The sequence below is a fragment of the Symsagittifera roscoffensis genome, chromosome 5 (assembly GCF_963678635.1).
Source record: "Symsagittifera roscoffensis chromosome 5, txSymRosc1.1, whole genome shotgun sequence".
Taxonomy (NCBI): domain Eukaryota; kingdom Metazoa; phylum Xenacoelomorpha; order Acoela; family Convolutidae; genus Symsagittifera; species Symsagittifera roscoffensis.
In genome coordinates this window covers 54,393,506-54,681,863 of record NC_087066.1, presented here as the reverse complement: position 1 = coordinate 54,681,863, position 288,358 = coordinate 54,393,506, and the positions used below count along the sequence as shown (strand labels likewise).

The 288,358-nt window shown below is 37.6% G+C and overlaps 9 protein-coding genes and 1 long non-coding RNA gene across 12 annotated transcripts; 7 read left to right on the top strand and 3 right to left on the bottom strand.

The window, feature by feature from the left end:
- Nucleotides 1-2,409: 2,409 nt before the first annotated feature.
- LOC134846974 (uncharacterized) lies at nucleotides 2,410-3,896 on the bottom strand. The gene is made up of 3 exons (XR_010162839.1): nucleotides 3,783-3,896; nucleotides 3,139-3,431; nucleotides 2,410-2,678 (listed from the first exon to the last, which is right to left on the bottom strand). It is a non-coding gene; the product is annotated as an uncharacterized LOC134846974 (long non-coding RNA).
- Nucleotides 3,897-18,597: 14,701 nt separating this feature from the next.
- LOC134846283 (bestrophin homolog 24-like) lies at nucleotides 18,598-41,781 on the top strand. 2 transcript variants are annotated; one of them, XM_063863571.1, is made up of 8 exons: nucleotides 18,598-18,780; nucleotides 27,494-27,709; nucleotides 28,800-29,127; nucleotides 34,973-35,190; nucleotides 35,567-35,644; nucleotides 36,330-36,563; nucleotides 37,319-37,473; nucleotides 40,686-41,780. In XM_063863571.1, exons 2-8 carry the CDS (start codon nucleotides 27,518-27,520, stop codon nucleotides 40,957-40,959), a joined length of 1,479 nt encoding a protein of 492 aa, XP_063719641.1. In that variant the 5' UTR covers nucleotides 18,598-18,780; nucleotides 27,494-27,517; the 3' UTR covers nucleotides 40,960-41,780. The 2 variants fall into 2 exon arrangements, with proteins under 2 accessions (XP_063719641.1, XP_063719642.1); XM_063863572.1 differs by lacking the exon at nucleotides 27,494-27,709 and having other exon boundaries at nucleotides 40,686-41,781.
- A 9,397-nt stretch (nucleotides 41,782-51,178) lies between these two features.
- LOC134846795 (uncharacterized) lies at nucleotides 51,179-52,817 on the bottom strand. Its single transcript, XM_063864186.1, has 4 exons — nucleotides 52,656-52,817; nucleotides 52,282-52,537; nucleotides 51,724-51,987; nucleotides 51,179-51,576 (listed from the first exon to the last, which is right to left on the bottom strand). Exons 1-4 carry the CDS (start codon nucleotides 52,815-52,817, stop codon nucleotides 51,179-51,181), a joined length of 1,080 nt encoding a protein of 359 aa, XP_063720256.1.
- A 970-nt stretch (nucleotides 52,818-53,787) lies between these two features.
- Nucleotides 53,788-205,314, top strand: LOC134846007 (vacuolar protein sorting-associated protein 29-like). Its single transcript, XM_063863170.1, has 3 exons — nucleotides 53,788-53,811; nucleotides 203,389-203,629; nucleotides 204,394-205,314. Exons 2-3 carry the CDS (start codon nucleotides 203,399-203,401, stop codon nucleotides 204,712-204,714), a joined length of 552 nt encoding a protein of 183 aa, XP_063719240.1. The 5' UTR covers nucleotides 53,788-53,811; nucleotides 203,389-203,398; the 3' UTR covers nucleotides 204,715-205,314.
- On the top strand, nucleotides 65,774-66,082 carry LOC134846794 (uncharacterized). Its single transcript, XM_063864185.1, has one exon. It carries the CDS (start codon nucleotides 65,774-65,776, stop codon nucleotides 66,080-66,082), a length of 309 nt encoding a protein of 102 aa, XP_063720255.1.
- LOC134845569 (cobalamin trafficking protein CblD-like) lies at nucleotides 115,564-119,049 on the top strand. Its single transcript, XM_063862516.1, has one exon. It carries the CDS (start codon nucleotides 117,830-117,832, stop codon nucleotides 118,928-118,930), a length of 1,101 nt encoding a protein of 366 aa, XP_063718586.1. The 5' UTR covers nucleotides 115,564-117,829; the 3' UTR covers nucleotides 118,931-119,049.
- LOC134846184 (tyrosine-protein phosphatase non-receptor type 13-like) lies at nucleotides 165,060-167,310 on the bottom strand. 2 transcript variants are annotated; one of them, XM_063863434.1, is made up of 2 exons: nucleotides 166,371-167,310; nucleotides 165,060-165,956 (listed from the first exon to the last, which is right to left on the bottom strand). In XM_063863434.1, exons 1-2 carry the CDS (start codon nucleotides 166,973-166,975, stop codon nucleotides 165,068-165,070), a joined length of 1,494 nt encoding a protein of 497 aa, XP_063719504.1. In that variant the 5' UTR covers nucleotides 166,976-167,310; the 3' UTR covers nucleotides 165,060-165,067. The 2 variants fall into 2 exon arrangements, with proteins under 2 accessions (XP_063719504.1, XP_063719505.1); XM_063863435.1 differs by having other exon boundaries at nucleotides 165,060-165,953.
- Nucleotides 174,989-202,099, top strand: LOC134846005 (putative carboxymethylenebutenolidase). The gene is made up of 5 exons (XM_063863169.1): nucleotides 174,989-174,992; nucleotides 193,324-193,499; nucleotides 194,839-194,980; nucleotides 195,204-195,407; nucleotides 201,515-202,099. Exons 2-5 carry the CDS (start codon nucleotides 193,333-193,335, stop codon nucleotides 201,743-201,745), a joined length of 744 nt encoding a protein of 247 aa, XP_063719239.1. The 5' UTR covers nucleotides 174,989-174,992; nucleotides 193,324-193,332; the 3' UTR covers nucleotides 201,746-202,099.
- A 13,665-nt stretch (nucleotides 205,315-218,979) lies between the features above and the next one.
- On the top strand, nucleotides 218,980-227,431 carry LOC134846793 (uncharacterized). The gene is made up of 4 exons (XM_063864184.1): nucleotides 218,980-219,302; nucleotides 222,420-222,612; nucleotides 225,309-225,602; nucleotides 227,238-227,431. The coding sequence occupies exons 1-4, from the start codon at nucleotides 219,099-219,101 to the stop codon at nucleotides 227,429-227,431; spliced, it is 885 nt and encodes a 294-aa protein (XP_063720254.1). The 5' UTR covers nucleotides 218,980-219,098.
- A 59,853-nt stretch (nucleotides 227,432-287,284) lies between these two features.
- On the top strand, nucleotides 287,285-287,854 carry LOC134846792 (chromobox protein homolog 1-like). Its single transcript, XM_063864183.1, has one exon. The coding sequence runs from the start codon at nucleotides 287,285-287,287 to the stop codon at nucleotides 287,852-287,854; it is 570 nt and encodes a 189-aa protein (XP_063720253.1).
- Nucleotides 287,855-288,358: the final 504 nt, after the last annotated feature.

Sequence of the window (288,358 nt, the reverse complement as noted above, 5' to 3'; positions counted from 1 at the left end):
CTAACCCTGTCAAATCTTTTCATCGTCGTTAAATAATATACTGAATTGACCAAAACAGCTAATCATTTATTTTTTTATATTCGATAAAAACTTTATGTAAATCCATATAAATCCACACATACAGAAGTTATCTGAAACCTCTGTGATAAATATTTTACTGTGTATGACTATTTTTTCCACAATCAGAAGTTCCGTTTTTTGTGTTTATGAAACAAAAAAATTACTAGTCAATAATCGTAGCGTGATTTTTGTGACAGACTAAAATAAATCTTACTAATATAAAAGCATTGAACGTTTCAAGTTTGAATTTGCTGAAAAAGAATAGTCATTTCTGTTCAATCTTGACTACTTTATGGACAAAAACTACAAACTTTTGAATGCAAACATTTTTTTTCAAAAAAAGTGTGTTTGAGCATGTGCATTTTGCGACTAGAAAGAAAAATTACTAGCAAAAAAATGCTTTTTACAATTTTCATTTCTTCGATTTGAAAATTTTTAATACATTGTTTGTCTGGACAATCAGTACATGGGTACATGGAATTGCATGACAAGCATCTTTCGTGTTTGGAGGTCAACCCAGAATACTAGCTTAAATAATAAAACTTAAAGATTAATTTTCCACAGTTAGATTCAAAGTGTGTAGCAACTCCGAGTTTGTAACGAAAAATCTAATAGACACGTGCGGTCAATTTTGAGCCCCGTACCCATCGGAGGCTGTTTTTCTAGATAGAAATTTGATCTCGATTATCTAGCATAGTTTTCTCGTATTTTCTGTGCAGAAAAGATCTATTTATTTTAGTTTAGAAATAAACAGTTTCCGGAAAAAAATAACCAGAAATCAGTCCACTGCTCAAACACAACGAGATAAACATGCTTCGAGTATACACTATAACAGTAGCAATACAATGCAAACTACACTGTTATAACAACACTGTTATTTTGCTAAAAGTATCAATCTCCATGAAGGGCTGTAGCATAGTGGTTAGCACAACCGCAACCGCCTAAAGGTCAGGCTTTCGAGCCCCACCAGGAGACTTTTTTTAAAGCTAGAACTAGCCTAGATTTAGCTAATTTCTGATCAGAATTAAGATGAGAAAAAAAGAATTTAAAGAAAATCCCTGCTTTATTTAAACATTTGAAAAAAAAATCCTGACCAGTTAAATCCCTGATTTATTTAAACATTTCAAAAAGAGTTTCAGGTCAGAAATAAATAATTTTCTCGGTACGGGTTGAATTTCTTCTTCCTCTTTGTCACTTTCTGAAATTTTTACCTAACTTGATTGTTCACGATTTCTAGGCCGAATGACTCAATCTGCGGAAATTTGAAAAACATCACCGTTTTCCCGCCCGTACCGAGAAAATTATTGGATACTGTTGCTTAGTGAATTCTGGGAGGCTTATCATCAATTCTTTTATCAGTGCTTAAACTCACCGTGAGGATGTCATTCCCTATTAAAGTATAATTTGATCATATTCTTTGTGTAATTGTGGCATTACCTATCCGTGGCCTTTGGTATTATGCCCTGAAAACGAATTTAGACCTTATTTTACAATCGGATTCCGACTGTGATTAGGTAATTAGTTTGAGGTGAGAAATGACCCACACAGGTTATATCAAAACTAGTTCTGTTCACCCAAATATTAAGCAACCCTTGTTGTACACTTTTTCTCCTTTTTTGTGAAGTACCTATCTTCTACACTTAATTGCAGTTACACTTAGCTGAAAGTTAATTGTTTTTATTTCTTTTCAACTATAAATAAGTTATGAATAGGCATTGTGAGCTATAATTCAATCAAATTCAGAATATGAAAGTAGTACTAGTATATTAAATGGCAACAAATGAGTTTCGAGAAATTGACAGTCTGGAAGTAAGAATATGTGAGGTGTGTGTACACGGAGACGCGTCCACTGTCCATATCATTCTTAAGTAGTCCCACGCTTTCATTTACGGATGTTCGACGATACTTTACTTTAGGGCATGAACAGATTGATTTCGAAGTCTGTTTGTGTCCTGCGGAACACATCTTGCCAGTTGTTTGTTCACCGCTCTGCTGAGAATAATTCACGCTTCTTTTTTGGCTGTACTACTTGTGTCTTTGACTTTTGATCTGTTTGCAGGATGTTGGCTGATGTTGTTTTTTGAAACATGTGTCATCATCAGATGCGTTTCACCATTTTGGAATCCTGACACTCGGTCAAGTGTAACACACCTTCATTTCATGACCAATTCTTTTCTATTCTGCTCTCAGGTGTGTCAGTGAAATGCATTAGATGATCATTAGATGATCGCACAGGCGTGAGCCACTGCCCGACTTGAGTTGTGGGGGAGCAAGGGATGAGGGATATGAGCTACAGGTTGATCTCGGCCCCACTGCTGGTCACATCCCCCTCCCCCTCCCCCTCCCCCTCTTCGTCCTCGTCCGAGCAGAAGTGCATGTATGTGAGAGTGACAGTGGGGCCCTGCTGGATGCCCCCTTCGTGTTCCTGCTCCTGTTCAAACTGCCTCCCCTGCTCCTCGGTCCCCCTTTTACCCCAGCTGTGAGAACTGTTTGAGGGGCAGTGGGGGCTTGTGCATTTGGCTGTATAAATGAGGGGGGTGATGTTTGTCTTCTGGAGCATGCACTTAAGGCCACAATGTCCCCCACTGGCTGCTGATGTTGCATGCGTCTCTGAGAACCTGCAGTACAATAAAACAAACTACAGTGATCAGCTTCAAAGATTTACTAAAAGTTTATAAGCAATATACTCAAGTTTATACAGATTATATACAGATTATCTACAGATTATATACAGGTTTGATCGAGAAAAAAAATCGATTATTTTGGCATAAAATTCATTTAATTTTGGTGGAAAAATAGATTCTATCTGCATAGAATCGACGATCGTTCGCAAATTGGTTTTAGATAAATAGACTCTATACTCCAATTGATATGTAGATTTTTCTGTGTATAATCAATTTTTACGCATTTTTGTCACTGCGGGATCTTCTACGACAGTTCCGCAGCCAACGTGAATACAAAAAATCAAAGACGTCGCTGAAGTCGCGATTGGAACGACGAGCCGGTGCAAGCAGTGTGGAGCAGTTGTGTTTTTGTGGGAGTCTCAGTATTCGAAATGGAATCAGTCCAGGTACTGACCCGAAGTGTTGTTTGCATACTGATGGTGGAGTTGATTAGGAGGAGGATGAGCAGGAGGATGGGGGAGTCCGGAAGTGGGGTGGCTGTTCAAGTGGGGACACTTCCATTCGCCACCAGCCCCCTGTCCCCCCTGATTGGCAACTGCTGCTGTTGTTGTTATTAGGTGGTGGGGGTCTAAGGGAGTGGGGGTGGGGGTTCTGACTCTGACTCTGACTCTGACTCTGACTCTGACTCTGACTCTGATTGGTGGGATGGTTGCCTGATGTCTATAGGGGATTTTGTTGCTGTTATGGCTGAAAGTAAAACTTACTATAAAATCATTCGATTAGCCCTGAAGAATATATGCACAGTTTCACCTTTCATCGAATACAAATCAATGAACACCTAATTGATGTCACAAAACTAGTTCAGTTGCAATCGAAAAAGAAACAATTACGCGGACGTGGAAGTCAAATTGCTGGGACACATAATTGGACTATCACTTGTTTTTAGAAGCTGAAAAGGGGCAAAGAAAACTTTTCGGTTTCTACAAAAAAAAAACAAGCTTTTATATTGAAATGTGTGCAGAATAGGCTCAGATAGTTCAGTGAAACAATCAGACTCTGTAATTAATCTTGTTGACATGGTTGATTGACTATATGTACCTGTTTGGATTGTGTGAACGTGTGTGAGGGTGAGTGTCTGGACCTGGACTGTGCTGGCTCTCTTCTGCTTCCGGGGATATGTGTTTCTTCTGCTACCCTCTTTGATCTCCTCCCTCTCCTCCCCCTGCCCTCGCCCCTCCTTTGCAGCTGCTGCCCCGGTTAGAATTGCTGCTGCTTCTACTCAATCTGCAGGGAAGCGTCCCCCCGCCATCCCCACATCCACCCCCAGAAACACCTCCCGCATGTGTATTTATTAGGGTTCTCTGTTTCGGCAGCTGCTGCTGTTGTCTGAGATGTGAGAGGGAACATTGGGATCCAAACTCCGCCTGGAACAGAGACACTCTCAACAAACCATGACTATCTCAACATTTGAGTCTGGTGTGCAGCCAGTCTGAGCAATTTGAACCAGAATCTGTTTTAACAGAAATATCAATTGAAACTCACAGATGTACGCCATTTCTGAGCGCTTTTGTTTTGTGTTTTGAATGGGTGCTTTCATACCTTCTCCCTTCTTCTTTTCCCTCCCACCCCTGATTAGTGGGTGGTATGTATCTTTATTGTTGTTTTTTGATGATTGAGATTTGTGTCACTTTATTTTGTGTTTTGAATGGCTGCTTTCATCCCTTCTCCCTTCTTTTTTCCCTCCCACCCTTAATTAGCGGGTGGTATGTACCTTGAATGTTTTTTGTGGTGATTGAAATTTGTGTCACTTTTATTTTGTGTTTTGAATGGCTGCTTTCATCCCTTCCCCCTGTTCTTTTTTCTACCACCACTGATTAGCGGGTGGTATGTACCTTGAATGTTTTTTTTGTGGTGATTGAAATTTGTGTCACTTTTGTTTTGTGTTTTGAATGGCTGCTTTCATCCCTTCCCCCTGTTCTTTTTTCTACCACCACTGATTAGCGGGTGGTATGTACCTTGAATGTTTTTTGTGGTGATTGAAATTTGTGTCACTTTTATTTTGTGTTTTGAATGGCTGCTTTCATCCCTTCCCCCTGTTCTTTTTTCTACCACCACTGATTAGCGGGTGGTATGTACCTTGAATGTTTTTTTGTGGTGATTGAAATTTGTGTCACTTTTATTTTGTGTTTTGAATGGCTGCTTTCATCCCTTCACCCTGTTCTTTTTTCTACCACCACTGATTAGCGGGTGGTATGTACCTTGAATGTTTTTTTTGTGGTGATTGAAATTTGTGTCACTTTTATTTTGTGTTTTGAATGGCTGCTTTCATCCCTTCCCCCTGTTCTTTTTTCTACCACCACTGATTAGCGGGTGGTATGTACCTTGAATGTTTTTTTGTGGTGATTGAAATTTGTGTCACTTTTATTTTGTGTTTTGAATGGCTGCTTTCATCCCTTCCCCCTGTTCTTTTTCTACCACCACTGATTAGCGGGTGGTATGTACCTTGAATGTTTTTTTGTGGTGATTGAAATTTGTGTCACTTTTGTTTTAGGTTTTAAATGGCTGCTTTCATCCCTTCCCACTGTTCTTTTTTCTACCATCACTGATTAGTGGGTGGTATGTACCTTGAATGTTTTTCTTTGATGATTGGAATTTGTCTCAATATATTTTGTGTTTTGAATGGCTTCTTTCATCCCTTCTGCCCTCTTTTTTCCCTCCCACCCTTGATTAGCGGATGGTATGTACCTTAAATGTTTTTTTTTTGTGTTTATTGAAAATTGTGTCACTATACTTTGTGTTTTGAATGGCTGCTTTCATCCCTTCTCCCCTCTTTTTTCCCTCTCACCCTTGATTAGCGGCTGGTAAGTACCTTGAATGTTTTTTTTTGATGATTGAAACTTGTGTCAGTTTTATTCTGAGTTTTGAAGGGCTGCTTTCATCCCTTCTCTCCTCTTCTTTTTCCTACCACCCCTGATTAGAGGGTGGTGAGTACCTTGAATGTTTTTCTTTGATGATTAAAACTTGTGTCACTTTTATTTTGTGTTTTGAATAGCTGCATTCATCCCTTTTCCTCTCTTCTTTTTCCTCATACCCCTAATTAGCAGATGTTATGTACATTGAATGTTTTTCTCTGATGATTGAAACTTGTGTCACTTTTAAATTGTGTTTTGAATGGCTGCTTTCATCCTTTCTCCTCTCTTCTTTTTCCTACCACCCCTGATTACTGGGTGGTATGAAACTTGAATGTTTTTCTGTGATGATTGAAACTTGTTTCACTTTCATTTTGTGTTTTGAATGGGTGCTTTCATACCTTCTCCCTTCTTCTTTTCCCTCCCACCCCTGATTAGTGGGTGGTATGTATCTTTATTGTTGTTTTTTGATGATTGAGATTTGTGTCACTTTATTTTGTGTTTTGAATGGCTTCTTTCATCCCTTCTGCCCTCTTTTTTCCCTCCCACCCTTGATTAGCGGATGGTATGTACCTTAAATGTTTTTTTTTTGTGGTCATTGAAAATTGTGTCACTATACTTTGTGTTTTGAATGGCTGCTTTCATCCCTTCTCCCCTCTTTTTTCCCTCTCACCCTTGATTAGCGGCTGGTAAGTACCTTGAATGTTTTTTTTTGATGATTGAAACTTGTGTCAGTTTTATTCTGAGTTTTGAAGGGCTGCTTTCATCCCTTCTCTCCTCTTCTTTTTCCTACCACCCCTGATTAGAGGGTGGTGAGTACCTTGAATGTTTTTCTTTGATGATTAAAACTTGTGTCACTTTTATTTTGTGTTTTGAATAGCTGCATTCATCCCTTTTCCTCTCTTCTTTTTCCTCATACCCCTAATTAGCAGATGTTATGTACATTGAATGTTTTTCTCTGATGATTGAAACTTGTGTCACTTTTAAATTGTGTTTTGAATGGCTGCTTTCATCCTTTCTCCTCTCTTCTTTTTCCTACCACCCCTGATTACTGGGTGGTATGAAACTTGAATGTTTTTCTGTGATGATTGAAACTTGTTTCACTTTCATTTTGTGTTTTGAATGGCTGCTTTCATACCTTCTCCCTTCTTCTTTTCCCTCCCACCCCTGATTAGTGGGTGGTATGTATCTTTATTGTTGTTTTTTGATGATTGAGATTTGTGTCACTTTTATTTTGTGTTTTGAATGGCTGCTTTCATCCCTTCCCCCTGTTCTTTTTTCTACCACCACTGATTAGCGGGTGGTATGTACCTTGAATGTTTTTTTTTGTGGTGATTGAAATTTGTGTCACTTTTGTTTTGTGTTTTGAATGGCTGCTTTCATCCCTTCCCCCTGTTCTTTTTTCTACCACCACTGATTAGCGGGTGGTATGTACCTTGAATGTTTTTTTGTGGTGATTGAAATTTGTGTCACTTTTATTTTGTGCTTTGAATGGCTGCTTTCATCCCTTCCCCCTGTTCTTTTTTCTACCACCACTGATTAGCGGGTGGTATGTACCTTGAATGTTTTTTTGTGGTGATTGAAATTTGTGTCACTTTTATTTTGTGTTTTGAATGGCTGCTTTCATCCCTTCACCCTGTTCTTTTTTCTACCACCACTGATTAGCGGGTGGTATGTACCTTGAATGTTTTTTTGTGGTGATTGAAATTTGTGTCACTTTTATTTTGTGTTTTGAATGGCTGCTTTCATCCCTTCCCCCTGTTCTTTTTTCTACCACCACTGATTAGCGGGTGGTATGTACCTTGAATGTTTTTTTGTGGTGATTGAAATTTGTGTCACTTTTATTTTGTGTTTTGAATGGCTGCTTTCATCCCTTCCCCCTGTTCTTTTTCTACCACCACTGATTAGCGGGTGGTATGTACCTTGAATGTTTTTTTGTGGTGATTGAAATTTGTGTCACTTTTGTTTTAGGTTTTAAATGGCTGCTTTCATCCCTTCCCACTGTTCTTTTTTCTACCATCACTGATTAGTGGGTGGTATGTACCTTGAATGTTTTTCTTTGATGATTGGAATTTGTCTCAATATATTTTGTGTTTTGAATGGCTTCTTTCATCCCTTCTGCCCTCTTTTTTCCCTCCCACCCTTGATTAGCGGATGGTATGTACCTTAAATGTTTTTTTTTTGTGGTGATTGAAAATTGTGTCACTATACTTTGTGTTTTGAATGGCTGCTTTCATCCCTTCTCCCCTCTTTTTTCCCTCTCACCCTTGATTAGCGGCTGGTAAGTACCTTGAATGTTTTTTTTTGATGATTGAAACTTGTGTCAGTTTTATTCTGAGTTTTGAAGGGCTGCTTTCATCCCTTCTCTCCTCTTCTTTTTCCTACCACCCCTGATTAGAGGGTGGTGAGTACCTTGAATGTTTTCTTTGATGATTAAAACTTGTGTCACTTTTATTTTGTGTTTTGAATAGCTGCATTCATCCCTTTTCCTCTCTTCTTTTTCCTCATACCCCTAATTAGCAGATGTTATGTACATTGAATGTTTTTCTCTGATGATTGAAACTTGTGTCACTTTTAAATTGTGTTTTGAATGGCTGCTTTCATCCTTTCTCCTCTCTTCTTTTTCCTACCACCCCTGATTACTGGGTGGTATGAAACTTGAATGTTTTTCTGTGATGATTGAAACTTGTTTCACTTTCATTTTGTGTTTTGAATGGCTGCTTTCATCCCTTCTCCCCTCTTTTTTCCCTCTCACCCTTGATTAGCGGCTGGTAAGTACCTTGAATGTTTTTTTTTGATGATTGAAACTTGTGTCAGTTTTATTCTGAGTTTTGAAGGGCTGCTTTCATCCCTTCTCCCCTCTTCTTTTTTCTCCCACGACTGATTAGTGGGTGGTATGTACCTTGAAGAATGTTTTTTCTTTGATGATAGAAGAATGTGACATTTTTATTTTGTGTTTTGAATGGCTGCTTTCAGCCTTTCTCCTCTCTTTTTTTTCCTCTTACCCCTGATTAGCAGATGGTATGTACATTGAATGTTTTTCTCTGATGATTGAAACTTGTGTCACTTTTAATTTGTGTTTTGAATGGCTGCTTTCATCCTTTCTCCTCTCTTCTTTTTCCTACCACCCCTGATTACTGGGTGGTATGTAACTTGAATGTTTTTCTTTGATGATTGAAATTTGTGTCACTTTATTTTGTGTTTTGAATGGCTGCTTTCATCCCTTCTCCCCTCTTTTTTCCCTCTCACCCTTGATTAGCGGCTGGTAAGTACCTTGAATGTTTTTTTTTGATGATTGAAACTTGTGTCAGTTGTATTCTGAGTTTTGAAGGGCTGCTTTCAGCCCTTCTCTCCTCTTCTTTTTCCTACCACCCCTGATTAGAGCGTGGTGAGTACCTTGAATGTTTTTCTTTGATGATTAAAACTTGTGTCACTTTTATTTTGTGTTTTGAATAGCTGCATTCATCCCTTCTCCTCTCTTCTTTTCCCTCATACCCCTAATTAGCAGATGTTATGTACATTGAATGTTTTTCTCTGATGATTGAAACTTGTGTCACTTTTAATTTGTGTTTTGAATGGCTGCTTTCATCCTTTCTCCTCTCTTCTTTTTCCTACCACCCCTGATTACTGGGTGGTATGAAACTTGAATGTTTTTCTGTGATGATTGAAACTTGTTTCACTTTCATTTTGTGTTTTGAATGGCTTCTTTCATCCCTTCTCCCCTCTTCTTTTTTCTCCCACGACTGATTAGTGGGTGGTATGTACCTTGAAAAATGTTTTTTCTTTGATGATAGAAGAATGTGACATTTTTATTTTGTGTTTTGAATGGCTGCTTTCAGCCTTTCTCCTCTCTTTTTTTTCCTCTTACCCCTGATTAGCAGATGGTATGTACATTGAATGTTTTTCTCTGATGATTGAAACTTGTGTCACTTTTAATTTGTGTTTTGAATGGCTGCTTTCATCCTTTCTCCTCTCTTCTTTTTCCTACCACCCCTGATGACTGGGTGGTATGTAACTTGAATGTTTTTCTTTGATGATTGAAATTTGTGTCACTTTATTTTGTGTTTTGAATGGCTGCTCTCATCCCTTCTCCCCTCTTTTTTCCCTCTCACCCTTGATCAGCGGCTGGTAAGTACCTTGAATGTTTTTTTTTGATGATTGAAACTTGTGTCAGTTTTATTCTGAGTTTTGAAGGGCTGCTTTCATCCCTTCTCTCCTCTTCTTTTTCCTACCAGCCCTGATTAGAGGGTGGTGAGTACCTTGAATGTTTTTCTTTGATGATTAAATTTTGGGTCACTTTTATTTTGTGTTTTGAATAGCTGCATTCATCCCTTTTCCTCTCTTCTTTTTCCTCATACCCCTAATTAGCAGATGTTATGTACATTGAATGTTTTTCTCTGATGGTTGAAACTTGTGTCACTTTTAATTTGTGTTTTGAATGGCTGCTTTCATCCTTTCTCCTCTCTTCTTTTTCCTACCACCCCTGATTACTGGGTGGTATGAAACTTGAATGTTTTTCTGTGATGATTGAAACTTGTTTCACTTTCATTTTGTGTTTTGAATGGCTTCTTTCATCCCTTCTCCCCTCTTCTTTTTTCTCCCACGACTGATTAGTGGGTGGTATGTACCTTGAAGAATGTTTTTTCTTTGATGATAGAAGAATGTGACATTTTTATTTTGTGTTTTGAATGGCTGCTTTCATCCTTTCTCCTCTCTTTTTTTTCCTCTTACCACTGATTAGCAGATGGTATGTACATTGAATGTTTTTCTCTGATGATTGAAACTTGTGTCACTTTTAATTTGTGTTTTGAATGGCTGCTTTCATCCTTTCTCCTCTCTTCTTTTTCCTACCACCCCTGATTACTGGGTGGTATGTAACTTGAATGTTTTTCTGTGATGATTGAAACTTGTTTCACTTTCATTTTGTGTTTTGAATGGCTTCTTTCATCCCTTCTCCCCTCTTCTTTTTTCTCCCACGACTGATTAGTGGGTGGTATGTACCTTGAATGTTTTTCTTTGAAGATAGAAAATGTGACATTTTTGTTTTGTGTTTTGAATGGCTGCTTTCATCCTTTCTCCTCTCTTCTTTTTCCTCTTACCCCTGATTAGCAGATGGTATGTACATTGAATGTTGCCTCTGATGATTGAAACTTGTGTCACTTTTATTTTGTGTTTTGAATGGCTGCTTTCATCCTTTCTCTTCTCTTCTTTTTCTCCCCACTCCTGATTACTGGGTGGTATGTACCTTGAATGTTTTTCTGTGATGATTGAAACTTGTGTCACTTTCATTTTGTTTTTTGAATGGCTTCTTTCATCCCTTCTCCCCTCTTCTTTTTTCTCCCACCCCTGATTAGAGGGTGGTAAGTACCTTGATAGTTTTTCTTTGATGATTGAAACTTGTGTCAGTTTTATTTTGTGTTTTGAAGGGCTGCTTTCATTCCTTCTCCCCTCTTCTTTTTTCTCCTACCCCTGATTAGTTGGTGGTATGTACCTTGAAATATGTTTTCATGATTGAAATTTGTGTCACTTTATTTTGTGTTGTGAATGGCTGCTTTCATCCCTCCTCATTCTTTTCCCTCCCACCCCCGATTAGTGGGTGGTATGTACCTTGAAATATTTTTTGATGATTGAAATTTGTGTCGTTTTATTTTGTGTTTTGAATGGCTGCTTTCATCCCTCCTCCCTTCTCCTTTTCGCTCCCACCCCTGATTAGCCGTTGGTATGTACCCTGAAATTTTTTTTGATGGTTGAAACTTGTGTCACTTTATTTTGTGTTTTGAATGGCTGCTTTCATCCCTTCTCCCCTCTTTTTTCCCTCCCACCCTTGATTAGCGGCTGGTAAGTACCTTGAATGTTTTTTGATGATTGAAACTTGTGTCAGCTTTATTCTGAGTTTTGAAGGGCTGCTTTCATCCCTTCTCTCCTCTTCTTTTTCCTCCCACCCCTGATTTGAGGGTGGTGAGTACCTTGAATGTTTTTCTTTGATGATTAAAACTTGTGTCACTTTTATTTTGTGTTTTGAATAGCTGCTTTCATCCCGTCTCCTCTCTTCTTTTTCCTCATACCCCTGAGTAGCGGATGGTATGTACATTGAATGTTTTTCTCTGATGATTGAAACTTGTGTCACTTTCATTTTGTTTTTTGAATGGCTTCTTTCATCCCTTCTCCCCTCTTCTTTTTTCTCCCACCCCTGATTAGAGGGTGGTAAGTACCTTGATAGTTTTTCTTTGATGATTGAAACTTGTGTAAGTTTTATTTTGTGTTTTGAAGGGCTGCTTTCATTCCTTCTCCCCTCTTCTTTTTTCTCCTACCCCTGATTAGTTGGTGGTATGTACCTTGAAACTTTTTTTGATGATTGAAATTTGTGTCACTTTATTTTGTGTTGTGATTGGCTGCTTTCATCCCTCCTCCCTTCTTCTTTTCCCTCCCACCCCTGATTAGTGGGTGGTATGTACCTTGAAATATTTTTTGATGATTGAAATTTGTGTCACTTTATTTTGTGTTTTGAATGGCTGCTTTCATCCCTCCTCGCTTCTCCTTTTCCCTCCAACCCCTTTTTAGTGGGTGGTATGTACCCTGAAATATTTTTCGATGATTGAAATTTGTGTCACTTTATTTTGTGTTTTGAATGGCTGCTTTCATCCCTTCTCTCCTCTTCTTTTTCCTCCCACCCCTGATTAGAGGGTGGTGAGTACCTTGAATGTTTTTCTTTGATGATTAAAACTTGTGTCATTTTTATTTTGTGTTTTGAATAGCTGCTTTCATCCCTTCTCCTCTCTTCTTTTTCCTCATACCCCTGATTAGCGGATGGCATGTACATTGAATGTTTTTCTCTGATGATTGAAACTTGTTTCACTTTTATCTTGTGTTTTCAATGGCTGCTTTCATCCTTTCTCCCCTCTTCTTTTTCACTCCACCCCTGATTACTGGGTGGTATGTACCTTGAATGTTTTTCTGTGATGATTGAAACTTGTGTCACTTTCACTTTGTGCTTTGAAGGGCTGCTTTTATCCCTTCTCTCCTCTTCTTTTTCCTCCCACCCCTGATTAGAGGGTGGTGAGTACCTTGAATGTTTTTCTTTGATTATTAAAACTTGTGTCACTTTTATTTTGTGTTTTGAATAGCTGCTTTCATCCCTTCTACCCTCTTCTTTTTCCTCTCACCCCTGATTAGTGGGTGGTATGAACGTTGAACGTTTTTCTCTGATGATTGAAACTTGTGTCATTTTTATTTTGTGTTTTGAATGGCTGCTTTCAACCTTTCTCGCCTCTTCTTTTTCTCCCACCCCTGGTTACTGGGTGGTATGTACCTTGAATGCTTTTCTTTGATGCTTGAAACTTGTGTCACCTTTATTTTGTGTTTTAAATAGCTGCTTTCATCCCTTATCTCTTCTTCTTTTTCCTCCCACCCCTGATTACTGGGTGGTATGTACCTCTAAAGATCTTCTTTGAAGATTGAAAATTGTTTCATTTTTATTTTGTGTTTTGAATGGCTGCTTTTATCCCTTCTCGCCTCTTCTTTTTCCTCCCACCCATGATTAGAGGGTGGTATTTACTTTGAATGTTTTTCACTGATGATTAAAATTTGTGTCAGTTTTTTGTGTTTTGAATGGCTGTTTTCAGTCTTTCTCGCCTCTTTTTTTTTCTCCAACCCCTGATTACTAGGTGGTATGTACCTTGAATGTTTTCATTGATGATTGAAACTTGTGTCACCTTTTTTTGTGTATTGAATGGCTACTTTCATCCCTTTTCCCCTTCTTCTTTTTCCTCCCACCCCTGATTTGTGGGTGGTATGAACATCGAAGGTTTTTCTCTGATGATTGAAACTTGTGTCACTTTTATTTTGTCTTTTGACTGGCTGGTTTCATCCCATTTCCCCTCTTTTTTTTCTTCCCACCCCTGATTAGCGGGTGGTATGTACATTGAATGTTTTTCTCTGATGATTGAAACTTGTGTCATTTTTTTGTTGTCTTTTGAATGGCTGCTTTCATCCTTTCTCCCCTCTTCTTCTTCCTCCCACCCCTGATTAGTGGTCGGTATGAACCTTGAACGTTTTTCTCTGATGATTGAAACTTATGTCACTTTTTTTGTGCTTTGACTGGCTGGTTTGATCCTTTCTCCCCTCTGCTTTTTCTCCCACCCCTGATTACTGGGTGGTATGTACCTTGAGTGTTTTTCTTCGATGATTGAAACTTGTGTCACTTTTATTTTGTCTTTTGACTGGCTGGTTTCATCCCATTTCCACTCTTTTTTTTCTTCCCACCCCTGATTAGAGGGTGGTATTTACTTTGAATGTTTTTCACTGATGATTAAAATTTGTGTCAGTTTTTTGTGTTTTGAATGGCTGTTTTCAGTCTTTCTCGCCTCTTTTTTTTTCTCCAACCCCTGATTACTAGGTGGTATGTACCTTGAATGTTTTCATTGATGATTGAAACTTGTGTCACCTTTTTTTGTGTATTGAATGGCTACTTTCATCCCTTTTCCCCTTCTTCTTTTTCCTCCCACCCCTGATTTGTGGGTGGTATGAACATCGAAGGTTTTTCTCTGATGATTGAAAGTTTTGTCATTTTTCTTTTGTTTTCTGAATGGCCGCTTTCATCCCTTCTCCCCTCTCCTTTTTCCTCCAACCCCTGATTAGTGGTCGGTATGAACCTTGAACGTTTTTCTCTGATGATTGAAACTTATGTCACTTTTTTTGTGCTTTGACTGGCTGGTTTGATCCTTTCTCCCCTCTGCTTTTTCTCCCACCCCTGATTACTGGGTGGTATGTACCTTGAATGCTTTCTTCGATGATTGAAACTTGTGTCACTTTTATTTTGTCTTTTGACTGGCTGGTTTCATCCCATTTCCCCTCTTTTTTTTCTTCCCACCCCTGATTAGCGGGTGGTATGTACATTGAATGTTTTTCTCTGATGATTGAAACTTGTGTCATTTTTTTGTTGTCTTTTGAATGGCTGCTTTCATCCTTTCTCCCCTCTTCTTCTTCCTCCCACCGCTGTTTACTGGGTGGTATGTACATTGATTGTTTTTGATGATTGAAACTTTTGTCACTTTTATTTTGTATTTTGAATGGCTGCTTTCATCCTTTCTCCCCTCTTCTTCTTCCTCCCACCCCTGATTACTGGGTGGTATGTACCTTGAATGTTTTTTTTGATGATTTTTTTAATGATTGAAACTTGTGTCATTTTTTTGTGTTTTGAATGGCTACTTTCATCCCATTTCCCCTCTTCTTTTTCTTCCCACCCCTGATTAGCGGGTGGTATGTACATTGAATGTTTTTCTCTGATGAATGAAACTTGTGTCATTTTTTTTGTTGTATTTTGAATGGCTGCTTTCATCCTTTCTCCCCTCTTCTTCTTCCTCCCACCCCTGGTTACTGGGTGGTATGTACATTGATTGTTTTTTTTTGATGATTGAAACTTGTGTCACTTTTATTTTGTCTTTTGACTGGCTGGTTTCATCCCATTTCCCCTCTTTTTTTTCTTCCCAACCCTGATTAGCGGGTGGTATGTACATTGAATGTTTTTCTCTGATGATTGAAACTTGTGTCATTTTTTTGTTGTCTTTTGAATGGCTGCTTTCATCCTTTCTCCCCTCTTCTTCTTCCTCCCACCCCTGGTGGTATGTACATTGATTGTTTTTTTTTTTGATGATTGAAACTTTTGTCACTTTTATTTTGTATTTTGAATGGCTGCTTTCATCCTTTCTCCCCTCTTCTTCTTCCTCCGACCCCTGATTACTGGGTGGTATGTACCTTGAATGTTTTTTTTTTGATGATTTTTTTGATGATTGAAACTTGTGTCATTATTTTTTGTGTTTTGAATGGCTACTTTCATCCCATTTCCCCTCTTCTTTTTCTTCCCACCCCTGATTAGCGGGTGGTATGTACATTGAAGGTTTTGCTCTGATGATTGAAACTTGTGTCACTTTTATTTTGTCTTTTGACTGGCTGGTTTCATCCCATTTCCCCTCTTTTTTTTCTTCCCACCCCTGATTAGCGGGTGGTATGTACATTGAATGTTTTTCTCTGATGATTGAAACTTGTGTCAATTTTTTGTTGTCTTTTGAATGGCTGCTTTCATCCTTTCTCCCCTCTTCTTCTTCCTCCCACCCCTGGTTACTGGGTGGTATGTACATTGATTGTTTTTTTTTGATGATTGAAACTTTTGTCACTTTTATTTTGTATTTTGAATGGCTGCTTTCATCCTTTTTCCCCTCTTCTTCTTCCTCCCACCCCTGATTACTGGGTGGTATGTACCTTGAATGTGTTTTTTTGATGATTTTTTTGATGATTGAAACTTGTGTCATTTTTTTTGTGTTTTGAATGGCTACTTTCATCCCATTTCCCCTCTTCTTTTTCTTCCCACCCCTGATTAGCGGGTGGTATGTACATTGAATGTTTTTCTCTGATGATTGAAACTTGTGTCATTTTTTTGTTGTATTTTGAATGGCTGCTTTCATCCTTTCTCCCCTCTTCTTCTTCCTCCCACCCCTGGTTACTGGGTGGTATGTACATTGATTGTTTTTTTTTGATGATTGAAACTTTTGTCACTTTTATTTTGTGTCTTGAATGGCTGATTCATCCTTTCTCCCCTCTTCTTTTCCCTCCCACCCCTGACAAATGGGTGGTATGTACTTTGATTTTTTTTTTGATGATTGAAACTTTTGTCACTTTTATTTTGTATTTTGAATGGCTGCTTTCATCCTTTCTCCCCTCTTCTTCTTCCTCCCACCCCTGATTACTGGGTGGTATGTACCTTGAATGTTTTTTTTGATGGTTTTTTTGATGATTGAAACTTTTGTCACATTTATTTTGTGTCTTGATTGGCTGCTTCCATCCTTTCACCCCTCTTCTTTTTCCTCCCACCCCTGATTACTGGGTGGTATGTACCTTGAATGTTTTTCTCTGATGATTGAAACTTGTGTCATTTTTAGTTTATGTTTTGAATGGCTGCTTTAATCCTTTCTCCCCTCTTCTTTTTCCTCCCACCCCTGATTACTGGGTGGTATATACCTTGAATGTTTTTCTTTCATGATTGAAACTTGTGTCACTTTTGTCTCAAATATGTGAAACTTTTTCAAGGCCTGTGTGGACCAGCTGAACAGATTTTGCTTTTTCGGTGTTGTTGAAACTGTAAATCTAATTTCAGTATTAATTATCTATTTATGTCGTCTGTATAAACTCAAGACCAGTTTTCTTTTCGCCATCTTAAAAAGCATCAATATTATGGTTTTTAAAGAATGTGGACAAAACTTATAATCATATTAAAAAATAAAAAGTTGTTTGCAAAATAGCTTCAATTCATACCACATTTACCACATTTACAACCAAATGAAATCTCATCGCGAGTTAAGTGTACCTCAAGTGGCCTGTTGTGGGGGTGTACCTATTGTGGGGGTCTGTTGTGTACCTGTTGTTGGGGTCTGTTGCAGGTGAAGTTAGTGTACTTGAGGTCATCCATCACAGTGTGCACAGGAGACACACGCAGGGGACTGAACACACCCCCTCCCCCGTCCACGTCTAAGTCACCTGTTGTGCCCCCTTCCATATCACTGCTCTCGTCCCTACTCCTCTCTCCTGCCCTATTTGGAGTGCGCAGCTGATGATGATGATGTTCGTGGATGGGACAAGTAGTGTTTCTGATTGCCGAGTCTACCCGGGTCGAGATCCCGCTCAAAAACCGCTCAAGATTTGAGCGGTTTGAGCGGTTTTCCAGCAAGATTTGAGCGGTTTGAGCGGTTTGAGCGGTTTGGGCGGTTTGGGCGGTTTTTTTTTGGAAAAACCGCTCAAACCGCTCAAATCTTGCTTAAAAAACCGCTCAAAAACCGCTCATTTCTTGCGGTGATTTTTGAACGGTTTTTCAAGCAAGATTTGAGCGGTTTTTGAGCGGTTTTTGAGCAGAAAGGCATCACCAGCCGGCCTTGATCATCGCCCCTCGGAGGAGGTCCCACGCCACTATTGCCCCCTCCCGGAGCAACGGTTGCACCCCTTGCAGGAGCCCCCGTTGATGACGGAACACCTGATCCCCATGCTAACGGAACTAACGGCTGGTAATTGTCATTACTCCCTGATGCGGCTAATCGGTTCATGTTTCTATGGGGTCCCGGTACTTGTGGCAGAATCTGAGACTCCAACGCGTGGAATGGGGGAGGGGACTGCTTTGCAGATGTTGACGATGACGCCCCTGATCCTCCCATTCCCACTCCACCTCCTCCCGCAAGGGGATACCCTGGCAAGTGATGCATCTGAGTGCTGTGAGGCATTGTGGGTCCCAACTTATTTGTGGTTCTCAGTTGGTATTGGTAAGGTCGGGGTTCCTGGTGATACTGCATCGGAGAAGCGCCTTGTTCTATTCGACAAAAAGCATTTTGCTGGCTACTAGTATGATTTGCACGTGGAATGTTGCCTGCAATCAATTTGCCGCTCCTGAAGAGTCCATCTTTGGCTCAATTGGCACTACTTTGGACGTTGGAGATCCCCGACGTCAGTGGCTCCTGATGATGTTGACGTGGATGGTGGTAGTGGGGGTGATTGGGGTTTGCGTAGTGAGTTGACAGAAATATAAGTGGGAAGTTTCCCATTAAGTCTCAGATGTCTCCCCTTGTTTTCCCCTTTAAGACTGGCAGGAGAGTTTGAACTCAGCAGGGCACTGTTCAGTCTCTAAAACAAAACGTAAGACTGACACCGTTATCAAAAACAAATATACTTTGTAACGGATCTAAATATATTTTCAGGATCAACCGTATAATCTGCCTCAGCAACTCTTTTTTAATTTTCAACTTTTGGATAATATCAGCATAAATGCAGACAAATTACGTCAACAAACAATCATTCAGATTATATTACCATAAATGCTGACTGCGAAAATGAAAGCAAACCGAATATGGTCACTTAAGTAAAATAACTCCACAAAAGCAAAAAGCAAGCATGACAAAACAAGATTATGCCAATTAACCAACTTTTGGAATGTGGTTAATATCAAATATCAGACTATAAAAGAGAAGTGAAAAAGTACCAATTCATTCGCTCGTCAATTTTTTCGCTCGTCTTCTAAGCTAAAAGCAATAGTCAAAACTTGCTCAGCACTCTGTTTCTCTTATACGAGCTTTCTAAATCATTAATTCTCAGCTCCTCCCAACCCTCTGGCTAATGTGGACTTATTGGACCGACATCAATAAATCTCATCGGTGAATAAAAGACTTTAGCTGAAGAAAAAAATCCAACCTCATAAAAGACCTGTTTTTCATGTTTTGTCAACCATAGTTTTAATTTGATGATTTTATTTGTGCCTATAAATTTATATACTAGAAATAAAATAGATAATGGATCAAAGATTATTGTTCCGACTTTCCTAACGAAAGTAACGAAATATTTGTGCTAGGAGTGTGTTTTTTTTCTTCATACAAATTTCTACTTTTTAAATAGCCATTTTGACAGAATTTTTTATATCATTTAAAAGGTATTGTTGTCATGAGTTTAAATTTGATAAGATATGCTACCTGTGATAATTTTTTGTGAAGCTATTGCGATTTTTTGTCTGGAAAGTAGCGCCCTCTCCGCCTTGGTCTGAAAACTCGCGCTGTCTCCACCTCGGTCTAGAAAATCGCGCCGTATCCACCTCAGTCGCGAGGAAAATAATATTGGTCGCGCCGTCTCCACCTCGGTCTGGAAAGTCGCGCCATCTCCGCATTGGTCTGGAAAGTCGCGCCGTCTCCGCCTTGGTCTGAAAAGTCGCGCCATCTCCGCTTCGGTCTGCAAAGACGTGCTGTGTCCACCTCGGTCGCGAAAGTCTTGAAAGTGCACATTTTGGTCGCGCTGGCCAAGCCGTTCGCGCCGTTGCCTTTGGAGTCGCGCCATTTCCTGAGTCGCGCCGTATCCACCATGGTCGCGAAAGTCGCGCCGTCTCCACCTCGGTCGAGAAAGCCCTGAAAAACTTTTTTAAAGTCGCGCCGTCTCCATGTTGGTCTGGAAAGTCGCGCCGTCTCCATCTTGTTCTGGAAAGTCTGGAAATAGCTAGGTTTGGTCGCGCCGGTCACGCCATTTCCTGAGCCGCAGGGTCGCGCCATATCCGCCTCGGTCGCGAAAGTCGCGCCTTAATTTTTCGGTTGCGAAAGTCTGGAAATGGTAACTCTTGGTCGCGAGAGTCTGGACATACCAAATATGAGTCGCGATGTTTTGGTCGCGCCACCTCCGCTTCGGTCGCGATAGTCGCGATGGATCATCATGGTCGCAAAAGTCTGGAAATGCTATGTTTTGGTCACCAAAGTCTGGACATGCCTAATTTGGTCTGGAAAGTCTGGACATGCCAAAATTTTGTCGCGACAATCTGGACATGAGTCTGGGACCTCGACCCGGGTAAAGAATGCCAATTTGGCCAATTTGGGACAATTAACGCGCGATCTATTTTGCGCTATTAACGAGTGAGCGTAAATTAAAACCGTTTTAAAAATTGTTCCGAATTGGTTGAAGAAACCTCCTATTTGTCATAATTGATTTGCGTCACAAGGAACGAAATCTAATTTTTTGATTGATAAAAAAATCTCAATATCTCAATTTTGTTTAAAAAAGTTATTTAAATTGTGTTTCTTTATATTTGTTTTTTTTTCACGTTATTACTGCTCCATATAGACCTTAAAAGGCAGTCGGAACATTCAGGGCTTCGCCCTGATACGAGCAGTCTTGTTTATCTATTGAATACGAATAGGAAAGTCTTAGCAATAGATAAAAAAACCCATATTTCGATTAGCCACGATTTGGTCGATCGTATGAGTTCAGTCCCGCTAGCCAAAATAAGAGACTAACTGACAAAACTAATTTTTGAAAGAACAAAAAAGAAGGATGAAATGAGATAAAATCGACTTAGTTCGATTTTTAGAAAGGTTTCAAAACCGTAACAGGGCTCAATATGATAAATACGTGAATATGAAGAGTTCGATTAGATGCAAATTTAGGAATCCATGCAACCAAGCAAAAGATAACGTGCCAAAACTTTTCATGACGATGTAGAAAGGCTATTTAAAATGTTTCCTGTCAAGATATTGGTCGATTAACAAAAAAGAACCTTTATTCGATCGAAATGACCAATAGAAAACCTGGTGAACTTCTTCTGTGGCTCTTGTAACTTCTGCAAATCTTGACCTGTGTTTCAAGGATTAGTGACTGATTTTAAATTGTTATCGGCTTTGATGTAATGTGCCAAATTCTGTTCCGAATGATAAAAATCTCTGTTCATGTGTAGCCGCCAACAGTTTCAAGCCAAACTGACCATAGATAGGTTCCATGCTACATAGTTCAGAAGGCAATCACGTCGAAATACTGCTAATGCCTTTGATCTATATAAAAATAACAAATCATCTGTACTGAAAAGATCGTCAGGAAAAGCTTTCGGTTAGATCGCTCGCAATTGTCAAGAGCAAAGATGAACAAGACTGCTATATGGAGAATTTGGGTCTTATGCGTTAAACGGACAAAAATTAGGAAAGTAGTCAGAATTTTTATTTCAAATTGAAAACACGTAATCAGCATACAGTTACTTCAGTTATTTCATATTATACAAGCCAATCAGGATTAATCTCAGTATCAACCGAAATGAGATTTAAATTCATTAATTCTTTTTGAAATTATATCTTTATTGGCATGATAAGGGCAGTCTTTCACACTATATCACTTCAAGTTTTGTGTCTCTTCATAGTCATTCCATATTTCCTTCTCCTATTCTGTTTTTCATTGAAGTTCACCCTGGGCTCCCTGTTGGGTTCTCCCGAGTTCGATTCCCCATTTTTTGATCCACTCCTACTGCTTTGTAGCCCGTCCAACCTATCCATGATGGCCTGAGTTCGCCTCTCCATCATCGCATCTATCTTCGTGTCAAGAGTCCCAAGAGTGTGCTCTTGTTGAATTCTCAACTTCTCCATGTCGTCTCTCAATCGTAAGTCTCTTTGCTCATCTTCCCTCGTCATTCGCGACAAGTTCTTCGCCAGGTGTTCATCCGTTCTCTCCCCCAAGCGTTTTTGCTTCTACTATCTTCTTTTCTGTTGCGGTCGATCCCTTCTCGCAGATTTTCTCTCTAGACGTGGACTGCCTTTTCTAGTTCACTCATTTTTAAGGACATATGTTCATTTTGTTCTCCTATGCTGCCCAATATGTTGGTCAAGGCTTCTTCAATTGATGCTCCGTTTTCCACTAATGGCGTCACAAGTGGCGGTGTCACCTTGTCGATCCCAGGTAGCTTGGTGCTGGTCAAGATTCGGGCTTTGATTCTCTGCCTCGACGTCTTTTCATTATCAACCTCTGGATCCGCCGGTGCGTTGCGTAGCTCTGTGTTTCTATTCTCCCCACTTCGCATTTCCGAGTTCGTCATGTTGACAAAGTCTCCTGACTGGCCTGATCCGTTTGTGGTCTTGCTTATTGTCCTCACTGCACCAAATTGTTCCATAGTGCCAGTCCCTCCATCAGTGTATGCGTCTTTCTCCTGAGTCGAACTATTGACGCTGACTTGAGATCCAAAGTCATCTTGCTCGTCATCGTCTTCTTCCTCTTCCTGGGTTTCTGCTTCATCGCCTGTGCCCGTTCCCATGGTAAATGGAATGAAGTTTCTGAAAGTTTTCTTCACTTTTTCTGAAAACGATGAGGACATTGCCGATTTCTCCGTCACGCCAACCATCATGGTGTTGTCTGTGGGTGATCTTGTAGTTGCCACAATTTCGGTAGAGACGTCGGACAGCTCCGACATCTCTTCTCGGTCCAGTGTCCCGGTGGAAGGAGCAAAATCTTGGCCTTGTTCTACCGGAGTAGATTCACTCGCCAATTTTCTGTTTCCTCTGCCATTCGGTCCATGTCTCTCCTGGTTCTTATCCATGGCCTGGTCCGGATGGACCTCTACTTCTAACATTGCCTTTTGTCCTTCTGAGGACTTTTGACTCCTGGTTTCAACCATTCTGCCTAAAACTTTCTTCCCTTTGTCGGTTCGGGTTCATGTGATCCTCTCCACAAAAGGGTCGTTCATTGCTTTTCTCTGTTTCTCTGGTATGAATTTCCTGGAGCTATCATTTAGTTTAGGTATCCTTGACTTGCTTAGAATCATTTTCAATTTATCACTTCTTACTGCCTATACATTCAATTTGATTGCTAGTGTCCTTTTAGTCTGGCTACTGATAACAATAACACAACACAATAAATTCCAAAAGTTTCACTTAAAAAATGACCGCGAATCTTTGTATGTTATCACAACACAGGGTGTATACAACTTATTCACAAAAATGGATTAATAGTTGTAAGATGTGAACCTAGCACAGTATTATGATATCAATTTAAGTAAAAGATTGTGTTCTCACTGCCCATCAAGGACAGAATTTATTGATTTAAAATCAAAATGAAGAAAAATCACAATATTTTCAATAAAAAACGTATGTGTTTGTACTTTAGCCAGTCGCAATGTAATAGTCGAACTTGTTTCTAAAGAAAAAGTTTTCCCTGCTTGGTGCTACACCAAACAGACAAAACTTGAAGGCTGTAATTTTCTCAAGTGGGCGTCTATGGCACCCACCGAGTCCTGTGTTACCTATCTGCCTTTGGACTGCCCAAGCTGGACCTACTAAAATCCTCAGGGCAATCACTTTTCCCAAAAACGGTTTGCATTTCAATCCACACAAGTCAGTGACAAACTATTGTTCAATTTAAACTTAGTGTCGCGAATATCCGAGGTTAGACCTGTTTTGTTTTGGTCTGGTTTTTTATAAAAGGCAAGTTAACAGTGCAGACACTGGCTACTAGCCTGTCTCTTAAAAAACTAATACTTTTTACTATTTTCTTTTCTTTTGTCTACTTAAGTCCTGACAATTAGTACCCCTCCGGATTGGCAAAAATAGTACCCCTCCGGATTGGCAGAAACAAGACCCCTCCGGATTGGCAAAAATAGTACCCCCTCCGGATTGGCAAAAACAAGACCCCTCCGGATTGGTAAAAATAAGACCCTCCGAATTGGCAAAATTTGGACCCTTCCGGATTGGGAAGAATAGGACCCCTCCGGATTGGCAAAAATAAGACCCTTCCGGGTTGGCAAAAATAGGACCCTTCCGGATTGGCAAAATAAGACTCCTCTGGATTGGCAAAATAGAGACCATTACGGATTGGGAAAAACAAGACCCCTCCGGATTGGCAAACTTGGGACCCTTCCGGATTGGGACCCCTCCGGGTTTATAAAAATAGCTTTTCAGAGATTTTCAAAATTTTCACCCGATACCCTTCCGGATACGTTCTTCGATGCTATTATGCTGTTAGAACTAATTAGGAAGGGTGTATTCTCTTTCCCAAGACCCTTCCGGATTGAAGTTAAGCCTCTTATTTGACAATTCACCCTAACTGAGAACTGTCTTATCACTAGCTTAGTTTCGACTCGACTATGGTTTTCTGGTTCCCTTAGCCTTCCCTTTTTATTTAGAACAGCGTAAAATTGCCTTATTCTACCGTTACTACCCTTTGGATGGGGTGTATGGGCTTTCCAAAATTTTTTTTATAAATTGTGAAGGGTCTACCTTCCCCGAATTAGTGAATTTGCTAAAAACAATCTTAAAAAATTTTTACACTAATTTTTTTGAAAACTTGATACTTCTATGAATAAGCTCACCTAATTTTTGATCTAATGTTACCAAGATCAACTGGATCTGTGAGTAGTTTCAAAGTTTTTAACCAAAACGTCTTCTTTCTTAAGTCAAAAAATTTTATCTCTTATAGGTTCCGCATAACTTTTTTCACAATTCTGTTCTTTTCGACCTGAAAACTATTTATCCGAGCTCAGAAGGCCTATACTTTTCTTGTTCAAATCAAAAAACATGATCTTAAACGTTCTAGCTAAAAAAAAATTGTCAAAAACAATGCTATTTGGACCCCTCCGGATTGATGAATCCACAAAATAAACACGTTAAGTTCGATTTCTCTGTAACCCGGAAGGTTATCGGCAAACGGGTTTTAAAACTTGTCGATTCACTAGTGAACATTGTCTGGACAACAATTTTTACTGTCCTAACTCAAAAATTTCAAAAAATAATCTTATTTTGTAGCGTTCGTTTCGTTTCTTCAAAAATCAAGAAAATTCGGTTTTTGGTAGCCAATTAGTTCCAACCTTTTCCGAACTAAACTTCGCCGGTTCTACCTATTATACTAGTACAGTTACAATGTAACTCACTAATTTAGTGCTTTTTTCCGTTTCAAAAAAAATCGATATCGCTTTTTTGACCCTAAAAACCGGTCCGCTTACTGTGTTTTTCACTGAAAAACGTTATTGGAGTAATAATATAGACTGTATAAATAATAATACTAGTAATACTATACCCCTCCGGGTTTGTTTAAAATCCGAATTAGGGTGCTTAACTCGAAATTCGCAGTTCGGTGAAGGGTCACTACAGTGCAGTCACTGTCGAGCCCCCCACAGAGTAATATCTTACTTTTTGTACCCAAAGGGATACAGAACTCTAAACGATACCCCATAGTCGATCGTTGTTGTCCTTGAGCCCCTTCTTGTTGCTCCTTGAACTGCTTGCCGGATCAGTCTTCTTCTCTAATCTCGAGACCCTTTCGGATTGAGTGCAAATTAGCATTAACGTGCTTAAATACTAAAATAACCCTACAGTACAAGCAACACAAAATTTGATCGTACAGATCCTGACTGATATAAATGCCTATAACAACAATATATCTTACAACAACAAACGAGAGGGTCGGATCACATCTCGTCTGGGGTGATGATTTTTACTGATTTTATTCTTTTTTACTGTTTCTTTGTTTTTTTTTCGGTTATTTATTTGTTTTTTGTTTTTTCTTGGGTACTATACTACTGTTTGTTTGATTTCTTGTATATCTTTAAGCGTTTTTGGTCACGCACTTTTCAGGAAAGGACGAGACCGCGAATCCCTCCAGCCTTCCTGTTCCGTGAATTTTCGGTCTTAACTAGGTTAAAAAGCTATTCACGGGAATCCCGTGGTGCGTTTCCCCATTCCAAACTACCCTTCCGCCCCGACGGTTAGGGCCTTATTAAGGGCGTTATTATGAGCATCCGCTCGGCGCGGAGTGTTCGTTAACGGTTCTGCCGGTCATCATGTTAAAGAAAATAACACCCAGGAGCGCCATAAAAACATCTATGCAACATTCGCCCGGAAGTACATATCGACGGAAAATAAATCTAAGCTATGAAACGACTGGCCAGCTTCTAAACAAAGCTCTACATGCTTTTCACCGTCTCTGCCAAAGCCATTTCTTTTGGTGGTTTTTCTAACATCGGGTGGACAAAAGCGTTACTGTTTTCCGGCTTCGACCAGAACGCTCAAATTAACTTATTTATATAAAAAAAATAGTGAGCTCATGGCTGGGTCTCAGTATCCCCAGTAAAAACAGGGCTACTACGATTTCGTATTTTGTTACTGCTTTTGTTCAGTAGATAAAAGTCATCATCTCCATCGAAGATGGATCAACCCTTTCCCTCACTCCTAGCTTCTCATTATCTGAAAATGAATCGGGATGTTAATTTAATTCAATTCAGGGCATGACCAGGAATCTAAAAATTAATAAGTTTGAGTCTTGGGCCCGAGACCCCTCCGGATTCTGGAATCCTGGGAAATAGCACTATTATTTCTTTACAGAAGGCTGGACACGCCGTCCCAACACCCTTCCTTGTTCTTGTGAATTGCTCGGTAACGATTGTAGCTGCACAATCTTTATAACTCAGAGCGGTTTCTGACAATTTCCAGTCACAACTTTAATCTGTTGTTAATTTCTCGTAGTTGATTTCACTGCAACTATTGTTCTGTTTCGCCGTTTCAGTGTGTGCGAAATAATAAAAAGTTAAGTGTCGTTCTCGTCCAAATCGAAATTTGAAAAATTAGCATGTCAATTAAAACCCTTCCCGATCTGTCTAATCGTTCAAATAACGTCGCTAATCTGTTAAAACCATCAATCTTCCAGGTTAAATGTTATTTTTCTGTTCGATAAAAATTCGAATGCGAAACTGCATTTTCGTACCTTCTGGTCGAATGTCACATTTTCTGATATTTTTTAAGCTGTGTAAGAGGCTTCTTTTGATGTAATATTCTCATCAATTTTTCTGCGGTAGTTCCAGCGTAATTCATGATTATCTATAAAAAGCGAAAATCACCCATTTTTGGGTGAAAAGTTTGGCCGCAATTTTTGTAAAACAAAGTGCACCATTTCAGTTTTGGTGAAAGAAGAATCGCTCAACTATAGCAAAGGTGAATACAAACTTTCAGACTTAGTAGGAGTTTTTTGTTGTTTCCAGAAATTGTGGATGAACTTCCTTTTCCCCAAAAAACGCGGATGTAGATTTCAACCTAAATCAGAAAATGTTTAAAAAACGCGCCACAGGAAACTGCCGTCCCTGCCAGCAGTATTAGTAGAACAGACTTCTGGGATTGGCCACGGGAATGAACCCTCACTGATCAATTGAGATGAGTTTCCTGTTGGGTTGCATTGTTTGCAGAGGCACAGGATTCGCCATGTACATGGCACAAGTTCATTGTATCACATTTCTGCAAAGTTCCAATAAAGCCGAGTTAGATTGTGTTTGAGGTTTGCATAGTCATCAAATTCATTTTTTGAGAGAAAATATTGTACAGCAGTGCTGATCTGATCGCTTCCAGAAGTAATCGTCACTTTTGTACAGCCTGTGTACGATTTTTTTTTAACCAAAGCTTCCATCATTTGTTCAAGTTATAATCCGCCCCTGTGAGGACTTGAAGTCTGTTTCTGAAGTGCCATGAAGAGTAGTTTCAATGCAACTGTTCTCTGTAGTGTTTCCTGTTTCGTTATTGATTTTTCGTACCTTCAGCAAATTTTAATTTCTGAATCTGAATTTTCATTGTTTTAAGCGTTTGAATTTGAGATGATTTTCAGATATGTGATGAGCTAACTACAAAAATGCCAGTTTCATACTCTTACGAAGTCAGTAATAACAAGTTCTTCGGTCTGCTGCGAATTATTTTCAGATGGAAAGGGAGCGTATGGAGAGTTCTTTCTTTCGAGCTTTTTATTTACTTTGTTCTGTATGCTGCAGTCAGACTGGTTAAGGAACTTGTATTGACCGATAAACAAGTAGACTGGTTCGACGAGGTAAGATGTAACTTGAACTTAGTTTCGCCTATCGGCTCAAGAAATTTTTTTTATTTCTCGTGTTATACAAAAATTTTTGGTTAAGCTTAATTTTGTGTTTGGTATTATAAGTGTCAATGAACGTATTGAATACTTTTATGTAGGTCGTGTTGTTGTTTTTTCCGTCTTTAGATATGCGAGAGCTAGTGCCTAGTAATCAGGGACTAGGCTTTTTCTCGAAAACAATTTTTTTAAGACATCTTAGACCTTTTTTAAAACTTGGCCTAGAGATAACGCGGATGCCTATTTTACCCTATGGTATTTATGAAAATGGTATATTTATGGTATTTACGTCTATGGTATTTATGAAAATGAAAAAAAATGTCGGGAAAAGTTGAATTGTCGGATTTTCGTTTGTGTGTTTCTGTTTTGTCGGCTTAGTTGCCACATCGGGGAATTTTGATGTGCTTTCCTCAATTTTTCATCGTAGAGGCAAGTATTTTTTATATAATACCTTGTCGTTAATTGTCCTTGGTTTTCCTTTTTTTCGCTTAACTGTTTTCTTCGGCCTATTTTTATCGGCTTAGTTACCTAGTTTTTATCGGTTTTTACCTTATTTTTATTCGGCTTAGTCTCGCTTCAAAGGCGAAAAATGATTGATGTTTTCGGAAAATTCAGATAGTTTGTTGCAAAGATTTCTAAGCTGTAAAACTTGAAATGCTGAACATTTTTTTCATGACAATTTCTTGTGGCATTTTTTGTTTGCGGCTCAATGGGCGTCTACCGAATAGTCGGTTAAAATTAAATGCTTATTCAATACTGGTTGTTGTGTTGTTCGACAGTTTTTCTGAAATTGTTTTTATTTTTCCTCAATTTTTTTCGAATTTTGTAATTTCTACAATGAATTTACATGGAAATTGTGAAATTTGTTTTTTGTTTGCAGTCAATTTGTTACGCCTGAACAATGGCGTATATTTTCGGATCGCATTTGATGGGAAGCTTTGCTTCGCCACTGAAGAATTTGTTAAATGCGTGTAATTTTTGATATTATAAAACGTTTTCAACTGCCAGTTGGCTATGTTTTGTTAAATGAGTATAATGGTTATTTTAGTTCTGTGTCATTTTGAAGTCAAATATGGACACCATCCCGCTGGCTTTCCTGTTGGGTTTCTTCGTCAGCCAAGTATACTCAAGGTGGAATCAAATCTTCGACTCAATCCCGTGGCCGTTCTCGCTGATTGATTGGATGTGCATCACTCTTCAACTACCTAGAGATGAGCCAGATGGAAGAGAGAAACAAAGCAGGAACCAGGACGTGAAAATTGTGGTCCAAACGTGTTCGAGATATGTACATCTGAGCTTGGCAATGGTGTTACGAGACATCTGTTACCAATTCAGATCACTCATGAAAGAACGAAAACTTACCTTCGTAGATATGGGTGAGTTGAACAAATATCGGATTGAATTTGATAATTGTTACAGTTGGCAAAGGTTATCGAAAGAGAGGTGTTCTTTACCGGTTAATAGTTTGTCTAACACAAGCGCTGAATGGTTTTGACTAGAAATTCGACCATCTCCCCTTTGCTATTATTTTTTAACGTGCATGTTTTGCATATCAACCCTAAAACTTTTCTAAAACCGCTTTTTGCGCACATACCTACTAAAATTCAGGGAAAAATTGTGCGCCTAAAATATATTTTTTGGTCAAAGCTGTCCAAAAAGTGCCTAAAAACGCTTTTTTTGGTCTGTTTTTTTTTCTCGAAAAGTCGCCTGTGAAGCTAAAAATTTGGTCTTTTTAGTGCTTTGGGAGAGCTTGGAAAATCAATTTGGTTGGCCTAAACAAAAAGCAAGCTAAATTTTTAAACATTTATAAATAATGCACCCCCGCCCCCAGTAAAATCCTAGGTTTTAACCCTGGTTTTAACAATTTTATTTCGGGAGACAATTTCGACCCAATCCAGTAATTGTGATCATTTGTTGGCACTTGTGCTGCATATCATTTGCAATCAAATTGCAACTGTTGTCTGTTTTTTGATGGCGTTTGTTTGCAGATTGACAAGATACCGTAGCGCAGATGCAAATACGCGTGACTCTAAGTTTCCTTGTCTGTGGTTCGATTCCGGCACTTGAAATTTCAAAATTGTTTTTCTAATTTTTCTTTACTTTCCATGATTTTTTGAAAACATTTCGAGTTGTTTTTACCATTTTATCTGCTGTTTGCAAATTACAACTTTGTCTCTGCGTCAAAAAAGTGTTATGATGGTTTTGATCTTGTCATGTCGGGTTTGTAAGAGTTTTCCTTGAATTTTTTTGTTCTTTAGCATAAAGTTTCCTCCGTATTAAGAGGTTAAACTTGTGAAATATCAGCGTAGTAGCCTCATATTGCGCATTTGAGGGGCGAAAATTTTTGAGGAGTCGATGAAAATTGTTCCGACTCTTATATAGGTCCTGATCTTTTCTTCTTTCGTAAAATAATCTAATAACTGCAGAAAAAGCACTCATGAATGCCCTTAGGTATATGTAAATTTTTGAGCTGAATACAAGTTCATTTGCTCTTTCAATACGAAAGAGGGAATGGCGGGAAAAAGTGTGATCAGTTTTTGGTTTCGAAAATGGAATTAAGTTTTTAGATTTTCCAGCGTAATAAAAACTTAACCTAACACTCCAGTTTTCTTAAATTGAATCAATTTTATCAAAGTTCCAATCATAAACCGTTCTTGAAATTCAAAAAGCTTTTCAGTCATATGTTTTTTTCTTTGAAATTGGAAAGTTGAAGTTTTTTCAAAAAAACAAGTCAGTTTTTTTTTGTTTTTCTGCATTCATTGGCTCTTTTCCAACTGTCTGTTGGCTATGTTTTTAATTCGTTTTTGCATCGGGTCCCTAAAGTTTTGGGTACCTATATGTATCATGCTTTGCCGTTTTTTCTCTTGGCGGCAATGCGTTGCTTTTTTTTTCTCTGGCATACGAGCAAAAAAATTTGAGATTAAAAGAGAACAAACTTTGATTTTTTCGGAGGCGAGGTTTCCATTCAAGTTTTATTGATGAAGTTTTTATCCAATCTCTTTAAATACTGTTTTGATTGCGGCGTATTTTATAGTGTGATTTCATCCGCAGTACTGATAAATATAATAAAGTGCTCTTGTGCGAACTTAAATTTGGAATTCAGGAAGTTCTAATAAAGCCGTACGCAATAGCTTGACCATTTAAAAAATTCATTTTTGCAAGTTGAGTTAGTCATAATATTTTTTGTGCTTTAAGATTCTTCGACTTTCAACGTTCTTTGGATCTATATAACCTTTTTTAATACCTGGGCTGTATACTCGAAGGTTCTTAGAGTTCTCAGCAAGATGTCACGGGATAAAGATGCTTTCGGGACGAAGAAATTTTTGGTTTTCAACTGAGCAATTGAGCGAATATTTTCTTCGCAGTTTTGACATTTCCTCTGCAATTATTTAAGATAAAGGGCTGAAGTTTTGACACAGTCAGGACATGAATTGAAGAAAACTAGTCAAATGTTGCTTAGAAAGCATTTAGAGTATGTCATTGCTTCTATGGAAACAATACAATAGAAAAGCTGTTTCTAAAATTCGGGAAAGATAACAATCAAGATTTATGTTGCTTTGAGAATTTTCTGTTGCGTGGGCAGCAGTGGTTACGATATTGAAGCGTCTGAATTGCCAGCAGAAGGTTTGCTCGATTCTGGCGTCGACAAATTTTAGATCTTTCTTTGGCTCTTGTCTCAACTCCTCCTCCTCCCCCCCCTTACTTTTCAAGTTTTGCTTTTCAGTTGTCTAACGTGTTATTATGGCTGAAAGCGTGATGTTACGATGTAAAGTAAGTTTGTTCACCATGCAAAATTTCTTTACATGGTCACATTCTTCTTTACATCTTTACATTCTTCACATTAGCTTTCCAAAGAACGCTTTCGAGTCCATAAATACAAATTCTTTGTATTGTTTTCAAAAATGTTTAAAGAACTAAAGCACTTCTTAAACTAGTTGTTATTTATGACCAATTAACGCTCCCGAAGCAATATTTTTGAGAGTTGGTCCAACCAGGTCATTTTGAACAATTTCAAGCCTGTGTAAAAATTTCAACACCTTATTTAAAGTATTTGCCCAGAAATGTCCCGTGACTATATAAGTTTTCTACCTGTAGTTTCCTACATTCGACTTATTCAATTTTCTGCCAATTGTGTCAAGTTCATATATTTAAACCGGCTAACTTAAGGGGTCTAGGACTAAATCCCCCAGGATAAAATCCCCCAGGATAAAATCCCACCGGATATAATCCCCCAGGACTAAATCCCCCGTAGGACCAAATCCCCCTAGGACAAAATCCCCCAGTTTCTAGTCTAAAATCCCCCACATTCGAATTCAACAAAACAGCGACACTAAAACTTGAATTAAAAGATGAAAGATAATTAACAGAAAAGAAGTAGATAGATTAAAGACTAAAAACTAAAAGGACAAGTTAACAGCTATGGCTTTAAGATAATCCAACTCCTTGTAGTTAGCGGCAGAGCATACAATTCTCTTTATCCTCCCAAAATTATCCTCTTTCCTTGTATGGACTTTCTTGCCGAGCTGCATTTGAGCAAAACTGAACGATTGCAGTGATTGCTGCCTCTGAATTGCCTCAATGAACTTCCAAATGTCAGGATTTGACATTTGGAGCATAGATTCGAATCCACGGTGGAATCCTTCAAGGGCATTGTTTGTTCTGGGGAGGTCGTCAATGGTCCTGAAGTAAACGTTCCACATATCCATGTCGAATCGCGATTTCCGTCTCGTCGAGTTTCGCATTTCTTTGCCAACAAAGGTGTCCTCAAAATAATTCTTGATGTCGTCAGGAATGTGGCAAGTTACTAGTATTTGCTTATACCAGGCTTCTACATGTAAGGGTGGGGCAAACGCAAGAGCAGCTAAAAGACGTATAGCTAGGTTAAAGTCTTTGTCCTCGCGATACTGAACTGCATAACCAAATTCGAGTATCTTTCTGTAAATGGCTTGCGAGAAGTGAAAGAAACAACCTTTGATTTCTTTGTCTGGAAAGTTGTCACCCACAGAATTAATGCAAGCCATTTCAAAGTCCATCATGATTGAACTGGGGGGGACGATATCTGCTTTCAAGTTTGACCAGAAAGCGTTGTACGTTTCTTGTCGTTTATCGGGGAGCAGGGCATAGATACACGGAAAAGTTGTTCCATCTACGAAGCAGCGGACAGTGTATACTTGGTAGAAGTTATCAGGGCAGCTTTTAAAGGTTCCATCGATGAACCAGTTTCCATACGAGTTTAAGATTTCGATATTTTTGTTGGTTGCGAACACCAAATAACGTTTACCTGTTCCCGGAACTGTCGAATCTTCCAGAAGAAAATCGAATTCTGTTGGGATCGGTGGCTGGCTACGGTTTTCATGTCGGATTCTTCTTATCCTTCGTTTGAGGCGAGGCACCACCGGCATCTTCGATGAGCATTCTGGTGTGGCTTTCGCCAGGGCATTTGACAGCACCTTTTGTGTCGAAGAGTCGGTGCAAGCCGCTGCGTCCGCTTTGATTTGCTCGTTAAGTGTATACGTTTCCATTAAGGCGTAGTCTGGGCCGTGTGTGTGTTCATGTGGCGACTATTTGAGGAATTCGCCCTTTGAAGTCCATATGCTTGCCTTACATTGTTTCTTTGATCGCCGCAACTCGCACTCCCACTGAATAGAATTGACTAACTCTCTTTTCTTATAGTAAGCGTAGTTATTGTGAAGCGCTTTCTGGCCCCCTTTGTTGCTTAACACAAATTTGACTTTATTATTTTGCATTGTAATTGTTTTGAATGAGTCGGTAGTTAACAAAATGCACGTGTTTTACAAACTAAACAAAATTTTGCGTCAAGAAGCAAACGTTTAATTGCTAATGGGGGGATTAAATTGCGACCACGCAAATTGGTATCACACCTGTTTCACTAATCGTTTTGCTGGGACTATATCGGGTGTTAATTTGTTTATCAGCCAACATAAATTAACGTTAAATTAAGTTCAAAATCATGTTCAAAATTTCGGACCCCCCAAAATCAACATTCCTTGATCCTAGAGGTCTGAAATTTTGACACAATAAAGAAGATGGTTTTCTAGGAATCGGGGACTTCCTTTCACACCATCCCGCACCCCCACCTTAGTGGAAGCGCGGGATTTTTTACCCCTAGGGGTAAATTTAACAGACCTTTACATTGATTGCACAAAATGTCATATTTGGGATTCGAACTCACGCTGAAGGAATCAACATTGTTTTCCATTCACTTGTCGTACTGACTGTGCCACGTGGCTTATTAATTTTTGCAATCGAAGCTCATTCTTATAGGAAGTCAACTGAATGCTGGAATCTTAAAGTTGCTAAAAAGTCACGTCAAAATGGCGATGCATGTATAAATGGAAGTCAGTTCAAAATGGAATCAATAGAAACATGAAATTATATAATGTGTACAGTTTGATTTCCATTATAGTGAATAAAATATGGGGGATTTTGTCCTAGAGGGATTCGTTCCTATGGGGGATTTAGTCCTGTGGGATTATATCCGGTGGGATTTTATCCTGGGGGATTTAGTCCGCGAGCGTAACTTAAGGTGTATATCATCAGGAAATTGTCTTACGGTCCACTTAAATGGTCCAGTTTATTGAGCGAAGTTTTTATTAGTAAAAAGTTACTTTTTGCTATCTTTGTTCTTCAGAAATTGAATTTAGTTTATATTAATTCCACTCTTATGCTTTTGTTATTAAGTTTATTCGAATGTCTTTGAGTTTAGGGCAGCATCCTGCAATCCAAATGGATTCGTTCGCTGTCCTCTCCGAGTTAGCTTAAAAAAGTTTAAATTATATTTGGTTAATATGCCGTTTTGTAACAACGAGAAATTAATTCTTCTTCTACAAATCATCATAGAACTACGATCCTAAAATGAAATCCAGGCACTATATTTTGTTTTCAGCAGATCCCTTAAAATCATTTCCGAGTTAGCTCTCTTAGCTACTAAGTCTCTTTGGTATATAAAACAAGGACTTATTACATGTATGCATCAAAATTAGCCAAAAAGAAAAAATTAACGTTAGGTCTGGCAAGTGACTGAGTACAGTACACAGTGTTTACAGCTATTTTCAGCGGTACTATTTACTTTTTTCATCAGATTGATAGGAAACATTCTCCGATAAATTGTTCGTATGAAACAATTCAGATGTAATTTAATGAGGGCTTTCTGTCTTTTTTGCAACGAAACTAAGCTTTTGGACATATTTTTGTTGTTAGGTCTGGCAAGTGACTTTGAGATGCGACAGCTGTACAGTACACAGGAGTTGATGCCACATGAGTTGGAGAAGCTCAAGTGGCCGAAGGGGAAAAATGAGGAAAAGAGGACAGCGAGCTGGAACTGGTGGCTGCCTTGTGCATGGGCCACCAGACTCATCAGGGACGCCTACGACAGGGGCTTCGTCGACAACAAAGAGAACATGGCACTAGTTTACCAGGTTAATTGCAGTCCCAATTAAACATTACAGCGCTGATCTCGCATAAATATCCATGCGTTAATAATTCCTTTTTTGGTACCGCGACAACTCGCAACAGAAGACAAGCCGCAACAAATTACAACTTGCAAAATTTAGGAAAGCGACAACTAGAAAAGTTTGAAAGATAATTTATAAGTTAAGAAATTTTGTTTAAGGTAGCCAGTGTGCAGCGAGTATATTGCGAGTTGTCTTTTAATGCGAGTTGTCTTTTGTTGCGATTTGTGGCATTACGCCTTTTCCATCGGCTAATCATTCATTGTGTTAGTAGCTACTGTTTGATCGGCAAATTATTAGCAGAGATGTTTTAATTAATTTGTGTGTGTGTGTGTGTTTGCAGAAGATACACGACTACAAGGCACTCCTGGGAGGTCTGATTGCCTATGATAGTATCCCGGTGCCATTGCCATACACGCAGGTCAGTGCTGTTGTACGAAGAGATTTTCGAATTGATTTGACGTTGTTTGTCCTCCGAAAGAAAGCTTGCGAAATAGCCTGTTTTTCATGTCCCATTTATTGTTTATCGATTTCCGGGTATGAGTGTTTTGAAATGCTTGTGAACTTTATTTTCAAACCTGGACGTCACCGACAATTTGTTTTAAATAATGATGTCTATGACAAATGAAGTTATTAATGCTTTGGATATCTTTATCGAAAGTAGATTACTAAATATATACTGACGAGACGAGAAAAATTTGGCAGAAGGATTGAAGCGAATATTCATAGAAACCGGTTGTAGATCAAGTACCACAAAATGAATTGACTACAATGATTTCAGAGAACAAATTTAAAAAATATATTTCAAGAAATAATCCCACTTGATTTAGACCCAATTGTCTTGCCATAGAGACAATTTCTTCTATTTTCGAACCCGAATCGCGACTGAAATGGCTTCAATTTGATACCACGATGTACGAGATTTCTTTGAGTTGACTGTAAAAAATCACTTTTCGTTAAGGGGGTGGTCGGAGCAATAAGTATTCATAAAAAAAGTAAGGAACAGCGTTTGATGATCAGTTTGTCAAATAAGTGATTTTTTTTTTACAGATTGTGCGATCGTTTCTTGAACTAATTGAAAGTTTAATTGTGAGTGAATGATTTAGGTAGTGTCTATCGGAGTGTACACGTATTTCTTCCTGGCCCTGTTCGCCTATCAGAATGTGACGAGTGTGAGTTCGGACAGTGGTTATGACAGGTACTTTGTGCCCTCCACTCTCCTCCTCCAGTTCCTCATCTACTACGGGTGGTTCAAAGTGGCAGAAGTGCTTCTCACTCCTTACGGCAGGGATCTGGACTACAACTACGACATGGTTGGATACTTCGCACTTCATTTAGAGGTAACCTATACTTAAAAATACATGCGCTCTGATGATAATGATAAATTTATTGATAAGATGATAATGATAACTGAAGCGAGGTTGTTTTTAACCCAGGTAAAGGCCGCAGTAGATCTCTCTCTCTCTCTCTCTCTCTCTCTCTCTCTCTCTCTCTCTCTCTCTGTAGAAGTTTAAGAAGTTTTTGTTTTAATTTCCCAGTTTTCAGCAGAAGATCTCTGTGATGATATCAAAGTCGCTGCAGGCCTCTGACAATTTTTCGAGAAGGCCGCTTTAGGCCTCTACCCGAGTCTTTCGAGTTACTTCACGATGAAACCAGATAAACTACACTATGACGGTGAAAATCGAGTATTTGATGTGATGGAACAATCTGCAGAAGAAAGTTATTCCGGACCACCTTCGAATTCCAGATGAGGGTGCAAAACAATGATAATGATGATGATGATGATGATGTATCAGCAGACCTTGAGGACCGATAGTGCAGTGGTTACGTCTCCGCTGTTCAATCCGAATGTCGCTGGTTCTAGGGTCACCATGATCTGTGCTCGTTGCTTTAGGTTGGGCAACATTCTCCTGCCCAGAAAAAAAGCGTGTAATTCTTAAATCCGCCTCAAAAGCGGCGACCAGCTCGTTTGTTGGTCTTTTCTCTTTTAGATAATATTTGCCCGAGAAGATCTAACGTGGGAGAATGCGTTTAACTGTTTATTCTATACTATGATGACTAATGTATGTTTGCATTTGTGCGTTGTGTGTTTTAGCAGTCTAGAGCTCACGTGGAGTACTCGTACGACATGGAGACCTTTCTGAGAGAGGATCCTCACAGCATCACTCGACTGGCCAGGGTGCCCAGGGAAGACTTGTTCGTCACACACATCGAGAGCCACATGTTCGGCTCACTAGTCGACGGAATAGTGTAAGTTTATTAAGTGCTAATGAACTAAATGGGGCTCTTTACAACTCCCATCCCCCTCACATTCGAACTCCATTTTTGAAAAACTAATTTCAGGTTCTCATAATGTAATAAAATTTGCATGGTGAACAAACTAACTATAGTGAACACGTTTGTTCTCCATACCTTACTTCGTAACATCACGCGTTGAGCCGTAATAGCACGTAAGACAATTGAAAAAATAGAAAATGTGAAATGTGGGGGGAAAGTGGAAAAGAGCCCTAAGTGGTTTATCAGATATTAGGTCTTTGTTATTTTCCGTTAAAAATTGTTCACGCTCAAAGTTAATTTTCCGCGATTTGACACTTGATTTTTTTCAAGTTCAACTCGAATTCATTTGTTAAAATAGAGGCAGATCATGCTCTCCAACAGCAGAATGCACATGGCGAGTTTTAGTTTTAAAATAATGGACTTTTTTAAATTTCTCAGCGGACTAAAAATGCATCCTGGCCCAGTGTTTATCATAAAAGATCTGAAACGTGATATATTTCTCCAAAATTCGGAAGTGTATATCTCGTAAATTTTCTCAAGAATGATTTGACTCATTTCACGTACGAATATTAGTCACGATTTTTTGCGTGGTGGATAATTGGTATTTCCTTAGAAAATTGTTTTCAATTTGGTCTTGTCGAAGACTCACACTGCCCCCTGTTGGTAGAAGGGGCATGATTCCAGTAACTGAGTCCGCCAGAGTTTCTCTTGTCGTCGTCCGTTTTCGTGAAACTTGAAGCCTTCAAACGGGGTAATGCTTTAAAAGCATGCAGTGCTATGGTTTGAAATTACTCATTTATTCGGTATCAGTGAACCTCTTCCGAGGGAAAGTAGTGAATGAACACTCTTAGGCTAAAAGCCTGTGATCAGTTTTAATAGCTTGCTCAATTTATGATCTTGTAATATATTATTCAGTCCGAGGAAGTTAACCACTTCAACGGGACTGGGCGATAAGTGAGAGTGAAATCAATGGTGTTGTATGTAAGTTACAAGAGAATAGGTGGTTAGTGTCATTGGGAGCGTTAAAGCACTTGGGACGTTTGTCTGGTGTTTTTGTGTCTAATCGGTTAAGGTAAGACTTATTAAACAGAGGAAATAGCCAGAGCGAAATTGTGCCAAGCTGCAGCGGGCCTTGCGGTCAAGTTTCAGTGAAGAAGTGGATATTGGGGTGTTGCATAATTTGCAAGTTCTGAGTTGGAGACCTGTTTGATGTGGGTAGACACTGATCGTGTGTGTAGGACTTTTTGCACGCACTCTATGTACTTTTTTCATAATTGGTTTCGATCGGTTGGAATCAAATCAGGGGTGCGGCGTTGAACTGTCTGTTGGTTTAACTTCTGAGGGGGATGCTTCAATGATTTTTCGCTTGATTTACTTATTCAACTCGCAGCTGAAGAATTATTGCAAGGAGATGAGTTTCATCATTGGGTTATTGGGAGTATTTGCCATTCTGTGCGTGAAGTTTGTTTTTATTCTGGTACAACCAGTACTTATGGCGGAATTTTGCACAGGCTGTAATTTCTGGTTAGAAGTGTTACCTGTCATCTGGAGTTCGGAAGTTCCAAATGGGACAAAGTGTTATTTTCTCCTATTATAAGTCACGCGGAGTTGTTTTGAGACTGTTAAATGAGGCTGCTAAGTGTTAGGGGTCTGAGAATCGGGGTGAGATTGAGGAAAAAAACGTTTGCAAAGGAAATTTTTGTTATAATGTTCATGGTTTGTAATTACAGGGGCGATGATACAGTGAAGACTAAAATTTCGTTGGTGATGTTTGCGGAAAGAGCGAAGGAAATGACTCCGCTTTCTCGGTCTATGCGAATTATTTTAGTGTAATTTCCGAGGTATTGGCTGTTTCTGTTGCAATTGAGCTTGTTTCTTTTTTGCAGAGCGGCATTGTGAATTTTGTTAGTAGCAAGTTAGAGGGCAAGCTCTTTTGCCTGTTCTCCGTAGCCGATGCGTTTAATGAGTTTTATTGGGGTTCAATGGATTGAATCCGGGGTCGAGTTATTCTGAGACTCACGGTTTTTGTTTCTGGGCTCATAGGGGCCCGGTAAATACTCGATGTTTTAAGCGACGAGGTTAGATACAAATTGCTGGGATTGGGAATGGAGTTGTTTAAACTGTGGCTAGTAGAAGTGTTTCTGGAAGAAGTGCTGGGTGTAGGTGATCCGTGGTTAGCCATGGGGTAGTCTAGAGTTGGGACTGAACTTTGAGTGTATATATACAGGTAATAGTTTCAGGTGGTAACAGTTTACATAGTAGAAGAATTTTTGGTGATGGTAGATGGATTGCAGTCCACTACATTTAAATGGATCCAGCACCAGCATTGGTACCATACACTTTCTTGCCTGCATTATTATATGGTTCTATTTAAATGTGTGTCCCTGGTTGCCACGAAGTATAACGAGTGCTCAAGCGAGTTCTAATTACACTCTTCTCAAAAACAGTATTTTGCTGTGCACTGCCCATTTTGGAAGGCGGGGAGGGGTGGTGGGGGGATATGGGGGGTTGTGTTGTTGCGTGTAGTACAGGTTTTAGAGTTCCGATTCTTGCAAGTGTCCTCGTTAGAACCCTTTTACACCACACTTAATGGTTCTGAATGGAAATTTTCATTTCATTTTTACATTTTTTTTTCGGTCTGATTTCGAATCAGTATTTAAAGCAGTTAAGCATGACACTGATAGATCTTCAGTATGATTTTTTTCCTCTTTCCAACTATTCAACTTCCAAAATTTGCACAATGAGAATAGAGCGATTTTTTAAAATAGTCCCTCAAAATGTATGTGATAGCGTATAAATTATTTTCAGAAGTATTGTTCATTCAAACGTAAGTGTGCTTGAGCTTTTGAGCTGGAGCTATTCTTTACGGGTATATTTATGGATCATTTTACAAGTAAGGGTTGTTCCGACCGGTTGATATGGTTTGGGCCAAGTAATTTTAACTCAAAGTCAGCATCGGCAAAGAAATCAAGAGCTTCGAGTGACATATCACATCGAGACGCTCGCAGTCATTGGTAGAATGGTTTTTGTTTTAAAATTGATGTGAGTATTGCGTAATGTAAGCAAAGTTTTTCGTTTTCCCGATACTATTTTTGCGACGTCAAGTTTGGTCGGAACAATCTGTGCTAATTACACAGCAACAGCAAATTGTTGCTCTTTTTTTCTGTGATTATTCAATTTTTCAGAGATATTCCCGGCTTCATCATGGACACCTCGGTCACCCTATGGAAGCTGCCCAAGTCGGTGTGGAATAACAACCTGACTTCGAACAGACAGAAAAACCAGGGAAGCAACAAGGGTCAACCAGGCCCCAGTGGCAGTGGCAGTCATGCTATTAAAGATAATGCAAGTGACCCACAAATAGTCTACATTAAGAACACACACGCTAACTCGGGAGCTCTCGACGGGAGAGGAGACGATGATCACGCGACTGTTAACATTGCACAAGAGTCTATTTGATTTTTCTGTCTACTTCATATCATGTTTATTAGCTCTTTTTCTCTTTCGCTTTTTGAAGCTCGGGTTCGCTGTTATACGGTTAATGCCGAATTGTTGGCAATATCTTTTTCGGTCAACAAATATGAAAGAAGTTAGTTAACCTAAGACTGCTCATTTCGACGTCGGGTTTCATTTTCTCACTGATTTTCACACGTAAAAATTGTCTACAAAAAACGTACTTGCCTAAAATGATATTGTTTTTGACCTATTGCTCACGGTCATCTATATTGCCAACAATTTGGCTTTAAATATAAAAAAAAGTTAAATGCCGCCAACTGAGGAGTGCTTGCTTTCAAGGTAAATTACTCATACCAGTAGACAGAATGCGCAAAAATAGTGTTAGCCAATCAAAAATGAGTAATTAGGAATCTGAAAGAAATAAGCTGCAAAATCATTCAGTTTCAGACGATATGAGGTATATTTTTTGATTGGGAATTTTCGCGCATTGTGTTGTTTGAGAATAAAACCCCGTGTTCCATTTGCTAGTTTGTTAATTAATTGATTGAAATATTTTATCTGCTAGGAAAGTGTTCAACGTTTAGCCAGAGAGCCAGTTAACTAAGGTTTTAATTATTCCTTTTAATGTTTCGGATTCGTTGCCTTCTGGTTCAGGCTTCAAAATGGCTGGAACTGGCTATTAAATTTATTGCCAAGTTCCACGGACCCAAGCTGGAAAACACTTATTTGTTCTGCCATTTTTCTCGGATATGTTTGTCCAAAAATTCGACTCAGGGTTTCCGACTGAGTGCCAGACTCTTCAATCGTGCCGATATTAAATCAAAAATGATTAGACCAAAAAGTTGTATATATAAATAATTTTATATATTTCACGCTCTTTATGTGAGCTTATTATGAGTAATGACTGTTGTGAAGACTCTTATACAGGTCTTGGATTTTTTTTTTGGGAAAAAGTCTTAAAATGCTCTAATAACTACAGATGTGCATTCATTCATAGTAATGCATTTATGAATGCACTTGGGTACATATACAATTTTTGAGTTCAATTGTCATTTATGTGCTGAAAGTTACGTAAATAGTACTCTCCAAATACGAACATAGAAATGGCGCAAAAATCATGAACGATTTCTAGTTTCCATAGTGGAATTTAATTTTTTGACTTCCAGCGGAATAAAAACTTACCTATTGATCCAATTTTCTCAAGTTGGGCTAATGTAATCAAAAAAGCGCCAATCATAAATCATTCTAGTTATTCCAACAGCTTATAGGGCATCAAATTTTATCTTTGAAATTCGAAAGTTGAGATTTTTTAAAAGTCAGTGTTTTTTTATCTGTTTACTTGCGTTTAGTACTTTAGTTGGCTATGTTTATAAATATATTTACATACATAATGTTTAGATGACTCTGCTTTTATTTGTGTTTATGGTTATATAATATAAAAAGTTATGAATATTTATATAATATAAAAATATGTGTAATATGTATGTATGTATATATAAAGATATAGCGTGCGCTCTGCCGGTGTTGTTTCGGCAGAGCGCACTCGGGACCTCAAATCCAACACCGGCAGAGTGCACAAGCTCCAGCGTAAATTTGGACAACCTATCTGTACAAAAAATTTTGTGGGAGCTTAACAACGAGTTTTATTGTGAGAATCAATCCATTTATCAAATTTTTTGATTCTTGAAAAAGAGTAACTCTTAACATTTTTAATTATACGTGCGCTCTTTAACTATACGTTGTTTTTTTTTTCAACCGTACTCTCGAATTTCAAAATAAAACAAAGACATGCACAGACTGATAAGTTGGCTCTCAAACAGGTTCTGATGCTTCTGTTCATCATCAGAGATAATTTTTTTTGCATTAAAAAGTTGCGACTGTTTTTTTGTCATTGGCAAAAAAGTAGTTATTTTTTTTTCAAAACAGATTTTTTTTTGGCGCACAAAAGGATTTGGGGTGGGGGAATTATTTGAAATCAATTTTTTCTGCTTTCAATTGGTCTAGTTCTGGGCTTTGAATATAATGCCTGTGCGCCAAGCAATTTCTCCATGAAAAAAAAAAATTTTCCTGTTACAAGCTAAAAATGACCCTGATTATAGTTTCAAAGTTTTGAAAATCTTCAACAACATTTTAGAACACACATATTCTACTAGCTGGTTGTGAAAATAAAAACAGGATTCGGAGCGTTGGCTGACCTTATGGTACTTTCGAAGTAAAATTAAATAATTTTTTATTTAGTCATGCTCGTTGAATAATGAAAAAAAAAGCAAACGGCAGAGCGCACTTATAATTTTTTTTGGCGAAAACACTGAAAGGAAATCATGTTTTTTCTTGACGGTAATCCAGGCTAGGTTGCTTAAGTCAAATACAGATGTTTAACTATTGTGAAAAATTAATCCAACAGGGTTTTCATAGGTCATTTTGGCAGAGCGATTTTACAACTATTTTTTTTGGCAGAGCGCACTTATGAATACTTTTTAATTTCTGTAATAAAAGACAACAAACGTTTTTTTGACGAAGTGAAACGTAACTAAAGTGTACCAATTAAAAGATTACAGTCCCAAGGTGCGCAAGTTTTTGACTTCTGTCAGAAAAATGAGACATGTAAAAATTTTTGGCAGAGCCACATACAGCTAAGTTTTGACAGAGGGCACTAAAAGTAACAGCCAGATTTTGAAGGTCTTCCTATGGAGTCTGGTTTTTTCTACTTTAAATTGCTCTAATAAGGACTAGTATCATGTTTTGGCATCATTTGTAGCTCTGTATATCAAGATCCAGTGCTTCAAATGACACACAAAATGGAAAATTTCATTTTTTTTTTTGCGAATTTGAGGATCTCTTACTACTTTTTTCAAATGTGAATATTTGATAATATCGAAAAATCGAATCTTATCGAAAATTCTTCAGCTTATCTCGAATAATCTTCGAGTTAAAAGTTTTCAATATTTTCTAAAAAAAATTGTTTTTTTTTTCTTACGAGTAGGAGGGTCTAACGAACTTTCTTAAAATATTTTTTCTCCATACTCGCTTCAACCTGCTATAGTAAAAACATTGCAAAGTAATCTCAAGTGGTCTTTGAGTTTTAGCTCCTCAAAAGTTGCAAAAAGTTTTAAAAAAAAACTAAAGGCGTCCATTTTGCTAGTTTTCAGGACTTATATTTTTTTTCCCTAATTTTTGATTTTTCTTGAAACTGTGTCACTTAAGAGTCATTTTTTTGGGTACCATCTGTTATCGCAGTCTTTAAGATATGTAGAATTTGTGATTCTACCTAAACTTATATAGCCGGGAAATGCAGATTTACAATTGAATTAAAATCTGATTACATCGATATAAGCAAGGTTGGAAATATTTAAAGGGAGTCTGATCCAAATTGTTCGCAAAAGGTGCAAAAGACTAAAAAAGATTTTGGGAAACATTCGGAAGTGGGTTGTTTTTACTAGATAATTTACTAGATACTTTATCGAGGAAAACGATCATATGTATCGGAGTTCATGTCCAAAAAAAATCAAATTGCACCGGAAAAAAGAAAAAATCAAATTGCACCGGAAAAGAGGGGTCTATACATAAAGTACTTTTCCTGAACTATACATAAATAAAATTTACATACCGGCTTTGAGGACTCGTCGCTTTGAGGAATACGCTTGATAAGTTCACTCATGAAGACCTGTAAAAGAATTTAATTAAATTACAAAGAACAATGTTATATACGTTTATAAACAGTCTTTGTCGCAGGTACTTAAAAGCCAACACCTCGCCTGTCGTATCTCGGATTTTTCTCGCTAATGTCTGAAATGAATGTCTGATGAATTAGGTTGAGCTAAAATTTACCTTGAAGTTAAAACGCAAGAGGACAATGTAGCAACTGCACAAACCCCGACGTCAAGTGAATCCGTCAGTTCCAAGAATTCCTTTTGACAGCGTTCTAAGATTTGACAGCGTTCTATATCGATGAGTTTGGAAAAGCAAGAGATCCAGATTATGTCGAGAATACACTCAAAATGTCTCACACTCAATGTACACTCAATGTCAATACACTCAATGTCGAGAATACACTCAAAATGTCTCACACTCAATGTACACTCAATGTCAATACACTCAATGTCTCACAGAATACACTCAAAATTAGATGCGAGGAAGTTTGTTTGTCTCCAGATCCAGATTATGTCGAGAATACACTCAAAATGTCTCACACTCAATGTACACTCAATGTCAATACACTCAATGTCGAGAATACACTCAAAATGTCTCACACTCAATGTACACTCAATGTCAATACACTCAATGTCTCACAGAATACACTCAAAATTAGATGCGAGGAAGTTGTGTTCCGTACCCTCATGAAAGTCTGAAATGAAATGAAATGAACTTAAATCAATTAAATCAGGCGGGAAACAATTTACTATGAACTTAAATTAGGCTGAATTAGTCATTTCACAGGCGGGAAACAATTGAATTGCCTTCTTTCCATAAATACAGTAGGGAAAAAGAAACCCGCGCCTTAACCCCCTAATTGGAAACTTTTTGTTACTAGACTGTACGCATCCACGCTGGGATATAACAAAACAACTTGTTGAATGTAGTCCCTCCATCGAACTTTCAGAAATTCGAACGATTCCGCCGCATTGTTGTGATAAACTTATTAAATAGTTGTCGCGAGAAAGTTGAGCATGACAGGCTCAATTCGAAATTTTGAAAAATTAAATTTTCTCCCAAAATTGCGTGTTGAGTGTATCTTGCGTGTTGCGTGTAGCGTGTTGAGTGAATCTTCTTGCCAATGAAGAGTCGTATCGTGTCTCTTTACCACGTTAAGACGTCTTGTTACTCTCATGTTTTCTATCGACAGTTTTTGTGAACACATTTGTCGATATTGAAGGACAAAAGACTTTGGCCTGACCAAGTCTACATTGCCTAATAATTCGGCACGGTGAACAGTAGGCCTAATGACCTCAAAAATTTTTAATCTGATTCAAAATGTGATTTATGGAGAAAGTGAAACTTGCTTGATATATATACCCCAGAGCTCAACCGGAACGAGTACGCTAGTAAAATTTAAAAATTTCACTTTTTGAGGGCCAATTTTGAGCATCAGAAAATCAATAAAATCAATTTTTTGACATGAAGACGTTAATTTTTTGTCATAGTTGACAAAACTTCATAATAAGCCTCAGTCTTGTTCTAAGCGTTAAAAAAAAATTGGGTCAAAATTTTTGTTTTTTTTGTTGAGATTTCAGGTAAGGAAAGTACCAATTTTTGAAAAAACGATGTTTTAGACCAAGTATGGGCTGATAACTTTTTTTTTGATATGAGTTTTGGCTTAAAAAAACAATTCAAGTAGTAGTCAAAAGCACAGGCCACAAAATGAAAAAAACTAGAAGGTTTAAAAATCTATAAAAACTGAAAAAAATTCAAATAACTGGAGTAAAAATATAGCCAATTTTAAGGCTAATTTACAAGCATTTGAAAAGACTTAAAATCTCTTTTTCGACGTGATGGCGAAATTTCTATGAAAAGTTTATAGGTAATCATAGTTGATCCTACTTAATAGCAAGCTTTTAAAAGAAAAATTTTGACGATTTTCTTTTTCGTTATTGAGATATGGCTCCATGGAGGTGCACTTTTTTGAAAAAACGCAGTTTTTTAAGAGTTTTTCCTCTATAACTTTTTTTTTACTCGCTAAATATCCCTAAATTGTCCTTTAAAAAGTTGCTTTAGCTATATTACAATTAAAAAATATGTTTTCAATGTCTGAAAAAGACCGAAACTATCCAAAAAACCCATTTTAAAAAAAAATATATTCCATTTTTTGGTCACTTTTTCACCCTCTGATGGTGACAAAAAACGATTTTTCGATAAGAAGAAGACTTTTTTTCGAAACGTTTTACGAGAAACAACTTTGGTCCTACTTGCGACTCATCTTTTAGAGGAAGTTTGAGGTCAATTTTTTTTTTGGTTGTCGAGATCTGGCTCCATGGAGTTGCACTTTTTTGAAAAACGCAGTTTTTTACAAGTTCTTCCTCTATAACTTTTTTTTCACTCGCTAAATATACCTAAATGTTTCTTTAAAAAATTGCCTTAGCTATAATACATTTGAAAAAAATAATTTCGATGTCTGAAAAAGACCGAAACTATCCAAAAAACCCATTTTCTAAAAAAATAATAATCCATTTTTTTTTTTCATTTTTTCACCCTCTGATGGTGACTGTAACATTCGCCCGGAAGATACATATCGACGGATAACAAAACTAAGTCTTAAGACGACTGGCTAGCGTCTAAACAGAGCTTTGCATGTTTTTCACCGTCTCTACCAAGCCAGTACTTTTCGGTGGTCTTTTCCAACATCGGGTCGACAAAAACGCTACTGCTCTCCGGCTTCGACCAGAACGCTCAAATTAACTTAGTTACATGCAAAATTAGTGAGCTCATGGCTGGGTCTCAGTATCCCCAGACCACGAGGTCACTCCTAAAAACAGGGCTACTACTTATTATACTACTATTGTTTTTGTTCAGTAGATAAAAATCATCATCTCCATCGAAGATGGATCAACCCTTTCCCCCCCAACTCTTAGCACCTCATCCTTGCCAAAACTGATCCAAATATCAATTAAATTCAAGTCAGGACATGACAGGATGCTAAAATTCAATACAAGTTCATAAAAGTTCCCGTCCCGAGACCCTTCCGGATTCTTGAATCCGGCGAATCAAGCTCCTTAACCTCAAGTTCACGCTAACTCGGAGGGCTGGTTTTTACCCTTCACCGTTGTTCGCAACGGCCTTGCAACTATTGTAACAGCACAATAGTTGCAACTCGGAACGTCCTCTGCTGTTCTGTCGTTCGTTGTTGTTTTTTAGTCTCGATTTTCGTACTGTTCGCAATCGCAGATAAAAGTTGTTCTGTTTCTTTTTGCTATTTTAGCTAAAATGGCCGTTTCTGACGTTTCTCAGAAATATGACGTCATAATTCGATTTTTTAAAATTTAGAATTCCAGAATCTTCTAGCCTTCACCGTTTGGCCAATCGTTCAAATAACGTCCCTATCCGTTCCAAATCGCCAATTCGGAAGGCTTGCTGCTAAAATCCCGAATTTTGCAGAGACTGCATTTTGGCCATTCTGGTCGAATGTCACATACTCCCCGGACAGTCCGGTCAATGTCCTCATTGAATCGCGCAATGTTCATAAAATGGTTACAGTGCCCTCGAACAGAATTTACAAATTGCACGGAATTACTTTTATCCACGTCATATCAACTCACTGCAGAATATAAATGGCATCATACTACATCACTATAGCCTTCAAATTCTTTCATCAATCTGCACATTGAGAATATAACCTAAGATAAAACATGTTTTCTGACTTCCAGTGTCTATGTCCCGATTAAAACTTTTTCTCTTAGATTTAAAAAGTGTTGGCTTGCAGGACAGTCCTGCCAACCAACAAGCTAAAATTATCCTACTATGCTCCTTCCCTTCGGAAATCTTGCTTGTTTATTGTCCTGAATATTAAAACTAAGAAACTTTGTGGTTAGAAAGAACAATGCACCCATCTCCCTCTTCAAGAGGTCACTCAAGTCTTTCATATCACCACAAAGTGATCAGTTTTCTTAAGTGATTAAAAACAATCATGCAGGCTGGAATATTTAAATATACTCTTTTCTTAAGCCTTTCTAAATAAATAATAAGTGTCTCTAAAGCCACTTCCGCTAAAATCAAAATGCAAATTTATAAATGCAACAATTTCAGAACTCAACAAAATGTTTCAGTTTTCAATTACAACTTGGTTGCTTGGTTTCTCACTTGAGTTTTTCACACACATAAAACAATTCTGAGTTTTATTTTTCTTCATCATTTCTTTGTTCTCTTCTTTTTTCGTCGTTTAGAAGTTCTAAAACTTCTAAATTCTTCTAATTTTCTTTTTTCTTGCCTCTTGTTTTCTCGACCATTCATCAATGTTCCATTTCCTCCTCCTGCGATGCTGACTCCGCGCTTTCGGTTTCCGTGTCTTGTAGCACGTCGTTGACTATCCTGACGCTGTTGGAAGCCGTCCTCCAACACTTCTGCTCTTCTACCCTCTGTTTACAACAAGGTAGGGGATCCACGTTGGATTCTCTGTTTCTACAGAAGCTGTTGTGGAGACACAACGTCACGTTTCTCTCCAGATCTTCTTTCAGCATCTCTGCCTTCTCATTTCCACTACGCTCACTCGTTCTGGAAATTCTTTTCACAGCGGTGGTCACTGCATTCCGATGAGTCACGAAAGCTCGCTTGAAAGCTCCTGCCCCAATGTCCAGCTGATATTCACTGTACACTCTGCCATGTTTCGACATATGCTTTTTCGCATACTCGTACAACCATGCAGTCATGTTAGCTCTGAACCAAGGCATCAATCGTTTTCTCGCCCATATCTTCTTCACTTCCATTGGAATGTTTAGAACTTTGCACATTGTCTCAAAAAGATCTAAATCTTTTAGACAATCTAATTTCTGCAATTGTTCTCTCGTCGGTTATGGCTATATCGATTCACTTGATGTTTATTTCCCACATAGAATGATTTTCAATGGCTATATCGATTCACCTGATGTTTATTTGCCACATAGAACGATTTTCAATGGCTATATCGATTCACCTGATGTTTATTTGCCACATAGAATGATTGTCAGTGGCTATACTGATTTACCTGATGTTTATTTGCCACATAGAATGATTTTCAATGGCTATATCGATTCACTTGATGTTTATTTGCCACATAGAATAATTTTCAATGGCTATATCGATTCACCTGATGTTTATTTGCCACATAGAATAATTTTCAGTGGCTATATCGATTCACCTGATGTTTATTTGCCACATGGAATGATTTTCAATGGCTATATCGATTCACCTGATGTTTATTTGCCACATAGAATGATTTTCAGTGGCTATATCGATTCACCTGATGTTTATTTGCCACATAGAATGATTTTCAATGGCTATATCGATTCACCTGATGTTTATTTGCCACATAAAATGATTTTCAGTGGCTATATCGATTCACCTGATGTTTATTTGCCACATAGAATGATTTTCAGTGGCTATATCGACACCTGATGTTTATTCGCCTCATAGAATGATTTTCAGTGGCTATACTGATTCACCTGATGTTTATTTGCCACATAGAATGATTTTCAATGGCTATATCGATTCACCTGATGTTTATTTGCCACATAGAATAATTTTCAGTGGCTATATCGATTCACCTGATGTTTATTTGCCACATAGAATGATTTTCAATGGCTATATCGATTCACCTGATGTTTATTTGCCACATAGAATGATTTTCAGTGGCTATATCGATTCACCTGATGTTTATTTGCCACATAGAATGATTTTCAATGGCTATATCGATTCACCTGATGTTTATTTGCCACATAAAATGTCTTTCAGTGGCTATACTGATTCACCTGATGTTTATTTGCCACATAGAATGATTTTCAATGGCTATATCGATTCACCTGATGTTTATTTGCGACATAGAATAATTTTCAATGGCTATATCGATTCACCTGATGTTTATTTGCCACATAGAATGATTTTCAGTGGCTATATCGACACCTGATGTTTATTCGCCACATAGAATGATTTTCAGTGGCTATACTGATTCACCTGATGTTTATTTGCCACATAGAATGATTTTCAATGGCTATATCGATTCACCTGATGTTTATTTGCCACATAGAATGATTTTCAGTGGCTATATCGATTCACCTGATGTTTATTTGCCACATAGAATGATTTTCAATAGCTATATGGATTCACCTGATGTTTATTTGCCACATAGAATGATTTTCAGTGGCTATATCGATTCACCTGATGTTTATTTGCCACATAGAATAATTTTCAATGGCTATATCGATTCACCTGATGTTTATTTGCCACATAGAATGATTTTCAGTGGCTATATCGATTCACCTGATGTTTATTTGCCACATAGAATGATTTTCAATGGCTATATCGATTCACCTGATGTTTATTTGCCACATTTTCAATGGTGACTGAAACGATATATATTTTAAACACAACATTACGACATTGAAGCGGGTTTGTCAAATGATTAAGTTTCGAAGAAAATGCATGATATTTTGTTTTAAAAAAAGGTATTTCAGCACCCGGAATATTCTTGAATTCCACCAGGGAGCCAATTCAAAATCAAAGCAAAACATCAAATAAACAGTACTTACTATGTGATGGTTTAACAATTTTTTTGAGCTCCGTTCCCAGTTGCCGTGCCTGCTGCTTGTTCTGTTGCTGTTCTGATTGTTGTGTTGCTGTTCGGAATGACTGGGCGTGTTGTGTTGTTGGCGTGTTGTGTTGCTGTTCGGAATGACTGCTGCTTGTTCTGTTGATGTTGGATGTTGATGTCTCGGAATGACTGGGCGTGTTGTGTCCACCTGTTGTGTTGATGTTGGATGTTGATGTCTCGGAATGACTGGGCGTGTTGTGTCCACCTGTTCTGTTGATGTTGGATGTTGATGTCTCGGAATGACTGGGCGTGTTGTGTCCACCTGTTGTGTTGTGTTGTTGTGTTGCTGTTGTGTTGTGTTGTTGTGTTTGTGTTGCTGTTGTGTTGTGTTGTTGAGAGAGTGCGGCCTGAAACCATAGAAAAATATCAGGGCGGGAAGAAACGGGTTTTTACTGAACTTAAAACCAAAAAAACGTATTAAATCAATTAACATGGGCGATTCAAGAATCACAACAAGCGACGGAGGAAGACGATACATGTTTATTTGAGCTTACTCAATTGCAAACGGAGTTCGTCGGATGCCTTCCGTTCAGCGGCCAGTTCTCTACGCAACTCCTCCATCTGACTTCGCAGATCCTCCACTTCTGTCCGTCCATCAGTCTGAACACCCAAGTTTCGGGTCCTGGCTGACTGTAGGTTGGGTTCGACGATGGAACGGCTAGAAGTTGCGAGGTCTGGTTCGTCTGAAGGTTGCGCGAGGTCTGGCTCGTCTGAAGGTTGCTCGAGGTCTGGTTCATCTGAAGGTTGAACTACGTCATCTAAAAGGCACATGCTTAAAAACTGGTCTACAATATATATAATATATATACAAATCGAGGCTAAAATAATGTATAATGTACTAAAAAAGATTTTGGGAAACATTCGGAAGTGGGTTGTTTTTACTAGATAATTTACTAGATACTTTATCGAGGAAAACGATCATATGTATCGGAGTTCATGTCCAAAAAAAATCAAATTGCACCGGAAAAAAGAAAAAATCAAATTGCACCGGAAAAGAGGGGTCTATACATAAAGTACTTTTCCTGAACTATACATAAATAAAATTTACATACCGGCTTTGAGGACTCGTCCCTTCCAGCATTCTGAGTTTGCCCAGTAGTGAAAGGAGTCGCCTCCTTCCACACTTGCCGCAAACGTCCGCCCATTGAACAGTCTTTGAGTCTGGGGGGCAGTGGTCTGGTCGTTTTGATCTGGGATGTACAGTGTTGCAACATCCACGTAGTTGCTGGTGCCGATGTACGTACTGTCGGACGACCAGTACCACTCCAAGAGGACGGAGATATCGTTTGACTTTCTGCTCGAAGTCGCCTAAACGAACATTAAATTATAAAAGTTTTCACACAACATGATTGGAGGAACCTAATTCCGCATTAATTTTTTTTACAATGAATAATACTTTTCCAATAAAGTACAGCGAGTAACTTACTGATGGTTCAATTAGCAGACAGCAATTCGAAATTTCGAAGGGGGGCTTCTGATTTGCTTTTCGTGTCGGCAGAGAGACGCGCTGACCGGCAGTGACGTAGAATACGCCCGTACTGCTACGGTCCAGCGAGCTCCCGTGGACTAGCTTGATAAGTTCACTCATGAAGACCTGTAAAAGAATTTAATTAAATTACAAAGAACAATGTTATATACGTTTATAAACAGTCTTTGTCGCAGGTACTTAAAAGCCAACACCTCGCCTGTCGTATCTCGGATTTTTCTCGCTAATGTCTGAAATGAATGTCTGATGAATTAGGTTGAGCTAAAATTTACCTTGAAGTTAAAACGCAAGAGGACAATGTAGCAACTGCACAAACCCCGACGTCAAGTGAATCCGTCAGTTCCAAGAATTCCTTTTGACAGCGTTCTAAGATTTGACAGCGTTCTATATCGATGAGTTTGGAAAAGCAAGAGATCCAGATTATGTCGAGAATACACTCAAAATGTCTCACACTCAATGTACACTCAATGTCAATACACTCAATGTCGAGAATACACTCAAAATGTCTCACACTCAATGTACACTCAATGTCAATACACTCAATGTCTCACAGAATACACTCAAAATTAGATGCGAGGAAGTTTGTTTGTCTCCAGATCCAGATTATGTCGAGAATACACTCAAAATGTCTCACACTCAATGTACACTCAATGTCAATACACTCAATGTCGAGAATACACTCAAAATGTCTCACACTCAATGTACACTCAATGTCAATACACTCAATGTCTCACAGAATACACTCAAAATTAGATGCGAGGAAGTTGTGTTCCGTACCCTCATGAAAGTCTGAAATGAAATGAAATGAAATGAACTTAAATCAATTAAATCAGGCGGGAAACAATTTACTATGAACTTAAATTAGGCTGAATTAGTCATTTCACAGGCGGGAAACAATTGAATTGCCTTCTTTCCATAAATACAGTAGGGAAAAAGAAACCCGCGCCTTAACCCCCTAATTGGAAACTTTTTGTTACTAGACTGTACGCATCCACGCTGGGATATAACAAAACAACTTGTTGAATGTAGTCCCTCCATCGAACTTTCAGAAATTCGAACGATTCCGCCGCATTGTTGTGATAAACTTATTAAATAGTTGTCGCGAGAAAGTTGAGCATGACAGGCTCAATTCGAAATTTTGAAAAATTAAATTTTCTCCCAAAATTGCGTGTTGAGTGTATCTTGCGTGTTGCGTGTAGCGTGTTGAGTGAATCTTCTTGCCAATGAAGAGTCGTATCGTGTCTCTTTACCACGTTAAGACGTCTTGTTACTCTCATGTTTTCTATCGACAGTTTTTGTGAACACATTTGTCGATATTGATGGACAAAAGACTTTGGCCTGACCAAGTCTACATTGCCTAATAATTCGGCACGGTGAACAGTAGGCCTAATGACCTCAAAAATTTTTAATCTGATTCAAAATGTGATTTATGGAGAAAGTGAAACTTGCTTGATATATATACCCCAGAGCTCAACCGGAACGAGTACGCTAGTAAAATTTAAAAATTTCACTTTTTGAGGGCCAATTTTGAGCATCAGAAAATCAATAAAATCAATTTTTTGACATGAAGACGTTAATTTTTTGTCATAGTTGACAAAACTTCATAATAAGCCTCAGTCTTGTTCTAAGCGTTAAAAAAAGAATTGGGTCAAAATTTTTGTTTTTTTTGTTGAGATTTCAGGTAAGGAAAGTACCAATTTTTGAAAAAACGATGTTTTAGACCAAGTATGGGCTGATAACTTTTTTTTGATATGAGTTTTGGCTTAAAAAAACAATTCAAGTAGTAGCCAAAAGCACAGGCCACAAAATGAAAAAAACTAGAAGGTTTAAAAATCTATAAAAACTGAAAAAAATTCAAATAACTGGAGTAAAAATATAGCCAATTTTAAGGCTAATTTACAAGCATTTGAAAAGACTTAAAATCTCTTTTTCGACGTGATGGCGAAATTTCTATGAAAAGTTTATAGGTAATCATAGTTGATCCTACTTAATAGCAAGCTTTTAAAAGAAATTTTGACGATTTTCTTTTTCGTTATTGAGATATGGCTCCATGGAGGTGCACTTTTTTGAAAAAACGCAGTTTTTTAAGAGTTTTTCCTCTATAACTTTTTTTTTACTCGCTAAATATCCCTAAATTGTCCTTTAAAAAGTTGCTTTAGCTATATTACAATTAAAAAATATGTTTTCAATGTCTGAAAAAGACCGAAACTATCCAAAAAACCCATTTTAAAAAAAAATATATTCCATTTTTTGGTCATTTTTTCACCCTCTGATGGTGACAAAAAACGATTTTTCGATAAGAAGAAGACTTTTTTTCGAAACGTTTTACGAGAAACAACTTTGGTCCTACTTGCGACTCATCTTTTAGAGGAAGTTTGAGGTCAATTTTTTTTTTGGTTGTCGAGATCTGGCTCCATGGAGTTGCACTTTTTTGAAAAAACGCAGTTTTTTACAAGTTCTTCCTCTATAACTTTTTTTTCACTCGCTAAATATACCTAAATGTTTCTTTAAAAAATTGCCTTAGCTATAATACATTTGAAAAAAATAATTTCGATGTCTGAAAAAGACCGAAACTATCCAAAAAACCCATTTTCTAAAAAAATAATAATCCATTTTTTTTTTCATTTTTTCACCCTCTGATGGTGACTGTAACATTCGCCCGGAAGATACATATCGACGGATAACAAAACTAAGTCTTAAGACGACTGGCTAGCGTCTAAACAGAGCTTTGCATGTTTTTCACCGTCTCTACCAAGCCAGTACTTTTCGGTGGTCTTTTCCAACATCGGGTCGACAAAAACGCTACTGCTCTCCGGCTTCGACCAGAACGCTCAAATTAACTTAGTTACATGCAAAATTAGTGAGCTCATGGCTGGGTCTCAGTATCCCCAGACCACGAGGTCACTCCTAAAAACAGGGCTACTACTTATTATACTACTATTGTTTTTGTTCAGTAGATAAAAATCATCATCTCCATCGAAGATGGATCAACCCTTTCCCCCCCAACTCTTAGCACCTCATCCTTGCCAAAACTGATCCAAATATCAATTAAATTCAAGTCAGGACATGACAGGATGCTAAAATTCAATACAAGTTCATAAAAGTTCCCGTCCCGAGACCCTTCCGGATTCTTGAATCCGGCGAATCAAGCTCCTTAACCTCAAGTTCACGCTAACTCGGAGGGCTGGTTTTTACCCTTCACCGTTGTTCGCAACGGCCTTGCAACTATTGTAACAGCACAATAGTTGCAACTCGGAACGTCCTCTGCTGTTCTGTCGTTCGTTGTTGTTTTTTAGTCTCGATTTTCGTACTGTTCGCAATCGCAGATAAAAGTTGTTCTGTTTCTTTTTGCTATTTTAGCTAAAATGGCCGTTTCTGACGTTTCTCAGAAAAATGACGTCATAATTCGAATTTTTAAAATTTAGAATTCCAGAATCTTCTAGCCTTCACCGTTTGGCCAATCGTTCAAATAACGTCCCTATCCGTTCCAAATCGCCAATTCGGAAGGCTTGCTGCTAAAATCCCGAATTTTGCAGAGACTGCATTTTGGCCATTCTGGTCGAATGTCACATACTCCCCGGACAGTCCGGTCAATGTCCTCATTGAATCGCGCAATGTTCATAAAATGGTTACAGTGCCCTCGAACAGAATTTACAAATTGCACGGAATTACTTTTATCCACGTCATATCAACTCACTGCAGAATATAAATGGCATCATACTACATCACTATAGCCTTCAAATTCTTTCATCAATCTGCACATTGAGAATATAACCTCAGATAAAACATGTTTTCTGACTTCCAGTGTCTATGTCCCGATTAAAACTTTTTCTCTTAGATTTAAAAAGTGTTGGCTTGCAGGACAGTCCTGCCAACCAACAAGCTAAAATTATCCTACTATGCTCCTTCCCTTCGGAAATCTTGCTTGTTTATTGTCCTGAATATTAAAACTAAGAAACTTTGTGGTTAGAAAGAACAATGCACCAACCTCCCTCTTCAAGAGGTCACTCAAGTCTTTCATATCACCACAAAGTGATCAGTTTTCTTAAGTGATTAAAAACAATCATGCAGGCTGGAATATTTAAATATACTCTTTTCTTAAGCCTTTCTAAATAAATAATAAGTGTCTCTAAAGCCACTTCCGCTAAAATCAAAATGCAAATTTATAAATGCAACAATTTCAGAACTCAACAAAATGTTTCAGTTTTCAATTACAACTTGGTTGCTTGGTTTCTCACTTGAGTTTTTCACACACATAAAACAATTCTGAGTTTTAATTTTCTTCATCATTTCTTTGTTCTCTTCTTTTTTCGTCGTTTAGAAGTTCTAAAACTTCTAAATTCTTCTAATTTTCTTTTTTCTTGCCTCTTGTTTTCTCGACCATTCATCAATGTTCCATTTCCTCCTCCTGCGATGCTGACTCCGCGCTTTCGGTTTCCGTGTCTTGTAGCACGTCGTTGACTATCCTGACGCTGTTGGAAGCCGTCCTCCAACACTTCTGCTCTTCTACCCTCTGTTTACAACAAGGTAGGGGATCCACGTTGGATTCTCTGTTTCTACAGAAGCTGTTGTGGAGACACAACGTCACGTTTCTCTCCAGATCTTCTTTCAGCATCTCTGCCTTCTCATTTCCACTACGCTCACTCGTTCTGGAAATTCTTTTCACAGCGGTGGTCACTGCATTCCGATGAGTCACGAAAGCTCGCTTGAAAGCTCCTGCCCCAATGTCCAGCTGATATTCACTGTACACTCTGCCATGTTTCGACATATGCTTTTTCGCATACTCGTACAACCATGCAGTCATGTTAGCTCTGAACCAAGGCATCAATCGTTTTCTCGCCCATATCTTCTTCACTTCCATTGGAATGTTTAGAACTTTGCACATTGTCTCAAAAAGATCTAAATCTTTTAGACAATCTAATTTCTGCAATTGTTCTCTCGTCGGTTATGGCTATATCGATTCACTTGATGTTTATTTCCCACATAGAATGATTTTCAATGGCTATATCGATTCACCTGATGTTTATTTGCCACATAGAACGATTTTCAATGGCTATATCGATTCACCTGATGTTTATTTGCCACATAGAATGATTGTCAGTGGCTATACTGATTTACCTGATGTTTATTTGCCACATAGAATGATTTTCAATGGCTATATCGATTCACTTGATGTTTATTTGCCACATAGAATAATTTTCAATGGCTATATCGATTCACCTGATGTTTATTTGCCACATAGAATAATTTTCAGTGGCTATATCGATTCACCTGATGTTTATTTGCCACATGGAATGATTTTCAATGGCTATATCGATTCACCTGATGTTTATTTGCCACATAGAATGATTTTCAGTGGCTATATCGATTCACCTGATGTTTATTTGCCACATAGAATGATTGTCAGTGGCTATACTGATTTACCTGATGTTTATTTGCCACATAGAATGATTTTCAATGGCTATATCGATTCACTTGATGTTTATTTGCCACATAGAATAATTTTCAATGGCTATATCGATTCACCTGATGTTTATTTGCCACATAGAATAATTTTCAGTGGCTATATCGATTCACCTGATGTTTATTTGCCACATGGAATGATTTTCAATGGCTATATCGATTCACCTGATGTTTATTTGCCACATAGAATGATTTTCAGTGGCTATATCGATTCACCTGATGTTTATTTGCCACATAGAATGATTTTCAATGGCTATATCGATTCACCTGATGTTTATTTGCCACATAAAATGATTTTCAGTGGCTATATCGATTCACCTGATGTTTATTTCCCACATAGAATGATTTTCAATGGCTATATCGATTCACCTGATGTTTATTTGCCACATAGAACGATTTTCAATGGCTATATCGATTCACCTGATGTTTATTTGCCACATAGAATGATTGTCAGTGGCTATACTGATTTACCTGATGTTTATTTGCCACATAGAATGATTTTCAATGGCTATATCGATTCACTTGATGTTTATTTGCCACATAGAATAATTTTCAATGGCTATATCGATTCACCTGATGTTTATTTGCCACATAGAATAATTTTCAGTGGCTATATCGATTCACCTGATGTTTATTTGCCACATGGAATGATTTTCAATGGCTATATCGATTCACCTGATGTTTATTTGCCACATAGAATGATTTTCAGTGGCTATATCGATTCACCTGATGTTTATTTGCCACATAGAATGATTTTCAATGGCTATATCGATTCACCTGATGTTTATTTGCCACATAAAATGATTTTCAGTGGCTATATCGATTCACCTGATGTTTATTCGCCACATAGAATGATTTTCAGTGGCTATACTGATTCACCTGATGTTTATTTGCCACATAGAATGATTTTCAATGGCTATATCGATTCACCTGATGTTTATTTGCCACATAGAATAATTTTCAGTGGCTATATCGATTCACCTGATGTTTATTTGCCACATAGAATGATTTTCAATGGCTATATCGATTCACCTGATGTTTATTTGCCACATAGAATGATTTTCAGTGGCTATATCGATTCACCTGATGTTTATTTGCCACATAGAATGATTTTCAATGGCTATATCGATTCACCTGATGTTTATTTGCCACATAAAATGTCTTTCAGTGGCTATACTGATTCACCTGATGTTTATTTGCCACATAGAATGATTTTCAATGGCTATATCGATTCACCTGATGTTTATTTGCGACATAGAATAATTTTCAATGGCTATATCGATTCACCTGATGTTTATTTGCCACATAGAATGATTTTCAGTGGCTATCAGACTGGTGCATGTCGGAATCAATGACCCCTCGGGACAATAAGTTCTTGTTGAGATCGTGATAAGGGTAATAATATGAGTCTAACCGCTTTCGTTCGCGCGATTGCTGATCTTCCAAGGCCCGTTGCAGGCGGTACGACTGTACCTTTCTCCCAGTAACAAGGTAATGTATGCAATCCAGTAAACACGAAGAAAGGGTGCAGGCACCTTCAATTGTAACCGGATCGTGCGTAGTAATACTAGCGCTATCGCAGTCTTGGGTGGCGATAGGCGTTTTCCCGGCAACGAAGACAGGGACGCGAGGTTTATGCGTACGGTTTCCCTTTGCTTTCTTCAACGGCGTCATAATCGTCCGGCATATTCTTTCGCGGGCCTTGGCTGATAAGTGCCGCATGGGAACCTCGTCGGATAGGATCATCCGGGCTTCAGTACATTTGATACACTCGAAGCAGACGTTTTGGCAGACATCGCGGAGGTCCCCCTCTATGAAATACTTCGAACGTGCTTTTCGATGTACTTCACGGCAGTTTCCCCGGTGTTCTAAGGTCGACCTGTGTAAGTTGCGTAACACTGGATAGACGTTAACATCGTGTAGAACGATCTTTCCGGCACAGCGTATGGTCAATAAGGGCAAACTTCTTCGCCTTGATACAGAACGCGGTCCTCTTATTCCGTTCAAGGCCGGTTAGTATCTTTCGCCGTTCGCTTGGGCTGGCTCGGAGATATTGGTAGATTTTGGTATATGTTTCAAAATCCATGATAGCGATGATAAATTGAATGATATGCAATAAGATAAATTGAGAGTTTAGAACGTAACTTAATAATTGATTAGTAAATAATGAAGTGGTTAAGTTAAGATTGAACTAAACTTGTATTTGCTTAAGTTCTATGGAATTAATCCCCCTCATTAGTGGAAATAGAAAATGCAACAGCTCACGGAAACTCCCCCCAACTCGGGAACTACCCGGGCGAACTTTATGAAATTTAGTGGAGTGATACTAAAGATAATTTGACCCGGGCATGCAAAGAGCCGGACCCGCCCGACCCCCCGGGGCCGAGTAATAACGGTTCCCGGAAGTGCAAATGGCCCCACCGGAAATCCTTAACTACTGGTCCGATTGAGCTCATTTTTATATATGTGGTAGCCCTGGGCGAGGGAAGCTTAAGTTTGAAGTTTCCCCAAGGTCACCTCGGCCCGATTTACGCCCTAAACAACCAAACCCCCACCCAACTTCCGGAGGGTATTTCTCGACCCCCCAGTGACCCTAGAGAGCTGAAACTTACAGGGATGGTAGGTAGTGACATGGTCTATCGTATGTTAGGACGATGACCCGATTGGGCCAAGGGCACGGGCTATTAGCACTTGGGAAAATCACCCCTTGGAGGTGTTAATAGGCAATTTGCGAAAAATAATGCGCGAGGGCATATCGATTTTAAGGTACTTATGCGTAGTATGACCCACCCCGGTAAAAAGGATCCCTGTAAGTCTTAGTTCCCAGTTGACCTTTCCGGTGCTAATTGACCTTTTCCGGGAAAAGTGATAATGGACCTTAAAAACGGGATAACTTGGGAAGTATTGGTCAGATATGGATGAAACTTGGTAGGTAGGACTCCCATGTGACCTCGAACCGATTATGGGGAATTTGACCCCGGGTGACCCCGGGGTGACCTTTATTTGACCTTTTGGATTTTTAGCTCCAAAACCCTTAAATTTAGCACCGGAAAATAGCCCAAATTGTATGGTTTGTAATCAGCAAGGTTAATGAAGCTATGCCATTGATCTTGGGTGGTGATTGGCATGTATGGGAATTTAGTTAGGCATTTCCCTGAATTCGATGGAATATCTTGGCTTAATGTATAGCGGTATATTGTTGGAATTATTACGAGTTAGCTAAACAAACATTGGGTTCAATTTGAATTGGTGAATGAACTATAAATAGGAATGCGTCAATGGCACAGAAAAGTAGTCACATATTATTTTGGCAATTTAGACAAGGGAATAGGGAATTAATTAACTTAAATATTAGCAATGTACAGGATATTCCATTGGCTTCTGGGGGATGTTTTATTGGCTCAATTGGACCCCAGTTAAGGGAACGGCTTACCCTGAAGGTCGATTAAGTTGAAATTTGAATAGGCTACGTATGGGAATTTTTGGATTACGATAATTAGGAAATTAAGTTCACTGGGATTTTATCCTAGTCATGGGAAAAGGGAAAAGATACGGGATAATTAAATAAAGTCCTTGGGTATTTTGATATGTAAACATAACTCGGATTAAGTTGAAGTTGCAGTTGTTATTCGAACTTGGTATTTAAGTTAATGTGATCACGTTGAGTTTATGAACTGGAATGCTGCGTGGGAGGTACTTAGGCGTATGTTAAGACTTATAAGGGGATGGCATCTCTAACTAAAACTAAGGGTAAATAGACTTAAGGTACGGACGTTCCGGTCGACCTTTGCGAAAGGAGAACGAAAGTTAGCGAAAACGGATTCAGCTGGTTGGAAAAAGTTACAAAATACCTTGAAGGAACAACTTCGTGAAAGTTGTTAATTTATCGGGTTGGGTGATTTTTCCAAGTACTTTCGGGAAGAAAGTGAAGTTCAGAGAGGTAACTCTGAAAAGTTAATAGAAAGGAAATATTGATAACTGTTGGAAGCAGTTGGTTAATTGGTAACAGTCGCAGACCCTTTTTCTTAACTGAACGATTAATTTATATTTGAGCCAATTATAGGCCATTCTGTAGTTGGTTATATTTATCTCCTAATTCATTCTTACTATCGAAATTGTTATTGCGATCGATTATTGAATGACGAGTGAGATACAGTCGAGAGAGCACAACAAAGGGGCGAGCAACATAGTACGATACAGAACGGCTAACCACCAAATCGACCCTTTTGGGATTGTAAACATCACTGGTACTTGATTGCCCCACCGACCCAGTGATTAAAGGGAAACATATTGCGGCGACGCGAAATAGAGTGAAAGGTCGACCTATAGATACTTGTGAATTTCCCCACGTTTACAAGATATCTCAAATGGTCTTCAAAGTCGACTTCTTTTGATTCTGAGCAATTTTCTGAAGCGTTTCGTGGCCTTAATATTAATATTCAGCTTTGGTTTTTATTTCTGTGTGGGCAATTAATTGGATAGCATGGACATTGATTTTAACGTCACTTGGAGCAAAAGTTGATAAGTTATAGTGCTTCAAAATGGCTTTAAAAATAAGAAGAGGTCGATTGTGGTGCAATTAAAGACCTATAACTTTTTTCCAATTTTTGAATTTTGTTGAAACTAAGTCATCCTATAGAACTGCTATTGAGTACTGCTTGGAATCATAATCGTATGGGTATCTGTAGAGGTCATCGAGTTAGAGGATCTCAAAAATTGCCAAAAAGAAATTTTTTTTCGATTTCAACAATTTTTGGGGGTCAGTTTTGGCTCAACTGTTGCGATTCAGCTTTTTTCATTAATACTGAGTGTTAATAATGGTTGCTCAGTATGGACACAATTTTTTGAGTAGTTTGAAGTAAATGTCGATTTGTTTTTGTCCTGTAGACGATAGACTATCATCGCTGCACCACCTTACCCCTTCCCCCCTCGTGACTGTTATCGTCCCCTCGCTCTCTTGGTTTTCTGAAATTTAAAGCGCCCTCGTTTCCTTCGATTTCGTTGCAATGACACTTATTGTCTAGCAAGGTAGTATTTAATGCACTGTTGCGTTTCTTGTTCTATGCAATTTCATAGTGTTGCACAGCAATAGCGCTTAATTGTCCCATCTGCTGTTCTATTGCTCGGATATATCTGAGGGCATCTACGGTTTTCGCCCAGTGCGAGTTGACTGCCTTGCAAAATCTGTTAGCGTCGAGGGCAGCAATGCCATATTGCACTCTGTTTGTTGGTTAGTAACTTTTCATTCTCGATACTGGTACTTTTGTAATTTCCTTTAATCTTGGATCCAATGGTGCCAAAAGCCAGTAGGAAATATCGATCTGAAATATCGATCTGAGGTTCAGGTACTTGCCATTGATGTCAAAGTCGACCTTCATGATTGCCAGGTACTGCTCTCCGTCTAACTTGAAGTTTTTATGACTCGAGCACCTTGCGTTGAATCAAGTTAACTCCCTTCTTCTGGCCTTCACCAGTTTATGATGACTTGAGCGGTCAAGACTTGAGATATATGTAAAAGCGAGGTTTTAAGCATTAATTATATATTATTACAGCTATCGTTGTTGCTGGTAGCTGGACTAATCGATTAGTGATTGTTTTATACTTGATCAGTATGAACAATTTGGTGGTATTTACAGTATTATATAATAATCAAACAGCAAAGATTCCATTAGGAACAATCCATAATTAAATAAGGATAACTATTTCTCTTGGCTAATGTTTGATATTACAGTTCAATGACATCATGATATTCTAAGATCATGACATAACTACTCTTTAAAAAAGTTTTCCGGTTATTGATTTTTCACTGGTCGAACAAACCACTGATCAGTTAGTCTAAGACAATGTCGCTGAAAATGGCATGGCTGCTTCGGTTTTTAGACAATCTTCTCTGTCTCTGGATGTTAGAATAACTGCTATCAACCCTTGAGTGGGTTTCTTTTTTCTTTTTCTTCAGTAGTCGCCTCCTTCGCTTTAATTAGAATATCCGTATTCATGTTTTTGTCTTCTTCCGCATGAATTCGTATCGCTCTGATGGCGATCCCACACTCCTGTTACCATATGATGACTAGAGCGGTCAAGACTTGAGATATATGTAAAAGCGAGGTTTTAATCATTAATTATATATTATTACAGCTATCGTTGCTGCTGGTAGCTGGACTAATCGATTAGTCCAGCTACCGTACCGTACCTATACCGACACCGTACCGTGATGCCGCTCAATCTGAAACGGAAACACCTAAAAAATCTTCATGGAAACCTCCATGGCGCTGATAACAGTTTGATGATCATGATTTGATTTTTTACCTCGATTTTCTCGTCCGAACAAAGTAAATCCGAGACACAAAGTTTTGGTTCTTATGTTGCATATTCTTATTCTTAATCGTTAAAACTTACCCCCTGTAAGGCAACATCGATCTTTACCAGCAAGGACCAACCGAAGATAAGCACAAATCCCTGGAATGACCACAGTTTCTCCTGGATTCTGAAGCGTGTAACTGGGACGAGGCCAATCAATTGGGAAACGACCCATCCAGAAGAATATGAATAGTTGCCCCACAGACTCTAGCCGCAGGAAATCCGTTTGTTCTATTAAGCCATCGAACAGAATATACAAAATTTTTGGTGCTTGCCTAAGTCCTGTAAGGGGACATCGTTATTAGTTTAGTGCTCCGAGCTAACTCGAGGGGCACATAATTGAATCCTTTCGCGGCCAGAGTGTAACATAGTGCTACTCGCCTATGTTAGTCATTCTTAACTAATTAACAGTGCTACTCTCCTACATTAGTCATTCTTAACTAATTACCATAATTGGAGCATATTAAATATTCATTTGCTATTCCAAATGTCAATGTGAAAGTGTTAAATTATATTTGTTTAATGTAAACAATAAACTGATGATTAGTTCAGGAAGATTGAGAGAGCCATTATAATCAGGAGCTCGCGAAAAGGAGACAATTTAACTAGTAACACATACTCTTAATTGAACAGAAAAACCAGTTCCTTAGAAGGTAGAAACTGACATCACAAAGCGCATCCCTGAGTTGAAGATTCACTAGCTTAGACCGCACATCCAACATACATACTTCAACACTCTAGAATACAAAGCATTCCTCAATCAACCAAACGATTATAGCCAGTAAAGGTATATAACATGGCGACTATGAGTGGGATGATGTTACCAACCTTTCAAGACAAGCTGAAGCTGATTGCAAAGTGAGAGTGAAAACAAGACGACATCCAACACAAGACGACTTCCATACGCCACAAGCTGAAACAAGATCACGGCAGTAATTGGCTCAAACAGCAGAAAAGCGGGGCAAAAACAGAAACTGACTACAGCCAGTGAGAGACGACAGCAAGGGACAAAAGGAAACTTTAACTGTTTTGTGTTGATGACAACTACTATACTTCTCCAGGAAAGTTGATACAGTGTACAAAAACAGTTAGTTGAAACTTAAAACTCTCGGTGCTTAAAGTAAAATTGATAACAAGGATACAATCAAAGAAGGGGTAGATTTGGTAAAGGAAAAAAGAACGGACAGCAGAGAAATGATGGATAATACGGAAACCAAGGTTTCTCCGGGTTTCAAAATATGCAGTACCCCCCACAAATGTTCCAGTTCCCCCAACAGATCCCTGGAATGCAATCGAACCCCTATTTCCAACAACACCAGAACTACCCCCAAACACAACAGAACGCTCAATTTTATCCGAACCAGATGTACCCTCAGGGCCAACAAACCCAACAGCAACAAGCGATAGCTACGCCACCACAACAGAATCCCCAGTTTGCCCAACAAGTTGCACAACCAATGATGCAGCAGGCGCACACCCAAATACAGCAGCAGTTCGCACTGGATCAAAATTCTGTGATCACTGCGGGAAGTTTGGCCATACCATAAGCCAATGTTGGCACAAACTCAAGCCACAGGGACAGCAGCAACAGAATTTGCCGTTCCAAATGGAACCAAAAAAACTAATTCAGCCACAAAGTCAGTCAGTCAATTCATCTAAATCACAAAAATCACGTAAATCGCGAAAATCACGCAAATCAAATATTCAAGACGTACAAGACGATGAAATTATTGATCTATACGCAGTCATCCCAACCGAAGGAACAGTGCTAACTTATATGAAAATAAGATTAGCGCTAAGCCTTCAAAAAAAGTACTGATTGACACAAGAGCATGTGCAAACGTTATTTCGAAACAAACATTCGATGAAATTAAAAACGAAAAAACACTATTCGCACCCTATAAAACGGCAAAATCAAGCCTCAAGCAAGTGCGAATGGCAGGAGGCCAACTGGTGTCAATTGAAACTGAAGTAACCATTGAATTTCATATGGCAGATATGAACTTTACGGAAACGTTCCTAGTGCTGAATTCAGCGAATTCAACGATCCTGGGAAACCCTTTCTTTAAAAAACACCATATAAATGTCTGCTCAAAATACAATCTACTTCACTTTCCAGATTTGACACTTCAAATCAACGAAATTAAACCCGCCAATGCACCTAGACGCACCAACCGAGTGAAAAAATGTCCTCTTGTTCTCACCAAGAAACAAATAATTGCACCTCATCAAACAGTCATAATCGAGTGCCAATTATAAGATATCCCGACTGACATGGAAAAAACGACAGGAATCGTAGTCCCATCACAGGAACTCGAAGAAAAATGCGAATTAGCAGTAACCTCATCAATACATGAAGTTAACAAACAAAATATCGTCTATGTCACGGCATTTAACATGACAGAACATAACTTAACGTTGCCTTTTAAAACCGAAATCGGAAAATTTTCGATACTCACGCTAACCGAATACGAAAATTTAATACAGATCGAGCCGCAAACTTTGGCATTAGCGAAAATTAACCAGCCGGATAATGTCGAACTCGGAATTAACAAAATAATTTCGCAAAAAACAAGCCCTTCCTTAGGATCAGAACAAAAACCACCACCTGAATACGAGAAATTTTGGTTCCCGACGCCCGAAACGTGCCCTAACCCGGAATCACTTCCCAGTATCCAAATGGAAATTTACGACCAAATCCTTTACTTTCAAGGTCTTGAGATAATTGAACCAAATAATAACATTCAGGACCGGATGACCTTTTTGAGTAACTTTCAGTGGGAGAATTCAGTGTTGACAAATTACCAAAGGTCAGAAGTAGAACATTTGCTGATCAAATATGCGGATATATTTGCCAAACACAGATTTGACGTGGGTTATAATTCCGACCTAAAGATCAAGTTGACACCCGAACATCAACGCCCACTGTACACTCAAGGACCACCTACGCCCATCCAACTAAGGAATGAACTGACGATTGAATTAGCTCTGATGCACTACTTCGGACTTATAACAACACTGTCACATTCTAAATACAGTAGTCCGTTGTTTGCCCATAGAAAGCAATCTGGAAAATTGCGGATGTTGATTGACCTCCGGCGTATCAATCATTCAATCAAAACGGACTATATAAATAGCAATTTTCTAATATCAAACATGATCGATGCATCAAACCACTTTGCCGGAAAGAGTTTGTTTACTAAATTGGACTGCTCACAAGCATACCATTGTGTGCAAATGGCAGATGACCTTTCGGTCCAACTTTTGGCATTTAACTTCGGGTCGCGGACGTACGCCTATAAATGCCTAGCCCAAGGTCTAAGTAAATCTGTCACGGGATTCAGTTCATTCATCCGTCACTACCTCGATCCATGCCTAGCAGCTGATCTGTGTACTCAATTCATGGATGATATAGGAAGTGCGGTGAATAGTTATCAGGAACTAATTCCCACACTAAAGAAAATATTTGAGTGCATCCGAAAATCAGGTCTAAAACTTTCACCTAAGAAATGCGAAATAGGAACACAAAGAATGAAATTCCTAGGAAGTGTAGTAACAACACAAGGAGTTACGCCAGAGGAAGCAAAAAATTCCGCATTTCTAAGCAAAATAAAAATGCCAAGAACAGTGAAACAAGTAAAAAGACTCATCGGGTTTGTGCAGTTTTTTAGGAACTACATGCCGAGTCTTGGTGAAAAACTAATACCATTCTATAAGCTGCTGAAAAAGCAGATCGACTTCGAAATAACTGAAGATCACCATAAAAACCTTGAAACTCTCAAAGCAGACTTAATACAAGCGACCACGTTGACACTCAGACTACCCAAGCCAGGACTGCAGTATGTCATACTCTGCGATGCCAGCTACCACGGGACTGGATTCGTATTAATGGTCGAGGACTACGTCCAAAACGAGAAAAACGAAGAAATCAAGACGTACGCGCCCGTTTCATTTGGTTCCCGGCTATTCAATACAGCACAGCTGAAATTTTCAATCTACTACAAAGAATTCCTAGCCTTGTATTTCGCACTTGATCATTTCTCGCACTACATCTGGGGATCAGTCAAACCAGTGATCGTATTAACAGATAATAGAAGTCTGACGCAATTCTTTCAGGCAAAAACCATACCGCCATCAGTGTGGAATTTCCTGGACCGAGTACTGTCTTTCAACATCTTAATCGCCCACATCCCAGGAACAGCAAACTACGCAGCAGACTTCTTGTCCAGGATGCAAACGGACCCATCGGCATCTCTCTCACTAAAACTGACAGACAAAATACCAGTCAGAGAAATTTATGTTGACACAACAGCAAGAGTACCCGATGCATCGCTTAACCTGGTTCAATCTATCAATGAGGCATTTTCTGAACCAGAACAGGTCGATGAAGCTCTAGTAGCAAACCTGCAAAGATTAGGACTTTACCAAGCATACCTCGAAAAACAAGCAACACGTGATAGTCAAGGAACAATAGAGCCTAAGGCACTCGTAATGTTGAAGAGGCCCATTTTGAATGCGATAGAGTACCCAGATCCAGCAGAGAACCTCATTGAACTAGACTCCAAAAATGAGCCCATTGACAGAAAAAAGGAACAACAACAAGACACCGACATCGAAGACGTAAAGAAGTGGATAAGAACAGGCGAAATACCAGATCTTACGTATGCAAATAGCCGACTAAAGAAGTATGCAAAGCAATTTAATAGACTTGTCATTGAAGACGAAGTCCTCCTCCGCAATTTCTACGACGATACGGGTAAAATCAAACACACAGTTCTGTGTAACAAAACACACGTGGAATGAAACTATATACAGAGTCCATAATTCAATGACAGGAGGACATATTGGCATGACACGAACCACAGAGGAATTCCGAAGGAGATTCTATTTTCCAGGATTCTCGGAGTTTCTGGTCAACACAGTCAAAAACTCTTTAACGTGCCCGCAGCTTAAAAATGCTTCGAGTAAACATCAAACACCACCACTTCAACCACTTTCCTCGTTACAATCATACCCTGGTGACATGATGCAAATCGATATAGTCGGACCGCTAAAGTCATCGGTGTACAAGTTTGTTCTAACTGGAATCGACGTTTTTTCAAAATACCTGTTCGCAGCACCAATGACGAACGCCAGCGCTGACACGGTGGCAAGAGAACTAACGAAGATGTTCTTCATGCATAGTTATGTGCCAAAAAGGATACTGTCGGACCTGGGGAGTGTATTTACGTCTAAGTTAATCCACGAACTCACAGGCCTTCTAAGCATCAAAATTGGCCATGCAACGCTGAAACACCCACAAACCATCGGACTGGTGGAAAGATCCCATGAGGCACTGAAAATGATCCTCAAACTTAATACTGACGCCCAATGGACTGATTGGCACCGTTATGTACCCCTTGGGACTTTCATACACAATACGTCATACTACTCGTCAATCGGATGTTGTCCGAGCACCATCTTTCACGGGAGAGAGCCTACCAAACCGCTTGATCTCAGATTTTCGACCAAAGCATTGGAAATTGCTACGGCTAATGCCGACTTTGTAACCGCGTTACAAGACGCGATGCTCGAAAAGTTCAAGGAGACTAAAGACAACATCGTGTCATCATATCACAGATACCGGGGATACTACGACCAGAAAGCACTAGCCCAACCGCTAGTACTTCACTCGTTCTGTCTCCTCCTCAACCCTCTTCTAACAAACCAGTCTGATACCCGGAATAAGTCACTCCAAGTGTGGCTCCCCTTGTATAGAGTGGAAAAGGTTCTAACTAACAGCAATTACATAGTAAGGAAAGTCGGAACCAACCACACACAGTGTGTCCACAGAATTCGCCTCCGATCGATTCGACCCCAGCATCAACTAGAAGACATTGACCCAATCGATGAGGCTCAATTCGTGGTAGATCCGTCACTAAGCAAGTACCGCAGTGAGCCAGGACTATTTGATGACTACCTACCTAGACTGCTTGACGACGTTCAACCGCAACACGACAGCAAAATCCAACAAGCAACTCCGACTACCATCCGCTTATCAATACCAATAGGAGGACCACTGGCACCAGCGCCACCCCCTGCAGTAATTATGGCACCACTGCCACCGGCACCACCGCCTCCAGTATCACTTCCAGTACCGCCACTAGTAGTGCTACCTCCACCACCGCCACCAGCACCACCACGTGAGCCACCATTGCCAATAGTGCCACCACGACCGCCATCTCCACCTGACACCGAACTGGATCCAATCAATCCACCAGGGCTTGAGCAACAGGACACACCCCTCGGAGAAGATCACATGGACAGAGCAGGAGCGGCAGAAACAGGTGGAATTGCACAAGGACGCGACGAAACTGCCGAGGAACAACTCGTACAAGAACCACCGCGAACGAAACGCAAAGCAGCAGCCATAGCACGTGACAGGATTTATGGACAAACTCGATTCAGCAACGACGTACGATACCACCCAATACCACCTCGGGAGAAGCACCCTCGCAAATATGGTCTGCGAACAGTAGATGGACACGAAGTCGCTCCGGTTACCTTTAGCCCAAGATCTACACGGAAAGAAAACCAGGCAAAAATACGACAACAAGCAGCTGAAGCAAATGAATTATTCCCTCCAAGGGAACAAAAGAAGAGCATCATAAAAAGCAGCCTTAAACGCACAAAACAGGCAACGAGGCCAAACGATGGAGATGGCAGCAGCAAAGACACGCTGAATTCTATTCAAGAAGCAAATGTCATATTTGGCACAGGAGACCTGATGAATTTCCCAGGCTCCATCGCTCATTGTGTCTCTAGTGACTTCCAGATGAGCAAGGGAATAGCACAGCAAATTCGCGACGCCTACCCAGCACTACAGCCCACGTTGAAGTCGATCGAAACACCACAAGTTGGGGCCTCAGTTTCAATGCTTATTCCTTCTCAAAACAAATCAATATTCAATCTAGTGACAAACCGCAATATTTCAAAAAACCGTCCTATTATGACCTCACACGCAGCCTCCGCTGCATGAAGAAACAGCTAATCGAGCAAGGGATAAAACAAATTGCACTTCCCAAGATAGGATGTGGACTGGATAAACTGCAAGATTATTCAGTTTTTAACATAATTTTCGACGTTTTCCGAAAAACAGACATCAAAGTCTTCATATACGTTTAACAAAATAATAACAACCAGGCGGATGTGTAAATAGCCACACACACTACAGTATTGTCAAAGAAAAAAAACGATGATAACGTGTCTATTTCCGAAAGCAGTTATAAAATATCAAAACTGATTTTGATGTAAACTCCTCACATCCTGCACACACACAATTCTGAAATGACACTATGAGACCAACGATCCCAAAAGTAACATCCAGGCACAATGAAAACAACTCAATCAACAATTGTAACGCAACAAAATAGTTCTTCGAAAAAAAATGAAAAATGAATTTAAAAAAAAAATTGAAGTACAACTTTCGCATGTCAAAACTACGCCTGAAAATATTCCAAACTTTTAATGATGATTGGCTACTGTTCTTCCAACCCCTCAGAGCATTTACTTCGCACATTGTTAACTTAATCTCAAAAAAGTCGTCACGCGAGTATTCAATTTTACTTTAAATGCACATTAACAATCAATTTTAACCAAAGTACTCTCACGTTTACTGACCAATTTATGAAACATCATGATGACATTATAAGTTAAGCACTGCCAAAAATGGTAACAAAAACAATTAAGAACACTCTTCTACGTCTGACAAGTTACTGTTCAACATCACATAACAATTTCATAACGGATTCTGTTTCTTTGAATAACTTTCCTCTCTTCCGGGAAGGTTGAATGCACGTTTGGCTTTCTTTGATGGGCCGGAAGGCCTGCCTCGCTTTGAAATTCCAGCACTCGAAGACGCTTCATCAGCTGCTGTACCAACATCGATCTACAACGAATTCAAATACTCGAGATGTTCAAAGACGTTCGTGTTTGACTTCTTGAGGGTCCTCAATTCAGTTAACATCTTCTCCAAGCCAAACTTGGTAATCAGACTCTTCCAAGTCCCTCTCCTCAGCCCCTGTCCGTAACAACTCAAAACGGTATTGATCCGTGCGCTGTCATCCAAGTCCAGGGCCTCCCAGCCAGTTACAATCGCGGGAGAGTCACAAGTTAACACAGCGTGGCTACAACAGGCAGGTTGGCACAGAAAATGGTTTTTCGATGGGATATAAAACCAAACATGTGGAATATTGTTATTTTGAGGCCCAGTCTCTATGTAATGCATGAAATACCAGGGATCACGCATCAATCACTCGAATTTGGCAGAAAAATGACCACGCCGGCAAATCAGAAATAATTTCGAACCCAGCGGCGTATACGAAATACTGTCTCCTCCTCCCACCTTAATATGTCCGTCGGTCCACCAGCAACCATTACTCCCAATGGCGTCCTGTTTGACGACGATAAGATTTTTAGGGGCAGTAAATGGCATTAAATCCCTGAGAGTTAAACTACATGCGGCAGAATCTGTATTTAAATCTGTGGCAATGCAATGAAGATCCTGATACTTCCTGGAACTCCCATCCTCCAGAGGAAAGCAATCAATTCGTGTTGAGATTTCAGAGTTCTCTCTAATACCAGCAACGCACTCAAGGAAATGTTCATCCACTTCGCAGAGCTTTGAATCGGCAACTGCAACGGGATTGTTACCTCATCCACTTTCCGAAAAAAACATTTTCCAATCCTTCCGAATTGGCCACGATCTTCAGCTGGTCCCAGGACGTGACACCATTCGCACGAAGAAAAGGTACTTTTTTCCAACCCAGTTCGACAAGCCGCTCTCTCCGATGAACACTCAAAAACTTTATAATTTTTTCCTTCAAAGGAACACTCCGCTTTCGTGTCAACATCTTCAAAACAAATCAATCTGAAAAAGTACAAAATTGAATTAACAGTAAACGGTAAAGTAACTGCAAGAAAACTAAACAAAGTTAATAGGCACGTGTTAACAAATTTAAAATTCAAAACATTTTACCCAAAAGATTTAACATAACGGCTAATTTTAACTCTACAACTGTACTAATTCAAGTAGACCAGTTCAATCTAGTTCAAGTAAACAAGTTCAATCTACTCATCTAGTAGATAAAGCACAACGCTAGCCACAAAGCATAGCAAACACCATAGCAGAAGACTCAACGAAACTGCAATTTTGGCAACAAAACACCGATGTGTTGCCAAATGCAACTGAAAAACACATCACAAACTGAAAAAAAAGAGGTTGTTCACTGTCTTACTCAACTCAAGAACGTTTTACCTGTCGAAACTCAATTTAAAAAGAACTTTAGCCCAATTCATTCAGCTGCTGAATTTTACGAAATTCAAGTTAATTTAGTTTAAATGTTTATCATGGATAATACCAAAACACTTCGCGATACCATTGTCTATTCTGACTCAACAGAAACAAAAAACATGAGAAATAGAAGATAAATTAAAATTGAAGACTATGTACAAAATCCAGATTAAAAGTTAAATGAAGTTTAAAGAGTTTTGAGTTATTCCAATTGTCGCGCACGTACACCGTACAATTCTGAAACTACATCCGCGATGTATATGTATTCCTCTAGTTCAGTCTCCAGCTGACTCAGCGTATCAGCCGGCAGAATCGGAGCAACAGCTCGAATCAGCGACTCATTCAAGTCAGCGAAGAAGGAGGGCACATACACCACCCCGCGGACTGCCAGGCATACATAAAACAAATCCCGGCCTAGATATGTGGCAAGCATATCCTCCAAATGCTCCTCAAAAATTCTAATTTCATCTAAGACCACGTGCAATTCATTTTGAGAAACATTGTCAGGCAGATTGTCGGCCCAAAACCCCATTATGCTGGCAAATCGCAACAGCAAGACGTTTTCGAGTTGCATTATTTCTTCAGTAGCTTGAATTTAATGATTAAATAGAAAAACTGAACCTGAATGACAATTCGTTTCAAACAACAAAGGTCACCGAAAATTTTCACTAACTTAAATGCCAACTCGACTGAAACTTGAAACCTGCTCTTTGAACATCCTGTTTAACCGATACAAAAGTAAATGCCACGATGCCCACAGAGTGAAATAAGCATTCAAATCAAAATTGACAAAATCGAAACTTGACAACCAACGAACAAACTTCCCGTCTACACTAACAGAAACCTTGCTCATGAATAGCGAACAATTCAAACATCTATTGCAGTCAATCATAAACTCAGATCTACTTTCTGCAATCCCATATAATATTGACCTAATCGGTTTTAGCGAGATCAACGTGAATCACATATGCGGAGAAGTGTACTGTTTTTTCTAGTGAAGATCCAACAGTTCTGATCATAATCGCATATTTGTTGGGTAGTGATCTGCGCATGATAGTTACCTGCCGTTTCAATACGACCGCAGAACTCACGGAAACAATTTTCACCTTGCAGACAAGCGCCTACTTCGATCTCGACGACATCAACTACTCTGTAATTTTCGAACTACCACAGTAGCCTTTTTCACAAATCTCTGAACTACAATCGAACGTCTGGTGCGGACACCACGACACCAATTACTCAACCATCTACGAGACCCCATAGACAAAGGTCACATTGCCAAAACTAACTAGGAGCATTACTCTATACCACGAAGGGACAATGCAATTATTGCTACTCTTCCTACAAATAGGCAGTACTTTGGCATCCTACGACGATGTTTTTTCATCTGGGATAATCTTCCACAAGGAGAGTAAGATCATACTGGCAGAGAAGTTTGTAAATGTCCAGTTCCTTATCCCTTTTCCAAAGTACAATTTCACGCTGAAGACAGCAATGAGGAAGTACCTCGTCAAACTTTCGGAGAAATGGCGAACACCCTCTATAGGGTGCCCTCTAGATTTTTCCACGAACTTTAATTCAAAGACAGACCCATTCAATCTCGACTGGCTACTGGACATGATCGAGGATAAGGCTGAAGCAGCAAAGCAAGAAGCTCAGACCATTAGAACGGACACGTCCCGCTTCCTCAACAAAAACCAGCCAGATTCCACACGTACCCGCCAGGGAGCTCCACTAATTGCAGCAGCGGCCATCGCCGGAATTGGCCTATTTGGCTCTGGAGTAATGATGGGCAATTCAGGAGGATGCGGAATTATGGGAATTTTTGGATCATGCCAGGACCAGGCCCAAGCCAATGCAAAGAACATCGAGACTTTGGAACAGTACTCAATGGCACTCACTGACTATGTGTCTGAAATTAAATCATCAAGCAATGAGAAGTTCTTTATGATTTCCATTGAGTTGTCTGAAATCAGAGCGATTCAACAACAAACCATAGAAAATCAAAATAGGAACTGGAAAATAATCGAAGAACAGTTTGCTACAATTCAAGGAAATTTCCACATTCTGCGAGACTGCACACGAACGCTATTCTCGAATCAGCAAATAAATTTCAACTTTGATACGGCAGCATCACTACTAAACGTAGTCTATGCAGATATAGCAAGCTATAAAAAACTGCCCTCTATGCCCCTAAGACAAATGTATTAAATTCGATACCAACTCTGCTGGATCAACGATTACCGATGTCTCTAGTACCTCGAGAATCACTGTGGGCGGTCATAGACGCTGTATATAAAAGTCAAAAAAAAGAACACCACCGTTTGACCCTTGCAATACCGCCAAGCGATATCCACTCATATTATGACGCGAAACTGCTTCGCGATGTCACGACAATTGAGGAAGGACTTCTGCTCAATCTGGCAATACCATATGCATCGAGTCAAACAGCTTTCCAGATATACCGGGCACAGGTGATACCTATGCCACAAGCCGATCCAACCGAAGCCATAAAATTTGAAAGATCCTATTTGGCCATATCGGAGGACTCCATGGAAACAACAGTTCTGACAGAAGAGCAGTACGCTAATTGCCTTGGAACCTCGACGTACCGGATCTGTCACCAGACAATGGAGACACACTTGGGACAATCATCATGCCTGGCAACGCTATATTTCCACTCCACGACAGCGCTGACGGTTTGCGAGACTGAAAAGATCCTCCTCCCAACGCCGGAGAAAGCGACCAGCCTTGGATATGGAATTTGGTTAATTACCTCAGCCAGTGCTGCGTTCTCCTTGCGGGAGTACAGTCTTGACGAACTGAATACTCCCAAACGAGAAGACCACCCCGGCTGTAATATCTGCTTAATAACATTGGACTGTGGGACACAGTTAATAAGCAAAGACATAAAGATCAGACCGGATTTAGATAGCTGCGACAAAATCCCTGCCAAACGAATCAGCGTATCCCTACCGGACCCTTTAGCACACTTGATTACAGAACTGCCAGACTTATCAGACCTACCATACTACGAATCCAAAACTGACGCCGGAGTAAAATTACTCAGATGTTAAAGCGAAACTCATAGACAGTCCACACCTGACAAAAGTCGATCAGCTGAACGAGATAGCAAAACCCATAGCACACAATATGCGATTGCTCAAACCTAGCCTTGTGGACAAAATGGAACAGTATGTACCATTACGGCTTTCCCTTACATTGACAGCAATAGTCTTTTTGGGGAATCTTGTCCTGCATGCACTCATCATGTACCTATATCATCGGTTTGCAATCTTCAGAAGACTGACTCCAAAATTCGTTAAGTCCAATGCCGGCAACATACAGCTCAAACCGGTTCTGTCAGTAGCAGCAGCGCATCGAAATGAATTTGTGGAACACGGATCAAAGATTCGTGAAAAGTATATGGTCCTGACCCAAGGAGAATTGGAAGCCTGTCAGACACCGAAAGCCTTATCCATACGGACATCAGTTTGCTCGTCAATGGGGGTAGTAAACGGGAACTTCGAACAAAATACAAGTCCGAACACAGAAAGAGAGGAGAGCTTAAGCCAAATTTGACCAGTTACTGGTATTCATTGAACTCACATTCATACATCACCCATGAGATTGACTACGTGGCTTCCATTAACTGTTGTTTGAAAGTATAATATTGCTACTAAAAGATTTAAATACCACTTAAAATTATGTGTATTAGGGACAACCATTTGCGTATATTTGAGTTCCACTCTAATCTAGTTGCGAATATCGCCTATTTAGTCTAGTTAAATTTATACTTAAAATTATAAAGTGCTCGTGCAACTCTCACTTGACATACAAATGCAGTAAATTAATCAAAATGCTCAGTTAAGTTAATGATTCATTTATCCATCGATCTTTGCCCTCCTCCATAATTAGCCGCCAGGGAAGAATCAACAAGTGTGTAAGTGTAACATAGTGCTACTCGCCTATGTTAGTCATTCTTAACTAATTAACAGTGCTACTCGCCTACATTAGTCATCCTTAACTAATTACCATAATTGGAGCATATTAAATATTCAATTGCTATTCCAAATGTCAATGTGAAAGTGTTAAATTATATTTGTTTAATGTAAACAATAAACTGATGATTAGTTCAGGAAGATTGAGAGAGTCATTATAATCAGGAGCTCGCGAAAAGGAGACAATTCAACTAGTAACACATACTCTTAATTGAACAGAAAAACCAGTTCCTTAGAAGGTAGAAACTGACATCACAAAGCGCATCACAAAGCACAAAGATTCACTAGCCTAGACCGCACATCCAACATACATACTTCAACACTCTAGAATACAAAGCATTCCGCAATCAACAAAACGATTATAGCCAGTAAAGGTATAAAACACAGAGCAAAGGGATTTTTCATCACGCGTCTGAACGGCATGTCCAATTTAAAAATCTCTTTTTTAAAGCTAACGGCTCTGTATAATTTGTTTTTTTTTCCGCGACCGACAGTATAGAATTCGACCAATTTCGCTAACTTCCACTTTGAATTTCATTTGGCGGCAATTCTACTAACACGAGCCCGAAATCTGAGCCCATTATTTGCCTTACACGGGTTATTACCGTCAATAGATGTAATATGCCAACTATGATCCATTTCAGTAGCACCCATTGCAGCTAGATTTTTCCGACGTTAGAATTTGGCGACAATCCATTCTCGACAACTTTAAACTGAAAATCACACCTAGATTACCGTAAAATTCAAATTTTAAAGTATAATTTACTAAGCGGTCATTGCTGGTTGATTGCTTAGTATTTTTTATCCTTAGTTATAATTCTCACCTTAGATCGTCAATTTGTCTTGACAAAAGTTAGAGTAGAAACAATAGTTAGAAAAGGTATGATTTTAATAGCTGGTTAAATTCAAAGCACAGGATTATAAGATTATATAAACTAATCGAACAGCTTAAAGAAATATACCTATGAGGGGAGGTTGAGTTAATGTTATTTTGTTCATCAATATTTTATCTTCTTACTAAGGTCGATGATTGTTTAGTATTCTTGGATCACCCTTGATTGTGTCCACTTCTGATTGGTCGTCTGTATTGTCCTTGCTGTAGTCTTATGGTCCGGGTTTCCTCAGTTATGCGTATCTCGATTTATAATTTTATCGAATTTTAAACGAGAATTTTTTCTCTATTTTATTTGGAAAAAAGGCTAGTTTTATGTTATTGTTAAAGTGGAAAAGAAAAATTATTTATTTTGAAAAAGAAGTTAAGAGATCTGACTTGCTGCTGACTGAGAAAAATGAAACACTGAAGTTTTGAGGCCAGTCCTTTTGCTTGTAGGCATAAACCGGCGGCTGATTCAATCGTTAATTATTCAGGTTTCACCTGCTCCTTTATTCTCCCTTTCTTATAAGGGAATTTTCAACTAGTTTTTATTTGTTTTTTTTTTCAAATCAAATATCTTTAAATTATTAATCTTCTTTGATTAAAACCGCAGCCTTCAGTTTTGTCTGATTAAAAATTCATATTACTCTCTTTGATGCATCATATTGCAGGTGCATCTCTGCTTAATCAAAGCAAGGAGAATTTAGACAAGTATTTAAAAAGTTTTGGACAAGTATTTTGTCCAAAAATTGGGCAAGTATTTAAAAAGTAGTGGATTTTTAAAACAAGTTTTTATAGTCCTAATAAGATTAAATCAGTCAAAATCTGATTTAGTGAAAAGAGGCTTTAGTTCAAGTGGAATGCTCCAATTTAGAATTGGGTCGTTAAATAAACAATTAAGACAATGGTCTTTTGTCCGTGTAGTATTTTTAATTTCGTCTAGAGCTTCCTTCCTGCTTCTAGCTCCACATTTTACGCTCTGAGGATCGCTATCTTCATCTGTGAAGCCTCGAGTTTTTGTTGTAACTTGACGATTTTTTTTCTTGATTTTATTCTTAATTCGCAGCCTGCTCATCCCGTCTGTAAGCTCTTCAATAGCGTCTTGCTCTTTCTGCTTGGGTCTTACATAGTTTGGGAAGGCAGTTATTCCCTCAAATGGGACGGTAACTTGCGTTCCCCCTGCTTTCAGGATCTAGCCTTGCTCTTCTCTCATTCAGTTTCCAGAAGTTGGTTTCCTCGTTTATCACCTTTTCTTGTTGGGCTATAAACTCGACAGGCATCATCGCCTTTTCCTATTGTCGTCGAGTTGACGACTTCAGTAAAGGATGAAGTTTCCATCTGTTGTAGTTTTGTTTTATTGAATACTTCAAACTCGTTATAAATCTAGGGTTTTCAGTATCCAGTTTTACTTCTCTGTTCTTCTGCAGTTCCATCTTTGATTTAGACTGGGGAAATTCCTAGGGTTCTTGTTACCCGTCGTCAATTGACAAGGGTTGTACTACAGATTTTAGTTGTTCTTCCTGAGAGGCAATTTTCTTTTGAACTCCTCGGGTGCTGGGTCAGCATTTCGGCAGTTCCAATTCAAAATTGGTTCATATTCCATTTTGCTTAACATCAATATAAAATAAGAAAATATTCAAAATCCTGAATTACATTCGGATACTAAGGCTTATTATCAAATTTGAATAATGAAGGACATATATTAAAAAGTAAAATTTTATCTATAAAAGGTGGAAAATATAATCTTGTGGTTTCACACAAACCCACCACGGAAAACAAATCAAGAAAGACGATCATGGTGTTTATTAACCACAGGAATAAAGCATTTTACAACACTGAATTAAGCTCAGATATTAAACTTATGTAGTTAAAGCAAAAATGGAAATTTGGGCATTAATTAACCCCTAATCTTAAATGTATGTCCACCTGGTTGTCATAACCAGCAATTTTTGTTTCATTTTTTGGTAAGAAATAGAAAAGATTTAAATTAGAATCAAATCAAGATGAAATATCGAAAAGGAAAATTAAAAAGTCAAATTGCAAACTGTATAACATTCAAAAAGATGAGTGGATTAGTTTCTCTTCGGTTTTAATCCCCTGCACCAATCCATGTTCACAGTTTTAGTAAAGAAATGTTCATCTGATTTTAGGGATGTAAAATTTCATGTAAACAATCATAATAATGATGCCGTTCAATTATCAAAGTGTTGCTTCGGAAATTTGTTTTATTTAAGGGTTTAAATGCCTGCGTGTTGTGTATTTTAAACTACCGAATTGATTTTCTGGCCGAATTGTGAGGAGCTAATCATAAGAGTCTCAAAGGCTGCATACAGCCACCAACAATCATTTGCGTTGTTGAAAGAATACGGTACCATATTTTTTAAAAGGCTACATGAAGCCAACAACAAATGCTGGCATAGATCTGCGGCGAATCGGGTAGAAGAACATTGTTCGCCCATTTTATGATAAAGAATATTGGTGAAAATTTTACTCAATGTGTTGAGAAGAAAGGAGGTGATATTTCCCTTTTTGATGAATTTCTCCTTGTTTGCATTTTGTAACTTGAAAACTACAAAGATAATAATTAATGTCATCGGTCCCTACTTGGGCCCTAAGAGGAATCCGATGGTGCCAATTAACTTCGCAGAAATAAGTTTGATACAATTTTACATTGGCTAGTTCTTTCATCAAAGGTTTCACTCGATTAATTCTCGTTATTGTATGTCAGCAGCACCACTGGGACCAAATGAACCTACAACAACAGCAGCAGTTCATGCAGGGATCCCCCTCGTCACAACACTCCCACATGCGAGCATCCAAATTCTCGAACCAGTGGGAAAACAGATACAAATTGAACGCACTCAAGATCATCTACGACAATTCCTACTGCCAAATGCACGAGAGATTAGCGAGACCGTCAGACTGCGGGGTCCATTGAGCATGGTTAGATCAAATCTGAAGAAGAAAAAATTTTGCGATTAAGGTCGAAAGCATTGGGCCATACTACGAGCAAAAAACTCGATAATATGATATGCATATGATATGAAAACGCACAAGCGGTAAATTTGAACAAATACTATTTAATAAGTTTATCACAACAATTAGGCTATTTGGTATTACGAGCATGATAGTCGAATTCCTGTTTTGGATTCCCACATGGACGTTTTCTTGGAGGGTATGAGATTCGACAGTGTCAATGAGCAGCAGCAGCACCACTAGGACCAAATGAACCTACAACAGCAGCAGCTGTTCATGCAGGGATCCCCTCGTCACAACACTACCACATGCGAGCATCCAAATTCTCGAACCAGTGGGAAACCAGATACAAAGTGAACGCACTCAAGATCATCTACGACAGATTCCTACTGCCAAATGCTTGAGAGATTAGCGAGACCGTCAGACTGCGGGGTCGATTGAGCATGGTTAGATCAAATCTGAAGCAGAAAAAATTTTGCGATTAAGGTCCAAAGCATTGGGCCATATTACGAGCAAAAACCTCAATAATATAATATGTATATGATATGAAAACGCGCAAGCGGTAAATTTGAACAAATACTATTTAATAAGTTTATCACAACAGTTAGACTATTTGGTATTACGAGCATGATAGTCGAATTCCTGTTTCGGATTCCCACATGGACGTTTTCTTCGAGGGTATGAGATTCGACAGTGTCAATGAGCAGCAGCAGCACCACTGGGACCAAATGAACCTACAACAACAGCAGCAGTTCATGCAGGGATCCCCCTCGTCACAACACTCCCACATGCGAGCATCCAAATTCTCGAACCAGTGGGAAAACAGATACAAAGTGAACGCACTCAAGATCATCTACGACAGATTCCTACTGCCAAATGCTCAAGAGATTATCGAGACCGTCAGACTGCGGGGTCGATTGAGCATAGTTAGATCAAATCTGAAGAAGAAAAAATTTTGCGATTAAGGTCGAAAGCATTGGGCCATTTTACGAGCAAAAACCTCAATAATATAATATGTATATGATATGAAAACGCACAAGCGTTAAATTTGAACAAATACTATTTAATACGCTTATCACAAAAATTAGGCTATTTGGTATTACGAGCATGATAGTCGAATTCCTGTTTTGGATTCCCACCTGGACGTTTTCTTGGAGGGTATGAGATTCGACAGTGTCAATGAGCAGCAGCAGCACCACTAGGACCAAATGAACCTACAACAGCAGCAGCAGTTCATGCAGGGATCCCCTCGTCACAACACTACAACATGCGAGCATCAAAATTCTCGAACCAGTGGGAATCCAGATACAAAGTGAATGCACTCAAGATCATCTGCGACAGATTCCTACTGCCAAATGCTCAAGAGATTATCGAGACCGTCAGACTGCGGGGTCGATTGAGCATAGTTAGATCAAATCTGAAGAAGAAAAAATTTTGCGATTAAGGTCGAAAGCATTGGGCCATATTACGAGCAAAAAACTCGATAATATGATATGCGTATGATATGAAAACGCACAAGCGGTAAATTTGAACAAATACTATTTAATAAGTTTATCACAACAATTAGGCTATTTGGTATTACGAGCATGATAGTCGAATTCCTGTTTTGGATTCCCACATGGACGTTTTCTTGGAGGGTATGAGATTCGACAGTGTCAATGAGCAGCATCAGCGCCACTAGGACCAAATGAACCTACAACAGCAGCAGCAGTTCATGCAGGGATCCCCTCGTCACAACACTACCACATGCGAGCATCCAAATTCTCGAACCAGTGGGAAACCAGATACAAAGTGAACGCACTCAAGATCATCTACGACAGATTCCTACTGCCAAATGCACAAGAGCTTAGCGAGACCGTCAGACTGCGGGGTTGATTGAGCATGGTTAGATCAAATGTGAAGAAGAAAAAATTTTGCGATTAAGGTCGAAAGCATGGGGCCATATTACGAGCAAAAACCTCAATAATATAATATGTATATGATATGAAAACGCACAAGCGGTAAATTTGAACAAATACTATTTAATAAGTTTATCACAACAGTTAGACTATTTGGTATTACGAGCATGATAGTCGAATTCCTGTTTTGGATTCCCACATGGACGTTTTCTTGGAGGGTATGAGATTCGACAGTGTCAATGAGCAGAGGGTAATTTTACATTCCCTCAGTGTAATACTGAATTTTCAGTAATGAAACCGCCTGAAAGTGAAATAATTATAGACTCGTAAAACTTTATTGTTTTAAGCTCCTGGCCTTTTGCATTTTTTTGCAAATTTCTTGAATTCGAAAAACTTTTTTGTCTCAGCCATTTGGTTCTGATCCTTCTATCTTTATTTGATTTTAAGGACGGTCCAAAATGTTTGGCGTACTTGACTGTTTTTCGATCTCGGTTAGGAACTTAATCCGTGTCCACGCATTTTTGGCATATTCTCTTGAATTTCATACAGAACCGTTTTTCATTGTAGTATATTTAGTATTGCATATCTTTTTTATACACACGAATGTTTTTCTTTTTGAAAGTTTTTCTTCAGTAAGCTTTATGCTTTTCGCGATTGCTTGAACAGAAAACACGGAAGCACGCAAAAAAACTTGATTAATGACATACAATAAAAAAATAAGGAACACTCGTATTGTGATTTTTCAGTAAGAATAATTTAAATCTACTGCTCACTAAACAAAAAGTTAGAAAAACTGCACAAACCGGTAAGGGTTATACAAGCTTTAATAAAAAAGAATTACAATAATAGTTGTTCAGAAAAAAAAGACTCTATTTTGCTTCTATTAGTTCAAACGTTTGGCCTTATTGACCTTTGCTTATAATTACTTTTGATTCTCTGGATTTTTTGAGTACGACAGGTATTGATTTTTCTTCATACTTACAATCTGTACTGTAAGCTTTGATAACTTTTTGTTTCAAAGAATTATCAATTCTAAACACTGTTCCTACTTTGAAAACTACGCCTGCTGGAGAAATTGGAAATAACGCGGGATGATTTTGGTGCAATGATTATATTTTTATCAAGAAATACATTTTAATAAAAACTTATATATGGATTACTTTTGCTTCTTATAATACTGATAGGTACTGTTATCTGGTTATTTTTTAAATTCTAATTTAAAATTTTGAAAATTTTATTGGTTTGACGTTTTGAAAAATTAAATCCATTCCTAAAATATTTAGATCTCATCCGTCCTTGGCTGAAATCCATGCTTCAATTTTCACCGGATAATCAGTGTTAGTACCAAAAAATGAGTCAAAAATAGCATAACCTATCAGTTTAAGTTTTTCTCCATTCACAGCAACTGTGTTTGATCTAGTTGTATTCAGCTGTAGAGGCTGTATTTTACAATATTGTTCATAACTGTCGAAATTAATTAGCGAACATGTTGCTCCAGTGTCTAGTAAAAACTGGGTTTCCAGACCGTTGTTTTTATTTTGTCTCCGACGGGATGTTGATATAAGTTAATATACAATTGTATTTTTGGTTCAGACGGAGACTGATCTAGTTTAAATTAACAAGTTCACACTCATTATCGGTATAGTCTCCTGGAATGTCATCATCACTGAAGTTGTGGATCTGGTAAGGTGAATGATAATCGTTATTTTCGTTGAAGGTTTTTTACTGTTCGACCTGTCACGTGATTGAGAACTTTCATTGAAGTTTGACAAATGCCTGAATTCTTGTTGGGGATTTATGTCATTGAAATTGTTGTCTACTCTTGACCTACTCTTGCTATAGTTATGGTAACTTCTGTTTGAATTCTCTCTTAATTGAAGCGAGTCATAATTTTGCTCCTGTTGATCGTTATATTTAAAGCAATATCTTATCGTATGGCCTGACATGCAAAATCAGTTGCAAAACATTGGGTTGTTTCGTTTGTTTCTATGCTCATGTGGATTATAAGCTGCGTTTATTTTATGATCCTTCATTTAGTCCTGTTAACTCTTTAAGTTGATCCTTTATTCCCTCTATTTTCAATTTATTATTTATGCTACTGGATGCTGTTCCGATAAACTCACTACTCATTGCAAAACTAAGTCTTTTGTAGCAATATGATCTTTTAATTGTTGCCCAGTTGCGGGTGGATTTTCAATTAGGATTTGATGCGCCTTTTGTTTTAAGCCTGGCGGGCTTAAGCCGCGTACAAAGAATTCCATTTTCTTTGCTGTTCTTTGATCATCATTAAAAGTTGGATTAGGCCATCCACGGTCTACTGCGGTGCTTAATCTATGTATGTAGCTTTTAATAAATTCATCAGGTTGTCTTTTCATGTTTTCTGCTTCTGTTCGTCTTCTATACTTATCCTTATCATCATTGAATCTATCTATGAATTGATCTCTTATCTCGTTCCAAGGTAAATGTGCTGCTAATCCCTGATACCATTGAGCGGCTGGACCTCTGAATATTGAACCAAATAAGGCTCTTTGTCTGTTATCATATGCGTCCTGGTCGTCACCTGCGTCTGCTGGTCTAGTGCCTACAAAAAATGCTATCTTTTTCTCTACTATATCAAGAAAATCTTTGGTATCTTCATTTGGATCTAAGCCGGTAAACTTTTCGAGAGCTAAATCTGGCTATGCTACTACGTTTGCCATTTTTGTTTAATTCGCTTAAATTTTTGTTAACAATATACAAAGGTTTGGATGTGTTGTGTACTGATCATTTTTAAGGACTGAAATGATTGTATTTAAGTTACTGTGAGATTTGCTGGGTTCAATGAATACAAATTTTTATAAGATAGATCAATTGTGTTATGGGGCTGTTTAAGCTTTTCTAAGATAGAAGTTATCTCTGGGGTATTGCTGCGGGAGAGACTAGTTAATTCGTGAATATCATTGTGTGGGTGTTTGGACAAAATTGTGATTTGAGCCTTTTGGATATTGGTGATATACCAAATAATTTTTGTGGATTTTTTTTTTCAATTTTAGTTTTAAATAAATGCTGTTGTATTTACTGGATAAAAGTTGGTCATAATATTCTACACCATTTTTGAGACATAAATATTTATCTAGGTGATGATAAACAATATAAGGAATATTTAAATTTTTCTAATGAAAATGATTAAAATTCAAGTAGTTTTGTGCTTGGGTATATGATGATATCAAAAAGCAATCGGGAGTGAAGCATTTAATCGTTCTTGCGGTATATAAATTATTTTGTTTGGTATTTTTATTTGCTGAAGAATTGTGTCAATTTCTGGAGTATATCGTCGAAAAAAGACGTATAATTCGCGTTTATTGTCGTTAGGGTGTTTTGCTAGTATACTATTATGATCTTTTTCAGTGTTAGTGATATACCATATGATGTTAGAGACTTTGTTTCCTAATTTGAGTTTAAAATTTATTGTGCTGATGTCCATTTTAAAATGTGTTGACATTAATTTTTACCGTGTTTGTTTTCTTTTTCTTAAGCTAAGTTGTACTATTTGATTATTATGTTTTAGAGTAATGAAAACCTCGTAGGATTTGTTGATTTTTAACAAAGATTATTAATAATGATTTAAGAAAAAAATTTCTTTGGAAAACATTTTTAAAAAATTTTTCAAGTTTTTCAAGTTTTTGTTCGCTGAAATCTTAGGTGAAACCTGAAACTTAGGTCAAGTGAAGTTTTATTGATGACTTTGTTATGATTAACAATATAATCATATGCTTTTTAGGTTATTACTGGATTAGAACTTCAATTTTTTTGTTAAAATTTTTTAAAAAAAGTTTTGACTGAAACTTTAATCTGAAACCTGAAACTATGGTAGCTGAAATGGAGTTTTTTATATTAAAGTTGTCTAAAAGCTATAGTATACTTTGTTTATGCTTAAACATGCAAAAATTTATCAGGCTAAAACTTGATCGCTAATAAAAAATGGATGTAAGTGGATGTAAATTTATTTTCGTTCCTCAGAGACCTATTTTTGATCTAAACACTAAAATACAAATAACTTGGGAACAAAACTTATAATAGAAAAAATGGTATTTGGGCTAGTAGGTGAACAGGTTTTAGCTCTCAAGCAAAGTTACAACTTATTGGCTCGGCTAAACTCCAAAGGGATGTAAATTTATTTCTGTTCCTCAGAGACCTCTTTTTGATATAAACACAAAAACACAAATAACTTGGATTAAAACTTATAATAGAAAAAATGGTATTTGCGCTAGTAGGTGAACATGTCCCCAGCCCTCAAGCAAAGTTACACTTTGATCGAACGGCTGAATGTCCATTTTAAAATGTGTTGACATTAATTTTTACCGTGTTTGTTTTCTTTTTCTTAAGCTAAGTTGTACTATTTGATTATTATGTTTTGGAGTAATGAAAACCTCGTAGGATTTGTTGATTTTTAACAAAGATTATTAATAATGATTTAAGAAAAAAATTTCTTTGGAAAACATTTTTGAAAAATTTTTCAAGTTTTTCAAGTTTTTGTTCGCTGAAATTTTAGGTGAAACCTGAAACTTAGGTCAAGTGAAGTTTTATTGATGACTTTGTTATGATTAACAATATAATCATATGCTTTTTAGGTTATTACTGGATTAGAACTTCAATTTTTTTGTTAAAATTTTTTAAAAAAGTTTTGACTGAAACTTTAATCTGAAACCTGAAACTATGGTAGCTGAAATGGAGTTTTTTATATTAAAGTTGTCTAAAAGCTATAGTATACTTTGTTTATGCTTAAACATGCAAAAATTTATCAGGCTAAAACTTGATCGCTAATAAAAAATGGATGTAAGTGGATGTAAATTTATTTTCGTTCCTCAGAGACCTATTTTTGATCTAAACACAAAAATACAAATAACTTGGGAACAAAACTTATAATAGAAAAAATGGTATTTGGGCTAGTAGGTGAACAGGTTTTAGCTCTCAAGCAAAGTTACAACTTATTGGCTCGGCTAAACTCCAAAGGGATGTAAATTTATTTTTGTTCCTTAGAGACCTCTTTTTGATATAAACACAAAAACACAAATAACTTGGGATTAAAACTTATAATAGAAAAAATGGTATTTGCGCTAGTAGGTGAACATGTCCCCAGCCCTCAAGCAAAGTTACACTTTGATCGAACGGCTGAATGTCCATTTTAAAATGTGTTGACATTAATTTTTACCGTGTTTGTTTTCTTTTTCTTAAGCTAAGTTGTACTATTTGATTATTATGTTTTAGAGTAATGAAAACCTCGTAGGATTTGTTGATTTTTAACAAAGATTATTAATAATGATTTAAGAAAAAAATTTCTTTGGAAAACATTTTTAAAAAATTTTTCAAGTTTTTCAAGTTTTTGTTCGCTGAAATCTTAGGTGAAACCTGAAACTTAGGTCAAGTGAAGTTTTATTGATGACTTTGTTATGATTAACAATATAATCATATGCTTTTTAGGTTATTACTGGATTAGAACTTCAATTTTTTTGTTAAAATTTTTAAAAAAAAGTTTTGACTGAAACTTTAATCTGAAACCTGAAACTATGGTAGCTGAAATGGAGTTTTTTATATTAAAGTTGTCTAAAAGCTATAGTATACTTTGTTTATGCTTAAACATGCAAAAATTTATCAGGCTAAAACTTGATCGCTAATAAAAAATAGATGTAAGTGGATGTAAATTTATTTTCGTTCCTCAGAGACCTATTTTTGATCTAAACACAAAAATACAAATAACTTGGGAACAAAACTTATAATAGAAAAAATGGTATTTGGGCTAGTAGGTGAACAGGTTTTAGCACTCAAGCAAAGTTACAACTTATTGGCTCGGCTAAACTCCAAAGGGATGTAAATTTATTTTTGTTCCTCAGAGACCTCTTTTTGATATAAACACAAAAACACAAATAACTTGGGATTAAAACTTATAATAGAAAAAATGGTATTTGCGCTAGTAGGTGAACATGTCCCCAGCCCTCAAGCAAAGTTACACTTTGATCGAACGGCTAAACTCCAAAGGGATGTAAATTTATTTTTGTTCCTCAGAGACCTATTTTGATATAAACACAAAAATACAAATAACTTGGGAACAAAACTTATAATAGAAAAAATGGTATTTGGGCTAGTAGGTGAACAGGTTTTAGCTCTCAAGCAAAGTTACAACTTATTGGCTCGGCTAAACTCCAAAGGGATGTAAATTTATTTTTGTTCCTCAGAGACCTCTTTTTGATATAAACACAAAAACACAAATAACTTGGGATTAAAACTTATAATAGAAAAAATGGTATTTGCGCTAGTAGGTGAACATGTCCCCAGCCCTCAAGCAAAGTTACACTTTGATCGAACGGCTTAACTCCAAAGGGATGTAAATTTATTTTTGTTCCTCAGAGACCTATTTTTGATATAAACACAAAAATACAAATAACTTGGGAACAAAACTTATAATAGAAAAATGGTATTTGGGCTAGTAGGTGAACAGGTTTTAGCTCTCAAGCAAAGTTACAACTTATTGGCTCGGCTAAACTCCAAAGGGATGTAAATTTATTCTTGTTCCTCAGAGACCTCTTTTTGATATAAACACAAAAACACAAATAACTTGGGATTAAAACTTATAATAGAAAAAATGGTATTTGCGCTAGTAGGTGAACATGTCCCCAGCCCTCAAGCAAGGTTACACTCTGATCGAACGGCTGAATGTCCATTTTAAAATGTGTTGACATTAATTTTTACCGTGTTTGTTTTCTTTTTTTAAGCTAAGTTGTACTATTTGATTATTATGTTTTAGAGTAATGAAAACCTCGTAGGATTTGTTGATTTTTAACAAAGATTATTAATAATGATTTAAGAAAAAAATTTCTTTGGAAAACATTTTTAAAAAATTTTTCAAGTTTTTCAAGTTTTTGTTCGCTGAAATCTTAGGTGAAACCTGAAACTTCGGTCAAGTGAAGTTTTATTGATGACTTTGTTATGATTAACAATATAATCATATGCTTTTTAGGTTATTACTGGATTAGAACTTCAATTTTTTTGTTAAAATTTTTTAAAAAAAGTTTTGACTGAAACTTTAATCTGAAACCTGAAACTATGGTAGCTGAAATGGAGTTTTTTATATTAAAGTTGTCTAAAAGCTATAGTATACTTTGTTTATGCTTAAACATGCAAAAATTTATCAGGCTAAAACTTGATCGCTAATAAAAAATGGATGTAAGTGGATGTAAATTTATTTTCGTTCCTCAGAGACCTATTTTTGATCTAAACACAAAAATACAAATAACTTGGGAACAAAACTTATAATAGAAAAAATGGTATTTGGGCTAGTAGGTGAACAGGTTTTAGCTCTCAAGCAAAGTTAACACTTATTGGCTCGGCTAAACTCCAAAGGGATGTAAATTTATTTTTGTTCCTCAGAGACCTCTTTTTGATATAAACACAAAAACACAAATAACTTGGGATTAAAACTTATAATAGAAAAAATGGTATTTGCGCTAGTAGGTGAACATGTCCCCAGCCCTCAAGCAAAGTTACACTTTGATCGAACGGCTAAACTCCAAAGGGATGTAAATTTATTTTTGTTCCTCAGAGACCTATTTTGATATAAACACAAAAATACAAATAACTTGGGAACAAAACTTATAATAGAAAAAATGGTATTTGGGCTAGTAGGTGAACAGGTTTTAGCTCTCAAGCAAAGTTACAACTTATTGGCTCGGCTAAACTCCAAAGGGATGTAAATTTATTTTTGTTCCTCAGAGACCTCTTTTTGATATAAACACAAAAACACAAATAACTTGGGATTAAAACTTATAATAGAAAAAATGGTATTTGCGCTAGTAGGTGAACATGTCCCCAGCCCTCAAGCAAAGTTACACTTTGATCGAACGGCTTAACTCCAAAGGGATGTAAATTTATTTTTGTTCCTCAGAGACCTATTTTTGATATAAACACAAAAATACAAATAACTTGGGAACAAAACTTATAATAGAAAAAATGGTATTTGGGCTAGTAGGTGAACAGGTTTTAGCTCTCAAGCAAAGTTACAACTTATTGGCTCGGCTAAACTCCAAAGGGATGTAAATTTATTTTTGTTCCTCAGAGACCTCTTTTTGATATAAACACAAAAACACAAATAACTTGGGATTAAAACTTATAATAGAAAAAATGGTATTTGCGCTAGTAGGTGAACATGTCCCCAGCCCTCAAGCAAAGTTACACTTTGATCGAACGGCTGAATGTCCATTTTAAAATGTGTTGACATTAATTTTTACCGTGTTTGTTTTCTTTTTCTTAAGCTAAGTTGTACTATTTGATTATTATGTTTTAGAGTAATGAAAACCTCGTAGGATTTGTTGATTTTTAACAAAGATTATTAATAATGATTTAAGAAAAAAATTTCTTTGGAAAACATTTTTAAAAATTTTTTCAAGTTTTTCAAGTTTTTGTTCGCTGAAATCTTAGGTGAAACCTGAAACTTAGGTCAAGTGAAGTTTTATTGATGACTTTGTTATGATTAACAATATAATCATATGCTTTTTAGGTTATTACTGGATTAGAACTTCAATTTTTTTGTTAAAATTTTTTTAAAAAGTTTTGACTGAAACTTTAATCTGAAACCTGAAACTATGGTAGCTGAAATGGAGTTTTTTATATTAAAGTTGTCTAAAAGCTATAGTATACTTTGTTTATGCTTAAACATGCAAAAATTTATCAGGCTAAAACTTGATCGCTAATAAAAAATGGATGTAAGTGGATGTAAATTTATTTTCGTTCCTCAGAGACCTATTTTTGATCTAAACACAAAAATACAAATAACTTGGGAACAAAACTTATGATAGAAAAAATGGTATTTGGGCTAGTAGGTGAACAGGTTTTAGCTCTCAAGCAAAGTTACAACTTATTGGCTCGGCTAAACTCCAAAGGGATGTAAATTTATTTTTGTTCCTCAGAGACCTCTTTTTGATATAAACACAAAAACACAAATAACTTGGGATTAAAACTTATAATAGAAAAAATGGTATTTGCGCTAGTAGGTGAACATGTCCCCAGCCCTCAAGCAAAGTTACACTTTGATCGAACGGCTGAATGTCCATTTTAAAATGTGTTGACATTAATTTTTACCGTGTTTGTTTTCTTTTTCTTAAGCTAAGTTGTACTATTTGATTATTATGTTTTAGAGTAATGAAAACCTCGTAGGATTTGTTGATTTTTAACAAAGATTATTAATAATGATTTAAGAAAAAAATTTCTTTGGAAAACATTTTTAAAAAATTTTTCAAGTTTTTCAAGTTTTTGTTCGCTGAAATCTTAGGTGAAACCTGAAACTTAGGTCAAGTGAAGTTTTATTGATGACTTTGTTATGATTAACAATATAATCATATGCTTTTTAGGTTATTACTGGATTAGAACTTCAATTTTTTTGTTAAAATTTTTTAAAAAAAGTTTTGACTGAAACTTTAATCTGAAACCTGAAACTATGGTAGCTGAAATGGAGTTTTTTATATTAAAGTTGTCTAAAAGCTATAGTATACTTTGTTTATGCTTAAACATGCAAAAATTTATCAGGCTAAAACTTGATCGCTAATAAAAAATGGATGTAAGTGGATGTAAATTTATTTTCGTTCCTCAGAGACCTATTTTTGATCTAAACACAAAAATACAAATAACTTGGGAACAAAACTTAAAATAGAAAAAATGGTATTTGGGCTAGTAGGTGAACAGGTTTTAGCTCTCAAGCAAAGTTACAACTTATTGGCTCGGCTAAACTCCAAAGGGATGTAAATTTATTTTTGTTCCTCAGAGAACTCTTTTTGATATAAACACAAAAACACAAATAACTTGGGATTAAAACTTATAATAGAAAAAATGGTATTTGCGCTAGTAGGTGAACATGTCCCCAGCCCTCAAGCAAAGTTACACTTTGATCGAACGGCTAAACTCCAAAGGGATGTAAATTTATTTTTGTTCCTCAGAGACCTATTTTTGATATAAACACAAAAATACAAATAACTTGGGAACAAAACTTATAATAGAAAAAATGGTATTCGGGCTAGTAGATGAACCTGTCCTCAGCCCTCAAGCAAAGTTACAACTTGATCGCACGGATAAACTCCGATGGAATGTAAATTTTTGATGGGATATGTTTTGACAAAAACGAATCTTTTGATATCTTAAACCTAGTTTATCAATGTAAAGTAGATGTGTCAGTGTTTTAGCTTTAGTTTTTGTTGTGAAACCTAATATTTTTGTGCTTAAACTACAACGTGGTGTTTGTTGTTAGGTGAATAACGTTTAAGATTGGTTTTAGTGCGTATTCTTAATGTTTATTAGGTGTATATTCAACTTGTGTCATAAAAAATCAATGATTTTTAAAAAAAAAACACCCAAATCCGGTCCCTTCTTCTTAGTTTTTGTTATTTTCCCCCTTAATTTCAGTAATTGGTAGCTTTACTGATGGATTATATAGGTTTAAATTAGCTTAAGTTGGGTAAAAATAAAATGAGCTTAAGGAAAATTGAGGATAAGCCTCGATAAATGATGAAGGATTAGAATAAATAGCAACAAGCGTGAATGGTTGGATTTATTGTGATGAAGAATTCAATTTATCATACAATTTAGGGTACTCTTAGATCGCACATATGACCACTTAACCCCCTCGAAAAAAGGAATGAAGTTATTTAATAATTTTTTGAGCACTTTAGTTTAATACAGGATTTCGTTAATTTTAGTGATGATAACTTCAAACTTAAGTTTCGGCAAGTATTTAGTGGATTACGGGTTAGCTGTTTCGAGTTTGTTGGAAAAGGAATTTTTTAAGGAGTAGTTCTTGCTGCGGTCGCACCAGTTTTACTAAGCGGTCATTGCTGATTGATTGCTTAGTATTTTTTATCCCAAGTTATAAGTCTCACCTTAGATCGTCAATTTGTCTTGACAAAAGTTAGAGTAGAAACAATAGTTAGAAAAGGTATGATTTAATTAGCTGGTTAAATACAAAGCACAGGGTTATAAGTTTATATAAACGAATCGAACAGTTTAAAGAAATTTACCTATGAGGGGAGATTGAGTTATTCTTATTTTGTTCGTCAATATTTTATCTTCTTACTAAGGTCGATGATGGTTTAGTATTCTTGGGTCACCCTTGATTTTGTCTACTTCTGCACTTTTGGTTGGTCGTCTGTATTGTCCTTGCTGTAGTCCTTTTAGTCCTTATGGTCCGGGTTTCCTCAGTTATGCGTATCTCGATTTATAAGCTTATCGAATTTTGAACGAGAATTTTTTCTCTATTTTATTTGGAAAAAAAGGCTAGTTTTTTGTTATTGTTAATTAAAGTGGAAAAGAAAAATTACTTATTTTGAAAAAGAAGTTGTTAAGAGATCTGAGTTGCTGCTGACTAAGCAAAATGAAACACTGAAGATTTGAGGCCAGTCCTTTGGCTTGTAAGCATACACCGGCGGCTGGTTCAATCTTTAATTATTCAGGTTTCACCTGCTCCTTTATTCTCCCTTTCTTACAAGGGAATTTTCAACTAGTTTTTTTCAACTAGTTTCAACTAGAGAACCTCGTTAAAACTTAGAAATTGGAACATGCCACATGAATTTAAATATGTAAACAGAAAAGATATTTTGTTTTCACTATGTTTAATTATCAAGTTTATCAAGTAAAACCTACAAACATTAAGGACACACAAGCACAATTATTTTGTTACAGTGGCGTCACCATCTTCATGTGATTTACATCTTATTAGTGAGCCACACTTTTCTACATGTACAAAAAACATCAGCATGGGAATCTGATGTTCAATCGATACAAAGTGACGAGGAAATGATGCCAAATCGCATCCTATTCAACGAGCAAACGAAGATACTTTTAGCCGAAAAGTTTATTAACGTACAATTTCTTGTTCCCTTCCCGAAATACAACCTAACGATTCTTGACGACTATACTATCCTGTCGAAGAAACTCAACAGCTACTGGACTCAGCCATCTCTCTTTTGCGATTTAGATTTCTCGACCGGTTTCAACTCGAACGATAGCTTCTTCATCGTGGATTGGTTATTGAACCAAGTGAAGCAAGAAACGAACAAGGCGAAACTCGAAGTTGAACTACACGCGGAAACGAAAGAATTTCTGAACCCGGACCAGCTGCCACAAAACAGACAACGCAGAGGAGCACCAATTGCTGCACTTGCAGTTGCTTCTATTGGCCTGTTTGGAATCGAAATTCTTGTTGGAAATTCAGAATCTGGCTTACGCGGAATTTTCGGATCCTGTCAGGAAAAAGCAAAAGAAAACGCAGAAAACATAATGCGGCTAGCTGATATTTCCGAGGCAGTAGCAACCGATCTACATCGTCTGAGATCAAACACGAACGAAAAACTTTTTTTCCTATCAAAAAAGAACTCGCCGAACTGAAGGAATTGATTTCAATACAGAACAACAACTGGAAACTTATAGACGAACAACTGGACACATTCGCCAACAACATCCACATTCTTCGCAACTGTGACCAGCTACTGATTTCCAGACAGCAAATCAACTTCAACTACAATTCATTTTCATCCTTGCTTTCACTTGCGTACGCAAATATCAAGACATACAAAGCAGCTTTGTATGCATTTCGGATGAACTTGATGACAGCTGTTTAAACGCTTTGAAGAAACACTTTCCGATGTCCTTAGTTCCGAAAGATAGCCTGAAGAAAATCTTAAGGGTGGTAGCACAAGAGCAAGTACTGTCTGCTGACCGACTTTCTCTTGCTATTCCGATAAGCGAAGTCTTTAGCTATTATGAAGCGGAATTGCTAAGTGATACATTAACCATCAAGAAAGGTCTACTAATGACGCTTTCAATACCTCTTGCGAGCAGACAGACAGCTGTTACGGTATATAAAGCAGATGCAATTCCGATGCTGGAACCAGAGTCTGCTCTCAAATTGAAAATTGAAGCGGAATACCTAGCAGTATCGGAGGATCAGATGGAAACTGCAGCTATTAGCCAAGGACAACTAGACAAGTGTATAGGATCCAGCAAATACCAAATATTTCATGAGAATACGGCAAGGGAAATAGAACCTTCTTCGTGTTTAGCAAACTTATTCTTCAAAGGCACATTGGATGCGTTGAAGGTTTGCGACACCGAAAAAATGTTCCTTCCGATGAAAGAACATGCCAAAAGTTTGGGATTTGGTGTGTGGCTGATTACCTCAGCTCACGATGGATACAGCTCGATGGAAACGAGTACCTTGTCCTCGTCCGATTCTACAATGCGAAAGTTCAAAGGCTGTAGAATTTGCCTTATTTCGCTGGAATGCGGCAGACAGATCATGGGACCAAACATCAAGATACGAAGTGAATTGAGCAGTTGTGAGCATATTCCTGCGGTCAAAGTGAACGTTAAACTTCCTGGCCCTTTGGCTCACTTGATTGGGACACTGTCCTCGGTTGAGAAAATGCCGACGTACAATCAACAAGTGGATGCGAGCATGGATACGCTTAGGAATGTAAGAGAAAAACTCACAAGAATAGCCACAACCGCAAATAACGAAGCCTTAGAAGATATAGCGAAACCAATAGCAACATAGATGAAAACTTTGAAACCGAGCTTGGCGAGACACATCGATAACCTGGACACACTGAAACAATCGATTATAATTAGCCTGATTTCGTTTTTACTTTCAATGATGCTTCATATCTTATTTTTCTGGGTGTATCATAAATACAGTGGAGTGAGACGACTTGTACCACAATTTTTGAAAGCAGAAAACCAGAAAACAAAGATACCGATGAAGCCAGTTGTGCGACTGGGCACGGCGGGACACACAAACTTGACAATGAACGCTGGAAAGCACAGCGATGATAAGAAAATAGTGTTTGACGAAGTAACACTATGTAATATCCTGAGCTTCAGCAAAGAATTAAGAAGACAGATTCAGAGAGAAGATGACACCAGCAGTGTCAAGAGTGCCATCACTTGCTAGTGTACACACCTTGCACATTTGCTAAACAAACAGAACAATATAGCGAACAAAACGTTTGAAGAAGACTAGGTGTAAGCAACGGGGACTTGGACTGTCGGGGTTGTGCTAGGCCGTGCACCTTGAACATTCAGAACACTTTGAAACAAACATAATTGAATAAAACTACATCGAACAAGACAAACCCCCCAATAATCGATCTATGACAAGCTTTGAAGAAACTAAATTAATTCGGGTGCTGGGTCGGCATTTCTACAGTTTCAATTCAATATTGAGTCATATTCCATTATGCTAAACATCACTATAAAATGAGTAAAATGTTCAAAATCCCGAATTACATGCGGATACTAAGGCTTATTATCAAAATTGAATGATGAAGGACATTTATAAAAGTGTAAAGTTTTATATATATAAAAAGTAAAAGTCTTATCTTGTGGTTTCACACAAACCCCTATGAAAAAATGAAGAAAGACGATCATGGTGTTTATTAACCACAGGAAAGAAAATCATAAAGCATTTTAAAACACTGAGTTAAGCCCAGATATTAAACTTATCTAGTAAAAGCACATATGGAAATTTGGGCATTAGTTAACCCTTAATCTTAAATGTATGTCCACCTGGGGTCATCCACAGGCTCACCATGGGGTCCCCTCTTATAGGTAAAAAGGACTAGAAAAAATCGGAGGGGGGGGGGGTAAATAGTATATAATATAGCATTAATAAAAAGAGTTTTGTGTTTATTTTTATTTGAAAAGATAAATATGTTGTGAGTGGATTTTTGAACTCTTGATGCCCTACCAAATGGAAGAGTGTAAAGGAATCGTAAATGGACATCTTTTTGTGGTGAAGGATTAGTTCCAGGGGTTGGAGAAGATATAAGGGATTTGACATAAGGGACAAATATTTGCTGTACGAGGGAGGCATCTTGTGCAAATTGGGATACCTTGATGGCAATCGGTAAGGTGTCGATAGCTTGCCATACTCTGTTTCTGGTTATTTCCCCAATTTGCCCTTTTAACCATACTTTCGCATAAACTACAAAGGGAATACTGGAGAAATGATCAGGTATAATTTGGGACCTGGCAAATGGGGCATAAAATTCGTCCATATTTTGAAAAATGAGCCAGAATTTGCTCATGGCAGTCTATACAAATGAAGTATGGTGGATGGTGTGGCTGGTTATTATGTTGTTTCTTGAATTTGGATTTTTGTAAGTAGCAAATCGGGCATTCAAGAGTGGGTTGTGTAATGGTCTTTTGAAAGTAATGTAAAATTGGCTGTGAAAAATAAAGAAAGTTTTGGAAATAAAAATATCAAACTTGGAAAATTTTACGTATAAAAGCTGGTAAGGTTATCTGAAGCATAATTTTTTGAGGAAAGATTAGTTCATAATTTGGTTAGAGGTTAGAAAATTGATGTTGATAACATCGTCGTTGCTGACGAACGCGTTTATGATAACATTATAAAATCTACTACTGCCTTTGACAGTTAATTTTTTTTCGTCGTGGAAGCCAGTACCGTATCGTTTGCAGAAATTATCCAATTGTTGTTATACAAAATCAATGTCCATTACCAAGCAGAACATTTTGTAACTTCCTAAACAAACAGCATAATTGTTAAGTCATTTTTGATTGCCTGTACAGGTGTTACCTTCGTCAATTTTTCCTAGATTTAGGACGTGAACATCCCGTCGGCATGTTGGGCATGAGAATTTGTCAAAAATCAATTTAATTTTAGATTTTAGAGTCATATAGCATTCATTCGAAATAAAATGAAAGGGTTGTGGATATTCTCTTCCAAGAAGTTTTCCTAATTGAATGGATGTTTTTAATTCCAGATAAACAGGGCATTCGTTTGCCATTGTATCAAAGAAATTTATGCTCAAAACTAATCAAAAGCAAGGGCAGATGTTTTTGGTTTTATCAATGCAATTATTGCATACAGTAACATAAGGGTTTTTCACATGTTCACCCTTTCTGGATAACACTGATTGGTTGCAGGTATTGCAGACTTCAGATTCTATCATATTAGTTACATGAGTAATCTGCCTGCAAATGGGACAAGGAGTTTTTGCGAATGGTGCACCAGCTCTTAGCTTGAATTTATTATAACAATTAACGCAAACTGTCACATAGCGCTTCACGCCTATGTTAGTTACTCATTATTAATTACCATAATTGGTGCGAATTAGACTTAAATATCAATGCCATTATATGTCAATGACAAAGTGTTAAACTCATATTTACTTAATGCAAACAATCAATGAGAAAGTAATTGAATCATTAATTGAGAGAGAGCCATTACAGTAAAACAGCTCAAAAATAGTAATTAAAAGATTAATCCTCACTCTTATAAATCAAACAGCTTAGACTCAGCTGAGAAGGAGGTAGACATCACGAAGCACATCCCTGAGTCGAAGATATAGAGCCTAGACCGCGCATCCTTTTATTACTCTAACACAATTCATCATTTCTAATCATTAATTATCATAGCAAGACACGAAATATAACATGGCGACTATGAGTGGGATGATGTTACCAACCTTTCAAGACAAGCTGAAGCTGATTGCAAATTAAGAGTGAAAACAAGACGACATCCAACACAAGACGACTCCAAAAGCCACAAAGCTGAAAAGAAGATCACGGCAGTAACTTGCTCAAACAGAAAAAAAGAGGGGCAAAAACAAAAACTGACTTCAGCCAGTGAGAGACGACAGCAAGGGGCAAAAGGAAACTTCAACTGTTTTGTGTTGATGACAACTACTACACTTCTCCAGGAAAGTGATACAGTGTACAAAAACAGTTAGTTGAAACTTAAAACTCTCGGTGCTTAAAGTAAAATTGATGAGTGCTCATTTGAAACTAGTCATTTGAAATCATCCATGAGAACCGCCTGAAAACCTATCCAGTGCTTAAATCCTAACCAAATTTCAAAAAAAATAGTGGAATAATATTAAAGCCGCAAGACAAGTTAACTTAAAAAGTAGATAGTTTAAAATATAGAAACAAGAGTTAATTAACCCCTACTCGTAACTAATCATAGTACGAACTACTCTATATATTTTCTCAAAGACGATAATTGCGTCATTAAATTTTAAGTACCCACTAGGCATTAATTGTTTCCACTATATAATAGCAACTGATTCATCTGAAATCAATTTTGAATCAGACTTGACAATCATATAACTGTGATAAGATGGCGCACGCTCAAATCTCAGTCGAACCATTTGGCGGAAGTGATAACGAAGATTTCGCCCAATTCGAACAGCTCTTCCAAGGATACGTTGGAGTTGCGGGAATCGCAAATGCTCAGCAAGCGAATTTTCTACAGTTGCACCTGCGAGATAGCGCTCTGCGATTCTACCAAACACTGCCAGCACTAACAAGAGCCGACGTACCTCTTAGTCTAGCGGCACTACGCGACCATTTTAGCAACCCTCAATTGCAAGAGGTCCACGTGCTAAAACTTGAACAATCAAAGTTTGATATCAAGCGAGACTCACCAGAGAATTTCCTGGTAAACCTCACAAAAAAGGCACAACGAGCCTACCCGACACCGGATCTACCTGCCGTAGCCCCACTCGATGCGGCACTAGTAGGCGCAGCAGCTGATGCAGACGCAGCGCGTTTCCATGGAGAGACGGCGCAACGTCAAGAACGACTTGACGCAGAAAATGATCATAGGAACAACCAAATTAAACGTCTTTTTATAAAAGGCATGCCCAACTGGCTCCGTTCGAAGATGATGGAACAACCAGCTGCGACAACAGTACAAGAACTTTGCAACCTTGCACGCAAACAAATGACAATTAGAGACGTCTGTCGTAATGAGGATTACCCAGAAGATAGTTTCAATGAAATTGGAGATACAGTTTCTCACAACCTAATCAGTGCGTTGTAAAAACTAACAACAGCCCAGGAACAAATTGAGAAACAACTCAACGAAGTCCGTATTGAGCTATCGGATCAGAGAAAAATGATCCAGTCACGGCCACAAGGTGACAACGGAAAAACCCAGCAGAGCTCTCAACTGAATAGCCAAAACACTGGTGGGAATAATAATCAAACTCAACAACAACAAAATCACGGAAATAATGCACAAAGCCAAGGGACTGGACAAAGCCCAAACCAGAACAATACATCTAATCAATGGAATGGATATCAAGGGAATGGACAACAAGGATACAATCAAAGAAGGGGTAGATTTGGTAAAGAAAAAAAGAACGGACAGCAGAGAATTGATGGGGGATACGGAAACCAAGGTTTCCCTGGATTCCAAAATTTGCAGTACCTCCCACAAATGTTCCAGTTTCCCCCACAGATACCTGGAATTCAACCGAACCCACAGTTCCAACAAAGCCAGAACTATCCTCATACACAACAGAATGTCCAATTCTCTCCGAACCAGATGTACCCTCAACAACACCAACAGCAACAAGCGATAGCCACGCAGCCACAACAGAACAAGCCGTTTGCCCAACAAGCCTCACAACCAATGATGCAGCAGGTGCACACGCAAAATCCTAGTACATCAGCAGTACGCACTGGATCAAAGTTCTGTGACCACTGCGGGAAGTTTGGCCATATTATCAGCCAATGTTGGTACAAACCCCAGCCACAGGGACAGCAGCAACAGAATATCCCGTTCCAAATGGAACCAAAAAACTAATTCAGCCACAAAGTCAGTCAGTCAATTCATCTAAATCACAAAAATCACGTAAATTGCGAAAATCACGCAAATCAAATATTCAAGATGTACAAGACGATGAAATTATTGATCTGTACGCAGTCATCCCAACCGAAGGAACAGTGCTAACTTATATGAAAATAAGATTAGCGCCAAGCCTCCAAAGAAGAGTTCTGATTGACACAGGAGCATGTGCAAACGTAATTTCGAAACAAACATTCGATGAAATTAAAAACGAAAAAACACTATTCGCACCCTATAAAACGGCAAAATCAAGCCTCCAGCAAGTGCGAATGGCAGGAGGCCAACTGGTGTCAATTGAAACTGAAGTAACCATTGAATTCTGTATGGCAGGTATGAACTTTACGGAAACGTTCCTAGTGCTGAGTTCAGCGAATTCAACGATCCTGGGAAACCCTTTCTTTAAAAAACACCATATACATGTCTGCTCAAAATACAATCTACTTCACTTTCCAGACTTGACACTCCAAATCAACGAAATTAAACCCGTCAATGCACCTAGACGCACTAACCGAGTGAAAAAATTCCCTCTTGTTCTCACTAAGAAACAAATGATTGCACCTCATCAAACAATCATAATCGAATGCCAATTGCAAGATATTCTGACTGACATGGAAAAAACGACGGGAATCGTAGTTCCATCACAAGAACTAGAAGAAAAGTGCGAATTGGCAGTAACCTCATCGATAAATGAAGTTACCAAAAACAATACCGTTTACATCACAGCATTTAATATGACGGAACATAACTTAACGTTGCCCTTAAAATTTTCGATACTCACGCTAACCGAGTACGAAAATTTAATACAGATCGAGCCGCAAACTTTGGCATTAGCGAAAATGAACCAGCCGGATAATGTCGAACTCGGAATCAGTGAAACAATTTCGCAAAAAACAAGCCCTTCAATAGGCTCAGAACAAAAACCACCACCCGAATACGAGAAATTTTGGTTCCCGACGCCCGAAACGTGCCCTAACCCAGAATCACTTCCCAGTATTCAAAGGGAAATTTATGACCAAATCCTCTACTTTCAAGGTCTTGAGAAAATTGAACCAAATAATAACATTCAAGACCGGTTGACCTTTTTGAGTAACTTTCAGTGGGAGAATTCAGTGTTGACAAATGACCAAAGATCAGAAGTAGAACATTTGCTCATCGAATATGCGGATATATTTGCCAAACACAGATTTGACGTGGGTTATAATTCCGACCTAAAGATCAAGTTGACACCCGAACATCAACGCCCACTGTACACTCAAGGACCACCTACGCCCATCCAACTAAGGAATGAACTGACGGTTGAGCTAGCTCTGATGCACTACTTTGGACTCATAACAACACTGTCACATTCTAAATACAGTAGTCCGTTATTTGCACATAGAAAGCCATCTGGAAAATTGCGGATGTTGATTGACCTCCGGCGCATCAATCATTCAATCAAAACGGACTATATAAATAGCAATTTTCCAATATCAAACATGACCGATGCATCAAACCACTTTGCCGGAAAGAGTTTGTTTACTAAATTGGACTGCTCACAAGCATACCATTGTGTGCAAATGGCAGATGACCTTTCGGTCCAACTTTTGGCATTTAATTTCGGGTCGCGGACGTACGCCTACAAATGCCTAGCCCAAGGTCTAAGTAAATCTGTCACGGGATTCAGTTCATTCATCCGTCACTACCTCGATCCATGCCTAGCAGCCGGTTTGTGCACACAATTCATGGATGATATAGGAAGTGCGGTGAATAATTATGAGGAACTAATACCCACGTTAAAGAAAATATTCGAATGCATCCGAAAATCAGGCTTAAAACTTTCACCTAAGAAATGCGAAATAGGAACACAAAGAATGAAATTCCTAGGAAATGTAGTAACGCCACAAGGAGTTACGCCAGAGGAAACAAAAATTTCCGCATTTCTAAGCAAAATAAAAATGCCAAGAACAGTGAAACAAGTAAAAAGACTCATCGGGTTTGTGCAGTTTTTTAGGAACTACATGCCGAGTCTTGGTGAAAAACTAATACCATTCTATAAGCTGCTGAAGAAGCAGATCGACTTTGAAATAACTGAACATCACCATAAAAACTTTGAAACTCTCAAAGCAGACTTAATACAAGCGACCACGTTGACACTCAGACTACCCAAGCCAGGACTGCAGTATGTCATACTTTGCGATGCCAGCTACCACGGGACTGGTTTCGTATTAATGGTCGAGGACTACGTCAAAAACGAGAAAAACGAAGAAATCAAGACGTGCGCACCCGTTTCATTTGGTTCTCGGCTATTCAATACAGCACAGCTGAAATTTTCAATCTACTACAAAGAATTTCTAGCCTTGTATTTCGCACTTGATCACTTCTCGCACTACATCTGGGGATCAGTCAAACCAGTGATTGTATTAACAGATAATAGAAGTCTGACGCAATTCTTTCAGGCAAAAACCATACCGCCATCTGTGTGGAATTTCCTGGACCGAGTCCTGTCTTTCAACATCATAATCGCGCACATCCCAGGAACTGCAAACTACGCAGCAGACTTCTTGTCCAGGATGCAAACGGACCCGTCGGCGTCTCTCACACTAAAACTGACAGACAAAATACCAGTCAGGGAAATTTATGTTGACACAACACCAAGAGTACCCGATGCATCGCTTAACCTGGTTCAAGCTATCGATGAGGCATTTTCTGAAACAGAACAGGTCGATGAGGCTCTAGTAGCAAACCTGTAAAGATTAGGACTTTACCAAGCATATCTCGACAAACAAACAACATGTGATAGTCAAGGAACAATAGAGCCTAAGGCGCTTGTAATGTTGAAGAGACCCACGATGAATGCGATAGAGTATCCAGATCCAGCAGAGAACCACATTGAACTAGACTCCAAAAATGAGCCAATTGACAGGAAAAAGGAACAACAACAAGATACTGACATTGAAGAAGTAAAAAAGTGGATAAGAACAGGCGAAATACCAGATCTTACGTATGCAAATAGCAGACTAAAGAAGTATGCAAAGCAATTCAATCGACTTGTCATCGAAGACGAAGTCCTTCTCCGCAACTTCTACGACGATACTGGTAAAATAAAACATAAACAGTACTGTGTACCAAAACACATGTGGAACGAAACCCTATACAGAGTCCATAACTCGATGACAGGAGGACATATTGGCATGACACGAACCACAGAGGAATTCAGAAGGAGATTCTATTTTCCCGGATTCTCGGAGTTTCTGTTCAACACAGTCAAAAACTGTTTAACGTGCCCGCAGCTTAAAAATGCTTCGAGTAAACATCAAACACCACCACTTCAACCACTTTCCTTGTTACAATCATACCCTGGTGACATGATGCAGCTCGATATAGTCGGACCGCTAAAGTCACCGGTGTACAAGTTTGTTCTAACTGGAATCGACGTTTTTTCAAAATACCTGTTCGCAGCACCAATGACGAACGCAAGCGCTGATACGGTGGCAAGAGAACTAACGAAGATGTTCTTCATGCACAGCTATGTGCCAAAAAGGATACTGTCGGACCTGGGAAGTGTATTTACCTCTAAGTTAATCCACGAACTCACAGGCCTTCTAAACATCAAAATTGGACACGCAACGCTTAAACACCCACAAACCATCGGACTGGTGGAAAGATCCCATGGGGCACTGAAGAGGATCCTCAAACTTAATACTGACGCCCAATGGACCGATTGGCACCGCTATGTACCACTTGGGACCTTCATACACAATACGTCATACTACTCGTCCATCGGATGTTGTCCGAGCACCATTTTTCACGGGAGAGAGCCTACCAAACCGCTTGATCTCAGATTTTCGACCAAAGCATTGGAAATTGCTACGGCTAATGCCGAATTTGTAACCGCGTTACAAGACGCGATGCTCGAAAAATTCAAAGAGACTAAAGACAACATCGTGTCATCATATCACAGATACCGGTGATACTACGACCAGAAAGCACTAGCCCAACCGCTAGTACTTCACTCGTTCTGTCTCCTCCTCAACCCTCTTCTAACAAATCAGTCTGATACCCGGAATAAGTCACTCCAAGTGTGGCTCCCCTTGTATAGAGTGGAAAAAGTTCTAACTAACAGCAATTACATAGTACGGAAAGTCGGAACCAACCACACACAGTGTGTCCACAGAATCCGACTCCGATCGATTCGACCACAGCATCAACCAGAAGACATTGACCCAATCGATGAGGCTCAATTCGTGGTAGATCCGTCACTAAGCAAGTACCGCAGTGAGCCAGGATTATTTGATGACTATCTACCTAGACTACTTGACGACGTTCAACCGCAACAAGACAGCGAAATCCAACAAGCAACTCCGACTACCATCCGCTTATCAATACCAATAGGAGGACCACTGGCAACGGCACCACCCCCTGCAGTAGTTATGGCACCACTGCCACCGGCACCACCGCCTCCAGTAGCACTTCCAGTACCGCCACTATTAGTGCTGCCCCCACCACCACCACCACCACGTGAGCAACCAGTGCAAATAGTGCCACCACGACCGCCATCTCCACCTGACATCGAACTGGATCCAATCAATCCACCAGGGCCTGAACAACAGGACGTACACCTCGGAGAAGATAGCATGGACGGAGCGGGAGCGACAGAAACAGGTGCAATTGCGCAAGGACGCGACGAAACTACCGAGGAACAACACGTACAAGAACCACTGCGAACGAGACGCAAAGCAGCAGCCATAGCACGTGACAGGATTTATGGACAAACTCGATTCAGCAACGACGTACGATACCACCCAATACCACCTCAGGAGAAGCACCCTCGCAAATATGGTCTGAGAACAGTAGATGGACACGAAGTCGCTCCGGTTACCTTTAGCCCAAAAGCTACACGGAAAGAAAACCAGGCAAAAATAAGACAACAAGCAGCTGAAGCAAATGAAACATTCCCTCCAAGAGAACAAAAGAAGATCATCTTAAAAAGTAGCCTTAAACGCGCTAAACAGGCAACGAGGCCGAATGATGGAGCTGGCAGCAGCAAAGACTCTATTCAAGAACCAAATATCATATTTGGTACCGGTGATCTGTTGTATTTCCCAGGCTCTATCGCACATTGTGTCTCGAGTGACTTTCAGATGAGCAAGGGCATAGCACAGCAAATTCGCGATGCCTACCCAGCACTACAACCTACGCTGAAGTCGATTGAAACACCACAAATCGGAGCCTCAGTTTCAATGCACATTCCTTCTCAAAACAAATCAATATTCAATCTAGTGACTAAATCTCAATTTTTCAAAAAACCATCCTATTATGATCTTACACGCAGCCTCCGCTGCATGAAGAAACAGCTAATCGAACAAGGAATCAAACAAATCGCACTTCCCAAGATAGGATGTGGACTCGATAAATTACAAGAACATTCAGTTTTTAACATCATCTACGACATCTTCCGAAAAAGTGACATCAAAGTCTTCATATATGTTTAAACAGCTTTGCGGCACTGTCCATGACCATCAAATGACCAATGAGGCACAGGCAAGAAGTTGGCTCACTAGGAGATCTCAACTTCACGAGATATGAAAAAATCCACCTGTTGCCCATGTTTAAGCATTACCTATAAAAAATTTGGACGTCCCCCAAAAATGAGGAGAACTAACCATGCCATTTTTTGAGCCCAATGACCATCAAATGACCAGTGAGGAACAGGCAAGAAGTCGGCTCACTAGGAGATCTCAACTTCACGAGATATGAAAAAATCCACCTGTTGCCCATGTTTAAGCATTACCTATAAAAAATTTGGACGTCCCTCAAAAATGAGGAGAACTAACCATGCCATTTTTTAAGCCCAATGACCATCAAATGACCAATGAGGAACAGGCAAGAAGTCGGCTCACTAGGAGATCTCAACTTCACGAGATATGAAAAAATCCACCTGTTGCCCATGTTTAAGCATTACCTATAAAAAATTTGGACATCCCCCAAAAATGAGGAGAACTAACCATGCCATTTTTTGAGCCCAATGACCATCAAATGACCAATGAGGAACAGGCAAGAAGTCGGCTCACTAGGAGATCTCAACTTGACGAGATATGAAAAAATCCACCTGTTGCCCATGTTTAAGCATTACCTATAAAAAATTTGGACGTCCCCCAAAAACGAGGAGAACTAACCATACCATTTTTTGAGCCTAATGAATATCAAATGCCCAATAAGGAAAAAACAGGAAGTCAGATCACTAGGAGATCCCAACTTATTGAGATCTGGAAAAAACACTTCATCAGATCTCACCTAAAGCTCTTGAAAAAAAAAACTGATGATGATAAATTGAGAACATGAAATTACATTTCGTATTCGACCAGAAATAAACAAGTTATGCATTATTTCTTCCTCTTCTCTAAATCGCTGAAAAGAGGACCCTCAGCGTACTTAACTTCCCTCTTCTTATCTAATGGAATTCTGTCGCAGATCAATTTCCACATCTTCTCAAATCTCTGGCGAGGGACACGCAAGCCGATTGATAAAAGAGATGAGCACCCCGAAATATTCTTGATGGTAATGACACAATGCAGCCACCCATAGGGAAGATACACGGTATCACCAACGTGCTGAACACAACAGAGCACCGACTCCTTGTGAACGATCAACCGTTGCATCAACTCCGTGCAATCGATCACATCTTCCAGCTTCCGGCCAACATAACTGGGTTTGGTAAAAACCCAAACCTTCTCGCCGGCGCCATACAGCGTGATCAGGCTATCCAGGTTTTCTTCAAAATCACTGTGAAACCGGGTGAAATTTTCACCCTCAGTGACAATCAGAAACCCGTAGGCTTGATCCGAAATTTGCGAGTCCTTTGGCGCCCAACAATTCAAAAACTTAGGCCTCTTCGCTACATCTTTGGGCTGAAGACCCATCCACATCTTGGCTCCCTGCGGGCCATCATCGCGAGTAGCTAACAAGTCAAATGTCCGTAGTGCACGGTCTGCATACACAAGGCCATTTACAAAGCGCTAACAAAAAAAATATATATATATATATATATATTTATGTATACAAGCCTCCCAATTACTGTATTTGCACATGAAACCAGACACTATGCACTCACCCGTCGATTTTTGTCTGTATACTCCACAGCCACGAAGTCACGTAGAAGGGCAGGCTCCTCACGATTGAGACCATCATAAGAGGCCAAATTCATCACCTGCGGCAGGCTCTTCGTAAACTCAGCGACGGAATGCAGCTCTGAAAGACTGTCTACCGCAACAGATCGGGTCTTCCGCTTGGATGCGGACGAACTTGAAGGCTCAACATTGCGTTTCATTTCTCAACTGAAAAATTTCTCAGTCATCAAAAACGCGAAGAAACAGAAGAAGCCAGACTCAGCTCCTAACATTGCGAAAAAAAAAATAATAATAATAAAAATGCATATAATTCACGAAAGCGATGACAACAGTTAAGCGATACGTGACATACTTTACCCAAACTCCGAAAATTTAAAACGAAAAAAAACCACATGAGCACAATCATCACTGATCTTATGAAACAAAAAACTGTGAAAAAGTACGAGTATGAATTAAATGTAATCAGCTAAACAACTAAAAGTAAAATTAAAAGTTCAAAGTTTCTAAAACAAAGTCCAGTAAACAACGTCTACTTCCGTTTTAAAATTGCTGCCCCAACTCCCACCAAGAACAGTAGAGCCGTCACCACGCTCATCACAACGAACATCAGGGAGCCGCCCTCTTGCACTTCTTCCGTCAACGGAGGGCACAGCGGAGAACGCTCAGACCAGCTCTCACTGGCCCCAAACTGAACATAGCTGCCATTCGGACAGCAGTACAACATAAACCTGCCCCAAGGCACAGAGAAACACATGCTCAACTGAAAAATATTATACAATTGTACATCCATTCAAAATGAACAACTGGTTACCTGTAGTACTAACTCAAGGAAAAACAGAAATGTGAAAGCTAAAACACACAGAACGAAATTAATATCTTATCGCGGATTTCAGGCCTTTTACATTCGAAAAAACGAGAGTTGCTTCTGGCACTTCCTTATGGCCTTTTACTTCCGAAAAATGAGAGTTGCTCTGGCACTTGCTTATGGCCTTTTACTTTCGAAAAAGTGAGAGTTGCTTCTGGCATTTGCTTATGGCCTTTTACATTCGAAAAAGTGAGAGTTGCTCCTGGCACTTGCTTATGGCCTTTTATAGACAGCAGCTCAACTGCTTCAAGAAAACTTGCGAGACAATATGAAGAATAAATTGAAAACGAGAAATATATACAACAACGATAATACAAACTACAGGAAGCTTCAAGTTTTGAGTTTAAATACTCTCGTCTTTGTTCCCACAAAGAGACTTTTCATGCTCCTCCCCGGGACACCACAGCCTGACGTCAGCATATTTTGCGGTGAAGGAGATCTCAATCACCGAAATTGCCTCCGTCAGCTGCACCATGACCACGGGGCCGTCCAACTCTGACACATAGGCCCTCAGCTTGGGCAGCAGTAATCCCTGACAAATGATCCCCCGAGGTGGTACCGAAATCCAACCAAATTTGTCGGTCCGAACGGCAACATTGTGGACGCTACAGTGACCCGCCGTATCAGCCAGACTCGCCACCACCAACAGTTGACTCACTGGGGACATTCGCCACTTTAGAACGGGTACATATGGAATGTCAATTACTCGGATGAACATTCTGGGATTAAATTAATAGTCAGTGATTTAACTAAAATTGACTGTAATACGGAATACAACTTGAGCGTGAGCCAAATTAAGTGCAGTGACAAGATAAAATTGGCAAAAGTCAACAATTTGTCGACCTCTTGATGATCATTTGCTGAGTCCGTATCATACCCATTAAATAAACCAACACAACCTGAATACGAACTCAATGATTGGAAGTAAATGCCACCGAAATATCAAAATCACCAAACTTGGCTAAACAACAAACATACTGTTTATACCGTAGAAATAAATACCACAACGCCCACCCAAAACACGAAGCCACAGTTTTAACCAGGAACATTACTCTAAACCACGAAGGGACAATGCTACTATTGCTTCTCGTCCTACAAATAGGCCGTACTTTGGCATCCTACGACGATGTTCTTTCATCTGGGATAATCTTCCACAAAGAAAGTAAGATCATCCTGGCAGAAAAGTTTGTAAATGTCCAGTTCCTAATTCCTTTCCCAAAGTACAATTTCACGATGAAGACAACAATGAGGAATTACCTCAACAAACTTTCGGAGAAATGGCGAACACCCTCTATAGAGTGCCCTCTGGATTTTTCCACGAACTTCAATTCAACTACAGACCCATTCAACCTTGACTGGCTCCTGGACATGATCGAGGATAAGGCTGCAGCAGCAAAGCAAGAAGCCCAAGCCATTAGAACTGACACTTCCCGCTTCCTCAACAAAAACCCACTAGACTCAACACGTACCCGCAGGGGAGCTCCACTAATTGCGGCAGCGGCCATCGCCGGAATTGGTCTGTTTGGCTCTGGTATAATGATGGGAAATTCAGGAGGATGTGGACTTATGGAAATTTTCGGATCGTGCCAGGACCAGGCTCAAGCAAATGCCAAAAACATTGAGAGCTTGGAACAATACTCAATGGCACTTACGGACTATGTGTCAGAAATCGAAACATCGAGCAACGAAAAGTTCTTTGCGATTTCGATTGAGTTGTCTGAAATCCGAGCAATTCAACAACAAACCATCGAAAATCAAAACCGACATTGGAAAATACTCGAAGAACAGTTTGCAACAATTCAAGGCAATTTCCATATCTTGCGGGACTGCACACAAACATTGTTCTCGAACCAACAGATAAATTTCAACTTCGACACAGCAGCATCACTACTAAACGTTGTCTACGCAGATATAACAAGCTATAAAGCCGCACTTTATGCCTTTAAGACAAATGTCTTAAACTCGATACCAACTCTGCTGGACCAACGACTACCGATGTCTCTGGTACCGCGAGAATCCCTGTTGGCGATCATAGACGCAGTATACAAAAGCCAAAAGGAGGAGAACCACCGATTGACACTTGCGATACCGCCAAGCGATATCCACTCATATTATGACGCGAAACTGCTTCGCGATGTCACAACAATTGAGGAAGGACTTCTGCTCAACTTGGCAATACCGTACGCATCGAGTCAAACAGCCTTCCAGATCTACCGGGCCCATGTGATACCTATGCCACAAGGTGACCCAACCGAAGCCATCAAATGGGTTACTGAAGGATCATATCTGGCAATCTCAGAGGACTCTATGGAAACAACAGTTCTGACAGAAAAACAGTACGCCAATTGTTTGGGAAGCTCAACATACCGGATCTGCCATCAAGCTATGGAGACACATCTTGGCCAGTCGTCATGCCTAGCCACACTATATTTCCACTCAATCATGACGGCATTGCAAGTGTGCGAAACGGAAAAGATACTTCTCCCTACGCCGGAGAAAGCTACGAATTTGGGCTACGGGATTTGGCTCATCACATCAGCCAGTGCGTCATTTTCCCTACGAGAGTACAGCCTTGAAGAGCTGAACACCCCCAAACGGGAAGATCATGCAGGCTGTAATATTTGTCTGATAACATTAGACTGTGGGACTCAGTTGATCAGCAAATACATAAAAATTAGGCCGGACCTCGCTAGCTGTGACAAAATTCCAGCAAAACGGATTACCGTGAACTTGCCGGACCCCTTGTCGCATCTTCTTTCAGAATTGCCAGACTTAACAGAACTCCCGTATTATGAATCAAAAACGGATGCCGGAGTTAAGTTACTGCGGGAAGTAAAAGCGAAACTGATAGACAGCCCTCACCTGACAAAAACAGACCAGCTAAATGACATCGCAAAGCCGATCGCCCATCACATGAGATTGCTGAAACCCACCCTAGTGGATAAAATGGAACAGTGTGTACCATTACGGCTTTCCCTTACATTGACAGCAATAGTCTTTTTGGGGAATCTTGTCTTGCATGCACTCATCATGTACCTCTACCACCGGTTTGCCATCTTCAGAAGATTGACTCCGAAGTTTCTGAAAGGGCAGGATGGAACCATCGCACTTCGACCGGTGCTCTCAGTAGCAGCATCTGACAGGAAGGCCTTCCAAAAGGATGGGTCCAAGCTTCGTGAGAAATACATAGTACTAACACAAGCAGAACTGAATGCCTATCAAACGCCAACCAACCGATCAAGGCTAACCTCAGCCTGCTCCTCAATGGGGAACATAAGCAGAACACAAGAATCACAGGTTGTCTTGAACGAAACGAGCTTTAACGAAAAAGGGAGAGAGGAGAGCTTAAGCCAAATTTGACCAGTTACTGGCATTCATTGAACTCACATTCATAAATCACCTATAAGACTGACTACGTGGCCAAAATAACTTTGAAATCGGATTGTCTCATCAGACTTAAATTGACCTGTTTAAACCTAAATCCTTTTCACCATGAATATATTCTGAGCAGTTAGGGGCATGCATTTGCGTATATTTGAGTCCTAATATAACTGTGTTCAACATGTTGAATGTACTTAAATTTAGTTCAGAGTTTAATAATAATTTGTGTAAATCAATGACCTATAACTTTAGCCTTTATATTGAAAAGTACAAATCAATTGCACCTCTACGCATATTACGAATCAAATTAATGCAGTGCTATATTACACCCGGTGCGTGCTAACTCAAGTTCTCCCTTGGTTATTAGCCGCCAGGGAACTATCAACAGGTGTGTAAGTGTCACATAGCGCTTCACGCCTATGTTAGTTACTCATTATTAATTACCATAATTGGTGCGAATTAGACTTAAATATCAATGCCATTATATGTCAATGACAAAGTGTTAAACTCATATTTACTTAATGCAAACAATCAATGAGAAAGTAATTGAATCATTAATTGAGAGAGAGCCATTACAGTAAAACAGCTCAAAAATAGTAATTAAAAGATTAATACTCACTCTTATAAATCAAACAGCTTAGACTCAGCTGAGAAGGAGGTAGACATCACGAAGCACATCCCTTTATTACTCTCAAACACAATTCCTCATTTCTAATCATTAATTAGCATAGCAAGACACGCTATATAACACAAACTAAATGTGCTGGTTGTGGAGGTAATTTTCTTATGTAGTTTTTTTATCACAAACTTCCAAGCATATGGGACATTCAGTTGTCATTCTCACTGCTTATTCAATATGGTCTAAATCGCAGGGAACGGGAAATGTTAGCCTATTTGCAAGGCATAGTATAAGATGCCAGTATTTATTGCTTGGTTTAATAATGGTGCTGTGTATAATTCATGTTTCGAAATAAATTGGGGATTACTTTGAAATTTTCTGATAGAATGAAGGAGCGTTGGAACCCCTTTATTTTGACAAAGATTCCTTCGCAGAAGATTATCATTCTAGTCTGAGGTACAATTTTTACATTCAACATTGATAGGACAGGACTCTGGGTGATCAGATGCAAAAAGAAAGAATGACCAATATCGGGAAGTTGGATAAATTCTGAGTTCCCCAAAAGTACCCGTTTCGATGTATCGAAATTTAACTATCATATAAACTTGTTAATGGGTTCGTAATTCAAAGGTTTTCTTTATATGATTAACTGAAACTGGTCAGTCGTTGATATTAAACATCATTTTTTTTTCTAATTAGAAAAAAAGGAGGGTTTAGAAAAAATTTTGCATTTGTGTCGAAAGCGAGAAAATGACTTAGCTCAAAGAAAATAGGGTGACTTCCTGGAAATATGATTGTAGTTGATATAAAGGAGTTGAGCTTACTCGTATGTAAAAGATGAAAGTGTTTTTTTCTACTCCCAATGAGTGAGTAACGTAGGTTTGGTAACTGGATAAACAGTTAACGAGAAGTTAGTGAGATCATTTGACTGGAAGTCGCTTATGTCATTTGGCAAATGACTTCTTAAACACGTATTCGACATAACTAGGAAAAATTCCAATACGGCGAGTTGTGGAAGACTTCAATTGTTCCGTCTTCCCACGTATTACAATAATCGAAGTATAATATTATTTTTGGACAATATGAACTGTTACAAGCGCCGAAAGATTTTTCTATTTGGTAACGGAGTACGTGACGATTGTAATGTTTAAATAACATGAGTATTATGGTCAACTATGTTACTCACCAAAATTATTTTCTTCACAAGCAGTTTCGAAACTGGCTGAGTTTTTATACTTGATGGTGTGAAGAATATCTTTGTATTTAGAATTCATTGCTTTTACGATAATATCGTCAACTTGATTTTGGTGAAAGTCGTTGATAATTAAGTGTAAATGGTTATCAATTGCTACAGATGATAAAATTGCTGCTACTCGGGAATAAAAACTTTTTTGGGAAATGAGAGCAGGATATGACTAAGCAGAGATTTTGATTAAGTGTGTCAAGAAGGAACATATATTTTTCTCCAAATTTTACTTTTGGAATGTATCAATTCAATTTTATTTTTAATGGCTTAAGATTTATACACAAGTGAATTCCTTCGAAATCGGTAATGACAACTCCTGAGCTGTTTCCCTCAAGCAGAGAACAAGTATAATCATATTTTGTTTGAAGAGTCAATTTCAATTTCCTTAATAGTTTCATCAGGATAAGTTATTATCATAAAATGAATACAATCTTTCGGTTTGGTTTTTGGTAATCTTGTTGATGCTATTAAATGCTGGTGGTTTGTTTGCGTAACCTGGGAGTTGAATTAATAAACGAATGTCACGATCCAAAATTCCAACCAACATTTAAATGTTTGTGTCCAAGTAAAATATTTGTATCGTGGTATTTTTACACACATAAATGAACTCCCTCTGATTTAATTTTTATGATAGCAGATTCGTTACTTTGAAAAAACGAATAGATATAATTATATTTTGGATTTGATGATTCGATGACAGCTTCATGAATTACTTTTCCTGGATAAACAATTAGCATAAGACGCATAAAATTATCGGTTCCTAAATGAGGAAAGTCAACAGCTGCTATTCGTGTAAACAGTTTATTTGTAAGTGTGGGAAAATGAATCAGTAAAAGAGCTAGCATTTAGTCTATAGAGATGCACACATTTCTAGTGGGCAGCTGAAACAGAAAACTGTTGCCTAGGTTGGTTTTATAGTGTTGTTGTTGGTGTTTGAATGAGGGATTGTTGGGCTAGAGATAGTTCCTATTACATTGTTCCGTACTAAATGTTCATTTTGGTTATTTAGGTCTGGGTATAAGTTCTGGTAATTTTTTTAGAAAAGATGATGCTGTGTTATGAATAATGTTATCCCAAAAAGCTGTCACATTTTCATTAGGAGAGGAGTAATGTCTGCACGTTGAACAAATTCTGTTTATGCTGGTACAATAATAAATCAATAAAAATGATACTTTTGTAGAAAAATGACGCATAACTAACCTAATTTTGTGAAAAACTTATTATCTGATAGATGATATATTTTTAACTTTCAGCCTGCTCTAGATAAATATTTTGTTCGACAAATACTTGGCTCCAAACAAACCACAGAAGTCCATTAAGATTACTTTTCGAAACTTTAAATTCTAGGTCCACGACAAATCAGTAAAATTCACATTTTAAAAGAACAAAACGGTATATCTAATCCTTAACCCGCATCTGTATCGTGGTTTTGAGGACATTTGTTGAATTCTATTTATTTTGCAGGGCAGGCTGAAAAAATGCCTGGTTGATTCATATTCGCTTTTCATATGCTGGGTTCGGCCGATATCTTTTTTTTTAAAGAATGTGATTGCAAGCAAACGCTAGAACCCAGCTTTTATTTGCTCGCTTGCTGGTGTTTTAATAATGATAAGTGCCCCAGTTTCCTCTTTTTTAAGATTAGTTTGAACCGGCTGCGTCTTTTGATAAATTACCTGCTCAGTAAGCAGAGCATACCTTAATTAGAATTTTCCGAAGTAGTTTTTAGAAGCTCTAAATTTGATAGATTTCAGAAATATCCTTGTTTTGATTTCGAGACCAAGTTAACATATCCCTGTGTTAAGGTTGTGAAACGGATTTCCATTTTCTCTTTTAATTTTCAGACATTCAGAATCAATTATTTTTTAAAAACTGGGTCCTGAGTTTGATTCAAACTGTCAAAAATGTTCGTGTATCCTTTGCTAGTAGAATAAATTATATAGCTCTGCTCATTAATTTCAATCCTCTCTCGCTCCTTTTCAACCATAATCTTCTTAATGGTTCTTCTCTGCCTCCTGATGCTATGCACTTTAAACTTTCTTACAAATCAGTCACACAGCCCTTTTAATTTATTCTGTGCATTTCAATTCACTTGAATCAGGTCCAAAATGACAGTACCTTTTTTATATCTTTTCCACATCTTAAACCCAGTTTGTGTGTTCAAATTGTGTTTATATCGAATTTAATTCTAATTAGTTAGCATTTTTCAAAGTCTTAGGCGAATTGAGTGCATATCATAGCCAACCATTCAGACATTACTATCGTTAACTTTCTAAGAGAGCTGCTAATTAGATATTCAGTGTACAGTTATTTTTCAGACGTTTGAAATGTCTGTATTTGCGAAAAAGTATCGTTTATTTTGCCATACATTCAGAAATTACCCTGGCATCCTTTTTATTTTCAACCGGGATTTATCAAGTAGTAGCGGAGATGGACCTGGTACTTTCTGGGGAGCCCAGAGCTACCTTACATCCAGTAGCGCTAATTCAAAACAGAAGAAAGGGTCTACCGGAGAGACTCAATCAAGTGATTCTTTAATTCCGAAGGAACAAGATGGAGCAAAGGACGAATCAAACACCGGTGCTAATATTTCGAACTCCACGCAATATTCAACCTCAAACCCTATCATACCAGATTCCACATTCCCTCTTCCCGGAAATGTTGGATTCTCGGAAACGTTTTTCAACGAATTTTTTCAAGGTACGCAATCAACAGAGTACTCAAAAGCTCCATCAAAGTCTGAAGTGTTCATTGGATCTAGCGGTTATTCAAAAGATGAGATCAAAAACGATCTTTTTGCGTTTAGTGGTATGCAACTTCCTAATGATGAACACAAAATCGAAACTTTACAAAAGTTTGTAAAAGTGCTTCGCGCTGATAACAGTTTTGGCGAAACAGCAAGTCCAGTTTTCCCGAATTTCGAAAACTTAAAAGAAGTAATATTCAGCTACCATATACCTATTGAGGTGTGCACTTTCAAATGTCCGCAGTTTATCAAAAATGAAATTTTGAGACTGTTTCCGATGAACTCGGATCTTAAATCAAGAAATTTAGTGCTGATTAATTTGAGTCATAAGACGGTAAATGACATGAGTGGTTGGAACGACTCAGTTGACGAAGAGCGGGAACAGGTTATCGAAAAGTTTGTTCACGGGGCTCAGCTTATTTGTGAGTTTCTCAAGGTGCAAAATTATTTTGCGGACTTTATTGACCCGATGACAGGGAAGCCATTCTATGCGCCTCACACTAATAGCACACTGTTTGAAACAGACGAGCTGTACGAGAAGTTTGGTTTCCGAATCGACGATTTGGGTTGCTGTAAAGTGGTTCATCACGGCACTTTTGGAACGCATGTTTTTGTGGGAACGATATTGACAGATGCTCCAGTTAGCGACAAGTTCCTTTCTCAAACTGAAACAACTACATGAACTCAAGCTATTACGTGTGATGGTAAATTGAGTCGACAGGAATTAGGGTCCAAAATTTTTTCATGTTTTTGAGTTTTGTTTCGATTACGAGATCAAAGTTTGAAAAGCAGCTCATTGGCTTTCTGGTAGAAAAATTTTTCCTAGTTTTTCATTGGTGGGGACAATTTATTGACTAATTCCTGGGGGCTCAAAGTTTGACCATATACTCTAAACTTCCGGTCACCCACGACTACTGTCAAATAAATGAAATGTAAATTGTAACTTAGAAAATGTAGCTTAGCATGGCTCAAGATATTTATTAAGTTAAAAATGGTTTTTAATTTGAGTTACAAATATACTATTTTTGGGTGGCCACGGTATCAGTGCCATCAAATGAATATCAGTGCCAGTTTTTTTATCGCGCTTCTCTACTGAATCATTAAAAATCACAAATCGAAGCAGGCTTACACAGTATAATATTTGTTCAGGTAGTATGAGCAGCTCTGAGAAAAATAAAATAGTTTGATCAAAAAAGTTGGATAACAAAGCAAAAAAAGGCCAATTTTTCAAAAAGTGTCAGTGCCTGGCATGTAATTTCTGTGTTAGTATCAGTGCCTGAGTTTTCTCAGACATTGTGGCCACCCTGTTTTTGCGGTAGATGAGATAGTCGCGCGAAATTTGCGTTTGCTCGCAGTAGTCCTATAAGTTAATAACAATTAGTTCTACCATTTAACAAGTTTCAGGTTCTAAAATAAAGTGAATAGTAGATTTTTGCTTAGTAGCTCAAAAATAATTTTAACTAAGACCAAAATACTTTTAGAGATATTTTCTTTTTCATTATAAATTAAGTTCATGGTAGAAATGATATCTACACAAAACCTTGCCACTAGGGCTACGAAATCTAAAAAATTGTTGCCTTAATTTGCAATGCTAAAAATGGGAGAAATTTTCAAAGGTTTTCCTGGGTTCAATAGCTCTGATACGTTTATATTAGCATTCTTAATTAAGTTTTTAGGAGTAATGAAAGTAGTGAAGACTCTTATATTGGTCTTGAACTCGTTATATTTTTTTAGGAAAAACTCTAAAAAGTCTCTAATAAATACAGATGTGCATTCATACATATTGATGCATTTATGAATACACTTACGTATATATGCACTTTGTAGTAGTTAGAACATAGTTGAAAGATTCCCGAGAGAAAAAGAAGAAGTGCCTGAGTGCGGCTCTTTTGCCCGAGGCCATCTTCAACTATGCTCTAACTGTTGAAGAGTATATTTTTGCTCTTTCTTTCTGAGGGAAAGATACCGGAAAATTGTGAAAGAGCCCGGAAAATTGAGCGAAACTATGCAAATAATTTTTCTTCATTCATGCGTTCTAATATTTCATTTTTCATTCATTCCTTGTGAAAGAACATGTGTGAAAGAGCAAAAACATACTCTTCTCGAGTTCAATTGAAATTCATCTGCTGAAAGTGACGTAAAAAGCACTCCAAAAATGGACATGGAAATGGCGCGAAAAAACGTGAACGATTTCTAGTTTCGATAGTGGAATTTAATTTTTGGATTTTCAGCGGAATAAAAACTTTATCTATTGATCCAATTTTCTTAAGTTGGGTTAATGTTACCAAAAAACCGCCAGTCATAGATCGTTCTAGAAATTTAAAGAGGTTAAAGGGCATCTAAATTTGTTCATTGCCCTTTTCCAATCTTCGATTGGCTATCTTTAGCTTAGGTCATCACGAAAATGTGTCTGCTGAAAAAACAAATCAATGGCGTTTCGAAAAAAAAATGTTTTCCGTTATGAAAAAGGATGCTTACATTGCTGGTTATTTTTAGTCAAAAGAAGCTAGAAGAAAAATCAATGTAACTGTTTTCCGCAGTGTACCTCGGTCTTATTAGTTATTTGTGCAAGAAAATTATTGCCACTTTCATGGTTGTTTTTACTGTTTAATGAAAACTTCAAGTGTTTTCTGCAAAAATAAAGATTTCTCTCAGTAATTAGTTTTTTGCCTTTCTTTTTTCGGCGGTCTCAGCACACTTCTGCGAAATGTTTGTCAAGTTTTTTGTCGCCCATTTTAAAGTTATGATTGTCCTGGAGTCAACAGTGCATTTAAACGTAATTAATTTTACGAAACTTAAAAAAAGTCCAGCGCTAGGCAACATCGTTTGTTTTTTTTTCAAAAGTTTTCGTCGCTCACTTGCTTTATTTTGACGAGTTTTATCTAAATAGACTTTCCAGTTTTTCATTGAAAATCTTGATTTCAATGTTGATTGTTAGCAGAAATATCTTGTTAGTAGAAATATATGCTTGATTACAAAAACCGAGCGTAGTCTGATACCACAAGTCTACTTTTCTTTCCAACATAATATTAGTGTAACCTCGCAATTATTGGTGCCACTTTGAAAGAACGAAGGTGAATTCATTATTCAATAGCATTTTTGTTACACTTGCTCAGTCTTTTTTCCAGTGAACAATTTTCTCACATATGAAATTCAAATTAGTGTTACTTTATTGCTTTAGAGGTAACGCGGCTGTTTCTGTACACTTAGTTCGTGGGTTTGAGTCCCGACCAAGTTTTTTTTCAGTATCTATTAAATTATTTTAAAAAATTGAATTGTCGAATATTTGCTTGTCTGCTTAGGTTTTGTCCGCTCATTTTGAATTTTTTGTGCGGTCTGCAAATTTCGTGTTTTCGATGTTTTCTCTAATCATGTTGCGCTTAAAAACTTCATTCGGCCGAAATTGTTTTGATTTATGTTTTATCGGCTTAGTTGCCTTGATTTGTATTGCTTCAAAGGCAAAAAAAAATTTAACCTCATTAATTATTTATGAAGTTTTTTTTTCTGTTTTACGCTCTATGAGTGACTTAGAACGGCTGTTTTTGGCTCAATGAAAGCATTGTCGGCTTAATTAGTGCTCTTTCAAAAAAAAAGAAGATTGGTTAAGAGCTGTATGTTGTGTTTCTTGACTATTTTTCTGAATTTTCGCAATTCCCTCAAATCATTTTCATCTTCGCCTCTGTGTTGGTATTTAACCTTCAATAAAATAACACAGTTTATGCATTTTTGATGCAATCAAATATACCGAAGAAAGCGAAAGTATCGAAGAAAGTACAATAATAAAAGTTCGCTTTCAGAAATTTTTCAACTCAGTGTTTTTGCGAGGTTTTTGACATTCATGTTTTTAGATTTTGTTTTCAAACTCAAATCTAACACGCAAAGGCAGCATGGTTAAATGCAGTTAGCCGTGCTGCCTTTGCGTGTTAGTTTTGATTCTCGTGCTGCCTTTTGTGGGTGTCTATAAGCGTCAGTGGCACAACTGTGCAGAGTTTTCAACTGACAAACTTGAAGATCCGAGGACTGATGTTCATTTCGTTTTGAGGAAATTTGTTTTTTCAAAACTTATTCTAGTTTCTTGATTTTTTTCTTTTTACGTTTTAAGCTACTTTTTGTCGTTTTTTTGCTCATTTGCATTGGCAGTTTTGCCTTTGTATTGAAAATGTGTTGTTTACACTAGGGTCAGCTTAGTGTTTTATTAAGAATCTTCTTTTTGACTAATCTAAGTCGCAAATTTTGGTGTAACTTTTGGGGCACCTTAACAGATTTTTGGTAGCATGTGCTTTGACATTCGAATAGTACTTAGTGAACACGGTTTATGCTTTTTTAATTCATTAAATGAACCAAAAGACTAGTTGTTTCAAACAACATAAAAATCTTACAAATTCCATTTCAGAATTTTTCTGATTCAATATATCTAGCAATTTTTTGAAATGCATAATTCATACATAATGTGGTTTGTTACTTTGCGATTTGTATCATGCAAAATTACTGTAGATGCCTTCAGTTTGTTATTTTTCAAACTATTAATTGCAAAATTGTGTTTGTCTGTAGTTGGTGCCACTTCTGCTGAATTGCATTGGCTGTTTATTAGCATATGTAGCTGCTTTGCTCGTGACTAGTATTTATCGGTCGTTGCGCGTGCGTGGCTGAGTGGTTAGTGTGTGAGACTCAAAATCTGTTGATTGCAGTAGGTCGCAGATCGAATTCTAGACCTAGCCGAACTTTTGCTAATTCGAGGATTATTTGTTTCTTTTTTATATATTATTGCATTTTCAGAGCTGCTTTTTGTCAAACAAAGATTCGCCTCTGTGCTTAAGTTTACCTCTTAGCTCGTACCAAATAAAATAGCTTGGAAGTTAGTTTCTCTCAAATCCAAAACTTAGACAGCTGAATGGCGCAAGGGTAGCACACATCAATGATGAATGCGATATTAGCTACGCTAAATTAGACTTGAATCTAGAACGCAAATGGGAGCGTGTTCTTGCAATTTCATTGTCATAGCAGGTTACTGAATATGAAATATGTCGAAACTAAACCGGATGTTGCACTATAATTTCCAGTTCATTTTTAGGCAAAAAGTGTCAAGTTTGTTCTATGCTTGGAAAAAACATTTAGTTTTTTTTAATAACTCCAGTTTGAGCTCATTCTTTTCTTCGAAATCCCAAATGTTTTTCCAATGAACATCCAGTTAAGTCGCCACGCGTTAAGTGTCAGAAAATGTATTGATGAAACACATTTGGATCGGGTTGATTTTTTTTTCAGTATAGATTCTAACAAGTTTATCGGACAGCGTTATGAATTTCTGAAATAATTATGGCCTGCAATTTTACACGAAGTCGAAAATCTGTTCTAAGTTTTGCGTTTGCCTTTTTGGCATTTTATGTGTTTGTTTTGCTCTAAAAAGTTACAAGGCAAACTGATATTTCATGAAAAAAATTTTAAATTGTTCTCCTGAAATTAGGCTAAAATGAAATTCTTTGAAAAAATACAATCATTTTGCATTGAACCTACATGTTTTTCGGTCACAAATTAAGTTGAGTCCCCTCTTTCCGCTTATCAACCCCTTTTCTCAAATTTGTGCTTACGCTGTTGAGTCAATATTTCAAAATTAATCGATTTTTGTGGTGAATGTAATGTTTCTTCCATGCAGTGAAAAAATTTGAATTGATTTTTAAAATAAATCAATTCCCCCGACAAAAACTCAAATTTGAGTTGAGCGTGAGAAATTTTTCATGAGTTTTATAGCTTTTAATAAGTTTAGCGGACAACTTTTTCGAGTTTTGAAATATTTCTGACCTTGAGACAGTAGAGTGGCATTTAAAACAGCAATCGAATTTTCAAAATTTCGTTTGAATTGTCAAAAGAGCAATGCAAGGCTATGCGGTCGAGAGCGAGCACCTTTCTTCGAAGTTTTTTGTCCTAATTTCTCCACTATCCCCAAGTTCGAGAAAAAAAAAGATGTACAGTCTATTTCCATCGATTTGAGCGATCTCCACTTTTTGTTTGGGTTCTAGACAGCGGTCTACAAAAAACCGTATGATGTCTTAAGAGATATAATTCAGTGTTGGTTAAAATTATCAGGACAAAATGAAAGAAATTTGAAACCTGAAACGCGTTTTTCTCAAATTGGGGTGAGAATAGCCAAAAAGCTGCAAATTAAAATTGAAAAAAAAAACGTTTTAGTAGAATTATTATGGTCCAATTTGTGTTGCGATGTTCGGAGATCAAGTTTTTGCAGAAAACGGGTCATTTTGGCTATTTCAGTCAATAAAAAGTTACGCTTAGTCTATTAGGTCAAGTGATGAGCAAGCTATATCATAGTGAGCATCTCATACAGCCCAACCATGGTATTTAAAGTATAGCCTCCGAAAATTTGCCCAAAACGTTTAAAATTCAATTTCAAGCTAAAATTTGGCATTCTATAAAGTAAAAATGGCCTTTTTCGAATATCGAAAAATCATCATTGGTAAAATGCTAAGCAACTTTAGTTCAGATCATTTTTTGTCTATTATCAACCAAGTTTGAGAAAAACACGTTCGGAATTTCTGTGTTGTTCAGTTTATCCGGATAATTTGATCAACGCTGTATAACACAAATCCGATGTTTTTTAAATTTTACGCAGTGAATTGTTTTTTTTGTCGACACTCAAAGAGTGGGATTTTTCATCGTAGCATTTCACAACAAGCCATAGTTTAACACGAAATCTATGATAGATAACCCAGATTTGTTTGATTGGCTGATACTCCTGATTGAGAATGGTCTAAAATACGGTTACTATCCTGAGCCAAGCAAAAACTACTTAGTTGTCCATTCCAGTTTTCTTGATAAAGCTCATTACTTATTTGACGAGTTCTTTATCAAAATAAGGGAAGAAAGACGATGTTTGGGTGAATGTTGGTTCAGAAGAATGTAAGTAAAATTTCATTGTGACAAAAAATCAAGAATGGCTAGAGTGCATCGATGCGTTATCAAAAACTGCAGAGATTGAACCCCAAGCTGCACTGGTTGGTTTAACGAGTTCGTTGCATTATGAATGGAATTTTGTTCACATAGTGGTAAAAGATACGTCAGAGTTGGTTACTCCTCTAGAAAAGATGTTGGAAGAAATATTTTTGCCCTATCTCCTGGGAGTCACGGATGGCGTTCTGTTCTCACTTCTAGCAAAATGAGGTTGGCTGGGAATACGAAATCTAATTGAATGAGCGAAATTAGCTATTTCTACATCGCGAAAAGCAGTATCTTGTCTTGTGAATTCTATTCCGAGCCAGGAAGGCTGTGATCAACATGAGCACAATGAGAAATTGAAAGAAGCAAAGAGAAAACGAAAGGAGCCACAGAAAGCCAGCTGATCAAAAATCAAAAACGGTCAGTTTGGAGAAATATAGATCATAATTGTTTTCTGTAGTTGAGTTCATTGCCGCTGTCAAAAGATAATTTCCACCTTTCAAAGACTGAGCTCAGAGATGCTTTCAGATTTATAAATTAAAAAAATCTCCTTTGAAGGCATACTCCAAGTGTGATGGTTGTCAACGAGATTTTTCGACCTACAACACGCTCTCTCTTGCAAAAAAAGTGGTTTGGTGGATTTACGCATAATGATATTCGGGGTTCAATTGAAGATTTGGCTTCCATGCTCTGGAAATACGTGTAATCCCATTGTTAAAAACGCAGATATTGAACGAGGCAACCCAGCACTAGTTGCGGATCTTAAGGATCGTGGTGTTTGGGACATGCAGTCAGCGGCGTCGTTTGATATTCGTGTCACAGAAACAGACACTCCGTCTCACTTGAATTCTAACCTGATGAGTCTTTTAAGTTCTGCTGAGAAAAAAAAGAAGAAGTAGGAACCAGCTTGCGAAGATCGGCATATTCTATTTATTTCACTAGTGATATCTGTAGACGAATTTTTTGGCACCCGATTTTACCTTCGTTTTGAGGCGAGTTGCAGATGCATAGGTTTTCCGAAGGTTTTTTTAGTATAATTATAAATTTTATGGTTTTTGCTCAACCAAAATTTCCAGAAAAAAAATTTGAAACAGAAAGTTACCGAAAACAAAAGGGTTTCATAATGTTTTATTTCCAGCCTGAAAATGAAGTCATATTGCGGATAACCTATCGTTCAACGATAAATTTTGATTTTGATTTTGATACATAAAACGGTTTAATTCTCAGCTTGCCGAAATATATATTTGTCTTTGGTTTTATTAGCAAAAATTCAAACCCAACTCTTTTTCAGTCTATCTACATTATTCGTCCTAAGTTTATATTGCAAAACTTAGATCCTTGGTTAGTGAAATTGTTTCGATTTACTTCTACAGCACGCTGTTTGAAACAATTGGTGCATTGTAACAAGAGAAAGTTAGGCTAGGCAAAAAGCGTATTGATTTAAATTTTTTCTGCTATTTTTGACCGACATCATGCTGAATATTGAAGGTAGTAAACGGTCACCGCTAGATAATTCAATGATTTAATTTTAACCATGTACAGCCACGTGTAGATCGATGCTGGACTTTATCTACCTGATAATGAGATTGTTTCATCTGTAAAAAATTTATTTTATTCAATGTCTAAAATGTCATTTTGGATGCAAAATTCGTCATTGAATTTTTGTAGCATGCTATCTGGCTTGTGTCATCTGCAAACAGCACAATCTTCATTGTTTCCGAAACATTTGTTGTATCGTTTTTATATATGAGAAAGAAGAGCAGTCAAATTACGGAACTTCTAGAGGCTCCTTATTCAACTGGCTCCCATTCAGACGACTCATTATTAGATAATATTGAAAGAAAGAAGCTGAATTCACTATTCAATAGCATTTTTGTTACACTTGCTCAGTCTTTTTTCCAGTGAACAATTTTCTCACATATGAAATTCAAATTAGTGTTACTTTATTGCTTTAGAGGTAACGCGGCTGTTTCTGTACACTCAGTTCGTGGGTTTGAGTCCCGACCAAGTTTTTTTTCAGTATCTATTAAATTATTTAAAAAAATTGAATTGTCGAATATTTGCTTGTCTGCTTAGGTTTTGTCCGCTCATTTTGAATTTTTTGTGCGGTCTGCAAATTTCGTGTTTTCGATGTTTTCTCTAATCATGTTGCGCTTAAAAACTTCATTCGGCCGAAATTAATTTGGTTTATGTTTTATCGGCTTAGTTGCCTTGATTTGTATTGCTTCAAAGGCAAAATTTTTTTTTAATAAAAAGTTAGGTAGTTTGTCTTGGAAAAGTTTTTAAATTAAGTGCTCAAAAAATTTAACCTCATTAATTATTTATGAAGTTTTTTTTTCTGTTTTACGCTCTATGAGTGACTTAGAACGGCTGTTTTTGGCTCAATAAAAGCTCTTTCAGTGCTCTTTCAAAAAAAAAGAAGATTGGTTAAGAGCTGTATGTTGTGTTTCTTGACTATTTTTCTGAATTTTCGCAATTCCCTCAAATCATTTTCATCTTCGCCTCTGTGTTGGTATTTAACCTTCAATAGAATAACACAGTTTATGCATTTTTGATGCAATCAAATATACCGAAGAAAGCGAAAGTATCGAAGAAAGTACAATAATAAAAGTTCGCTTTCAGAAATTTTTCAACTCAGTGTTTTTGCGAGGTTTTTGACATTCTTGTTTTTAGATTTTGTTTTCAAACTCAAATCTAACACGCAAAGGCAACATGGTTGCCTTAAGCTCATTACATTCCAAATTGTTAAAGGCAGTTAGCCGTGCTGCCTTTGCGTGTTAGTTTTGATTCTCGTGCTGCCTTTTGCGGGTGTCTATAAGCGTCAGTGGCACAACTGTGCAGAGTTTTCAACTGACAAACTTGAAGATCCGAGGACTGATGTTCATTTCGTTTTGAGGAAATTTGTTTTTTCAAAACTTATTCTAGTTTCTTGATTTTTTTCTTCTTATGTTTTAAGCTTCTTTTTGTCGTTTTTTGCTCATTTGCATTGGCAGTTTTGCCTTTGTATTGAAAATGTGTTGTTTACACTAGGGTCAGCTTAGTGTTTTATTAAGAATCTTCTTTTTGACTAATCTAAGTCGCAAATATTGGTGCCACTTTTGGGGCACCTTAACAGATTTTTGGTAGCATGTGCTTCGACATTCGAATAGTACTTAGTGAACACAGTTGATGCTTTTTTAATTCATTAAATGAACCAAAAAAACTAGTTGTTTCAAACAACATAAAAATCTTACAAGTTCCATTTCAGAATTTTTCTGATTCAATATATCTTGCAATTTTTTGAAATGCATAATTCATACATTTTACATTCATTACATTTTCAAACTATTAATTGCAAAATTGTGTTTGTGTGTAGTTGGTGCCACTTCTGCTGAATTGCATTGGCTGTTTATTAGCATATGTAGCTGCTTTGCTCGTGACTAGTATTTATCGGTCGTTGCGCGTGCGTGGCTGAGTGGTTAGTGTGCGAGACTCAAAATCTCTTGATTGCAGTAGGTCGCAGATCGAATTCTAGACCTAGCCGAATTTTTGCTAATTCGAGGATTATTTGTTTCTTTTTTATATATTATTGCATTTTCAGAGCTGCTTTTTGTCAAACAAAGATTCGCCTCTGTGCTTAAGTTTACCTCTTAGCTCGTACCAAATAAAATAGCTTGGAAGTTAGTTTCTCTCAAATCCAAAACTTAGACAGCTGAATGGCGCAAGGGTAGCACACATCAATGATGAATGCGATATTAGCCACGCTAAATTAGACTTGAATCTAGAACGCAAATGGTAGCGTGTTCTTGCAATTTCATTGTCATAGCAGGTTACTGAATATGAAATATGTCGAAACTAAACCGGATGTTGCACTATAGTTTCCAGTTCATTTTTAGGCAAAAAGTGTCAAGTTTGTTCTATTCTTGGAAAAAACATTTAATTTTTTTTAATAACTCCAGTTTGAGCTCATTCTTTTCTTCGAAATCCCAAATGTTTTTCCAATGAACATCCAGTTAAGTCGCCACGCGTTAAGTGTCAGAAAACGTATTGATGAAACACATTTGGATCGGGTTGATTTTGTTTTCAGTATAGATTTTAACAAGTTTATCGGACAGCGTAATGAATTTCTGAAATAATTATGGCCTGCAACTTTACACGAAGTCGAAAACCTGTTCTAAATTTTGCGTTTGCCTTTTTGGCATTTTATGTGTTTGTTTTGCTCGAAAAAATTACAAGGCAAACTGATATTTCATGAAAAAAATTTTAAATTTTTCTCCTGAAATTAGGCTAAAATGAAATTCTTTGAAAAAATGCAATCATTTTGCATTGAACCTACATGTTTTTCGGTCACAAGTTAAGTTGAGTCCGCTCTTTCCGCTTATCAACCCCTTTTCTCAAGTTTGTGCTTACGCTGTTGAGTCAATATTTCAAAATTAATCGATTTTTGTGGTGAATGTAATGTTTCTTCCATGCAGTGAAAAAATTTGAATTGATTTTTAAAATAAATCGATTCCCCCGACAAAAACTCAAATTTGAGTTGAGCGTGAGAAATTTTTCATGAGTTTTATAGCTTTTAATAAGTTTAGCGGACAACTTCTTCGAGTTTTGAAATATTTCTGACCTTGAGACAGTGGAGTGGCATTTAAAACAGCAATCGAATTTTCAAAATTTCGTTTGAATTGTCAAAAGAGCAATGCAAGGCTATGCGGTCGAGAGCGAGCACCTTTCTTCGAAGTTTTTTGTCCTAATTTCTCGACTATCCCCAAGTTCGAGAAAAAAAAATATGTACAGTCTATTTCCATCGATTTGAGCGATCTCCACTTTTTGTTTGGGTTCTAGACAGCGGTCTACAAAAAACCGTATGATGTCTTAAGAGATATAATTCAGTGTTGGTTAAAATTATCAGGACAAAATGAAGAAAATTTGAAACCTGAACCGCGTTTTTCTCAAATTGGGGTGAGAATAGCCAAAAAGCTGCAAATTAAAATTGAAAAAAAAAAAAACGTTTTAGTAGAATTATTATGGTCCAATTTGTGTTGCGATGTTCGGAGATCAAGTTTTTGCAGAAAACGGGTCATTTTGGATATTTCAGTCAATAAAAAGTTACGCTTAGTCTATTAGGTCAAGTGATGAGCAAGCTATATCATAGTGAGCATCTCATACAGCCCAACAATGGTATTTAAAGTATAGCCTCCGAAAATTTGCCCAAAACGTTTAAAATTCAATTTCAAGCTAAAATTTGGCATTCTATAAAGTAAAAATGGCCTTTTTCGAATATCGAAAAATCATCATTGGTAAAATGCTAAGCAACTTTAGTTCAGATCATTTTTTGTCTATTATCAACCAAGTTTGAGAAAAACACGTTCAAAACTTCTGTGTTGTTCAGTTTATCCGGATAATTTGATCAACAAATCCGATGTTTTTTAAATTTTACGCGGTGAATTGTTTTTTTTGTCGACACTCAAAGAGTGGGATTTTTCATCGTAGCATTTCACAACAAGCCATAGTTTAACACGAAATCTATGATAGATAACCAAGATTTGTTTGATTGGCTGATTGAGAATGGTCTAAAATACGGTTACTATCCTGAGCCAAGCAAAAACTACTTAGTTGTCCATTCCAGTTTTCTTGATAAAGCTCATTACTTATTTGACGAGTTCGTTATCAAAGTAAGGGAAGAAAGACAATATTTGGGTGGATATGTTGGTTCAGAAGAATGGAAGTAAAATTTCATTAAGACAAAAAATCAAGAATGGCTAGAGTGCATCGATGCGTTATCAAAAACTGCAGAGATTGAACCCCAAGCTGCACTGGTTGGTTTAACGAGTTCGTTGCATTATGAATGGAATTTTGTTCAGATAGTGGTAAAAGATACGTCAGAGTTGGTTACTCCTCTAGAAAAGATGTTGGAAGAAATATTTTTGCCCTATCTCCTGGGAGTCACGGATGGCGTTCTGTTCTCACTTCTAGCAAAATGAGGTTGGCTGGGAATACGAAATCTAATTGAATGAGCGAAATTAGCTATTTCTACATCGCGAAAAGCAGTATCTTGTCTTGTGAATTCTATTCCGAGCCAGGAAGGCTGTAATCAACATGAGCACAATGAGAAATTGAAAGAAGCAAAGAGAAAATGAAAGGAGCCACAGAAAGCCAGCTGATCAAAAATCAAAAACGGTCAGTTTGGAGAAATATAGATCATAATTGTTTTCTGTAGTTGAGTTCATTGCCGCTGTCAAAAGATAATTTCCACCTTTCAAAGGCTGAGCTCAGAGATGCTTTCAGATTTATAAATTAAAAAATCTCCTTTGAAGGCATACTCCAAGTGTGATGGTTGTCAACGAGATTTTTCGACCTACAACACGCTCTCTCTTGCAAAAAAAGTGGTTTGGTGGATTTACGCCATAATGAAATTCGGGGTTCAATTGAAGATTTGGCTTCCATGCTCTGGAAATACGTGTAAACCCATTGTTAAAAACGCAGATATTGAACGAGGCAACCCAGCACTAGTTGCGGATCTTAAGGATCGTGGTGTTTGGGACATGCAGTCAGCGGCGTCGTTTGATATTCGTGTCACAGACACAGACACTCCGTCTCACTTGAATTCTAACCTGATGAGTCTTTTAAGTTCTGCTGAGAAAAAAAAGAAGAAGTAGGTACCAGCTTGCGAAGATCGGCTTATTCTATTTATTTCACTAGTGATATCTGTAGACGAATTCTTGGCACCCGAGTTTACCTTCGTTTTGAGGCGAGTTGCAGATGGATAGGTTTTCCGAAGGTTTTTCTAGTATAATTATAAATTTTATGGTTTTTGCTAAACCAAAATTTCCAGAAAAAAAATTTGAAACAAAGTTACCGAAAACAAAAGGGTTTCATAATGTTTTATTTCCAGCCTGAAAATGAAGTCACATGTTGGATAACCTAGCGTTCAATGATAAATTTTGATTTTGATACATAAAACGGTTTAATTCTCAGCTTGCCGAAATATATATTTGTCTTTGGTTTTATTAGCAAAAATTCAAACCCAACTCTTTATCAGTCTTATCTACATGATTCGTCCTAAGTTTATATTGCAAAACTTAGATCCTTGGTTAGTGAAATTGTTTCGATTTACTTCTACAGCACGCTGTTTGAAACAATTGGTGCATTGTAACAAGAGAATGTTAGGCTAGGCAAAAAGCGTATTGATATAAATTTTTTCTGCTGAATATTGAAGGTAGTAAACGGTCACCGCTAGATAATTCAATGATTTAATTTTAACCATGTACAGCCACGTGTAGATCGATGCTGGACTTTTATCTACCTGATAATGAGATTGTTTCATCTGTAAAAAAATTATTTTATTCAATGTTTAAAATGTCTTTTTGGATGCAAAATTCGTCATTGAATTTTTGTAGCATGCTATCTGGCTTGGGTCATCTGCAAACAGCACAATCTTCATTGTTTCTGAAACATTTGTTGTATCGTTTTTATATATTAGAAAGAAGAGCAGTCAAATTACGGAACTTCTAGAGGCTCCTTATTCAACTGGCTCCCATTCAGACGACTCATTATTGGATAATCAGTTAAGATACAATCGTTGATTTCTAATATTTGAAGAAACTTTTTATGACCGCAGAGAACAATTTCAATCAATTTTGCTACAGCATCTACAAATCGAAATTGTTTTGATTAAAGCAATTAATTTCTTGAGACTTGCTATATAATAGATCACAGGAGAAAAATTTACCTAAAGTGCAATCGGAAAATTAGATAGAAGGAATTTTATTCAAATTCTATGGCAGCTGCATCTTTGGGAGCTTGATTGACTAAATTTGAGTCAAACAAAAAAATTGTTAAACAATATAGAAACAGCTAATGGGTCATTATTTTTTGTAGTGTACATCTTTCTGTTCTTTCAATATTCTGCTTCAAAAATTTTCTCAAGTCTCCTATCACTTTTCTAAACGTCCGTGATTTTAATTGATTCGTTTTTGACCTTATCGAAGGGTTTTTTAGCCCATCCTAATGATATTGACGCCTTGGGCAAAAGTTGAAAAGTAATAGTTTATTTTTCATCACAAAATTATAAGGCTTTGAAACTTTTCAAATTGGAAACAATTTAATCGCCATTTACTATCAATTTTCATTGCATGCGCAGCCTAAGTTAAGTTTGTTTATGTCTGTTATGGCTGTTTATTCAGTCTTGGAAATCATTGAGATTTGAATTGAGGCAAGTATTTCGTCTTATGAATGCGATGCCAATCAAGAAATGGCTTCAGATGGGTACAAATTTGACCTTTGTGTCAGAAGTTTAGCCTCTATTTAGCTTTGTGTCAAAAAACCGACATTGTCTATAAAACACGATGTCAAAATTTTAAATTGCTTCGTAAAAAGCGCTGTAAAAAATGGGAATCTTATATTGGGAATAAAGCATGACCTTGAGCAGAGGTGAATCTAGGATCTTCTCGAGGGGGGGGGGGGGGGCGAACTTTCAGTAAAAATTTGAATTTTTGTCGACTTTTTTTTTCTAGATCGGAATAATTGGTTTTCCCAACTCTCCTAAAGCATTGAAAAGTCCCTGTTTTGGCCAAAATTTTTGCGCCGGAAGCAAAAGTTCGAAAAAAAACGGCCAAAAACGCGTTTTTAGGCACTTTTTGGAAAATATTTGAACCAAAAAATTGCGTTTTTTCGGCCTCCCCCCCCCCTCAAAATGTAACTATGTGCGCCTAAGGCGCCTTTAGAAAAAATTCCGGGGCCGTCAGCCAAAATTGGATATCTCAGCTTAGTTCAAAGTGGGGACCCTTTGGGTCGGTAGGGGGTCGAATCCGCCCCCGCCCCTGACCTTGAGTAAGTTTTTTTTATATCAGGGGAGGGGCAGATTTCAAATTTTTGTCTACTTTTTATTAGGTCGACCAAATTAGCTTTCTGAGCGCTCCCTGAACATTATAAAGACCCTATTTCACATTATTTCAATTTCCAATAACAATCGAATCAACCTCGCTGTTGGATGAAAATGATGTCAGCTTTTATTTGGATTCCAAAAAATAGCTCAAATCAACCGTCTGCGTTTTTCTGTTTTTCAGTTTAATTTAGATGGCATTGGAATCAAATACATCCTAAGCCCCGCTTACTCTCTGTCAAACCGCAGGGTATGATATTCTAATTCTCGAATCCGAATGGATCGATAAACCTTGTTTCTCAGTCGGAGCGATATAAAACGACTAAATGACAGATAACATTATTTCAACTCTGTTTCCTATTTCAAATAGAGTTCGTCTTCTCTGTATATCAAGGTCAAGTGACCGGCAGTCTAGGCTTTTAACATAAGACTATAAATCATATAAATAACATACGTATAAAGTTAGTTTTTTTATCCAGGCCGGATGAAATTCCCCCTTGACAAGAAAAATTTATAAACTATTGTTTGTTAAATTGAGTTTTAAGTCCCCTTAGGACTGACAGATTTGTGAGTTTTAAAGTACCCTTAGGACTGACAGGTTTGAGTTTTATAGTCTCGATAGGACTTTTTGACATATCATTTCTATGCTTGTATGTCATCTTTGGCAATTTGCTCCCCCTGACTTTCGTGTTCCTCGTCATCTGGAAATATGTTGTTTTTCTTAGTCTAATCCGTCCCGCTTTCTTGAAGTATTTTTGTATTGATGAATGAAATTTCGTTATTCTTATCGGCTGTGGCGTCATCTTCTATGGGCGAAGTTAAATCGACTACTTCGGTGTGGCTTGTTTTGTTTTTCGGGCTAATTGCTTCGATCAATTTTACACATGCTCTGTATTGGGGTGTCTTTTCAGTGAAACCCATTTCTTGGATTAGGGACTTTAAACTTGGATAATTTTCCGTATCTCGTTTGTCCGGTGGTGAATCAATTTGAAATTGGATCGCTCCTTTCTTTTTTTCAAAATGTTTATTGTTGATAGCGTTAATGGGTACCGGGTTCCCAAACGCGTGGGAAAGCGCCGATTGGCGGTTTCTTGTCGATTCTCTTAACGACTCCGTTGCATTCGCGGGGGGAGTTTTTTTCTTGTTTTGCCTCTTAGGCGATGGGGCAGTATCCTCTGATGAGGCCGATGATTGATCGTCATCATCGTGGTCGTCATTGTCTGATGTTGCTGGTTGTGGTATTGTGTTGTCAGTGTTTGAAGTCCCGGCCGGGATTTCCGTTTGCAAACTCATTCCGCTGGTTTGTAGTTTTCGGGTCGGTCGCCCGCCAGTCCTTTTTAATGTTGTTCTTGCTTTCCGCTTTGTCGAACTATCCTTTTTTCCCTGTCCCAACGTTTTTTCCTTTCGAGTTAATTTCTTTGGAAGGCCAGTCGTTTCGTCTTGTCTGAACATTGGATGCCGGGGAGCAGTAGGGTTCTCGATGTCTAAAAAACGTAGGCTTGGTCTTGATCTCCGCGCGGATTTATAACCAACGTAATCACTGAGTCGAGACGGTCTGCGTGGTCCGTATATTAAAGGGTTTGGGACAAATGCGGCATCGCTATTTCTGAGTAATCTTGGTTGTTTTCCGAATGTTTGCACCCAAGCAGTGTGTGGGGTAGATGTAAGAGTTTTGTCGTCTATGGTTTTGTATTTTTGTTCCAATGTTCTCGGATCCTTAACATTTGTTGCTATTCTAACTGTTTTCCGTGCTACCTGATCTATCCGTTTTTTCGTGTTTTTGTCTACCGTTGCTTGTATTCCCTTATATCTTACGTTTAATTTATCCTAGACTATTTCTATAGCTTTACATTTTGCACCTGTGTCTTTTTGTGTTGGTGAGTCTGAGTTTGTCAGGCTCCGAGGCATTTGAAGTTTTTGCTCTCTCTTGATGATATTGACTTCGTCTTCTGACCACCGTTGCAAGTCGTGCATTACTTTGGTGGGTAGGGGCGACTTTGTAAGATTTTTTCGATCTGTGGTTTTTCACGTCTTAATCTTCGGGGTACCCCGTTCTTCGGAATGTACCGTTGCATAAAATTAATAGCGATATCCGCTGTTGTATTCGTAACGACTTTTGCAGTTGGAAATTTAGACCACTTATCTATTGCAACTAAGATATATGCGTCTCTATTTAATTCGTCCGGAAGGGGCCCTGCAAAATCTTATTGTGTTTCCTCATTGGGTTTGACTACGAATGTTTTTTCCCTATGATGGGTTTTAAAATTTTACCTTGCTCGGTGCAGTGTTTGCAATTTTGTGCCATCTGCACAATTTCCCGATGTGTATGTGGAAACCAGACATGCTTACTTAAGTCCAACATTGCTGCCGATCCCGGATGTGTCAAATGCATACTGTCGAGCACTGTCTGCTCCAACTGTGTAGGAATGACGATTCTCTCTTCTATGAGTAGGCAATCCTCTCGGACACGGAGCCTGTTCTGAATATTGTGCCAGTACTGACCGTAGGAAGCCTTGATTTCTTCCCAATCCTTCTTCTGAACGAAGTTAATTAAGGGACGGAGGTCGATCTTTCTGGGTGGCTGCAGCGATGAATCGAACGCCCAATACTTGCTGTAGTTTTTGTCTGAATAATGGTGTGTCCTCCTCTGATTCCACTGTGTTTGTGGCTTTCTCCACCGTGGCGACCAGTTCTTCTGTGATCATTTCGTGACTGGCTTCTAACGTAATCGATCCCATTGTTGGTGGTTCTATGGTATGTGTCCGTTCTTCTTGCACAGAGATATTTGGGTCTACACGAATGACACAGATTTCTGCGGTGTCGTTGCTTTTATCGGGTGTTTGTGTGGCTGTTGTTGTATTTCGTGCTTCGGGTGTAGATGTTTGTGTAGTTGTTGTTGAAGTATTTGTTTTCGTTTGTGTCTGTGTCGTTTTCATGGTGTAACTTGGTTCAATTCTGACCGTTCTGTTTCCAGATGTATTCGTGTCTGTGAAATTGATCTTCGGAAAACTTGCTTTTTTATTGGTGTCTAGCTTCTCAGCCTATAGTACTTCCCTGGCATCCCGTACGGGTGTTGTTGTTGATGTGTCGTGCTCTTGTTGTGACGATTTCTTTACATCAGAGTTTCCTTTCTTTCCCCTCGTGGGAGGTCGCTTATGCCATCTGGGGTCCGAAAGACTTTCTTCTCTATCAGACGAACCCTGCCAGTTCTGAGTTGATTCGTTTCGTCCTCTTGGCTCTGTTGACTTAAGCTCCGGTGGTATGAAGCCTTTTTTAAAACCCTTGGTTTCCTTACGGCTCATTTCTGATTTGTTTTTTTTTGTTGAATTGAAATTTTGTGGACAGAATTTTTACAGTTTATTTTGTACTGTTGAGATAGAGATCGAAAGAGATTTGACTGATGTACAGCAGATTGTGAGTGAGACTGATTTCTGTTTTAGTTTGGCAATGACCGGTTGCGGAATGTTTGGAGGTTTTCCGTGATAATTGAGTGTTTAAAGCAGCATTCAATAACCATTTCTTTTTCGCGCGCTTTTTGATCAGCTCATGTGGTGTTTTGTTCTGATTGGCCAGATTATTTAGAATGACGTTGTCAATCATTTCCAGATTTTTAATGAATGTCCTAAATGATGCTACAAAAAATTCCTCATCATACTCACTAGGTGATTTTGCCAATCTAACCGGATTTCGAGACATGTAGTCAATTAATCTCATTTTATATCCGGCAAGATGTTTGATATCGAAGTGGAAGGGAATTAATCGGTCATTCCAACGTGTGAGCCGGCATCGACTTGTTTTTGATCGTTCGCTTGCGTTTAAAGCGCTGATTAAAGCTTGATGGTCAGTGATGACGGTAAAATGTTTTCCATATAGATAGTATTTAAAACGTTCGATTGCCCACACGACCCCTAATAGTTCGAGTTCGTTTACAGAATACTTTTCCTCTAATGAGTTCAGAAAATGTGACGCGTGAGCTACGGCGACCCAACCTTCTGGCGAATGTTGTTTTAGTGCAGCTCCTAACCCTGTAGTTGAAGCATCGCATACGATGCGAGTGTCAAGATGTTGATCAAAATGTTTCTTTTGTGCTATCTCAGATACCATTTTTATTATGTTTTTAAATGTTGTGTTATATTCTGTGCACCAATCAAGTAGTTTGTTCTTTTCTGTGATTTTTAGTAATGGGCGTAGGGCGGTAGCGATTTGTGCCAATTTTGGCATGTATCGTGTGAGATGATGTATGGAACCCATAAAACTTTTTAATTGCTTAAAAGATTTTGGTGGCGATAATTTTTGGATGGCCTCAGTCTTTTTTATAAGTGGTTTTGTTCCCTCAACTTGTTCCCTAACCACCCAACTTGTTTGCATGCAAATTACATTTATCCAATGATATCGCCAGGTTTTCTTCATCCAGTTTTTTCAGAACTAGCTGCAATTTTTGTTTGTGTACATCCAACGATCCTTTTGTGACAATTAGAATATCGTCCAAGCAGGCATGAGTTTTCGTACAATTTGTAAGGGTTAGATCGATCGCTTTTTGAAATTCAGCTGGCATATTCGTGAAGCCATAAAACCCTGTTTCAAATTGATAAGTCCCAGTAGCGTTACCACCAATTAGACTAAAATTGCCTTGTTCTCTGGTTGTTTTTTCCCAAGGGATCTGTGAATATGCCTAGCGAAGGTCGAGTGTTGAGAATAGTGTTTGTTTGAATTTGTCTGATTTTAGCACCTGTGCAATATTTCCCAACAGCAATTCAATGTTAGGCATTTGGTATTTGTTCTTGTGAATTAATTTATGATTTTCTTGGATTCTAACGCGAGTTTGACTGTTTGATCTTCTTTTACTGTGATGACAATTGGACTAATAAATTTTGATCTGAGCATTTATCTAGTTTGATAATGTGATTCTTGGTTTAATTCTGACCATTTTGTTTCCAGATGTATTCGTGTCTGTGAAAGTGATCTTAGGAAAACTTGATTTTTTACTGGTGTCTAGCTTCTCAGCCGATAGTACTTCCCTGGCATCCCGTACGTGTGTTGTTGTTGATGTGTCGTGCTCTTGTTGTGACGATTTTGTTACATCAGAGTTTCCTTTCTTCCCCTCGTGGGAGGTCGTTTATGCCATCTGGGGTCCGAAAGACTTTCTTCTCTATCAGACGAACCCTGCCAGTTCTGAGTTGCTTCGTTTCGTCCTCTTGGCTCTGTTGACTTAAGCTCCGGTGGGATGAAGCCTCTTTTAAAACCCTTGGTTTCCTTACGGCTCATTTCTGATTTTTTTTTGTTGAATTGAAAATTTGGGGATAGAATTTTTACAGTTTGTTTTGTACTTTTGAGATAGAGATCGAAAGAGATTTGACTGATTTACAGCAGATTGTGAGTGAGACTGATTTCTGTTTTTAGTTTGGCAATGACCGGTTGCGGAATGTTTGGAGTTTTTCTATGCTAATTGAGTGTTTGAAGCGGCATTCAATAACCCTTTGTTTTTCGCGCGTTTTTTGATCAGCTCATATGGTGTTTTGTTCTGATTGGCCAGATTATTTAGAATGACGTTGTCAATCATTTTCAGATTATTAATGAACGTCCTAAATGATGCTAAATCAAATGCCTCATCATACTCACTAGGGGCTTTTGCCAATCTAACCGGATTTCGAGACATGTAGTCAATTAATCTCATTTTATTTCCGGCAAGATGTTTGATATCGAAGTGGAAGGGAATTAATCGGTCATTCCAACGTGTGAGCCGGCTTTGACTTGTTTTTGATCGTTCGCTTGCGTTTAAAGCGCTGATTAAAGCTTGATGGTCAGTGATGACGGTAAAATGTTTTCCATATAGATAGTATTTAAAAAGTTCGATTGCCCACACGACCCCTAATAGTTCGAGTTCGTTTACAGAATATTTTTCCTCTAATGAGTTCAGAAAACGTGACGCGTAAGCTACGGCGACCCAACCTTCTGGCGAATGTTGTTCTAGTGCAGCTCCTAATCCTGTAGTTGAAGCATCGCATACAATGCGAGTGTCAGGATGTTGATCAAAATGTTTGTTTTGTGTTATCTCAGATACCATTTTTAATATGTTTTTAAATGTTGTGTTATGTTCGGTGCACCAGTCAAGTGGTTTGTTTTTTTTTGCGTTTTTTAGTAATGGGCGTAGGGCGGTAGCAATTTGTGCCAATTTTGGTATGTATCGTGTGAGATGATTTATGGAACCCATAAAACTTTTTAATTGCTTAAAAGTTTTCGATGTTGATAATTTTTCGATGGCCTCAGTCTTTCTTATAGGTGGTTTTATTCCCTCAACTTGTACCCTAACCACTCAACTTGTTTGCATGCAAACTTACATTTATCCAATGATATCGCCCGGTTTTCCTCGTCCAGTTTTTTCAGAACTGGCTGCAATTTTTTTTGTGTACATCCAACGATCCTTTTGTGACGATTAGAATATCATCCAAGCAGGCATAAGTGTTCGTACAATTCGTAAGGGTTAGATCGATTGCTTTTGAAATTCAGCTGGCATATTCGTGAAGCCTTAAAACCCTGTTTGAAATTGATAAGTCCCAGTAGCGTTACCACCAATTAGACTAAAATTACCTTGTTCTCTGGTTGTTTTGTCCAAAGGGATTTGTAAATATGCCTAGCGAAGGTTGAGTGTTGAGAATAGTGTTTGTTTGAATTTGTCTGATTTTACCACCTGTGCAATATTGTCCAACAGCAGTTCAATGTTAGGCATTTGGTATTTGTTCTTGTGAATTAATTTGTTGATTTTCTTGGAGTCTAACGCGAGATTGACTGTTTGATCTTCTTTTACTGTGATGACAATTGGACTAATAAATTTTGATCTGAGCATTTATCTAGTTTGATAATGTGATTCTGATCCATCAATTTATTTAGTTCCTCTTCGACTCTTTCCTGTAGGTGTACCGGGATACGTCGTCCTTTCTGTTGTATTGGCATGAAGTCTTAAATGCATTGAGTTTTCATCATGTGATTGTTTGATTTGCCAATACGTATGCATTGTTGTTGAAAATTATCTTTGACCCATTGTTTAATTTCCGGATTCGATTCTTCTTGTTCGCGTATGCTCAATACAGTTTGTTTATGATTTTCGTGTATCAACCTGACAGCTATTTGTGGTAGTATGTTGCGTCCAATTATATTGGCCTTTTGATCATCTACAATGATGAACTTGGCTGATTGAATTTTCTAGCCTTCTGACTCAATGATTATAATCTATCTTCCTTTCGGATTTATTGTTTCACCATTATAGCAAGCCAAGTTCCTGGCCATGTCGTCCGGTGGGATGCATTTGAATAAGGCTGATTTATCGTTTTGTTGAATGCGCCGTGCGGTTTTTCTTTTTGAAACGACATTGGACTTCCTGAGTCAGCAATAGCGAATAATTCTTCTGAATTTGTTTTAGTTTAACAATATGATCGTTTAGGTCATCCTCTGATAGGATATTTGTATTTTTAATTTCAAAAGATTCAGCGATTGCCATAACCGAGAATTTGTCTATTTGATATTCATCCCATCCGTTGTTTGATGTAAACTCGGCAAAAGCCACCGGGTCGTTTTCAGTTTCTAGGCTCTCTGTCTCTATTTCTTCCTGTTGATCATCCTGCCGGTTTCCTAAATAATTAGCGTTTGTGGATCTGCAAACTTTTGCAAAATGGCCTCGTTTGGCACATTTTGAACAAATTTTGTCTTTAGCCGGACAAGATTGAAGATGATTCTGATTGTTTTGATTTCCGCATTTATAATATTGTTTTGAGGTGTTGTAGTGCAGCTCCTAATCCTGTAGTTGAAGCATCGCATACAATGCGAGTGTCAAGATGTTGATCAAAATGTTTGATTTGTGTTATCTCAGATACCATTTTTAATATGTTTTTAGATGTTGTGTTATGTTCTGTGCACCAGTCAAGTGGTTTGTTCTTTTCTGTGTTTTTTAGAAATCGGCGTTGGGCGGTAGCAATTTGTGCCAATTTTGGTATGTATCGTGTGAGATGATTTATGGAACCCATAAAACTTTTTAATTGCTTAAAAGTTTTTGGTGATGATAATTTTTCGATGGCCTCAGTCTTTCTTATAGGTGGTTTTGTTCCCTCAACTTGTTCCCTAACCACTCAACTTGTTTGCATGCAAACTTACATTTATCCAATGATATCGCCAGGTTTTCCTAGTCCAGTTTTTTCAGAACTGGCTGCAATTTTTGTTTGTGTACATCCAACGATCCTTTTGTGACGATTAGAATATCGTCCAAGCAGGCATAAGTGTTCCTACAATTTGAAAGGGTTAGATCGATCGCTTTTTGAAATTCAGCTGGCATATTCGTGAAGCCATAAAACCCTGTTTCTATAAGTTATATCGACCACCCCGTGTGTTGTTATAATGTACTGGTTCTTGTTTTGTTGTAGATTATCCCCCAAATGGGTTTATCTTCATGGTATGACTGTGTTCAATTCCTTTTTCCCAACGAATTGCATATTCATATGCGTCATGTGGGGACCGTGTTTGTGCTAATAGTTCTTCTGCGTCTTTTTCGTTGTGCATGTGTTCTGTAAACATGTCTCTAACCCATTCTTCTTCTCTGTACCCACAATCAGCCCGTGAGGCGTACTCGACTAGATCTGCATGAAACTGTTCAAGACTTTCCGACTTCTTTTGTTTACGGCAATTAAAATTATATCTTTCGAAAACTACAAATCTGTTAGTAACAAAGAGATCTTCCAGTGTTGTCATAAATTCTTGTGTGGTTACATTATGTAATACAAGGTTAGGTCTTTTCTGTTGAACTTGTCTTTGACCTTCGGCTCCCAGACAGAGAAAAACATAACTCCGGACTCTTGTGTCTGCTTCGTCCCATCTATATGAATTACATAATACTCCTTTCTCCCGGGCTTTTATGACGTGGTTCTCCCAACCAACTCGTTTCTCCTGATTGCGCACCTCGCGGGTTTTTTTTGTGCCTGTGTTTCGCCCGTGATTTCAAGTTCATACACGGGTTCTGCAGGTTCAACGAGTGTTGGTCTGACTCTCAATAAATTCCGTATTTCGATCCCATCCTTTGCGAATACAGCCATCTCCAATGTGGCTGCCCACTTTGACCATTCTAGCGGTGGTTCGGCAGACGCTCTCTCCCAAAATGGGTTAATATTCAGTGGGTTTTTGGAATACTGCTGACTGCGCCATGTCATACCGCAGGGTATGATATTCTAATTCTTGAATCCTAATGGATCGATAAACCTTGTTTCTCAGTCGGAGCGATATAAAACGACTAGTTGACAGATAACATTAATTCAACTTTGTTTCTTATTTCAAATAGAGTTCGTCTTCTCTGCCTATGAAGGTCAAGTGACCGGCCGTCTAGGCGCTTAACATAAGATTATAAATAAGATAAATAACATACGTAAAAAGTTAGTTTGTCGATCCAATAACAATCGAATCAACCTCGCTGTTGGATGAAAGTGATGTCAGCTTTTATTTGGATTCCAAAAAATAGCTCAAATCAATCGTCTGCGTTTTTCTGTTTTTCAGTTTAATTTAGATGTCATTGGAATCAATTACATCCTAAACCCCGCTTACTCTCCACACAAAGAAACACAAACACACATAATTGGGGAAAATGAAAAACATAATGGAACAAAAAAGTACTGTACAGCGATAAAAAACGGTATCTTTAATTGCATAAATTCAAGACTGGTAATGACAGCGAATATTCAATGAGGTTCCTTTCATCATGGTTTTACTTAAAGTTCTAGTTGTAAAGCCAGCCGAACTCTTTCGTCATCATCGGAGACTACGTCTTTCCACTACATTAGATGAAAACGAGTTAATGTAGTAAACATATTTCGTCGAATGTCTGGATTTCCAGAGTGTACTGAGATGATGCTACGGTTTTGAGAATTAAATTGTCAGCCAGTGTTGAGGTTGTTTGAGTCTCGTTTTGAACACTGGGGAGTCTCATCAAAGGACTTCTGGCAAAGTCACATTTATATCATTATCATTTTTTTTCCAATTATTTTTAAGATCAACTACCTATTGATTTCTTCATCGTGATTTATGTCAGACACATTCCTGGGGTCAGTGGATTGCAGTTCAATTAGATTCGGATTCCATCTTTTGTTCCTTGCACTTGTCTGACTCTGGCTGAGAAACAAAATCTGGAAATCATAGTTTAAACCAACTTTGAATGGATCAAGTAACCGTTGCCCTTCGAAAAAAATTGATCGCGTGTAGTTTTCCAAAGAACTGATGAACTCAAATTTCTCGAGGCTGAATTTTTAAATGATTAAAACACTTTGGTTTATTGTAAGTAAAGCACTGATCATGAACTCCAAAACTTGTCAAATAAATAGAGAAAACCGAAGGTCGTCTGATTTTTGAGAATTTTTATAGAAATGAGCGTTTAATTTTCGAGGTTGTCCGATTTTTTGTTTTGCGAGAACTTTGGTTTGTTTCAGTTTTCAACCACCTGGAAGCTTAGAAGGACAAAATAAACTGCTTTTTTTTTGCTTCGGCTATTGAAAATAGGGAATAATTTTGTCTTCTGTTAAACTTTACTTTTTGTGATGACCATTGGAAGTTTTTGGGTGAGTTTTTAATTGTTTTTTTTTCCCAGTCAAAATCAGATATAATCATTCGAATAAAATAAATGAAATATTTTATTAAAACTTTTTAGTCGTGACTCAAACGGCTCTTAAAATTTTCCAAAAATTTTTACCACGGTCGATAAAACCCAATATGAAACTTTTAATTTTTAGATAAGCTATGCAAATAAGCCTTTTAAATTTTTCCTTAAACTGCAGAAAGCGCTTCCTCGGCATTAAAAAAATTAACTCAACAAGCAATTCTGTGAAACCTTTCTAATTCCTTTTCTCCCAAACCACACATGAGCATCAATTTTATGGTGTAATGAGTGTTTTTACAAGATTGATTATTCAGACTAAATATGTTTGTCATGGCCTAGTTAGTCCGCATATCAATTTTTATAACAATCGGTTGGTGCGAACAGTAATTTTACTTGTAACACTTTGCAGCTGGGGGGAAAAGAAAAATAGTCAAAAGATCCTCGATTTTGTGTTCATCTTCAGGTATTTTTTCAACGCAAGTATTTTCAAAATAGCGGTTTGCGGGTGATGCAGTATTGTTGCTTGAAAGTCATTATCCTGTCATTGGAATTTCCAAAGTCTTGCGATTGTGAATTAACAAACTTCGTCACAATAAAAAATTATTGATTGTTTTTGTTTAGAAAATTGTTTTCGTAGTTCCGGAGCAGAAGAGCTATGAGCAGCAGATTTTGAGTAGTTCAATCAGCAGATTTTTTAGCAATTAAAAAGCCACTTAAAGGTTCAATATGCCCAAAAACATGTTTATTTAGTTTGGCACTAATTCATTTTTGAATTAAAAACTTTTTTTTTCAGCAAATTAGCGAGATTATTGTTATTGAATCAGCGTTATGGTAAAAATATCTTCTTTACAAATTTACAACACTTTACAAATAAATAGGTTGTTAGTTTTATGGAATATGATTGAATACTATTTAATATTTTATAGAGATAAAATATCATAATATTAACCAATTATAAATACTAGTTTAAACTGGTTCCACCCATCCGGGGCTTAGAGAGTTTTAGTTTTTTGTTCTCTTATATTCATCTGTGATGAAGGATGGATGAATTTCGTTTATATGTCGCGAGCATCATTTCTCTTCTGTCCTTGGAGAAGGATTTCTGATCCGTCTGCTCCAGGAAGATGGAATTGTCGATATCACTTTGTCATTCGACAACGACTGTGACCGCCAACTGATGCTGTTGTTTCTGGAAAGCAACCTGATTTCAAAATGGTTTGTTATGATCGTTTGTTCTTATTTTGTAGAGAACTTGTGTTTCGGTCTCGTTTGGGAGTATCTTGAAGTTTGAGCTTGGATGCAATACTTATTTTACGAGTTCGTTATCAAAATAGTGGAAGAAAGACGATATTTGGGTGGATATGTTGGTTCAGAAGAATGGAAGTGAAATTTCATTAAGACAAAAAATCAAGAATGGCTGGAGTGCATCGATGCGTTATTAAAAATTGCAGAGATTTAACCCCAAGCTGCACTGGTTGGCTTAACGAGTTCGTTGCATTGTCAATGGAGCTTTGTTCAAAGAGTGGTGAAAGATACGTCAGAGTTGGTTACTCCTCTAGAAAAGATGTTGGAAGAAATACTTTTGCCCACTCTCCTGGGAGTCACGGATGGCGTTCTGTTCTCACTTCTAGCAAATTGAGAACGGTTGGGAATACGAAATCTAATTGATTGAGCAAAATTAGCTATTTCTACATCACGAGAAACAGTGTCTTGTCTTGTGAATTCTATTCCGAGCCAGGAAGGCTGTGATCAACATGAGCACAAAAAGAAATTAAAGAAGCCAGGAGAGAACGAAAGAAGCCACAGAAAGCCAGCTGATCAAAAATCAAAAACGGTCAGTGCGTAGAAGTATAGATCTTAACTGTTTGCTGTAGTTGAGTTCATTGCAGCTGTCAAAATATACTTTCCGCCTTTCAAAGACTGAGCTCCGAGATGCCTTGAGATTTATAAATAAGAAAAATCTCATTTGGAGGCATACTCCAAGTGTGATGGTTGTCAACGAGATTGTTCGACCTACAACACGCTCGCTCTTGCAAAAAAGCGGTTTGGTGGATTTACGCTATAATGAAATTCGGAGTTCAATTGAAAATTTGGCTTCCATGCGCTGGAAATACGTGTAATGGGAACCCTTTATTAAAAACGCAGATATTGAACGAGGCAACCCAGCACTAGTTGCGTATCTTATGGATTGTGGTGTTTGGCACATGCAGTCAGCGGCGTCGTTCAATATTCGTGTCACAGACACAGACACTCCGTCTCACTTGAATTCTAACCTGATAAGTTTTTTTAACTTCTGCTGAGAAAAAAAAGAAGAAGTAGGTACCAGCTTGCGAAGATCGGCATGTTCTATTTACTTCACTAGTGATATCTGTGGATGAATTCTTGGCACGCTAGCTTACCTTCATTTTGAGGCGAGTTGCAGATGGATTTTGTGCAAAGTGGGACCGGCTCTACAGTCGCGTTGTTTGTTAGGTTTGTTGAAGAATTCCTTTTGCCATTCTGAGAGCAGCCAATGTATGCATTAGATGCACACGGACTAATTGATGGTCGCTGGGACCAGAAGATGACAGCACTATTGTCATGGCAGTTTAGTAGTTGGAGCAACAGAGAGATATGAAGAAAACTTTTTGCCTTTGGTTCTTCCTGACTTTTCCGTTAAACTTTTTCCTGAACAAACAAATTTGTTGAAGTTGATCAAATAATTTATATATTTCACATAAATGAAATATCTGTGAATCGTAAACTTTGATTGAATTTCCATTAAAATCTTCAAATTTGCTATTTTTCCGGAAAAAAAACTTTGAACAATTCGAAGTTTGCAAACATAGGTTTTCCGAAGGTTTTTCTAGTATAATTAAAAATTTTATGGTTTTTTTGAAACCAAAATTTCCAGAAAAAAAGTTGAAACTGAAAGGTACCGAGAAGAAAAGTTTTTCATAAAGTTTTTTTTTTCCAGCCTGAAAATGAAGTCACATGTCGGGTAACATAGCGTTCAACGATAATTTTGATTTTTTGATACATAAAACGGTTTAGTTCTCAGCTTGCCGAAATATATTTGTCTTTGGTTTTATTAGCAAAAATTCAAACCCAACTCTTTATCAGTCTATATACATTATTCGTTTTAAAATTACATTGCAAATTTTAGATCCCTGGTTAGTGAAATTGTTTCGGTTTACTTTTACAGCACGCTTTTTGAAACAATTGGTGCATTGTAACGTGAGAAAGTTAGGCTTGGCAAAAAGCGTATTGATATAATTTTTTTCTGCTGTTTTTGACCGACATCAAGCTGAATATTGAAAGTAGTAAGCGGTCACCGCTAGATAATTCAATGGTTTGTTTTTAATCATGTATAGCAACGTGTAGATCGATGCTGGATTTTATCTACCTGATAATGAGACTGTTTCATCTGTAAAAAAAAAATAATTTATTCAATGTCTAAGATGTCATTTTGGATGCAAAATTCGTCATTTTGAAAACCTTTTGAACTTTTGTTGCATGCTATCTGGCTTGTGTCATCTCGAAGAGGGGTGGATTTTCAAAAAAAAATCTTTTTCTAGATTGACATAATTGGTTTTCCGAGCTCTCCTAAAGCATTGAAAAGTCCCTGTTTCGGCCAAAATTTTTGCGCCGGAAGCAAAACTTTGAAAAAACCGGCCAGAAACGCGTTTTAGGCATTTTTTGGAAAACATTTTAACCAAAAAATTGCGTTTTTTTGGCGCGTGCTCCCCCCTCAAAATAAGTAACTATGTGCGCCTACGGCGCCTTTAGAAAAATTTCAGGGTCCGTCAGCCAAAATTGGATATCTCAACATAGTTCAAAGGGGCCCTTTGGGTCGGCAGGGGGTCGAATCCCTGAGAGGAAGCGTCCGCCCCCCGCCTCCCGCCCCTGACCTTGAGTAAGTGTTTTATATCAGGGGCAGATTTCGGATTTTCTCGAGGGGTGTGGCGGATTTTAAAAAAAAATTTGTCGACCTTTTTTTAGGTTGACCAAAATAGCTTTCTGAGCGCTCCCTGAACATTATAAAGACCCTATTTCACTTTATTTCAATTTCCAATAACAATCGAATCAACCTCGCTGTTGGATGAAAGTGATGTCAGCTTTTATTTGGATTCCAAAAAATAGCTCAAATCAATCGTCTGCGTTTTTCTGTTTTTCAGTTTAATTTAGATTACAATGGAATCAAATACATCCTAAACCCCGCTTACTCTCCACACAGAGAAACACAAACACACATAATTGGGGAAAATGAAAAACATAATGGAACAAAAAAGTACTGTACAACGATAAAAAAAACGGTATCTTTAATTGCATAAATTCAAGACTGGTAAAGACAGTGAATATTCAATGAGGTTCCTTTCATCATGGTTTTACTTAAAGTTCTAGTTTTAAAGTCAGTCCGAAATCTTTTGTCATCATTGCAGACTACGTCTTTCCACTACATTAGAAGAAAAAGAGTTAATGTAGTAAAATATTTTGTCGAATGTCTAGATTTCCAGAGTGTACTGAGATGATGCTACGGTTTTGAGAACTAAATTGTCAGCCAGTGTTGAGGTTGTTTGAGTCTCCTTTTGAAGACTGGGGAGTCTCATCAAAGGACTACTGGCAAAGTCACATTTATATCATTATCATTTTTTTCAATTATTTTTAAGATCAACTACCTTTTGATTTCTTCATCGTGATTTATGTCAGACACATTCCTGGATCAGTGTGATTACAGTTCGATCAGATTCGGATTCCACCTTTTGTTCCTTGCACTTGTTTGGCTCTGGCTGAGAAACAAAATCTGAAAATCATAGTTTAAACCAACTTTGAATGGATCAAGTAACCATTGCCCTTCGAGAAAAATTGATCGCGCGTAATTTTTCTTTTCGCTGTTCGACTTTCAATTTGTTTTTGGTTCGTTTCAACTTCATTGATAAGGGGAAAGCAAATTCCTTATTCAAACAAAAAATTCAAAAAAGAATCTGTTTATTCTTTCCCAGTAAAATCAAAACTTTATCTAATGAACCAATTTTACCAAATTTTGATGATTTTATCAAAAAAATGTCAATAAAAAAAATTCATGGCAAACAATAGGCTCGACTAATTTTTTCATTAAACACTTGAATTTTTTTGAACCCAACATTTTTGGAACCTCTGAGTTTTACGACAATTTCCTCCAAAAAATCAAGTTTTCTGGAAGCACAAGAGAAGTAGAGACGAAAATCAAGCCAAAAAGTCATCTTCGTTGGCCCACATATCATCATCAAAGAAGATAGCCGGTTACTGTGCAAATAGCTCAGAATGTTCCGACAAGTCTAAAAAAAACTACAACAAAATTATTTAATCAAATTAGTGTCGTTTTTTTGGCGTGGTGAGATAAAAAGCGGCATTTTTGTCAGTCCTTGTAAAATATGCAAAATGAAAAATGATTTTTGAAGTTAAATAACAAAAAAAAACAAAAAAAATAACTTTTTTTTAATTTTTCAAAACTTTTTTCGTAATTTTTTGATTCCTAAGATGAAGCTAAAAACTCCAAAAATGAACTTCATTTGAAAAAACTTTAAGTTTTCACGACTTAAATTAAGCATAAACAAGCTAATGTAAGCTTGCTTTATTTGCTCGATATTAGACGAAAAATCAAAAATTTCAAACCGGTTTTTCTCAACACAGGGAAAAATTTTTGGAAATTTTTAAAACTTTTCGAATCACGACTGAAAGGGCTTTAATATAATATCTTTTTCAACTCAGTCCGATAATCATTTGGGGTAGCTCATTTTGCGTGGAAAACAAAAAGAAACAAATAAAACACACCCAAATACAAAGACCTTTCCCATTTTCAATGGTCGGAACGATAAAAGTTGAAGTTCTGTAAATTGTGTTGACTCCCTCTGTTTCTAGCACCTGATTTAGATCCGCAATTTTCTGAGTAATATTTATCACGTTTCGTAACTCTGAGACAAAGAACTGAGAAACTCAAAATTCTCGAGGCTGAGTTTTTAAATGATTAAAAACACTTTGGGCGTTTATAGTATGTCAAGCACTGATCATGAACTCCAAAAATTTTTTTGCCAAATAAATAGAGAAAATTGAAGGTCGTCTGGTTTTCGAGAATTTTAATAGAAATGAGCGTTTAATTTTCGAGGATGTCTGATTTTTTTGTTTTGCGAGAACTTTGGTTTTTTTCAGTTTTCATCCACCTGGAAGCTTAGAATGACAAAATAAAATGCTCTCTTTTTGCTTCGGCTATTGAAAATGGGGAAAAGTTTTGTCTTCGGTTGAATTTTACTTTTTGTTCTGACCATTGGAAGTTTTTGGGTGAGTTTAATTATTTTTTTCCCTTCAAAATTAGGTATAATCATTCGAAAAAAATAAGTGAAATAATTTCTATAAAAACTTTTTTAGTCGTGACTCAAACAGCTCTTAAAATTTTCCAAAAATTTTTACCACGGTCGATAAAATTCAATATGAAACTTTTGAGTTTTAGATAAGCTACGCGAATAAGCCTTTAAAATTTTTTCATTTTAATTGCAGAAAACCTGGTTCTAGAAGAATCATGTAGCGCTTCCTCTGCATTAAAAAAAGTAACTCAACAAGCAATTCTGTGAAACATTTATAAATTTTTCAGTTTGTTTTTCTAAAATTTTTCATTTTTTTTTTTCATTTTTGTTTTTATTTATTTTTTGGAAACAAGTACAGGGCTTCTATTTTCGATTATTCTTGTCTGATCAGGTTGAGCATTTTTTATTTTACAGAACATTGAAAATCGCCTTTTTGGTTGGATAATTTTGGAGGAGATACTTTCTCATGTCACCGGAATCTCCTGTCACCGGAAATGCGAATATGCATTTTAAACTCCATCACGATAAAAAAGTGTTCAAAAAAATGTTTTTGTAATTCCGGAGCAAAGGAGCTATGAGCTGCAGTTTTGAGTAGTTCAATTAGCAGATATTTCAGCAATTAAAAAGCCACTAAATGGTTCATTATGCCCAAAAACATGTTTTTTTAGTTCTGGCACTAATTCAATTTTGAATTAAAAACTTTTTTTTTCAGCAAATTAGCGAGATTATTGAATCAGCGTTAGCAAGAAAAGGTTTTCTTTTCTCCCCATCAACACATGAGTGTCAATTTTGTGGTGTAATGAGTAGTTTTACATGATTGATTATGCAGACTAAACAAATTTGTCATGGTCCAACTTCTCCGCATGTCAATTTTTATAACAATCGTTTCGTGCGAACAGTAAGTTTACTTGTAACAGTTTGCAGCTTGGGGGGAAGGAAAAGAGCCAAAATGGGTAGGTAACAGGGATGACTCATATTATATGCGGGCAACTCTCGCAAAATGTTTAGCGACGGACCTCTCCAAGAGAAGAGCGCAAATTTGCGATGTGACTCAATAATTACGTTTTATGACAGTGTGAGAAATTTTTTTACCCAAAGAATGAGTAATGGACAAAATGTTTTTTTCTAAATAAAGGCATTTTTTGGCGCAATCACCTGTCCAAACTAAAATTTGTGGCGACCTTAGAACGTTTTCGGGGCTATTCAGCCAATAATGAATGTAAGCTAAAAATTAAAAAAGTACGCCCTTTGGATAAAAAAGATGGCGACGAAAGAGCGTCCATGTCCATCAATCCGCCTCAATCTATCCTCTAAAAAGAACTTTTTTTCACAAACGTTCGTTGAGCATTAATTGTAGTATCTTGTTCAAACCCTTTCAGGTTGATTTGCCTTCCAAGTATACATGAAAAAAACTATTGCATCAGTGTAAACAATTAAAATGACTATTTTCAACAGCAAAGTTTTCAGCAACAACAAAATTATTTAAACATATAAGTGTCATTTTTTCGGCGTGTTGTGATAAATAAGCGGCATTTTTGTCAGTCTTGGTAAAATATGCAAATTGAGAAACAATTTTTGAAGTTAAATAACAAGAAAAAGAAAAAAAAACAAAACCGAAAAGTAATCTTTGTTGGCCCACATATCATCATCAAAGAAGATAGCCGGTTACTGTGCAAGTAGCACAGAATGTTCCGACAAGTCTAAAAAAAAACTACAACAAAATTATTTAATCAAATTAGTGTCGTTTTTTTTGGCGTGGTGTGATAAAAAGCGGCGTTTTTGTCAGTCCTTGTAAAATATGCAAAATGAAAAATGATTTTTGAAGTTAAATAACAAAAAAAAAACAAAAAAAATAACTTTTTTTTAATTTTTCAAAACTTTTTTCGTAATTTTTTGATTCCTAAGATGAAGCTAAAAACTCCAAAAATTAACTTCATTTGAAAAAACTTTAAGTTTTCACGACTTAAACTAAGCATAAGCAATCTAATGTAAGCTTGCTTTATTTGCTCGATATTAGACAAAAAATCAAAAATTTCAAACCGGTTTTTCTCAACACAGGGAAAAATTTTTGGAAATTTTTAAAATTTTTCGAATCACGACTGAAAGGGCTTTAATATAATATCTTTTTCAACTCAGTCCAATAATCATTTGGGGTAGCTCATTTTGCGTAGAAAACAAAAAGAAAAAAATAAAACACACCCAAATACAAAGACCCTTCCCATTTTCAATGGTCGGAACGATAAAAGTTGAAGTTCTGTAAATTGTGTTGACTCCCTCTGTTTCTAGCACCTGATTTAGATCCGCAATTTTCTGAGTAATCTTTATCACGTTTCGTAACTCTGAGACAAAGAACTGAGAAACTCAAAATTCTCGAGGCTGAGTTTTTAAATGATTAAAAACACTTTGGGGGTTTATAGTATGTCAAGCACTGATCATGAACTCCAAAAAATTTTTTGCCAAATAAATAGAGAAAATTGAAGGTCGTCTGATTTTCGAGAATTTTGATTTTCGGATGTCTGATTTTTTTGTTTTGCGAGAACTTTAGTTTGTTTCAGTTTTCATCCACCTGGAAGCTTAGAATGACAAAATAAAATGCTCTCTTTTTGCTTCGGCTATTGAAAATGGGGAAAAGTTTTGTCTTCGGTTGAATTTTACTTTTTGTTCTGACCATTGGAAGTTTTTGGGTGAGTTTAATTATTTTTTTCCCTTCAAAATCAGGTATAATCATTCGAAAAAAATAAGTGAAATATTTTCTTTAAAAACTTTTTTAGTCGTGACTCAAACAGATCTTAAAATTTTCCAATAATTTTTACCACGGTCGATAAAACCCAATATGAAACTTTTGAATTTTAGATAAGCTACGCGAATGAGCCTTTAAAATTTTTTCATTTTAACTGCAGAAAACCTGGTTCTAGAAGAATCATATAGCGCTTCCTCTGCATTAAAAAAAGTAACTCAACAAGCATTCTGTGAAACATTTATAAATTTTTAAGTTTGTTTTTCTAAAATTTTTCATTTTTTTTTTTTTCATTTTTGTTTTTATTTATTTTTTGGAAACAAGTACAGGGCTTCTATTTTCGATTATTCTTGTCTGATCAGGTTGAGCCTTTTTTATTTTACAGAACATTGAAAATAGTTTTTTTTGGTTGGATAATTTTGGAGGAGATACTTTCTCATGTCACCGGAATCTCCTGTCACCGGAAATGCGAATATGCATTTTAAACTCCATCACGATAAAAAAGTGTTCAAAAAAATGTTTTCGTAATTCCGGAGCAAAGGAGCTATGAGCTGCAGTTTTGAGTAGTTCAATCAGCAGATTTATCAGCAATTAAAAAGCCACTAAATGGTTCATTATGCCCAAAAACATGTTTTTTTAGTTCTGGCACTAATTCAATTTTGAAATAAAAACTTTTTTTTCCAGCAAATTAGCGAGATTATTGAATCAGCGTTAGCAAGAAAATGTTTTCTTTTCTCCCCATCAACACATGAGTGTCAATTTTGTGGTGTAATGAGTAGTTTTACATGATTGATTATGCAGACTAAACAAGTTTGTCATGGTCCAACTTCTCCGCATGTCAATTTTTATAACAATAGTTTCGTGCGAACAGTAAGTTTACTTGTAACAGTTTGCAGCTTGGGGGAAAGGAAAAGAGCCAAAATGGGTAGGTAACAGGGATGCCTCATATTATATTCGGGCAACTCTCGAAAAATGTCAGCGACGGACCTCTCCAAGAGAAGAGTGCAAATTTGCGATGTGACTCAATAATTACGTTTTATGGCAGTGTGAGAAATTTTTTTACCCAAAGAATGAGTAATGGACAAAATGTTTTTTTTTTAAATAAAGGCATTTTTTGGCGCAATCACCTGTCCAAACTAAAATTTGTGGCGACCTTAGAACGTTTTCGGGGCTATTCAGCCAAAAATGAATGCAAGCTAAAAATTAAAAAAGTACGCCCTTTGGATAAAAAAGATGGCGACGAAAGAGCATCCATGTCCATCAATCCGCCTCAATCTATCCTCTAAAAAGAATTTTTTTTTTCACAAACGTTCGTTGAGCATTAATTGTAGTATCTTGTTCAAACCCTTTCAGGTTGATTTGCCTTCCAAGTATACATGAAAAAATTTATTGCATCAGTGTAAACAATCAAAATGACTATTTTCAGCAGCAAAGTTTTCAGCAACAACAAAATTATTTAATCATATTAGTGTCGTTTTTTCGGCGTGGTGTGATAAATAAGCGGCATTTTTGTCAGTCTTGGTAAAATATGCAAATTGAGAAACAGTTTTTGAAGTTAAATAACAAGAAAAAAAAAGAGAAGTAGAGACGAAAATCAAACCGAAAAGTCATCTTCGTTGGCCCACATATCATCATCAAAGAAAATAGCCGGTTACTGTGCAAGTAGCACAGAATGTTCCGACAAGTCTAAAAAAACTACAACAAAATTATTTAATCATATTAGTGTCGTTTTTTCGGCGTGGTGTGATAAATAAGCGGCATTTTTGTCAGTCTTGGTAAAATATGCAAATTGAGAAACAATTTTTGAAGTTATATAACAAGAAAAAAAAAAAAAACAAAAGAGAAACAGAGACGAAAATCAAGCCGAAAAGTCATCTTCGTTGGCCCACATATCATCATCAAAGAAAATAGCCGGTTACTGTGCAAGTAGCACAGAATGTTCCGACAAGTCTAAAAAAAACTACAACAAAATTATTTAATCAAATTAGTGTCGTTTTTTTTTGGCGTGGTGTGATAAAAAGCGGCATTTTTGTCAGTCCTTGTAAAATATGCAAAATGAAAAATGATTTTTGTTTTTTGATTCCTAAGATGAAGCTAAAAACTCCAAAAATTAACTTCATTTGAAAAAACTTTAAGTTTTCACGACTTAAATTAAGCATAAACAAGCTAATGTAAGCTTGCTTTATTTGCTCGATATTAGACGAAAAATCAAAAATTTCAAACAGGTTTTTCTCAACACAGGGAAAAACTTTTGGAAATTTTTAAATTTTTTCGAATCACGACTGAAAGGGCTTTATTATAATTTATTTTTCAACTCAGTCCGTTAGTGAATTGATATAGCTCTTTTTGTGGGGAAACCAAAAAGAAAAAAACACACCCGAATACAAAGATCCTTACCATTTTCAATGGTCGGAACGATAAAAGTTGAAGGTCTGTAAATTGTGTTGCCTCCCTCTGTTTCTAGCACCTGATTTAGATCCGCAATTTTCTGAGTAATCTTTATCACGTTTCGTAACTCTGAGACAAAGAACTGAGAAATTCAAAATTCTCGAGGCTGAGTTTTTAAATGATTAAAAACACTTTGGGGGTTTATAGTATGTCAAGCACTGATCATGAACTCCAAAATTTTTTTTGCCAAATAAATAGAGAAAATTGAAGATCGTCTGATTTTTGAGAATTTTAATAGAAATGAGCGTTTAATTTTCGAGGATGTCTGATTTTTTTGTTTTGCGAGAACTTTGATTTGTTTCAGTTTTCATCCACCTGGAAGCTTAGAATGACAAAATAAAATAATCTCTTTTTGCTTCGGCTATTGAAAATGGGGGAAAAGTTTTGTCTTCGGTTGAATTTTACTTTTTGTTCTGACCATTGGAAGTTTTTGGGTGAGTTTAATTATTTTTTCCCTTCAAAATCAGGTATAATCATTCGAAAAAAATAAGTCAAATATTTTCTATAAAAACTTTTTTAGTCGTGACTCAAACAGCTCTTAAAATTTCCCAAAAAATTTTACCACGGTCGATAAAACCCAATATGAAACTTTTGAATTTTAGATAAGCTACGCGAATAAGCCTTTAAAATTTTTTCATTTTAACTGCAGAAAACCTGGTTCTAGAAGAATCATATAGCGCTTCCTCTGCATTAAAAAAAGTAACTCAACAAGCAATTCTGTGAAACATTTATAAATTTTTTAGTTTGTTTTTCTAAAATTTTTCATTTTTTTTTTTTCATTTTTGTTTTTGTTTATTTTTTGGAAACAAGTACAGGGCTTCTATTTTCGATTATTCTTGTCTGATCAGGTTGAGCATTTTTTATTTTACAGAACATTGAAAATCGCTTTTTTTGGTTGGATAATTTTGGAGGAGATACTTTCTCATGTCACCGGAATCTCCTGTCACCGGAAATGCGAATCTGCATTTTAAACTCCATCACGATAAAAAAGTGTTCAAAAAAATGTTTTCGTAATTCCGGAGCAAAGGAGCTATGAGCTGCAGTTTTGAGTAGTTCAATCAGCAGATTTTTCAGCAATTAAAAAGCCACTAAATGGTTCATTATGCCCAAAAACATGTTTTTTTAGTTCTGGCACTAATTCAATTTTGAATTAAAAACTTTTTTTTTCAGCAAATTAGCGAGATTATTGAATCAGCGTTAGCAAGAAAATGTTTCCTTTTCTCCCCATCAACACATTAGTGTCAATTTTGTGGTGTAATGAGTAGTTTTACATGATTGATTATGCAGACTAAACAAGTTTGTCATGGTCCAACTTCTCCGCATGTCAATTTTTATAACAATCGTTTCGTGCGAACAGTAAGCTTACTTGTAACAGATTGCAGCTTGAGGGGAAGGAAAAGAGCCAAAATGGGTAGGTAACAGGGATGACTCATATTATATTCGGGCAACTCTCGAAAAATGTCAGCGACGTACCTCTCCAAGAGAAGAGTGCAAATTTGCGATGTGACTCAATAATTACGTTTTATGGCAGTGTGAGAAATTTTTTTACCCAAAGAATGAGTAATGGACAAAATGTTTTTTTTTGAAAATAAAGGCATTTTTTGGCGCAATCACCTGTCCAAACTAAAATTTGTGGCGACCTTAGAACGTTTTCGGGGCTATTCAGCCAAAAATGAATGTAAGCTAAAAATTAAAAAAGTACGCCCTTTGGATAAAAAAGATGGCGACGAAAGAGCGTCCATGTCCATCAATCCGCCTCAATCTATCCTCTAAAAAGAATTTTTTTTCACAAACGTTCGTTGAGCATTAATGGTAGTATCTTGTTCAAACCCTTTCAGGTTGATTTGAAATTAGGAGTTTTTTTATTCCTAGGATAAAACTGAAAACTCCAAAACATAACATCATTTTTCACGACATAAATTAAGCTTAAATAAGATAATGTAAACTTGCTTTAGTTACTCGATGTTAGACGATAAATCAAAAATTTCAAACCGGTTTTTCTCAACACAGAGAAAAACTTTTGGAAATTTTTCAATTTTTTCGAATCACGACTGAAAGGGCTTTATTATAATTTATTTTTCAACTCAGTCCGTTAGTGAATTGATGTAGCTCTTTTTGTGGGGAAACCAAAAAGAAAAAAACACACCCGAATACAAAGATCCTTCCCATTTTCAATGGTCGGAACGATAAAAGTTGAAGGTCTGTAAATTGTGTTGCCTCCCTCTGTTTCTAGCACCTGATTTAGATCCGCAATTTTCTGAGTAACCTTAATCACGTTTCGTATCTCTAAGACAAAGAAATGAGAAACTCAAAATTCTCGAGGCTGAGTTTTTAAATGATTAAAAACACTTTGGTTTATTGTTAGTCAAGCACGGATCTTGAACTCCAAAAATTGTTTGTCAAATAAATAGAGAAAATTGAAGGTCGTCTGATTTTTGAAAATTTTAATAGAAATGGGCGTTTAATTTTCGAGGCGGTCTGATTTTTTTTGTTTTGCAAGAACTTTGGTTTGTTTCAGTTTTCATCCACCTGGAAGCTTAGAAAGACAAAATAAAATGCTTTCTTTTTGCTTCGGCTATTGAAAATGGGGAATAATTTTGTCGTCGGTTGAATTTTATTTTTGTTCTGACCTTTGGAAGTTTTTGGGTGAGTTTAATTACTTTTTTCCACTCAAAACCAGGTATAATCATTCGAAAAAAAACAAAATAATTATTTCCCATAAAAACATTTTTAGATGTGACTCAAACAGCGCTTGAAATTTTCAAAAAAATTTTACCACGGTCGATAAAACCCAATATGAAACTTTTCAATTTTAGATAAGCTACGCAAATAAGCCTTTTAATTTTTTTCCCTTAAACTGCGGAAAACCTGGTCCTAGAAAAATCACATATCGCTTCCTTGGCATTAAACAAAGTAACTCAACAAATAATTCTGTGAAACATTTACAAAATTTTCAGTTTGTTTTTTTAAAGTTTTTTTTTCCATTTTTTGTTTTTATTTATTTTTTGGAAACAAGTACAACGCTTCTATTTTCGAATTTTCTTGTCTGATCAGGTTGAGCATTTTTTATTTTACAGAACATTGAAAATCGTTTTTTTGGTTGGATAATTTTGGATGAGATACTTTGTCCTGTCACCGAAATTACCGTAGTCTTGCGAATTTGCATTTTAAACTCCATCACGATAAAAAAAAACTTTTTATTGTTTTGTTCAAACAACTGTTTTCGTAATTTCGGAGCAAAAAAGCTATGAGCAGCAGTTTTGAGCAGTTCAATCAACAGATTTTTCAGCAATTAAAAAGCCACTAAATGGTTCATTATGCCCAAAAACATGTTTATTTAGTTCTGGCACTAATTCAATTTTGAATTAAAAATTATTTTTTTTTCAGCAAATTAGCGCAATTATTTAATCAGCGTTAGCAAGAAACTGTTTCCTTTTCTCCCCATCAACACATGAGTGTCAAATTTATGGTGTAATGAGTAGTTTTACTAGATTGATTATGAAGACTAAACAAGTGTGTCATGGTCTAACTGCTCCGCATGTCAATTTTCATAATAATCATTTCGTGCGAACAGTAATTTTACCTGTAACAGTTTGCAGCTGGGGGAAAAAGGAAAAGAGCCAAAATGGGTAACAGGGATGACTCATATTATATTCGGGCTACTCTCGAAAAATGTCAGCGACTGACCTCTCGAAGAGAAGAGTGCAAATTCGCAATGTGACTCATTAATTCCGCTTTCTTGCTTGAGTAATGGACAAAATGTTTTTTTTCTTAAATATTTGCAATTTTTGGCGCAATCACCTGTCCAAACTAAAATTTGTGGCGACCTTAGAACGTTTTCGGGGCTATTCAGCCAAAATTGAATAAAAGCTAAAAAAAAATTAAAAAAAAGTACGCTCTTTGGAGAAAAGAATTCGGGACGAAAGAGCATCCATGTCAATCAATCCACATCAATCTATCCTCTAAAAAGAAGTTTTTTCACAAACGTTTGTACGGTTTCAATTGTAGTATCTTACTCAAACCCTTTCAGGTTGATTTGCCTTCCAAGTATACGTGAAAAAAAAACTATTGCATCAGTGTAAACAATTAATATGACTATTTTCAGCAGCAAAAATTTCAGCAACAACAAAATTACTTAATTAAACTAGTGTCGTTTTTTTGGTGTAGTGTGATAAAAAAGCGGCATTTTTGACAGTTTTTGTAAAATATGCCAATTGAAAAACAATTTTTGAAGTTAAATAATAAGAAAAACAAAAAAACAACAAAAAAATTAATTTTTTGATTCCTAAGATGAAGCTAAAAACTCCAAAAAATAACATCATTTTTCACGACTTAAATTAAGCATAGATAAGATAAAGTAAACTTGCTTTATTTGCTCGATGTTCGACTAAAAATCAAAAATTTCAAACCGGTTTTTCTCAACACAGGGAAAAAATTTTGGAAATTTTTAAAACTTTTCGAATCACGACTGAAAGGGCTTTAATATAATATATTTTTCAACTCAATCCGATAGTTATTGGGGTAGCTCTTTTTGCGGGGAAACCAAAAAGAAAAAAATACACTCGAATACAAAGATCCTTCCCATTTTCAATGGTCGCAACGATAAAAGTTGAAGGTCCGTAAATTGTGTTGCCTCCCTCTGTTTCTAGCACCTTATTTAGATCCGCAATTTTCTGAGTAACCTTTATCACGGTTCGTAACTCTAAGACAAAGAACTGAGAAACTCAAAATTCTCGAGGCTGAGTTTTTAAATGATTAAAAACACTTTGGGGGTTTATAGTATGTCAAGCACTCATCATGAACTCCAAAAATTTTTTGTCAAATAAATAGAGAAAATTGAAGGTTGTCTGATTTTTGAGAATTTTAATAGAAATGAGCGTTTAGTTTTCGAGGCTGTCTGATTTTTTTAATTTGCGAGAACTTTGGTTTGTTTCAGTTTTCATTCACTTGGAAGCTTAGAAGGACAAAATAATGTTTTCTTTTTGCTTCGGCTGTTGAAAATGGGGAATAATTTTGTCTTCGGTTGAATTTTACTTTTTGTTCTGACCATTGGAAAGTTTTGGGTGAGTTTAATTTTTTATCCCACTCAAAATCATGTATAATCATTCGAAAAAAAATAAGTGAAATATTTTCTATAAAAATTTTTCCAGTCGTGACTTAAATAGCTCTCAAAGTTTTCCAATAATTTTTACCACGGCCGATAAAATCCAATATGAAACTTTTGAATTTTAGATAAGCTACGCGAATAAGCCTTTTAAAATTTTTCCCTTAAAATGAAGAAAACCTGGTCCTAGGAGAATCATAAAGCGCTTCCTCGGCATTAAAAAAAGTAACTCAACAAGCAATTCTGTGACACATTTATAAATTTTTCAGTTTGTTTTTCTAAAATTTTTTTTTCCATTTTTTGTTTTTATTTATTTTTTGGAAACAAGTACAGTGCTTCTATTTTCGATTTTTCTTGTCTGATCAGGTTGAGCATTTTTTATTTTACAGAACATTAAAAATCGCTTTTTTTGGTTGGATAATTTTGATTGAGATTTTTTGTCCTGTGACTGGAATACCGTAATCTTGCGAATGTGCATTTTAAACTCCATCACGATAAAAAACTATTCATTGTTTTGTTCAAAAAATTGTTTTCGTAATTCCGGAGCAAAAGAGCTATGAGCAGCAGTTTTGAGTAGTTCAATCAGCAGATTTTTGAGCAATTAAAAAGCCACTAAATGGTTCATTATGCCCAAAAACATGATTATTTAGTTCTGGCACTAATTCAATTTTGAAATAAAAACTTTTTTTTTCAGCAAATTAGCGAGATTATTGAATCAGCGTTGGCAAAAAAAATATTTATTTTTCTCGCCATCAACACATGAGTTTCAATTTTATGGTTCACTCAGTAGTTTTACAAGATTGATTATGCAGACTAAACAAGTTTGTCATAATCTAACTACTCTGCATGTCAATTTTCATAACAATCGTTTGTGCGAACAGTAATTTTACTTGTAACAGTTTGCAGCTGGGGGGAAAAGGAAAAGAGCCAAAATGGGTAACAGGGATGACTCATATTATATTCGGGCTACTCTCGAAAAATGTCAGCGACGGACCTCTCCAAGGGAAGAGTGCAAATTTGCAATGTGACTCAATAATTCCGTTTTCTGGCAGTGTTAGAAATTTTTCTACCCAAAGCATGAGTAATGGACAAAATGTTTTTTTCTTAAATAAAGGCGGTTTTTGGCGCAATCACCTGTCCAAACTAAAAATTGGGGCGAACTATAAAACGTTTTCGGGGCTATTCAGCCGAAAATGAATGTAAGCTAAAAAGTAAAAAAGTACGCCCTTTGGATGAAAGAATTGGGGACGAAAGAGCGTCCATGTCCATCAATCCACCTCAACCTATCCTCTAAAAAGAAGTTTTTTTCACAAACGTTCGTAGGGCATCAATTGTAGTATCTTACTCAAACCTTTTCAGGTTGATTTGCCTTCCAAGTATACATGAAAAAAAACTATTGCATCAGTGTATCAATTAATATGACTATTTTTAGCAGCTGATATGAATGGACATAATGTATCCAATCATTCAACCCAATTTATTTCAGAAAGATTATTAAAAGATTTTAGGTTTTTGATCAATTTTTTGTGATGTGTATTTTCTTTGCATTAAATGTTGCATAAATTGATTGTTTGAAGTAAGATACAAAAACATAACGAAAACATTGACTCACAACCTCAATTTTTATTATAAATTTTATTTTAAATTTTGTTGTAATTACGCCGTTTTTTCCATCTGAGGTAGGGTAATCCTATGCAGCATACATTCGTTCCGAATCAAATTTTACGTTCTTACTTTTCAACCACTTGGAAGCTTAGACGGACTACAAAAAAATTTTTTTTTGCTTCAACTATTAAAAATGGGAATAGCTTTGTCTTCGGTTGAAGTTTACTTTCTTTTATGATCATTGTAAGTCTTTCAGGGAGTTTAATCATTTTTTTCCTCGCAAAATTAGCTTTAATAATTCGAATAATTTAAGTGAATTATCTTAAGACTTTTTTAGTCGTGAATCGAACAGCTCTGAAAACTTTTCAGAAAAGTTACCCCGGTCGATAAAATCCAAAATGAATCTTTTGAACTTCAGATAAGCTTTGCGCCATTAAGGTGAGTGAATGAATCTTTTTAAAAAACTTTTCCATAAACTGCAGAAAACCAGGTCTTAGAAGAATCATATAGCGCTTCCTTGGCATTAAAAAAATTAACTCAACAAGTATTACTGTGAAACATTTCTAAATTTTTCAGTTTGTTTTTCGAAAAAGTTTTTTTTTCCATTTTTTCTTTTTATTCTTTCTTCGGAGACAAGTACGGGGCTTCTATTTTTGATTAACTCGTCTGATCAGGTTGAGCATTTTTTATTTCACTGAATTTTGTAAGTAGCTTTTTTTGGTTGGATATTTTTGGATGAGATACTTTAACCTGTTACCGGAGTTTCCGTAGTCTGGCGATTGTGCATTTACAAACTCCGTCACAATAAAAAAAAATTAACCATTAATTTGTTCAGAAAATTGTTTTCGTAGTTCCGTAGCAGAAGAGCTATGAGCAGCAGATTTTGAGTAGTTCAATCAGCAGATTTTTCAGCAAGTAAAAAGCCACTAAATGGTTCATTATGCCCAAAAACAAGTTTATTTAGTTATGGCCCTTATTCAATTTTGAATTAAAAACTTTTTTTTCAGCAAATCAGCGAGATCAAAAGGAGATCATTGAATCAGCGATAGAAAGAAAATGTTTTCTTTTCTCCCCAACCACTTACAAGCATCAATGTTACTAATCAGTCCACATGTCAATTTTCATAACAATCGGTCGATGCCAACAGTAATTTTACTAGTAACAGTTTGCAGCTGGGGAAAAAAGAGCCAAAAGATTGTTGATTTTGTGTTCATCTCTATGTGTTTTTTCACCGCAAGTATTTTCAAAATAACTGTTTGCGGGTGAGGCAGTATTGTTGTTTGAAAGTCATGCAACAGCGCCACGTACAGAAAGTACGACGAATTATCGGGCTTACTTTTAAATCAGATGTGCAAATATGGGTTATATTCACGCTACTCTCGTAAAAGTGTCAGCGACAGACCTTTCCAAGAGCAAAGCGCAAATGTGCGATTTGGCTGAAAAAATTCTTTTTCTCGCAGTGTTAGCAAATTTTTCACCCAAAACATGAGTAATGAACAAAATATGATTAGTTTTTTTTTGGAAATAAAGGCGATTTTTGGCGCACTCACCTGTCCAAACTAAAAATAAAGGAAGTACGCAATTTGGGTGAAAGAGCGTCCATGCCCATCAATCCACCTCAATCTATCCTCTAAAAAGAAGTTTTTCTTCGCAAAAAAACTATGTACCTTAAAAAACGTTCGTACGGCATCGATTTTAGTATCATATTCAAGCATATTCAGGTTGATTTGCCGTCCAAGCTTACATGAAAAACAAAAAACCATTGCCTTATTTTCAAAAATTAATTTGACTATTTTCAGCAGCCGATTAGGTTGGACAAAATGTATCCAGTCTTTCAACCCCAATTTATTTCAGAAAGATTATTAAATGATTTTAGGTTTTTGATCAATTTTTTGTCATTTGTAACTTCTTTGCATAAATTGATACAAAAATTGATAAGTCAGATACAAAAAGTCGAAACATCGGCTCAAATCAGCTTTTTTTATTATAATTTTTTATTGTAAATTTTGTTGTAATTACGCCGTTTTTTGCCATTTTTTCTATCTGTAGTAGAGTAATCCTATGTAGCATACATTCGTTCCGAATTATTTTTTACGTTCTTACCTTTAAACTTTTTAAATATGTACTATACAACAAGTTGAACTTAATATGAAAGATATAAGAATCTGGAAACAAAAGCTTACAAAATTGCAAATGGAACGTCAAAAGTTTGTGTAGTATTAAAACCTGAGTCTTTTTCCTCTTGCTCTTGTGTTATAACGGAAGTAAGAGAATTTGACCGACTTCTGCGCTCAGTTTCTGAGTTTTTTTCTCGGCTACTCGGTTGTATATCTACAGCTAACTCCGAACATTTAAATTCCTGGTTTGAAAACGACTTTGAAAGATCTTCTTCTGATATTTTATTCTGAGATGTGACACTGAAAACGCTATCGTCCATATTGTTTGAGTTTTCACTGAAGGTAAACGTAGAATCGAGATTTTCAATTGTCGAGGAGTCTTGATTTGATGACGCGGCTTGGCTCTTTAAATCTTCGGAATACCTTCGCCATTGGGCTAGACCTTTCACCCCTCGCAACTCATAATTGTCATCGTATTCGTCGCCGCTTATCAGCGACTCTCTGTAACTTCGCTTGGTCGTCGGAAGTTCCCTCGGAACATTCGGATCCTCGTAAGCTCCTCGTCGCAGTGTTGTAGCGATATCTCTTGCGAACATGTGGTAATTGCATGTTTGACAGCAGAGATCAAAAAATCGTTCACATTCAAGTTCCGACTCGAATTCGAATTCAATGGGGTGTTTGTACTTTTTTGGCATGTGTGCTATTTCAATGAGCAGTTTTCGCTTTTTGAATTTCAACTTTGAAAGTTTGTCCAACCGGTAACTTTTCCGTAGGTTCAACTGATCGTTTTGATCTAAATTGTAAATGCTGATGTATTGTGAAGTTAGCCCAAGTAATGTTTGACTTCGTTCCGAGACGGTTTTAAGGGCTTCTTTCACCTGTACGAAATGAGTACATAACTCGGGAACTCTATGCGATTCGGTGATGAACCTCTTCATGAGCCTAAATCTGCTGAAACATAAAGTTAAGTAATGGCCCAATGTGAGAAAGACCAAGTTAGAGGCTTTGCTTATTTGTTGTAACAATTTCACAATCAAATGTATCTCGAGAAATTTTCATCCTAGTCTAATAGCATTTGTGAGAGCAAGTGTATTATTATTTGACTAATTTTTGCGTTTGTCATCTTTTAAAAAAAAACACAAAAAGTTTAAAAAAACTAAATAAATGTTCGCAGATTTCAGCCTTTTGTCAATCTAGTTTAAACGCTATGTCAGTTCGTTGTTATCCTAAATATAAAATTTTTTCGACTCACTCGAACGTTTTTATGAAAATGTTTTTTGACTTATACAACAATTTTTTGACTCATAAAAACTAAAACAATTTGACTAAAACTTTTTTGGCAAAACGTGGAATTTTTCTAAGTACCTGTTGCTAATTGGTCCCCAAGAATCTGACTGTACTTGTTGGATGCTCTTTAGAATGAATGCCTTAGAATGTAATTCTAGCATCCACGTTGGCAGATACAGCGAAAGGTCAAGGTCCAGATAGTGATCCAGAGAATATTCGTCCAGCGGACCCAACTCAATTGAGCAAATGAGGCAAAACAGAACCAAAACTTGGTCAGAATCTGCAAGTTTTTTCAGGGTCTGGACATTCTCACGGATCTGCAGGTAATAGTAAAATATGGACAGTTTGTCCGTGATTTGAAAAGGGTCTTCAAAAAAGAATTTCGCTTCCAATAAAACATTCATAACCTTGTTTTTGGAGAAGCAACTGATATACGTTTTAACAGGTAAATTCATATTCAGAAATATTTTCCCGCTTTCTTTTTTGTTTCGTACAGTCAAACCCATCCATGAACAATTATGTAATCCACATTCTTGTAAAATCAATTCCAAAATTTTTCGACATTTTTTGCCATATAAATTTTTGGCATCTTTTGATTTTTTGCGTGAACTTTCATACGAAAACTGGGAAACATTGCCAGTTAAACAATGAACATAAATGGAATAACTATCTGTGCCAAACATTTGTCCTCTCACAGAACTAAGTGGAGTTTTGATAACTAGGGGCTGAATTCGATAAGTTAATGTAAACTAAGCTCTGGAACTGTTAAGAAACTTGTCAATAAAACACCTGTAGGTGACTCAAATGGCCATTAAACTGCCTTCAAACTTCTTATGAAATAGTACAATCGTGTAAACGTTGAAGCAAAGGAAACTTGAATAAGAGGTGCTTTCTGAAACAATGAACTGCTTTATAACAAGAGTACGGTTTTGCGTTTTGAGCTAATGAACTTCAAATCGAGTTTGAGAAAAAACGCTGCTGTTTTACGAAAATCTGATTTGCGACGCCGCAATTTGATTTACTGCGAGTCTTAGCATGCTTTTGAGGCAACAAACTCTAACTAGATAGAGTTTTCTCATTAGATCAAAAAACGCAATTAGCAACATACTCTCGAATTTACCTGTTTAATGGTCTTCATTAATGGTCATAATGAAGAGCAATTTAAATTATAAGATTATAGAATCAATTATGACTGATTGTGACTATTATGTTGCCAAAAAACTCCATGATTAAGCGAAAAGAAAAGCGCCTCCAAAATACTTCTTGATAAACGAGCCTTCTAATTTCCCCTTAGTTGCACCTATGGAAAACAAAATTTCTCTGAAAGATCTCGCCCGCTTACCCAAGTTGACAAAAATGGTAATCAAAATATTTAAATTTAACTCAAATTGAATTATTTTTGACCGCGGACCAAATTGTTGGTCAAAAAAAATAAAAAAGGTTAAATCTCAAATATCTCTATTATGCTGGACTAAGTTTCAGACTAAGTTTGCTAGCTAGAATCTCTTGCATAAATATACACTAATAAACTAATCTCTGGTATCATTAGCGCTTCTAACCACCGACTTCCGGTTGAATCCTGTGACATTTTTAAAGCAAATTTCATAAACTTTTGCTTGAGTTTTATAAATATTTTATGAAGATCAAAATTTTATGGCAACAGTGTACAGTCAGTCAGGATATTTTATCAGTGCAATCCAAAAGCAGAGAAAAAAATTGGTTCTTGGAAACTTCATACTTAAGTTTTGTTTCCTCTGATCTTTTGAGAATCCATAGTTTTTATACCTTTGATATTAATGCAGAAATCTCAACTAAATTTTTCATATCAGTTCTAATTAATTTTATATACTGGAGTACATACATAAGCATTGTTTGTCTATAACAAAATCGAGAGTTTGTCTATAACATACCAATCTGAAATGGGGTTGGAAACAAACTATGACGTAGAGTGTTGTTTTTCTTCCAGATTTCGACTACCTCACAGAAAGATTGTACGGTTTTTTATGTGGTGTCATATTAAATCCCTATTGGTCTTTCTTCAGATTAACGAAAAAGTTGCAGAAAATTTCATCAGTTTTTTTTGTTTTTACACCAATGATTTAAAAATTGAAAAGTTTCAGTTCGAATTTCTAAACTAAATCAGCTGGCTTTTCAAAAGTGTCGTAGGTCTTCTACGCTAGTTTTTAATGCTAACCCGCACCGGAGTTCCATGGAGCATAATCGATTATAATGGAACATTGTTGTCTAAAATGTTGTCATTATAATCCATTATTGTTGCAAATTTTACTGGATAAAATGTTGCAATGGATTTTAAATACATTTTAATACATTTAAAATCCATTGAAATGGATTCTAAACCATTTAAAATCCATTATAAGTGATTATAACGGATTATAATTTATACAATTTTTTGCAAAATTCTTTTGCAAAATTTGCAACATTTCTACGTTACTCACGGCCTACTCGCAATCTAAACCTACTCGAATTACCCCCCTCACTTTGCCCCCATCCGTCCGCATTTGCTCAAACCTTCAAACCTCCCCACTAAACGGGAGGGTTTAAACTAAGATGCGGGGGGGGGGGGGGGGGTAAATTGAGGAGGGGTAATGGTGGGGGGGGGGGGGGCTGGGGGCGAATCGTGGTGTGGTAAACTGGCAGGGAGGTGAGGGGGGTGTAAACAGGGAGGAAAACGGGGGGGGGGGGGGGAGTAAACAGGGGGGGGGGGGGGGAGTAAACAGGGGAGGGGGCGGGTTTAAAAGGGGGTTTCAGGAGGGGGTAAACGGGGTATATAAGACAAAAATTATAAAAATTGAAAAGTGAAACGTAAAATTTTATGGAACCTAATACGTAGCAACTGTACTAAACAGGAAATGCGATAACTTTAAAAAAAAATTTGTAAATTTCATGACTAACCTCTCGAAAAATCCATTATAATTGATTATAAGCGATTAGAAGGGATTATATTGGCATAAAAAATATAAGAAAAATAATCCATTTTTAATGGATTATAATCGATTATAATCGATTATAATCGATTGTTATGGTTTATATTGATATAAAAAATAATAGATTATAATCCATTTTTGACGGATTATAATCAATTTTTTCTGTAATTTTATAGATACTGACTATAATGACAATATAATCGATTATTATCCATGGAACTCCAGTGCGGGCACGTACCAATTGAGTCTACTTTTATCTATTGAGAAATTAAGCAACAAAAGTTAACAAATTGTATTTGAACATTGTACAATGTTTTTGATGCTTTTCTTATTTTTTTTACACGATTTCTTACGGTCGATTTATTATGGGTCAATTGCACAGCAATCGGTTATCCTTACTTTGTTTCGTTTTTAATCCTAAATTTCGCGCTTATGTTTCTATTGAATGATTTGATTGAAAAAAAAATAAACCTGTTCGCTCTCTTGATTTGCTCAAAACCACATCAAAAGTCAAAAAAATTTATACGGGTTTTATCAATCCTGAAAAATGTTTTTGTAAGTGTTCTAATGTTGTTCGAATCACGGTTAAAATCTTTTTAAAAAGTAATAACAGTGTACCACTCCAATACTTATTTGTGATACTTGATTTTTGTGGGAAAAAATCACCCTAATGTTTTAAACACTCCAAATCTATAATTCACTCAATTTTTCAGATTTTGAATTTCAATAAAAAAACATTTCAGTCAGTAGATCTTTCAATCACCAAAAATCGTCAAAAATGGCTGATATTGTTGCTGTAGCTTGTTTTGTTCCGACCACTGAAAATGGCAAAAAACTTTGTACCGGAAGTGTTTTATTTTTTTTTTCTCGTTCCAGATACCTGTATTAAGCTTCGGAAAAGCTCGAATGATATATCATTTCAACGCCCTTTCAGTCGTGATTTGTCAGAGAATGAAGGCCAATGAACCATCTTGAATCTGACTGGGCTTAGATTAACTACATACAAGACTAGTTGGCCGAGTGGCCTAATGGCAGTTCATAGAAAATAACGAATGCGGTTTGGCACGTGTTTGAGAAATCTTTATATTTATTTAATTTACAATCATTTCAACCGTGTTTTCATTTTTTTTAATTAAGCGTTGATAAAGGTTGACCGTCAAAAAAGCAGTTTGATTCAAGCAGAATAATCTCTCTTCGTCTTCTCACGGAACTAAGTGAAGTTTTGATAATTAGGATTAGGGGCCAAATCCGATAAGTTAATGTAAGCTAAGCTCTGGAACTGTCAAGAAACTTCCTTCAAGAAAACACCATTAAACTGCCTTCAAACTTCCTACACAATGGTACAAACGTATAACCGCTGAAACAAAGGAAACTTCAACTAAATGTGCCTTCGGCGACATTGTACGGCCGATTTTAATTAAAATAACTAGAGAAAGGTATTTAGCTTTGAGCTACTGAACTTCAAATCGAGTTTGAGAAAAAAACGCTTCCGTTTTGAGAACATCTGATTCTCAATCTGATGAGCAAAAAGCAGACGTATGTTTTTTGATGTCAATTAACTGATTTTGTGCAACTCTCTAATTTCCTCCACGTTTTATTGTTACCTCATCACACCAAGACCAAGAAAACGACACTTATTAAGAAAAAAAAGGAAAAGACATTTTTTGTAGTTTTTTTAATGAATAGGATCGTAACGTTTTAGGCTATCCTTGTCTTTTTCTTCTGATTTAAGTCTTCGCAGTTCAAATTTTGAAATTTTTTCCTTAACTATTGAAAAAATTTTGCACTAAATTTAATTCTAATGTTCTATCAAAAAGTTAAATAGGATAAGCGCCATCAATAGGATAAAATGCAACTCTTTTGAGGCTTTTATGTACAAATTTTATCGCATAATTGAAACGTCGGCTTATTGAACACTATAAGCACATTAGTTTCATTTTCGAGATTCTGTGTTGCTGCTGTCTTCATCTGCAAATGGGCCGAAAGCGTAAAATAGAGACGCAAGCAGACCTATGTACAAGCAAAGGGCGAGTATAACAAAGATCCCGACTTTGCCAATCCTGAACAATAAGAAACCTGGTACATTCTCAGTTTCTGCGGTTTCCTCCATCATGTGTACGCCTTCTTCTCGCGTCATTAAGCCACCCGACGAGTAATTATGTCTTTTCGATCGCTCTTCACCGCTGTGTTCTGACTCGTGGTCTTTTTTGCATCTTTCGGCACTTGTGACGCCGGCTTCGTTTCCATTGCATTCTGTGCATTGTGGTTTGGCTGGAATATCTTTTTGGGTTTTAGATTCCAATTCTTGGCTTTGTTCAATGTCGATAAAATTGACTTCATTGTCAGGAGAAGATGATGACACCGACATGATCACACTTGACTCGCTTTGTTGGGCTAACTCTTCACACATGAACTGACCTGACCGCTTAGTACTATTTTCCATTTAAACTAGGTTGTAGTACTTTTTCAATTTTTATTAGTTTTGATAGAGCGATATTTTTCTTTGGTATCGATATTTTTCTTTTCTTTTTTGAATCAAAAAATAATTCGCTGAAAGTTGCTTGAATTATTAGTTATAGGTGGAAAAATAGAAGGAGCAACTAACAAAATTTAGCTCATTTTAGAGCACATATTTTGCTGGAAGGGCCGCAAAAAAAACGACAAAGGAAGTACCGCATTTATCACATGACTTTTATGGTTTCAGATTCAACTAATACGTTTTGGCGACGAAATTTTGCGTACAGTTGTTAGATAGACAATTTCAATCGGGAAACTATGTAATTGAAGTTGATGCAACAAATTTAGATTTCAAATCAAAAATAAAAATTTTCTTGATGTACTCTATGACCTAAATACTAACAAAACACCCACGTTGTCAAACTTATTTGCACTAGAAGGGAAAATGAAAAAATTTGATAGTGAAACATCTTACCTTTTCTGATTTCAAAGCTAAACAGGAAATCAGCCTTTTTTTACAAAAAAATGTTTTGATTATGTTTTTCTTTTAATAAATTAATGTATAAAAATGTGTATTGATTACGCTATAAGCCATAATTTGATATACTGCATAAAAATGATTACAATGAGAGCTAAAAAATGTCTCAGATTTGAAACTTTTGTATAAAAAAAGGTTAATCTATCATACAATTTTCATGAATGGAAAGCGTATGATAAGCTTTTTTTTTTGGAAAAAAAAATTAATTTGTTGACCATTTTGTTCAAATGAAACAGGATGTAAGCTCAGTTAATCTTAAGTAAAAACTTTTGTGGATGGATTTCTGAATAAATGCTTATCATACAACTTTTGTAAACGGGACTCGTATCTTAAACATTTTTTCCATAAATCCCATGCATGGAATTGTATGATAAGCTTTTTTGTCGTATGTAGGCCAACCCAGGTAGTTGCAAAAAGACAAAATGCAAAAAAAAAAACACAAGCTAGCTTTGGCAGAAAAAGCACACTTAACATAGAAAAATCATAATTTTTGTAATATAAATTAATTCTTTTTGTCTATGAAATTTGTGATCACTTAGTTGGGCAAATTTTAAGGCCCAGTTCACACAATTTGCTACAATTTTTTAAGGCTCACTTTAAAATTTAGAACGTAGAATTTGGTGGCGTCCCTCATGCTTGAAGGACCGAATGCTTCAAATTAATTTTAGCTTGCCTTCAGCCAATCAAAATTGAGTATTCAAAATCTCAAAATAAATCACAAAAATCTCAAAGTAAGAAAATAAATCCAGGCCATTAGTGTTATTATTGACCGATTAGATAATAAGTAGATAAGTTTTCAAGACTAAAAAATTCTTATTATTTTGAACTCATTAATCTTGATGATTATCTGAATAGTAATGCGGTTGTAACCCGCAATTTGTAATATTTTAGATTATTTTCCACTGATGTAATACATTTTCTGTTAATATTGACCTCGATTTTGTGAGAAAGGCATTCAGCCAATAGAAATGCTTAACGATTTTGATTGGTTGAAACTTTTCAAGCCTTCGGTCCTTCAAGCATGAGAACCCTCCCCGTAGAATTTTAGTGGTTGCACGTGTTAATCTCAATTTTTTTAGTCATCGGTGGGGAAAATGTTAAGCGCAGAGAAACACAGAGAAACCAATTTTAATTGGTTTCCAAATTTTGGAGACGACTGTTGGAAGCAGCCCAAAATGATGTTCGTTATAACTTCGATAAACATTGTTCTGATAAGTGAGCTTCTTGCATACATCAGAAGAATAAATGGTTCTTAAGGACAATTTCAAATCAAAATGAGTTTTCCAGTATGTCTTTTGTTCCACAATAAAATTTAAGTCATCGACAAAATAAGCATTAGCACGAGGTTCATCACAGAGAATTAAACTAACTTGCTCAATCTAAAAAAAAAACTTTTTGCTTCTTGAAGGATAGAACACTTAACAGCTTTATGGAACACATTCAAATAACCATCGATTTTGTTTTGTTTGAGACTGAAATAGGCAGAAAAAAAATTGCAAATTGGAGGAATTTTTATCACGGTGTCGTTATCACAAAAAAGACTGAATAAGCCAACTTACTCTACAAAATTACTCATTTAAACATTTTGCTTTGTCAATTTTTTTTTCATTCCAATGAATGAAAGAAGGAAGTTATGAACCCAAACCAAGGTTGAGTAGTAAGTTGAAGACTTTTGTATTACAAGCAGTGAATTTAAAAAGCGAACTTATAATGATCAGTTACACTGTTTTGAAAAAACCAAGAACTGAGGAAGGTTTTTGAAAAAAAAAACGTTGATTAGCACACAGTTTTTAAACAAAAAAAACTACAATAAAAAGGATAGGAAAAGGTTCGAACGGTAGAACCAATACCAAGCTAAGGCATTTCAAAATTCGATAAAATCAAGTCCAAGCTGCCTATTAGTTTATGATGAGAAGTTTCAGAAAGTTCTAAAGTCAAGGTCACTGATAGTGAAAGGAAATATTGCGTTTGCAGATATGGAAGGCGGAAGCGTGACCCAGCTAACTTCACTGAGTAAAGTTGCCCAAGAAATAATAAATGTACTAAAAATAACAAAGTAACAAAAAATTGAGAGGTTATTAGCTTTCAAAGACAAAAAAAAACATCTTTAGTATACTAAAAAAGGTAGAGATATATAAATAGGAAGAACAAAAATGGTCATACATCTGACAACAGCACAAAAAAGAGAAAAAAAATCTAATGCCTTTTTTTGAGAATTATTGTGACTTGTTGACATAATGAGAATACTTTCAGGTTGAACGTTTTTTGAACAGTCAGTATGGGATACTCTTTTGTAGCCTGAGCCCAGGAGTTGGATTTTTCATATTCAGTCATTTAAACCTGGTGTCAGATTCATCACAAAAAAGGTTTGATTTTGAAATCAAAGAGGGGTGGACTGTACTGCTGATAACTAAAACCTAAACATTTGGCGTGGCGTTTCAGATTGGCAGTTAACAACAAGACAATCCTTATTTGGTTGTTGACTGCCAATCTAAAACGCCACGCCATTCGTTTTTTATCCGAATTGACATCAACCTGTTTGCCTCTTTCAGACTATTTCTGTAGTAATTGTTTTCAAGAGCTTCTCTGAGTTCCCTAAAAGTTAATTGTATTCGAAATGAACAGAAAATTTAGTGACAACGACTTAAATTTTGTGTCTACGAGAGAAACATTTTCTCGAAAAATAGAGCATTAAGTGATGACACGAACGACGCTCGTTACTTTATCTGTTCACATTTGGATGGCTTATGCTTATTAAATTGGAAACAGTTCAAAACAAGTATTTATTATATCCAATTATATTTTTGATAACTATCACTGTAAAATACTTACAATAAAATACTTAATACAATAACTTGTAAGACTGAAACTATTTATAGCTTCAGCCAGAAAGAATAAATTTAATTAAGCAAACAGTTGCTCTTTCTTGACTCTAAGTCTAGCAACAATACCAGTATATACTAGGTCCATGGGACTACGAGATCTGAACTTGTGTCAGAGGGGACTGTAGTGACTGCTAGGAGCGATTGATTAGATTATATTGCGTTGGGCAACACGTTTGTTTCGGGCATTGCCGGTGATGTTACTTCCTGAGATGTGATCGGATTCAAGAATTGATTGAATCAACAAACTTGGGTGATTTACAGAAAAAAAGCTATTCCCTCAAAGTTTTTGCTTTTTAAAAACTTACTTGTTCCGATGCCCAACAGCAGGAAGTGATGAATTGAAATCAAGATTGGTAGTAATTCAAACCTTTGTGATTGGTCAAAAAAAAGTTTTTTCACAAAAGATAACTCTAGTTGATTTAAAGGAGGTTGATCTAGCAATTGAGATTATCAAGTTTTGAATTAGCAAAAAAAGTTTTTTGATATATTCTTCAAAATTATTTTTTTTAGTTTGACCAGAAGAAGAATGTGTGTGTGCTGAACAAAAAGCAGGAATCTTTCTGCATTCCAACGTAGTTTGAGCAAAAATTTTTTTTTCAGATTCAGTGATTATATTGCAATACCCGGTTAAAATTGGGGAAAAAATGAGAGAAGGACAGTAAATTTGATATGATTAGTAAATTTATATGCTTGGGTTTAGTGTTTAAGACCGAAGAATTTTCTCAAAAAGCGAACGAGAAGGAGATAAAGCCAAAAATTCAAATTCGAAAACAGTTCAGTGTATTCCGGTTGTGAGCAAGTATTTGAGTTCCAACAAGAATGGCTTTAAAATGCCGTCAGAAAAATTGGCAGTCCCGCTCGTAGTTTCCCTAGCTTTTGTTGGAAATTTCTTTAACGGTTTCAATAAAAACCCTGGGAGCAACCTTAGCATTCTATAATTTTGAGTACTGGTTAACTAAACGTCAGTTTGTATTTTTTTAAGGCCTAAAAATATTACGAAACGTAGTGCTTCTGAAAACTCGATTCGTTGTGCCTTTTTTCATATTTCTCTAATTTGGATTGAAGCGCAAAATCGAAAGTGTAGAGCATTTCGTGTATCAGTTAATATTTGAGACTTTTAATGGACTACGCTTTTTTGGGTCCTTAATCCCGGTGACATCTAGAAAGGCAATCTTTCGTTCGCCGAAAAAAAAAGATTTTGTTGAAGATTTTTTTTCGACTTTTGGTTTTTCTTTCCGTTTGTTTTTCAATTTTGGTATCGCAAGTAACGCAGAGCTTCACTTGGCCTTCGTATTTTGTTTGTGCGAAAATACCTCTTAGCGATATTTTTTATCGAGCCAAAAAGAAGATTTTATTGTTTTGATGTCCTCTGTGTGTTAATGTTAATCTATCAAAAATTCTTCAATCGGCAAGGACTTAACGTTAATTATATATGTAACAACAGACAGCTCAAAAATTTCAGTGGTCAAATGAGAACCCAGAGATTTCCGCGTTCCCTTTGTGGAAAGTTTTTGGGTAGAACTAAGTATAAATTTTTAATTTATAAAATGTTAATTTTTGGCTGGTTTTGTGACTTTTTCTCGTTTTTCCTAGAACAATTCCGAAGAATTAGCCATAAGCAAGCGACACTTATGAGCGTTGTAATCAACAAAAATTGAGAGCTAGTGTTGTTTCACTGCCTAAACCCCCTCCCCAGAGGTCAAGCCCTTGCCAGATATACAAGCAGTGTAATGAGCTAGGAGGTACGTTTTCAAGACGAGAAAAAACAAAGAGAGGAATACAACTTGCCGTTTTGGATGAAAAGATTGCACCTTTTTTGGCTCTTAACTATGATCAAATAGTATCTAAGCAACCATAAAAAGCTATTATAAGTCGCCTAGCTTAAAAATTTTGATAGCTTTTTTAAACTGATTTCGGGTTGTACAAAGCATTCAGCGTTTTTTCCAAATGAGTCGGGACGGTCCGTACAAAGTTTGTTCTCCAGGTATTAAAGAATTAATAGTGAATCAATTGGGGCAAACAGGGCTCAATTTTTTTAAAAATCGCTCATTAAGTTCCTGAGCCTTATAGGACAAGGTAAAATTTTTGACCCATTAAGAACATTCTTTTTGAAGCAAAATAGATTGGCCTCATAAAATGGGTAGAGACTTGCCTCCATTGTCATCAGCGTCTAAATAGGCTCGAAGCAAAATTCTCACGAAGCAACAAAAAGTTTTAGGAATTTTCATTTGGGTTGTGGTACTGAACAAAGAGTTGAAAAAATTACTCCGTCTCCTTTTGAAGTTTGTGAGAACGTAATTACAGTCTGAAGTGCACAGTTTTTACACATCAGATTTTTGTAATGCAATTTATTCCTCCATTAGAGAGTTCAGTTTGAACCACGCCTTTACAGAAAACCAATTTAAGTACCATACAAAAATTTCATCACAAATTCGGAGGACGGAACGTAAGAAAATGACCCCGAGACTCCACTCCTGTTTGCTGAAACATTACAGACGCTAGTAACGATACTTGAATCCAAAATAATTGTTTGGTGTTGAGATAATAACAACCCAGCGGTGGACTACATGATAAGGTTCCAAGACCGAAAAACATACTAAAAATGAAAAAAAAAATGACATGAGCCTAAACAAAAAAGGCGGAAATTGTAAGCTAAGTTTTTTAGAACCAACCACAAATACGGAGTACAAAATCATCATATGTCAACTTCAGAAATTATGTCAAATTATAGAAGTCAATTTCGAGGATGAATTAGTAATTTAGGCTCCCCCAATGGCGAATCTTGTCGCTAAGAAATGCTACTTCAAAAAAAACTGATCTGGAAAACAATTTGAAAGTTATTGACAAGCTGGATACACTTTACGGGTTTTACCTCCAAAAATAAATTTGGCTTGGCAAAATTTTTGCATGGAAGTTCTTACTTTTATCTGTTCTTTAGCCTCAGCAGTAAAAACGAAAGCTACCTAAAGCAAAGTTCCCGGTTTTGAGCTCCATGATGAGTTATGAAAAGGGCTTTTAAAAAATCCATTTTAATTCAGCAAGATAAAGTAGCTCCAGAAAAGAATTCCAAAAAAAGTGACTGAACCCACTCTAGTAACGAAATTTCCCAATTGAATTTGAAATTAGGAGCTGCTGCCGACTCAGAAGCCGAGGCAGATAAGAAGCAACAAGATTGCTTAACGCAAGACAAACGGGCTGTTCGTAGGCGTTTTTGTGAGATGTAATTGTAGTTGACTCCCTAACCTGTAGTCTTATAATAGTACGTCTGGATGCTTAAAAATAAAAAAAAATTCTTGTCATTTATTTTCCATTAAGGTGGTTTAAGTCAAAATCAACAACTTTTGTTCAACCGCATCGTTTTGGTGTCATTCAAAAAGTTGAAAGTCATAAATCAATATTGTTTCACTCCTTTCTCGAATAAACAATAAAAATTTCGTTAAGAATTTTTTTGGTTCTAAGCAATTATGTCTGAAAATGACCAATCACAGACGAATATTTCAACACTCCCCATCAAAAGGCACTCCCAACAAGAAGCTTGAATATCTGCGCTAAACGAATACGTTGAAGTCTTTTTGTCAGAACATCCGCAACCATAATTGTAGCAGGAAGATATTTTAACGTCATCTTACCAGGGCGAGTTTGTTCTCGAACAAAGTTTCTTTAATATCGATATGTTTGGCTCTCGATCTTGAAGCTGTTTTATGAGCTACGCAGATTGCTCCCTGGTTGTCACTTAACAAAATAGGGAGAGTAGTTTTATTGTTAATGCTCTCAAATACATGCTTCAGGAACAAAACTTCCTGAGCCAAGGCCGATAGAGCCTTGTACTCCGATTCAAGTGTAGATAATGATACCGAAAGTTGTTTAGCAGCTCGCAAAAAAAAACCGGTGATTCAGACTCACTTAATTTAACAACCATGCCAGATACAGATTTTCTGGTCTTCACGTCGCTTGCCCAATTGGCATCACTGTACGCAAAAATACCTAGACTTTTATCATGTGAATAAGTGAGGAAATAATTCGTGACCTTTAAATAGCGTAGTACTCTTTTTGCTGCACTAAAATTTTGCACTGTTGGACTTTTGCAGGCTTGAGAGAGTAAGCTTACTGCCAAAGCAATATCCGGCCTAGTTGTTACAGCTAAATACAATAACGCTCCAAGTGACTGCTGAAAAAGGGAACGTTCTGTTAGACTTTTTTCATCAGTTGCGTTTTTAGATGTAACAACAGGTTCATAAACCGACTTGCAATTTTGCATAATAGATTTTTCGGTTAAATTTTTGACGTATCTTTCTTGAGAAAGTTTTATACGTTGTTCACCAACGTGAGTTTTTATTTCCAAGAACCATTCAGGAACGCCCTAATCTTCAATACGAATCCGCTTACCAAGATTGGCAATCAGATCTGTACTGAAATCTTGTAAAAATCAAAAACTATCATGCCATCATGATACACAGCACTGAAACTCAATTTCCTAGGATGATGAAAAAATAGGTATCTACAGAGCTTCTTAAGTAACCAAGTTCTAACAAAATTTTTGTTAGAAACTAATTCCAAGCTCGACTCGCTTGTTTTAAACCATAAATACATTTATTGAGCTTGCATACAATACGTTCACCAGACTCAAAGCATAAGGTTGCTCAATGAAAAACTCATCCTCTAAAGTAGAAATCAAAAAATTGTCGCACTTTTAAATCCTGTTGTGCTGCAATGGCAAATAGTGAGCGAATAACTGTCATAATTTTGTACATAAATTTGACTAATTCCCTAGCCACATAACGTGCCTTATATCATTCAATTGAACCGTCGCTTTTACGCTTTATATCAAAAACCCATTTGCCTTTTGTTAAAAGTTTTCCAGTAGGTAAAGCTACAAGATCCCATGTTTTGTTTTCCTCAAGACTACTGAATTTTTTTGCTTTGCAGCTTGCCAATTTTCACTATCAGCTGACAAAATTGCTTCCTCATAATTGATTGGAACATTGCCATTGACGCTAGCAGCCATTGAAAAATTACAGTTTTCCTCAGTAGAAAAATTATAATCGTACTGCCTTGCTGGTTTTCGAATCATCCGAACAGTCCTATTAGTTGTAGGAACGTCATTGCCCAAAACAGTAGAATATTCTTCATCACTCACAGATTATTCTCTGGATATAGATGATGTAGAATGTTTTGGTAAAAAATGTTTTGAACTGTCAGGAGTGGGAGAAGTAGTATTTGCAGATTGTCTGCAGTTGAAGTGTGAGGAGAAGACTCAATGGCATTAGATATATCGAGTTCATTGTGAGTTGATTTATTTTCACATGTATCTAAGTAGATTGGAGTATCTTGAACCTCCATTTGCACATTATGAGGACTATATGCTGAAGATACTTTTTGAGAAGTGTCAATAGTTATAGAAGTAGCTCCCCCTCTCTGTGTTAACGGCTGTTCAAAAGAAGGCAAAATTTCATTTGCATCAGTTGGACTTGTTTGTGCATTATTGACCCCCACTGAATCTGTGACAGCCCACACTGGATCATTGCCCGAAAAAGGCAAAACAATAGCAGGCCTTGATCCGTTATCGAGACATGGGAATTTTTCTTCATGAATTGTCACATTCCTAGAGCGATTTACGCTTCCTTTTCAGAAAATCATATAAAATATATGCAGAACTTTAACCGTCATTATTATTGAAAACTGCCTTTTGCCTTTATGTATTAACTCGAGCTGGTGTGTTTCATTTTTTGATCTATAAAAGACACTAAAAATTTTAAAATGATGAGCACTGGGTTGCGTTCCAAAAAACATTTCGTAGGGTGTTTTATCATCATTAATAGCAGATGTTAGTACACTATTTCTCGTGTATACTACAGTATCAACTGCCCTTACCCAAAACGATTCTGGTATTTTTGACAATAATAAAAGATCCCGTGCATTGCCAAAAATCGTTTGCCAATAGCGCTTGGCTATACCATTTTGATGAGGAGAATAAGGACTTGTAAATTGCTGTGAAATGCTGTTGTTCTTGCAAAAACTTTGAAATTGGCGTGAAATATATTCCCCACCAATATCTGAGCTGGGCATAAATCCAGTTAAGTTACATGGTTGGACCACCGTATTAAGAATAAGTTGTAGTTGTGCTAACCAATCGCCTTTAGAGCCCATAATATATACCGTTGCATATCTTGAAAAATCATCAACAAAAGATATTGCATTTTTGTTTCCCTGCAAGGATTCCGGAAAGGTCCACAAACGTCACTGTGGACTAGTTCAAATTTTCGTGTTTCCCTAACTTGAGGGTTTTAGATATGTCAGTCGTAGATATCTTACATTCTGAACACGTAGTACACTTATCGGTTGCCAATGAACCGGAAATAACCATGCCTTTTACTGCTTGATTTGCAGTTTTTTTTCAATGTTTCATAATATGCATGTGAAAACCTTGCATGCCACTTAGCAATAAACAATGCCGACATATTCGGCCCTTTTGTACTATGTTTAAACTAAAAAAGACCATCCCTTTCAATAAAATAAGCTTTGTGTTGTCCCAAACGTATATGCGGATTTTGGTTAAAAATCACTGCATTTCCTTGCTTAGCTAGAAGTTAAACTGATATCAAACGAAATTTGAAGCTCGGAACATACAATGCGCGCTGTAGATTAAACGTGTACTTAGCTTTACTACGATCGTAGAATGGGATGCAAACTTCTCCAACACCTCGTACTCGCCGTTGCGTCCCATCCCCATTAGTAATAAACATCGCACTTCCGTCCATTTCCAGCATAGAAAGCGTCTAGAAGGTTGATTTGTCTGGAATGATATGGTTCGTGCATCTACAGTCTATCACAATATCCATCGACTCATTTGAAGTTGCAGTTAGTGCAAACCCAGAGAAACCGCCTTGACGGTTGCTCAAATTTTGCTTAATTACATGCTGCTTTGCATACCACCTGTCAGCAGTGTGAATGTTATGTACACATTTTGTACAGAACAAGGTTTTCTTGTTTCCTTGTACAGTTCCTCCATTATATCGTACTCGGCCAATTCTATGAATCGCTGGAGTCGCAAGGGACATAGAACTCATATCTTGCTTGTTTGAGCTCCTCCCCCCCCCCCCCCCCCAAAAAAAAGATCGTTCAATCAGTCGCTCTTTCAATTGTAGATACGATATCTGCTGGAACTGTATTGCAGCTATGAATGAGCCGTATTCTTGTAGCAATGCGTCAAAAACTATGGCTATTTTCAGGCTGTCGCTGATATTTTCATCTGCAGATTGTAGTTTGAACACAATGTTGTCCACTTTGTTTAGAAATTCCATCATCGATTCACCGTTCTTCTTGAGTTCAAGAAACTTTTGCCAAAGCGCAATGATTTTGCTTGTTCGAATCTGCCTAATTTTTTTTTGCAAGAATTTCCATATTTCAAATCAATTCCTGTTATTCTGAGCAGTGATCATTTGCAAAGTAGCATCGTTGAGGTGCATAATGATTTCGTGATACAACTTCCTCTGAACAGCATCTCTATTGCCTCGCTAATTTTTTTCAGATTCTACATTCAGATTTCCATCCTCAATATAGGCTAGGAATTGCTCACACATTACAGGAAAATATTCGGGTCTTCCATTGAGAATGAGAAGTTTCTTTTGTTTGGAATCCATCAAGATTTTGGTGCTTGTAAGCTTCAATCGCCCTTAACCTCATTTAATAGTATGTCTGGATGTTTAAAAACAAATAGAATTTCTTATCATTTATTTTAATACACCCTGAACTTCAGAAGCTAAAGGTCGAAAAAATAATTGATGTCAATTAGCTCAAATTCAGAAGCTATAGGTCGAAAAAAAATTGATATCTTTTAGCTCTAATTCTGGAGCTAACTTGAGGTACTCTGAGGTACTCTGGCCGGCAGCACCCTGAACTTCAGAAGCTTCAGATGTTTGACCTCGAAACTTCTGAAATTTGAACGACGAATTGAAGTACGAGCTGTATAAAGACTTGATCGAAAATGTTACTTATTTTGAACGAATTATCGAAAACTTAACTGTATCAACGAAAGATGAAGAAAAAGGAAACAAATTTATTGATCTAGAAAATTTTAAAAACACGGGCAATTCGAAAATTGCAGAAAACAAATTTGAAAATGAATGGAGCAAGATTGAAACTCGGAGCAGAAATCAGAACAAACGAAACGAAAATAACCAAGAAAGCAAGAATAACCAAGAAATCAAAATACAAGCAACCAATATTCAAGAAGAAAAATTTGACCAACAACGCAAACATTTATTTTTACCACGAGAAGGAGAATACTCTGGCCTATTACTGGGAGACTCAATTGTTAACAGAATCAATGGGGAACTGTGTTGGTGAGAGGATTTGGTGGGCACACAATTTCTGCATTGTTGGAACGCGTGAGAAATAGTAAATCGCGACATTTTAAACATGTAATTACGCTAATTGGAATAAATGACTGCCTCTCAAATGATTTTGACGCGAAGGAAGCCGTGAGTAGCTTAGAAAAACTAACTTATCTCGTAAATCATAAATTCTCCCCAGAAACAATTTCACTATGTACTGCAACTCCCTTAGACGGTTTTAGAAAAGATTTTAATCCAAATGTACAGAAGCTAAACAAGCAAATTCTTAATTTAGTACGGAATGTAAAGGACTTGGGCGAAGTAAAATTGGATATTTTAGACATAAACAAAAATTTTAGTCAAAATACCGATGCGCTTAGCTCGGATGGTTTGCATCCTTCTGATTGGGGTGTTGAAATTTTGGTGCAAAATTTTAGAGATTCTTTTAGAGGTTCTGATATTAATGCAAACACATGTGAGATTACAACCCGCCCCAGAATGAAGCAGACCCAACAATCATCAAATTTAGATCCAAAAACGGCAGAAATGATACAATTTTTCAAAAACGGTGCAAAATTCTTTAGGAAATATTAGTTTCGCATTTTTTCTTGGTGCAAATTTTGGCAATTATTTAATTTATTATAATGAATATTAAATTCTGGTTGTTTAGTGCAATTTTTCTTATTTCCAAGGCTCAGATTGAAAATATAGAGAAAACCATTGTTTACTGGGGCTATCTAAGCTGCCATCAAAAGATATTAGCATCGGAATGTGGGATAAATGAGCGGAGAGCTACCACACTGACTCATTTTTTCCTTTTTGCGTTGTTACTAACCCAAAGAGGGGATGTTGAAAAAAACCCTGGTCCTATTGAAACCATTGAAACAGTCTACGGCATCTGCTCAAAAAATTGTGCAAATCTTAAATTTGTTCATTTGAATTTTCAAAGTATTATTAGAAAACGGATGCAATTGAAAAAATTTTTTGATGATATGGGCGAAAATACAATTATAGAAATTTCCGAAACGTGGCTTAAAAAAGAAGATAGTGACAATTTATGGAATCTCCACCCTAGAACGCATGCGATGTTCAGATATGATAGGCAATCAGCGGTAAAAAAGAAAGGCGGTGGCGTTTTGTTATATATATCAGTCAAATTGGCTCAAAAATTGAGGCCTGATTTAAATTTATTTGATAAAGAAAAATATGATTCAGTGTGGGTTGAGTGCAAATCTACATTTAACATTTCCAGTAAAGAAAAAATGTTAGTTAATTTGTGTTATAATCCAAGCAGATCAAATTTTATTGATTTTTTGGAACAATTAACGCTCAACATAGATAATGCATTTTCAGTTTCTAATAAAATTACGCTTCTGGGTGATTATAACATAAATTAACTGGATAGCAAAGAAAAAGAAAATTTAGATTCTATAATTATTCCATATGGATTGAAGGTTTTTTGTCCAAACGATGAGACCAGAATTAGTTCCTCAACTAAAAATCATATCGACTACATTATCAGCGACTATGAAACAAACGGCATTGAATTTTGTTATGATACACCTTATAAAACCGACCATTTTGCTTCATTGATTTTGACGGATATAATATATTGCAAAAGTTTACCGAGGATAATTTCGACTTTCAATAAGAAAAATTATCAGAAAAATGAATTTTGCAATACACTCTCCGCTCTTCCTTGGTATCTCTTATATCAATGTAGAGACGCACAAAACATGTTTTCAACGATGATTTATTTAATTTCTAGTGCTCTTCAGCAACATGCTCCTATCGAAAAAATATTTGTTCGTAATTTTAAACCAAAAAATGTGTTGAAAACGGAATGGTTCGATTCAGAATGTCAGCAATTGATGATTAAGAAACAGAATTCACTCAGATCATATCGCAGTCAAAGCACAAGCGATAATTGGTCAAAGTACCAGTTTTTACGTGTCAAGTGAGCCAATTGATTAGAAGTAATTAAATTGATCCTTCAAAAAATTGTTTTTCACTTCTCAGCACTCTCCAACAAAAATGGAAATATATTAACCAAGTAAGAGGTACATGTTCTGGCAACAATCGAATTACAGTTATACGAAATTCTTTCAGTGAAATGATAACCCAAGACAAAAAAATTGCCAATCATTTAAATTATATTTTTTCAAACTTAGTCGAATTTTTCGGCGCTAAAAAGCCTCCGAATTACAACAAATCTGCCTCTGAATCTGCGCCTTTTCATTTTCAACACATTACAGTGAAGCAATGCTTTGATATAGTTCGAAAAATCAATGTCAGAAAACCACTCGGTCTTTGTACCGTACCTGCTTGGGCAATCATTGACGGTCAATCAGTTATAGTTCCACATTTAACTTTTGTCATAAATACTTGCTTAGATGAGAACATTTTCCCGATCGGACTGAAAAAAGCACACGTAACCCTTTTGTTTAAAAAAGATGACCCAATGGATGCAAAAAATTATCGGCCAATATCAATAACTTGTGCTTTTTCTAAAATTTTTGAAAAAATTTTGCATGCCCAAATAACAGAACATCTTGACAAATTTCAAATAATGACATCATTTCAATTCGGATTTCGCAAAAAACATTTCAACACAAGATGCTCTTGTTTATGTGACAGAAAGTATTCGAAATCAAATAGATTCAAAAAAAATTGTACATGCAGCTTCATTAGATCTTTCCAAGGATTTGGATTCCATTTCGCATGAAGTTTTAATTGAAAAAATGCTTTCTCTCGGTTTTTCAAATGGAGCAAATGCCTTAATTTCTAGCTTCCTAAACAAACGTATTCAAAAAGTAAACATCAATGGAATCTTTTCAGACTGGATTGAAATCAAACGAGGTGTCCGACAAGGAACGGTACTTGTTCCGTTGTTGTTCAATTTATATGTTAATGACATACAAGAGCGATTATATGAAGGTTGTACTTTAGTTCAATATGCTGACGACTGTATGGTTTTTTCCTCTTCTATAATTTCTGAGGATGCTTTGAATCGATTGCAAAAATCACTCAATAATCTAACGGAATTTTTTGCAAAGAATCAATTGAATCTGAATGCATCTAAATCGGAATTTATAACATTTTGTCAAAAAAATGATAGCAAAATGTAGATACTGATACAATAGTAATTGATGGGCATTATGTAGCTAAAAAATCAGAAAGCAAATATTTAGGCCTTATTCTTGATTCAAGTTTATTTTTTCATGCTCAAAACAAAACAATTCTCCAAAAAGTGGCACAAGGAATTAAAACTATAGATACAATTGGACAACAACTGCCGACATTATCATTAGTTGCCTTGCTTTATTGTCTTGTTTGATCACATTTAGATTATTCAGCAATATTTTTAATACAAATTAATGCTACTTTGATGCTATCTCTAGAGAAACAGTTGAACTGGGCGTTAAAAAGAATATATTTCAGTTCGAAGTTTAAATCTTCTTCCCTGCTTCGCATTAGCAAATCGTTCAATGGAATGGAGAAAAGAATTGAGTTAAAGTGTATAACATACTTATACCAGTATCTTACAAACAAAAAGAAGGCTTTTCAAAATACATTGTGACTACCGACTGCCAATTATAGGCTCAACAAAAGAGCGAAACAAATTATTTTTGACAAACATTGTTCAACCGCTTCTCTACAAAAATCATTTTTTCATTTGACTTCTAAAAAATGGAATTCACTGCCCATAATTTTGCGCAATTTAGAAAAATCGAGAACAGGATTCAAGAAAAAACTGAAAGAATTTTACGTGAGTGAATTGAGAAACAATCCAATATATACAAATACAAATACGTGGCGTGATTTCCGTTTTTGCTAGTTCTATATGTTTTAATTTAGTTTAATTTTTCACACATTGTTGGAAAGAGAATCTGTATATACTCTGTATATACGCTGTATGTTTGGACTATCTGTAAAATTGTTTGTAAAGTTTTAATACCAGCTCGTTCTTAATTCTTAAAACTGATGTTTTTTTAGTATCCGTAACTTCATATATTTTAATCAATCAATTTCTGAACTGTAACCGAACTTGTTTTGTTTTGTTTTTTTATTGCTTGTTTTCTGATGTTGTTTTTGTTTGATGTAACCAATTAACTTTAACCAACTTTATTATTTACACTTTGCTATACTGATGCCTCGGCTTTTATTGTATAGTAATTCAGGTGTTCTTTCTTCTTCTTCTTCTATAGGTCGAAAAAATAATTGATGTCATTTAGCTGGCCGGCAGCACCCTGAACTTCAGAAGCTAAGACCGGCAGCACCCTGAACTTCAGAAGCTATAGGTCGCAGCAATTTGAGTTTACGATTTTTATTACTGACTACAGCAACCTATATTACTTTTTTCCCCTATTTTAAAAAACTATAATGTTTTTTTTTGATTAAATGAAATGATGAAGACTAGTAAAGTAACTTCGGTCACCATGATAATTTCTCACGTTCATTTTAATTAATAAAATCCACACATTTTTAACCACGACTAAAATGTAATTTCTTGTCCTGTAGCTGCTCCTGAAATCATTGCGGTTAGTCTCTCTTCGGAGATAAGAAGTGCTTCTAATATCAGTTCTTACCCTTGTGATCAGCAAGAGCATTGCAATCGGCTTGTAAATTTTTCTTTCACGTAAATAACTGTGTTCAGAGAAAGGTCAAATGGAAATGGTAAATTTTAGTTGGTTTCATAGCAAATTCAAGTTTCTCGGCCTCTAAGGCCTATTTGGTTTGGAGGTAACCAATACGCCTGGGGCTGAAAATGTCCTGGATTCGAATCTGACCGGAGCTGTTTTTTTTTCACACAGTAAATATTACCTTTTAGAGAAAAGTTGTCGGCATATTGTTTGTCTGCCTATATTTTTCGGTATAGATGCAACATCTGAGAAATTTTCTGTTAGAAAAGAAATTTTTCAAAAAAAAGCCATAAATTTTTGGTTTTTTTTGGATGCAAAGTTGCTAATTTATTTGAAATGTCAACTTGGGTGGAATTATTTTTGCTTTTGATTAAAATATGTTGTAAGATCAAAAATTTTTATGTAAAATTGATTCAAGTCAATGCAATAGCCCTGTTGTCGTGTCAAATTTTTTCGAATATATATCAGTCAAATTGGCTCAAAAATTGAGGCCTGATTTAAATTTATTTGATAAAGAAAAATATGATTCAGTGTGGGTTGAGTGCAAATCTACATTTAACATTTCCAGTAAAGAAAAAATGTTAGTTAATTTGTGTTATAATCCAAGCAGATCAAATTTTATTGATTTTTTGGAACAATTAACGCTCAACATAGATAATGCATTTTCAGTTTCTAATAAAATTACGCTTCTGGGTGATTATAACATAAATTAACTGGATAGCAAAGAAAAAGAAAATTTAGATTCTATAATTATTCCATATGGATTGAAGGTTTTTTGTCCAAACGATGAGACCAGAATTAGTTCCTCAACTAAAAATCATATCGACTACATTATCAGCGACTATGAAACAAACGGCATTAAATTTTGTTATGATACACCTTATAAAACCGACCATTTTGCTTCATTGATTTTGACGGATATAATATATTGCAAAAGTTTACCGAGGATAATTTCGACTTTCAATAAGAAAAATTATCAGAAAAATGAATTTTGCAATACACTCTCCGCTCTTCCTTGGTATCTCTTATATCAATGTAGAGACGCACAAAACATGTTTTCAACGATGATTTATTTAATTTCTAGTGCTCTTCAGCAACATGCTCCTATCGAAAAAATATTTGTTCGTAATTTTAAACCAAAAAATGTGTTGAAAACGGAATGGTTCGATTCAGAATGTCAGCAATTGATGATTAAGAAACAGAATTCACTCAGATCATATCGCAGTCAAAGCACAAGCGATAATTGGTCAAAGTACCAGTTTTTACGTGTCAAGTGAGCCAATTGATTAGAAGTAATTAAATTGATCCTTCAAAAAATTGTTTTTCACTTCTCAGCACTCTCCAACAAAAATGGAAATATATTAACCAAGTAAGAGGTACATGTTCTGGCAACAATCGAATTACAGTTATACGAAATTCTTTCAGTGAAATGATAACCCAAGACAAAAAAATTGCCAATCATTTAAATTATATTTTTTCAAACTTAGTCGAATTTTTCGGCGCTAAAAAGCCTCCGAATTACAACAAATCTGCCTCTGAATCTGCGCCTTTTCATTTTCAACACATTACAGTGAAGCAATGCTTTGATATAGTTCGAAAAATCAATGTCAGAAAACCACTCGGTCTTTGTACCGTACCTGCTTGGGCAATCATTGACGGTCAATCAGTTATAGTTCCACATTTAACTTTTGTCATAAATACTTGCTTAGATGAGAACATTTTCCCGATCGGACTGAAAAAAGCACACGTAACCCTTTTGTTTAAAAAAGATGACCCAATGGATGCAAAAAATTATCGGCCAATATCAATAACTTGTGCTTTTTCTAAAATTTTTGAAAAAATTTTGCATGCCCAAATAACAGAACATCTTGACAAATTTCAAATAATGACATCATTTCAATTCGGATTTCGCAAAAAACATTTCAACACAAGATGCTCTTGTTTATGTGACAGAAAGTATTCGAAATCAAATAGATTCAAAAAAAATTGTACATGCAGCTTCATTAGATCTTTCCAAGGATTTGGATTCCATTTCGCATGAAGTTTTAATTGAAAAAATGCTTTCTCTCGGTTTTTCAAATGGAGCAAATGCCTTAATTTCTAGCTTCCTAAACAAACGTATTCAAAAAGTAAACATCAATGGAATCTTTTCAGACTGGATTGAAATCAAACGAGGTGTCCGACAAGGAACGGTACTTGTTCCGTTGTTGTTCAATTTATATGTTAATGACATACAAGAGCGATTATATGAAGGTTGTACTTTAGTTCAATATGCTGACGACTGTATGGTTTTTTCCTCTTCTATAATTTCTGAGGATGCTTTGAATCGATTGCAAAAATCACTCAATAATCTAACGGAATTTTTTGCAAAGAATCAATTGAATCTGAATGCATCTAAATCGGAATTTATAACATTTTGTCAAAAAAATGATAGCAAAATGTAGATACTGATACAATAGTAATTGATGGGCATTATGTAGCTAAAAAATCAGAAAGCAAATATTTAGGCCTTATTCTTGATTCAAGTTTATTTTTTCATGCTCAAAACAAAACAATTCTCCAAAAAGTGGCACAAGGAATTAAAACTATAGATACAATTGGACAACAACTGCCGACATTATCATTAGTTGCCTTGCTTTATTGTCTTGTTTGATCACATTTAGATTATTCAGCAATATTTTTAATACAAATTAATGCTACTTTGATGCTATCTCTAGAGAAACAGTTGAACTGGGCGTTAAAAAGAATATATTTCAGTTCGAAGTTTAAATCTTCTTCCCTGCTTCGCATTAGCAAATCGTTCAATGGAATGGAGAAAAGAATTGAGTTAAAGTGTATAACATACTTATACCAGTATCTTACAAACAAAAAGAAGGCTTTTCAAAATACATTGTGACTACCGACTGCCAATTATAGGCTCAACAAAAGAGCGAAACAAATTATTTTTGACAAACATTGTTCAACCGCTTCTCTACAAAAATCATTTTTTCATTTGACTTCTAAAAAATGGAATTCACTGCCCATAATTTTGCGCAATTTAGAAAAATCGAGAACAGGATTCAAGAAAAAACTGAAAGAATTTTACGTGAGTGAATTGAGAAACAATCCAATATATACAAATACAAATACGTGGCGTGATTTCCGTTTTTGCTAGTTCTATATGTTTTAATTTAGTTTAATTTTTCACACATTGTTGGAAAGAGAATCTGTATATACTCTGTATATACGCTGTATGTTTGGACTATCTGTAAAATTGTTTGTAAAGTTTTAATACCAGCTCGTTCTTAATTCTTAAAACTGATGTTTTTTTAGTATCCGTAACTTCATATATTTTAATCAACCAATTTCTGAACTGTAACCGAACTTGTTTTGTTTTGTTTTTTTTATTGCTTGTTTTCTGATGTTGTTTTTGTTTGATGTAACCAATTAACTTTAACCAACTTTATTATTTACACTTTGCTATACTGATGCCTCGGCTTTTATTGTATAGTAATTCAGGTGTTCTTTCTTCTTCTTCTTCTATAGGTCGAAAAAATAATTGATGTCATTTAGCTGGCCGGCAGCACCCTGAACTTCAGAAGCTAAGACCGGCAGCACCCTGAACTTCAGAAGCTATAGGTCGCAGCAATTTGAGTTTACGATTTTTATTACTGACTACAGCAACCTATATTACTTTTTTCCCCTATTTTAAAAAACTATAATGTTTTTTTTTGATTAAATGAAATGATGAAGACTAGTAAAGTAACTTCGGTCACCATGATAATTTCTCACGTTCATTTTAATTAATAAAATCCACACATTTTTAACCACGACTAAAATGTAATTTCTTGTCCTGTAGCTGCTCCTGAAATCATTGCGGTTAGTCTCTCTTCGGAGATAAGAAGTGCTTCTAATATCAGTTCTTACCCTTGTGATCAGCAAGAGCATTGCAATCGGCTTGTAAATTTTTCTTTCACGTAAATAACTGTGTTCAGAGAAAGGTCAAATGGAAATGGTAAATTTTAGTTGGTTTCATAGCAAATTCAAGTTTCTCGGCCTCTAAGGCCTATTTGGTTTGGAGGTAACCAATACGCCTGGGGCTGAAAATGTCCTGGATTCGAATCTGACCGGAGCTGTTTTTTTTTCACACAGTAAATATTACCTTTTAGAGAAAAGTTGTCGGCATATTGTTTGTCTGCCTATATTTTTCGGTATAGATGCAACATCTGAGAAATTTTCTGTTAGAAAAGAAATTTTTCAAAAAAAAGCCATAAATTTTTGGTTTTTTTTGGATGCAAAGTTGCTAATTTATTTGAAATGTCAACTTGGGTGGAATTATTTTTGCTTTTGATTAAAATATGTTGTAAGATCAAAAATTTTTATGTAAAATTGATTCAAGTCAATGCAATAGCCCTGTTGTCGTGTCAAATTTTTTCGAAAAAAAAATCAAAAATTTCAACAGCCTTATTTTCTTTATTTTTGTGCAATTTTGACTTGACTGTTTTGTGTACGAAGATATATTCCGAGTGTCGCACGAGATTCAGGAGTGTGGGTTTTTCTTTTGAAGTTAAAAAAAAATTGAATTTTTGTGTTTGCCTCTTATCTTTTTTCGTTGTGATCCAGCATTCTTAAAATTGCGTATCAAGCTCCTGTGATAAATCTGATGTAAGAGGGCGTTTGTTATATGTTTTAAGAAGTGGTTGTCACATTTTCTGCTAGTTTTTTTATGTGGAAATTGTCAAAAATTAAGCATCCATTTTCTGTTTTTCAAGTTTTGTCTCTCATTTTTCTTTGTGTCTTAGTTTATAGAAGTTTTTTGTTTATGTTCGCACAATAATTTATCCTGTAGGATATGCAGGTTGTTTGCTCAGAAGATTTTAAGCAAAGTTTTTGAGTACATTTAGGAACTAATGGTTCTCGATTTTTCGGCCAATTTTTTTCTGATCGTTTCCATCTATTGGAGATTAAAGAGAATTCAATGGTGTTTTTTAGCCCGAAAGCGTCTCATGTGTTAGGTAATTGATTTTTATTTTGGAGTATTCGGTGTTGTGTATTCGGTAATTTACAATTTTTATTTTGGAGCTTTCTTTTGGTTTCCATTGGCATTAATTTTTAAGTGAAAGATTAATTTTTGATGCATCGAAAGGAAATATTTTAGAATGAAATGATTCTTCAGTACGGGTTAAAAACCAAACGTTTGTCTTATTGCCTAATAAGGTTACCCTTAGCCGCCACCAACACTTTTTCCTTCAGAAAAACTATGGCTACTTGTTGTCCCCCTGGAAGCTTGCCAAAACTTGTTTCTGATCACAAACAGAAGGGCACTGATATAGATCTGCCAGGAACAGATCTCAAGTTATATGTTGTGGGCTCCGGAGACAAAGTAATTCTGCATTTCTACGATATCTGGGGATTAAATGGTGGAAGGTACGTTTTATTCTTGTATGACTGTTGAAAATTTAGACAGCTCTTGCTCTACATCACCTGAGAATTTCACTTAAACGTTTGCTGATTGTTCAATTATTGTTGATGCTTATGTGAGGTAAATGAGGAAAAAGAGCGATTTAGATGCCCAGAATTATCAATAAACTCAAAACTCTGAAGTGACTGCTCGTTGAATAACTTGTCTAGCTTTCGATGCATTTTGCTTTATAACTATAGCCAAAGCTTGCAATTGACACGTAATTTCATTTTTTTTTAATGTTCTAAGCTTTGCTGTCTATATAACTAGATAGTTGCACAGGGTTGCGAATTAGGTCTAATAGGTTTTTTTGTAGCTTCATGATTCTATGCTTGATTACCCTTGCGAGATATTTTTAGCATGTTAGCATTTTGAATATCATTCTGATTCGAAACGTGCTTGTTAGGTTGGTTGTAATTTTACGAACTTGTTTTTTCTTAGTAAAACTAGCGTATGAATTCAAACAAACAAAAATACATTATCAGTCATATAGTGAAAACCAAGAGGTCCGTAATCGCAAACAGCACAAGCCAAAAACTATTGCTCCTGATGGCAGACACTAAAGTGGTATATTGTCTATATGGTTACGCTGATGGGTCGCCTCCAATTGATAATTCCATTCGACCTGCCGTTATTTGTCCACCTCTCGACAGCATTGCCTGCGCGTTCGACCGCATTAATAGGCAGCTGAGCCGAGTGTAAATGGCGTTCTTCATCTCCGGCGTGCTGGTTGCTGTTTGCATGGCCACACGTGATGCAAGGCGGTCTAGGAATGTTTTTTCTTAATGTCGTTTTAGAAAAAAATTCCTTTTTCTTTCTCAGTAAAATAAGTTTCGCCCTTTATTATTTCGGATTGTTGACCTCACATTGCGTCCTTTAATAAGCAAAAAAATTTATCTGATTCTTCTTTTTACCATTTTTGTCTAGGTGTGGTTTTTATCTGATTCTATTTTTACCTTCTATTGTCGTGGTGTGTGTTTTTGATATTTTTAAAATTCGTTATGATAGAATTTGGCATTTCTGAATTTTTCCATTTTAGTGGCTGTTTTGTTTTGTATCTCAAGTGAGGCGAAGCTCGGCTTTGCCTCTCTTGAAGTTTATGAAACAGTGAAAGAAAAAATGACTGAGAATCAAGATGGTTTCCGAACAAAGATCTGCAACTTTTTGAAATCTTGTAAATGTTTTGAAGAGAGTAATTGACTGAAAGTGTTATGATGATCATTTCAAATTTTGCGAATATCTAGGGCAAAAACTTTAAAAGAAGTTAAGGCACAGTAGAAACAATTACTAAATAAATTTTTTCAGGACGCGGTTTTTATGTGACAAACTATCAGAGCAAGGCTACAAAGTAGTGATCCCCGATTTCTACAGGGGCAAAAGCTGGGATGATTCGCCTTTGGAGCCCGAGAAAGTCGGAAAATTTGCGTCTCAATTCCCGCCTGAAATGGTGAGACCCGAACAGTGTTTTAAGATAGCTTCTCGTTGATTCAACAGAATTGATTTAGGCTGTAGGCGAACTGCCAATATCTAAAAGTAAGGTTAAAAGTTAGGTTATCTATGCTTTTCGAATTTCAGTAGGCATCCAATTAGATTGTTTTTCACCTGGACGCTTGTCATGCCCTGATAAAAGTTTATTTGATGAAGTAATAGTGACAGCTGATATGATTTAGGTCGTGAAGGATGCTGAGGCGGTGGTTAAATACCTGCAAGAGGGAGGGGCTAAAAAATTTGGAGCGACCGCCTCCTGTTGGGGAGCGTGGGCATTGTTTACCTGCTGTGCTCATCAACTGCCGCTCTCCGCCTGTGTGAGTTACCATCCTGCACTTGGTCTAGCAGCTGTATTTGGGAGCACTGCAGTCGAACTAGCCAGCAAGGTTAGTTGGCAGTACGTATTTAATTGCTACATTTCTGGCCTTTTCGTTTGAGACTGACATTTCTTTTAATAAGAGTAAGACTAGAAGAATTTCCGCAAGCTTTATTGATGTGCTCTGTCCATTTCAAGTTTTCGCAGATATAAAGGCAAAGATCTTTTTCAACGCGCGAGGGTTCAACAAGTTTGGCATAGAGAAAAACTTCCCACTCGGTATTTTTAGAAAAGTTCATTTATGTGGCACATTGAACTCCATACAATTAACAGCGCACCAGGTTTCAAGCTTGTCGAGATCATCTTGTAATTTTGTTTCATCGCTTTTCTTGTAAATTGAGGACAGTTTCGTCAGCGAACATGTATGGGTCATTGGTGAGGTCGTTTGGTAGATCTTGATACATTGATACATATACAAGAAATAACAAGGGTCCCAAAAGCGATCCTCGTGGAACACCGCTTGCGACTGTAATAGATGGGGATCTCACATCACCGAGTTGTACAAACTGCTTTTGCCCGAGAGATAGCTTCGGAGAACTCCGAGTAGCTTCCCCGACACCCAATTGTCTTAGTTTATAAAGAAGGACTTGGTGATTTATCTTGTCGAATTCCTCGATTTTTAGGAAAGGGTCGCTCGCATTCCGATAGATGGCGTTCAGATAAGAGATCAACAGAAGAGGCGGTGAGCTTCCTTTCTTGAAACCGCATTGGCAGTCGTTGATGAGAGGTGCAAGAAAAGGATAGAGTGCGTCGAAAATGAATTTTCTTGTATTTTCGAGACAATGTTGAAGTGTTATGGGCCGGTAATTCTCCATAGATAGTTGTCGGGAAATTGTTTTGTTTGTTTGATTATGTGGAACAAGTGTGACAGTGAATTGTTCTGAGCAGGGGTGTACTTGAAGAGGCAGGTCGGCTGGCGGTCGGGATCTCTTGACTTGCTAACGTCTATATTTTCAACGATACTCTCGATTGCCTCTTCACTCGTGTCGTAGTCAATCAGGACTTCTTTGTTGGGTACATCGCTGATTTGTGAGTCGTTTCGAGCATCCTCGGTGAAAACGAATTTGAAAAAGCCGTTGAACAAACAGCACTGATCGAACGTTGTGGCTGCCGAGGTCCTGTGCCATGTAATCTTAGGTGGTATTGCACTTCCGTTTCTAAGACTTTTGAAACATTTGAAGAGTTTCTTCGTGTTTCTATTCTCTGCTAGCTGACCTTCGTAGGCTGCTTGATCGATCTTGCAGGCATATCGGATTTTTTCTTCAATAGCTTTGACTTTTTGTGAAAGAGAACTCGAGGCTCTGCCTCTGTATTTTCTGATCCACATTTGGCGTTTCTTCATCAGATGCGAAGTCGCGTTGGATGCCCACGGAGGAAGACTTTGGCGGTGAAGAGTTTTCATCGAGACACTGTGTTCAAGTGCATCCTGTAGCCAATGATACCATTCGTCAGATAAAACGTTCACATTAGACCAACAATGGCTTTGAAAGGCTGTTGACGGATGTAATTGTTAAGTTTCTCACAGTCGGCTAATGCATAGCTGAACTTGCGAGGACTATAATTCAGTGAACTGGTTTTGCTGGTACCCTGTACTTGTAGTGCGGATGGCTTTGTGGTCAGAGTAAGAGTGTCCGTCGGGAGAGCAGTAGAAACGGTTCATTGTTTCGTCTAGTTCTACTGATAGGACAGCAGAGTCGGAATTGCAGAGCACTAATCAAGAGAGGAGGAAGCGGTGGTGTTGAACGTAATTAACTGCGTTAAGGTCAGCTCATCAAAATGATCCAGCAAAGTAGAGTCGGAATCGGAAGTACTGACACCGGTTTCCCAATTAATTGTTGGCAGGTTCGCATCACCAGTGATAATTAAAATTTCATCGCAGCGGACCTTTATGCCTTGCAAAAGATTTTTCCATTTCTGAAGGGGCCATCGATATGGGCTTGTGATCGTTGCATTGTAGATGTTGGCTATAATGTAGTTCAAGCTGCCACTAGTGAAGTGACACGCAACATGCCATCGCAGATTTTGAAAACTAAAATGTCTTGTTTCAAGTTTTTCTTGATTGCTAGGAGTACTCCACCATGCTTTGAAGCACCATTGAAGTTTGGTCTATCATACCGGTGAGCGATAGAATCAGAAAGGAATAGTTCATTGTCTAAGAGTAAACGAGGTTCGGAGAGCGCTATAATAAAAGGTTTCGACATTAGTACTGCTTTGCAAATGTTCGTCAACGTTCCATAGATATGAGGCTGCGCAAGTTGAATGTTAAAACGTCGATTGAGATGTTATGAGACACTTCAAGTCATGCTTCAATAGATAAGTTCACAGGAATCTTATCTTGATAAAGTTTTTGAGATCTCATTTCCAGTTTTGATTTGTTAACGCCAGATGAGATCAGTTCTCTTCGTTTCCTCAGGATTTCGTTTTCAGTCAACCACTCAGTGAGGCTCAGACTTCGTGAAACAAAAACTTTTGTTTGATACTCCTTAAGACGAGGAGTCTGGGCGAGTATCTTTCGTACGTTGTAGGCTTGCGGTAGAGTTACTAGGAGTGTGCGTGGTCTGGCTCTGTCTTTTTTGTAGGGCCCAATTCTTTTTAGATCACTGATTGTCTGAGGCTCAGACAGATATTCAAATATACTCTCGACCTGGGCACTTTCGTCGTCAAGAATATCAGCTGCTGATCTTTTGTCGGATTAGGGAATTCTGGCGATCCGGATTTGCCGGAAATGCAACATTTCTTGATCAGGGTTGACTATGGGGTTTGCTGGTGATGCGCTGTTTTGCGAAGGTTGAGCGTCGCGAAGCTCCAGAAATTTGTCGTCCAATTTTTTCTGAAGCTCCGGTAGAAGTGACTTTCCTGGATCATTGTCTGTGATTCTATCAAAATGATTCTTCATCGAGTCGACGTGGTTTTCTAGGGTAGGCATGAAGTTTTTCGTCAGGTGATGTAAATTTTCGGACAGCTTTTCCAAGACATTTTCTTTGTTTCTGGCGATTTTCAATTGGGAACGGCACTCCCAGAGTAAGCATTGCAGTCCGTCTTTCTTCTTATGTTGTTTAGAAATTTATTGACATCATCAGTGCATGCCCAAACAAGATCGTCAATGGTTGGATAGTGGTCTTTAGTGAGGCTAGTTGACTTTCCGCTGCGGCTCGTCACTGCTTCAGTCATAGTTCAGTTTTGAATAGTGAAGTTTTCATGGTCGAGCAGTCGGTTTTTGAGCTTCTGGCTACGATAGTCGCCGGATCGATTCTCAATGTTTCCACTGTTTGTCGATGAATACCCTGTAGAGTGGTGGCTGCGGAACGGCTGACCCCGTGGCCCAGTTTTAAAATTGAACAACTCACTGGGGCAGGGGATGCTCGCTTCACTTCCAGTTCGTTGTCGAGCCGAGTGAGTCCAGTTGTCTAGCGGCGATCTCTAGTTGGTCTATGTGGGGCGTTCAGCGGTGGTATTACTTCTAGTCTTTGATGTCGCCAATTATTGTCACATTACAAACCATAAACAATTTAATAAGTTTATCACAACAATTAGGCTTTTTTTTAGTTTTTCTAGTTATTACGATCGAACTTAACCTTTTCACGGATAGTTTTTCCGCTTTCTGGTGTTCAGATGAATCTATATAGGTTTAGTTGTTTGCATGGTTAATCTGTATGTGATTGCGTGAGCTTAAAATTTTTATCTGATATTATTTTTGTCTTCCGGCAATCTTCTCAAACAAAATAACATTACGTTTGAAGGCTCAGAAGGGCGCCGCCAGTTATTGATTTAGAGTCAAGTAAACTTAATATGAAATGAAATCTTAACGTGAATTTAGATAGTTTTTGTTCCGACCAGTTGAAAAAATGGAGAGGAACTTTGTATTCGGGTGTGTTTTAGTTTTTTTGTTCTTATTTTCCACGCAAAATTAAGTACTACAAAAATTACATAACTGGGTTGAGTGATATATCATATAAAAGCACTTTCAGTCGTGAATCGAACCACTTAAAAAAGTGTCGAGAAAAACCGGTTTAAAATTTTTGATTTTTCGTCTTAATTCGCGCGACAAAAGCAAGCGAGCAGGCTTGCAACCGCTTAATTGTGCTTCAGTAAATACCTTAAAACTTAAGTTTTAGCAAATAAAACTAGTTTTTGGAGTTTTTAGCTGCCTTTTGGTAACCAAAAACTTCAACCAATCAGAAAATTTCTGCAAAACTAAAAAGCTAGCGAGCAGGCTTGTAGCAGCTTAATTAAACCTCATTAAAGACTTTAAAACTTCAGTTTTAGCAAGTAAAACTAGTTTTTGGAGTTTTTAACTGCCTTTTGGTAACCAAAACTTCAAACAATCAAAAAATTTCTGCAATAAAAACTTTGAAAAAATAAGTTTTTTTTTAAGTTTTTCCAGTCATTTTCCCACAAAAAATTGTGTCCATTTTGTCTATATTACTAGGACTGTCTAATATGCCTAAATTATTTTTTTATGTCAGATCCTTTTATCACACAAGCAGAGAAAACTACACTAATTTGGTTGAAAAAAAAACTTTGTAAACCTTAGTTTTCTAAAGACTATGGTCGGAATATTCTTTGCTACTTGAACAGTAACCGGCTATCCTTATTTAACTTTGTAAAATGTAGTTTTCAGGAGCGTGTTTCCTTATTGTTTCGTGAGAAATTTCTAGTAATTTTTGCTGTAATTTTTTTGACTCTATAAAGGCTTTTGTGTCGTTTTTAAGAGTCGACGAACGTAGTGAAGACTCTTATATAGGTCTTGATATTTTATTCAGGAAAAGTATTAATTTTTGTTCTCGCTCATTTTTTTTTGCAGTTTGACTTATGGTTCCGTTTTAAGTTCAGCTCTTTTTCTGTAAGTTCAGTAGAAAAGGGAAGGCAAATTTGGCAATCAAACAGCAAAAATAGTGTCAATCATAGTTTTCTTGAAATTCAAAGAGCGTTTAGAGCATATTTTTTTAATTCGATTGCTGATTTTTGCCGAAAGCCTCATATTGCGTTATATTATTCGACGAGCGGAAAAGGTTTTTTTTCGCTTTTGTGTGTTTTGAAGATGAGGGGACTTAATAACATTTTTTAAAGGAGGTAGTGTTATAGTACGACTATTCTTTTTCTTAGCTTAGTCGCAAATTTTGTGCCACTTTTGGGTCAGCTTTGATAGCATGTGATTTGATATTCGATTAGTTATAAGTTAACACAGTTGATGCATTCTCATTTCTCAAATTAACCGATAAAAACTATTTGCTTAATTATCAGTACAATAATGAAAACTCGGTTCCAGAAATTTTCTAGCTCAATATATCTCGCAATATTTTTGAAATGCTTAATTTATATTAATTTGGCTTTGTGCTTTCGAATTTATTTCATGCAAAGTTAGCTGGACGCCTTCAGTTTGTTATATTTTATATTACTACATGCCAAATTGTGTCTATTTGTTTTTGTTGCCACTTTTGCTGCGTAGCTTTGGCATTTTATTAGCATATAAAGCTGCTTTATTAGTGGGTTGTTAAGAGTTTGTGGCCGAGCGGGCAGGGCGTAAGACTCCGAATCTCGAGGTCGTAGTTTCGAATCCGGTACCTAGCAAAGTTTTACTAATTCGAGGCTTATATCTATTTTTTCTTTCCGCTTTATAAAGCTGGTTTTTATCGTGTTGTCATAAGTGTTTGCAAAGCTTCGCCTGTGTAATTTTTTTATATATGGGCTTAAAGGCTTCATATTGCGTCTTCCTACGAGCGACAAAAAATATTTGTTTGCGTTTGTGTATTTTGATGGCGAGGGTGACTTAATATTTTATCTTAACTTTTCGAATTTTTTCGGCTTTTTCTTTTTTTTTTCGGCTCAATAGGTTTCGGCCTATATTATATCGGTTTAGTGGCCTCATGCTACATTAGCATCTAAAACTAGCTTTATTCATTTTGATAAATCCAATTTTTCGGAATGTTTGATTTTTTATTCGATTTAGAGTCCCTCTTTTTTTGTTTATTGCAAGTATTGAGAAGCTCAGCTTCGCCTCTGTGTTTAATTTGTAGTTTTTCTGTATCGCGAGCTTCTGTGTTTATGCGTGTAAGTCTCAATAAAAGTTCGAGGCGAGTTTGGCTAATTTCCAATTTCCCAATTGTTGTGTTCAAGGTGAAGACCGCCCAATGTCTGTTTCCAGCAGGGAATGACCCCCCAGACGTAAAGCCAGGAGGAGAAGTGATTAAGACACTGGAGGCCAATGGAGTCGCAGTAGAGTGTAAAGAGTATGCTGAAGTCCAGCATGGTTTCATGCCCAGAGGGGATCTGTCCGACCCCAAAGTGGTTTCTGCTTGTGAGGAGGCAGAGAAGCTAACTTATGAATTCTTCTCAAAGCACCTCTGAAATAATGTTTTCTATTTCTGTTGACTGAGAAAATGTACGACAATAATTGATGCCACTGATTTGATGCGAAAAACTTTTACTGACGTGCCAGAAATTGAACGTTGTTGATTTTTTGCCCTCACTAAAACACTTAAGTGAAAATTGCTGAGCTCGTTGGAGTGTTACTTTGTGTAAACCCATGTTTGTGCAGCCATCTATTGGTAAATTATTTCAAGTGTTGGGTTGATTTAATGAATGTTATTAAATCAATGGACTAATTAATTTTAACGAAGCGATGGTTAATTACTTGTTTATCTATATACAAATGTGAACTATTGGATCGTATAAATGACTTAATGATATATTTGAACGTTTTTTTTCCATCGAGATGTTTGGCGGACAGCATTCACAAAGCCCTTACTCATTACACAAGCAAAGCTTGTGTGATAATATGAATTCTCTTTTTTTTCCAACCTAAGTCGCAAATATTGTTGCGACAAAATGTGTTCATTTTGAAACGGTTCATTTTGATCAATGACCAGCTATGAAGTACAGCCAATCCAAACGATATTAACACAGAGTATTCTATTACAAATAGCACTTTAGCTTCAAGGTAACATGGATCTGTACCGCCGAGGTTGGAAAGGAGACCAGCAGCAAAATAAGAGGGTTCGAACCTGGGCAGGGTCGGATGTTTTTATTGAACTTTTTCGTATTCTAGTTAAAAAGCTTCCGCTCGATAAACTGAGGCATGTTAGTTGGTTTTTTTTTCTTCAAATTGACTGGTACTGCTAATGCGTCATAATTGGCTTGCCTCACTTAGCAATTATGTAGACTCATAGTTGGTGTGCGTCACTTTAGAATCTTTCAAAGTTTTACATTCAGTTTTTCCCAGTAGCGTTATCGGTCATGTTTTTGCTTGTGTATGCGAAGTGTAACTTCACCTCTGTGTAAAAGAATGTTAGTGCACAGATTTTTTTACGGATACTGATTGCTCCAAAATGGATTGCTCTCTGATTTAACTCGGTAGATTGTTCTTTTCTGCCCTATTATCAAGCTCACTTATGCTTATTTTAAAACGTGGAAACTTAGTTTTTTCTCAAGTAAAGTTAGTTTTTGGAGTTTTTCAGCGCCAATTTGGGAATCAAAAACTTCGAAAATTTTTCTTCAAAAGTTTTTTTTCTAATCATTTTTCTACAAAAACTGTTTTCCAATGGGCCTATTTTACTATGTATTTTGAATATACCTAAGTTCTTTGTTTTTTCGTTTTGAATTTTGATCACACCACACAGAAAAAACGACGCTAATTTTAGAAAGATGTTTTTTTAAGAATATGGTCGGAACATACTGTGCTACTTGCACAGTAAGCGGCTATCCTTGATTACTTTTGGGTTCTTCCTAATATGTTTGTAAACATATTAGCATATTTTGAATAAGCCTCGAATCGCTTTGATTTTCTCCTGTCCGCTTTAATGTTGATACTGAAAGCCTCTTGTCGTGTGTTGAAAGTGGGAGCGGATAATCTCGAAACCTATCATTAAAACCCAATCTTACTATGTGGTTAGCTTAGAGACCTAAGTGGCTCCGATAATTGCAGCAAATTTGAAAATTATCAAAATTTTGGGAGTGGAAAAGTGGAAAAATATTGTTGCGATCGTTTTTAGATAGATTGTGATGCTTGTTCTGGTGATAGGCGATCTGCATATTCCCCACAGGGCGGCCAGTCTACCGGCTCAGTTCCGCAAACTCCTCGTTCCAGGTAGGATAAACCACATCGTATGCACTGGGAACCTGGCCTGCAGAGACGCCCACGAGTACCTGAAGAGTCTGGCTTCGGATCTTCATGTGGTCCGAGGAGACTTCGATTTGGACAGTGGAAATTACCCCGACCAGAAAATAATATCAGTTAGTCCCTCCATCATGTTTATTTGACTTTTTCAGAAGAAAACGCTAAAAAATGTTGTTCTTCATTTTATCGCGTAGTTCTTAAATTTAGTGTTCAACTTATGATACAATTTTTTTTGGTTTCGAAGTTCTTCTTTATCTTCGAAGCGGACATTGAACTTTTTTTTTTGTCCAATAGTGAAAGAAAATGGTTCGAATATCGAGGCTGAAGCTGAGCACAAATAGCAAAACTGAAGCGTTTAGGTGTTCAATTTTTCGAGATGCATGCATTATTGGGTTGCTGAGTATATTAAAGGCATGTCGTTGATCGAATGATATATCATACAACATACAGTAGCTCTTTCATTTTGGTGATTTCGATTATAGTAAAACTTCGGGTTTCTTCTTTGACTGTCACGCTTAAAATGACATTATATTTTAGCTGAAAAAAAAAAGATAATATTTTTCTGACATAATTTGGTTTTATCCGTTAGTATTATAAGCTTCCTCCTCCCCGCAAGAAAAAACAAATCGAAAATTTCAAAAATATGTTTGGATTTTTGAAAATTTAATGGTTAGGAAATTTTCTGTGCGGGCTGTGAGCAGCTTGTAATTTTTGCTCATGTCAGTCCTGAATTTGTCAAGTATTATGATTTTACTGGTACTCAGTGTTTCTAACAAACCATCAGAATCTTATCCTGTTTACAAGTGTTTTTAACTCTTGAGAAGCTAGTATAAGTTCTAAAAATGCCAGATTTCGGTAAAAGTTCTTATCTGTGATTCAGGTGGGTCAATTTTCAATCGGAGTCTGTCATGGACACCAGCTGATTCCCTGGGGGTCCACGACTGCTCTTGAGATGCTACAGAGACAACTAGGAGTGGACATTCTGATCACTGGACATACACACAAACTGGAAATATTCGACAAAAACGGAGTGTTCTATGTGAACCCTGGATCAGCCACTGGCGCCTACAGCAGTATGGAGAGCCAACCGGTGCCCTCTTTCGTACTGATGGACATACAGCAGTCGACAGTGGTGACATACATATACAAATTAGTAGACAGTGAAGTGAAGGTGGAAAGGATTGAATTCAAAAAGCCATGATGACGATGAGAGAGATATGAACTTGAATGAAGTTATTGTACAGCTGGTGAATGTTTGGAAAGACGAAAATTATTTCATTGAGATTTGGAAGAATTTTAGACCGCCTATATCAAACAGCACTCGCAAGAAACCTAATTTATACAGCACCGAGTAGTGTTGAAAAAAAAGATATGCAAATACAAATAAAAGTAAATCTTCATTGTTGGTTCAAACGTCTTAACTGCTGGTTCAAACGTCTAATTCAAATCATCCAATAGCTTTTTTAAATGGTTTCGTCTCTCCATTCTTTCTGCGGCTTTATCATACTCAACTTAAGTTCCTTTAAAGTTGATAGCTATGTCGAAAATCGTGACTCTTTCAGTCTGACAGGACATTTTTAGGTTTTAGAAGAAGCTTTTTTTGACGGGCTGTTTTAACCGCAAATAGAATTTTTAATAAGCAAATTCAGTTGGCTTAAAGGAGTTAGAATGCTTTTTGATGCGGAGTCACGGCGGCGTGCTAAAAATTACTGATTTCTTGTATAATTTATCATTTTCTGTGTATCAAATTTATATAGATTATTTTTAATACAATTGCAGTACAAATTTACATATGATTTAACTGTTTTTATCTCACCCAAAAAGTCGAAAAAATGATTGAAATTTTAATCTCGTCCAATAAAGCGATAAACTCAATATGATCTGAACATAACTTAAAACAAAGACTGCAAAAAGCAAACATGCCAGAACTTCTTCACAATGTTTTTTATATGAAACAAAAAATGGTAAAAGGAAGTTTTGAGGTTATATAGAGGAGAAATTGTGACAGATTTTTTTTTGCTAAATAGTATTTTTTTGTAAGAATTTGGAAAAGCGTTATTATGGAAACTCAACAACTTCCAAACCAATTCCCAATTAGTTTTGTGGTAAAGCTCGTGTTTTTGTATCCTAAAATCGTCGAGTTCGAATCTGGGACGGATCTAATTTTCTTTCAATTTATATAAGATGAAGTTTTTTCTGGGATTTTTCAATTGTCGGACTATCGTTTTTGCGCTGATCTCTTGATAGCTTTGTTTCTAAAGCTTCGAGTTTTGTTCTGATTAAACCATTTTTTGCTTTGAGCATATTTTTATCACCTTAGTTGTCTTACCTTTTTTCGCTTGAAGATAAAAATATATTTTTCTGCTTAAAGAAGTTTGAGGAGGGGGTGGTATATGCTAAGCTTGCTTTGTAGCGCAAAGTATGCAATGCTATGCTTGTTTCGGTGAACATATTTGAGCTATGATTTCACCGCTGAAATGCAAAAGAAAATTAGGTACCACAAAAAATCGATTTTCCGCAGTTCCGATTTTTTGTGGTATATAAAGATTTTTCACTCGTGCTTCGAGCTACTTGAAAAAACTTTTTGAATAAGTTCTTAATTGAAAGTTTGATTTTGAGTCTAATGTAGAGCGAATAAAGAGGAAGACCAGGTTTATACAGCATAAACATAGTCTTCCTCTTTATTCGCTATAGATGAGACTTAACATCAAAATTTTCAACAGACATTTTCAACAAGATTTTCAAGTTGTTCGAATCACAACTGAAAAGACTTCAATACGATATTTCCCTGGACACGTTCCAACAATTTCTTGTGATTTCTGATTATTCTGCGTGGTGAGAGTTTTGATAAAAAATACATCAGAATACAAAGCTTCTCCCAATTTTCAATAGTCGGAACAATGATTTTCCTTTTAATAGTATTTCTTGAAAAAACATTTATTACTGATAAATTTGTCATGACAATTAACTGACTCAGCCAAAATGTTTCTGCTGAAAGTATACTTTAATTTTCGACAGATACATCCCCAATTTTCATTTTAAACTTTTCTGACATGATATTTCAACAAAAACTTTTAAAAAAACGGTATTCAAATTCAACCCGGATTGAAGGTGCTCACGCGTTTTGAAGGTCTCGGAAAACAATCAGTGTGTTTTGACCCTCTCGATCAAAATTGGGTATGATTCGACCGACCGTGTTCGGCCAAAATTTGGTATGTTGATCCTTGCTCGACCGAAACTAAAGTGCTCGACCGAAACAAATGTGTTTGATCAAGCTCTACCCAAGCAAGACATGTTCCGACCTTACTCGACCCAAAAAAGCTGCTCGACCCAAGCAAGATATGTTTTGTCCGGGCTTGACCGAATTGGGGTATGTTTCAGTTTTCAAATAACGAGTTATTCAAGTTTAAACGATATAATTTATGCTTTTCCGGTAACATCTAAATCTTATGATGCTTTTTTATCAGAATGGAATCATGACAGCGTGGCAGGCAAAACTTTGAAAAAAGGGCAAAAAGGGTTTTTTAGGCACTTTTTGGCAGTTTCAACCAAAAAATTGCATTTTTTTGGCGCTTGCTCGCGCCTCAAAATTATTATATACTGGCGCCAAAGGCGACTCAAGAAAAATTTCATGTCCGTCATCCAAAACTGGATATCTCTAAATTGTATAAAGGGTGTAGCCTTTGGGTTGGCAGGGGGTCGAACCCCTTGAAGGGGGAGAGGAGAAGGGGGGTATTGAACGTCCTTTCCCAGCCCACCTCCCCTAATTTGCGCCTGTGTATACTAGAATAGAAAGCTTTTATTTTTGCTGTAAAAAAGCCTCGGGTTTTTATTTCTTTGAAGATCAAAATTTTTCAGATAATTTTTGTTCAGATTTTTTGTGGGGTCTTCGTTGCTGTTTTTAAATATGTCTATTTTTAATAGTTACTGAACATGACTAAATTATAGGCTGTAGTTCAGATCCTATCACCACACCACGGACAAAAAGCGACCTAATTTGATTTCTTACAAGAAAAAAAGCTTTTTTTCTTGTAGTCGAATCTGTCTATGCTACGTGCACTGCAACCAGCTATCCACTTTCATTATTACCACTTTCATTAATACAAGAAAAATTGGCGCGAATTTTAGGCATTCTTGGCTCAATAAACTTAAGCTAAAGATCAGGTTTTCTAACATTGGATCAGTTTAATCAATAAAATGACCAAAAGGGTAGTTTCGTAATGTTGAAAGAAGCTAAAGATAAGTTATTGTGTTCTATTAATGTACAACAGCTCCAAAAAATTCGGCTGCGTTGTTACAATGAACTTATGGATTGATGTATTTAAGTAAAACAGGAAAATTTGGTAGTTTACAGTACGAAAAGGCCACAGAAAAGATGTACACAGTTTATTTCTAAGCAACAGTTTTTTGCTGGCTAGTACCCAGAGTCATCACGGATGCAGATAGTCATAGTTCTTTTCGACTGGAAGTTTTAGGGAACAACAATATTTGAAAAATGTTATCATACCTTCTTAAATTTGGTGCCTGAGTTTTTATTTTAAAACTATCAAGAGTTATGCACTTAGTGATTTTTCTTAAATACAAAAAATTTACAATTTGTTTACTTTAAATTGTAATTATTAGCGGCTTGACTCTTAATTTTTTTGAAGTTTCATTTCTTTTATTTTGTTGAAAGCAAGAAAACTCTTCTATCAAACAGCCAAATATAGAGGTCACGAAAGACATGATCGACTTCTAGTTTCAAAAGTATATTTTAAACTGCAGTTTTTCCAGCAGCACTTAAAAAATTAAGCTATTGATCCAGTTCTTTCAAAATCGATTATGTTAATCAAAACAGTGTCAATCATAATTTGATCGTGAATTTCTAAGAACTTTAAGGCAATAATTTCTTTTGAAACTAAGAATTTAGTAATTTTTGTTTCCTTGCGCTCATTGACTCAAAAAAGTTTGCTGGCTTTGTATTCAACATATAAAAAATTGGGAGAAGATCATTCAGCCAGCCTAACTTTTTTCCAGGTGTTTTTTCAAGCGGAGAGCAATACCATTTTACTTTCTAAATTTAAAAGAATTTTTCTGTTTCTCGTGTAGTGCTTTCTACCCAAAAGCTAGTAGCCATCAGAATTAAAAGGAAAAGAATATCAAGGGATAGTTTTTTTATTTTCAAATTGCAGTTCTAATTGAATCTCCCAAAGTTTTATACGTATATTTTGCTAACATATGATTAAGTCGTTTTTGAAATAGTGCTTTTTACCCATGAACTATTAACCATTGGAAATAAATTCTACAAACTCAACAGGAAAAAAATTCAAAGCATGCCTCATATAATAGAATTCCCAAAAATTTACAGATTTTCTTCATTAAGACTTCTTCAACCTAAGAAGAGAAACTGTCGCAAGAATCGATAATATTTCACTGCATTAAATTTAATTGTAATTGCGAGAGCAAGTGTCTTGCATTCGGAAACTAGACTTTTTTTCGCGGAAACAATGTTTCTGACAAATCTTACTTGCTTTTCTTACTTGCTTGTTCATTGAACCTGTAGAATTTTCAAGCTCTCTTTTCTTTTTAGCCTAGAGTTAGCGTGGTCGCATGAGCACCCTAAGGTCTAGGGTTTGAAACCTGGACGGACCTTGTTTTTTTGTAAGTTGAAAATTGTAATATATATATAATTTTTCAAAAATTGAGCTGTCAATTAGTTGCCTCATCGCGGATTTTTTCTTTTGCTGTCAGCAGTCTTAGTTAAATTTGAAAAGTTATTTGTTTTATTTTTACGGGGAAGTTGGAACCTTTCAAAATCACCTCTTTTCGGCGCAACTGATGTTTGCTTAAAAATTGGCAATTTTGTTTCCGCTTTTTTTGTTGCTAAAGTTTTTTATGTTGCTTTATTATATTCAAATGTTTTGTTTGACATGTTTCTCTATGATGACTTTTTATTGAGTTATAGGACAAAATTTTTCAACATTTTTTCATTTTTTTGCGAACGGTTTCTTAAGTTTGTGTTGTATCGCAAAATATGTGAAGCTCCGCTTCACCTCTGCGGTAAATTGAAATTTTCCACCAAATTTTCCTTTTCAGTTTTTCAGATTTCCTTCGACAGATTTTTGGTCAATTTTACTTTTGGATGGCAACTCCATTTTTGATTAAGTTTTGGCTCAAAATTGGTGATTTTCTTCATTGAGCTCGCTTGTCAAACGTTTTTTAAATTATAGTCTTGCGATTTTTATTTCAAGCTCTTGCAATTTGATTTTTTTAGTGGGTGCATCTACTAAAATTTTGTATCGAATGATTGGTTAAACATAACTTTTATCGCTAAATAGTAACTGCTGTCACAAACCATTGCTCAAATGGAAAAAAAAATCCCCTGGAACTGAGAGGCTTAATTTTTACCTGATCATTGTGTTGATGCAATCTCAGTCCATGTGAATTCGTAATTGTTTAAAACATGTTACTTCTTCTATTTCAGTGTCACTTTTTGGTAGCGATAATGTCTCATGATCTTTGTCTTTTTGACGTTAGGTGTCAACTTGTTATTATTTAACTAGTTAATTTACTTCGAGCAAAAATAATAATTCACTGCCGATTGATGTGTGAGAGCAAAGTGTTTTTTTTTTGTAGTTTTTAGTACAGAGTCATCCGCATAAAAAAAATCCCTCAGTGTTTTCTGTGCCTATTTGAGTCTCATTATAAAAAAAAACAAGAGATGCCTCTAATTTGGATTGCGTTTTTCTCAAAACTGGGTTAATTGAGACAAAGACTGGGAAAAAAAATTGAAAATATGATTCAGTTTTCTTTAGGAAAATTGGATCCTAATTTTGTACCTAATTATCGGTCTTTTTTTCCGCGATGATTATGAGATAACTTACTCCCAATGTTTGTAGAGATCAATAAATTTCAAAAATGTGAAATTCCATCTGCTTTTTTGTTTATTTTTGGCTCTGGAACTCATTAAAATCACTAAAAAATTAAACTATTGCCCATTATGACCCAAAATCAAATGCAAACAAATCTGAACATTCAATGCAGTCATTTTATTTGGGAAACGTTATCAATAAAACAGCCGGAACAAAAACCGGTGCAACCCACTGTCAAAATATCTCCACCCATCATGCCGAATATGATCATGATGCAGCTGTATTTCCGGCATAGCGTTGGGTTATTCAAAAGGCTTTGCAATCATTATTGTCAGTAACATATATACATTTCCATTACAGATTCTAACAACTAATTATTCCGATACTTCCGATTTCAGAGTTCCTGCGATACCATTCAGGTTGCGTCCCCACCCACTGTACAATGATAGTCCCCACCTACTGTACAATGGAGTCATATAATGTTCTGGTTTATTGCCTAAATAAGCGGTTTTCGTGTCATAAAATGCCAAATTTTTAAACTAATATTAGATAGTTTTTGCAGTTTGTCAGACATTATGTCCTTAGTAAATTTTAAAAGGCTATGTATGAAGCTCATTTTGGATCAATTTAAAAGTTAAGACGGTATCGGACAACAAAGGGGAAAAATGCACTTGATTTAGGCTGAACTTTTTATTTAAAAGCTTGCTTAAAACATGGCAATAAAACATTCACGAAATTATTTGTGAAATTTTTAAAAATTGGGAGACAAACGTCTTGTAAGTGTTTATCTAAAAATACTACCCGTATAAACTTGGTTGAATGACCCGAATACGAGGGGCCGTTAAGAGACACATTCAAAGCTCATTGGTGCATCTCGCACTGACGAACCTGAAATGGAAATCGACTTAAACTGATTTTTATAAAGATTTTATAACGCTTGCGACTAGCAAGCTTTATGGAATCAGTTATTGGCCTTTTCAGGTTAAAAACACTTTTTACAATGTCGCATAAACAATTTGATAGTTTGGCTGATAACAAATTCAAATTTTTTAGATTATCCTTAGTTTTTAAAACCTAAATTGTTTTGTTTCTACACGTCTCCGATTTTGCTTAACTTATTTTTTTTCACTCAAAATTTTATTCGGTCTACATTTTTGATCGCTGTAACTGACTTTAAATCGTTTGCCGGCTCAATTTTGCGTCGCTTGAATAGAAAACAGCTTTGCATCTTCGCGACAAAAACTTCGACTTTTTCTTGTGATTTATTCGGTTTGAGCATAATTATTCAGACAAATTGATTTCTTAGATTGCCTAAATACACCGTTTTCGTATCATAAAATGCCAACTTTTTGAACTAATATTAAATAGTTTTCGCAGTTTGCCAGACATTATATCCTTAGTAAATTTTAAAAGGCTATGTATGAAGCTATAGATTTCATTGCTTTTCTTTGGACAAAAATTCTCAAAATTATTGCCTAAAATTGGTCTTGTTTTTTTGACGCTAAAGGTCAACTTGTTGTTATTCAAATAATAATGTACTTCGAGCAAAGCTGATTGATGTGGGAGACGATATGGTCTTTTTTAAACGCCAACCGCGTTCAAATTTCTTCCAACAGTTTCCGTGGTTATTTGAACATGATTAGAAAAACAAGTCAAGTCGTAAAAAATCGAATTTGTAGTATCAATGTTTAATTTGAAATAAGATGCTTTAATTTATTTCTATTCCCTATCCTTAATTTTGTACTCAGCTTTAATCTTCGTCACATAGCTGGGTGGCGTCTCTTATGATGGAGAGACCGAACAATGATGGGAGGCCTAATTCAGCCAATCAGAATTGAGCATTCAAAAAGTTCATAGAAGTTACAAAAATTTCAGTAGAAGCAAATAAAATCAGACAATTATAATTAAATTTCAAAATGGCAAAAAGAGCAGACGAACGAGTTTTCAAATAGTGTCAGATCTGAGACGCATTGGAAAAACTCAATAATATAATGATAATTTTAAAAAAAATCATTTGATAAATGCACGAATTGTACAGCAAAAATTGACGTACTGCTAAGGCTTGTTTTCTGCTTACCTTCACGTCGATTGCTGCAAAAATTGCTTTTCAAATTGAAACTGCTATCGAATTTGATGGGTCTGAAATTTTCTATCCATTCGGTCTAACTTACATGAGAATAGCTCCAGATTTTTGCAAACAGCTAAACACGTATGGAGAGATTTTTTTTACCGCTTTGCATAAATTTGCATAGCAAAAATATAGCATAAGTAGCGTAAAAAAGTCTGCGCCAAAAGTTGGAAATGTTTTTCAGGAAAACAGATTTTTATTAATTGCATTCAATTTTCAGTGAATCTTTTTTCTTTTTGGTCAAACATTAGCTTAAACGGTAACGTAACTAAAAAATTTTATATTATTTATTGTCTAAATTTAATAAAACTGGAAATCTAAAAAATATCTTTTAAAAACTTAAATAACGTTAAATTTAAGTTGTTATTAAATTTAAAATTCAGGCTCCGAAAATTGCAAAAAAACGGATTTCAATCAATTTAGAATCGATTGAATTTCAGTGCTTGAGTTGCAATTTGGTTCCAAACTAAGGCAATTTTAAATCAATTGAAATCATTTTAGACCATTTCTTCTATTACCTCTAAGACCAATGAAATTGGTTGCTAAAAATTCAAGAAAATTATGGGATTGTACCGACACGCGTTGAACAAACTATGAAAATGATTTGATTGCAAACCATCCTTTTCATGATAGTTAAATTGATTTTCCGATGGAAAGTTTATGCAAATTATAAAAATAGTTTAAAAACTGATTCAAGAGTTGATTGTTTTTAATAATTCAGGCAGCAAAAACGTACTAAAATGTCTTTTAGAATCAGTTCAAATTTCAATCGATTCTAACAGATTGAAATCTTTTTTTTTTTAAAGTTTTACTGTCTGAAAAATTATAAACATTCAAATGATTGAAATCATTATTCATTCAAAACTTATCAAGACAAAACAAGGTAAGATTATAAACGTTCCTTACAAGTTTTGAATGAATAATGATTTAAATCATTTGAATGTTTATAATATTTTAGATTATTTTATGAAAGTGATTGAGAACCATTCTTGCCATTGCCAATATAAGACAAGATAAGACAAGACAAGACAAGACAAGACAAGACAAGGCAGGCATTATCAAGATACATCAAGACAAAACAAGATAAGATTATAAAATTTCTTTACATATCTTGATAATTCCTGCCATGTCTTGTCTTGTCTTGTCTCATACTGGCAAGAATGGTTCTCTATCACTTTCATACAAATATCTAGAAATATCTGAGAAAATGATCTTTTCGAATGAGATAATTCCAATTGACATACAAACACTCTAGTTCGGTATCAAAATGCAATTGAAATAAATAATTAATTGGTTAAACCAACTGCATTTGGTACCAAACTAAAGTGTTTATATCAATTGAAGTTATCCTAATATATTTTGTCATTTTCCAAGGTATCTATCTGTTATATATTTAGTTGCGTGCTTCGCTATCTCGGCACGTTCAAGCGTTTTTAGCGTATAATTTTTGCATGTTTAATAAGAGATTTTTTCAAATTTAAGCTGCATCGGATATTGCAATGGTTAAGAAGTTGTTTTTCAATTTTACAGTACAAATTCAGTGCTACGTCACAGATTGTAAACTTAGAAACCCAAAAGTGGTACGCTGTCAAGGTTTTCCCATAGGTTGCGAGTTTGGCCTCTAATTATGAACACCAAAATCTTTTTAGGTTATGTGATTTTTTCAAAAATTCTCAGAAAACTCATTCCAAAAATTGATTCACGAAATTTGAAATTCCCAACCCTGTAGTTGAAGGTTTTTAAAGCTGTTTCAGGAATTGCGTATCTTGCCTCCAAATATTGTAGTTTTCGAGATATGACGTTTTTTTATGATTTCTTTTATAAATTAGATTATAAAAGTCAAGAAGATTCAAACTCACAACCTTGTAATTGGCTACCATAAGGGGTGTTTTCAGGAGTTTCAAATCTTGCGTCCAACTGCAGCTGCCCAAATGCTTTTAGTTTCCGAGATTATATGTTTCTTTTTTTTCAAATATTCAAAGATTTTAGATATTAAAAAGAGTTTCGCAAGAGTTTTCATGGTTAGAATTGGTGAGTTAAAAAGGAAATTGTAAATCAATAATCAACATGAATAAATAGAATAGATACCCCGGTTGACCAAAAATGCTTATCATATAATTTCGTACAATTCCATAGATACAGAAAATGTTAAGAAAACTCTAAGTTCAGCATTTTTTTCATATTTGGATATTGTAGGACAAGCATTTTTTCATAAACCAATAAGTTTTATTTATTTCCCGAAGGTTTTGGGAAGTGTTCGTGACCGAACGCAAATGAACATAAATTTTTTCTTAAACCAAAAAGTTTTATTTATTTCTCAAAGTTTTTGGGATGTGTTCGTGACCGAACGCAAATGACTAAACCATGGTTTACTCAAAACTATAGTTACCAAAAGGTTGATCGTCTGGAATTTATAATGCATTGGAAACGACCTGAATTGTGACAGAGTTCTTTTCACAAATCATATACTGAAAGCATCAAACTTTTAAATTTTGGCAAAAACTTTCATTATTTTTAAAATTAGAAGTTTCAAATTATCAACATTGGTCAAGGCATGTATAAACATGCCATACAAACGAAATATGAATTTTTAGCCTGTTTGAAAAAAATTATCCAGAGAAACGGAAAAAGAAACGGATTCGTGTATCCAGGATTACGTTATGCACACACAAAAAATAATTTTGCATGCAAAAAGGTTCTTTTTGGAAAATGTTTGATTTGCGACTGAAAAACACTAAAAAAAAATTTTTGGGGCAATTTCAATTTTACTTGGAAAAATTTTTGGTTGTCGCCATAAAAAAAAGCTAGTCATACAAGTTTTATATAACGAGTTTGTAGTATGATAACTATTTTTTCCAAAAAAAATGAAACAAAGTGTATTTTTCATCACCTGACTGTTTTATTTGGTTCAACTAGCCTCAGAAAATAGTTTGCATTCTTTGACTTCTCACGCTATCGTAGAGCAACTAGAGTCACGGAATTTTGACATTGCAACTTATTGATTTCAACGAGTTAATGGGCTCAAAATGTTTCGTTGGTATTTGATGACGTTCAATTACACTGTATGCCGCAAAAAACCGACAGTCAAAAAAAAGTTTAAAAAATACTAGGTCCGGCGTTTAAAAAGGTTAAGTTTTAACGAGAAAAGTCGCGCTGATAATCGAAAAAAAAACAAAGAAAGAAGTGTTCTAGCAAATCGTTTGGAAAATAGACGTCTCTGATAAGCAGTTGCTTTGTTTCTGATTTTTGATCAGTTTTCTGGTATAAGCGCGCATGGACTTTTAATATTTGCATCTTCGAAACAGATACGACCATTCTTGACGCTGAGTCAAGTAAATCTTTCACTTTTCTTGCCTGTCATTTATTCGCGGATATAAGAGTAAGTGAAGATCGTTGCCTTCTCACAGAACCAACTTGAGCCCATTAATTCAAATTTCTGGTGTTGTTTCTGAGGTTATTTCCACAGCTGAAATATCTACGAAACTAGTAAAGACAAACTGGTTATTTCATGTCTTTGAAAATGATTCCTCAAGTTGCCATTCAGCTAGCTCTATCCAAATAACTTCATCTAGCATGTGTCGAAATTTCAATCCTATATCTTTTATAGTTGCAGAGAAAATGACAAAAGCGCGAAGAAAAAATCAGTTCATTTGCTGGTTGAAATCAAAAAGTTGCTACTTAGATGTCCAGTGACTGGACCAATTTTTTGTGACGACAAATCTATCATAATAGTATAGTACGTTGGTATAAATAGATATAGATAAACCAGATTCCAAAGGCCATCTCCTGACGGGGCAAATATTAATTTAATTTGAAGGGAAACAAGCAGGCGCCGAAAAGTCTAGTTTTTGATGAAAATTTTCCAAAATGACGTTCATGCTATGATAAATAAAATTTTCTTGCTGTATTTAAAGTTTTGAATAAACGAATTTTTTATTGTTCCTGGAGAAATCGGAAGATTTTTTTGGTCTGGCTTGAAACTAGACGTACTTTGCAAACGTTACTCCCTTGAATTAGTGGATGTCTGTTAATGGGTAATACCTCGTGCAAGGCTACTTCGAATCCAACCAAGCGGAAGCTGAAAACCCCGTAGAGCTGAAAATATAATCGAGCGGAAGCTGAAAAGCTAGCGGAAACTTTGAATGCAATCGAGAAGAAACCAAGAAAAAAAACATAACTGTTTGATCAACCGTGCAAACAAATTCCGCTAATCGGAAATGCTAATACAAAATGCTGGTAACTACCCGACATTTTCTCCGCATTATATATTCATTTTTTATATTTTTGAATTTATTGATGGTCTTTATTGGCTCTGTAAAAAAGAAAATTAAAATAGAACTGACTACATATTTTTTTATTGTCAGCACACATTATTTTATTTATTATTAATTTCTCCTAATTTCAACAGCAAATCGCAAAATTTAGCATTTTTTTCAGAAAATGCACTCGGTTCAATTTTTAGTAAACTTGTTTTTCTTTTTGCTAATTGACGCCAATCAAGTTGACCTCTCCCTGTTTCGGGACGAGTGTCCCTGTTTGAAAGGCTACAGTGCAGGGCTTATCTACCATTACTTCACGTAGAATGTTGACTCTTTCATGGTTTACTGTCTGTGCGTCACTCACTGTGAGGCTATCAACTACAGTGTAAGCAGAGGCGGATTTAGGTGGGGGGTGGGGACGCTTTTTCTTTCCTCCTCAGGGATTCGACCCCTTCACCAATCAAAAGGCTCCCTCTTTGATATTATTTTAGGACATCCCTTTATGGCAGACCAACCCCAAAACTTTCTAAAGGCGCCAACATATACGAATTTCAACGTGGAGCGTGCGCCACTAAAAAGCAATTTTTTTAGTCAAAATGTTCCAAAAAGTACCGAAGAACGCTTTTTTGGCCTTTTTTTTTTCAAAAACTTGCCTGCGTTGCAACTTTTTCAGAAAATGTACTTGGTCCAATTTTTGGTCGACTTGTTTCTCTTTCTGCTAATTGACACCAATCAAGTTGACCTATCCCTGTTTAGGGACGAGTGTCCCTGCTTGAAAGGCTACAGTGCAGGGCTTCTCTACCAATACTTCGCGTACAATGTGGACTCTTGCATGGTTTACTGTCTGGGCATCACTCACTGTGAGGCTATCAACTACAGTGTAAGCAGAGGCGGATTTAGGGGGTGGGGTGGGCTTTTTCTCTCCTCTTTTTCTCTCCTCCTCAGGGATTCGACCCCTTCACCAATCAAAAGGCTCCCTCTTTGGTAATATTTTAGGAAACTCCCTTTATGGCTGACCAACCCCAAAACTTTCTAAAGGCGCCAACATATACGAATTTCAAAGTGGAGCGTGCGCCACTAAAAAGCAAGTTTTTAGTCAAAATGTTCCAAAAAGTGCCGATGAACGCTTTTTTGGCCTTTTTTTTCAAAAACTTTCCTGCGTTGCAAAATTATGTTGAAATATCTGCATCTTCGAAACAGATACGACCATTTTTGACGCTGAGTCAAGTAAATCTTTCACCTTTCTTGCCTGTCATTTATTCGCGGCTTTAAGAGTAAGTGAAGATCGTTGCCTTCTCAAAGAACCAACTTGAGCCCATTAATTCAAATTTCTGGTGTTGTTTCTGAGGTTATCTCCACAGCTCAAATATCTATGAAACTAGTAAAGACAAACTGGTTGCTTCATGTCTTTGAAAATGATTCCTCAAGTTGCAATTCAGCTAGCTCTATCCAAATAACTTCATCTAGCATGTGTCGAAGTTTCAATCCCAGATCTTTTATAGTTGCAGAGAAAACGACAAAAGCGCTAAGAAAAAATCAGTTCATTTGCTGGTTGAAATCAAAAAGTTGCCACTTAGATGTCCAGTGACTGGACCAATTTTTTTGTGACGACAAATCTATCATAATAGAATAGTACGTTGGTATAAATAGATATAGATAAACCAGATTCCAAAGGCCACCTCCTGACGGGGCAAATATTAATTTAATTTGAAGGGAAACAAGCAGGCGCCGAAAAGTCTAGATTTTGATGAAAATTTTCCAAAATGACGTTCATGCTATAATTAATAAAATTTCTTGCTGTATTTAAAGTTTTGACTAAACGAGTTTTTTATTGTTCCTGGAGAAATCGGAAGATTATTTTGGTCTGCCTTGAAACTAGACGTTTTTCGAAAACGTTACTCCCTTGAATTAGTGGATGTCTGTTAATGGGTAATACCTCGTGCAATGGTGCCGTGGCCCTACTTCGAATCCAACCAAGCAGAAGCTGAAAATCCCATAGAGCTGAAAATTTAATCGAGCGGAAGCTGAAAAGCTAGCGGAAACTTTGAATGCAATCGAGAGGAAACCAAGAAAGAAAACATAACTGTTTGATCAACTGTGCAGAAAAAAATACCGCTGACCGGAAATGCTAATACAAAATGCTGGTTACTACCCGATATTTTCTCTACATTATCTATTCATTTTTTATATTTTTGAATTTATTGATGGTCTTTATTGGCTCTGTAAAAAAGAAAATTAAAATAGAACTGACTACATATTTTTTTATTGTCAGCACACATTATTTTATTCATTTTTTATCTCTCCTAATTTCAACAGCGAATCGCAAAAATAAGCAACTTTTCAGAAAATGTATTCGGTCCAATTTTTAGTCGACCTGTTTCTCTTTCTGCTAATTGACGCCAATCAAGTTGACCTCTCCCTGTTTCGGGACGAGTGTCCCTGTTTGAAAGGCTACAGTGCAGGGCTTCTCTACCAATACTTCGCCTACAATGTTGACTCTTGCATGGTTTACTGTCTGGGCATCACTCACTGTGAGGCTATCAACTACAGTGTAAGCAGAGGCGGATTTAGGGGGTGGGTAGGGCTTTTTCTCTCCTCTTTTTCTCTCCTCCTCAGGGATTCGACCCCTTCACCAATCAAAAGGCTCCCTCTTTGGTAATGTTTTAGGTCATCCCTTTATGGCTGACCAACCCCAAAACTTTCTAAAAGCACCAACATATACTAATTTCCAAGTGGAGCGTGCGCCACTAAAAAAGCAATTTTTAGTCAAAATGTTCCAAAAAGTGCCGAAGAACGCTTTTTTGGCCTTTTTTTGAAAAATTTGCCTGCGTTGCAAAGTTTATGTTAAAATAGGCTATTTATAATGCTATAGGAGCGCTCGAAAAATCAATTTGGACAAAAAGGAAAAAAATAGAAAACAGTTTTTTGAAACTCCGCCCCCCCCCCCCCCTGAAGAAAATCCTAGATCCTCCCATGAGTGTAAGAATAATCGGGAAACCAGTCGAAGCCATGAATCTTTTCAACAACCACCCTTTTGTCCTTTGCCACTATAAAGAATTTTCGGACCAAGTGAACAATCTCCCCCCTAACTTAATGTAGGGAGGAGATCGTTTACTTGGTTAAAAGTAATATTTTTCAGCTAATCAGGTTTGAGCATAGTACATGCAGGCCTTACTGCTTGGATTTGCTTTTTAATTTTAGGGGGAGATTGTTCACTTAGTCTGTTAGGGGGTAGATTGTTCAGATGGGCCAAAATTTTTTGTTGTGACTTTCGAATAAAGTAACGGAATATTTACACCTGATGCAGTTTTTTTAATCGAGGAATGGATTTTGATGTTTGGGATGTTTACCTTATTATATGGTAGCACTTTTTAGTTAGATAATATCAACACTGCACACTGCTAGTGTTTTATAAGCTAGTTTACTTGAAATCTGCTCGTCAGAAATATCGACACGCAGTAATTGATGTCTAATTAATCTAATCTTAGCCAACTTAGTTTTAAGTTATTTCTGGAGACTTTTTGGTCGCACCAGATGAAACGGTCCGGACAGCCTCATAGAGTAATTTTTGATAGATTTCACGTCTGTTTGTTACTCTACTTTTTTGGCCGGTTAAGCTCGTGCAAATCCTTAGTCGGCTACTGATCTTAATTCTGCTCTCATTTACTGGTCTCAGTAGGTCTGTAAGAATACTGGAAACGCTCGAGATTAGTGTGCCACCAACTTTTTTCATCACTGCCGATTATTGGTCTGACTAGTAAAACTAGTCAGTTTGACAAGGTATTTATATTTACGTTAGTTATGGATATTGATTGGTATCAATAAAAGGCTAGAAGCAAAAGAGGAAATAAATATCTGCAACGGTTTTCAATTGAAACAAAATGTACCCTTTAAAGAGATTCGCTTTTAAGCCGACTTTTGTAGAAATTGACGGAATACTTGTGCTCGGTTTAGTTTTTCTCTGGAAAAATTTCGATTTACAATTAGTAATTGGAAAGTATTTTGTTTGAATTGAAACTGAGCTTAAATTTAAAAATCATATTCTAACTGTGATCAATTTTCGTAAAGTTATAGTGAGTCTAAAGATTGCCAGTTTGACTGATTAGGGATAATTAAAAGGCGAAAATTTTTTGTGCTATTAAAGCGTGAGCGGCGATTTTATCCGTCTTCGAAATCATTCCAAATTCAATTGAGGCATGCTTATAGGTCTATTTGGTACTATATCTCGTTGCACTTTACATAGCATGTGCAATGATTTTCAAAAAAATCACAAAAAACTGAATTTTTTCTGAAAATTTCATTTACTTCTTCATATCAAACACTATGAGCTTATGCCTGGAGTAGCTTACTCATAGAGTAATTTCAGATAAGGAACACCTTCTGTTTGTCACGCTATCCTATTTTCTGCCAGATAGATTCGTGCAACTTCTTAGTCTAATACCAATCTTAATCTTACTCTTAAACCTCCTAGTCTCAATAGGACTAGCGTATACTGGTATTTGCGGGTTTGATATCTGGAACTTGTTCCAAAGGAGAACAACTGTCTTCTAAGTTATATTTAATTTGCTTGATGCTGAGACTACAAGTAGTTTCCGCGTTACAAATAATTGTCAGTGTTAGTTATGGATCATGATTGGTTACTAAGAAATATTTTATGGAGATAGTTTTATCAAGAATATAATTGGTTATAATTACTAGTTTTGAACTGGTTGCAACTACTTCTTAGACCTTAGAATGCAGTCAAAATTTTCAGAGTTTTGCCCTGATACGAGCAGTCCTGTTTGGATTCATTTTGGTACAGTACGAAGTTTTGGAGCAAACTTTGAACTAATTATATCGTAACAGCAGATTGTTTTGCAATTGGTCTCTGAATTTCATTTTGAAAACAAGTTGATTGTCCTTAAATTGCTTCGTTTTTTCGACAATTCAAATCAAGACTGTGCAAACTATGCATCTGACTATTTCCCAGTTATCGAAATGTAACAGAATACCCAAAATATAAGCGAGGAATACAAAAAAAAGACATGATAACGAACGTTACCATTTGAGTGAAACAAAATAAACTTGTTATAATGATTGAATAAAACAAACTGTATTCTCGAAGCTCTGGATGGACAATTGTTGTTCCGACTGTCGATACGAAAGTAACGGAATATTTGTGCTCGGGGTGGGTTTTTTTTTTCTTCAGACTAATTTCGACTTTTTACCTAGCCATTTTTGACGGAATTTTTTCTATATCATTCGAAAGGTATTGTTGTCTTGAGCTCAATTTTGAAAAGATATTTCACCTGTGATCATTTTTCGTAAAGTTAAGGGGGTTTAAAGATTACCATTTTAGCCAATTTGGGACAATTAACGCGCGATATATTTCGCGCTATTAACGCGTAAGCGGAGAGTTAATGCGTCTTAGAAATCGTTCCAAATTGGTTAAAAGAAGCTTATTTGCCATAAATGGTTTGTTACAAGGAGCGAAATCTACCCTTTTGTACTTTATATGGCGTGTGTGGGGATGATTTTTATTTAAAAATTTCAAATTCAGAAAAAAAATTTCATTTTGTTTTACTTCATTGAATTTTTTAAGGTTATTACGGCTCCATAAACCTTAAAAGGCTGTCGGAACATTCAGGGCTTCGCCCTGATACGAGCAGTCTTATTTTGTTTGCTGTAGGATGAATACAAGCTCTGCAAGATGTATAGCAAGTTTGGGGTGGGATATGAGCCGGAGGCCATCAACAACTTGGACTGTCAATCTTTTTCCTCCTACCCCAGTACCTCTTCTGAGAGGTGGTTCTGGGTGAAAGAAGTGGAAGCTGGCAAGACCACAGACTGTCAAATTGAGCACGAGACACTCGGACAGACACGTGAAAACAACAACTTTCATCATTCATTTTTATTAAAAAAGCCACCAAGTTTTTTTTAGAAAATGTTGTTTGGGATCAAGTTAACATCCATACCCCTCCCCTACCCACCCAAATAGGGTAATTTAAGATCCTCCACCGTCAGCGTTGAATTTATATTAAATTTGCTAAGCGCTGCGTGTAAAAAGCTCTATTCTGATTGGCTGAAAGTACTATATCAGAACGGCTGTGTGTATGTGTGTGTATGTGTGTGGGGGGATGTTAACTTGGTCCGTTGTTTGTTTTGAAAATGAATTCTTTGCGACCCCGTTAGGAAATCTGGAGTCTGAGAACTGAGAAATCGCTAGGAAATCTGAGAGCTAATAAATTAAAATCTTACTGAAGGTAGAAAAGTCATGAAAACAAAAGACATATGTCAACTACCAAACTTCAAGACACTTCAAAAAAAGTCCGCTTTCAGTTTTATGAATTTCAAACATTTCTAACACTTTTGCTATCTAACATTTTAACAAAAGCAAACGTTTTTGCTATGATACGATTCGACTTGTTTTCAATCTAAAATTCATAAATTGGTTCTCAACAAGTAGCGCTCATTTCTAACACCTGTGAAACGATTGAATTCTATTTGGCTATTTAATACCATGTATTTTATCAGTTTTTTTTGGTGGCTGGTTGTTGGTCAGAAGTAATTGTCATGGGGAAGTTTTTAATGCCTTGAACTCCAACTCCGAATGTCATGAGTTCAAATTACATTGCGTATATATTTCAGTGTCACCGTCTAATTACGTGTTTTTGTACAATCTAGCTTTTGAAAACTCCGTTTTACCATTTTTTTGGTGTGTTTGCGAAGTGCAACTTAACCTCTGAGCATAAAATTATCATCACTTCACAATTTTGCAGAAATTAATTTGCAGTTGCAAATATTTTATGCAAAAATATTAGATGGCAACTAGCTGGATTTTGTGCTCAGCAATCGGATTTTCTTGTTTGTTCTTCCATTTAAAAATGTTCTCAGAATAACATGCGCTTCGACGGCTGAAATTGGTCAAACTGAAATTTGAATCGCTCATGGATACTTTTTTTTGCTATGCAGTGAAAACTGCTTCGCTACAGTTGATATTAAAAATCAAAGTTGTTTTTACAACTGATGCTTAGAAAAAGATTGAAAACAACAAGAATAGCCGTTACTGTGCAAGTAGCACAGAATGTTCCGACCATAGTCTTTAAAAAACGACTTATTTTTTTTCCAAATAGTGTAGTTTTTCTGCGTGGTGTGATTAAAGGATTTGACGTATAATTTTAAGTTAAAAAATATACGATAGTCATAGTAATATAGGCAAACAGGACAACATATTTTGAAGCAAAATGACTAGAAAAAACAATTTTTTTTTAAAAAAAATTTTGGCAGAATTTTTTGAGTTTTTGAAGTTTTTTATTCCCAAAATGGCATTAAAAACCTCCAAAAACTAATTTTATTCATACAATAATGACATTCAGAATAAATAAACTATTTTAAACAGCCTAAATAGGTATAAAAAAGCGTGCTCGAATTTAGACAAAATCTGGGAAAACTTTTTCGAAATTTTTAAATGGTGTTCGAATCACGACTCAAAGAGCTTTAATTTGATATATCACTCAACTATCTCCGATGATTGTTTGCGGTAGCTGATTTTACATGGAAAAAAAAAGATAGCCGGTTACTCTGCAAGTGGCACAGAATGTTCCGACCATAGTCTTAAAAAAGACAACAAAATTTTTCAAGGAGGAGCTATAGTAAGTGGAGCTGAACCAAAAAACTGGGATTATATATATTCAACTGTCACAGTAAAATAAGCAAATTGAAAATCGTTTTTTTTTTAGGAAACTGGCTTGAAAATAAAAAAATCTAAAATGTTTTTTTTTTTAACTTTTCCAATTTTTTGAAATTTGAAAGTTTTAATTTCAAAAAGACGCTAAAATACTCAGAATAAGCTAACATTAATTAAACAAAAATAAGTTTTTACAATTACATTTATGCTATTATGAGCTTTTAAGCAGTTAAAAGAATACTGTTCAATCGCTTTATTCGCTCGAAATAAGACAAAAAAAATCAAAAATTTCGAACCAATTTTTCTCAACACGGTGAAAATTTTTTGAAAAACTTTATTGTGGTTCAAATCACGATTGTAAGGGCTTCATGTTGATTTATCACTCAACCCAGTCCGATGATTATTTGTGGTACTTGATTTTGCATGGAAACGAAAACAAAACGAAAACATCCAGATACAAAGTTCCTCCACATTTTCAATGGTCGGAACAAAAATTACGTGTTTTAGCTAATAAATTCTAATATGATCTGTGGGTATCAAAAGCTTGCAATAATTTCAGTTTTGGTTGAGCTCAGTGAAGAAAAAATGAATTTCCTGTGGTTTTTTAGTGCTGACTTTTTATTGCATTTCAACATCCAACGTCATTTGAAATTCAAAAAAAAATCAAAAGGGTTTCTGGAAAAAAGCCGATAGTTTTTTCTATCGTAATAGCCATATATAGCCATAGTGCATAGTAGCAATACGCGTAAAAACAACTTCGGAAATAAAAAAGTTAAAACGTGGGGAAAGAAAGGAAACAAATCTTCAATTGAATCTTGTTTGAAACAAATGGTCAAATTATATCGAAATGGGGAAATGGGAGGATATAACAAAACAACCTATTTTGTTCAGCTTCTACTAATGACTACACAATCTATGTTCGAGGGTACCCGTTGCGTGTATTTTGCCAGTGGGCACAGAACAGCGGATCCACCAAGACATACTTGAACCTACCAACAACCCCATCTACCTTTTCTCATTGGGGAGGCAGCAGCTTAGCCGGCGCACCAACGGCCGATCCTACTAACAGAACTTTCGATAAGGCCAGACTCCTTGTGGACAAGTGTTTTCTGGCTATTCAGACTTCGGACGTGGCTTACAGCGTTGTAAGTGGAGAATCCGTGTCAGACGAATTCGGCAAGACCTGTGAGTCTCATACTAAATAGTTTCAATTATCCCAAATGGTGGTAAACAAGTGACCATGTAAACTCTATCTACATGTTTTGATACAAGGGAAAAAACACGCTTGTTCAATGACGGTGGTTGAAAGCGCAACTCGCAATCATTGTGCGTTTTTAACAAGGTTTTTTCATCGTAAAAAACCGTTTTCTCAGACACTTGTCGCCGTCTATGTTGACTAGAAATCAACAAAAGCTCATAGACTCGTTTTAGAAGCAAGTTTTTTTGGATGAGTTAACCGTTTGCACATAGCAAGATTTCAGGAAAATTGGAAATAAGCGGCACTTTTTATGGCATTTTACTTGCTTTTTTTCAAAGACTCATAACCCTGGGCAAAAATCCAGATAGTTTGAAATATTGAAAACTGCATCATTTGTTATTAACCCTTAATATATTGGTTGGTATATAAGTAAAGCATATTCTTATCAAATGAAAATGTTCATGAATATAAGCGAAGATTACGGGGGATGGTCCACTCAATGGTCATATTCTCAAGAACATTCATAAAAGTTCTTGAGAATAGGATGATTGAACCATCCCCCGTAATTTTCGCTTATATTAATGAGTATTTTTTTATCCATGAGAACGCGGTTAGCATTTATATCAACCAATATATGAGCTGTTAATAACAAACTATACAGTTTTCAATATATTAAGCTATCAAACATTGATTTTGACTCTTTGACAAAGTTATGAATCTTCCAAAACGGCTCGTGCAAAATTTAGCCCCGTGCAAAAAATTTAGCCTTGTGCAAAAAAGTTTGCCCATTAAGTAAGGTGGTTCATCTTTGAACTGCGGACAAAAAAAATCGGTAAAATACTCTAATTAGGCCAAAAAAACAGTGGAAAAAGATTTAACGTCCAACTAGCCGGGTAGAGGTGCTCGACTTATATTTTGATTTTGAAATTCGAGAATTTGAATGGTTTTTGACTAAAATTCATCGTCTGAGAAGCTATTTTAAATTAAGCACAAAATCGAAACATGCCCGATTTTGGTCGAGAATTTCAAAACATACCCGATTTTGGTTGAGAAATTCAAAACATAGGTCGAGCACAAAATTTGTTACCGCAAATTAAAAATTTCAGAAAGAACTCTAGTTTTCTGAGATCTAATTGTTCCTGCGGCAGAAAAAAGCAAGTTCTACCAATATTTTCTCAGAGCAGTTTTCAGTTGGAAAAATCAATTTGGAAAAATCAATTTGAAAAAATTAGTTTTCGATGCTAGAATTTCACATTTTACTGTTTCTTAGAGTTTAATTTCAGTTCAAGCATCATGCAAAAATTCTATTATAAAGGATAAATTATAAAGTTCTGTTAAAACTATTCCTGTCAGATGGTAGTCGAGAAAGTCAAAACAAACCAAATTTTGGTAGAGAAACTTGAAACATATCTAAACTGGGTCGAGCAAAGTTGAACACTTTTTCTTCTTGGGTCGAGAAAGCCGAAACATACCAAAATATTGTAAAGACACTTGCTCGAGAAAGTCGTCGAATCGTACCAAAATTTGGTCGAGGCGGTCGAAACATACCAATTTTTGGTCGAGAAAGTCACAACATAAAATCAAGCACGTCGACCCGGGTAGTCATCTTTTTCGCGTTTCAGTCATCGGCAGAGGTGGGAACTGCATCCCACCCCCGAATTCCGCCCCCGGCTTTCACGAGATTCACCTGGAGAGCACTCCTTTCATGTTCCCGCCTGGAATTCTATTCGACGTCCGAAAATATGCGGGAAGTGTCAATGAGTATGTCACATCAAAATCTTTGCAACACCAATCATCTGTCATAAAAGGAGTGTGAAGAGCATTTAAGTAGAATTATTATCTAACAACTTAAGAAATTATTAAGAACAACTTTATTTTTACCCCCCCCCCCCTCCGAACCTATAACACCTGCTGCTCATTCCGCACAAGCTGCAAAATTAAGAGCGTTTTCTTGCTTTGGCACCTGTTGGTCAAATGCTTTAGGAGAATACATACACGGATACGTACCAAATCCAGGGTCCTATGTATTAAGGTTGTTTATAGTTTCCCATGTACTAAGATTGGTTATAGGTTCTCTATTATTATTAATATTGGTTATAGGTTGTCAGTGCGGTGTTCTTTAAAAAAATAAATTAAAATTAATTATATCGTGAAATCATCCCTCCAATTGGACAAAAAAAACTCCCTGTTCAGTTTTTACAATTGGCAATCTTCAGCTCCACAATTTCATTCAGTCTATGAACTTCAGCAGCTTTACTTTCTCGCCTAAAAAATTTCAGTCTTTTTATCAGCTCAGCCAGCAAAATTGTATCTAGTTTTCTTCACAATTCCAGCAGCCTTAATTTCTCCTTCTCACATACAAATTCAGTTTTCACTTTTCACTACTTTTGAAAATGTTTTCATCTGTTTAAATTTACGCTGTTGGAAAATTCCAATTAATCTCAATTCTAGCAAAATTACTTCTTAAAATTACACTAAAAATGGCTCAATTCAACCTCAAGAATTGCATGCAACAAATGCCTGGGTTATTCAACAATCTAATCCAATCAGACAACAACCTAGCAGTCAAGACGGGGCTCAAATGCATACGGCTGTCAGAGGGCCTGGATTACAGCCGGTTGGTTCTAGACGAAATCGAGGTTGAGTTGATGGCAGATAGCGGAGAGACAGCGAAACCCGACAATGAGATGAAGATGGTTGAAAGTTGCTCGCCAGAGCACCTAAAGACGCTGTTGGGGGCAATGACAGAATCGACCAAGGAGGAGTTTTGGCTGTGTGCCCAGGAAGTGGGCATCGACCGTGAACTTGCTGTAATATATATAGTTTTCTTTTCAGTTGACTCTGACAGCTCGCTTTTTTCCTCAATCAATTTTTTTTGGTTTTAATTTACAAAGATGCAGAAAAGACTGGAGAGGTCCGTTCGAATGGGTCCGGAGACGATAGAGCCTGAGCTTGTTCCGTCACTATCTGCGGAAGATTTAAAAGACCTCAACGTAAAACAATTTCTCGGCCATTTTTATTCTACAAAGAACAAAGAGGCGAGTTACGGGGTTCAGCAATGTATTGTTGAAGCATTGTATATTTCTTTAAAACGCGATCGGGTCAAATCAGACGACAAGCTTCAAAAAATTTTGAAGAAAAACAAAATTACATACGCCAGAACACGAAGGAGTCGGCTGATTTGCTTCTATCAATTGGTTGAGAAGTATCCTCTGCTTAAAAAAATAGACACTGACTTCAAACCCTCAGCGATACTAATTAAACTGTCGATCATCAAAGCAGTTTGCGAAACCAACTCAGAGTTGTGGGTAGACGGTGCCTTTTTAGTCGGACAGCTGCTGTGACTAGGAAAGTAGCGAAGATGTTGAGCAATGAAAACAGTTATAGAATATCAGCTATATTTAAAAGATTTTTATCGCAACACATTTATTTTCTTCCAATTAGATACAAAATTACTAGTGACAAACTGTATTATATCGTCTTGTGAAACAAAAACTGGTAAAGTAGTTTTTCCATTAGTTTTGAATCAATACAATGAGCCAGAAAGAAGAAATGAAATCCACAAAATGAACTAGTCTGTTTTTGAGTGAAGGAGCAAATTTTTAATTTATTTGGCATCAAGTTTGTAGAACAGCTCTCTTGTAGATTGAGGGAAACCACACTTGAATTGGTCTGTTGAAACTGTCATAAAAATATAAAATTGGTTGCCCATGAGAGTCACTAGTTGAAGCTAACAAAAGCCAATATTCGCCCAACTCATCTATAGGTTGCGTGTTGATAATAGCGAAACAATTTTTGGCGATTTTTGGAAACATATCCGAGGGGAATCATCCTAGAGATCTGAATGATAGTTGAGGATGTAAAAAACAGAGTTTGCTCATTTCAAAAATGTCAACCATTGTACACTGTAGAGTTTTTGATGATCGCGCCGTTGCGATCAATTATTACGACTGATTGACGTTCGCCGAGTAGAATCAGGCGAATAGGTTTATTAGTAATTTATTTAGAATAGTAATTTATTCAAACTTCAATTCAACACCCAACCGGGCACCAGTAAGTTTCGGACAAATACTGCTATCGCCCAAGTGCATATTGCTCGTAAGAGTGAACACTGGGTTAAAATGGTTGCGGAAATTAGACAGATTGATCATATTACCGCCGTGATCGAATCTGAGTGATCTCATTGTTGTCCAATAAATTTGTACATGACTTTTTCCCAGTTCAATAGGCGTTCTCCTACAGAGTTTCCCTCGCGAATTAATCACATTGTCGACAAGTCAAAATCTTCAAAATTGAAGGGATTTGTTGCATAGCTTCCTGTAACATTCTCTTCGGACACCACTGATAGTTGTAGACGGCTTATCGGGGCCCGGTTGAAAATGTCGTTTCTAAAAAAAACTAGTTCGCTTGAAATGAGAAAAGACGCTGCGAAAACTTCTTTAAACTCGTATTCGGCCACTTTTCTAGTAAAAAAACGGTCAATGAATAAGTGAGTTTCGTGTCTAAGTTCCAGCATGTGAACTAGGCAGGTAGCATTCACAACTTTTACTTCTAAATTTTGGGTCTTACAATTTGTTGAACATTTCAGCAAAACGAATTGATTCATGGCTCGAGTTAATTGAAGGCGTACTTCAACCCCAGGTAGTAGATATTTGTCAATACCGGTCAAGATTGTGTCGTTCAGTCGGAAATGATATCTCCAAATTCGTCCTGATTTTACAAGTTCGTATCGATTTCTAAAATAAGGCTTTGTACTGTCTTGAAACTTTGTGGGATCATCTTCAAACTCGTAGCCTTGACCTGCTAAAAAACCTGTTTTTATTGAGCATCGCTAGAAAAATCGACTTCCAAAGCGGTCTTGTAAGGATATAGATTGTAAGGTGACGACACTATAGTTTCATTCAAAATCACTTGTACGTTTTGCCACATGCTCTCTGCTAGATTATTGACAAAAATAGGCTTTTCCGTTTTGATAGGAGTAGTGCTGTCGGCAACCGCTTCCTCGTCTTCTGCTTTGGACGACGTTGTCCCTTTCCCAGCCGTCTGGAGCTCCATGTCCAAATATATGTTTCTCGTGTCAATAACAGTCCCGCTAACATCGGTCTTTGACCGCGTAAAATTCAAATTCTAAGACTGGTGCATCCGCATTAGTGGGAGGAAAGACGCGCTCAGCATATCCTCGCTGAAAATCTACGAGTACGGGGCCACTTGAAAACAGATCAAGAGCTGAATGAGTTACCGATGTTGGCTGCCACCTGGTGGCGAGGTCGCGAGCGGTCATCCGGATACTTGTAGCCTACCAGCTCCGATTCGTAGAACCTATCCAAAACTTTTTCTCCATTTTTGTTTTTAGAAGATAAGTGACTGCTTGATTTCTGTCAAAAGGTTTTGATTTAAACTTGACTAAGAACAGCTACTCAGTAAAACGCTGCTGATAGCTTTTTCGGAATGGGATATCCGTTCGAGCTGATATGCGCACTGAATCGCCCAATTAATGTTTTTGTCTGCTGCTTCTCACACCTTTGTTTCTTCTTTTCTTTTTATAAGTTTTGAACGCGTTGGGGAAAACTAACTGAACCAATTTCCTAATGTGTTTTTGTTCAACATCAATCGGCGACATTTTAGTTGAGGCGTTTTTGCGGGTATTGATAATTTTTACAAATTTTTGCAAATGATCAACATAACGGAATTTTCACGAGTGCTCAAAAGTTTGTATAATATACTCTTCAGTCTTCTAATGAAACGTTCCGCGACACAGCTTTTGGATTCACTGTATGTATGGTAAACTTCAATTTCTTTTCGACGCAAAATTTGGCAAATACACCCTTGAAATCTTTTCCTTGATCTACCCATACATTAATTGGATTAGGAAGTGGGTCATCAATGTTGATCATTTTCAGAAAAACATCTTTCAAGGTTGTTGCATATCTGTTCTCTAGTGGTTGAACCCTCAAGTATCGACTCAAAACGTCGACTGCAATTATTTTGTACCACTGTTCTTGTTTGCAATTTTATCCATATAGCAACGTCCATGGACCAAATATGGGTAATGTCCAAACTGACAACACCCAGACGTTTGAATTTGTACTTACTTTAATTGAATTTGGAATACGTGGATGAAGATTTCAAAAATTGCTCAATTTTTTTGCGCGAAAGCCCACTTGCCGAAGTTAGATTTTGAACATTTCCATATGCCGCCGGATGTGTCAGAGAGTAGCAAATTCCCCGTAAGAGCTGATCTTCTTGCTCCGATAATTGGGGTTGTTGATGTGATCTGTGTGCCTCGTCTTACTCTCGATTACTCTCCCCTTCATAATTGGTGTTGTTGTTGTTGTTGTTGTTGTTGTTGTTGTTGTTGTTGTTGTTGGTGTTGTTGTTGTTGTTGTTGTTGTTGTTGTTGTTGTTGTTGTTGTTGTTGTTGTTGTTGTTGTTGTTGTTGTTGTTGTTGTTGTTGTTGTTGTTGTTGTTGTTGTTGTTGTTGTTGTTGTTGTTGTTGTTGTTGTTGTTGTTGTTGTTGTTGTTGTTGTTGTTGTTGTTGTTGTTGTTGTTGTTCGTTTTCGTAGTCGTCAATTGACGGCGGCTCCTGTTTTTACGACCGTCTTGTTCTTGTTGCTGTTGTTTTTTGGTCTTCTTGACTTTGGCTGCTGCCATTTATAATGTTTAGTACGTAACTGTTTGGTATCAAATTATCGGCAGAGTTTTTAAGCTGAAATAAAAGTTTCAAAAAATATGCGTATTTGGGAGGCAACATTTTATTCTTTAATTTCAAACCTTTCAAAAATTGTATAACGTAAATTTTGGGCCTCGTATCATCCTTTGCTGCCGCTGATGCACCCAAACCAATTCTCATTGTTTTATCAGACGTGTTTAGAAAGACGACGGGATGATTGTCTATTAGTTTTAAAATATTCCGTATGCGCATACGTTTGTTGTTGTAGGTGCTACTGGTTGATGTTGCAGTAAGAATAATATGCTGTTCAAACAGCGCAGGTTTCTTTTATTTTTCCGCGCCCTGCTTTTCCTCTTTCTTTGCGTCCTTGAAAAATTGTTGCGGTTGTTGAGGTGGATGGCGATTTCCATCATTGAGTCTTGAAGGCTACTTTCCGGTTGTTGTTGTTGTTGTTGTTGTTGTTGTTGTTGTTGTTGTTGTTGTTGTTGCTGTTGTTGTCGTTGTTGTTGTTGTTGTTGTTGTTGTTGTTGTTGTTGTTGTTGTTGTTGTTGTTGTTGTTGTTGTTGTTGTTGTTGTTGTTGTTGTTGTTGATGTTGTTCTTGTAGAAGATAACTTGCAGGGATGAGAACAAGTTTTTTGATCTGCTGGCTTGTCATTTATCATCAACAGGAGGGTGAGTCTGAGGATGAGGATGAGGAGGAGGAGGAAGAGGCAATGATAGCAACCTCTACGACTCTAAATTCAGTGGAGCGAGCAATTTGTCCGGAAAGAGGTCTAGTGAATTTGTGTGATTCGTATTGCTTATTGAATTTGATGAGTTGGGGCTGTTAAAAAACTCGACAAGGTTCCCCTGACCGACTGTTTCTGCAGCTCTGGGGTTAAAAAGTAGAGAGTGGATTTACTTTCTCCTGTTTGACGACGACGACGATTTCTCAGGGAGATACATTCGTCAACTATAAAAGTACAAAAACGCAAGACATTGGGGCAAGAGGGCGTGAGATCAATCAAAAAGTGACCAAAGTTCTGTTTCATTTATTCTCTATAACAGTTTTGAATAAACTGAGGGCTGGCGCACTCTAGCTCTCTGCCAAGTATTTTGAGTTATTTTCCAACGCGGGGAGTTAAAAGTATATGTGTAGTGTTTTTGTCGACTGTGGCGCAAAATTTTCCCTGTTGATAAGGGTTGTGTTTGATGAAAATGACAGATAAATTTGTGTGACGTCCGGCTGTGGCTAATGTTGAAAAAGCTTTATATTGTAAAATTTCTTCACATGAATTGTCAAAAATTACTATGTTTTTGAAAAATCTATTCCTAATCTTTATAAATAGGACCCTGGATTTGGGTTGTATCCGTGTATGTATTCTTCTTGCTTTTAATTCAGATCTTCTCTACTTTTCTTTGTCTCCTGGGTCTTACATTGAATTGCGTAATTCAAAAAAGTGTCTAAATTGTTTGTGCCTCAACGTGTTACTTAGGGAAACTTTTTAGTTGTTCTCTGAGTTTGAGGGGGGGGGGAGATGAAAAGCCCTGGACATTTGTAGAGAGGGAGTTCTAAGCTAAGTTTATTGAAGAAAGTGCTAGGAAGGTAGAGATTTGCCTTCAGCTGAGACGTTGAGCTCATCATACAATATATATGATTTTGGGATGGGGGGACATTGATACAGACCTTCCTTCCTCTCCCCTCTCGTGTTCAAAAACCGCTCAAACCACTCAAATTTTGAGCGGTTTTTTGGAATTTTGTACCAAAATTGTTTTGCCGATGTAGTCGTTGCAGGGCACACGCAATCAACCCTTGAAAAATCTGAGCTTCTAACCCTCGTCATATTCAAAATTTAAACCAAAAAAACTAAACTAAAATGTTCTAGGGTCCAAAAAACAGTCGACAGGGTTCAAAAAAACCTCTCAAACCGCTCATTCTATAGAAAGATTCGGGAGATGAGTATTGCATGGTTTTGGATGTAGTGTTGGTTGTAGTCTCGCAACGCCTTCACGCAATCTTGCTCAAATAAGCAGAACGAACACTTCTTGCAGTTTTCGCTATCTACACCGTGACATCCCACTAGACGCGCTGCCACTATCAACTACAAACATTAACTGAAAAACAAACTTGTTGTTATTCTCTTGTAGTCTGCGTTTCTGCTACTTGTCCGGCGTAATCCTTCTATACTTCAACCTTCTTCATATATCTTTACCCCTATCTGAATGTCTACTTTTTGATCATCTGTTCTACGACTATCGCAATTTACTGCATTTTCTCTTGTGCTTTGCCGTGTTTTTGGGTCTAACTTTCGGTTAAAGTAACTATGTGAATCGTTTTTTTTTGTGTGCTTCTAGTTGGACACTTTGAGAGTGGCTTCCTCTCGTTAAAGCTCTTGTTTCTGCCTTTGCTCCTGTGGTACTGTGTAGTACTGTTGCCACAGTAACCTTGGATAATTATTATTATTAATAATCTGTTATGTAGTGTTATTACTTATTCAAGGCCAATCTAGCAGGCCTAATGCAACAGTCATTTGAACGGTTGCGAAACCAAGTTGCAGAGAGTGATCAACAAGATCTCTAAACAAAAAGATCATTGACAAGAAGTTTAAATTAAAGATATAAACTATTGTTTTCCCGATGTAGTCCCGATGTACCAAAATTGTTTTCCCGATGTAGTCGTTGCAGGGCACACGCAATCAACGCTTGAAAAATCTGAGCTTCTAACCCTCGTCATATTCGAAATTTAAACCAAAAAACTTAACTAAAAAGTTCTAGGGTCCAAAAAACAGTCGACAGGGTTCAAAAAAACCTCTCAAACAGCTCATTCTATAGAAAATTTCGGCAGATGAGTATTGCATGGTTTTGGATGTAGTGTTGGTTGTAGTCTCGCAACGCCTTCACACAATCTTGCTCAAATAAGCAGAACGAATATTTCTTGCAGTTTTCGCTATCTACACCGTGACATCCCACTAGACGAGCTGCCCATATCAACTACAAGCAGTAACTGAAAAATAAACTTGTTGTTATTCTCTTGTAGTCTGCGTTTCTGCTACTTGTCCGGCGTAATCTTTCTATACTTCAACCTTCTTCATATATCTTTACCCCTATCTGAATGTCTACTTTTTGATCGTCTGGTCTACGACTATCGCAATTTACTGCATTTTCTCTTGTGCTTTGCCGTGTTTTTTGGTGTAATTTTCGGTTAAAGTAACTATGTGAATCGTTTTTTTGTGTGTGCTTCTAGTTGGACACTTTGAGAGTGGCTTCCTCTCGTTAAAGCTCTTGTTTCTGTCTTTGATCCTGTGGTACTGTGTAGTACTGTTGCCACAGTAACCTTGGATAATAATTATTATTAATAATCTGTTATGTAGTGTTATTACTTATTCAAGGCCAATCTAGCAGGCCTAATGCAACAGTCATTTGAACGGTTGCGAAACCAAGTTGCAGAGAGTGATCAACAAGATCTCTGAACAAAAAGATCATTGACAAGAAGTTTAAATTAAAGATATAAACTCTTCTGTTTTCATAAACTAACTAAGAACGAAGTATTGGATTATCACATGGAGCAGTCAGCAGGATTCATGTCCCGAGATAACAGAGGGAATAAGGGAATTCCTGTATTCTAGAAAACGGCGAATCCGCATCCTCCTTGGAATTTTAAGATATGGTTAGATCAATTCCTATTGGCAGTTACAGGTAAGGAGAGCGTGAATCCTGAATTATTGTTAGAAGAACCGAGAGAAATTTTGTTTCAGCCGTTACCACGGCCGAAGACACCAAGAGAACTCGAAAACGCACAAGCGATTGCAGAAAGAGAGGCTAGAGACAAACTGGCGCGGGACAGAGTTCTTTTGGAAAATGAAGAAAGGAGAGCTAGAGGACCAAAGGTCGGTCATAATGTATATTATAATGAGGTACAGAAAAGAGTGGCATCTAGCTTATTCTTAGCGTTGGGAACAGAAGGAAAAAAGAAATTTATGCAAAAGAATCAGCATACGGAAGTTTCAAAGTTAGAATTTCGGGAAATGGTTGCCTTAGCAAAAATATCATTTGATAAAACACAGAGTGTTACGTATGAACGTTATAAATTGTTTGATCGAGCGCAGGAAACAGGTGAAACATTAGAGGCATTTCATGCAGCATTAACTGCGCAGGCAGCTAAAGCGGAGTTCGGGACACTTGAAGACGAATTGGTTCGTGATCTATTCATATCGAAAATGAAGAACGTGGCACTGCAGGATACATTAACGTTCGAGACCTTTTCACCAGGGGAAGTATTGAAGAGGGCATTGAAATTTGAACAAAGCGAACAGACAACGCAGGCATTTCAAAAATCAAACACAACGACTGCAGGTGCAGTTCAGGCTCATGGAACAATGAAGATAAAACAAGAACCGATCATGAATGTGGGTAACAAGAGCACAAATAGTCGGAGACAATCGAGAGAACCGTACAAGAAGAGAGCACCACCTGTCAGGTGAGAGGGAAGAAACTCTACGGATACAAAAACGTGTACTCGATGTGGTCGGTTATTTGGAGAAGGTCATTTGAAGAAATGTCCGGCCGTGGGCAAAACATGTAAAAAATTTTCCAAACCAAATCATTTTGCAAAAATGTGTAGGTCACAACAAGTGAATGAAATCGCTGAAAAAACGTCAAGCTCAGATAAAGAGTGTAATGTGATTCAGTCTTTTGACCCATGCGATGAATTTGAAATAATGGCAATAGAATCAGAGACCTCGTCGATGGAGCAGATAGATGAATATAAAAAACAGCAATCGAAACGAAAATTAAATACCGGGGATAGCGGTAAAGACATACAAAAGGTTGATATTCGCAGGAACCCTCGATCACAACAGATAAAGTCTTTAAAAGCATTAGTCAGAATTGATCACCAAATTATCAATATGACAATTGACACAGGTAGTCCAGTATCATTCTTAAATTGGGCGACAGCGAAACAAATTCTATAGTCTTCCAAAAATACGAAGTTTATTCCACGGGAGAATCTAAACTTGACAGCTCAATTTGTAGACTACAATAAACAGCCAATTAATATTTTGGGAACAATCACCACAACCATCCGTTCGGCAGGGTGGGAAGTAGTGGGGGCATCGTTTCTGATCACAGAACGACGCACAAGATGCATATTGGGGCTGGATTTACAGAGCAAAGTTGGGATACACACAACAAAAAAGCTGCCATCAAAAAACAAGACGAGGTTTGATGGGCTACTGTGCGAACAGTCAGAAGGTTGGAAAAACAAAATTTATAGTAAATTTAAGAACGTTTTTGATCGTCAGGGTTGCTCGAAAAATCATTTTGTCAGTAGAAAGTTCAAATATACACTTTGTCCATTATAACAGAAAGGGAGAAGGATCCCAATACACATCCAGGAAAAAGTACATGAAAAAATGGAAAAACTGTTAAAAGGAGGGCATATAAAACGTCTGGACAAATGCACTAGCGATTCTTTTATAGCACCAATTGTAATCACAGTGAAAAAAGATGATTGCATAAAACTGGCTTTAGATGCAAAACCTATCAACAGGCAGTTGTTCAAAAACAAATATCAAATGCCTAATGTTGGCGAGTTATTGGATGGGGTTAGTCAAATAGTAACAGCAAATACAAACGGTACTTTGTATTTCTCATTATTAGACTTGAAGTATGCGTACAGTCAAATAAAGTTGACTGCAGAGACAGCAAAACAATGCAACTTTAACATCATAGGCGGACAGGCCACTGCAACGTACAGGTTTCTCACTGGATTCTATGGGCTTGCGGACATGCCAGCAGAGTTCCAAAGTGCTATGGATAGAACTCTAAATCATGCAAAAAACACGTTCTGTTTCCTTGATAATTTACTCGTTGTATCTAAAGGGAGTGAACACGAACATAAAAAATTGATTATGAACGTTTTGGAAAAACTCGGCAGAGAAAATATGGCCTTGAAACTGCCGAAATGTAAATTTTTTCAAAATGAGGTGAATTGGCTAGGGCACAAGTTATTGTCAGAAGGCATTTCACCGAAAATAACAAAAACGGAAGCGATAGTCAAGCTCAGTCCGCTAAAATCTTTGAAACAACTTAGGTCAGTTATGGATAGCAAAAATCATTTGGCTCAATTCATCCCAAACGCGGCTGGTTCAACAGAAAAACTTAGACCTCTTTTGCGAGAAGAGAATGAGAAAAAGAAACTTAAAAGTGTGAAAATTCAAGTTATAAAATTCGAGTGGGGGGAAGAACATTCGGAAATATTCGAATTGATAAAAACAGCGGTTGCGAATATACCTAAAATCCATTATTATGACCCTAAGATGGCTACTAGAGTAAAATGTGACGCTAGCCATTGTGGGTTAGGCGCAACGTTAGAACAACAGAGAGTCGAGGGGGATTGGGTACCAATTGCATTTGCGTCGAGATATTTGAACATTCAAGAAAAGAAATACTCGACGAATGAGCTGAAATTGTTAGCAGTAGTATGGTCTGTTGATCGATTTAAACACTATTTGTTAGGGAAAGAATTCGTGATAGCCACAGACCATTAAGCGTTGGTTTCAGCTTTAGATGAAAATAGGTCAAACAAAACCTATCAATCTCGGCTGACTAGATTGGTAGATAGATTATTGCCTTATCAATTTAAAACTGTTCATATAACAGTAAGGGATATGGGCATAGTAGATTATTTGTCTAGAGACCCTAATGGCGAACCGTGGCCAGAGTCAGAATTAGATGAAAAATTCGTAGTCTCATCGATAGAAAGTTATCACAAGGCTCTCGACTGTTTACACAGTCGACTGAGTGATCACAAAGGGCTCGACTGGAACGAAAACGTTCTAGAATATTCTGTAAATGATCAGAGTGTGTCAAAACAGAACACGTCATCCAACAGTTGTTATGGCAACCAAAATGGACAAAATCGAACAGGGCACGACCGGAACGAAAGCAAAACAAGTTCGCGATCGACTAAACGAGAAAACTGTGAAAAACCAGAGATCAGTTAACCTCAAAGTTGTCATTCAATACAATCGGTTGAAAATTCCAAAATAAATCAAAGGAATTTACCAATTCACACTAAAACCAGAATCAGAGATTGTTTGAAAGAAAATAGAGAATTGAAAACAGGCGAAACATCGAACAGCCGAAAGGGGAGAAAAATAGTCAGAATACAGGAACGAAATAGCCTCAATACGTTGACGGAGGAAGTCACTGAAACATAATTTCAACGGACTAGGACAATCCAGCGTACTCCGAATAAGTCGGATTGAGACAATTCAGACTCAGATGAAATACCACAGGTGCAATGGAGAGCAATGAATCGGTACATCCAGGCGAACACCGGAAACAGCGGCCCATCAACGTCAACTATTGCAACATCACAACCAGCACTAGTTTCGTTCTGGGAGCTTATAGGGGCGGAAAGAGATGACAAACCCAGATCAATGATCGAGTTAGAAGCAATCTCTTCAATGCAGAGCCCAAGAACACTATTGGAGAACAAAACAAGGGACGAAGTAAGAATAGGGCAAGTAGTTGAAGTAGATCTCACCGGGGAGAGCATAGAAGACAGGGAATAAAGAGATTGGCCCACTGGCTCTTACGAAATTGTTTGACAAAAGTAACAGAAGACACCTGGATGGATAGGCTAAGAAGGATGGTGGAGCGTGATGACAGGCAAGGATTTCAACTAATTGGGGCCATACACTAACCCTCTGTGGCAACAGATGTCCGTGGTCGACGACTGTCTTCTGGTGGGAAACCGATTAGCCGGGCCGGATAAACTGAAACATGCCGTGCTTCGACGAACTCATCAGGGCCATCCCGATCAGGAGGCAATGTTAGAGGTGTCCAAATATTTATGGTGGCCACACATACATAAAGACATAGTCAACCTGGCCGAGGAGTGTAGAAGTTGCACTCGTTATGGTAAGAACGCTAAAAATATACTTCCGAAAAATTCGGCAAAACCACTTCCACTGCTGACGCAGTCGGGGCAAGAATTGCAATTAGATTATGCGGGCCCACTTGAAGATCATAAGGGGAAGAAGATATATTCGTTGGTTGCTATTGATAGATACTCTAAGTTTCCATCAGTTAAAGTCACGAAATCTACTGTGGGAAACTCAACAATAAAATTTCTTCGTACCTAATTTGATACACAGGGAATATCGGAGTCGATTAAAACGGATCAGTTTTCTGGGTTTAAAGTTCTGTCCGGTGGGTGATCATCGAGAATGTGGTCTGGTAGAGCGAACGATACAGACCATTAAACGAAGACTGGGTGTCATGCTGTTAGATGAAAACGTACAACCGGCTATACTTCGCTTAAGTACAATCATTAGAGATTTAAGATGGAATAAACAAAAAACGATAGTAAAATTGTCACCATTTGAAGCACACTTCGGTCGATTGCCCAAAACTGAATTTAAAATTTTGAGGGATAAATTCATTAATGAGTCTGGTCGTTTAGATAAAGAACATCTGGAAAGATCTGCAATAACAGCTTCCCAATTAAAAAGACGCATAGACCAATCAATGGATAATGTGAAGATTATTCGAAAAGGACAAAATAGTCGTGACGTCAGCCCACTTTTTCTACGAAGTACGGCCGCCGGAAAAGGACGAGCAATAGCTAAGGAGTTGAAACAACTACTGGAGGCAAATGCGAGATGGAATGCCACCCGGAGAGACACATCGGCTAACGAGTTGAGACGAATCGTCGATGAGACCAGCACCATAAATCGTGAACTCAGAAAAGAATTGTTATATTCATGGGAACGAGGATTTATTGAAGATAAACAGAGTGCAGAGACTGATAATTGGTCAGGTAATTTCCTTCGCAAACACGAGCAACGGAAAAGTGGAAAGGCTTTAGCGATACCACTCAAAGGAAAAATTGTGGCAGAGACACCCTCGACTGTGAAGACAGCTGCAAGTGCAGTTTATAGAAAGAGTGATATTGCGAATTATAAAGTATCCGTACAGTCTACTGTGAGCGGATCCGAAAAGAAAAGAAATCCAACGGGGGATGAGCCAAGAAGTAAACAGCAGAAGACAGTTCGAGAGTATGAAGAGGCTGATAGTGAATCAGCGGAGGAAAATGATATGGACGATCAGTGGCGGTGCAATAAAGTACCAATTGAAGACAGTAGAGCTACTACGAATAAATTCCAAAATAGTCCGACTATAGTAACTTCGAAGGACACGGAGACGGGCGATGGTTTGAATTTAGGTGGGAAAAGGAATAAACCAAACAGAGCAGGACCCTCGGTGCAGAATCAAAAGAGTAGTATGAGTAAGCCTACAGCGCAAGAAGCCCGACGATTAAAAGCTGTGAAAATAGCAGCGAAAGACCCTAAAGATCGAGACACCGTTGACCACGATTTCCCAGCGTCATCAACTCCAAAGAAAGTCTCAGAGAGTCAACGCATTATTCGGCAGACTAAAGAAAAAGAAATACTGGATACAATCCAGAACAAGGATATGACACCAGAGGAATGGGACAAACTCGCAGAACAGGTACTGACCAGGGGGGGGGGTTCAAAACGAAGCTGAACAAATCCTCACACAACCGGAGGTCTCAGTCGATGATTGTCCTCCACCAGGTTTCTCCGATGAGTCGGACAAGGAAGAAGAGCAGACAACGGTGAGGCGAAGCAATACAGAGACTAAAAATCAGGGGCCAAAAAGATATGACAGCCCAGTGTCTCATTCTGTAAAATGATTACTTGCGAGGACGACATTACCGATTTGAATCTGGCAGCTCTCGAGGCATATCGGACGAGATTAGCAACGATCAAAACTGTTGACAGTTAATCCACGCCAATGAACAAGACATTTGGCCTATTGGAGCGACATTTTTTCAAACGTAGATTTGGGGCCACATCGTTGGACACCTCTAAATCATGGAATGCCGCGAGGAAACAATCGGAGTCGGAAAAGAAAAACAGGGAGCAGAAATAGAAACTAAACAAAATCAAACATTGATATTAAACTGAGACTAAAACTCATATTGTAATTTTAAAATTTTATATGGTATTATATAAAATTTTGTTGTTTTCAGGGGAATGTGGTACTGTGTAGTACTGTTGCCACAGTAACCTTGGAGAATTATTATGATTAATAATCTGTTATATATTGTTATTACCTTTTCAAGGCCAATCTAGCAGGCCTAATGCAACAGTCATTTGAACGGTTGCGAAACCAAGTTGCAGAGAGTGATCAACAAGATCTCTGAACAAAAAGATCATTGACAAGAAGTTTAAATTAAAGATATAAACTCTTCTGTTTTCATTAACTAACTAGAACGAAGTATTGGATTATTACAGCTCCCATACTGTTTACCTCTTGTTATTTTCGGATTCCATAAGCGTTTGTTACTTTTGCTGCATCCTGAATTTTGGTAAGTCTTTGCCGTTGTGGTAAACATTCACCTTGGACACATCATGTCCTTCAGTAACCCCCAACTCCTCTTGGATGACCGTGATCCAGACCTCTCAGTTGACTATGAAACTGATCCAGAGCTTTATGCTGCAGTTACTTCCTAGTGCATAGAACGTATCTTAAGAGTTGACAGTTCCTCAGCTTACAAAATGCCATTTCCAAACCCTGCCATACTTCCACATCCTGCTGGAACCATCTTTCACATCCAATCTTAGATATCGTCAACTAAATTGTTTCTGCTCTTCTGTTTTTAGTGTTTAGGACACTAGCCTTTCTGGTTAGTTCATTGCTGCGTTCAAAGGGCAAGAACGTACCATTTATTTTTGCATTCCACTTATCTCTTGTTCAAGTGAAGGCTAATTTCTCTTTGGTTTTTTTTTTAAAAAACTCCTGATATAGTTTTTTTTATTATTGCACGCGTGTAAATTAAGGAGGCAAGTAAGCGGAGGTGATCCATTAGCGAACTTACTTTAAGCTCACCTGATAGAATCATGCCAAGGTCGCAACTTTGTGATTATACTTGTAGAGAAACTTGAATTTAGATACTGTTCACTTTACAGCAGACCTATCAGCGAGCATCCAGCACAATCTATGCGACGACAAACTAGGGATCTTTTTTATTATTCCCCATTTGGTACTTAGTAACGAATCACCACCCCTATTAAGAAGTAAACCAACGGTTAAGCATATGAGAATTGCTTGTTCTAAAGGCGTCTTCGGAGTCGAAATATAATATTTTTCAGGAGGGAGCTCTAACCGAAAAAACGCAATTTTTTGGTCCAAATTTTCCAAAAAAAAATTCCAAATTTTCCAAAAAATTTCCAAATTTTCCAAAAAACAAAGAGTGTTTAGTTATCAACGTACTTGATGCCAGCTTGAATTTAGTTAGATTGTGTCCATCGCTGTCATCTGTAACTAAAAACACACTCGGGTTACCATTTTTGCGCCAGTAATAAACTACACAATACAAAATTATAGCCCCGTCTCGCGACAAATCGTGTCTTTTAGTCTGGTCTTTTTTTGGGCTAAAATACCCAACATAAAAGATTTTTTAAAAAAATTGACTTTCAAAAAACATTAAAAATGAGTTTTTTTAAAATGAGTTTCGAAAAAATGCAGCAGTCTAGGGGTGTGAATACTTAAACTGTTTCCTTTTAAAATGATCCTAGTAGAATCTTTTGAAAATTAAACAGTGTATCATATGTTTTACATAATCGATCTTGGAAAATGCTCTTCACTTGGTGGAGTGCAGGTGGAGGGCACTGTGGGCGAATCTTCCTGTACTCTGAAAAAGATGAAAAAACTAATCAGGACTGGCTGATGCTAGACTACATTCCACTGAATCTGTTCGATCTCACTGGCATATAGACACGAGCGGATTTGGGGAGGAAGGGGAGGGGGTGTTGAAGTGAACGTCCTTCACTTCAGTAATTCGACCCCCCTGACCACCCAAACATTTCTATTTTTTCAAAAGTTTGTCGGCAGAATATTCCCTAAAATGAGGCCTTAATGGTGATTCCATAGAGCTTTGAAAGTCAAACTGAACCAAAAAGATATTCGATAAAAGTATTGCAACTGTTTGAAGAACTCGCCCTCACCTCCTCGAAAAAATCCCAGATCCGCATTTGTATATAAGTATTCTAAATACACATATCATCTGTTCATATCTTCTTATCCTTCACATACACAAAATTCTGCTCATGAATAGGTTTTCACATAGTTTCCAAAAACTACTGCGGTGAATGGTGAATCGAAACCAAATGTGAATTATAATGATTTATGCGTGTTAATTTGAAAAAAAAGTTCTGCCTTTAGTTTGCCCACCATGAATTGCTACCGGGTCTTTTCTATTATACGGCCCATAATTCCTCGCCAGGCCAAACTGTGCACTGGAAAGGCGCATATTTTGTTGTCTGTATCTTCCTGGATTCCAGAGATCTTTTTGCTCTTACGAAAATTGAATCATAATGCTCAAACCTGATTGGTTGAAGTTAATTCTAGCGAAGAAGTTTCATGAGGACAAGCTTAATAAAAATTTTGAAATGTTGGGCCCTATTACAGAACAGACCCTGACTAACCTATATAATGCCCATTTGATTGATGTGATCCATGGATGATGCCCTGGATGTTTTCTGGTCTGGTAAATGGTCGGTCTGGTAAAATACCTAGCCTCCCATATTTCATCCCCCATGTGTCGTACGTATTTTAAAGTTCTAATTCAGATAAACTGTCACAATATTTGAAGAAATTCTTTTGGGCAAAAAATTCTTCTGAGCCTGTATGATAATTTTAGGTGCTTCATTAAAATTAGATCGAATTTAATTTTAAGACTTTCAATAATGCACTTTCTTTATTATTCGGTTTCAGAGTTCAAACTCTTCTAGAAATTATGCTGGGAAATAACAAAAACGTATTTTAAACGCTTGCTGTGCAAATAGCAGATAACATTCCGAGCACAGCAAGCGTTTACAAACGGATATGGGCAGGATTTTAAAATTAAGATTGAATTGAAATCAGGAACCAATGAAAACAAATACTTTTCTAAAAACTATCGGAAATTTTAAATTTCCTATCGAAAAAATGTTATAAATAGACGGAGATTATCTCGCAACTTTTTTCAGGGTTGTGTTTTTCAGGGTCATGTCTCGATAAGCAGTATAGCTTGTTGCATAATCCTTGGTGAGTTTTTTTTTGTAAAAGCAGTTTCATTGACTTATTGTATAAGTAAAACACTCTCCTAAATAAAACAAGACTGCTCCTATCATGACGAAGCCCTGAATGTTCCTACTGCCTTTTAAGATCCAGGGAGCAGTAAAAACATGAAAAATTTCATGTAAAAAAAACGATTTTTTTTTAATTTGAGATTTTTTTGTTAAAAATCACCCCCCCCCCCCTCCACACACACGCCATATGAAGTAAAAATAGATAAATATCGCTCCTAGTAATGAATCAATTACACAAAAAGCTTACTTCAACCAATTTAAAACTATTTCTAAGACGGGTTAAACCTCCGCTTAAGCATTTCAGCGCGAAATATCACGAGCGTTAATTGTTACAACTTCGCACAATTGCAATCTCTAAATCCCCATAACAGGTAAAATATCTTTTCAAATTTAGGCTCAAGACAACAATGCTTTTTGAATGATATAAAAAATTTTGTCACAAATATTCCGTAACTTCCGTTAAGAAAGTCGGAACAAAAAGAATAAATCATTATTCGGCAAATTTTTGACTCCTTTTGATCCTCACATTCTAATTGTTCTAACTTTCGAAAAAAAACGGAATATTTATAGTCGGTGTGTTTTTTTAGTCAATTTTCAACGATCGAAAATAAAGTTTTCTTTGAACGTTTTTATACCCCCATTGAAGATATCGGCTTCCCGAGTTCAATTTTAAAAAGATATTTTAGATCCGATTATTTTTTGTAAAGTTCTGGGGGTGTGAAAGTTGCCAATGAGCATTATTTGAAGCTTGATTGTGCGAGATCTTTACATGATCGTGCAAGATTTTGAAGTTGCTTGCCAGGATAACCATGATACTGGGAAGCAATAATATGACCTGGGAAGCAAAATTGTTTTCCCGATGTAGTCGTTGCAGGGCACACGCAATCAACCCTTGAAAAATCTGAGCTTCTAACCCTCGTCGTATTCAAAGTTTAAACCAAAAAAACTAAACTAAAATGTTCTAGGGTCCAAAAAATAGTCGACAGGGTTCAAAAAACCTCTCAAACCGCTCATTCTATAGAAAGATTCGGGAGATGAGTATTGCATGGTTTTGGATGTAGTGTTGGTTGTAGTCTCGCAACGCCTTCACACAATCTTGCTCAAATAAGCAGAACGAATACTTCATGCAGTTTTTGCTATTTACACGGTGACATCCCACTAGACAAGGTGCCACTATCAACTACAAACATTAACTGAAAAGCAAACTTGTTGTTATTCTCTTGTAGTCTGCGTTTCTGCTACTTGTCCGGCGTAACCTTCTATACTTCAACCTTCTTCATATATCTTTACCCCTATCTGAATGTCTACTTTTTGATCGTCTGTTCTACGACTATCGCAATTTACTGCATTTTCTTTTGTGCTTTGCCGTGTTTTTGGGACTAACTTTCGGTTAAAGTAACTCTGTGGATCGTTTTTTTGTGTGTTTCTAGTTGGACATTTTGAGAATGTGGCCTCTTCTCGTTAAAGCTCTTGTTTCTGCCTTTGGTCCCATACTGCTTACCTCTAGTTGTTTTCGGATTCCATATGCGTTTATTACTTTTGCTGCATCCTGAATTTTGGTAAGCCTTTGCCGTTGTGGTAAGCATTCACTTTGGACACATCATGTCCTTCAGTAACCCTCAACTCCTCTTGGATGACCGTGATCCAGACCTCTCAGTTGACTATGAAACTGATCCAGAGCTTTATGCTGCAGTTACTTCCTAGTGCATAGAACGTATCTTTCGAGCTGACAGTTCCTCAGCTCACAAAATGCCATTTCCAAACGCTGTCAGACTTCCACATCCTGCTGGAACCATCTTTCACATCCAATCTTAGATATCGTCAACTAAATTGTTTCTGCTCGTCTGTTTTTAGTGTTTAGGACACTAGCCTTTCTGGTTGGTTCATTGCTGCGTTCAAAGGGCAAGAACGTACCATTTATTTTTGCTGTTTGATTTCTGATGTTACGATGGCGCGTATTATATTAGTCTGGGTTTTGTCGTCAACGGGCAGTTATTCCTCCAGATTTGATGGTAAAGTTACGTAGTCTGCTGTGATTGCAGAAAATATTCAAAGTAAATGCTGTTTTTGCAAACAACGCCAACCTCAAGCCAAGCTCGCATTCCACTTATCTCTTGTTCAGGTGAAGGCTAATTTCTCTTTGGTTTTTCCAAAAAACTCCTGATCTAGTTTTTTTTTATTATTGTACGCGTGTAAATTAAGGAGGCAAGTAAGCGGAGGTGATCCATTAGCGAACTTACTTTAAGCTCACCTGATAGAATCATGCCAAGGTCGCAACTTTGTGATTATAATTGTAGAGAAACTTGAATTCAGATAGTGTTCACTTTACAATAGACCTATCAGCGAGCATCCAGCACAATATATGCGACGACAAACTAGGGATCTCTTTTATTTTTTGGTACTTAGTAACAAATCACCACCCCTATTTAGAAAAAAATCAACGGTTAAGCATATGCGAATTGCTTTTTGCTTTTTCTAAAGGCCTCTTCGTAGTCGAAATATGCTTTTTTCAAGGGGGGCGCCGAAAAAACGCAATTTTTTGGTCCAAATTTTCCAAAAAAAAATGAGTGTTTAGTTATCAACGTACTTGAGGCCTGCTTGAATTTAGTTAGATTGTGTCCATCGCTGTCATCTGTAACAAAAATACACTCGGTTTATCCTTTTTGCGCCAGTAATAAACTACACAATACAAAATTTAAAAAAAAATGACTTTCAAAAAACATTAAAAATGAGTTTTTTTAAACTGAGTTTCAAAAAAATTCGGCAGTCTAGAGGTGCGAATAATTAAACTGTTTCCTTTTAAAATGATCCTAGTAGAATCTTTTGAAAATTAAACAGTGTATCATATGTTTTACATAATCGATCTTGGAAAATGCTCTTCACTTGGTGGAGTGCAGGTGGAGGGCACTGTGGGCGAATCTTCCTGTACTCTGAAAAAGATGAAAAAACTAATCAGGACTGGCTGATGCTAGACTACATTCCACTGAATCTGTTCGATCTCACTGGCATATAGACACGAGCGGATTTGGGGAGGAAGGGGAGGGGGTGTTGAAGTGAACGTCCTTCACTTCAGTAATTCGACCCCCCTGACCACCCAAACATTTCTATTTTTTCAAAAGTTTGTCGGCAGAATATTCCCTAAAATGAGGCCTTAATGGTGATTCCATAGAGCTTTGAAAATCAAACTGAACCAAAAAGATATTCGATAAAAGTATTGCAACTGTTTGAAGAACTCGCCCTCACCTCCTCGAAAAAATCCCAGATCCGCATTTGTATATAAGTATTCTAAATACACATATCATCTGTTCATATCTTCTTATCCTTCACATACACAAAATTCTGCTCATGAATAGGTTTTCACATAGTTTCCAAAAACTACTGCGGTGAATGGTGAATCGAAACCAAATGTGAATTATAATGATTTATGCGTGTTAATTTGAAAAAAAAGTTCTGCCTTTAGTTTGCCCACCATGAATTGCTACCGGGTCTTTTCTATTATACGGCCCATAATTCCTCGCCAGGCCAAACTGTGCACTGGAAAGGCGCATATTTTGTTGTCTGTATCTTCCTGGATTCCAGAGATCTTTTTGCTCTTACGAAAATTGAATCATAATGCTCAAACCTGATTGGTTGAAGTTAATTCTAGCGAAGAAGTTTCATGAGGACAAGCTTAATAAAAATTTTGAAATGTTGGGCCCTATTACAGAACAGACCCTGACTAACCTATATAATGCCCATTTGATTGATGTGATCCATGGATGATGCCCTGGATGTTTTCTGGTCTGGTAAATGGTCGGTCTGGTAAAAATACCTAGCCTCCCATATTTCATCCCCCATGTGTCGTACGTATTTTAAAGTTCTAATTCAGATAAACTGTCACAATATTTGAAGAAATTCTTTTGGGCAAAAAATTCTTCTGAGCCTGTATGATAATTTAGGGTGCTTCATTAAAATTAGATCGAATTTAATTTTAAGACTTTCAATAATGCACTTTCTTTATTATTCGGTCTCAGAGTTCAAACTCTTCTAGAAATTATGCTGGGAAATAACAAAAACGTATTTTAAACGCTTGCTGTGCAAATAGCAGATAACATTCCGAGCACAGCAAGCGTTTACAAACGGATATGGGCAGGATTTTAAAATTAAGATTGAATTGAAATCAGGAACCAATGAAAACAAATACTTTTCTAAAAACTATCGGAAATTTTAATTTTCCTATCGAAAAAATGTTATAAATAGACGGAGATTATCTCGCAACTTTTTTCAGGGTTGTGTTTTTCAGGGTCATGTCTCGATAAGCAGTATAGCTTTTTGCATAATCCTTGGTGAGTTTTTTTTGTAAAAGCAGTTTCATTGACTTATTGTATAAGTAAAACACTCTCCTAAATAAAACAAGACTGCTCCTATCAGGACGAAGCCCTGAATGTTCCTACTGCCTTTTAAGATCCAGGGAGCAGTAAAAACATGAAAAATTTCATGTAAAAAAAACGATTTTTTTTTAATTTGAGATTTTTTTGTTAAAAATCACCCCCCCCCTCCACACACACGCCATATGAAGTAAAAATAGATAAATATCGCTCCTATTAATGAATCAATTACACAAAAAGCTTACTTCAACCAATTTAAAACTATTTCTAAGACGGGTTAAACCTCCGCTTAAGCATTTCAGCGCGAAATATCACGAGCGTTAATTGTTACAACTTCGCACAATTGCAATCTCTAAACCCCCATAACAGGTAAAATATCTTTTCAAATTTAGGCTCAAGACAACAATGCTTTTTGAATGATATTAAAAATTTTGTCACAAATATTCCGTAACTTCCGTTAAGAAAGTCGGAACAAAAAGAATAAATCATTATTCGGCAAATTTTTGACTCCTTTTGATCCTCACATTCTAATTGTTCTAACTTTCGAAAAACAACGGAATATTTATAGTCGGTGTGTTTTTATTAGTCAATTTTCAACGATCGAAAATAAAGTTTTCTTTGAACGTTTTTATACCCCCATTGAAGATATCGGCTTCCCGAGTTCAATTTTAAAAAGATATTTTAGATCCGATTATTTTTTGTAAAGTTCTGGGGGTGTGAAAGTTGCCAATGAGCATTATTTGAAGCTTGATTGTGCGAGATCTTTACATGATCGTGCAAGATTTTGAAGTTGCTTGCCAGGATAACCATGATACTGGAAGCAATAATATGACCTTGGTAAAATGTTTGAAGTTTTGCTAAAACTTACCACAATTTTGGTAACATTTTCAAGGAACCTGGTGAGATTTGTGAAAAATCTGAAAAAGAACGGTGCAAAAACTAGCATGGAAGGAAATTTGGTCAAACCTTGTTGCGAACCATAAAGATCAACATATAGATCAGAATCAATAAACAGATCACAAAAGCTCAATCACTAAAAAAAATCCAAACTATTTTTAGAATCTTGATTTTTGAGTTGGCAAAGATATGGCACTACTTTTGGGAAAGATGGTCCATTTTTTCGCAAAAATTCCGTAATTCATTCCGCAGAACTGTGAGTTTATAGAAAAACCGCATAATTCATGGAGCCAGCACATACGAATCGCTAGAACATCTGGAAGCAGTCCCTGATTCGCATGTTGCAGTAAGCTTGGAAACATTTATAGCTTGAAACTTTGTCAGAAAAAAGGCAGGAACTGAAGGATTTGTCAGGAAAGCGATGATTTTCATTTGGTCTGTATTGCCAAGTTCATGATGGGTTCTACGATCGCTTCGTTTTACTTTGTTAAGTGGGAACCAATATCTTTGCCTCTAGGGAACAGGGAAGTGAAGACTCAACTTTTTTAGTGACCAGATATTTTCCGGACCAACGTGGAAAAGCTGGAATATCAGGCCATTCCTTCCCATTAATCTGTAAACTTGTGGGAGACCTGGAAGCGAAAATTGGTAAAAAGATAGCAAAATCCGAGAAATGGAACCTGATTGTCTATGAGGAGCTAAACGAACAAGGATCTTTGCCGAGTGAGCTGCCTTAGAGAAGAATGGGAACAAATTTTCATTTAAAAAAAGCTCCTGCCACTTTTTAAGCTACTTTTTAAGAAATCTATTTTTTGCCGACCGACCCTAAATTTTTCTAAAGGCGCCTTAGGCGCCAATATATACTAATTGTGAGGGAGAGCGCGCGCCAAAAAAACGCGTTTTTTTGTCAAAGTTTTCTAAAAAGTGCCAAAAACGGCTTTTATGTTTTTTCAGAAAATTGCCTGCGGCAGTTCGGAAAATCAATTTGATCGACCTAAAAAAAAAGTCGTCAAAATTTTCAAAAATTTTTTGAAAATCCGCCCCCTTCGAAAAAATCCCAGATCCGCCCCTGATCTCAGCAATACTTCATGAAAGGACATTCAAATTTTGCCAATGATATACGTGATATCAACTACAGGAAAAATGTGGAGTTTTTGAGACAACGTACAAGATCTTGGCGACCATGGCTATGCAAAATTTTGGTTCAAATCTCAAAATAACTTTTTGTTTCAAATTGTTTTGACAACATGGATATATGGATTATTCAAAGAAAATGGTCGAAATACAATTTGGACTACAGAAGATTCCAGGCAGAAGTGGGACCAGAAGCTTTCAAGACATCTGATTTTGCAATCGCGACGCTTTGACGATGGCCTGGAAGCATGTGGAAGGACCTGCTCATGTTTACACGGAGGACAGTTTGAATTTGTGAAAGATGGTTGGGTTAAGCCGGTCAACGAGCTTTTGCAGAAATTGTGTGGGAAGTGTAGCTGAGGGCTCGATTAGCAGATCCGAAGGAAAGATTGTTGACTCAAGTTGACTTGGAAGCCAGTAGAGATGTTGTATCCAGTTTGGAAGAAAGGATAGAGAAGGACCAAATGATGATGTTGTGCATCAGAGTACTCTGCTAGACTACTGAGAGTTCTTAAACAATGCTGTCCCAATTCAGTTTGATTGGATAAATCTGTTGATTACTCTGCTCAGGATTGACGTCGATTGTTGTGGAACCAGTTCTGAACTAGTATTTTTAAACCAATTATATTATTGATAAATTATCACTATAACATATTACTACCGAACCAATCATATTCCATCGCTAACATTTGAATACAGTTGTTCTCCTTCTGGATAAACTCCAAGAACTAACTCGCATAAACCAGTATACACTGGATCTATTGAGACTAGGAGATATAAGAGTAAAATTAAGATTGGTTTCTGAGTAAGAAGTTGCACAAATCTATCCGGCCGAAAATAAGAAAGCATGACGAGCAGACAGTGTACCTTATCTGAAATTACTCTATGAGTATGACCCAAAGGCTCTAACTCAATGGAGTTAGTAGTGCTTTGGCGAGGGGTTTTCAGATCACATGTTGGCGATTGCAGATCTGATCTGACAGTCCTTGAACAACTTCTTATGTAAAGAATGTTTGGAGAATTGGGTTGAACAAGAAAGTAACAGAAACACTATTAATAGTTTGCTCTTGCGCAAAATTTAAACCTAAAAGCTTTTTTCCATCTTATTTGATTCAGATGTGTATCAAGTTGTGATTGCGTTGCTCTTTTTATATGACCTCTGGCAATCCCCATACTAAAATGGGCCAAATACAGATGCAAATTGCAGTGACGATGAATATATCACCCCCAGATTTTGATGAAAATGAACCAGTCGGCCAATCACAAAAAAACTTCAGGAATTGACATGATCAGTCAAACTGTGACAAAAATGAGCACAACTCTGTAAGGTTGTTTTAAAACCTTTTTGATTAAGGTATTTTTTGAAGCAGGTTCCGGCTGTTCCAATGAAATACAAATAAAATACGCATTAAAAACTACTTCTTTTCTATTCTCTAAAACTTTCTATAATTATAGAAACCTTTATAAAATAGAATAAAAGCTTTTTAATGCGTATTTTATTTGTAACTTGTTGGAAAAGTCGGACCCTGCTTTGAGTTCAAACAAAAAGGTGTTAAAGGTGTATTGAAAAAATAGGTTTTGCTTGACCTATGTTTCGACTCTCTAAACCAAAATTAGGCACATTTCGACTGTGCTCGACCTATGCTTCGATTTTCTCGACCTAATTTTTGGTTTTCTAGACCAAAATCAAGGATGTTTCGACATTGTGCTCGACTTAAAATTGCTTCCCGACCGCGGAGTTTCAGTCGCAAAACTGCACTTGCTCGACTTTCAAAGTCGAAACATAAGTCGATAAGACGTTTATTTTTGAATCTAAAGCTGATTTAAGGTAAGAAAAATTCCCATCAAAACTTCTTTAGTATTACAAAATTACTAAAATTATAAATGAAATAAAATTGAAGCCGATTTGAAAAAGGGCAGCTTCTCAATTTATGGAACTAAATTGCTTAGGAGATAGGAAAAAAAGAAGTGAGATAGAAAAAAATCGGAACGAAATTTCAGACGCTCTGGTCCTTGCAGTTTGCTTGTGGGAACCTTGTTAAACAGACATCTGTCATCTTGACATGATTTTGAAATCTAATAGACGGTCATTGTGTTCTCAACCCAATGCAGATTTGTTCTGCAGTTGTACCTAGTCGGTAAATTATGGGTTTGTTTCAATGATGAGCTCCAAGGAATCCCTAAAACAACTTAAAGAGGTCTATCATGAAGATAAAGCGGTAAACTTAGAAATATGGACTATAGTTTGGAACTTTGCCAAAACAAAACCAGCAGCTAGAGATCGGACTTGAGTAAGTATATGGTTGTGATGGGTTCTCCAATCAGTTCGTTATGTAAGAACAAATATCCTTGGCACATGGTACGGTGGAAGTGAAGAATCAATATCATTTTAGTGACCAGATGTTTTCCGTGCCAACTTGTGTAGGCCAGAATCTTAGACCATTTATTCACATTACTCCGTAACAATGCAAGTGGAAAACCTGGAATTGGTAATTGGCGACTGGTTTGACAATTACGAGAAGCCAAACCTGATTGACTTTTGAGAATCGAAGATATTAATAAAATCTTGTAATATGAGAAAACCTTATATTAAGAAAACCTTGTGGCTATGAATTTTCTTTTAGCTTCCTAACTACGATAAAGAAGTGAGCATGAAAACTCGTTTCTTCGCTAGCCCTAGAATTCTGATGTCGAATTGAATCATAGTGAAATTGACTCGCGATCATTATATCGATAAAACAATAAGTGCCGTATTACAACAAAGACTGCTGAGACGATGTGTTAAGTTGATAAACAATTCTTTAAATAATTTTACGAAGTAACTATAGATTGAGTTTTGATCAACTAGTTGCATTGCTTGATAAATGCAATAAATTAATCTGAATGACGAAATAACATCATTTCATAAAATTGATTTTAAAAATCTAGATAAAAATTGTTCTAAACCATCGTGTTAAAAAATTAGCCATTCACAGTTGACTTCTTGATCAATAAAAAAAATTTTCAACCTCAAAAAATTTTTCAACAATCTATTTAAGTTTGTCTGATAACTTCTGGGTTGTAAATTAAAATCGGATATGTACGCTTTTGTTTAAAAATCCAAACTGTTTTGGATTTAACTTTTCAGTCTATGTTTGATCAGTTGTACTTCCTATGTCAGAAGAAAATATGTACTTTTCACTGGATCACACTTAACTTGCAATGAATTGAGACGCAGCTATCCTTTATAATCAGTACAGTCGTACTAAATACGTTGTCTTTTGATGCCAGTTGCAGGTTACTCTGCCATCATTGAACAAATTTAAGTTCAAATCCAGGAAGGGCAGTTTTCCATTTTTGTTAAATTTTTCTAACTTGAACTGTAGGTTTGAATGAAGAGAGCTGAGGGCATTTAGAACTGTTTTGGACTCACGGTTGTTCTGAAAATTTCAAATACATATCTTAGAAACAATTAAACTTGTGAACTATCATTCTAATTGTCCCCTGCGGGCAGCAGTTTTTACAATAAAAGCTGCTGAACTGTCTCAGTTATCAATGCTTAAACACCATTGAATAATTTGTTAATTTCTGATGGTATCGATTTGGCGTTTTTTGCATTCAATTTTTACTCTTTGAGAGAGAAGTTTGCCTGAATTACTGCAATTAGGAGCCCACTGCTGAAGAGTCATTTTGAATATAAGACCTGGCTTAGTTGACCCAAATTTTTTGATAATAGTTTAACTTTTTGAATTCACAATAATAATGAGCATCAATGACATTGAAGCAAACACTCTGGGGGAAGGTGAAAAATCCAGTTTCCATATCAACATTGTTCAACAGATTTTTTTGAAACGGAGCTGAGGAAAGAGATAGCCCTGATACTAAATAAATTGAAAAAAATGCGTATTTTAAACAGGACTGCACGGATATAGTGTTGATTCAACGACCATACCTTTATGGTGTTTCAGTTTTTTTTTCAGAAACAAAGTTTGAATATTTCTGCAACTACGTGCATCATCATGACCTTTGCAAAAAACTCATAAAAAACGAAGTATTTTTATTCACAATTTGATTTTCCTAATCTAGATAAAATTATTTTAAACCATTTTGTTAAAAAATTTTAGCTATTTACAGTTGACTTCTTTGATTAATTAATTGTATCTTCAACCTCAAAACAAATTTGTAAACTTAATTAATAAAATTGTCTTGAAGCTTCTGGATTGAAATTCAACTTTAAAAAAGAACGGCATTTCTTGCTCGGCATTTCAGTCCTGCTACTTTTTGCTTCTCATGTCAAAACTTGGTTCATCTATCAATGGTTTCACAATTAACCCCTGTGCTCTCTCACTCTTCTCCGCCTTCAAACCTTAATAAGAGAGTTTATAAACCAGTCTTGACAAAAGATAACTGAATATTGCTGTCTCCGCAATCCAAGCAATGATAAGTTTTTTTTGTGGTGCAACCTAATTGAACATGTGTCAGATATTATAATGTGTTCAGAAAAGAGAAGCTTTAGTTTTGTGGGCTTCGATTTTTTTGTTGGCTAATAGAAATGTCTCATCGTCCAAGCGTCCTAAATGATTTTTTTGAGGAGGTCGGCAGAAACGTTTACGCAGAAAATTTCAGGATTTTTTTTGTCAGCCATGTACTCTTAAAGTTACAAAAGATTTTTCAATTTGATTTAAGAAAATGTACTCTAAATAATCTATGGACAATTCCTAGGATTACATTTAGCTGATAGTGATTTCAGACGGAACTTCTATAGGTCAGTATAGTCTTAATATCTGTTGGTTTTTGTTATCAATAGCAGGTTATTCTCTTAGCATTTGATACATGCATGTTCAATTTCAGGAACGGCAAGTTTTTGTTTTCGTTTTTTAAATGTGAGTTGTAGGTTTGGATGATGCGAGTTGAAGGCTCAAAAGAGGAATGAGAATCAGTTCACCTTTAAACCTTCTAGAGAAAGTGATATACATGCCTGAGCAGCAGTTTCACATGTGAAATATCCTTCTCATTGCCATTTGCCGGCAGTAGCTTTCACAAAACGGAACTGCTTCTGTTATTGCCGCGTATACACCATTTGAAAATTTCCTTCCTTACTGAAGGTATCATTTTGTCACTTGTCTATAAATAGTTTTTCTACTTCAGCATAGACGCAATTTGTTCATGTCCCTGACTGTTTGTACTTCCGCAAAATTCAGAGTCAGTTTGTACTTTCTGAGCACAAGTTTGCAAGAAATAAAGCAACAAGTCGCCGATAGCTGAGGAATCAAATTTAGCTTAAAATGATTAATTACACTTAAAAGACACTTTGCTGGCCACCATATTTGGTGTTAGGTCTGGTTATCAGTAATAAGAAAACCGGGGACCAGATTTGTAAACCGAAAATTCTTGATTCATTTCTGTAACAGCTAAAAACAGAGATTTTTATAATTTGACAATTTTTTTCCTTAGTTTTCAAAATATTGTGTAGCCCAGGAAAGCTCATTCTATAAGTCTTTAATTCCGCTAATGAATGGTTTTTAGGTAAATCGGAAAACTGATCTGGTAAATAACTGACACATCGGTTTACTCTACGCACCGCGCCATTTTTGTTGTCTCTCATTGAAGATCTTTGATTATCAGGAGGACAATCCCTGCTGTAAATATAGTCAGGTGCTGTTGCTAGGGTTTGAGATTACTTCGATTTATACCTTCACTTCATCGTTGAACCGTTCAGGAGCTCTATTGTTGCTTCTCTCTGGGTACACCTTCCTCCAGTAAAGATTGCCTTGTTTTCGAAATTTGATTCTCCTTAGCTGCTTCTTCTCTCGACAGAGCCGGGAGATTAGACGCGCCTCGTGTTCACTTGCAACTGCAACAAAAAGATTTTGTGGTTCTGTCGGTTTCCTTGAAATTTCGCAGTCACTTTATTTCGGCTATTTTGGTTTCCCACCAAATACATTCTGTATCCCGATAATTTTTCGTTTTTGAGAGTAAGTTTTCTCCTCTGGATTTCCTTGGGTCTTCGGGGACCCCCTTAATTTCGAAAAAATTGTCTGATATTGTGATCAGAGTTTGTTCATGCCTTTAGGATTATCCGCGGCTGGTAGATCAACCTCCCTTGTGTGGTTTTGAATTCCAACACAGCTGAATATGATCATGTATTACAAGAGAGATTCTCTGGTGAAAAAATTTAGCTGCCCTTGGCTACTAGGTCACAGAGCTTGCATCTTAATATTAGGTCTGGCGGCACTCTGAACTTCATTTTCTATCAGTAGAAAACTGAATCCATTTTTGAATAAGTCTCTATGAGATAGAAAACTAAATCATCATCAATTAAATCTTTATAACTGTCTTTTTTATAACCTGCACCCGCATCTGTTTCAGGGTTACAAAACGATCTTGAGCTTATACTGGAGAAACTCGCTCATTCTGTTTGCTTATTTAGCCAGACTTGAGTTTGAACCTTTTAAAACCGCCGATGACACAAAAAGTTTGATTTTGGTATCCATTATCACGGCTCGAATAAGAACGGAAACTATGCCAAATGAAACCATAATTTAATTTGATAGAGGAAAAATGTGTAATGGTCCAAAGTGACACTAACTTCATCTTGAAGTCAAAGTATGATAATGCGAATGAGTTTGCAATCAAACACCAGAAATTGATTAATGATATTACCAAAAAGTTTACGCCTCAAATGATTATAGTATTCAAGATCACGTCTTGGATCACGAGGAGGCAATTTCTACGGTTGAGTTATATAAGGATTACTTAGGCGATATTTACAGTAATAAACCAGTTTTTCAAGTAGCTAAACTCAACGCTATGATTAGAACTATCAGTAACTGGAGCTTTCTATATTGGGATAATATTCATCATAATGATGATCATGGTATACCTTTTTTGCAGAATTGCTTTCCTTCTTTTGTTTTCCAATACTCAAACAATCTGCGACGATCAGAAACTAAAAAAAATTATAACAGTGGCACTCAATTTAACTCCACTAATCGCAACCATCCCTACTCTCGGAGCCGTATTTGTCATAAAAACTATAACGGGCAAAATAAATTACCATTAAGTCATTTGCAGGGCCATTCTCGATACTAGTGATGTCATTTATTAAGTCTGGGATTCAAAATTCATATAAATGAATCTGTTCTTCTGCAATCATTTCAATTGAAACAGTACAACTTGTAACCTAACATACTGAACAAAAATTCGAACAGAACTTTTTTCCATGGGTTGCCATAATTTTTTCTAAAATTTATAAATAAATGCCTCTCTAATGTGCTAAATGTAATTATTGTTTAACTACGTTTATGCTCAATATTTTCTATATTCTTTGGAGTCCAACATAAACTGAATGCTGCAGTTCTTTTTCTAGATCAAAGCAAAATTTAGTTATTCATTCAGGTGATATTCATCCAAATCCGGGTCCACCAATAAACTATAATAGCATCACAAAAAAAACTGGTGAACTACAAAAACAACTTCAAAGTCTTTCATTTAAACTGTAGAAATTCAGCAAGGAAATATTTGTCAAAACAATTGACGAAAACACAGTTTTCGGCTTTTCGGAAGCTTTGTTCAATGAGTCAAACGACCAATTTCTGTGGACTCTTGTTACTATTAAATTTTCTTTTTAGTTCTGTGGAAGCTAGCAAAAAATCGAAAGGTGTTCGGGTTATGCTCTTAGTACCCAAAATACTCAACCCAAAACCAACGCAAGACCTAAACACGCTACATGAAAAACACGACAGCATCTGGATCGAACTCAAAACAAGTTTTTTAAACGTAATCGTATAATCCTTGCTAAACAAATAAAGCTAAATTCCTCAATGAGCTAGCTAAATAAATTGACGTTACGCATCCCTACAATTTCTTCAACTTAATTTTAATGGTTGATTTCAATTCGAATCACATTAATACAGACAAGAAGGAGTCTCCTGTTACAACCCTTTTTCCTTACAACCCTGAGATTACGACCAAAACAGTACCCACTCATTCAAATTGTCTATATTATAACCGATCTCTCCTCAAAATATTCGTCGAATAAAACAAATCTTTATAGAATCAATTGGATAATTTTCACAGTGGTTAGCAAAATGATCCTAAGTCAAGTTACGACATAAAAGTAAAATCTAGGAAATGTGCCCTGCAAAAAAAAATCTTTATACGCAACGATATACCAAAAAAGATTTTCCAGGATAGGTTATTCATATCGCAAGTTTTCAGCTCAAAAAAACTGAGCCTGAAAAAAGCAATATTATCAAAGATACTAGAAACTCATAAAAATCAGCGAATCTTAATTCTTTTTTGAAAATGTCTTTCGGTGAAATAGTTATAAATAGCTTCAAAATGGCAAATCTACTTAACAAATTTTCAACTTTAGGCTGTTTTTATGATATTAGTCCAAAAAGCCAGTCCTTTTTTCTCAAAGATGATTTAAATTCAAATAACATAGATAACTTTCCATTCAAAATTTTACCAGCGCTAAGTGCAAATTAGAAATTGTGAAAATCAATTCTAAAAAACCACCGGAGTCATCTGAAACTCCAGCATGGGCACTAAATGACGGTTTGAATAAAGTATACGGACATCCTACTTTCTTTTTCAATGAATATCTGAAAAAAATATTTTGCTGATAAGCTCAAAAAAGACATTGTTAGCCAGTATACAAAAAATGCGATCACGAACTTACTGAAAAAACTATGCTTATCTCAGTAACAGGTGAATCATCAAAATTATTTAAAAAAGTCTTATATAGGCTAACAATTGACTATTTTTTATTGCAAAACCTGCTGCGCAACACTCAATTTGGTTTCAGAACCTCCTAATCAATAATTGAATCAATTTTATTCTGCACCCAATTTTTCAGAAACTCAATTGATTGTAGTAAATTTGTAGCTTGCTCATTGTTAGACTTTTCCAAAGCCTTTGATTATTTTGATCATGACTTTCTACAACAAAATCTCAAGTCCCCGACTTTTTCTAAAAGTACAATTGAAATAATAAGTTTTTTTTTAGCAACCAACAACAGAAAACAATCGACAACATCAATAAATCAAATTTGATTTCCATGCACCAAGGTATTCCTGTGGGCACCTGTTTGGAACCCCTGATCTTTAATCTGTCAATCAGCGACTTAAACAAACAATTACCTTATTCGTGCAAAGTATCACAGTGTGAAGATGACACGCTTTTTTTGTATAAAACTCTAATTGCTGATCAAGCAAAAAAGAAACCGGAATTGAATTGCTAAATTGTAATAACTTAATTTTTTAGTCATTCAATACAGCTGAAAACTAAAAAAAAATGTAGCCTGTCAATTTCAGTAAAAAAAAATTTGCGAAACCGTGAAAGCAAAAAATTTTGAATTTGTTCAGACTGGAAATCATTGAAGAACAAAGCAGATTCATGTACCTCGGTGTAATATTAGATCAATTTCTATCGTTTCAAAGGAAGCTGAAATGATTCTAAGAAAAATGGCCTGCGGTTAAAAAACACTCAAGCAATCAAGAAACCCTTTCCAATCAAAACTCGCCTATTTATCATGAACGTACTAGTTATTAGTTAGTTTCATTACCCGGGTGTACTCTCTAGCGGAATATCGGCAAATTTAATGATTTCACTAGAAAAACTACAGAGCTGTGCCATTAAAATCTGCTGCAATCGTGCTAAGTTTGAACCATCGTCTGATTTGAAAATGAAAAATAATATAATGTCTATAGCCATGTTTCTTGATTGGAAACTATCATGCCATTTCTGGAAATTACAAAACCAACAGTTACCTGCAATTCAAAAATGTATTCGAAAAACTATCATATCGAAACAAGTATGAGAACCAATGAGTTACACTTCGTAGAACGATATGCCGGACCATCATAGAAATTTCGTTTTTTAAACGATGACAAAGTAAATTTATGGGATATAGTTACATACAAACGGGCGAAGATCAAATTAAATGTTTTTTTTTGTGCCAGTCGGTCATATTTGGAAGTTTGATCTTGAGCAATACGAACAACATTATTTTGGGGTCAAATGGATTTTTTCAAAAATTCGAAGTGGACATGTCATGATCAACTTTCTCGCGACAACTGAAAAAATCAGAAAAATAAGATCAGAACGACCGAATTACAATCGCGTGAAAGTGGTGAAATTTAGCTGCGGGAAATTTCTATTCGCAATTTCCGATACTATATTAAAACGAGAGTAGAGCTGTCCTATCTTGATATAGGAAACAGAGCGATTACAAAAGAAGAGCGAATCAATTAATACTGGACCAGAGTGAACCTTCGGTGGAAAGGTGGACCAGCAAAGTCTCCCAATTTTCCAGACCCAAAACTCAATTCTCAAAATAAAACTTGTTCGATTAAAACTGATTGAGTCAAACTTAATTCCCCATTTATTCTCAAGTTGCTTATTATTTTAGTTACCTCAATTCTCGAGTGTGCTGGTATGTAAGTACCCAATTTAGTTTTCTTGAGTGTTTATGTTTATTATGTTGAGGAAAGGAGAGTTTTAGGTTGATTCATCTGAAATGGATCAAAGTTCGACTGTCTAATAAAAAGTAACTGTACGGAATGTTCCGATCCTGTTTTTAACAGCGTTCGCGTATTTTGGGTATTTTGAGACTTAAATATGGTGACGTTCTAATTTTCTAGAGTGGGGTGGTACTTTGGTAGTGGCCTTTAAGCTGTAACGGGATTTTAGTCTCATGTCGCAAGTGAACCGAATTGGCTCCGACCGTTTGAGGTAGAAACACACAAGAGATAGTGTCCCTGACTCTTGAGCCAATGGTTATAGGGCCTATTTTTCTTTAACCTCATATGTGACTTAAGTTGGCGACTGTTACATTTCTCTTATTATTTAAGGAAGATCAAACAGTGGCAACATATGGTAAATTATCATGGATAACTTCATTTAAGGAAAAACAGTAACTCCATTTGTCATATATTTTTTTAAAATCTGAATACTCATGTTTAAATTATACCTTGTTAGTGTAACATTCGTCTACTTCGGTCACATATGAGGCTTAAGAAAAATAGGCCCTGTAACCATTGGCTCAAGAGTCAGGGACACTATCTCTTGTGTATTTCTACCTCAAAACGGTCGGAGCCAATTGGGTTCACTTGCGACATGAGACTACAACTCGTTACAGCTTAAAGGCCACTACCAAAATATCCCGCCACTCTAGAAATAAGAACGTCCCCATAATTTGGTCTCAAAATACCCAAAATACCCGAACGCCGTTAAAAACCGGGTCAGAACAATCCATTAGGTTACTTTTTGTTAGACAGTGAAACTTTGATCCCTTTCAGATGGATCAACCTAAAACTCGCCTTATCTCAAAACACATAAAAATTATAAAACACACTCGGGAAAATTAAATTAGGTCTTACATAGCAGCACACTCGAGAACTAAAGATAACTAATTTAGTAAGCAACTCGAGAATGATCGGGGAATTAAGTTTAATTCAATAAGTTCTATTCGAACAAGTTTTATCTCAAGAATGGAGTTTTGGTTCTGGACCATTGGGACACTTCGGTTCTCCACCTTTCCGCCGAAGGCTCACTCTGGTTCAGCTAACTTGAGATCTTCTTTTGTAATCACTGTCTCCTATATCAAGATAGGACAGCTCTACTCTGGTGGTTTGTACTATTCGTCTACTGTAGTCACACATGAGGCTTAAGAAAAATAGGCCCTATAACCATTGGCTCAAGAGTCAGGGACACTATCTCTTGTGTTTTTCTACCTCAAATCAGTCGGAGCCAATTCGGTTCGCTTGTGACATGAGACTACGACCCGTTACAGCTTAAAGGCTACTACCAAAATATCCCCCCACTCTAGAAATAATAACGTCCCCATACTTAGGTCTCTAGATACCCAAAATACATGAACGCCGTTAAAAACCGGGTCGGAACAATCCGTTAAGTTACTTTTTATTAGACAGTGGAACTTTGATCCATTTCAGATGGATCAACCTAAAACTCGCCTTACCTCAACATAACAATTATAAAACACACTCTAGAAATTTAAATTGGTACTCACATTGTAGCACGCTCAAGAATTGGGAGTAATTAAGTCGGTAAGCAACTCAAGAATTAAATAGTGTAACTAAATGAGTATAATGTTTGCCAGTTTCAACAACAGGAATAAGTTTGTACTCTAGAATGCAGTTTTATGTGGACCATTGGGACACTCAAGTTGTCCACCTTTCCACCGAAGGTTCACTCTGGTCCAGTTCGAATGTTTGACCAGTTGGATAATTATCCAGTTCTCAGGAACACTCTGTCTTCTATTTCAAATAGGACAGCTCTACTCTAGATTATTATTGTCTCGGAAATTGCGAATGGCAATTTCCTACTGATTTAACTTGCAACTTTCCCGCGATTGTCACTCGATTGTTCTCACTTCTCTTTTTTGACTTTCAGTTATCGCAAGAAAATCGTGCATGACAGGCTCCATTCGAATTTTTGAAAAACTAAATTTCACTCCAAAATCAAGTGTTTTTTGCTTCTCTCAAGGTCAAACTTCCAAATATGACCGACTGGCACATACTCCCCGGACTCGAGATCGATGTCCTCATCGCGTGCTGTCGTCTGCCAGTGAGTCCCCGAAAACCGAGTGTTGCTCAAGGAACAGTGCCAGTGGTCCTTTACAGAAGTTTGCAGCAGACTTAAGCTTATCTACACCCCAAAATTCACGGCCATGGAAAATTTTCACACTATCGCTAAACAGCAATCAAAATCTGCACACACCTGCACCCTTGAATTCTCGCTTTTTAAGCCAATCATTTAAAATTTCTTTTGTCCCATTCAATTAGGAAATTGTCATGCAGCATTTTGATTTATATAATAGATATAGCATATTAATAACAATATCTGTCTCGTTAAAATTTCTTTTTCGTGAACCCAGGTTTCACCCGGATCCACACTCAAGCCCCCTTTCCCTCTCAAGACTCAAGATCCATTCGAGCCATCCGCTCATTTCGCACTCTTCGCCTTGGAGGTGCCGTCTCCTGAAGTACTGGATACGGCAAACTGTCTCAATAGTTCTTCTTCATCATCGGACTCTTCCCAAGCCTTCAGCTGTTCATAGGATCGCATCCATTCTCTTTGCTCCTGCAACCTTATCGCCTGGTTGGGTAGTGCCTTCACCCTAGATTCCCGGTTCAAACAAAAGGAGTTGTGTAGGCTCAAGCTCACGTTCTTCGCCAAGTCTTCCTCTAGTATCGATTCCCTCGCTTTGGTATTGTCTCTAGACATTTTACCCACTCTCTTCCATCCTGTCGTGATCGCATTTCGATGCGTTAACAGGGGTCTCTTGAAAGCTTCCGGCCCAATCTCAGCCTGGAACTGTCGATACTCCTTTTGATGCTTTCTCATGTGATCTTTCGTTGTCATGTATAACCAAGACGTCAGTGTCGCTCGAAACCATGGAAAGTACCTCAAGCGGCTCCATACGTGTCTGACTTCCGTTGGTATGGCGAATACTTTGCATGCAGTCTCAAACAACTCGAGTCTCCTGCTGTAGTCTATCACATATATTGACTCAGCCGTTGGCGTCTTTGCTTCCCGATACTTCGTTATATTCTCCTCTATCCATCTCAGAGCCAGCATCGTACTCACTACTAAGAGCGTCACCTTCTGCCGGTGATCCGGTAATCCGATCGACCGAATTTCTTCTATATCCCACACCAGGCAAAGGTTCTTGTGATCTGGATACCACACCGTTTGTGCCAAACAGTGGCATGGGCATTCTCCATGGGTGATCTCAAGGCTCCTGAGGTTACGCTCCCCCGAGGCTTCCAAGAGAGGCTCAAGCTCCATCATTTTCTCATGCATCGTGTCGTTCTCTCCCATATTTGGAGTACCCCCCACAGGTTTTCCGATCACGTTTTGTCTCTCGTGATCGCTTGTGTTCTCACTTTCCAACTTCAAAAGCTCTTCTCCCCAGATTTCACTCAAGTCATCTCTCAACTCTTTCGGTACTGTCCCTCTGATTTTCCTCAACAACTTGTGCGAGTGATGCGATACCCGAGCCAACCTCACGCACTTGGGCACTGAGAAGGCCTTGTCCACCAATATTCTCTGGTTGGATGCTTCCACCATCGCCATGTGCAGTGGGTAGTGGCTTCCGCACAAATTGGCCATCATTGACCCTATCAGGGATTTTGCGTTCAATGGCAGGCCATAAGCTTCGCTCATGGGAAACCCCATTTCTGCCTCGAGACCAACCTTCCAGCTCCGGATATGTTTTTGAGTCACTTGCAACACTCCCGGCCATGATTCCACGCTCAACGCCGTCACTAAATGGTGTTCAGACTCTAGCCTCTCCAGTGACTCCTGACTGCACATTCTCGAGATGAATCCGAGAGCTGTCGCTATGTTCACCGTAGTTCTCGCGTAACACTCCGCCACTATTTGTACTTCACTTTTCTCCCTTTCCGTGATGTCTTCAAACCAAGTAACCAGATCTTCTTTTTGAAAAGACAATATCCTGACACATGATCGTCCATCGCAGGTGTGCTCTCCACTCCCACACGTAGAATCCAGACAGCTACCCGGCTCCATCTTCTTTGCTGACTCAAGACTGTTCGTCTTTTCGCCGGACTCCTTCATCTGAGGTAAGATCAGTTTGTGCACCACACTCAACTTTGCCAAATCTTCATCTTCCGTTGGAGCTAACCTCACCCGTTCGGTGGTCTCCTCGATCAGACTCGCGTGGGGATGTGGGCACCAGGAGGGTCTTAGTAACTTCCATACCACTCCCAAGTTCGTGATCAGCAAGCCATTGCCATCACCCATGTTCACTTCAACTCTCTTGTTCGAGCGCGGTATGCTCACCACCTCCGGTGTTTTCTCAAGAATCAGGCCCAGGCTCGGCCTCTCTTTCTCCACCGCGTCTATTTCCATTATTTTTTCTGTCCAAAACTTCAGCAGCTCCGCTACCTCGTGGTTCCTGTGAGCGCCTCCAGTTTCTGAGTCTAAGAAGGGGTTGTAGGCTATTCCCATCACTCCTGACACGTATTGGTATTCCCCCTTCTCGCTGGGTCTCGAGTACTGCTCTGACGAGGCCAGGTTACGGTGAACATCATGTTCTTCTTCGAACTTCTTTTTAAAAAACCTCCGCACCTCATCTAGCTTTCTGTGGTTCTCTAGGGATAGTCTGGAACCATCTTCCTTTTCTATTCCAGTACTCTGATACACGTTTAAGATGATCGTTGAGACTCTTTTTTCCACGGTTTTACTTCCGCTTGTCCTTTGGTGGCACGCCAAGATGGTGCTGTCAGACATCATTGACATTATCCATCTCAAGAAACATGTGGCATCCTTCCTCCTAGCCAGGCTCAAGCCTGAATTATCCCTGGCCACGTGTTGCATCAGTGCTTGATACACATCTAGCTTCTTGCTTCCCAACTTCAGCCTGTCATATGAGGTCAATGTCTCCAACTCTATTCCCACCAGACTCCAGGTGAACATCAATTGTCCTGCGGTTCTAACGAAGGGATTCGCCATCAATGGCGGTGCTGATGAGGATGTCCTCATTGCCTCTTCGAAATTATCCTTCAACAAGTTCTGCCAGGACCTCTTCAGCTGATTCGCCAATTCTATCTTGTTAACCTCAGCCTTTTGCTGGGTGGCCCAATTGCGTCGTTTGCGAGCCACTCCACTGTCCAACTTCTTCAAGCAGTCTTCCATTTCCTTCAATGTCTCTAGGGCCACCCACCATGTCCGGGAGGTGTTCCTCGTTTTATTCCTCTCCAGTGGATCACTCGCCACTTGCTTCCCCGTGGCCTGGTGTGCCTTCGAAATCCATTCTTTGCCGACATCCACTTCCCATGTCTGTCCGCTCGTTGAACCTCTCTTCACGTTTATCTTCTGGGGCTTAAAGTCTTCCTCCGATGTCGAACTGGTGGAAGCCTCTATCTCCCTCTCTACTTCGAGTGGTCTTCTGAGCTCCGTGCTGCTCTTGTATGCCGCCGTCTTGCCTCGAGCCAAAACCATGGGCGCCGTCTCTCTCAAGTTTCCTTCCGAGACAGCATCCACTGAAGGACTACCCAATCCCTCTACTTCTCTCTTCCTCTTGCGAGTCTTCACATCTCTGCTTGAGGGTGTTGTGGCTATCATCACTGATTCGACCTCTCTGTCTACCTCCAACCCCTCCAACTCTTGCCTCCCCCCTGCTCGAGCCTTAAGGATATTAGTACTTTTAATCATATTACTAGTCCCAACCTTATCCCCTTTTATCTCATCAACTATTTTATCTACAGTTTTTTGTTTCAGAGTAGAGCCGTCCTCACATTTTTCTTCTCTAGTCTTCGATCGTGAATTCCTCAGCTCTATCAGCTTGTTCAGCAGCTCTTTTCTCGCCTTCTCATCCAGGCCCGTTCCTATCAGAAGCGGTTCTCCAAATTTCACCCACAGTTCCTCCTTGAATTTGTCCAGCGTCGTCTCGCTGCCCACTTCTTGATTGAATTCCTTCAAGAACTCCTGCCAAGCATCGTCCTTCAGAGACCCCAGGAACATGTCCCTAATTCCCTCGAAAGTATTCTTTTCACTTTCCTCCGAGCTCAAGAGTATCATCCCCATATTGGAGGTCTCGCTTGCCAATGGCAACTCCAGATTCTTCCGGGGGGACGGGGTCAGCGGTGGAGTGGCAGTATCTGCCCAATTCTCCTCGCTCAAGTCTTTCAACAGCTCTTGAGTGGTGAGCTCCTCCCCTGATGGTCTCGGTTCAGGCGTATTCCCCACTTCCATGTCCTCACCGGCTTCGCTGAGAGTTTCATCCATACTCTCTTCTTCTGACTCATTTCTTCTTCTCGCGAGAATTCTTTTGAACCGGTCCTCCACGGGTCCACTCTTCTTGTCTCCAGGTGTATCCACTGACAGTGGTGATGGTGTCGCCGGATCCAATCTCTTGTATTCCGTCAGGGCCACATACAGTTGACCTGCAGCATCCAGTTCTTTTCCCTCCTGTCTCATTTCCACCTGTTCTAAGCCATAGGGTGCCCTATACTTTCTTGTTGCAAATTTCATGTCGTCCACCAACGCGACATGCCCCTCCATCATGATCATCCTGCCATCATCCCATATTGGTAGCATATTCTCAAGTCCCTCCTGCTCAAGAGCTCTCAAGATCTTTCGCACCTCATATCCAGGGGGCTGCGAGCCTCTCATCTTTTTCGCTTGCGTCGTCCACGAATTTATTTTCGTCTCGCTAGTGTGGAAGTAGACCGCCGTGTAGCCGATGAACAGGGGGTCCCAGCCATCAGTGAAGTATTCCTGCATTTCCTCCGTTGTCATCCTCGCCATTATGGATGGAACTACCAAGGGACTGTTCATTCCCAAGGTCATCCTCCTGACTATCAGGAACTCAGGCATGGCAGCTGGCAGGATTTCTTTCTCCATTATGGCCTCCAGCTCCCTCTTGACCAGTGCAAAGCTTTCCTTCCAAGCAGGAATCCTCAAGACCTCTCGTCCGTCTGCCGTCAGTGGGTTCAAGTTCCAGAATTTGGGATACGTTTCGATGGGACCCTCGCGCTTGCCTCCCATTCTACATTGCATCTGCCCCCTGAAGTTGTACACTATCAGCTCGGCATCTTTCACTTTTCCAAAGAGTACCGTATTGCTCATTTGTGCTCTAAGCGCCTCCTGCTGACACCAATTGAGCGCCGTCCCATCCAGTACGCTGATAAGACTCAAGTGCGTCACAGAGTAACGATACGTTGTTACTAGGGGATCTGGGAATGCGTACGTCACTGCTGGACCGTAAATGCAGGTCACCACCTCCTCTAGACCCCGGATTATCCCCCATCGGGTCCGACCTCATTGCCAGGCACAGGTCCGTCAACAGAGGCATCCCTCCATTCATCTTCTTCCATTCCTCTCTCGATGTTGGATTCTTATCTTCACCCGTCATGTGCCGATTCTGCATCATGAGGTATTGCACTAACAACGTCTTCAACCCCGCGGCACACTTGTAGGAGTAGGTTTCGATGCTCGAGTGGACTTTCCTCATAGACAGGGGCTCCTCATATTCCATCAATCGATGAAACGACACCAATTCCCCATGGGTCAAGAGTACTAGTGCCAGATACCCATCAACCCGAAGTGTCTCTACTCCTCGACTAAACATGTACGCTGGGCCCATGTTGAACAAGTATCTGGGGTAGACCAGATATAGGCTGATGGGCATGCCCAGTATCTCCTGCACGAAGGCTCCAAAGATAGTCGCTGTGGTGCCGAACATTCCTGCCATGAATTCTTTCCCCCAGCAAGGACTCAAGAACTTAAGAATCTCATGATCCCTTCTAGTCTTCAGCTCACCCTCTGCGTGCTCTCTCCAGAACCCTCCAATCGTCACTTCATTGGCGGCCGAGACAAATCTAGCCACCGTCATGCCTCTTCCTTCGGCCAGCTCCAGTTGTTTCTCCAGAAAACTCCAGACTTGTTTCACGAGGGGTGGTGCTTCCTCCCTCGTCTTATCCGTGGCGTTCTCCAGCCTTGGTGTCAAAAATTGCCACCAGCCATTCTCTTGCGTCAGGCGATATTTCATCGACTCTAATTGCTTCTCCGTGTCGGCTACATTTTTTCTCTCGTTGCTCGGACCTCTAGTTTTGCCGGTGGAATTCGTGATCTTCACCTCCATGCTCCGAAACCACAAGCTGTCCGTCAATTGGCTTATCGCCGGGTGATCGTCCCCAATGACTGGGCTGAACTTAAGTTGTCTGGCAAAGTTCGATATCTCTAGCAAGAGCGCCTCGTCCAATACGATCAGGATGTCGGCTAATCCATAAAAGCCCCTCAGTGCATGAGATATGTCCGCCCATGCCGCTGCCAATTCTGACTTGCGGAGCCTCAGATTCGATGGCTCCAATTCCCGATCGGGGGCTGCCATTAGAATCCGCCATTCGTTTCCCTCTGCTATTAGGATCAAGACCGCGTACACGAATTGTAGGGCGGGTGGCATATTCGCGTATCCAGGGGATGTAGTGAACACCACCTTCGTCTTGGATCCAAATCTCGAGACAACATTCTCTTGCACCTCATTCATCGCCGCGAACAACGTCTGAATGGCCTCCCATATCTTCTTCGATGTCGGTTCACTGCCCTTCAGCTGCTCAAGAAGTCCCGCCGCGTGCAGGTGATCATTCATTCCTGCAAACAATAGCAGCTCAGGCTCACAGGGCATCTCCGACTTTATTGCCACCACTAGAGTTAACATCTGGTTTAGTTCGGCTCCTGGCAAAGAGTATATCAGAGTCTCCGGCCAGAACAACTTAGGAGACGTTCCTTCGAAGTCTGATCCCGCCACAATGACTACCCTCGCAGCAGCTGGATCTGCTCTATCATAAACTGCCAAGGTTTTGGCCAGCTGGGTGCTCCCACAGGGCTTCCCGTACCTGGGATCTTCCGCCAATTTCGAGCCTTCGTAAGCGGCATCTGGAAATTCCATTCCCTCCGGATTCAGCAGCTTGTCCACCACCTTCAACTGTGCCGGGGTCGCCAACCTGATCCTGGCGATGCTCGTTCGGTGTTTGGGGGGTTCTGCTATGAGCCCAGGACTCCCCAGCAGCTTGAGAGGTCTGTAGTTGATGGGTCCCATGATCGCTTTTGTGGGAATTCCGGTAAGGTCCGCGGTCTCCATCAACTTTGTTCTCGAGAAGTGCGCCTCATGAGCTTTCAACCAGTCCACGCAATGATGTCTGTTTAAGTCTTCGTGCGACAATCTTTCAATACCCAGAGTCTCCGCCAATTCCAGCATGCATTCCAAACCCTCCAGGTCCAGTCCTTTCACCTTCTCAGGATATCTCAAGCGGGCGGTCTCCATAGGCCTCTTTTCCCGCTTGCTCTCTGCCACTACCACTGAGGATATCGCCGAGCCTGGAGGTGTTGATGACGTCACCTCCTCAGACTCCATCGGCGTGGCACTCTGCAATCTGGCCTGGTTGCTCCTCGAGCCGTCTCTAGTGTTGACCCTCGGTCCCAAGCGACCAGACAAGGCCCTTGAGGCAAGGAATGGTGGGTTCGGAGGTGGCCCTAATGTGAATTGGGCTGTCTCTAGTAGATCCGCCTCTAGCGTGTTTATGTGTCCTTGAAAGACGTCATTCAGCCACTCTGCTCCCCTCGGTCTATCGAAATGGATTCCATCATTGGAGGTGTCCTCAGGGAATCTCGCTTGCTCCATGCGCTCCGCCACGTCCAACAGTCCGACGGGGAGCACACTCTTCCGGTGGATTTCTCGGATCACCCTGTTCAGGTTCCGCACCTTCTCGTTCATCTCCAAGGCGTGCTGATCAAACATCATGTTGTAAGGGACAGTACATACTGTCAACAGGATGGGGTCCATCTGGATCCTCAGCTCCTCAAGAAGGCAGCTCATCTTGTCGTGCAGCCTCGTTATTTTCCTCGCTTCTCCCCTTGATACATCGTTAGTCCCGATCATCAGGGTCACCGTGTACACTTTAGTCATCCCTAGCATCTCAAGCGTCGCCAACATCTGTGGCGTGGCAGCTCCAGCGAAACTCAAGATTCCTGTCTGCCAGTGCGACTGGATCCGGGTCAACACCCGCACCAGGCTGTCCCCTATGATCAGGTGGACCGCACCTTCTGGCACACGGGTTGGCGCAAGATATTCCACCCAGGCTGCATCATGAAAGCAGTCCCTCCTGGCTTTCTGTTCCGCATTCCAATTCAGCCGATTGTGCCTGTGGTACCTCTTCTCTATGTTTTTCTTATAACTCGAGATCACGACGCTCCTGACCGGTTGTTCCCTCCAAGTTGGGGGAAGCTCCGGCCTTGCCGAACTTTCACGACTTCTCTGTCGCAATTTCTCGCCCAGCTCCTTCAGACGCGATGAGCCGCCGCTCACCTGACTGTCACTCGAGGTCGAGGTTGGGGTATATCCCGGCAGTGCCACATCCATCAGTGGGCGTATGGGTTGCGTCTCTAGGCTACGCACGGAGGACGTTGCTTCATTAGGTATCCAGACTTCCAATCCCTCACTCATGTGTTCTCGGGCCTCGCGGTCAAGGTTGAACCGTCCTCTTGCCCTGGGGGCTTCATCCACCTCCATGCGTGACTCTGGCCTCGAGCTGGTAACCACTCGCTCCATCGGCCTGGCTCCCTTCTGTGCGTCAAGTTCGCGTTGTCGTTGTTCTATTCTCTCCAACTCCGACTTCAGTTGTTCACAATTCGCGGCATTCTCCCGCACCCTTAGCTCCTGCTGATGTTCAGCCTTTAGCATCTCAAGCAACCTCAGAGTCTGATCTCGCTCGTTGACCGCCTGGTCCCTTTCCAGCTGAACCTTCTCCCGATCCAGCTTTGCCTGATCCCGGTCGAGGTTCGCCTTATTCCTTTCCTTCTGCGTCTTCTCGAGCTCTTTCTTTAGAACACCAAGATCCGGATATGCCTCGGTCGTCTGTTGTGCTCGCGTCATCGATAGCACCTTACTCGAGCTCTGGCCTGTAGATCTTGCTGTTGGCCTAGTTGGTAGTGGGAATTACCCTGCGCCATATTCGGTACTGTTACCCAGGCCAGGATTCCTTGCCAAGTCAAAACCCCTTACTCCTCCATCCACATTCCAAGACAACCATCTGGTCTGTTCTTGGTTTGATATTCCCTCGGTGGTGTAGCCGACCATCAAGACAGCCTCCGTCGCAGACTCCCTGCATTCACCCTGGTCTTCCAACTGGAGGATGGCATTCAGCATTACCGCCATTCTCTCGTCTATTTGGGTATAATCCAGGTCCCTCAGGCGTCTGTACAGCTCATCAAGAGTAGGCTTCTTCAGGGCCGCGGGCATGGATTTCCAGAATCTGTCTGCCATTCTTGTGACTTCGGGAAATATTCAAGTATGTATTAACCAGCTCAAGAATTACCTTACCGACTCAAGTATTACCCAACTCAAGAATTCTCTAGAAATGTTCCCTTGCAAATACTTGCTGTAGGTGTCGATTATCGCGAGTTCAATCAAGATTTCTCTTTCTGTCTCTCGCTTGAGTATAGTTGGACTTTCAACTTTGTTTTTCAAACTTGATCTGAAAACAGAAACCACATTAAGACTTAACATGTCATGCTCCTAACCTAGAAACCCCCTTTTTACCAGTATGGTTAAAATTTTATCATTTTCATTCTACTTAAAACAATTCAATTGGAATTTCCTTAAAAGCATGCAGATTCATTTTATGTTTTAGCACCGTTAATTCTTCTAAAATTCAATTGTCATGCCAATCGCGTCCTAAGATCCCTTTACCTGTGCCGCACCCCAGTACCTAACTCAAGACTCCTCCCTTACGCCCAACTCGAGACCCCGTGTCCCCAACTCAGGCGATGCTCAAGTAGTATTTCTTGTGAAGATACACCATTATCTCAGTTTCCGCGAAGACTACGTGCAGGATAGCGTACAATTCCCTTGAGCTCAGTTTGCCCCTGTTTGGGTCATACACCGGCATCGAGACCTCCGTTATTCCTCTTTCAATCATGAAGTCTCGTAGTCTTGTTAGTGCCAACATCACGTGTTCGGGATTGATTGTGTTCCTGTCATTGACCCTCGTCACTAGGAAGCACAGATATTTGCCCGGGACTTGTGCTACTGATGGTGGAAGCGCTGCCATCCCTCCCAGTCCTGGTCTCTTTCTGAACAGAAACTCTACGTTCTGGTACTCTCTTTTGAAGTCAGCTTCCAATCTTGATTTGAAACTCATGTCCGCCGTGATGCAGATCGCGCTAGTCCTGTTTGACAGGATGAAGTCGCTATCCGTTATCATGATGTTTTCCGAGTACTCATTGGGTATTTCAAATTTCGTTTTGAAATTCCGACCTATGTCAGGCTCTGGCTCTTCTTCTTCCAGTTCCAATTCGCTTGTTTCTCTCACTTCCTTGAGCTTCTTTATCATCAAATTTTCGGTGTGGGTAAGTCCTACCCCCACTCCCCGGACAAAAATATTTATCGACGTCCCCGTCGATGTTGTCGGGTCTGAATTGTCCTGAGGAATGTCCAGTGGCCTGTCTGTTGCCGTCCATCCGAAAAGAGGGTCCTCTGTCTTTATGTAATTTGCCGCTGATACATCGACTGGTTGAATGCTTTGTCCTTCGCGGCTCTTGTCTTTGACATCGCGCATCCACTCTAGTATCCTCAAGTTCGTATTCTCCCTCCTTTCTATCTCACTCTGTTCGAGATCCGTCTCCAGTTCCGGCGTCGAGTAGTCTTCCTGCGGATAGTGTCCACCATCGTCAATGACCTGCCATTCCTCTTCGGCTTCCAGTTCGCCTGCACTCAGTAGTTCCTCGCCCAATTTGTCTGGCTGTATCTTATCGATCAAGAAGTCATCCCCGTACCTGTTGTACCTCATGCCGGTGCGTTTACGATTGCCAGTCCTGGTTCCCGGTGGTATTGGTCGATCTGGCTCCATCCACTTTGGCACCTCATCTTGCTCCGGGTCGTTCCAGTCTTCTTCTACAAATGATCCTGCTTCAGACTCCACTCCTATCTTTTCATTGTCGTCCAAACTCAAGTTCTCATTACCATCATTTTTCTCTCTGGTGCCTTTTTCATTCACTTCACACGCTGGCTCTACCACCAGGTACTCAAGACCCTCCATGTCCTTCGGTATGCACCAGTCCTCCGGGGACGGGACGTGAGGCTTCAGATTTTCATAATGTGCTGCTCGCCCAGTACTCAAGCGATAGAACCGTCCTTGTTGATGAACTTCCGTTATCATGAATGGTCCCCTCCACTTCTTGAGTAGTTTCTTTGTTCCCTTGGGCGGTATGACATTTTGGAAGACCCACACGTATTGGCCCACTTCATATGGCTTCGCTTGTAATATTTTTTCGTCATATTTTCTGCGTTGCCTCATTTGCGCTTGCGCCGCGTTCCTCCTGCATAGCTCGTTTAACTCCTGTTGTCTTTTGATCGCTTCTTTCACGTATGCCTGAGGCGACGTCCTTTTCCCTTCGTATTCCGGGTAAAAGAATGTCAGAGGCATTGCTCTCTCCCTGCCCGTCAACATCATGAAGGGACTGATGCCCGTCGTTGAGTGCTGTGTACTGTTGTAGGCCCCTACTACCTGTGGCAGGTATTTATACCAGTCCGTCATGTATCTTGAGCAGTACACCCTTAACATGTTTACCAGTGTCCTGTTCAGTCTCTCTACCAATCCGTTGGTCTGTGGATGGTAGGTTGTCGAGTGTGCTTGAGCAATGTGCGATCTCTTCATCAATTCTTTTGTCAAGTCCCCCACAAAAGCTTTGCCGTTGTCCGACTGGAAAGTCATTGGACAACCATACCGCGATATCCAATGCGTTATCAGACGATCACATGTCTCCTCGGCCGAGGCTGTCTGACACGGAACCGCTTCCGCCAACTTTGTGAAGTGATCGATTATAACCAGTATCTGGTTATATCTCGACTCCGTCATGCAGATTTTCTGATGGTCTATCTGCACCACTTCATTGAACTCTGAGCTCTCGACGGACTTGAGGGGAAACTTCATCTTCCTTGGGTCTTTTACCTAGAGGCATGCCAGGCAGGCATTCACCCATCTCTCGCAAGCTTTTCTCAATCATGGCAAATCAAATCTGTGAAGTATCCTTTGTTGTACTTTATCTATCCCCTGGTGTCCCATCTGGTCGTGCAATCTGAAAAGCACCTCCGTTTGATACAGCTGTGGCAGTATGATGAGGTTGTGTTTGTGTATTATCTTTTCCTCATCTTTCCTCTTGCATGCTACCACCCCATCAGCTGTGTGATAGAGTAAGTCTTTCTTTTCTTTGTAGAACTGGCTCAAGATCTTGTAGCTGTCTTCCTCAAGTTCCCCCTTCTCCATGACCCCCGACTTGATCCATTTGGAGAGGTTACTTGTCATTTTGTCATTCTTTTGGGCTCTTATTAGGTCTGACAGCCTGTATCTCGCCTTGACATGCTCCTTTAGTGCCATGATCTGTCCATTCATCTCACCAGGGTTGTGGATGTCATCACTCAGCTTCACGTATATCATCCTTTTCACGATTTTCATATCATCTTCTGGCACCAGATTCGTTCTGACGTTTGAGTTGCATGATAGTTCCCTGAATGGCTTCCTTGAAACCGCAATTTTCTCAAGTTCCTCATCACCTCGTAGCTCCTGTATGTCTAGATTGTACGTTCCTGAAGATGGATTCGTCTGTAACTCCCTGTCGTGGTGCCTTGTCTTCTCTTCCGCCAATATCATGCACAGACTGTCTTGGTTTTCGCTGCTCTCATCCGAGTCTTCATCCCATTCTTCACGCTCCCCGGACAATTTTCCCTCTCCGGTTTCTTCTTCCGTGAACATGGAACACTCCCCGGACTCTTGACCTAGTCCCAGGTGTTCAGTATCTTCTTTGAACGTCACTTTCTTTTTCCTAGCCTTGGTCTGCTCCAGAATGTTTTCGGGGATTTTGTCAACTAGTGACCGCACGACATCTTTGCTGTCAGTGACGCTTCCTCTTGAGGAGTCGGTATTGTTCACTGTTTCTTTTCTCCGAAGTATAGTGACTTCCGGTTCCTCTTGACCCTTCTCTTGGATCACGGGCTTCTCATCTGATAGTTTCTCGAGCAACCTCAATAAGTCATCATCTATCTGTGCAGTTCCTGCTTCTACCTGGTTAAGATCATAGCCTTTTGCCTTGAGCGTCTCCCTCACGATCTTCGACTTTAGTATGATTTCTATTGAAATCCTTTTGCTCTTCTTCAAGATGGTCTTCTCTGGAGGTTCTTTAGGTAATTCAGGATGATCTTCTATCGGCTTGCCTGATTTGTCCAGCCATCTCGTGAGTGGAAGACTGTCGTATGTTTCCTTGTCCATGAAGGAGAAGCCGTCTTTGATTTCAGGTCTGTCTGCCTCTCTTTGCTCTTGTCTCTCATAGAACTCCGTCTTCTTACTCAAGTTGTCGGCATTCTGATGTTTATCTCGTGTTCTATGCTCAATTATCATGTTGTACCCATCCAGTCGAACTATCCACCTCCCAATGTAACTTTGGTCCATTGAGTACGTTTTTAGCCAGCTCAGTGCTCGATTGTCGACTCGCAACTTGAATGGCTCACTGCCCAGGTATGCCCTGTATTTCTCGACAAAGGTAACCACCGCGAACATCTCTGCTTTTGGTGCTCCGTACTTCATTTCCGTGTCACTCAGGACTTTGCTCCCGTACGCTATTGGTCTCAAGACTGTCTTCCCATTCCATTCTTGTTCTTGGTGGAGAATCCCAGAAATCGCGACTACCGACGCATCCGTGTCCAGCACGTACATCCCTTTCTCAGTCGGCATACCCAGTACTGGTGCCTCACATAGCTCTTTCTTTATTCTCTGGAATGACTCTTCTGCTGCGTTGTTCCACGTGAACTTCTTGCCCTTGTGTCTCATTAATTGTTGCATCGGGTATACCTTGTCTGCATAGCCTTTGATGAACTCTCTATAATAGTTAGCGGAACCCAGGAAGCTCATCAACTGGTGCTCTGTCTTCGGTGATTTCCAGGTCAGGACTGCTTCCACGGCGTCCGTATCAGGTCTGATGCCGTGCTTGTCTACCATCCTGCCCAAGTATTTTATTGAGTCCTTGAGTATCTCGCACTTTGATGGTTTACACTTTAGCCCCGACCTCTTCATGCATGCAAACACTTCGTCAAGTCTCTCAATGTGGTCTTCCAGTGTTGGCGTCGCTATTACCACGTCATCCACGTAGCACATTACCAGGTTGCCATACTTCTTCGTCACGCCTATCAGCGCGTGTGCCATCAACCGCTGAAACGTGGCTGTGGCATTGCAAAGTCCAAACGGCATCCGTTTCCATTGAAACAGACCCAACTCGCAGGCAAACCCTGTCTTGTCCCTGTCTTGCTTCCTTAGTGGCACCTGCCAAAAGGCCGAGCCTAAATCAAGAGTCGTAAAAAGTTTTGCATCACCTAACTTCGAGAGGCTCTCATCAATCCTAGGTATGGGATAGGCATCCTTCACCGTGACGGAGTTCAGGTATCGAAAATCACAACAAAACCTCAACCGGTCGCCTTTCTTTTTGGCCATCACTACTCCACACGCCCACGGTGACTTGGATGGTTCTATCATGTCATACTCTAGTAACGTCTCGATTTCTTTTCTACACGCGTCCGGTTTGTGTGGGGTCATGCGCCTCGCCCCCTCCCTGTGTGGTACCGCGTTTTCCTCAAGTTCTATTTCATGCTCAACGAAATTACAACACCCGATATCCGCCTTATGCCTCGAAAAAACTTCCTCGTTCCGCTCTAGTACGTCCTTGATGGCTTCGAGCTGTTCATCTTTCAGTTTGCCCCTCAAATGTTCAATCTCCGGCAGGACCGTTTTTTCATTTTGCATTTCATCTAGTGTGGGTCGCTCTGGAAAGTTCGAACAGCTCGACAGCCCATCATCCGTTTCTGACTTAAGTGATTTAATAAGACCTGAAGAATCTTTTATTTTCTGCAATCGTCTCAAGATACAAATTTTGTCCCTATGATTGGGACAATCAACAACTTCATTTTGTTTTGAGTTCTCGATCGTTTCATATCGAGTTTTAACCGGTAAAGCATATCCCAGTTTCCTCCCTCTCTGTATCGTGACCGGTATATCAAGGGTATTCAACAAGACACTGACGCAGAGGCCGCTCTTCGTTATCGAGAAGGATCTTCCTTAAACAGCAGCACTTTGACTATTAGGATTCGGAACTACACACACTTGCTTGTTGTCACTTAGTTCATTGTAATTTTTCATCCTTAAGCCTACGATTGCCGCTTCATTCGCTTTTAGCCTCACCCTCCTACTCAAGAATACCGGTGCTTTGTTTTCATTTGCCATTATTAAATTTACCGGTTTGATTGCGTACCTCCTATCCGGGTTCCGTATCCTGAACATTGCGTTATTTAGATCAATCGTTACGTCGAAATTCCTGATGAAGTCTCTGCCCAAAATGAATTGGTCAGATTCATCTAGGTTTTCTACCACGATAAAGCTCATCCACAGGTTACGTTCCCCCAAGTTGAGGGCTATTATCGGCGTCCTGCCCAGCACCCGAGGGGCCCCTTTGTTTGCTGCTGACAGCCGTATTCTCGAGTCTATCAAATCACCTTTGTCAAAGCCCATCCGTTCCCAAGTTTCGATTGGTATTACGCTCAAGACTGCTCCCGTATCAAGTAACCCACGTAGTTGAGTCTTTTTGCCACTTATGTCTAGCACGTGCCCTGTCACATCTGCCTCTGTCCCGATGTGCATCGCATCTTCTTCAAGCATAGCGCAGTGTCCAATCGATCTCACTTTCAACTCTTCTTTCCCTACGTAGATTTGCCCAATTAGGTCTTCGTCACATGTTATCATTGTCTTGGTATAGATGTTTATTCCATCTATATTTAGCATCACCTCGTGTGGACCATAAGCTTCAGTATACCTGTTGTCAACACGTACCGACTTGCTGCCCCTCTCGTGAGTAGTGCTCTCAGCGCTCTAGAAGTCGTTTGTGGGCTTATACAACTCAAGTAATCTGCGTACACGTCAATATGCATTATTGTCTGGTCGCTCGGTTCGCTCAAGTTCCTGGTTACCTCGTGGCCGCCCACTGTGATTATCGACATTATTCTAGCCCCGATTTTCGATATGCCGAATGGCTTTCCCGTCACCATTTTTACAGTGTTACAATTCCCGGTCTTTGTTGAGCCTGGTACAGCCTCTGGTGTTGGGTTTGATCCGGTTAATGCTTCGTTGAAATTCTGTCTTTCGACCTCCAGTTTTAGTCGTTGCTCTATTTCTTTCGCAGCCAGATCCTGTTTCACTTTGGCAATTGCTTCCGTCGCCGCTTTCTCATAGTTTATCTCTAGAGAGTTCCCGGCCGTGGACTCTATCGCACCATTAACATGTGTTACAGCTTTCACTGTTTTTGTCGGCAATTCCGAGCTTGGTGCTCCTAAGTTCCTAGACTCAAACTCGTTTTGTCTATTCCGCTGATTCTGCACTGCCGCTAATGCCAATTTATGTTTGGGGTGACTCTGGTCCTTGACCGCTTCCCAGAACAAGGGACAATCCATTCTGAAGTGCCCCTCCTGGTTACAGAAGAAGCATCTTGCGCCTATCTTGATGATTAAGCCACTATAGTACTCAAGTTCCTCCATCTAGCTCATGTCCTCCTCATCTGGTGCATATCCTAGACTCTTCATGCCTTGTTTGTATGTTGTGCAGTCAGCCACGTGGTGATCCGCCGACCCGCAGTTCGCGCATGATCTGCGCTTGTCCATGTCATCTCTAGGCTTGTACCATGACGACCTCTGGGGTTGACTTCCCCCTTGCGTGTTCCTGTTTTCTGAATATGAGTATTTCTTGGGTTTCATCAGCATGTATTCCCTTGATTTCTGTCTCATTTCTTCTGGGGTCGGTGCGCTGTCTTTCGACAATGTGTAGTATGTCGCTAACATTGTTCTTAAGTCATCACTTTTACCCCATCAATGAACTTCGAGGCAATGCTAAAGTTTCTTCTGTTTGTCGACTCCTCCGGGTCACTCCTTCTTCTCAAGCTCTCGAGGTCATCTAGGAACCGATCAATTGACTCGTCGTCCCTCTGCCTTCTCTTTTCAAATCGCATCATCGCTTGGTGACCCTTCATGCCTGATCCAAATCGATTCAGCAATATTTCGAAGATTTTGTCCGCGGTATCGCGTTCTTCTTCTTTCTTTGCAACCACGCATTTCAATGCCGTGCCCTCCAGGTTGCTGAGTATGGCTGTGCATGCTTGCCTTTCATCCTTTAAGTTATCTTGTTCTAGATGTAATCTCATCACTTCCACCCACGTGTCAATGCATCCATCTGAGTCGTCTTTGAATTCTTTTGGCTTCTTGAAAGTTTTTCTTGATTTTCCGTCTCTCCTATCGCTCGAGTTAGTGTTCCTCGTGGCGAAGACCTCTAGAGTCCTGTTCATCATCTCCCAAGTGCTTGCCCACGTCATGGCATCCGGACCTGCGTTGCTGCTAGCTGTTGAGTCCCCCGGACCACTCGTTGTGTTTGATGTCCCATTTTTCATGATTGTTTTAGCAGGCGTTGGTGCTATGCTTACCGCATCCCGGTTTAAAGGCAACGGTGTCGATTGCCGTTTGTTCCTTTGTGGTTCCACAAAATCCACTCTGGTGCCTTGCGTGCGATCCGCTGCCGGTCTTTCTTGTGAGGTAGAATTTCTCAAGATTGCATCCAACTTCGCCTGTATTGCACACGAACTTTCGGCCTGATTCCTGTTCATTGTGTCCATTCTCTTTTCCAGGCTACCTAATTGGCTGTTGACATCATCATATCGGTTTTTCAACTGTTGCATATCTCTTTTGATGTTCTTATCTCGTTCTTCATTGGTGGCATCTACCTTGTCCGACATCTGCTGGAGTCTCTCGTCTGTCGCCTTAGCCAGGTTGAAATAACTATCCAGATACTCGTGTTTGTTGTATTTCAACTCTTTCCTTATTAAGTCCCTATCTTCCTCACTGTACTTTAGTTGTTTGTCGATCTGATTTAGTTTTGTCATCAGGTCGCCAAGCTCAAGAGTAGCTGTTTCATGATCAGCCGTTGTCTTGTTTTCGGCTGTCGCTTCCGTTTTGGCTTGTTCTTCCTTTAGGTCAGATTCTGTGGTCTTCGCGCTCACTGTCCCAAATGTTCGTGCTCTTTCAGTTTTTGATTCTTCGGCCGTGTTGTCCTTCGATTTCATTCCAACCATCATCGCCAACTTTTCTGTAAAAGATGTTTTCTTTACTTGAGAGTCGTCTTTCACCGTTTCTCGGGTATTGCCTGTTGTGTCTTCCAACGCGTCTATCGGCGAAAACTCCACGGTTTTTGGATTTTGATCTTCCATATGGGGCATCGGTGTGGATTCCGTGGTCTTCTTCTCCACTTCATCTACGCTCTGGTCTGGTGTCTCTAGATCAATTTCAATTGTGGGCTCCACCTGTTTGTCTTTAGCACCTTCTCGCGCCTTGTTCTCGGTACTACTCCTCGTGCTGACCATGCTAACTGAAAAGTTATCTTTCGTTTTGCCTGGGCCCATTGATGTCGTTCCGCGCAGCGACGAGTTATATTTCGTGTTTGATCCGCTTGACCTTTTTTCGAGCACCGGTACCCTACTCCGTCTCATTATTTCTATTTACAATTGCTCTTATTTACAATTTTATTATATACACAATCCTATTCTACGAATAAAATCTTTTGTGGAAAAGAATTCTTAAAAGGAAATATACAACGTGATAAAAACCTTTCTTGAAACTTTCTTTATTTGTGGTCTCAACCGTACCGGGTTCCGACTAGTGTTGTTCTGTTTTAAATCTGTCTCAAAGCACTGATTGTAACTTTACTTCAATTTTTATACCGTCCTAAGACTTCCAGTTACCGTCCCTACTCTTCTTTGTACCGTCCCAGGTTTTTTCCCACTGTCCCAAGACTGTTCGGTACTGTCCCAGTACTTTCCGTCAGTGTCCCAAGACCCTTGTCCCAGGACCACTGTCCCAAGGATGTCCCAAGAGTACTGCCCCAAGGTCAGTGTCCCAAGGCTAGTGTCCCAAGACCACTGTCCCAAGACTACTGCCCCAAGGCTAGTGTCCCAAGACTACTGTCCCAAGGCTAGTGTCCCAAGGCTAGTGTCCCAAGGCCAGTGTCCCAAGACCACTGTCCCAAGACTACTGTCCCAAGGCTAGTGTCCCAAGACTACTGTCCCAAGACCACTGTCCCAAGGCTAGTGTCCCAAGACTACTGTCCCAAGGCTAGTGTCCCAAGGCTAGTGTCCCAAGACCACTGTCCCAAGGCTAGTGTCCCAAGACTACTGTCCCAAGACCAGTGTCCCAAGACCACTGTCCCAAGACTACTGTCCCAAGGTTAGTGTCCCAAGACTACTGTCCCAAGACCACTGTCCCAAGGCTAGTGTCCCAAGACTACTGTCCCAAGGCTAGTGTCCCAAGGCTAGTGTCCCAAGACCACTGTCCCAAGACCACTGTCCCAAGACCACTGTCCCAAGACCACTGTCCCAAGACCACTGTCCCAAGGCTAGTGTCCCAAGACCACTGTCCCAAGACTGCTCTGGTCCAGGACTGCACTGTCCCAAGACTGTTGACAAGTGTCTGAGCGGTGGGACCTCTTTCTTCCTCGTTATGGGGACTTCTTGATTCACTGTACCTTGTACCACCACTCAAGCTCTAGTAAAAATTTTCCCAAAAACCCTCTCTTAGTGGCCAAATGCTGACCCCCCTTTTTTAGTTACCTCTTTTTCAATGTTCCAAGCAACTTGAAACCAAAACCTGTGCGCAGGTATCTTGTGATCACCTGTTCGTATAAAAGCCAAACACAAATCTTTACCAAAATGCAACAAAATCTAAGCAAGAAAAAGTAATAAAAACAGAAAGATGAATCCACCTAAAATTCAAAGGTGACAAATGTCTACCTTCTATCGAAAAAATGTCTGGTACCTAATTGCCACGCGTTTCCTTCCCCCCTGCTAGCGATCTTATGGGGTATCACAAAAACTGTCTATGTCCGTTCCCCCCTACCGATCCGACCAGGGTACCTACCTTAACCTAATTCCAATTTTGGATATCCGCTTCCTATGACCAACGCGTGTAAATGACTAATGTAACTAAATCAACGATGTCGACTAATTAGTTACTCTAATTTCCCCCCTTTTTACAATTTACAACCGCCAACCTCTAACCTAACCAGCCCCCCTTCTAACCTCCCCCTTTTTAGCCCCCCTTCTTAAGCCTAAAATTACCTTAAGCGCCGGGTGCTAAACCTCTCAAGAGAAAGCCGTAGACCTGTCTCCAGGCCTGCTCAAGTAAAAACGTTCCTCAAAACCGTGGGATATCGCTTATCCAATTTTACACTTATTTCCTATAATGTAATGTGAATTTTAACGATACCCGTTCTACCCAACTTGAGAACTCGAGAACTGCCAAATCCTTCTTGGCTACTTTCCCACTCGACTGGTCACCTCTTCCAGTCCAGTCTCCTATTGGTTCAGCTCAAGTGCTCCTGAACCACTTTCCCACTCGGCTGGTCACCTCTTCCAGTCAAGTCTCCTATTGGTTCAGCTCAAGTGCTCCTGAACCACTTTCCCACTCGGCTGGTCACCTCTTCCAGTCAAGTCTCCTATTGGTTCAGCTCAAGTGCTCCTGAACCACTTTCCCACTCGGCTGGTCACCTCTTCCAGTCAAGTCTCCTTGTTGTCCAGCTAAGTTCCAAGCTATCTAAAAACCCTTGACAACGCCCCACACTCGGGCACTTTATTGAGGTTACTGGGTCAAATTGCTAGGTTGATCGAAACCTTCGAACTTGTAAAACAGTATGGGTATACTATTTAATTAATATAAAGGTTTGATCCAACTGATCTGGTGTCAAAGTCACTGTCTTTTTTCGTTTTATGGTTTTTGTTCCTTTTTCTATTCTTTTTTGGTTTTTGTTTTGCTTTTTGTCTTTTTGCTCGTGTTTTTGTCCCCCTAGTTGCGCCCCTTTACTCGGTTAGCTAAGCCTCGTTCGGAGAGCGTACCAGAAAGTTTTCTCGAGTTTTCTTAAAAAGCTATCACGGTACAACCAGAAGGTTTGCACGTTCCTGTCGAACCGCACCGCCGGTACTCTAGAATGGGCATTCAGCCCGAAGCTGTCTCAAGTGGGTTCGACTCCGTAGTCTTGATGTCGTAAACACCCAGGAGCGCCATAAAAACACTGTGTAACATTCGTCTACTGTAGTCACACATGAGGCTTAAGAAAAATAGGCCCTATAACCATTGGCTCAAGAGTCAGGGACACTATCTCTTGTGTTTTTCTACCTCAAATCAGTCGGAGCCAAATCGGTTCGCTTGTGACATGAGACTACGACCCGTTACAGCTTAAAGGCTACTACCAAAATATCCCCCCACTCTAGAAATAATAACGTCCCCATACTTAGGTCTCTAGATACCCAAAATACATGAACGCCGTTAAAAACCGGGTCGGAACAATCCGTTAAGTTACTTTTTATTAGACAGTGGAACTTTGATCCATTTCAGATGGATCAACCTAAAACTCGCCTTACCTCAACATAACAATTATAAAACACGCTCTAGAAATTTAAATTGGTACTCACATTGTAGCACGCTCAAGAATTGGGAGTAATTAAGTCGGTAAGCAACTCAAGAATTAAATAGTGTAACTAAATGAGTTTAATGTTTGCCAGTTTCAACAACAGGAATAAGTTTGTACTCTAGAATGCAGTTTTATGTGGACCATTGGGACACTCAAGCTGTCCACCTTTCCACCGAAGGTTCACTCTGGTCCAGTTCGAATGTTTGACCAGTTGGATAATTATCCAGTTCTCAGGAACACTCTGTCTTCTATTTCAAATAGGACAGCTCTACTCTAGATTATTATTGTCTCGGAAATTGCGAATGGCAATTTCCTACTGATTTATCTTGCAACTTTCCCGCGATTGTCACTCGATTGTTCTCACTTCTCTTTTTTGACTTTCAGTTATCGCGAGAAAATCGTGCATGACAGGCTCCATTCGAATTTTTGAAAAATTAAATTTCACTCCAAAATCAAGTGTTTTTTGCTTCTCTCAAGGTCAAACTTCAAAATATGACCGACTGGCACAGTTCTTTATTATTATCTCGGAAATTGCGAATAGCAATTTCCCGCTGTTTTTCTGTCACTTTTTCGCTATTGTCCAATTCGATTGTTCTGATTTTTTTAAATTATGTTTTCAGTTGTCGCGAGAAAACTGAGCATGACAGGCTCCATTCGAATTTTTGAAAAATTAAATTCCACTCCAAAACCACATATCTCGTGTTCCTCAAGGTCAAACTTCCAAATATGACCGACTGGCACATAGTAATGTAAACTTATTTTCACTTAGTTTCATTAATGTCTGATATACACTTGCACATTTGAAACTAATTTTGTTTTGCAATTTAATTGTTTTTTTTTTCATTGACTGGTTGTAGAAAAAAAAAATTGACCGCTTGTTTTTCCGAAATAAGATTAGATGAACGTAGTTCAGGTTCTCATATAGATCGTGATGGTGTTTTCAACTCTACCACTTTTTAACTATTTTGTAGATTTGTATTTTTTTGATCAGTCGTGTCGGCTAGCCCATTTTTTTTGATCGGACTTAACTTATCATGGATAACTTCATTTAAGGAAAAACAGTAACTCCATTTGTCATTTTTTACATCCTATGCATTTAGCGACTCAGTTGTTGCTTTTTTTGCAAGAGTTATTTATAAGGTTAGAAGTTCAATCGGTTTCTAGTTTAAAAAGTGGTATTTCCCGCACAAAGCTGTTCTTACTTTGATTGTACTATAATAAGGAAATCAAACTCCCTTGGTTATCTGCCTCAAAGTCGTTGTTAGATTATGATAATTGTTTTTTATTTTCCTTATTGTTTTTAATCTCCAGCAGTTTTATACCTTTTCAGACTAAATCTGTTGTTGCTGAGCGTTGTTTTTGAGCCAAGCAGTATTTTTATAATGTCGGTTACTATGAGAAGTTCTACTCGAAAGTTGCCACCTACCCAATTCGAGCCCGGAAAGAATCAGAAGTACATTGTGGAAGGTGTGCACGGGTTAGAAAGGCACGGAAAGGGAAAACAGTCCAAATTGTGGGTTCTCGTCAAATGGGAGGGCGGAAAAGAGATGAACTGGGTCGAGCACTCGCGATTGGACTGTGATGATTTAATAGCTGAGTATGTTGCAATGCAGTATCTCTTATACTTGCAAGAAAATAAGAGCAGTAAAACCGGAATGAAGAATGTTTCGAATGAGGATGACTGGGCTGGTGACGAGACCAATCCGTTTGAGTTTGGAGCTGAGTATGGTTTTGACCGTTGTCTTTCTGTTGCGAGAATCATAGGAGCTACAGAAGTTGAAGGCAGAGGCGCGTTTTTCCTTGTTAAATGGAACACCCCTGATGAAAGAATATTGTTAGATGTCGTATCTAGAGACGAGGCAAATAAACAAATACCCCAGAATGTGATCAAATTCTACCAAGAAAGGATTCAATGGAATCGAATGGTGTTTTCCGACTCGGAAGACGAGTAGGCTACGGATTTCCATAATGAAAAAATTGTTCGCTCTGTTTGAGATAGTTTTACAGTTCCTGATAATTTTAATCCTTTGAATTTTGTGAAGCTGAACCAACTTTCATTCTTATTATTTTTCATTTTTTACTATTTAATTTTTTTTCTGCCGATGTGTTTTCAATTAAAATTAATGGCTTTGTTCGGATTAAAGTTTTTCGGTTTGTTCTGCATAACTTCATAAAACCTACGAAAAAAACGCTTCAAAAATGGAGCGCCGATTTTTTTTTCCTATTGACAGAACAGGATAAATTTTAGATACTTTGAAAAAATATTTATTTGGGCCCTATCGAAATGTGTGATAATAGATAATCTACTTTTCATGAGCGGTTTTTATCGCAAATGGCAATTTATTGTGTATTAGTGAAACAAACTTAAATTTTTCGCGTGCTTTAGATTTTTCGCTCTCGAAATGAGGCTTACAAAGCTGACTAGTTTCCAAAAAACCACGACCAGCTTCAAACAA

Excerpts from the sequence above, each read along its gene's own strand:
- LOC134846283 (XM_063863571.1), top strand. The coding sequence starts at position 27,518 with ATGCCAGTTTCATACTCTTACGAAGTCAGTAATAACAAGTTCTTCGGT. Across the intron at positions 35,645-36,329 it reads TGCCATTGCCATACACGCAG|GTAGTGTCTATCGGAGTGTA; the intron begins GTCAGTGCTGTT and ends TGAATGATTTAG. Across the intron at positions 37,474-40,685 it reads TCACTAGTCGACGGAATAGT|AGATATTCCCGGCTTCATCA; the intron begins GTAAGTTTATTA and ends TCAATTTTTCAG.
- LOC134846795 (XM_063864186.1), bottom strand. The coding sequence starts at position 52,817 with ATGAGTGAACTTATCAAGCTAGTCCACGGGAGCTCGCTGGACCGTAGC. Across the intron at positions 52,538-52,655 it reads GTCTGCTAATTGAACCATCA|GCGACTTCGAGCAGAAAGTC; the intron begins GTAAGTTACTCG and ends ATGTTCGTTTAG. Across the intron at positions 51,988-52,281 it reads GGGACGAGTCCTCAAAGCCG|ATGACGTAGTTCAACCTTCA; the intron begins GTATGTAAATTT and ends TGTGCCTTTTAG.
- LOC134846794 (XM_063864185.1), top strand. The coding sequence starts at position 65,774 with ATGCAGTACCCCCCACAAATGTTCCAGTTCCCCCAACAGATCCCTGGA.
- LOC134845569 (XM_063862516.1), top strand. The coding sequence starts at position 117,830 with ATGTCTGTATTTGCGAAAAAGTATCGTTTATTTTGCCATACATTCAGA.
- LOC134846184 (XM_063863434.1), bottom strand. The coding sequence starts at position 166,975 with ATGTTTGGCACAGATAGTTATTCCATTTATGTTCATTGTTTAACTGGC. Across the intron at positions 165,957-166,370 it reads TGGGGACCAATTAGCAACAG|CAGATTTAGGCTCATGAAGA; the intron begins GTACTTAGAAAA and ends TTTATGTTTCAG.
- LOC134846005 (XM_063863169.1), top strand. The coding sequence starts at position 193,333 with ATGGCTACTTGTTGTCCCCCTGGAAGCTTGCCAAAACTTGTTTCTGAT. Across the intron at positions 193,500-194,838 it reads TGGGGATTAAATGGTGGAAG|GACGCGGTTTTTATGTGACA; the intron begins GTACGTTTTATT and ends AAATTTTTTCAG. Across the intron at positions 195,408-201,514 it reads CAGTCGAACTAGCCAGCAAG|GTGAAGACCGCCCAATGTCT; the intron begins GTTAGTTGGCAG and ends GTTGTGTTCAAG.
- LOC134846007 (XM_063863170.1), top strand. The coding sequence starts at position 203,399 with ATGCTTGTTCTGGTGATAGGCGATCTGCATATTCCCCACAGGGCGGCC. Across the intron at positions 203,630-204,393 it reads CCGACCAGAAAATAATATCA|GTGGGTCAATTTTCAATCGG; the intron begins GTTAGTCCCTCC and ends TCTGTGATTCAG.
- LOC134846793 (XM_063864184.1), top strand. The coding sequence starts at position 219,099 with ATGTATTCGGTCCAATTTTTAGTCGACCTGTTTCTCTTTCTGCTAATT. Across the intron at positions 219,303-222,419 it reads GTGAGGCTATCAACTACAGT|GATGAATACAAGCTCTGCAA; the intron begins GTAAGCAGAGGC and ends TGTTTGCTGTAG. Across the intron at positions 225,603-227,237 it reads AGACGAATTCGGCAAGACCT|TCATCGGCAGAGGTGGGAAC; the intron begins GTGAGTCTCATA and ends TTCGCGTTTCAG.
- LOC134846792 (XM_063864183.1), top strand. The coding sequence starts at position 287,285 with ATGTCGGTTACTATGAGAAGTTCTACTCGAAAGTTGCCACCTACCCAA.